Source organism: Tamandua tetradactyla, chromosome X, assembly GCF_023851605.1.
Source record: "Tamandua tetradactyla isolate mTamTet1 chromosome X, mTamTet1.pri, whole genome shotgun sequence".
NCBI lineage: Eukaryota > Metazoa > Chordata > Mammalia > Pilosa > Myrmecophagidae > Tamandua > Tamandua tetradactyla.
The window spans coordinates 134,024,223-134,312,580 of record NC_135353.1 but is presented as its reverse complement, the minus strand read 5'-3'; the positions used below and the strand labels follow the sequence as shown (position 1 = coordinate 134,312,580).

Sequence of the window (288,358 nt, the reverse complement as noted above, 5' to 3'; positions counted from 1 at the left end):
ATCTGCATTTCCCTTATAGCCAATAATAATGAACATCTCTTCATGTGCTTTTGAGCCATCTGTATTTGCTCTTCAGAAAAATGGCTATTCATATATTTAGCCTATTTTATAATTGGGTTGTTTGTTCTCTCATTTTGAGTTGCATGATTTCTTTGTATATACAGGAAATCAAACCTTTGTCTCATATGTGATTTCCAAATATTTTCTCCCATTAGGTTGGCCACTTCTTCATCTTTTTGACAAAGACTTTTGAAGTGCAGAAGCATTTGATTTTGAAGAGTTCCCATTTATCTATTTTTTCTTTTGATGCTTGTGCTTTGGGGGTAAAGTTTAGGAAGCTACCTCCTATTGCTAGGTCTTGAAGATGTTTCCCTACACTTTCATCTCGGAGCCTTATGGTACAAGTACTTATATTTAGGTGTTTGATCCACTTTTAATTAACTTTTGTGTAGGGTGTAAGATAGGGGTCCTCTTTCATTCTTTTGGCTACTGATATCCAGTTCTTCCATGCTCAATTATTGAAAAGACTATTTTGTCTCCATTTAGAGGATTTGGGGGCCTTGTCAAAAATCAGTTGACCACAGATTTGGTGCTCTATTGCTGCACTCTCGATTCGATTCCGTTGGTCAATGCTTCTATCTTTGTGCCAGTACCATGCTGTTTTGACCATTGTGGCTTTATAATAGGTTTTAAAGTCCAGGAGTGTTAATCCTCTCACTTCATTCTTCTTTTTTAGGATGCTTTTTAGCTATTCAGGGTCTCTTTCCCTTCCAGATAAATTTGGTAGTTAGCTTTTCCAAATCTACGAAGTAAGTTGTTGGAATTTTGATTGCTACTGCGTTGAATCTGTAGATCAATTTGGGGAGAATTGACATCTTAACTATATTTAGCCTTCCCATCCATGAGCAGGGAATGTCTTTCCAGCTATTTAGATCTCCTTTGATTTTTTTTAGCAATGTTAGGTAGTTTTCTGTGTACAAGTCCTTACGCCCCTAGTTAAGTTCATTTCTAAGTACGTGATTCTTTTAGCGGCTATTTTGAATGGCATGTTTTCCTTAACTGACTCCTCAGCTAGGTCATTGCTTGGGTATAGAAATGTTAATGATTTTTGCACATTAATTTTCTATCCCGCCACCTTGCTGAATTTGTTTATTAGCTCAAATAACTTTGCTATAGATTTCTCAGGATGTTCCAAGTATAGTATCATGACATCTGCAAATAATGAGAGTTTTACTTATTCCTTTCCAATTTTGATGCCTTTTATTTCTTTGTCCTGCATGATTGCTCTAGCTAGAACTTCTAGTACAATGTCGAATAATAGTGGTGACAGTGGGCATCTCTGTCTTGTTCCTGATCTTAGGGGGAAAGCTTTCAGTCTCTCTTCATTGAGTACAACACTGGCTGTTGGTTTTTCATATATTTCCTTTATCATATTGAGATAGTTACCTTTGAGTCCTATCTTTTGGAGTGGTTTTATCATAAAAGGATGCTGAATTTTGTCAAATGTTTTTTCAGCATCAATAGAGATGATCATGTGATTTTTCCCTTTCGATTTGTTAACGTGCTGTCTTACATTAATTTATTTTCTTGTGTTGAACCATCCTTGCATTACTGGTATAAACTGCCCTTGGTCATGGTGTATAATTCTTTTAATGGGTTGTTCAATTCGATTTGCTAATATTTTATTGAGAATTTTTACATGTATTTTCATTAAGGAGATTGGCCTGTAATTTTCCTTTCTTATAGCATCTTTACCCAGTTTTGGTATTAAAATGTTATTAGCTTATAAAATGAGTTAAGTAGAGTTCCTTTTTCCTCAAAGTTTTGGAAAAGTTTGAGCAGGGTTGGTGTTAGTTCTTTCTGGGATGTTTGATAAAATTCCCCTGTGAAGCCATCTGGCCCTGGGCTTTTCTTTGTAGGAAGATTTTTGATGACTAATTGAATCTCTTTACTTGCGATTGGTTCACTGAGATCTTCTATTTCTTCCTGAGTCAGTGTAGCCTCTTCGTGTGTCTCCAGGAATTTGTTCATTTCATCTAAGTTGTTTAGTTTGCTGGCGTATAGTTGTTCATAGTATCCTCTTATGATTTATTTTATTTCTTCAGGGTCTGTGGTAATGCACCCCTTCTCATTTCTGATTTTGTTTCTTTACATCCTCTCTCTTTTTTTCTTTGTCAGTCTTGCTAGTGGCCCATTAATTTTATTTATTTTCTCAAAGAACCAACTTTTAGTTTTATTGATTCTTTCTATTGTTCTTTTGTTCTGCCATTCATTTATCTTTGCTTTAATCTTTGTTATTTCTCTTCTCCTATTTGCTTTGTGGTTAGTTTGCTGTTCTTTCTCAAGTTCCTCCAGGTGTGCTGTTAAGTTCTTGATTTTTGCTCTTTCTTGTTTTTTAATATAGGCATTTAGGGCAATAAATTTCCCTCTCAGCACAGCCTTTGCCACATCCTTTAAGTTCTGATAAGTTGTATTCTCATTTTCATTCATCCCCAGATAGCTACTGATTTCTCTAGCAATTTCTTCTTTAACCCACTGGTTGTTTAAGAGTGTGTTATTTAATCTTCAAATATTTGTGAATGTTCTCGTTCTTTGGTAGTTATTGAGATCCAGCTTCATCCCATGTTGATAAGAGAAAGTGTTTTGAATAATTTTAGTGTCTTTGAATTTATAAAGACCTATTTTGTGCCCGACAATATGGTCCATCCTGGAGAATGTTCCATGAGCACTAGAGAAGAATGCATATCCTTGTGCTTTGGGGTGCAATGACATATATATGTCTGTTAGGTCTAATTCATTTATCAAGTTATTTAATTTCTTTATTTCCTTGTTGATCTCCTGTCTGGTTGTTCTATCTATAGAGGAAAGTGGTGTATTGAAGTCTCCTACTATTATTGTTGAAACATTTACTGCTCCCTTCAGTTTTGCCAGTGTCTGTCTCATGTACTTTGGAGCTCCTTGATTGGGAGTATAAACATTTATGATTATTATATCTTCTTGATGAATTTATCCTTTAATTAGCATATAGTGTCCTTCTTTGTCTTGTATGATGTCTTTACATTTAAAGTCTATTTTGCCTGATATTAGTATAGCTACTCCTGCTTTCTTTTGGTTACAACTTGTGAGGAAACTCTTTTTCCATCCTTTCACTTTTAATCTATTTGTATCCTATGTCTAAGATGAATCTCTTGTAAGCAGCATATAGCTGGATTATGTTTCTTAATCCATTCTGCCAATCTGTATCTTTTAATTGGTAAGTTTATTCCATTAACATTCAAAGTTATTACTGAAAAGGAATTTCTTGATTCCACCATCTTATCTTTTAAATTTTATTTGTCAGATCTATACATTCTTTTCCCTCTTTCCCTTTGTATTGTTTAAATTACCTTTAGTGGTACTTTTCAATTCTGTGCCCTCCTCCAGACTTCCCTCTCTTTCAGCCAGTAGAACTGTTTTTAGTATTTCTTGTGGGGCCCGTCTCTTGTTGACAAATTCTTTCACGACTTCTTTGTTTGTGAAAACTATAATCTCCCTCAGTTTTGAAGGACAATTTGGCCGGGTACAAAATTCTTGGCTGGAAGTCTTTCTCTTTCAGGATCTTGAATATATCATACCACTGCCTTCTCTCCCCTATGGTGCTAGTTGAGTAGTATGAACTCAGTCTTATTAGTTTTCCTTTGTATGTAGTAGATTGTTTTTCTCTTGCCACTTTTAAGATTTTCTGCTTCTCTTCAACATTTGACAAACTGATAGGTATATGCCTCTGGGGAAGTCCTATTTGGATTTATTCTGTTTGGAGTTCATTGGGCTTCTTTGACTTGTATATTTATGTCCTTTATGAAGGTTGAGAAGTTTTCCCCCATTATATCCTCAACTGCTCTTCCTAGCCCTTTACTCCTCTCTTCTCCTTCTGGAACATCAATGATTCTTACATTTGTGTGCTTTGTTTTGTCTATCATTTCCCTGAGATCCAATTCAGTTTTTTCCATCTTTTTTTACTTTTGCTGTTTTGAGCCTTTGAAGTCAGTTATCCTGTCCTCTATATCACTTTTTCTTTCTTTTGTTTCTTCAAATCTGGTGTTGTTTGCCCTTGGTATGTTCTTTGTTTGGTCAACAGAGTCTTTAATCTCTGTGATATCTGCTATTTTTCTATTTATTCTTTCAAATTCCTCTTTATGCTCTTCTACTGTCTTCTTGATCTCCTTTATGTCATTTGCTATCCTACTTATTTTATTAAGAAGAATTGTATGAACATCTTTCATTAGTTGTTCCAACATCTGTGTCTCCTCTGGTGTTTTAATTTGGTCATTAGGCAGGGCTATATCTGTCTACACTGTGATATGCTTAGTGATCTTCTGCTATCTTTGTGGTATGTAAATATCTTGTTTGATTTACTTTGGGAGTTGGTTTCTTTCAGTAGTCTAAGGCCTTGTGTTTGCAGGATGGTTGTACAGCAAGGAGCAGAGTATGGGGTGGGGCACTCAGCATGGTGATTTGTTTCATGGCAGGTATAGGCACAGGTTGGGAATGTTATGCTGATGCTTGTGAACATGGGCACCCAGCGGCCAGGGAGGATGCAGCTGTGCAGATGCACCTGTCTGGAGGGGGGTTGTAAGGCTGGTGTGTGCTGGTCTAAGGCATAGGGCCCTTTTGCACATACGTAGAGCCATGGCAGCAGGTCAACATTGTGCCTTCATGGATTGGGGCAGATATGACCCAGATGCACAGATGCAGCAGTTTCTCAGAGCTGGGAAGTGTGGCTAAGGGTCTTGCACATGCACGGTTCTAGGACTGCTGTAAAGTGCAGTTTCCAGAGCTGCATGATGTGATTGGGGGCCTGTGTGCATGTGTGGGCCTAGGAGTACCATCAACTGATGTGTAGAGCTCAGGAGGGGAGGGCTGGGTGAGGCTGTGTGACACTATGGGCAGGGGGGCAGGGTACCCAAAATATGGAGGTTAATGCCCACAGCCTTTAAGTGCTGGCAACAGCCTGCAGGGAACAGGGAGAGGGATGTAGTGCTTGGGAAGGGTGCAGCAGAGATGGGTTGGGCTGCACTTAGGGTGGGGGTGGGGGGCAGGTACGTGCATTGGGGGGCTGATGAGGTGGGGGCGCCAGGAGTATGGGGAATGGGAGCAGGTGTCAGGGTTTGGGTGCATGGGGTATGGGGTGAGTTGCCGGTCATGGGGCTGCACTGGTGAGGGTAGCACACCCAAGGATCATGGCCTGGCTTACTTCCTAGTCCCCGGCTTCCATCCATGCACTCCCCGGGCTTCATGCCTCTGTGCTAGGCTCCAGCCTTCTGCTTCTCAGTTCCTTGGCTTCTGCAAATAGGACAGCCCCATGTGGTGCAGAAGGCTCTCCCAGGTCAGCCACACTCCCGAATCTCTGCCTCAGTTGCCCTCCTGTCCCTTCTCTAACTTTTCCATGAAGCAGGGCTAGTCTGAAGCTACTCTATTTGGCCATATTCCTGAAAGTCCACTATGATTCATTTCTGATGAGCTAGCTGCCTCTGTTTCCTTCTAGAATTCCACAACTCCTATGGCTCATGCTCTGAGATTTTAATTCTGTACCCCCAGATACTTATAACCACCTTCCATGAAATAGTTACTTGGATCACTGGAAAGGTGAATAGATATGGGCATATTTGAAACACTCTGTATAAAAACATATAGGTAGTGAATGTCACTATAGGGAAAAGTGGTGCAGTATAATATCTGACTATAGCAGCTTCAGATTTAGTTGGGGAGATAAAATTAAAACAGAGTAACATTTGCTATCATTGAAATAGGTTGAGTTGTATGACCACCCTCATAATCTCAAAGTGAATCACAGGGGTCCTTGTTAAAATACAGTTCCTATCACAGACTTGCTGAATAAGAATCTCTGGATTGGTGTTGGAATCTACATGTTTAACAAGCTCTCCAGGCAACTCTCATGCACAGGAAGTGTTAAGAACTATTACCCTAGAGTCTGAGTATTTCAGTCTAGGTATGGTGCCAGTAATGCCAACACTAGTTAGTGGTTCTCTACGTTTTGGAAAAAAATGGCAGCATTGAGGGAATATTACTACTGAAATATGATTAATCAATGTAATAATGTTGCTGGTGTTCCCCCTCCAAATCCCCTTTACCAGTCTCATGCACTCATCCCCCAGCTGCTTACTTCATCTTACCCCCAAACCTGCACTGGCTCTCTTTTATAGCTAGCAGCTGTGAATCTTAGCTGGCAGAAGCTCACAGCTGCATGCATCTCTGGAGAATTGCTCTCAGTTGGTGAGAGCCACCTCGCCCAGGGATGCCTGAGAGGTTATGTATCCCATCACCACCAGGGGCAGCCCAACAACACAGTCAATGACTGACTGATGTGAAGGTGCAAAAGGCCAGCTCCTTTGCCCCAAGGGAGACAACTCCGCGGTGACATGTTTCCTCCAGAGCTCCCTGTGGGATAAGAATAATGCTAGATTTCTGCTGAAACCACGTCTTGGCTTGGTTTCTTTCCCTGCCTTTCCTGCTTCCATCGCTTGCTTCTTTACTGGTTTCTCCTGCGAGCACTCGTCAATAAGTATTCCTGTTTCAGGTTCTCCTTCTAGGTTATTTGACCTAAGATGATACTGTTATTCAGCAATTGAGGAGGCTTTTCCTAGATGGAAAAAGTTGTAAAAGAGAAAAACAACAGAACTGTAAAAATAACAAAGAATCTGTGATTAAATCCAGAGGTATATTTGTAGCACACTAAAAGATATAAAAGAAGTAGTTTATTGTTACAAGTAAATGGAGTAACTCCACCCTGTCTCTCTCATTGAATGCAACTAAAAAGCATGGACAGAATACATGGGATAGCTATTTGAGGATTCTGAAAAATAAACAATAGCAGGAAGATTTGGAAAGATGGGCAAAATCCAAAGTACCATCAAAGTAGTAATGAATTTACTATTTATGTTTCCTGTACTATCCCTGGTATAGATTCAAGGCAGCCCAAACCCCAGAAGTGGGTGCAGGTACATGGACAGAGAGAGCTCCAGAAGAAGTCCTCTAATTTTGTCCCAAACAGCAGTAAAGAGACCTCCTGATGCTCAAAATGGGGGAAATCCCACTTTTTTTTCTTTTGCTAGTATTTGCACTCCGAGCAACCCTGCAGTAATGGTGGCAGCCCCAGAGATGGCAGCAATAATGGGGACTGCAGGTGTCTAAAATTCTAAGAAAGGGGAAATTTTGTTTCTGATCAGAATTCCTGTGGTCCCAAGAGAATGAATCTCCATTGCACTTTGTTTCTCTTTGCCTTCTTGAAGCTTGGTCCCAGATTTGAGTGCAGTAATGGAAAGTATATATGAATCCTGTCTTTCTGGGGCCAGAGGACTGAAAGGGGAGCCCCAGTGAAGAAAATGGAATGGGGAGGTTTTGGAGAGGCAGAAATTAGTAAAACGACCCCATAAAGTTGTTTATAAATTCCTAGGTTCATTTCCTATCTATGCATATATAGGTCTGACCCTAAACAGTATGCCAAAGATTTAGAAAACTGAATTTTGGGATAGAACTCCACCCAGGTCCCACACTGGCCACTGGATGGCACCTACATAAGATAACTCTAAATGATGCTGCAAAGTCCTTGAAAAGTGAACTGACATTGAAACTACAACCCACAGAATGCTGGTTGGAACATGCAGTCTGAACCCAACCAAGTGGATGGCCTATTAAAACAAAAATAACTGCATTTCCCATAGGATTTGAACAAGACCCAGAATCTCATAACCCAGTCTCTCAAAGTGTCCAAAATAAAATCCCAAATTACTTACCATACTCAGAACCAGGAAAAATTTCAACTTACTTGTAAAAAGACAACCCACAGGTACCAATGCTAAGATGACACAGTTGTTGGAATTATGTAAGACTTTAAAGCAGGGTGCAAGGTAGTTCAGTGGTAGAATTCTCACCTGCCATGCGGGAGACCCAGGTTCAATTCCTGGCCCATGCACTTCCCAAACAAACAAACATGCAAACAAACAAATGAAACAAACAAACAAACAAAAATTCAGCAAAATGGTGCTGCAAAAAGGGGACACTCACATGGAAAAAGGATGAAATGTGACCCCCGCTATACAGCATGCAAAAAAAAAAAAAAAGACTTTAAAGCAACTATAATTAAAATGCTGCAAAAAGTAAGGGCAAACACTCTTGAAATGAATGGAAAGAAAGAAAGTCTCAGCAAAGAAATAGAAGATATAAAAAGGAATCAAATATACATTTTAGAACTTAAAAATGCAATAACTAAAATTAAAAACTCATAAGATGGAGGAAATAGCAGAATGAAGATAGCAGAGGGAAGAGTCAGTGAACTTGATGGTAGATCAATAGAAATTATCTAATCCAAATGACAGAGAAAAATATTGAAAAAAAAATAGACAGAGATTTAGGGACCAGTAGGAAAATACCAAAGGTATAACATTTTTGTCACTGAATTCCAGAAGGAGATGAGAAAGTATATTTCAGAAAAAAATATTTGCGGAAATAATGGCTGAAAATGTCCTAATTTTAGCAAAAGACATAAACCTACAGATCCAAGAATCTCAACAAATTCCAAACAGAATAAACTCAAAGAAATCAGTGCCCAGATATATCTTAATCAAGCTGCTGAACACTAAACCAAAAGAAAAAAATCCTGAAAGCAGTCAAAGAAAATGACAAATTTCTCACAGGGGAATAACAATTCAAATTCCAGGAAATTTCCCATGGACACCAAAAGGAAGCTGAATAACATTTTTTAAAGTGTTGAAAGAAAATAACTGTCAACCCAGAATTCTATATCTAACAAAAATATCCCTCAGGAATTATGGTAAAATAAATATATTCTCAAATGAAAGAAAACTGAGAGAATTTATTGCCATCAGAACTACTCTGAAAGAATTTCTGGAGGAAGTTCTTCAGCCAGAAGGAAAATGTTACCTGAAAGAAACTTGGGGCATCAGGAATAAAGGAAGGACAACAGAAATGGTAAGTATCTAGGTAAATACAATAGAATATTCTCTTCCTCTTTAATTCTTTAAAATATGTTTGATGGTTGAAAGCAAATTTTAAACATTTTCAGATGGGCTTTTCAATGTAAGTATATATAAAACATAAAGCAACTACAATATAAAGGGGGGAAGGCTGAAGAGACCTAAATGTATGGTGGTCATAAAATATTGATGCTAAGTAGATTATGAAAAATTCTGTATGTATACTGTAAACCCTGGTAACAACCACTGAAAATAATGTACAAAGAGGCAGTAAAAAACACAATAGATAAACTAAAATGGAATATAAAACACTCAAATAATCTGAAAGAAGACAGGAGGGGGAAACAGCGAAATAAAAAATAAAAAGAATGATCATGAAACAAATAACAAAATAGTAACCTTAAATCCAAACTTATCCATAATTACTTTAAATGTAAATTAAAAAGTCAGGGATTGTCAGAATGGATTTTTTTATATATATAAAAAAGATGTAACTATATGCTATCTACAAAAAAATTCACTTCATACTACAGAATGGTCAACAGAATTAGTTGTACAGATTCAAAAATGGATAGCACAGTACTGTGAGATGGTAGCACAATATTATAAGTAAGATGAACAAAGCTGAATGAGAGCATGCTTGAAAGAGGAAGGCTAGGGGCATATATGACACCAGAAGTAAAGATAGGGGATAAAAAACTGGGACTGTATAACTTAGTGAAACATAGAGTGGACAATGATGGTGATTAAATGTACAAATATAAGAAAGTTTTTACATGAGGGAGAACAAATGAATGTCACCATTGCAAGGTGTTGAAAATGAGATGGTGTTCTAGTTTTCTAGCTGCCAGAATGTGATATACCAGAAATGGAACAGCTTTTTAAAAAGGGAATTTAATAAGTTGCTAGTTTACAGTTCTAAGGCCATAAAAATGTTGCAATTAAAGCAAGTCTATAAAAATGTCCAATCTAAAGTACCAGGGAAATATACCTTTGTTCAAGAAGGCTGATGAAGTTCAGGATTTTTCTCTCAACTGGAAAGGTACATGGCGAACATGGCAATGTCTGCTAGCTTTCTCTCCAAGCTTCTCATTTCCTGAGGCTCTCCCAGGGCATTGTGCCAGTTTGAAAAGATTTATGTACCCTAGAAAAGCCGTGTTTTAAACCTAATCAATCTTGTGGGAGCAACAGTTTCTTCTAATGCTTATTCAGTACTATAAGTTAGAAACTTGATTATGTTATCTCCAAGGAGATGTGACACAATCAATTGTGGGTATTAAACTTGATTAGATGGAGACGTATCTCCACCCATTCTATGTAGATCTTGATTAGTTTACTGGAATCCTATAAAGGAGGAGACATTTTGGAAAGAGCTCCTTTCAAGAATGAGGAGAGAGCCACAGAACCATGACAGAATGACAAAAGAACCACAGAGTCCACCAACCAGCGATCTCTGGACATGAAGAAGGAGAATGCTGCCAGGAGGCTTAAGTCCTGCAGAGGAAACAGTAGAAGTTGCCATGCTCACCACATGTCCTTCCAAGTGAGAGAGAAACCCTGAGCTTCATTGGCCTTCTTGAACCAAGGTGTCTTTCCTTGGATGCCTTAATTTGGACATTTTTATAGATTTGCTTTAATTAGGGCATTTTCTCGGCCTTAGAACAGTAAAGAAGCAACTCATTAAAGTCTCCCTTTTTAAAAGCCATTCCATTTCTGGTATATTGCATTCTGGCAGCTAGCAAACTAGAATAGACATATTCCTTCTTCATCTCCAAAGGTCTCTTGTTGCATAGGTTCTGGCTCTCATCATTCTTGTGACTATGCTCTGTTGCTCTCCTGTCATTCTCAAGCTTTCTCCAAAATGCCTCCTCTTTTAAAAGATTCCAGTAAACTAGTCAAGACCCACCTAGAATGGGTGGAGTCACATCTCCCTGTAATGAAAGGTGAATACCCACAAGTGGGTGAGTCACATCTCTGTGGAGATAACCTAACCAAGTTCCCAACCTACATTATTGAATAGGCATTAAAAGAAACCATTGCTCCCACAAGATTGATTAAGATTAAAACATGGCTTTTCTAAAGTACATAAATCCTTTTAAACCAGCACATTCCTCCCTCTGAACCCCCCCAACACATTTTTTTTCCATGTACAAAATATACTCATTCCATCACAATATCAAAAAGCTTAAAACCATTTCAGTAACAAAACAAATTCAATACAATGTTAAAACCAGAACAAAGTCTCATCAAAGTCAGCTACAGGCATGGACAGTCCTAAGGCGAAATTATCCTTTGGCTCTGGACCTGTAAAACTCAAAACAAGTTATTTGCTGCAACATACAAAATGGAGGAACAGTCATAGGATATATATACCTATTTCCATAGGGAGGAAGGAACACAGGGGTCACCAGACCCAAGCAGTTTTGTAAACCTGCAGGGCAAACTCCATTAGATTTCAAAGTCTGAGAGACATTTATCTTCTGGGCTTTAGAAAGCAGCAGCCCCACCCTTTTCATGGGCCTACATGGAGGCCTGCCTCTCTCCAAATGCAACCTTGGGGGACATTGGGGAGATGACCTTTTTTCTCAGCTCCACCTTCTCCAAGCATTGGGGACATACCTGGGCTCTCTGCCATCTCTGGGGCACATGCTCAACCCCTCCATGTGGTGGCAGCCAGGTTGTCCTCAATCCCCAAGGAATGTGCTGCACCCTCTCCAAGGCCTGAGGCAGCATGACTCTTCCACTGCAATAAGGTGGAAGGTCCATCCTCTGCCTTTGGGGCAATCTCATCCTCTTCAAGTACTTGCGTGGGTCTGCTCTTCTGGCCTGAGGCTTCTTGACTTTAGGCTTTAGTTTCCATAGTTCTGCCTCTAAAGTTATTTTTCCTTCACTTTTTCCCTTTTCTGAGCCCCCAGTCGAGATTGGCAGTGGTTGCTTTTATACAGGCCCCACAGCACATTTGTTGGCTTTCTATGTAGCAAGCAAGGATCATGCCCATCAGACAGCAGGGGTTTCCACAAATCCTTCCTGGATAACTCCATTTCCAATCCTGGCTTTTTCTGAAATGGCTGGCTGGTTCTACATTTAGTTAAAACTCATATGGGATGCTATTTTCTGTGGTCTCCCTTCCTGGAAGCCCAGAATTTTCCAGAACATCAATTTCTGGTTTCTTTGTACCCAAGAGTTCAGTTCTCAGCTTATCTCTTTCCTGTCGCATTTTGCTATAAGCTGCAAGGAGAAACCAGGCTTCACTTTCCACATTTCACTTGGAAATCTCTTGTGCTAAATATTCAAGTTCATGGTTTTTAAAATCTGCCTTCTAGCCAAAGCCGCTAGTCAATTTTGCCAGATGATTTGCCATTTTAAAACAAGGATTGCCTTCCTTCCAGTTTGTAATAATACACACCTTATTTCTGTCTAGTGCCTTGTCAGCGGTATATCTAGAGTCCACATTTCTACCAACAGTCTCTTCAAAGCCTTTTAGGCCTTCTCTATCACACTCCTTACCACTCTTCCAGAATCTTCCCGTTATCCATTTAAAAAGTTGTTCCAGCGTGTTTGGTATTTGCAAACCACAGCAGCACTCCACTTCTCTGGTACCAAAATCTGTCCTAGTTTTCTAGCTGCTGGAATGTGATATACACAGATATGGAACAGCTTTTAAAAAGAGGAATTTAATAAGTTGCTGGTTTACAGTTCTAAGGCCATGAAAATGTCCCAATTAAAGCAAGTCTATAAAAATGTCCAATTTAAGGCATCAGGGAAAGATACCTTGGTTCAAGAAGGCCGAAGATGTTCAGGGTTTCTCTCTCAACTGGAAAGGTACATGGCAGACATGGTGATGTCTGCTAGTTTTCTCTCCAGGCTTCTTGTTTACTGAAGCTCTCCCATGGGCGTATTCCTTCTTCATCTCCAAAGGCCTCTGGTTGCATGGGATCTGGCTCTCGTCATTCTTGTGACTCTGCTCTGTTGCTCTTCTGTCATTCTCAAGCTTTCTCCAAAATGCCTCATCTTTTAAAGGATTCCAGTAAACTAATCAAGACCCACCTGGAATGGATGGAGTCACATCTCTGTCTAATGAAAGTGAATACCCATGAGTGGGTGAGTCACATCTCTGTAGGGATAACTTAATCAAGTTTCCAACCAATGTTATTGAATAGGGATTAAAAGAAACCATTGCTCCCACAAGACTGATTAGAAATAAAACATGGCTTTTCTAGGGTACATAAATCCTTTGAAACCAGCACAGATGGTGTATGGAAAAAACACAGTTAATACAAGCAAAGGTCTATGGTTAATATTAACACTGCAGTGACTTCTTTCACTAATTGTAGCAAAGGCAATTTACCAAAGCTAAATGTCAAGAAGAGAGGGATATAAGGTAGGGGCATAAGGTTCTTGATGTTACTCCTTTTTTTTCTTTTCCTCTTTCTTTGTGGAAGGGATGGAAATATTCTCATGTAGATTGTGGTGGTGAATGCATAACTATATACTGGGAGCCATTGATTGTACACTTAGGATGGATCATATGGTGTGTGAATAAAACAGTTTAAAAAATAAACAGAAAGATGCAAGTTCTGGAGAAGATGTGGAGAGAGATATACCTATTAACTGTAGGTAGGAAAGTAGAATGGTGCAGCCACTCTGGAGGGCAATGTGGTAGTTCCATAGAAGGTTGAGTATAGGATTGCCAAATGATTCTGCAACCCTGTCATAATGTCTATACCTGGAAGAACTGAAATCAAGGACACAAACAAATATTTGTACACTGGTGTTTATAGAAACATTGTTCATGATTTGCAATGGATACAGGTGGCTTAAGGGTACATCGAGTGATGAATGGAAAGATGGACTGTAGCATATACATATGAAGGAATGTTGAGCAGCTGTAGGAAAGAATGAAGTTGTGTGGCATGTAACTAGGTGAATGATCCTTGAGGACATTATGTTGAATAAAATAAGCCAGAAACAAAAGGACAAATATTTTATGGTCTCACTGATATAAAACTAACTCTAATGAACAAACTCTGCGAATTGAATTTGAGAGCATAGGTTATCAGATGATAGAAAGTGGGTAGATATTGGGCAATTGATGATTAAGGAGTACAGAATGTTCAATAAGGCTCATTGTAAAGGTTCCTAGATTGTAAGCTCTTACAGCAGTCACATCTATTTCTGAGTTTTAACTGTTAGTTCTCAAATATGATATGCTGTGCTCTCTGTGAATAACCTAGTAGTTAGCTGGAACTTTGGGTATCTGTGTGACCCCTGAGGCTCAGAGTTAGAGCTTTGCTGCTCTGAAAGTCAGCATTACTCCATACAGCAACTGTTAAAGAAGCTGAAAAGAGATCAGACTTTAATTAGAGATATGAATGAAATGGATCTAGTTAGGACTGAGGTAAATCAGAATAAAGAGTAAAAGATGATATTGTCTGTGTTTTAAAACTTCAACTTCTGTGTGAGACCAAAAAAAGAGATGTTTATTTTGTCCAAAATTTAAATTTTCTAAAGCACACTATCTAATTTAACCTGTCTGGTCAATTTTTCTAAACAACCTAACTATATGGAAGTTAGAATAGGGCATGAAACCTTGTTATTTTGTATAGGGTAAGGTAATACTCTGATCAATTCCAGAGTATTGGGGGCAGAAAATTAAAAACTATTTGAAAAGTTCCTCTATTAGTTGAGGTTCTCTAGAGGAACAGAACCAAGAGGAGTTATTTGTAAATATGAGATTTTATAAAAGTGCCTCACTCAGCTGTGTGGATGCACAAGTCCAAATTCCGTAGAACAGGCTATTAGCTGGCAACTCTGATGAAGGTCATCAATGAACTCTCCAGGAGAGGCTTGCTGGCCTAAGAAGAAATGAAAGTTCTCTGTTCTCACTGAAAAGCCTCCAACTGCATAGATTAGACCAAACTGATTAGATTATCTCATTGCAGAAGACATTCCCTTAGTTGATCATAGATGTAATCAGCCGTAGATGCAATCAACTGATTGATGAGTTAATAAACCAGCCTTCTGGCTTATTAATCAGCCATGAAATGTCCTTGTAGTAATGGTTAGGTCAGTTCTTGCTTGACCAGACAACTTGGCACCATCATCTCACCAAGCTGACAGATGAACCTAATGATCAGGGACTTGGGAAAAAATGTAGAACTATTAATCTTCCCCACCTGAGGAATTCCTGATATTCTCTCAAACATAAGGGACTCCCCATTTAATAAGCCAAGCCCTCAATCTCCAGGCTTGCCCTTATGGAATTTATTTCTGCAATGGTGAAGCTAAGTCTACTTATAACTATGCCTAAGAGTCACCCCCAGAGAATCACTTTTGTTGCTCAAATGTGGCCTCTCACTCTAAGGCAACTCTGCAAATAAAATCATTACCCTCCCCCTTACATGGGACATGACTTATAGGTGTGTAAATCTCCCTGGCAATGTGGGATGTGACTTCCAAAACACCCTATACTCCTTATCCCCCTTTATTATTATTATTATTGTTGTCTTTTATTACTCATCTAATCATACACTGGATAAAGAGTGTGTCAGTCACAAGATTTTTACAATCACACAGCCACATGAAAAGAGCTATATAGTTATACAATCATTATCAAAGATCAGGGCTACTGGATTACAGCTCAGCAATTTCTGATATTTCCTTCTAACTATTCTAATACAGTAGAAACTAAAAAGAAATATCTATATAACAAGTCAGTAGTCATAATCATTTCTTAAATCTGAATTTCTCTGTTACGCCTTTTGCCAATTTGAATCTGTGGTGCATCCCAGAAAAGCCATGTCCTTTAATCCTCATTCAATATTGCTAGGTGGGTATATTTTGATTGTTTCCATGGAAATGTGGCCTACCCAATTGTGGGTGGTAACTTTTGATTAGATGATTTTGATTGAGATGTGTCTCCACCCATCCAAGGTGGGGTGGCTTACTGGAGTCCTTTAAGAGGGAAACATTTTGGAAAAAGCTTCAGAGCCCACACAGCCAGAGACCTTTAGAGATGAAGAAGGAAAATGCCCCTGGGGTAACTTTATGAAACAAGAAGCCTGGAGAGAAAGCTAGCAGATGCTGCCATGTTTGCCATATGCCTTTCCAGTTGAGAGAAAAAGCCTGAACATCATCGGCCTTCTTGAACCAAGGTATCTTTTCCTGGATGCCTTAGATTGGTCATTTCTATAGGTTTGCTTTAATTGGGACATTTTCACAGCCTTAGAACTATAAACTCGAAACTTAGTAAATTTCCCTTTTTAAAGGCTATTCCATTTCTGGTATATTGCATTATGGCAGCTTGCAAACTAGAACATACCCCCCCCCCCATTTAATCATTCTCACAATCTTCAGGGATATCTGGGCAATGACCATTTTAACTTCTTCATACTGGAATGGAGTGTTGACCCTATGGGGTGGAGGTGAAACTGGTTGATATTCTTGAAGAAACTGGTACCTCTGAGTTTCAGGCCTTATCTGGCATAGGGACAATCTGGGAGGCCTTAAGTTTCTGAAAAATAAACATACTAGGTAAAACATAAATAGAGTCTTAGATAGAGCCCAGGGTATTCTTTTGGGTTTTCAAGAATACTATTGGTTGAGGTTTGGCATACTGTGGCAATTTGCAATATCTGGCTGAAGCTTGCATAAGAGTAACCTCCAGAATGATATTTCAATTCTGTTTGAAATCTCTTAGCCATTGAAACTTTATTTTGTCCATTTCTTCCCCCCTTTTGGTCAAAAAAGCATTCTCAATCCCATGATGCCAGGGCCAGGCTCATCCCCGGGAGTCATGTGCCATGTAGTGGGGGGGTAGTGATTTTATTTGCAGAATTGGCTTGGAGAGAAAGTCAGTTGCCCATGTTTGTGTGGATCTACTTCCAGATGTTTTATTCTGTTCCAGTGATCTATATATGTATCTCTGACAATACTACACTGTCTTACTTAACTTACCTTTATTGTGTGTCTTTAAATTGGGTAGAATGCAATACCAGGGATCAATAATGGGGGAGATAAGGGGTATGGGCTGTTAGGTGTTTTCTTTGTCTTTTTATTTCTTTTTCTGGAGCAATGCAGCTGTTCTAAGATTGATCATGGTGATGAATACACAACCGTGTGATGATACTGTGAACCATTGACTGTATACTATGAATGGATTGTATGGTGCATGAATATATCTCAGTAACATTACATTTGAAAAAATCTCACTTCAAATACAATGATATGGATATGTTAAAAGTAAAAGGATGAGCTATGATTGTGGGAAAATGGCAGAATAGGAAGCTCGAGGAATCATTCTCCCTACCAGAACAACAACTAAACAAGCAAGAACTGTCTGAATCAACCATTTGGAAACTAGAGTCTAGTAGAATACTCCAGGGAAGAGCAGGAGGAAGAGCATGGTAAATTGAGATAAATACCAGTGAACTGCACTCTCTGAGTAGTGGCTATCGTTGCCCATCCCCCAGCATCACAGAAGGCAGCAATGATGTAATCAACACCAGACCCTGCAGCTTGCTTGTGGCATGGTAGGATGCAAAGATCTACTTCCCCAAGATCTGGGGGTGTGCAGTCTAATAGCTGATCACTGCTTTTCATTAGCTACTTCAGATTGCTGGGGGCCGGGCACTAAATGCAGCCATTGTTCCAACCTACCCCAGGCAAAAGCAGCAGAGGAGACTTGAAGACCCTTCCTCAAAACTATGGAAAACAGTTAAAGGGCTGCATTTACTGAGCAAGTGCCAAAGTAAGGAAACACAGCTTCAAAGAGTCGTAGGATAAGCTCTTGGCACCCTTGCTGGCCCCTTCCTCATCCCTCACCCCCCCTCCAGGGCGATATGGAGTCAGCCTTGGCTCCCTTTGTGGGTCTCTGGCCTCCTTTGAGCTGGAAGAGACTGACCTGGGAAACTCCTTTAAGGTTTGACACCCACTTCCCAGAATTTTTCCTCCAGGCAAAAGCAGCTTGAGATAGCAAAAGCAATGTAAGAAATAATTTGGACAGAAAGCTAGGGCAAAGGTTTACCTGCTTTAAGTCCCAGGAGAGGATCTGGGAGAGGGAGAAGGAGTACCCAGGAGCAGGAGAAGGTCTGTCTCCAGGGAGTAGAGGGGGCATTCAAATTTCTGTAAAGAGGAGAACTCCTAAAGCTTCCAGCAATCATGAGCCTAGGACAAGACACAGGCCCAGAAAAGACAGGTAAGATCCCACACTTTGCATTCACCTTGGGATGAGTTTCTTGATAGGAGGGCTGAAAGCTGAAGGAGCACAACAGCCAATGCAAAACCAATTCACAAAGAGTGTGAAAGGTACTTTTTTTTTGCGTTGGTATCTTTGGTTTTGTCACCTCCTGGAACTCAAGAAAATCTCTGTTATGTCACTAGCTGGATGCTTACTCAAGAAACAGCTTAGGAAGTAAATCCCAGAGTTAACATTTTAAAATCTTACAATCTACAGTGTACAACAAATATTACAAGACAAAGAAATAGGAAATAACAGCACCTTCAAAGGAAGAGGCTAGAAATATAGGAAAATATCAATGCAGAAGACCAGACTGTGGACGTACCAGACAAAAACTTTACAAAAACGATCTTCAATATTCTCAAGGAGATGAACAAAAATGCAGAGAAAGAACTAAAGGGTATCAGGAACACAATGAATGAATAACATAAGAATCTCAATAAAGAAAGAAAATTTAAATAGGAACCAAAGAGGACTACTGGAGTTGAAGACCATAACTGAAATAAAAAAATCCAGGAGGGTTTCCACCACAAATTGAAGCTAGCAGAGGAAAGAATCAGTGATGTTGAAGACAAGACAATTGAAATGAGTCAGGCTTAGCACCAGAAAGAAAAATAATTAGAAAAAATGAAAGTAGTTTAAGAGACCTGTGAGACACATCAAGCATATCAATGTATGTGTTATGGGATTCCAGAGGGAAAAGAAGAGAAAAGGCCAGAAGGAATATTCAAAGAAATAATAACAAAACTTCCCAAAGTTGGCAAAAGATGTGAGTATGCACATGCAAGAAGCCCATGGAACACCAAACAGGATAAACTTGAAGAGAAATATTCACAGATATGTGGTGGTCAAACTATTGAATGCAAAGGACAAGAAGAGCATTTCAAAAGTTGCAAGAGAATAGCAATGTTTTAAGTATAGATTTCTCATCAGAAACCATGAAGGCAAGGAGGAATTGGATCAAAATACTTAAAGTATTGAAAGAAAACAATTGCTAACCAAGAATTTTATATTTGGCAAGACTTTCTTTAAAAAAATAAGGGAGAGATTAAGACATTCCTGGATAAACAAAAGCTGAGGGAGATCATTACTACTAGACCTGCCATACAAGCAAGGCTAAAGGAGTTCTTCAGACTGAATGGACACTAGACAGTGGATCAAAGTAGCATAATGAAATAAGGACCTCCAGTAAAGATAACCACTTGGGTAATTATAAATCCCAGCACTAGTGTATTGTATTTTTGGTATGAAACACTGCTCCTTAGTTCTTACAGGGACTAAAATGCAAATGAATAAAAAGTAAAGATAAATCTATGGTTTGGGATATACAATGTACAAGGATATAATTTGTAATACATACATGTGCTGTTTTGAAACTGTTGTGCAACCCAGAAAAACAACATTATTTTAATGTTAATCCAATTTTATGGGGGCAGACCTATTATTTGCGTGGGACCTTTTGATTAGACTATTTCCATGAAAATGTGGCCCTTTCCATTCAAGGTGGATCTTAATTAGTTTATTGGAGTGCTTAAAAGAGCCAATACAAAGAGCAGATGCCAGACACAGATGCTGAGAGAGCCCATTGAAACCAGAAACCAAGAGAGAAGGACAGCAGATGTCACCATGTGCCTTCCCATGTGACAGAGAAATCCCAGACTTGATTGGTCTCTCTTAAGCGAAGGTATCCTCTTGTTGGTGCCTTAATTTGGACATTTTCATGGCCTTAGAATTGTAACTTGTGACTTAATAAATCCCCTTTATAAAAGCCAATCCATTTCTAGTATATTGCATTCCAACAGCTTTAGCAAACCAAAACAGTACCAAAAATAGGTGGGGATATGGAGGGGTATAGGAACAGCATATGTGTGCACTATTGAAGTTAAGTTGGTACCAATCAAAAATGTTACTATATATTTAAGATGTTTAAATTTAACCCCAGGGTAACCACAAGAAAATACAGGGAAAAAGTATCCAGAAATGAGAAGGGAATAAATATGGTACAATACAAAAAGGCAAATAAATACAAAGTATGTATGAATGGAAGAATTGAGTGTCAAAAATGGTAAAAGACTTGCAAAAACGAAATAGCAAAATGACAAAAGAAAGTCCTGCATTATCAGTAGTTACTTTAAATGTAAGTGGATTAAACTCTCCAGTCAGAAAGCAGAAATTGGAAGAAGGGATTAAAAAAAAAACACAAGCCAACCATAGGCTGTTTAAAGGAACTCACCTTAAATTCAAAGATATAAAGAAGTTGAAAGTGAAAGGATGGAAAAAATATATACCATGTAAGTAGTAGCCCAAAGAGAGCATGGGTAGCTTTACTAATATCAAATAAAATAGACTTTAAGTAAAAAAAAAAAAAAAAAGTTACAAGAGACTAAGAAGGTCACTAAATACTGATAAAGGGGTCAATCCAATAAGAAGACATAACAGGAGGAGGGCCCAAGATGGCGGCTTAGTGAGGTGTGGAATTTAGTTTGTCCTCCAGAGCAGCTAGTAAATAGCCAGGAACAGTACAGAACAACAGCTGGGGCCACATCAGTGATCAGACACACAGCTTACACCAGTCTGGATAAGCTGGACCATGTGATCCCACCCAGAACCGTGAGCCCCCAAGCTGCAGAGGCCAGTGCCCCTCCCCCACAGTCTACTTCTTGGAGGGGAAAGGAGAGAGACTTTACTAACAGCAAGGGGCTGAGCTCTACCAACCTCCAATTGTGCAATTAATTAACAAATTCTGCTCCTAAAAATAGAGCCCCAGCTCAGCTAAATCTTGAGTAAAAGCTGGGGTTGCTGTTCTTTGCCCCAGCACAGAGGGGGTAGGGCTGAAGGAAAAAGAATATCAAACAGCACCAAATACTTGAAATGGTCTTGGCCTTAAAGGAATGGAGGAGGCACGTAGGACCTGGAAATATATAGAGCAACATACCAACTTGAGTTTTTGATTAGCAAACCCAAGGAATAGGGGGGTCCTGCTCTGAATGGGATTTCTTTTCTTTCCTTTTTGCTGTGTTTCTACAGCTTAACTGCCCTTTGGATACAACTGCAAGGCTTCTTAGGCTCCAACTGCCACAGACAAGGGTGTAATTAAACTTGTCTGAAAGAAAAAGAGGCTGGTCAAGTGAAAAGAGGTAATTCCATGGAGGCTGAGCCTTCCCCAGGAGAAGGGTGGGGCCCAGCTCAGGTAGAATCCCTCCCTCAAGGAATTCAGACCCCAGGGACTGGAAAACTGAAGTGATTAAAGCCAACCTACAACTTTTCCTCTGTCTCAACCATGCCCCCAGAAGGGAGAGTCTTCTGAAGTTAAAGGCACCACATCACTTTATGCTGGTGGGACCCACAGGCAAACAAGTGCCACATACTGAGGAGAATAGGAAAAACAGAGTCTAGAGGCTTCATAAGAAAGTCTTTCAACCTGTTGGGTCTCACCCTCAGGGAAAACTGATGCAGGTGACACTTTCCTCCTCATAGGAGGCCAGTTTGGTCTGGGAAAATCTGACTGAGATCTATAATACCTAAGGAGACCTTCCTAGGGGGGAAAAAAAGCACCATACAGGCAGGGCAAGAAACAAGAAAATGAGAACTGAAGAATTCTGATCTGCTAAACAAAACCTAAGCAAGAGATCTGGAATAAGCTGGACTGAATGTAAAAGAATAGATAGACAACAAAGTCATCCAGCAAGAAAATCCTAGGTCAAAGAATAGAAACAATCTCCAGAATAAACTAATTAAGGAAATTAAATGTCTAGATGCCAGCAAAAAATAATAAATCATTCTAGGAAAATTGAAGATATGTCCCAGTCAAAGGAACAAACCAACAATTCAAATGAGACACAGGAGTTGAAACAATTAATTCCGGATGTTCAAACAGACATGGAAAGCCTCATCAAAAATTAAATCAATGAATTGAGGGAGGATATAAAGAAAGCAGGGACAAACAGAAAGAAGAAATCAAAAGTCTGAAAAAACAAATCACAGAACTTATGGGAATGAAAGGCACAGTAGAATAGATGAAAAAACACAATGGAAACCTACAATATTAGATTTCAAGAGGCTAAAGATAGGATTAGTGAACTGGAGGATGGGATATCTGAAATTCAACAAACAAAAGAAAATATAGGGAAAAGAATGGAAAAATATGAGCAGGGACTCAGGGAATTGAATGACAACATGAAATGCATGAATATACGTGTCCTAGAAGGAGAAGAGAAGGAAAAAGGAGGAGAAAAACTGAAGGAGGAAATTTACACTGAAAATTTCCCTACTCTTAAGAAAGACTTAAAATTACAGATCCAAGAAGTGCAACATACTCCAAACAGAATAGATCTAAATAGATGTACTCCAAGACACTTACTAATCAGAATGTCAGATGTCAAACAGAAAGAGAAATTTTGAAAGCAGCAAAGAAAAGCAATCCATCACATAAAAGGGAAGCCCAATAAGACTATGCATATATTTCTCAGCAGAAGCTATGGAGGCTAGAAGACAGTGGTATGATATATTTAAATTACTAAAAGAGAAAAACTGCCAACCAAGAATTCTATATCCAGCAAAATTGTCCTTCAAAAATGAGGGGGAAATTAAAACATCATCAGACACAAAATCACAGAGAGAGTTTGTGACCAAGAGACCAGCTCTGCAAGAAGTACTAAAGGGAGCACTAAAGACAGATAGGAAAAGACAGAAGAGAGAGGTGTGGAGAAGAGTTTAGAAATGAAGACTATCAATAAAGGAAAAAGAAGAAAAGTTAGATACGACATGTAAAATCCAAAAGGCAAAATGGTAGAAGAAAGTACTGCCCTTACAGTAATAGCACTAAATGTTAATGGATTAAACTCCCCAATCAAAAGACATAGACAGGCAGAATGGATTGAAAAACAGGACCCATCTATATGCTGTCTATAGGAGTTGCATTTTAGACCTAAGGTAAACATAGGTTGAAAGTGAAAGATTGGTTGGGAAAAGATATTTCATGCAAACAACAAACAAAAAAGAGGAGAAGCAGCTGTACTAATATCCAGCAAATTAGACTTCAAATGTAAAACAATTAAAAGAAGCAAAGAAGGACACTATGTATTAATAAAAGGAACAATTCAACACGAAGACATAACAATCATAAATATTTATGCACCACCCAGACTGCTCCAAAATACATGAGGCAAACACTGAAAAGAGAAATAGACACATCTACCATAATAGATGGAGACTTAAATTCCCCACTCTCATCAATGGACAGAACATCTAGATCTCTAGACAGAGGATCAATAAAGAAACAGAGAATTTGGATAATACAATAAACAAACTAAACTTAAAAGACATTTATAGAACATTACACCCCACAACAGCAGGATACACCTTTTTCTCAAGTGCTCATGGATCATTCTCAAGGATAGGCCATTTGCTGGATCACAAAGCAAGTCTCAATACATTTTAAAAGATTGAAATAATACGATCACTTTCTTGGATCATAAAGGAATGAAGTTGGAAATCAATAATAGGCAGAGGGCCAGAAAATTCAAAAATATATGGAAGCTCAACAACACACTCTTAAACAATCAGTGGGTCAAGGAAGAAATTACAAGAGAAATCAGTAAACTTCTCGAGGCAAATGCAAATGAAAACACAACATATCAAAATTTATGGGATGCAGCAAAGGCAGTGCTAAGGGGGAAATTTATTGCCCTAAATGCCTATATCAGAAAAAGAAGAAAGAGCAAAAATTGAGGAATTAATTATTCACTTGGAAGAACTAGAGAAAGAACAGCAAACTAACCCCAAAGCAAGCAAAAGGAAAGAAGTAATGAAGATTAGAGCAGAAATAAATGAAATTGAGAACACAAAAACAATCAAGAAAATCAACAAAACCAGAAGTTGGTTCTATGAGAAAATCAATAAGATTAATGGACCCTTAGCAAGGTTGACAAAAAGAAGAGAGAGGACGCAAATAAATAAAATCAGAAATGGAAGAGGAGACATAATGACTGATGCTGCAGAAATAAAGGAGGTAATAAGAGGATACTATAAACAACTTTATGCTAATAAACTAGACAATGTAGATGAAATGGACAACTTCTTAGAAAGGCATGAATAACCAACATTGACTGGAGAAGAAATAGACAACCTCAACAAACCAATCACAAGAAACTGAATTAGGCATTAAGAAGCTCCCAAAAAAGAAAAGTCCAGGACCAGATGGCTTCATAAGTGAATTCTACCAAACATTCAAGAAAGAACTAGTACCAATCCTTCTCAAACCCTTCAAAGAAACTGAAGAGGAGGGAAAGCTTCTTAACTCATCTTATGAAGCCAACATCACCCTCATACCAAAGCCAGATGAAAATACTACAAGAAAAGAAAATTACAGACTAATCTCTCTAATGAATATAGATGCAAAAATCCTCAACAAAGTTCTTGCAAATCAAATCCAGAAGCACATTAAAAGAATTATACACCATGAACAAGTAGGATTCATCCCAGTTAAGCCAGGATGGTTCAACATAAGAAAATCAGTTAGTGTAATGCACCATATCAACAAATCAAAGCAGAAAAACCACAAGATCATCTCGATTGATGCAGAAAAGGCATTTGACAAAATTCAGCATGCTTTGTTGTTGAAAACACTTCAAAGGATAGGAATAGAAGGGAACTTCCTCAACATGATAAAGGGAATATATGAAAAAACCACAGCAAACATCATCCTCAATGGGGAAAAACTGAAAACTTTCCCTCTAAGATCAGGAACAAGACAGGGATGCCAACTATCACCACTGTTATTCAACATTGTGTTGGAAGTTCTAACCAGAGCAATTAGACAAGAAAGAAATACAAGGCATCAAGATTGGAAAGGATGAAGTAAAACCCTCACTGTTTGCAGATGATATGATACGATAAGTTAAAAATCCCAAAAAATCCACAGCAAACCTACTAGAGCTAATAAATGAATACAACAACGTGGCCAGGTATAAGATCAACAGTCAAAAGTCTGTACTGTTTCTATACACTAGTAACGAACAATCTGAGGGGGGAATTAGGGAAAAAATCCCATTTACAATTGCAACAAAATGAAAAAAATATTTAGGAATAAATTTAAGTAAAGATACAAAAGATCTATACAAAGAAAACTACAAGAAATTGTTAAAAGAGCTCACCAAACACCTAAATAAGTGGAAGGGCATATCTTGTTCATGGATTGGAAGACTAAATATAGTTAAGATGTCAGTTCTACCTAAATTGATTTATAGATTCAATGCAATACCAATTAAAATCCCCCAAAACTTACTTTTCAGAAACAGAAAAACCAATAACCAAATTTATCTGGAAGGGCAGGGTGTCCTGAATAGCTAAAAATATCCTGAGAAAGAAAAATGAAGTCGAATGTCTCACACTACCTAACTTTAAGGCATATTACGAAGCTACAGTGGTCAAAATAGCATGGTACTGGCATAAAAATAGATATACTGACCAACGGAATCAAATAGAGTGTTTGGATATAGACCTGCTCATCTATGGACAATTGATCTTGATAAGGCAGTCAAGTCAACTCACCTGGGACAAAACGGTCTCTTCAATAAATGGTGCTTGGAGAACTGGATATCCACATGCAAAAGAATGAAGGAGGATCCATATCTCACACCCTATACAAAAATTAACTCAACATGGATCAAAGACCTAAACATTACAGATAAGACCATAAAACTTTTAGAAGAAAATGTAGGGAAATATCAAATAAAACTTATAATAGGAGGTGGTTTCCTAGATCTTACACCTAAAGCATGAGCATTGAAGAAAGAAATAGATAGGTGGGAACTCCTCAAAATTAAACACGTTTGTGCATCAGAGAGCTCTGTCAAGAAAGAAAAAGCCTTCACAATGGGAGACAGCATTTGGAAATGATATCAGATAAGGGTCTAGTATCCAGAATATATAAAGAGTTTGTTCAGCTCAATAACAAAAAGACAAACAAATCAATTACAAAATGGGCAAAAGACGTGAACAGACACTTCTCAGAAGAGGAAATACAAATGGCTAAAAGGCACATGAAAAGATGCTCAACTTCCCTGGCTATTAGGAAAATGCAAATCAAAACCACAATGAGATATCATCTCACACCCACCAGAATGGCCATTATCAATAAAACAGAAAACAACAAGTGCTGGAGAGGATGTGGAGAAAGAGGCAAACTTATCCACTGTTGGTGGGAATGTAAAATGGTGCAATCGCTGTGGAAGGCAGTTTGGTGCTTCCTCAGGAAGCTAAGTATAGAATTGCCATATGACCTGGCAATACCATTGCTAGGTATCTATTCAGAGGACATGAGGGCAAGTACATAAGCAGACATTTGCACACCAATGTTTATAGCAGCATTATTTATAATTGCCAAGAGATGGAAACAGCCAAAATGTCCATCAACAGATGGGTGGCTAAACAAGCTGTGGCATATACATACGATGGAATATTACACAGCTATAAGACAGAATAAAGTCATGAAGCATGTAACAACATGCATGGAACTTGAGGACATTGTGCTGAGTGAGATTAGCCAGAAACAAAAGGACAAATACTGTATGGTCTCACTGTTATGAACTAATATTAATGAATGAACTTGGAGAAATTCAGCTAAGGACAGAGGCCATCAAGAGATAGAAATAGATATTGGGTAATTGGAGCTGAAGGGATACATATTGTGCAACAGGACTGTTTGTAAAAATTCAGAAATGGATAGCATAATACTACCTAACTGTAATACAATAATGTTTGTTCGCTGAATGAAACTGAATGTGAGAGTGAAAGAGGGAGGAGGGCTGGAGGCACAAATCAAACCAGAAAGAAAGATAGATGATAAAGACTGAGATGGTATAATCTAGGAATACCTAGAGTGTACAATGATAGTGACTAAATGTACAAATTAAAAAATATTTTTTGCACGAGGAAGAACAAAGGAATGTCAATATTGCAGGGTGTTGAAAATAGATGTTAATTCATATTTTAAAACTTATGTGTGAGACTGAAGCAAAAAAAAATGTTTATTTGGTGCAAAATTTATATTTTGACTAGTGCTTTTCCTAATATAACTTATATAGACAGTTTAAGTGAACACCATAAGTACATAGAACCTTGAATAGGGCATGAGATTTTGTAAGTTTGTCCAGAGTAATGCTCCGATAATTCCCAGAATGATTTGAACAGTGAATAAAAAAGAATTTGCAAAGAAAAAAAATAGTTCTTGCCTGCCATGCCAGAGACCCGGCTTTGATTCCTGTGCCTGCCCATGCAAAAAAAGAAAAAAAAAAAGATATTTGCAAAGTCCCCCTGAGGGCATGGTGAGAAAGGGGGAAAATCCAACTTCCCCATTTGGAGAAGTCCTGATATTCTCGCAAGCAGTGACGACAACCAAGTCAATAGGCCATGCCCTCAATCTTGGGGTTTATTCATATGAAACATAACCCCTCAAAGGATAGGCTAAGCCTACTTAAAACTAGGCCTAAGAGTCACCCCCAGAGAATCTCTTTTGTTGCTCAGATGTGGCCTATCTCTCAGCCAACAGGGCAAGCAAACTCACTGCCCTCTCCCTCTCTACATGGGACTTGACTCCCAGGGGAGTAAACCTCCCTAGCAATGTGGGACAGAAATCCTAGAATGAGCTGGGACTGAGCATCAAGGGATTGAGAAAACCATCTCAACCAAAAGGGAGAAGAGAGAAATGAGACAAAATAAAGTGTCAGTGGCTGAGAGATTTCAAACAGAGTCGAGAGGTTATTCTTACTCATTATATAGATATTCCCTTTTTAGTTTAAGGTGTATTAGAGAGACTAGAGGGAAGTGCCTGAAATTGTAGAGCTGTGTTCCAGTAGCCATGTTTCTTTAAGATGATTGTATAATGATATAGCTTTTGTACTGTGACTATGTGATTATGAAAACCTTGTGTCTAATGCTCCTTTTATTTACAGTATGGACAGATGAGTAAAATATATGGATTAAAAATAAATTAATAATAAGGGGAACAAATGTTAAAATAAATTGAGTAGAGGGAAATGCTAGTAGTCAATGAGAGAGGGGGTAATGGGTATGGTATGTATGAGTTTTTTCTTTTTTCTTTTTATTTCTTTTTCTGGAGTGATGCAACGTTCTAAGAAATGATCATGGTGATGAATATACAACTATGTGATGATTTGTGAACCTTTGATTGCACACCAAGTATGGAATGATCATAAGTTAAGAATGTTCATATTTGTGGAGAAGTAGATTGGTGAATGATGGTGTATACTTAAGAACGAAGGCTGTGCTGCTACAAAAAGGAACAATGTCATGAGGCATACAACAATGTGAATGAACATGTTGGACATTTGGTGAGACAAAATAAGCCAGAAAGAAAAAAACAACAATGTTATGGTCACCTTTAGAAAATGCTTATAAGAAAACAAGGGCCTAGATTGTAAGCTTTCAGACACATTAAGTCCGGAGTGGTGATTATTATTTCTGGATTTTGAGAGGTTGCTATATATATATATATATATAACCTGATATTTAGAGATAAGAACGAAGCCAAACAGGTTGGGGTTAAAGTAATTCATAACATAGGGATAAGTAAGACAGTGTCTATATTTTAGAACCACATATACTCTTTGAGACCAATAGAAGAAAGGTTTATTTGGTCTGGAACAGAAATTTTCTGTAGTGCATAATCTAATTTGACCTATCTGTATGGCTCATTTGAACAATTGAATCACAGGGAGCACAGAATAAGAAAGATGTCCTTTATTCCTGTATAGATTATTGTAATACCTGGATACATCCTATAGTATATTAAGCAGATGATCAAAAAGTATTGGCAAAGTTCCCTGAGGGATGGGAGAAAGAATATGGAACTATTAAACTTTACCATTAGGGAATCCCCTGATACTGTGTCAAACTTTAGGGACACCCAAATCAATAGTCCATGCCCTCAATCATGAGGCTTACTCTTGTGATGCTTATATAGGTAGCTCAGAAGCTTAGACTACCTGTGGGGATGCCTAAGAGTTACTTCTGTAGGACCTCTGTTGTTCCTCAGATGTGGCCTCATTCTCTCTAAGCCAAACTCTGCAAATGAAATCATTGCCTTCCCCCCTACGTGGGACATGACATCCAGGGGTGAAAGTCTCCCTGGCTATGTGAGAGATGACTCCTAGCAATGAACCAGGCCTGGCACTGTGGGATCAACAATTCCATCCTGAACAAAAGGGGGAAAGAAGTGTAATTAATAAGGTATCAGTGACAGAGGGAGTCCAAATAGAGTCAAGAGGCAACTCTGGAGGTTGTTTTTATGAAAGTTTCAGGTAGACCTTGCTACCTATCATAACCTGCAAACCCCCAACCAGAACCATTCCAGCAAATCCTAAAGAACACCTAGGACAATATATAAGATTCCACAAAGGTTCCATGCACTGGAGTAACTTTCCAGAAACTTACAACCTCCAGATGAGCCCTTGGTCCAGATAAGTCCTGAAACCTAGCCCAGCCTCTCCAGAATATCTGATAGTTCCATCTCCATACCACATATTAGTGACAGACCCTTCCAATATCAAAAATTTAGAATTGCCATAGGCCAAACAACCCCAAAGAGGGGTATGGAAAGATCAAAAGTGATGGTGGAATTATACATAGGTGATAAGACTTAACAAATGAATATGAATGGTGAATCATTAAATTAATATCTCTTTTAGTCTCCAGTATTTTAGAGCAGCTAGAAGTAAAAACCTAAAATTGTGAAATTGTAACCCATGTCAAAGTCTGAAATATGTTCTACAACTGGTTGTGGCATTGTGCTTTGAACTTTATAGATCTTTTGTATATATGTATTGTTCACAAAAACAGAAGGAAAAAAAGTCGATTGTGATGATGAAAAAGTATTTAAGCCCTCTAGCCTCCTATATTCTGGAGCAGCTAAAAGGAAAAATATGAGAGGATCGTATGGTAGTTCACAGTAAACTCTGAGATCTGTCCTCTAACCACTTGTTGAAGAGTGCTTTGAAAATTATTGTTTTTTTGATTTCTTTGCTGTGTATATATGTTATACTATACAATAAAAAAATGTTAAAAAAAACCCCAAGGAAAATAGTTTTAAAAAAAGGATGTTCATGTTTGTATGTTGTTTGGTTTTATCAATAAATTGTTTTTTAAAATTAAGGCAACAAGGAAAAAATCTACATATTCAGATAGCAAAGTTCTTAAGTTCTAAGTATTAAATAGTAACTTAGATACCATTTGATCAGCTGTCAAAACTGTGAATGTTCTCAAAATATCAAGTAGAAAATTCTTGCAAATATCTGCATTTCTATGGTAATGACCTGTGTTACTAAATATTTTCTTATTTCAGGAAAATATGAGGATACAAATATTTTTACAACTAACATGTGGAAATCTTAACCACTTAAAATGGATAGTTTAGTGTGCAGGTTTGAAAAGGTTTATATACCCTAGAAAAGCCATGTTTTAATCCTAATCCTTGTGGGAGTAACTGTTTCTTCTAATCCCTATTCTTTTGGAAACTTTAATTAGCTTATCTCCATGGAGATGTGATTCAATCAAGTGTAGGTATTAAACTTGATTAGGTGGAGACATGGCTGAACCCATTCCAGGTGGGTCTTGATTGGTTTTACTGGAATCCTTTAGAAGAAGACACACTTTGAAAAAAAAGATAGAGAACAACAAAAGAGAAAGGTACAAGATTCTGTGAGAGCAGAGAATGCTGCAGAACCACGAAGCAGAGAGTCCACCAGCCAGTGACTTTTGGAGATGAAGAAGAAAAATGCCTCCCAGGCAGCTTCATGAAATAAGAAGCTGGAAGAGAAAGCTAACAGACTTTGCCATGTGCCCTTCCAGCTGATAGAGAAACCCTGAACGTCATTGGCCTTGAACGAGAGTATCTTTCCCTGAATGCCTTAGATTGGACATTTCTACAGAGTTATTTTAATGGGACATTTTCTTGGCCTTAGAACTGTAAACTAGCAATTTATTAAATTCCCCTTTTTAAAAGCCCCCCCCCAAAAAAAGACACAACAATTGTCATTATATGTGCATCTATCAACCTCAACATATATAACCAAATATTGACAGATCTGAAGGGAGAAATAGATGGCTCTACAATAATAGTAGGGGACTTTAATACACCACTTTCAATAATAGGTAGAATATCTAGACAGAGCATCAATAACAAAATAGAAGACTTGGAGGATCCTTTAAACCAAATAGAACTAACAGACATATATAGAACACTTCACCCAACAGCTGCAGAGCACACATTTTTCATTCTCCAGGATAGACCATATATTAGGCCACAAAACAGTCTCAATAAATTTAAAAATATCTAAACCATGAATTTTATCTTCTCTGATCATAATGGAATGAAATTAGAAATCAGTAACAGGAAGAAATGGAAAATTCACAAATATGTGGGAAATAAAGAACATTCTCTCAAATAACTGATCAGTCAAAGAAGGAGTCACAAAGGAAATTATAAAGTAACTTGATACTAAAGAAAAGGAAAATGCAATGTACCAAAACTTATGGGATGATGCAGCAAAGGCAGTGCCAAGAGGGAAATTTGTAACTCTAAATGCTTAAATTAAAAAGGAATAGAGATCTCAAATCAGACATCTAACCTCAAAACTGGAGTATCTAGAAAAAGAAGAGCAAACTAAACCATAAGTGGACAGAAGGAAGGAAATAGCAAAGATTAGAGCACAGATAAATGAAATGCAGAATTTAAAAATCAATAGACTATGTGAGACCAAAGGGAGAGATGTTTATTTGGTGTGAAATTTGTATCTTGGGTAGCACATTATCTAATTTAACATGTGTGGTCAGTTTAGTTGAATACCATAAGTACATGGAATTTTGAAAAGGGTGTGAGATCTTGTTGGTTTGTATAGGTTAGTGTTATGCCCCAATATAGCCCAGAGTAATTTGTGCAATGAATAAAAAAGTATTTGCAAATTCCCTTTGGGGGACTGGGGAGAAAGAGGGAAATATTCAACTTCCTCATCTGGGGAATTCCTGATATTCTCATAAGCAGTGGGGACAACCAATTCAATAAGCTCAGCCCTCAATCTTGGGGTTTGTCCCTATGAAACTTACTCCTACAAAGGATAGGCCAAGCCTACTTAAAATTAGGTGTTAGAGTCACCGCCAGAGAACCTCTTTTGTTGCTCAGATGTGGCCTCTCTATCTAAGCCAACTCGGCAGGTGATCTCACTGCCCTCCCCCCTACATGGGACATAACTCCCATGGGGTGTAAATCTCCCTGGCAATGTGGGACAGGAGTCCCAGGATTAGCTGGGACCTGGTGTCATGGGATTGAGAAAGCCTTCTTGACCAAATGGGGGAAGAGAGAAATGAGACAAAATAAAGTTTCAGTGTCTGAGAGATTTCAAACAGAGTTGACAGGTTATCCTAGAGGTTATTCTTATGCATTATATAGATATCCCTTTTTAGTTTATGGTGTATTGGAGTGGCTGGAGGGAAGTACTTGAAACTGTTGAACTGTGTTCCAGTAGCCTTGAGTCTTGAAGACAATTGTATATCTGTATAGATTTTACAATGTGACCATGTGATTGTGAAAACCTTGTGTCTGAAGCTCCTTTTATCCAGAGTATGGGCAGAAGAGTAAAAAATGTAAGGATAAAAATATAAATAAATAGGGGGGATACAGGGTTAAAAAGTGGGTAGATTGAAACTAGTGGTCAATGAGAGGGAGGGGTATGGGGTATGGGATGTATGAATTCTTTTTGTTTTATTTCTTTTTCTAGAGTAATGCAAATGTTCTAAAAATTATCAAAAATGGGTTCTTTGAAAAGATCAGTAAAATTGATAAACCTTAACCCTGACTGACTGTGTTAGTTTGGAAGCTGCTGGAATGTGATATACCAGAAAAGAAAAGGATTTTAAAAAGGGAGTTTAATAAATCACAAGTTTACAGTTATAAGCCTATGGAAATGTCCAAACTAAGGCATCCAGGGAAAGATACCTTGATTCAAGAAAGGCTTATGCATCTGGAACACCTCTATCAGCTGGGAAGGCATGATGGTCTCTTGCTCCTGGGCTCCATTGCTTTCCACCTCTCTTCCTGTGGAGGTTTGTCACTTTGTTTCTCCGGGCTGGCTTTCATCTCTTGGTTTTCGTTGGCTCTCTCCAGGTTCTGGCTTGCTTGACATCTCATGGAAACATCTGCTGGGCTCCAAGCATTTCCAAACATCTGTATTTTTGTTCTCCAAGTGTTGACACCTGTGTCAGTTCTGCTCTGAAGTTCCTCTTGGCTCTGTCATTTCTGTCAGCTCTGAATGCTTTCCAAAATGTTTCCTTCTATAAAGGATTCCAGTAAACTAATCAATGGATGGAGTCACATTTCCATTTAATCAAAAGGTCACACTCACAATTGGACTGTGGAGATAATCTATTCAAAAGTTTCCATGTAACAATGTTGAATCAGGATTAAAAGAAATGGCTGCCTCCACAAGATTGAATTAGGAATAAAACATGGCTTTTCTGGGGTACATGTTATTTTCAAAGCAGCACATTCCACCCTCTGGACCCTCAAAAAGACATGTTTTTTTCCATATACATATTCCATATTCACCCCATTACAATATCACAAAAGCCTGAAAACATTTCAGTAATAATACAAATAACTCTCTCAGTTACGTGCCAGGAAGTTTTCCAGGCATACTTTTGTTTCTTTTAACAAAAATAGATCAAGGTTTGGGTTTTTTTTTTTTTTTGCCTCCATTTTCATCCCCCACTGCATGACTAAAACCCCTCATGCTTCAAACCTACAAGAAAACATAATGGTTATATAACTAACATCACTTGCCTTGATTCTCAGTTGTCTATTTAAGAAGTTATGTGTGGCCACAAGTAGGGAGACAGTACTCCGAAACCTTTCTTTATAGGAATAGATTTTTAGAAAGATGCTTCCCTACCTTTTCTATATTATAGCACACGTAAAAATGTCAGACATTCTGAGTAAATTTCTGGGTAAAAGGAGAAGTGCTCATGGCCAGAGGAAATCTGCCATGGAGCTTTCATTCCTCTAGGACACATTGAGCTGCCCTAAGGGCTGAAAAGACCCAAGAAATTGACATACCCCTAACCCATTTGTGGAAATCTGCAACTAGAAGGATGGGACCTGTTTTAGCATCAAATGCAAGTTCTTGCTACCTAGTACCTGCAGAGATTGAGTTTCTATAATCTTCAACTTAATTGTTCTTGATGCTTGCACTTTTTAAATGCTTTGAAAAAAATTTTGAAGTAAAAACAAACAATATTAAATACTACTGCACTGCGGCTGCACAGTCTAGACATAATCATGCTTTATCATCAACATCATAAATAAGACCTTAGACGAATTTGTCTGAATTTCCCCAGTACAAATATCAGGGTTGAATAATGGGGAGAAGCACTATAGGGGTTCCTGTCTGAAGCAACCCTAGGTACAAAGAGACGGAGGAGCAAACAAGTCAAAGTCCAGTGAGAAAAACCAAAACCTCAGGGGAAGAACAAATAGCAGCATTAAATCCAGAGGGCCTGCAGCATGATTGCATCTGGGAATGTAGGGCTCAAAATAGAAGCTGGTCAGAAGCAGCCAGGAGAGTCCAAGGAAGTTATGGTAGCCAGTCCACCAACAATATCCAAGGAACATGTTTCTTCTTCATGGGTGCCAGTTGTGACTTTTTAGATTGGTTTAAGAGGTTAAAGGCAGGGTGAGCATAGCGGATGTAGCAATGGATTTCTGATGCTCTGGGGAAATTTTAAATAAATATTAGAGAAGAATGTTAGCTATTAAAGTAAAGAAGTTATGAAGCAATTAGAATACAGAAGTTATGGTGCATGCTACCAGAGGAGGTAGTAAAATCACTATTTAAAGACTCATTAGACACCCATTCATTTTTAAGACAGGATTTAAGAAAAATAATGAGTTCTGTCTTGTGATAGTGCTGGGATATGAGCTAAATGACCCACGAGAGGTCTCTTCAAACCCAAACGATTCTGTTTAAATGTTAGAATCCATCTTTCATAATGGAAATGAATTCCGATAAGCATTCTCCTTGGAAAAGCATTGTTTTATATGAGCAATGCTCTATTTGCTCTTCTCTTTCTTTCTTTTCACCCATTCCAAATTTTAAAAACTGGATCAAACCTATCTTAAAAGTAATTTTCTTTATATTAACCCCTAAGAACAGGATTTACAGCCTAATATGCCAAGAAGAGCAAATAGACTTCATCTTGATAGACGTTTCCTGATCTTTGTGTTGAGGAATATTCTGAAGCTGCATTCAGAGGCTGTGGCTAATTAGCAATGCCTGCTTGCCAGGTGTTTACTTCTTCCTCTATATAATAACTCAAGGACTATTAATAAAAGCAATAAAAAGGTGATCTTAATATTTTAACATTGTGGGGCAAATTTGATCTCAGAAGTACCATTGAGATTTGGTGCCTGGTATAATGTCTTTGCAAAAATATGGAAATAAGAGGCTTGTCATTGTTCAAAAGAAAGAGATCCAATAGAAGAAGAAAAGATATAGCACTGGCATGCTACAAATATATAAATCATATTTGCAAATCTACTAGCCTAAGGTTGGAAGCCTTGAGAAAACATTTTAGGTATGATTTAAAGAAGAGAAGAAACAGAACTGATATTGATAAATCCATATAGCAAACACACTGCTTGGCCTAATAGAGGACATGAATAATATTTTCCTAATATTTATTACAAAACTGACCTAATGGAAAGATATGGGAGAATCTGGAAATATAGGATCTCAGTGATAAAGATTTTCTATATGTTTTGCTTAAATCTGTGTAAGTGCCCCACAAATGGAGTTGCCACTACAAAAGATATTAGTAACAAGCATAAAGAAATTTATAAAGAAATGTAATTGAGGGATCCAAACAGTGAAAATATAATTCACCCGGCTCATTTATGCACTTCCCCAAAACAAACAAACAAAAGGAACCAACAAAAACAAACAAACAAACAATTCAACAAATGGTGCTGCAATAACAGGATACTCACATGGAAAAAGAATGAAACATGGCCCCACCATACAACATACAAAAAAATTATATATATATATATAATTCATACTAACATCAACCCACAGACCTACTTAAAGGAAAGGAGTAAAGATGGGGTAAAAGCAGAACTGCCAGGCAAACATGAAAATAAAATAGCTTTGACAGATATTTAGGTTAAAGTGCCTTGTTCTGCTGTAAAGAGCACAATTTGTGAGCATTAAGTAGAGCTTTTTTATGCATGTTATTAGTTATTAATAGGAATAGCTTGGGAAGGGAGATGATTACTCTTGTCATGTCATTGATTCCAAACACAGAAAAAACAACAATGACTGTAGTTATAGGTAGGGTATCCTGCACGATATTAGTTTGTTAAGCTGCTGGAATGCAATATACCAGAAATGGAACGGCTTCTAACAAGGGAACTTAATAAGTCACAGGTTTACAGTTCTAAGGTCATAAATATGTCTTAACTAAGGCATCCAGAGAAAAATAACTTGGCTCAAGGAAGGGTGGTCTGGGAAGGCAAGTGGCTGGCATCTACTGGTCCTTGATCCCAGTTCCATTGCTTCCAGCTTCTGATGCCATTGGTTTCCTCTCTAAGCATCTGTGGGCATTCAATTAGCTACTCTGGACAAAACTCTGGGTTTAATCTCTTAGTTTACCATCTATTGGGGCTGGGGATTTCTTCTCTTCAGGTTCTGGCTATTTCTGTGGGTCCTTACTTAGCATCCAGGCTATTTCTGCCCCAATCTCCAAACGTCTACATCAGCTCTGTCAGCTCTGAAGCAACTGTTCTCCAAGCATCTGCATCTGCTCTTTCAAATGTCTGTATCTGTGTCTGTGTCTGCATCTAAGGTTTCTTCAAAATGTTTCCCCTTTTAAAGGACTCTGGTAAACTAATTAAAAACCATCTTGAATGGGTGGAGTCACATCTCCATCTAATTCAAAGGTCACACCACAATTGGGCACTGTCACATCTCTGTGGAGATAATCTAATCACAAGTCTGTGCACTACAATGTTTTATCAGGATTAAAAGAAATAGCTGCCCCCCAAAGATTGGATCAGGATATTGTTATAGGGTACATAATAGATTCAAACCGACCCATAAGCATTGTTTGAAATATGAAATAACTTATTTAACCGTCCCAGTGCAGACAATGATGCCAATTGTATGACAATAATCTTTTGGTTCAAGGAGACCAGAGTAGCTTATTAATGAGTAGGATAGTAAGGAAGGGAAGCATCACATGTTTTGGAGGACCAAAGAATGCTGGATGACTATACGGAATTGAACAGAAACATCCTAAGGGGTAGGTGTGCCAGATAAAATATAGGATGCCCAATTAAATTTGAATTTCAGATAAATGAATAATTTTTTAGCATAAATATGTCCTAAATAATGCAATTGTAACTGGGTGTCCCAAATTAAACTCTCCTGCGTTCTTATTTTCTAAATCTGGCAACCCTACTAAGTAATTGCAGAGTTAAGAAGGACAAGAGATTTTGGGCTCTCATCCAAAGGTATAAGAGCCCTCCGCGGAAATAGCTAAGAATCTTTGAGGATCTTACCAAGCAACAGTGGGTTCAGGTGGCTAGGGGAGAAAAAAGAGTTCAGGAAACAGAAGCATGACAATTTTAAAAGAACCCTAATGTTTTAGTTTCCTGTTACTAATGTAACAAATTATCACAAATTTAGTAGCTTAACAAAAACTCATTCTCTTACAGTGCTGGAGGTCAGAAGTCTAAAATCCAGGTGTTGAAAGGATGTATTTCTTCTGGAGTCTTTGGAAAAAGAATTCTTTTTCTTGCTTTCTTCAACTTCTAGAGGCTGTGTGTATTCCTTGGCTCATGGTGCTTTCCTTGCATCACGTCAAACTCTCGCTTGTGCCATCACATCTCCTAATACTGACTCTTCCTGTCTCCTTATTATACATACCTTTATGGTTATATCTGCCACACCTGGATAAACCAGGATGATCTGCCCATCTCAAGATCTTTAACTTAACCACATCTGCAAAGTCTCTTTTACCATGTAGGGTAACATATTCACAGGTTCTGGGGATTAGGATGTGTACATCTTCAGAGCCCAATATTCTGTCTAACATGCCCCCAATTAGAAAGAAATAGAAAGAATGGGGTTTGGTTTCTGGGTCTGAAGCTGATTCAAATCCTCAGAGAAATAAATGGTCCACTTGAGATGGCAGCACATCATGAATTGCCTCTTTCTCTTGAGTTCTGGAAAAACAAAGGGCCATAATGGACTCCCCATTTAGGCTGGGACTAGGAAAAGTCATGGAAAGTTGTAGTGAGCTTCACCTTCAAGAATAATAAAGTGAACAGAAGACCAGTGGGCTTCCAGTGATCATCTCATTAAGAGAATCAGAAGTTATACATCTGAATCCATGACTAGAACTCTGTAAGGACCCTAAGCTTTGTATCTCATCCACGTTTTTTTCTTTTTTTGTGATTTTTTTTGCGTATGATTTTCTATTTGTTTTCCTCTAGTGACTAGCAGGAAAAAAATTATTAAACAAAAGATGTCCTACATGCAAGGAAGGGAGTATCTGAAGAGAATGAGCTCAGCTGTGGAATTGGAGGAAGAGGGCCTGATAAAAGGGTGTGTGTTAGCAGCTCAAATGAGACAAAGGCAGCCCATTGAGTAACTAGTGCCCCCCCCAAAACAAAGGAAAAATAATTATTAGACTTTAACAAGAGAAAGACTCTTGGATATCCTTAATATGGATTCAACTGATAACTATTAATATAAGCCCCCAAACAATTAAACCAACCTTAACTTCAACCAGTTTATAGAGGTCCTTTAATAATGATGTAAAACATTCCACTGTTCAGTCTCTGGTGTCCATCTTTGGACCCATTCTGGCCTTCAGATCAATCTTTTCCCAAATCTTCCTCTTTCAGTTTGCTCTGCCAAAGAGAATCATACTGAGGTGTTAGAACCATGTTGGGTTTAGAGGGGAAGGGGAAACAGAAGATGTTATCATACCTATCCATAAGCAGTATGTTTGAATAGCTCATATAAACTAATATTTATAAAACAGGAGCTAGGTACCACAATGCTAAATACCTCACATGCTTTGTCTCATTAAATTCTATTAATAGATGCTCTCTTAACCAACTTTTGTTTAGTCAATTTGCTGAGTAACTATGCCCTTCAGTCCCTCTGTAAAACAAAATGACTGCCACCTGTGCCAGTTAGAAACTGTTGTGTACCCCAGAAAAACCAAGTTCTTTAATCTTGATTCAACATTGTTGGGTGGGATCTTTTCTATTAAGCTGTTTCCATGGAGGTGTGACCCACCCAGTTGTGGGTGGGATCTATTCATTAGGTGATTCCCATGGAAATGTGTCCATTAAAGGTGGGGTTGCTTACTGGAGTCATTTAAGGAAGAACCATTTGGGAAAAAGCTTCAGAGCCAACATGAGACCCAGACATTTGGAAATGAAGAAAGAAAACACCCTGTGTTGGTTTGAAATGATGTATATACCCTAGAAAAGCCATGTTTTAATCCTAATCCCATTTTGTGAAGGCAGCTGTTCCTTCTAATCCCTATTCAGTATTGTATATTTGAAACTGTAATTAGATCATCTCCCTGGAGATGTGATTTAATCAAGAGTGATTGTTAAGCTGGATTAGGTAGAGGTGGGTCTCCACCCATTTAGGTGGGTCTTCATTAGTTTCTGAAGTCCTATAAAAGAGGAAACATTTTGGAGAATGAAAGCCATTCAGAGAGAGCAGAACAGAATGACATAACCATGAGAAGTAGAGTCTACCTTTGGAGATGAAGAAGGAAAATGCCTCCCAGAGAGCTTCATGAAACAAGAAGCCAGGAGAAGAAGCTAGCAGATGATGCTGTGCTCACCATGTGCCCTTCCAGATGAGAGAGGAACCCTGACTGTGTTCACCATGTGCCTTTCCAGATGAGAGAGAAACTCTGACTGTGTTTGCCATGTGCCCTTCCACTTGAGAGAGAAACCCTGAACTTCATCGGCCTTCTTGAATCAAGTTATTTTTCTCTGGATGCTTTAGATTGGACATTTCTATAGACTTGCTTTAGCTGGGACATTTTCTCAGCCTTAGAATTGTAAGCTAGCAACCTATTAAATTCCCCTTTTTAAAAGGCATTCCATTTCTGGTATATTGCATTCCAGCAGCTAGCAAACTAGAACACACCTCTTGGGAAGCTGTTTGAAACGAGAAGCCAAAGACCCCAGCAGATGCCACTCACATGCCTTCCCAGTTGATAGAGGTGTTCCAGACCCATTGGCCTTTCTTGAGCCAAGGTATCTTTCCCTAGATGCCTTAGTTTGGACATTTTTATAGCCTTAGAACTGTAACCTTGCAACTTAATAAATTTCCTTTTTAAAAGCCACTCCATTTCTGATATATTGCATTCCAGAAGCTTTAACAAACCAAAACACCACCCTAGTACATCTGCTCACTTCTGCATACAAAGTATGAATGATATATTTCCTAAAAATGAGTTAGATATGGTACTAAACCTCTTTATGCCATTGTTATTGCCATTGCATAATTAATGATGAATACAACTGCAGAAAGAAAATGCTTCTGGTAAGGGAGTTGAGTGCTTTGGAAAGACTTGATAAATATGAATCACTAAAAATCATGGCAATAGAATTGTTGCAACACATGGGTAAGAATGTACTCAAAGGACTGTAAAATGTAGGAACATGAGAAAGGGCTGATATCAGATTGATTCTCAAGGGTCTTTAAGTTCTCATTACACTTAACTGAAGAAACCCAGTCAATTATGGAAGATTCATTTTGGCTATGGCTTATGATTTGGAATACTAATGTCTCCTCAGAGAAGAGTCCTTGAATCTACCAAACATTGATAAAAATGGAGTGTGTGTGCATATTTTAAGTGAAAATAAAATTTTTGTATAAACTGTTATAAATCTTTGTATAAAAAACTATTTGTATTTTTTATGATTCTGTTTTAACAACTTTTTCTTTCAATTAAACAACTGTCTAGGAGTCTGTTTGCATCAAATAGAGGGCTTCTACTGCACTATTATTATCCTTTTTTTAGAGATGAGAAAACTGAGATTTACAAGATTGAGTCATTTGACCAAGAACACAGAGCTGAACTTTACAAATGCCATCCATTTCCAGAGCTATCCCCTTAACCACAAAGTCTTAGCTGGAATATAGATTCCATGCAATACATAATCCCATATTCTTGGGGGATAATATTTCAGTACACACAATCCTCCAGCCTCCTATCTATATTACCTGAGAAAAGTCAAAGGGCTATGTGCATATGTAGTTTAGGGATGAGGTAGGAGAGATGGTGGATGTTGGTTAACATGTTGTTGGAACCCAAAGATGTATCAAATGAATAAATAGTTGAATAAATGATTGGCATTACTGAGACCACCTTAAATAGTGGGAGGGAAAGTGTCTGTTAAACTCAGAACAGTGGATATAGCAAGCCAGAAAAACAGAAGCAGACTACCATAGATAAAAGTAGTGCTTTCTTACCCTACTATTACCAGCCATACTTTTTCTAGAACTGGAAAGCTGGATAGCTTTGCACAGGAGATGCATGTCTGTGGGAGAACCCCCAAGACATTCTGCTAACATTCCTGTTAGCAGAAGCTGTTTATGTAGGAATGATGAAATTTAGTAGCACTTAATCTCTCCAGCATGTACTATATGAAATGAGGGTCATGCACAAGATCATTAAAGTGTACAATTTTTTCTGTGTCTGTAAGTTTGGAAAAATAAACTTCATTTTTTTCTTTAACAATATACTGGTGTGTTGGGAGATAAACAAAAACTAAAATTCAAGAGCTTTTATCAGCTTTATTGAAAGAAGCAACTGTGCTTAGTTTTAAGGACCAGAGAAGAACCTGACATAATTTCTAAAACAGACACTGATTTTATTTTTAATGTAAACTGTTCTGAATTTTTCATTTTGGATTTAAGGCTGTGCTTCTGTGATGGTCAGGTTTATATGTCAACTTGGCCAGGTGATCATCCCAGTTGTGTAGTTAAGCGAGTACTAGCCTATCTGTTGCTGTGAGGACATTTCATGGACTTAAATCATGAGCACGCTGGTTGCATCCACGGCTGATTACATCTACAGTTGGGTAAGGGAAGTGTCTTCTACAATGAGTGACATTTAATCTAATCACCTAAAGCCTTTTAAGGAGAATTCAGAAAAGAGAATCCCTCTTTCTGCTTTAGCCAGCTAGCTTCTCCTGAGCAGTTCGTTGAAGACCTTCATTGGAGCTGCCAGCTTGCAGCCTGCCCTACAGATTTTGGGCTCTTATGTCCCCATGGTCGCGTGAAATACTTTTCTAAATCTCATATTTACAGGTATCTCCTGTTGGTTCTGTTTCTCTAGTGAGCTCTGACTAATACAGCTGCCATTCTCACTTTTAAAAAGAAAGAGTTTGGTGGTGTTTGGTCATCTAAGTAATTTAAGGTGTAAGGCTGAATGAAGTTGGCCAAGCTTAGGCTTCATTTTAAAAATGTCTGTGCAGAAAATATAGTCTTGTGAATGAGTGGTGTCTAGAATATGGTTCCAGAACGAATTTTGCCCTGGTGAATACCAATCTCGCACTACAATTACTTGGGGCAGTGTTTCTGCCTTTTATGTTTCATTTCAGTTATTTACAAGCATAATTTTGTTAAATATGGAAAATTAAATATATAACATAATTTCCATTGAGGTTTTGATATCATTCTAACTGAAATATATAACTATCTACTTGGCAAAGTTATACGGAAGAAAAAGAAATTCTTAAGTTCACCTTTATCCATTATCACAGGTTGTTATCAATTGAGAAGTGGTATTTAATATCACCAGCAGTGTTCCACCATGTGGCATATTTTGAATCTAATATTTGAATCTCTTCTATATAGTTCGTTAAATCACTTAATTCAAACCATAATTGTAAGATAGGCAGAAATAGTTAATAAATTCTATGTTCTTGGGCCCAGAATTCAGTTGAGTTTTCTCTGGAATTTAGAAAATTAGAAATTTATAACATATGTTTTTTCCTTTTTAATTAGAGAAAATATGAAATTATGGAATTTGAGGTTGAGGATGAATTTTCATAGAATTCAGAATTCATTGGTATTTTGCAGTCATGCAGGGCAGGCATATGTGCTTGGAAATTAAATCCATTTAAGGGCAATCCTCAACTAATGATGGATAGGAATTGGTGAATATGTACTACAACACCCGAACCTCTCAGGTGGGATAACTCAGGCATATGCTCTACATTAGGGATCAGGAAACAGATAATATAGATTATATTATATTATATAGATAATATAAAGGGCCAGATAGTAAATACTTTAGGCTTTGTGAGCCATATGTTCTGTGTTGCAACCACTGAAGTCTACTGTTGTGGAGCAAAAGCGGCCATAAACAGTATGTAAACAAATGAGTATGGCCGTATTCCGATAAAATTTATTTATGGATACTGAAATTTGAATTTCATATAATTTCATGTGTCACAAATATTATTCTTCTTTTGGTTTATTTTCTCAACCATTAAAAATTGTAAAAACCATTCTTAGCTCATGGACTGTACAAAAAGAAGCAGCAAATTGTTGAACTACAATCCAGTAGCCTTGATTCTTGAAGATGATTGTATAACAATATAGCTTTTACAGTGTGACCGTGTGAGTGTGAAAACCTCATAGCTAGCACTCCCTTTATCCAGTGTATGAACAGATGAGTTAAAAAACAAGGAAAAATAAATAAGTAATGAGGGGTGTGGATAAAGGGTAAGGGAAAAAAAAAAAACAGGCTGCAGGCTGTTTGGCCCATAGGTGGTTGTTTGTCAATCCTCGTTCTATATTCTCTCTCAAAATTTCCTTTGGGATACCACAGTGGTATCTTGCTTGAAAGATCCATCCCTTACTTCTTTCCTTCTCTTCCCTGTCTCACTTCCCCACTCACCTAACAGTGTTCCTTGGAATCACCTCCCTTATACTTGGACACTTATCTTGGGATCTGCTTCTGGGGGAAACAAAACTAAGATAACCCAGCTAGGCAGATTAATCACTGAATTGAATATTAATTGCTTTGAAATCACGAAGACCCCTTGAAAGACTTCAGGAATCCAATGAATATATTCAATAAAAGGTTCCATTGGGCTATTCCCAGACTAACAGTGCAATTTTTTAAATGGATAACTTTTACCATTCCAGCTTTCAGATATGTACCTGAGGTAAAACCAAGAGCATTAACACCTGCAATGAGTTCAAGGCAGCCATTCATCTTCTTAGATCCATCACTCTCAAACTCTCATGCTGGGCTTATTAGCAGTGAGGGCATTAGGGTGCCTCAGAGAGCATGTGTCCATGACTCAGAATCAATGGAGTCATGTAACAGTCCACAGGCGTCCAGGGACATTGGGTGTGATGATAACCAAGGCAGCACCCTCTGCAATGATGGGGACTTATGGAATGTATTTCCTTCCAAAAACTCCCTACAAATAACCAGAGCTGAACTATTTCTAGATCAAGAACAGCAAGTAGGTAGTTAGGAGTATTCCTTTTTGGTCTCATCTCACTTGTTCTATGTGGTAATTTCTCTCTCTGCAAATTGAAAAAGATTTCCTCACCCTTTACTCTGCTGTTCCAGATGGCTGTACTCTCAACCCAGCAGGTGCCTGCCTTTGGCAGTGAGGCTGTGAACTTACTAAGTACAGAATTTTCAGATTTCAGACACAAATGAGGCAACAGATTCCTCTATTAATGGCAGTCTTCTCTGATGAAGACTAGGCCAATGACATGTGCACCACAAGAAAGTATGAAGCCACCTCAACCTTTGAAGAACTAAGGGCTTGTGCATTTTCTGAGAATTTATTAATATGGAGATTGATTTCCTCTAGTCCAACTTGGTATGCAGCATACAACAAAAATACAATTGTAAACTTTGAAAAAAAAAAAAGAACTGACATTCCAGAACCAGCTCTTGGGGTGTTTACAAGTTCTGACAGAATCCTTCACAAATGTGTTTTAATTGGGTTTCCATTGGCAAGTCTAATCCACTGGGATTCCCTAATTACTAAGGTAAGTCTTAAATCCCTTTCATCATCATTCTCTCTTGCTTAGCTCAAAGCAGAAAGAAAGAAATTCTCTTTACTGAGATGAGAATTTTAAGTTGAGCTTGAGTCCAGCAAAGTGAACTAACACAGGTTCTTTCTTAGCCTAACCTTCTGGGGGCTTCATTTTGAAATTCAAATACAGGGAGATTATTTAGCGGTGTGGTTTTGGCAGTAACACAATTGCCTCTTGAAGAAAACAAGTTGGCAGGCTTGCAAAAGAGGAAGCGATTCTTATTTATTTATTTTGTATGGGAATTAGGTTCTGCAAACAAATCCTTCAGACTACTGGAGCTTAAATAATGTTATGTGGTGTTCAAATGAAAAAGCAACATGAAGCCAGCGAATGCCCTGGGTCACAGGGTGTGGGAAGGGTAGCTATCGTAATAAAAAACAAGGTACCAGAGAGTAGCAATCCTCAGATTTATAAACTGGTTAAAATTTGTAGCCTAGACTCCACATTCCTGCTTGAAAAACACCTTCCTCCTGATCAGACACATGAAGTCTGGGTTTCTGCAGTATCGTAGGATGCAACTGGGGTAGAGTAGAGAGAAAACTGGCTCAGGTGTGGGACATTCAGTTCAGCTTCCTGACTGTGACAGTTTCTGAGTCCACACACAAAGGCAGAGGAGAGAGAGGAGCTATTTCCTACCATTAGTCAGCTGCCCAACTCTGGCATTATCTCTCGCCAAATTGCATAACTAGGGACAGCAGGTGTATTTCTGAAGCACATGGACCACCGCCCCCACCCCCAACACACACGCCCTCTATGCCCACCCCACCAAATACGTTCCCATCTGTTTTTATAATGCTGGAAAGTTTGCAACCAGGGATTTAGTCCCTGGATTTAAAACCTTGATTCTTGGGAAAATGCATATAATTCTGGGATCTGTAACACCTTAACCTCTTAGTTTTGGAATTCAAACAAACCCACAATGTTCATTGTAATTAGCTCCTTCAAATCAATCTCAAAATTAAAAGAATAAGCTCCAGTAATCATTGAGAATTTACTGAATTCAGGTAAGGGAAAGATTAGGCAGAGAAGGATGCAGAAAGGGGAGACTGTGATCTACATAATGATCACATTAACAGAAATGATCACTGTATTCTATTCAACCCAACTTCTCATTGCCATAAAGACAATTGTACGCAGGTATTGAATTGTTTTACCTTCTAAAGTATGTTATTTTCTGTAGATGAAATATATCAAACATAGATTTAAAAATAAGATTCAGATTAAATAACCTGTTTGGAAACCTGAAAATGAAAGTTATCAGAAACCTCTTCAGGATTTGACCCATTTGGTCAACAGATATATGATGATAGGGTATTTTGCCAAGTCCCCAAGCTTATTTATATCACTTTGCTGTCCTCATAATATCTGTGCTTGTAGGACAGTAGCAATATACTTACCTGAATACTTTTCTGTTTAGCTGGGAAAAGATGCATAAAGATATCAAAACTTAAGAATCACCATATTGTAATAGTGCAAGGAAACTGAGACACTAATAAACTATTGGTTGGAGCATAAATTGGAGGAAAAATTTGGCCATCTTCATTGAAATTTATCATTTGATATATATTAATGTCGCAGTACCTTTTCTGGGAAGTTATTGTGTAGAAGCATCCTCACAAACCAGTGGTCCAAGTTATAAGACAAATACAAGATGCAAGAATGTTCATTATAACATTGCAAATATAGCAAATGCTGGGAACATTCTAAATGTTTATTAATAGTTTATATAATGGTGCATTCCTACAATGTAAAATTTCACAGCCACAAAAATGAACTAAATAAATTTAAGTGCAATGATATAGAAAGGTATCCAAGGTATTCATATTGAGTAAACTGTATGTATATTTGCATACATTTACTTTTACAAGGAGAGATGATGAGAAGGATGTATAGGTACGTTCTTCTATGGTTATCTCTGGGGAGAAGGATGTTAGCAGGTTCTTAGTTTACCAGGGCTGCTATGATAAATACCACATAATGAATTAGCTTGAGTAACATAATTTTTTGGCTGATGGTTTTGAGGCTAGAAGAAGTCCATATCTAGTCATCAGCAAGGTACTTTCTCCCCAAAGGCTGCGGCATTCTGGTGTTGGCTGCCAGCAGACCTTGAGGTCCTTGGCTTTCTTTTCACATGCTGATGTCCTCTCTCTCTTCCTGGTTCCTGCTGACTTCCAGCTTCTCGTTCCTTCCTGTAGCTTTCTCTTTATAAGGCTTCCAGTAACCGGGATTAAGGCTCACCCTCATTCAGTTGAGCCACACTTTCATTTAAAACAACATCATCAAGTGGTCTTATGAACAATGGGTCCACACCCACATTAATGCAGATTAAGAACATGACTAAATTAGGGCACATAATTCAAAGTACCACAGCAGAGGAAAAATTTTACTTTTCATTTCATTGTCTTATGGAACTGTTTGAGTTTTCTTTTTGAGAGTGATCTTTCATTATGTGTAAAAAATAATAATAACAAAATAAAGAAAAACAAAAAAGGGGAAAAAAGGGAAATTGACTTGTCCTTCTGAAAGCATATCCAAATGCCATCTTGGTCTAGGTTATCCCTTTGACAGTAGCCATACTGGGATAGAAGAGATTTGAATTGCCTTCCCAGATGTGCCCTGAACATAATGTCCCTGAATAACAGTACAGATTTGTCACCATGAAATAATGCTTATCTTATTTGAATCCATTTAAATAGCTCATAGTATTTTTGGGGGGAACAAGTTTCATAAGCTTATCCCCCCTACTTCACACACCCTATGTGAAGCAGGGAGCAGAGGGGAAAGGGTTCTAAATTTGGTCCTTTCATTCTGCAATAGCTGCTCTCCAGGTGCAGGATTTTACGGTTTGATGAATAAGTCAGAGCTCATCCCTCCCTGTCTTTCAAATTTTTATAGTCTTTGACTCTATCTCCTACTCAATCTTGTCTTTCTAGAGAGAAGAATCACACATCTTTTCATCTGCCTTCAAACAGAGAAATCCTCTGTTTTTCCAGTTATTTTAGCTGCCTTTCTCTGGGCACTTTTCAGCTCCAGTGACTTTTTCAAGAGGTTCCAGAATCAGAATTGCAAATGGTTTTCTCAGCATGATTGTGCAGGGATTTTATGAAGTGTTGATTTTTGTTTCCATCACCTTCTTGATGAAGGCCCACTGCATGGCCACGTTTTGGAACAAGTTATCTGACTCCAGACATTCTTTTCTCTCTGCAAGACACCAAAACCTCCAGATGAAAAAGGAACACACTCAGATGTTTCTAAATCATCAGAACCCTAGAATAGAACTCAAAGGTATATTGGAGATAATCTTGTCCAAACCCCCATTTTATAATGGGGAAAACCGAGGCCCAGAGAGGTTGAGCAAGGACTCCAACTCAAATCTCCCAACTTCCATGTTAGCCCCCTCTCCACTGCTTCTGCGTGTAGAAGAGATATTCAAAATATTTAATAGCTGTAGTATATAGTGGAGGCACTAGACTGGAGACTACCTCCTCCCTACCACCAAGGGGTAGTGTACTGGCTTGAAAGGATTATGTACCATAGAAAAGCCATATTTAATTCTGATCCAATCTTGTGGGAGCAACCTTTTATTTTAATCCTTATTCAATAATGTAGGCTGGATCTTTTGATTAGATTATCTCCATGGAGATGTGACCCACCAATTGTGGGTATTAACCTTTGATTAGAGGGAGATGTGACTACCCATTCTAGGTGGGTCTTGTTTAGTTTACTGGAATCCTTTAAAAGAGGAAGCATTTGGAGAGAACAACAGAGCCATGACAGAGCCATGAGAACCATGAGAGCCCATGCAGCCAGAGACCTTTGGAGATGAAGCAGGAATATTCCCTTAGGGGAGCTTCATGAAACAAGAAGCCTGGAGAGAAAGCTAGCAGATGTCGCCATGTTCACCATGTGCATTCCAGTTGAGAGAGAAACCCCGAATGTCACTGGCCTTCTTGAACCAAGGTATCTTTCCCTGGATGCCTTTGATTGGACATTTCTATACCCTTGCTTTAATTCGGATATTTTCACAGCTTTAGAATTGTAAAGTTGCAACCTAATATATTCCCCCTTTTTAAAAGCCATTCCATTTCTGGTATATAGCATCCTAGCAGCTTGCAAACTAGAACAGGTAGATCCTGATGGTGCTTTGGTGGACAATAACTTTTCATTTGCTGGGTCAAGTAGTGGTCTCTGGTGTTCTGGAGACAGGATAGGGGTGACTGGGGTGATGGGTGTCAGATATGCTGAGTTCAGAGCAGCATCTCTTGACTGACAAGAATGGAAGTATTTCAATATATTAACAAATGAGGCAGTCTTCTCAGTGTTTTCCAGTTGTGTAAGAGTTGTCTATATGGTTCTTTGGTCTAATTTAGGTAAAACAAGTATATTTTTCTTCATTTGTATGCTTTGATGTGTGAAGACTCAGAGAGTGCCTCTGGCAAAATGATATCCTTTCAATCTTTCAAAAATTTGGCATACTGAAAATAACTTCTAAGTACTCTGAACATTATACATAATTAACCAAAGTCTAGGGGTCTCACACATCCAGTGGTATTAGAGTACGGCAGGATTTTAATATCAGTCATAAAGCTGAAATATTTAAATTGCAAAAGAGATGCATCGACACAGAAATGTGAGCTCTCTAAAAATGCATAAGCTGGTGCTTATCTGTCTTCAAGGAAAAATGAGTCACAATAATATTTCCCTCTGTGCAACAGCTCTTAAATTGTAATTTATGCAATTTAAAAGCAGCTTGAGTAGCCCTTGTCAGTAAGACTATCATGAGATGGTTTGATGCCGACCACTTTGTACAAATTACCTAACCAACTCAATCCCCCTTCCTCACAGTAGAAGGATACAGAATACACAGCCCCAGTAATGGGGTTGGTGGGGGTGGTGAAGAGGCTTTTTGTTCTCTCACTCTGTTTTCCTCTCTCTGGGGCCAGGGAGTACTACATGAGACATAGCACATATGAAAGCTAAGCAAGAGAATGTACAGAAATGTCCCCATCCCCCCAAAAACTAAAATATCTTTCCCACATCCCTAAATACCAACATTCCTTTCTGTCTTTAAAAGTTCCCAGATAAAACAAAATAATCTCTACAAAGCTTTAAATACTTACAGCTCTGGTAACCTTTTCCCCCAAGAAACAGTGCAGTTTAGGTTCTCAAAAAAATTTACTTTCTCATCTATTTATTTAACATCTGTGCCAGTTTGACAGTATTATGTAGCCCAGAAAAGCCATGTATTAATCCTGAGTCAATCGTGTGGAGGCAGCCATTTCTTTTAATCCTGATCCAACATTGTAAGTGGGAACTTTTTATTAGTTTATCTCCAAGGAGACATGACACACCCACTTGTGGGTGTGACCTTTGATTAGATGGACTCCATCCATTTCAGGTTGGTCTTGATTAGTTAACTGGAGTCCTTTAGAAGGGGAAACATTTTTAAGAGAGTCAGAAACAACAGAAATGACAGAAGCCTCAGAGCCGACAGAGCCCAGAGCAGACACAGATACTGACACTTGGAGAACAGAGACACAGATGTTTGGAGATGCTTGGAGCCCAGCAGAGATCACCATGAGATGTTAAGTAAGCCAGAACTTGGAGAGAACCAAGGGAAGCCAAGGCATGAAAGCCAGCCCTGGAGATGCAAAGTGAGGAAGCCTTACAGGAACAGAGGCTGAAAGCAACGAAGCCCAGGAGTAAGGGACCAGCAGATGCCAGCCATGTAACTTTCCAGCTGTCAGAGCTGATCCAGATAGTATCAACCTTTTTGAGTAAAGATAACCTCTTGTTGGTGCCTTAATTTGGACACTTTCACTTCCTTAGAACTGTACACTTGTAACTTATTAAATTCCCCTTTTTAAAAGCCGTTCCAGTTCAGGTATATCACATTCCAGCAGCTTGCAAATTAACACAACGTCTTTCAAGAATATCAACAGTTTAATCACATTTAGTTATATTTTTAAAGAAACCAATTTTTACTGACAATAATAAGACTACATGCATAGAGGTAAAGAAGAGACTCAGCAAAATTTGTTGAATATCAGATGAATGAAAAATCAATTGACAGTATGTCAATTATACGTCAACAAAATTGCTTAAAAAAGAATTCATAGAATACTTGAATATGTGAACCAGAAACTTCTGTTATGATACCAAATTCTGTATCAAATAAGGCTCAATCAGCAAAGCAAAATCAGCAGTATGCACACACATGCACACGTACACACATATGCACAAAATGTGATTTGTTACAAAGATGAAACCTTACAGAACTGTGGAAGCTAGTTCAGTGGTCGTATAAAGGGTCACTTTTGCTTCTGATGCTTGAGCTCAAAGTCTACAGGACTGGCAGTGAAAGTTACATGGCAGAAAGAAGAATGTGGATTAGGGGAGAATGAAACTAAGCTGAAACTCACAAGTGTGAGCTGAAGACCCCAAGGACAAGTTGAAACCACATCGGTTCTTGTTGCCTCTGACCTTACTAGCATGGATGTCCTGCAGAAGCTGGGACCCTTCATCACATAGCTAAACTCACACAGCTAGCCCACAGGTACAAGAAGACGATGGAAGAGCCAGGGGAAGACAGAACACTTGAAGGCCCAACTGCTGCCTCCCACCGATGAGGTGAGTTGGCAGATCAGTGACAATGTGTTTGGGTAACAAAACGGCTTCTGTTCTCTTCTGCCCTTCAAATCTCACATAAGAGTCTTCCATGTTGCTGACCCTAAGCAGAAGCACAGGAAAAAGGAATTCTGGGAAAAGTAGGCCAGCCTAGTCAAGCTGATGCATTAAAAGCCACCACAGGAGCCTGCCCATGCCAAAAAAACCAAAAAGCCACCACAATGGTCACCTATATATAGTGACCATATACTCTAAGGAAAGGAAAGAAGTGTTAAGAGATTTTTGAGAGCCAGGCCTTAAAAAATATGACTGAAGGCCTTTGTCAGCAAGGCACAGAAAAGGGTAAGGGTGGTACAAGGAGAGGTAAAGAGGCATGTATTTGGGTAGCTGCCCTCCCTCTTTTCCTTTATTGAAAATGTCTATTGAGCATTACTCTGAGGCAGGCCCTATGCTAAATTGTATTTTCCAAAGATGGCCATACTGATATATCCCTTCCAACATGTCCATCTTACCCTATGATACGCCTACATCATGATGTGGTCTATGCTTACTATTCTTTAACGTGGGCAGAACTGTGACTATGACAGAAGTGATGCTGCATGACTTCCAAGGCTAGCTCATAAAGGGTGATAGAGATTCTATTGGGCTCTCTATCTTTCAGGGCACTCTTGACCTTGACAATTCCCCATTTCACAAGAAAGTCAAACCCACATGGAGCGGTCGCATATATATGTTCCATTGACATTTCTGGCTAAGAGTTCAGCATCAATTTCTTAATTTAACTTATATGGACAGTTTAATTGAACACCATAAGTACATGGCACCTTGAATAGGGCATGGGATTTTGTTGGTTTGTCCAGGTTAGTGTGATGACCCGATAAATCCCACAGTGATTTGAACAGTAAATAAAGATGTATTTGCAAAGCCCCCTTGGAGGAATGAGGAGAAAGGAGGAGAAATTCTACTTCCCCATTTGGAGAATTCCTGATATTCTCACAAGCAGTGTGGACAACCAAATCAATAGGTTGAGCCCTCAATCTTGGGGTTTGCCCCTATGAAATTGATCCCTGCAAAGGATAGGCTAAACCTACTTAAAATTAGGCCTAAGAGTCACCCCCAAGAAGTGTCAGTGGCTGAGAGAGTTCAAACAGAGTCAAGAGGTTATCCTGGTGGTTATTCTTATGCAATATACACATATCTCCTTTTTAGTTTATGGTGTGTTAGAGTAGCTAGAGGGAAGTAAATGAAACCGTGGAGCTGTGTTCCAGTAGCTGTGTTTCTTGTGTATTATGATACAGCTTTTGCAATGTGACTGTGTGATTGTGAAAACCTTGTGTCTGATGCTCCTTTTATCTACAGTATGGACAGATGAGTAAAAAATATGGATTAAAAATAAACAAATAATAGAGGGAATAAAGGTTAAAATAAATTGAATAGATTGAAACACTAGTGGTCAATAAGAGGGAGGGTGTGCTGGTTTAAAAGGAAGTACACCCCCTAGAAAATCCATGTTTTAATCAAAATCCCGTTTCATAAAGGTAGAATAAACTCCATTCAATATTGTGTTGGAAACTGTAATCAGATCATCTCCCTGGACGATGTGATTTAGTCAAGAGTGGTTGTTAAGCTGGATTAGGTGACATGTCTCCACCCATTTGGGTGGGTCTTGATTGGTTTACTGGAGTCCTACAAAAGAGGAAACATTTTGGAGAATGGGAGATTCAGAGAGAGCAGAAACTGCTGCAGCACCACGAAGCAAAGAGTCCACCAGCCAGCGACCTTTGCAGATGAAGAAGGAAAACGCCTCCCGGGGAGCTTCATGAAACAGGAAGCCAGGAGAGAAAGCTAGCAGATGATGCTGTATTTGCCATGTGCCCTTCCAGCTGAGAGAGGAGCCCTGACCGTGTTCACCATGTGCCTTTCCAGATGAGAGAGAAACCCTGAACTTCATCGGCCTTCTTGAACCAAGGTATCTTTCCCTGGATGCCTTTGATTGGACATTACTATGGACTTGTTGTAATGGGGACATTTTCTCGGCCTTAGAACTATAAACTAGCAACTCATTAAATTCCCCTTGTTAAAAGCCATTCCGTTTCTGGTATATTGCATTCCAGCAGCTAGCAAACTAGAACAGATTTTGGTACCGGAGAGTGGGGTGCTACTGCTGCAGTTTGCAAATACCAAACATGTTGGAACGGCTTTTTAAATGGATATGGGGAAGATTCTGGAAGAGTTGTGAAAAGCTTGATAGAGAAGGCCTAGAATGTTTTGAAGAGACTGTTGGTAGAAATGTGGACTCTAAAGATACTTCTGATGAGGCCTTAGACAGAAATGAGGTCCGTGTTATTGTAAACTGGAAGGAAGGCGATCCTTGTTTTAAAATGGCAGATAATCTGGCAAAATTGACTAGTGGCTTTGGCTGGAAGGTAGATTTTAAAAGCCATGAACTTGGATATTTAGCAGAAGAGATGTCCAAATTAAATGTCGAAGGTGCAGTCTGGTTTCTCCTCACAGCTTATAGTGAAATGCGAAAGGAAAGAGATAAGCTGAGAACTGAACTCTTGAGTAAAAAGAAACTAGAAATTGAGGTCCTGGAAAATTCTGGGCCTACAGAAAGGGAGACTCCAGAGTATAGTGCCCTGAGTGTGGATTTAACCAAATGTGGAACCAGCCAGCCATTTCAGAGAAAGTCAGGATCGGACATGGAGTTATCCAGGAAAGATTTGTGGAAATTCCTTATGTCTGATGGGCATGATCCAAGGCTACTGCATAGAAAGCCAACGAGAGTGCTGTGGGACCTGTATAAACTGAGCCGCTGCCAGTCTGGACTGAGGGGTTCAGAGAAGGGACACATTGGAGGAAAAATAACTTCAGAGGCAAAACCGTGGAGGCTGAGGTCTGAAGTCAAGAAGCCTCAGGCCAGGAGAGTGGACCCACCCAAGCCCGTGGAGAGGGTGAGTTTGCCCCAAAGGCAGAGAATGGGCCTTCCACCTCATTGCAGTGGAAGAGTCATGCTGCCTCAGGCCTTGGAGAGGGTAAAGCACGTTTCTTGGGGTTGGGGGAGAGCCTGGCTGCCACCACATGGAGGGGTTGAACGTGTGCCCTGGAGATGGCAGAGAGCCCGGGTGCGGCCCTAATGCTTGGAGAGGGTGGAGCTGAGAGAAAGGTGGTCTCCCCAATATCCCCCAAGGTTGCATTCAGAGAGAGGCAGGCGTAGGCATTTGAAAAGGGTGGGACTGCCACTTTCTAAAGCCCTGAGGATAAATGAGTCTCAGACTTTGAAATCTAATGGACTTTGCCCTGCGGGTTTTTGAAACTGTGTGGGTCCAGTGACCCCTGTGTTCCTTCCTCCCTATGGAAATGTGTATATGTATCCTATGAATGTTCCTCCTTTGTATGTTGGCAGCAAATAACTTGTCATGAGTTTTCAAAGGTCCAGAGCAAATGGAGAGAATTTTGCCTTAGGACAGACCATGCCTGTAACTGACTTGATGAGATTTTATACTGTCTCTAATTTTGTACTTCATTGTATTGCTACTGAAAGGTTTAAGGTTTCTGATATCGTTATGAAGTTAATGTATTTGTATATGGGAAAAACATGTCTTTTTTAGGGGCCAGAGGGTGGAATGTGCTGGTTTGAAAGGAAGTATGCCCCCTAAGAAAAGTCATGTTTTAATATAAATCCCATTTCTTAAAGGTAGAATAGTCTCTATTCAATGCTGTGTATTTGGGACTGTGATGGGATCATCTCCCTGGTTGATGAGATTTAGTTAAGAACGGTTGTTAAACTGGATTAGGGGATGACATGTCTCCACCCATCTGAGTGGGTCTTGATTAGTTTCTGAAGTCCTATAAAAGAGGAAACATTTTGGAGAGAGAGACTCTAGAGCAGGCTGCAGCGTGTCCACTAGGCCAGACCCGGGAGGCGGCTCTCCACAGTATCTTTCCCTGGATGCCTTTGATTGGACATTTCTATAGACTTGTTGTAATTGGGACATTTTCTTGGCCTTAGAACTGTAAACTAGCAACTTACTAAATCCCCCCTTTTCAAAAGCCATTCTATTTCTGGTATATTACATTCCAGCAGCTAGCAAACTAGAACAGAGGGGTAAAGGGTATGGCATGTATGAGTTTTTTATTATTATTATTTCTTTTGCTGGAGAGATGCAAATGTTCAAAAAAATGATCATGCTAATGAATACACAACTATGTGATGATATTGTGAGACATTGATTGTAACCATGTCAAGAATGTTTGTATGTTTGTTTGTTCTTTACAATAAAAATACTAAAAAAAAAAAAACCTCAGCATCAACCAGCCAGCATCAAGCACGAAATATGTGAGTGATTTTTCAGATGATTCCTGTCCCAAGCCTTCAAGTATTCATTCCCCCACAAAGTGATGCCAGATGAAACAGAAAAAGATGAGCTGTCCCCACTGAGTTTTCCCCAAATTGCAGATTTATGAACAAAATAAATGTCATTATTTCAGGCCACCAAGCTTTGGGGTAATTTGTTACATAGCCATAGTAACTGAAAGGCTACTTGTTAGGCCAATGAGGGATATAATGACTAATACATATTATTATACTGAATCATACAGGATTATCTAAATTCTTTTGCTGGAATATTGGGTCCTTTGGCTTGCAGATAATTTTGTAGTCAATCATTTTCCATAAATAATGCTATTTTTTTAACTTTTTATTTTGATATAATCATAGACTTGTGTAGTTTTAAGAAATGATATGGAGAGATCCCATATGCTCTTCACCTAGTTTCCCCCAAAGGTAACTTCTTGTACAATATAACAACTAGTAATTGACATTGATAGACTCCTCCAATATTATTCAGATTTTACCAGCTTTACGTGCAGCCATGTGTGGGTGCATACGTGTGTGTACGTGTGGGTGTGTATTTAGGTCTATGCAATTGTATTACATGCATAGCTACATGTGATCACTTTCACAGTCGATACTGGAATAGTTCCTTCACAAGGATCTCTTTTGATACCCTTTTATAGCCACAGACACCTTCCTTCCACCACCACCTGGCAATCATTAATCTGTCCTCCATCCAGGTAATGTTGCTATTTCAAGAATGCTATATAAATAAAATTATACACTATGTAACTTTTTGAGATTTTCTTTTTTCATCCAGCATAACTCCCTGGAGATCCATCCAAATCATTCTGTGTATAAGTAGCTCATTCCTTTTTATTGCTAAGTAGTATGGCATGGTATGTATATACTGTAGATTATTTAACCATTTACTCCGTTAACGGAGATATGGATTCTTTCCAGTTTTTTCCTATTATTAATAAAGCTGCTATAAACATTTGCGTACAGGTTCTGGTGAGAACATACCTTCATTTCTCTAGGATAATTGCCCAGGAGTACAATTACTAGGTCTAGGATAGTTGCATGTTTAATTTTTTTGTGAAACTGCCAAACCAGTTTCTAGAGTGGCTATAACATTGTACATTCTCATTGGTGATGTATGAATGATTCAGTTTCTTCACCCTGTCACCAACATTTGGTATTGTCATTAGTTTTTATTTTCGTGCTTTACAAATTATCAATTTATCTTTTTATGGATTGTACCTTTGGTGTCAAATCTAAGAACTCATTGCTTAGCCCTACATCCCCAAGAATTTCTGCTCTGTCTTTTTCTAAAAGTTTTATTGCCATATATTTTCCATTTAAATGTGTGATGAATTTTGAGTTAATTTATGTATCACCTGTGATAATTAGGTTGAGGTTCATTTTCTTTTATTGAGGTAAAGTTCATATAAAATTAACCATTTTAAATTATGAAATTCATTGGCATTTAGTACATTCAAAATATTATGCACCCATCACCTCTGTCTAGTTCCAAAATGTTTTCATTGCACCAAAGTCAAATCCCAAACTCATTAAACTGTCACTCCTATCAGCCCCTGGCAATCACTAATCTGCCTTATATTTCTATAAAGTTGTTTATTCTGTATATTTCATATGTATGGAATTATATGACATGTTCTTTTATGTCTAACTCCTTTCATTCTGTATGTTTTTGAGGTTCATTCACATTTTAGCATGTATCATTATTTCATTCTTTTTTATGCTTGACAATATTTCATTTCACATTTTGCTTATCCATTCACCAGGTGATGGAAATTTGAGTTGCTTTACCTTTTGGCTATAGTGAATAATATTGCAATGAACATTTGTGAACAAATTTCTGTTTATATAACTGTTTTCAGTTCTCTGGGGTATATACTTAGGAGTGAAATAGCTGGGTTATGTGGTAATTCCATATTTTACTTTTGTTGTGGAACTTCCCAAAATCTTTTCACAGTAGCTACAGCAATTTACCTTCCCATTAGCAATGTATGAGAGTTCTGATTTCTCCACATTCTTGCCAATATTTGTTATTGTTATTTTCCGCTTTTAAAAAAATTATAGTCATCTGAATAGGTGTGTAGTGTCCTTCATTGTGACTTTGATTTGAATTTCCCAATGATGTTGAACATCTTTTCATGTGTTTTTTGTCCAATTGCTTATCTTCTTGGTAGAAATGTCTATTTGAATCCTTTGCCAATTTTAAAATTGGGATGTTTGTCATTTTGTTATTGAGTTATAAGTGTTTGTCATATATTCTGAATACTTGACTCATCAGATAAATGACTTGAAAATATTTTCTCCATTTCTTTGGGTTTTCTTTTTACTTTCTTGATAAAAGTAAAAAGTGTCTGTGCTGGTTTGACTCTATTGAGTACCCCAGAAAAGCCATGTCCTTTAATCCTCATTCAGTATTGCTGGGTGGGAGCTTTTTGATTATCCATGGAAATGTGGCCCACCCATTTGTGGGTGGTAACTTTTGATTAGATGGTTTCCATGGAGATGTGTCTCCACCCATTCAAGGTGAGGTTGCTTACTGGAGTCGTTTTAGAGGGAAACATTTTAGAAAAAGCTGTAGAGTCACCAAAACAGACAGAGCCAAGAAAACAAACAGAGCCCTGGGGAAGCCATTGAAGACTCCTGGAGAAAAAGCTAGAAGATGTCACCCTGTTCACCATGTGCCTTTCCAGCTGAGAGAGAAACCCTGCATAGCATCAGCCTTCTTGAGCCAAGGCATTTTTCCCTGGATGCCTTAGATTGGACATTTTCATAGACTTGCCTTAATTTGGATATTTTCACAGCCTTAGAATTATAAACTTGCAACTTAATAAATTCCCCTTTTTAAAAGCTATCCCATTTCTGGTGTATGGCATCCCAGCAGTTTACAAACTAGAACAGTGTCTTAGAAGCATAGGTTTTAAATTTTGATGAAGTCCAATTTATCTCATTTTTCTTTTGTTGCTCATGTACCACAGTGTGCTTAACTAACCATTCATTTATTGAAGGACATCTGGATTGTTTTCAGTTTGGAAATATTATGAATAAAGCCGGTGGTACAGACATTCACATACAGGCTTTTGGGTGGCATATGTTTTCATTTTTCTGGGATAAATCCTGAAGATTCCAATTGCTGGGTTGTACATAAAACACAAATTCAGGTTAGTTAAGAAACTGCTATTTTTTTATTTTAGCCACCCTGATAAGTGTGTAATGATATAATGATGGTATTTTTTTTTGTAATATGATTTGAATTAGATGTGCATGAACACTGTCCCCTCTTGTCTCCACCAGAGGTCTTATTTTCTTCAGGGACTTTAGGTCAGGGCCTGCTGGGAATCTTATATATGTTGAGTGGTGATGGGAATCTCTCTTTTATCCCTTGTCTCTTCCCCCTTGACCATCCTCTCTGAGTCTTAAAGAAGAATGAGTTACTTGGGAATTGTAACTAATAACTGATTATACTTTCTTAGAAATCATTTCTAAAAGATTTGCAGAGGCAGAATTCCCTGTGTTATTCTCTCCAAAAAAAGATTTAAATATACTTTCTACAATAAGATATTTTAAGTAAATGAGAAATTCAAGATAAAGGAAAGATAAGGATAAGAAAAGATTAAATCTGGAATAAGTCTAAATATATAAAAGGCATAAGGTCTCTTGCAGTTGAGCCACAGATTTGCATGTGCTTTTTGTAGAATTAAGAGGGAGATATGGTACATTGTCTAATTTACAATGCTCATAAGGAAATAACAAAACAGTTGTTCAAAGAAGACCAGCCTGGTCCTGAGAGCAGAGTGGAAATTCTCCCATGCCTACTGAGGCCATAGGGGTAATGTAAATGAATGAAGTAGATTGGGTACAAGACAACAGGGAATTGGTGGTGGGGCTATGATAAACTAGAAAGCACAGGCCTGGTCTTAGAGGGAAAACACTATTCAGCTTCACCCTATTATTGCAAAGAGGGAATATACGAACAGTATTGCCAGATTTTTTAATTTTTAAAGAGAGGCTGCAAAGTCAGATTTCATGTGTAATCTCCTGATCTTTTATATATTAGTAACAATACCAGTGAATATACTGACTGAACAAAACCCTTTTGTGGTCCAGACTTGACCTATCACTGCCAGTTTTAAACTTCTGGCCTTGAAGAGTAGACAAGAACATTTCATTCAAGATAATCCTCATAAACATGAGATCTTTCAGTTTAGCTTTGGGTAAGTATTGAATTTCATTAAATTGGTGGATATGTTCTCTGACATGCAGATCATCTGTGATTGGTCAAATGTGGCACCATATGCTTTCATAGTCAGTCAGAATGCTTTTTAAAGAAATGAATAAAAGACTTGAAATAGACTCTCACCAAGACTTGAACTTCGTTCACGAAAAGATAGTTAAATAGCCAATAAGCATATGGGAAGATGCTCAACATAATGAGTCGTTAGGGAAATACAAATCAAAACCACAATGAGATAAAACTACAAACCCACCAGAATGGAAAATATCCAAAACACCGTGTGTGGGCAAAGATGTAGAACAACTGGAACTCTCACACATTGCTGATAGGAATGTGAAATTGTACATTCTTATTGTTTCTAATCAAATTTAATGTATTCATACATCATGACTCAGCAATTCCACTTCTGTGTGTACATTAACTAAAAGAAATGAATGCCTATATCTACAAAAAGACTTGTACGAGAATGTTCAGAGTAGCTTTATTAACCATTAACTGAAGGCATCCCAAATGTCTGTCAATAGGAAAATGGATAAACAAAAAATTTTGTGGTATATTCACATAATGGAAACTACTAAGCAATAAAAAGAACTAATTAAGATACATCTAATAACATGGATTAACCTTAAAAACATTAGACTAAGTGAAAGGAGACACACAAAAGAATATGTACTATATGATTCCACTTCCAGGAAGTTCAAGAACAAGCAAAATTTATGAGGTTAAAAAATGGCTCTATCTCTGGATGGAAGAATTGACCTGAAAGGGGAATAAGGGATGGTCCTGGGAGATAAAAATGTACTAAATCTTGGGCTGGATGATGTTTACATGGTCTATACATTTGTTAAAATTCTCCGAACTGTACACAAGTTCCATGCATTTTACCGTATGTAAATTATACCTCAGTAAAGTACTAAAATAATAGCTGTGTCTTGGCAGAGAACAGCTGGACAAGGGACCTGCTGGCCTAACTCAATCAACTCATTCACCTTGATACAGAGAAGAAATATGAGCTTCCATGTGGCACATTGCACTTGGGTGCATGTGCTGGGCCAGCTCCACACAGAGATGGCAAATTACATATATTGGGTGGCTAAAAGAGAATATCTTTCTTTCTCAAGAATATTCCCATCAGAGACAGATACTGTGCAAGCTAGTGGTTAATAAAATGATTTGGAGTCAAATAAACATAGATTCAAATTCTTCTTTTCCCATACACTATGTGGATGAAATTGAGCAAATTATTGTAATGTTCTACATCTCTTATATGTCATCTATAAATTGGGTATACTAATACCTTCTTCAAAGTACTGTCATGAGGATTGTTTATAAAGTGCTTACTTAGCCTATTACTTAGACATATGGGAATTATACCATTTAGGAAACATTTTATAGTCATACTAAAGCGAGATTAAAACAGGACAACTGCAAGTCCCTGGTTTCCTACTCAGCTCTGAAAGAGCTAACAGACCACTGCAAGTCCCTTGTTTCTTATCTAGCTCCAAAGGAACTAATGCAAACTGCAGACGGGACCTTCAAGACTTATCCACTGCCTTCTACCTGAAGATCTCCTTTTACTACTCTATGACTCCTAGGAGGAGTAACACCTTAGTGGCAATTACTTTTACCAAGAAATGACTTCCTTAGAGGCAAGAAAGGGGGTCAGTCAGGTTATAAGGCAATTAGTTGGGGCAAATGTAGCTGAGGCTTTCCTAAAGGAGGATGTGTCATGGTACACAGGTGGTTCAGTGGTAGAATGCTTCCCTTGCATGTAGGAGACCCAGGTTCGATTCCCAGGGCATGTACCCCACCCCCCCAGAAAAAAAGAAGGATGTGTCAGTGAGGGTTCTTTGTAAATAACTGAAACAAGCACTGCTTAACTGAAGGCAAAAGGTTGAAATATCAGGCTTGGGAGTGAGTATCCAGAAACCAAGGTCATTCTATACGCCTATGCCACAAAATTTACAGCTATCAACTCAAAGGAGGAAGTGACTAATTAGTGCATGCTTAACAACTGTTTCTTTGCATCAACTGCTCCAGATTTAAAGTCTTAGGAGAGAGCATCAGATGAGCCAAATTTAGGTCAACTTCTCCATCCTAGCTCTAGAAATATGCAGAGAGAGGAAGGACTGAATGCTTTTGGCTTCCAACCAGTAAGGCAGGAACCTGGAATTACGTTGCACCAAGATCACCCTACTGAGGGAGCAATACTCCCCAAATGGAAATTGGAGTATTTTTGGGAAGTGGAAGGTGTAGACTGGGCAGCTGAAAAACAACAAATGTCCACCAGAAGGAACACAGAGCAGAGGCCCCCAAAAAAGGCTCTCTTCTCCTTCTGGGCAGGTTCTTGAGTGTCTTTGTATTTGGAGGCCAATGACCTTTTCAGCAATCTCATTATTAAGTTCATTTCAACAATAGCACTGAGTAGCAGAAAGAGGTTTTCGATTTATCTCCTCATTAGTGACCTGTTCTGTCTCCCACTATATTTCTTATAGCCCAAGTGCTTTCTGTCCAGGCCAGCAAGAAGCTTATAGCAAACATTTAAGAGCTTCATTTTTGCATTACATTTTTACACATATAAAGGTTAAAAGATTAGGGTGATCGCTTGAACAAATTATAGGAAAGTAACTGTGCTAGCAAGAAATACACAGTAGTCATTAGAAGATGGAAATACAGAGAAATCTAACTTTCAATTCATTTGCATGTTGCCAGAATCAGTATTGTACTTTCATAGAAATAGTGGCATTGTCCTATGGCCTTCTAGGGAAGAAGGATGTCAAAATATAAATTTGGAACTTGTAACATACCTAAAGTTTTTTTTTTTAATTAAAAAAATTTCCCATCTTTCCCTAATGCATTTTTCCTCAGCTTGCAAGAACGCATGTACTGGCATTCTGATATTCAATATCAACTTTGTTCAATAAAACCCAAAATTGTCATTTGGTCAACCTGCCTGTGTATATACAAAAAGTCTTTGTAAATTTGAACAACTACCTTTTCTATTTTAATTGGTATAACATCACAGCTTGTTTGGAAACAGTGTTGAATTATGTGTGCATGGCAACCATTTCCAATACACTACTGTTCCATAGGCATCTTCTTTTAGTAAAAACTTTGCTTTAACTATGACACTCTACTTCCCCAAAATGTATATTATAACACAAAAACAAATAATCAAACTTTCAATGGTTAACTTTTGACTGAATTGTCAATAGAATTAATTTGCCATATTTTTCTCTTTGATAGAATGACCTTCTAAAAACTTTACTTTGATTCCACAAATGGGGTGAAAATAAAATTGAACCGTCATTGGAATTGTAAAAATAAATAAATAAAACAAAATAGAGTTACTTTGGCTAAGAGATTAAAAAATGAAGTCAGGACGTTATTCTGGAGGTTACTTTTATACCAAGCCAGATATCACAAATTGCCAAAGTATGCAAAGCCTCAAGCAACAATGTACCTTAAAACTCTAAGGACATAGGACACCATAAACGTACCACAAGGTAAAGTACACAGTAAACTAATGATCTGAAGGGCATTTGGAAGACCCCAAAAATCTACCAATTCAAACAACATATTTAATCCGCTTTTTCTTTAAAAATTCTTGCCTGAAAGTGCCAAGAGGGGACACAATTTGGGTTGCCACCTGAATCTATGCTTCCTGAATTACAATTCTAAGACCCCAAACAAATGCCTTTCTTTGTTGCTTGCAGCTTAGTTTGTTATTTTTCAGTTGACAGAATTAACAGATTTTCCACTTGAAGCATCCAATGTCACTGATTTAAAACGGGCCTCCCAATTCTTTGTGGACTTCTTCTGTTAATGGAACTAAGACAGTAATATCTATTATTTCACTTTTCATATGTGCACATGAAAACTTAAAATTAAAAAATGAATGACATTAATTTAGAAGAATGGCTATCTGAACTAAATGATAAATTGTGCTTCACAGAGTCATATGTAAAGCTTTACCAGCTGCACATGTTAAACTATTGTCTTCAGGCCCAGCCTTCTTAATTAAATTAACTACTCAGCTTTGAAATAGATGTTTTTGGATCTTCACAGATTTATGTCTTCTGATTTTCCTATAGTCAGTGATATCATTTTGACTCCCGGGTAGATGATAAATGTTTCCAAAACTTTTGTGCAAATTATACATCCATAATCAACTTTCTTTAGAAACAGAAACTCAGTAGTTGACTTGTCATAAATCACGCAATTCATTATTCCTTAGCTCATTGCAGTCGAATGGGTTTATTGCAAAATAAAAATCATTAGCCAACAATAAAATAGCTGTTGATTATCATACAGCAGATGAGAAAAACAGTGTAGCAAGAGCATTCAAGCTAATCTTTATATCAGGGGTCCACATATTATTGCCTGCAGGATAAATCCAGGCCGCCATCTGTTTTCTTCATTGTTTTTATTAATAGAATCTTTTTTCTTTTTCAGAAAAAAACAAAGCAAAACAACCAACAAGAAAAAATTTCCAATGACATTCAGGAGGGCATGGGGGGAGGGGGTGGGGGGGTGTTAGTTCATCCAGCCCCGGCCCCCACCCCAAGTGGTTTTAGCAGCAATAAGGATGTGGGGTAATGGCCCAATGAATGAAAATGTTGTACGCGTTCAAATTGAAATGTAACCTTAAAACTGTAAGCAAGGGCGGGCCACGGTGGCTCAGCAGGCAGAGTTCTGGCAGATTCCCTATGTCTGCCTATGCAAAAAGGAAAAAAGTGAAAAACTGTAAGCAAACGTGCATTTGAGTTTTAATCTCACAGAGGAGCAATATGTAAATATGCACCCAGACATGAATAGGCGCCAGTTAAGCTATACATTAATCACCATTGTCTGTGTTCTCTTATCTATTGCCCCAGAAATGGAGGCACACGCTCCAGGTAACTTAGAGGATGTAAATCCTAGTGTAGTAAATAATAGAGCTAAGTAACTAATGATGTACTCCAGGCCCTTGTCACATGTTACCCAAGATGATTAACTTTCTTTATCTCTAACGTGTATAAAAGCCATGCCAATAATCACTATGGGGAGGCAAATTTGGGACGTTCACCCTGCCCTCCAACCGGCACAAACAAACCTTTCTCCTTCACAGCCAGGTCAGTCTGCTGAGTGACAAACCCAGATTTGGGGAGTGGGGTGGGGTAGAGTTCATCTTCAGGTGTGGGCCCTATCAGTGCTTTTGGTATAAAATTCTACTGTAATTTCTCTGTCTTGCCACAGAGAGTTCCGGATAACAGAACATTTCTGGCCCCAAGTGTCAGCCCTTACATGAAAAAACTTGACCAGCCTTTGCCAACCAGGAGACCAACCTCAAGTGGTGTGATGTTCTCGAAGGTTTCTGTGGATGGTGGCTCAGACAGAGGGTGGAACCTTATAGCCAACAGAGAGCAGATCCTTATAGCCCATGAGGACCACATCCTGACAGCACCTTCCGGTCAGGAGGAAAGCTTTTCACCTGCCAAGGTGCGCCACTAGGGCTGCTCTCCATGCTGCTGCTGGGATCACAGGCTGGGCTGTAGCCACCACGGTGTGGTGGGCAAGGAGAGGCAGACAGCTTGGGCATGCACTGTGCTCTAGACCTGGGCTCTGTTAGCTGTCTACCATCTGTTTTTGTGAATAAAGTTTTATTGGAACACAGCTGGTCCCGTGCATTTATGAGTATTGTCTGTGTTTGCAACAGAGACCACATGACCAACAAAGCCTCGTAAACTGTTTAGTATTTGGCCCTTTAATAAAATTTTGTGGACACCTGCTTTATATGCAACACGAGAGGGCTGCCTCTATTTCCTGTCCATATTGTATACACTGTCTATGGTGGCTTGGAGCGATGTACCCCAGAAAAATATATCCTTAAACTTAATCCACTCCTGTGTGTGTGAACCCTTGTAAATAGTACCTTTTGAAGTGGTAACTTCATTCAAGGTGTGGTTCAACTAAATGAGGATGGGTTTTAATCTTTTCACTGGAGTTCTTTATAAGGAGAAAGAAATTCACAGAGAAAGAAAGCCCACAGGGAGCAGCCAGAAGCTGGAAGTCAGTGGAACCCAGATGCCAGGAGAGGCTTCTATGTACCTTGCCATGTGACAGAAAAGCTAAGGATTAAGGATCACTGGCAGTCAGTCCCAGAATGGCATAATCTTCTGGGAGAAAGCATTGCCTTGATACTGCCTTGATTTTGGACTTCCCCTTGCCTCAAAGCACTGAACCAGTAAATTCCCATTGTTTAAGCCAATCCATCGCACAGCATTTTCTTTGGCAGCCAGGAAACTAAAATAACGCCTAATCCAGGGTTTCTCTATTTTGGCACTATTGATATTTTGTGGCAGATAAATCATTGTTGTGGCGACTGTCCTGTGCATTGTAGGATGTTTAGCAGCATCTGTGGTCTCTACTCCCTAGGTGGGAATAGCACCCTTCCACTTGCAACAATGAAAAATGTCTCTAGACACTGCTAAATGTCCTCTGGGGGCCCAAATTACCACTGGTTGAGACTCACTGACCAAAGCTTTAATTTTCCACTCATCCCAACAATTGGGGCCCTGGCAGTTTCATGCATCTTGCAGAAATAACCCACAGTACAACTGGCTGATACACCAAGTGGCCAGCAGGGACAAAGCAGTGCCAAATACTTTTCCCAGCACCTTCCAAGGCCAGTAGGCATTAACTGTCTGTAGTCAGTGGTGAACTTAATGAACAAAATCATTAAGTGCCCTGCATTCTGTCTTTGAAAAAGATGTGTTAGTTATTTTGTGTCTGGAATGGGTCAAAAAACAAATACTGTGTTATTGCTAATCATTTTTTTAGATTTAAGCATGTGTTAAAGTGAGAAATCAGTTTACTGTGTATATATTTCACACAAGAATGTGGAAGTACAAAGTGAAGGTCTACAAAATCATTCCAGCTGAATAGGTAGCATGTATTATTATGATAAAATTTCTATGTAGATTTCATTCTTTCTAAGTCTTTGGACTCCTTCATGACTATCATACCCAGAAACTTTTAGCTTCCTCTTACTTTAGTCCCCTTATTGAATCCAACTGAACAAACCTTTGGAACTACCTCAAGCACTTCCCATTGAAATAAGAATCTTCTGGTTAAGTACTTTCTTAACAATTAATTTAGCCTTAACAATTAATTCAGTATTTTGTTCTGCTTTTCCTGGTATAGCACCCACAGAATCTATTCTAGCAAATTTGCAATTTGCCACCTGAAGCATTCCATGATCTGATTCTAGTTTAGATGTGGCAGTAATCAGAAGTAGTGGGGTGAGAAGCCAGGAGAATTTTCTCCCTTTTTCAAGTAATACTCTCAACAATGTGGTTACAGAGTCTTAAAAGAATGAAAGAAGAGCCTCATTAACTAGGAAAGGGAGGAAGACTCTGTAGGGTTCAGGGAAATGAGTTATCTGAATCCTACCACACTTTGCGATACAAATCTTGGGATGCACTCTCTCCCAATTCAAATGTAATTTTTATGTAAAATAAATGGTAAACCAATGCTTTTATACAGCAACCTAAGGATCAGAATTTGAATTTTGTTTATAGCTATCTAAGCCCTGTGGTTGCAAGTGATGAGATTCTTTTAATAAAAATCATAGAAATTCCATAATTATGTTTTTGCCTTGAGATAATTCATTAAGACTTTGAAGTTCCTCTTTCTTTATCCTGCCAAGTTCTGCTAGAAGCAACTAACTTATACTGCATTTTTTTTATTCCTTAAGCCTTTTTATATGATTTTATGATAACTTCCATTAGATCCCTCAAAGCCTTGCCCAAAATGAGCACGTTATTCTTAGTGAGCACAGATAAAAACTCAATTAGCTGTTTGCCTGATCTTTGTCTTGGACTGCCTCAGTACCAGTTGGGTTTTCAGAAACATCAACAACAATGAAAAGAGATAAACAATCTGAGATTTCCCCGTATTTTCCAAAATCAGTTGCCTGCAACCAATTCTGGTATCAATTTCCTGATCTGGTGGATGATTAACCACAAAAGTCACTCATTAGTAGTTCTCATAGTTGCTGGGAGGGTTGGATAATTGGACTTGAAGCTAAACTTCCAGCAACAGAACCCCAAACCATATCTCAAAATGGACTTGATAAGCTGCTGTCACTGAGCACTAGAGGAACACCCCCCTTCCCTAATGCTACTATCCTCATGCCATATCTATGGCAAGAACTCAACTTTGCAACCACCAGGAAACTGCTGTCATTGCCACTGCCAGAAGCCAGATACCTCTCCAGCAGAAATAGAAGCACCACAGATTGCTCACTTCTAAACCAGAATCTCACATGGGTGCCATCTGTTTGATCGCGTCTAGGTCACATCCCTATATATGAGCTGCAAGTGAATTCAGCTGTGAATTTCAGTTTTTACTCTTAGATTGGAGAAGGTGAATTCAGATTTGGAAATTTTGCTGTTCTAGTTACCTATTGATGTGTTACATACCATCCCAAAATCTAGTGGCATAAAACAACAATAATATTATTTTGCTTGCAAATCTGAAATTTGAGGAAGGGTCAGAGGGGCCAACTAGTGTATGTTCCTCCCAGAGTAAGCTGGTGGCTAAAATCATCTCATGGCTTAATCTCAGCTGGGGCCATCAGCCAGAACACCTACATGTGGCCTCTTGATTGAGAACTCAAACTGTTTAACCCCATACAGCTTACTTTCTATCTTAATATGACTTTACCATTCCAGCATCTTCTTTAGTATAACTTTACTATTCCAGAAGACTCTTGTCCAAGAAGATAACAGTTGCAAATAAAATTGTTATTCTTTATAAGAACTTCTGAAAGACCTTTCAAGACTTCAAAGTTTTAGAACCTAAGATTCTTTCAGTCTCTAACCTCAAAAACTTCATCATGTGTGTCCACTAATCCTAAAATCATTAGCCAATCCTAATCAAGCCCTTATATCGAAATACTCACCTTAAACCAAATGACCAATTCTTATCATATCATCAGACCTTGCCCTCACCCTCTGAGACTCTCTTAGATTCCATGAGATAGTGCTTTAAGCAATAAACTCAGCTTTGTCTTATCAGTGGGTTGTTTTGGTGATATTTGGGAAACCAGAATTGATATGATGTGGCCTGGGCTTCCTTGTAATATGGTGACTGGGTTTCAAGGGTGATCATACCAAAGGAGGGAGCTATGTAGAAGTAACTTTTTACAACTTAGCCTTAGAAGTAACACAGCATCATTTCTACCACATTCTATTCATTAAGGAAACTACATATGCTCACCAAGCTTCAAGGGAAAGGAGATTAAATTCCACCTTTTGATGGAAGGAATAAAAAATTTCTAGGTTTTAAAATGATCACATTCCCCAACTGTAGAATGGCTAGCCAAAAGTTAATGGACAGCCATGTATACAATGACAATTATGGATACCCCTACAAAAGGCATATACCAAAATATTAACAGTGTTCAATTTAGGGAGTAGAATTATGGAAGGACTTTTTTTGCATATATATTCTGGATTTTCTTAAGTGAACATTTAATTCCTTAGTAAATTTAAAAAATATGTACACAAATCCTATACTGTAAGACTGATAATCAAGTAAGAAAACAGTCAATATAAAATGTGGAAAGGAGCATCTGTTACTAATTTTTTTACATCTCTAACATTTATATTGAGGTATAATTTACATACCATAAAATTCAATTGTTTTAAGTACACAATTGGATGTTTTTGTTAAATTTATAGCTTGCAAACATCATTACAATCCAATTTTAGGAAATTTCTATCATCCCAATCAGGTCCCTCATTGCCCATTTTCAATCTATCTTCATTCTCACCTCCAGCGCTAGGCAACTGCTATCTACTTTCTGTTTCTATAGATTTGCCATTTCTAGACATTTCATATAAATGGAATCATACAATATGTAGTCCTCTGTGTCTGAATCCATTCACTCGGCAAAATGTTTTTGAAGTTCATCGATGCTGCAGTTTGCATCAGTACTTTATTCTTTTTTGTTGCTGAATAATATACCATTGTATAGTTTTACCACAATTTGTTCATCCATTCTCCATTTTCTGCTTTTCAACTCTTAAAAATAATGAGACTATCTCTCATTAAGCTAACTCAGCAAGTAAACTCACTGCCTTCCCCACTACATGGGTCATGACTCCCAGGGGTGTAAATCTCCCTGACAACGTGGGACCTGACTCCTAGGGATGAGCATGGCCCTGGCATCATGGGATTGAGAAAGCCTTCTTGACCAAAAGGGGTGTGCTGGTTTGAAAGGAAGTATGCCCCCTAAGAAAAGCCATGTTTTAATATAAATCCCATTTCATAAAGGTAGAATAATCTCTCTTCAATACTGTATGTTTGAAACTAATGAGATCATCTCCCTGGTTGATGTGATTTAGTTAAGAATGGTTGTTAAACTGGATTAGGGGATGACATGTCTCCACCCATTTGAGTGGGTTTTGATTAGTTTCTGAAGTCCTATAAAAGAGGAAACATTTTTGAGAATGAGAGATTCAGAGAGATTCAGAGAGAGCAACACTACAAATCAGAGTCCACCAGTCAGCGACCTTTGGAGATGAAGAAGGAAGATGCCTCCCGGGGAGCTTCATGAAATAGGAAGCCAGGAGAGAAAGCTAGCAGATGATGCCATGTTCGCCATGTGCCCTTCCAGCTGGGAGAGAAGCCCTGACTGTGTTCACCACGTGCCTTCTCACTTGAGAGAGAAACCCTGAACTTCATCGGCCTTCTTGAACCAAGGTATCTTTCCCTGGATGTCTTTGACTGGACATTTCTATAGACTTGTTATAATTGGGACATTTTCTCGGCCTTAGAACTGTAAACTAGCAACTCATTAAATTACCCCTTTTAAAAGCCATTCCGTTTCTGGTATATTGCATTCTGGCAGCTAGCAAACTAGAACAAGGGGGGAGAGAAAAATGAGACAAAATCAATTTTTTGAGGTTGAGAGATTTCAAAGAGAGTTGAAAGGTCATTCTGGAGGTTATTTTTATACATACTGATATCCCTTTTCAGTTTTGGGGGTATTGGAGTAGTTAGAGGGAAATGCCTGAAACTGTTGTTTCAGTTGATTCCTGAATATGATTTAATAACTATAGAGCTAGAAAAATTAAGAGCTAGAAGGAAACTGGAATTAACTAGGTACTAACCCTGCAATCAGAATGGCCATCTAGAACTATAGGAGTGCTGACTGAAGTAAGAAGCTGCTGAGAGTTTTGTAACTGAAAGCATGAACCAGCAAACAACCCCATTGCTCAGCCCTGGGGCAGTGGCTATGAAGATGGCTGCAGCAGAGGCGACACAGCCTGGATTCTGTGAGTGGCCTGCCAGGGCCAGGGCCTGCAGAGGAAACCTCCTCCTGCAAAAATTGGAGCTGAGGGTTGAAGTCAGTCTGGAGGATCCATAAGAGACCAGCAGGGAAGCTGGGCTTAGTTTCAGCATTGCTTCCAGCATCCACCTGGATGTAAGAGCTAGTTTTTGTTTTGTTTTGTTTGTTTTTCTTTCCTGTGTATGTGTGTTTGCTGGTCTGGCAGCTTCCTGAGTGTCCAGCACAGACACTGGCCTGGGTTTCAGTCTTCTCAACAGCAGGGGTTTCTGGCCTCATATCAGCATGTACAGAGATATAAAAAGCCAGTGTACCTATTTTTCTTTTTTTTTTTCCTTTCTTTCTTTGTTTTATATTTTTGGGTCTGGTGGACCCCTGAAGGAATGTCAGCCTAGGTTTTGACATCAAAAGCAGCTTCTGGATTCCCACTGGCACAGGAGCTAAGTACATGCAGTGGGGAAAGGATAATCTCTTCAACAACTGGTGTTAACAAAACTGGATATCCATATGTAGAAAAATGAAGTTAGACCCCTACCTCACACCATATACAAAAATCAACCCAAAATGGATCAAGGACTTAAATATAAGAGCTAAAACTATAAAACCCTCAGAAGATAACACAGAGACCACTCTTCATGACCTGGGATTCAGCAATGAAGTCTTATATATGACACCAAAAGCATGAGTATCAAAAGAGACTATTGTAAATCTGATTTTATCAAAATTAAAAACTTTTGTGCATCAAAGGACATTATCAAGAAAGTGAAAAAGACTACCTTCAGAATGGGAGAAAATAGTTTCAATCCATATTTCAGATAACAGTTTCATAACCAGAATATATAAAGCACTCCCACAACTCAACAACAAAAAGATAAACAACACAACTAAAAAATGGATGAAAGACTTTAATAGACATTTCTCCAAAGAAGATATAAAAATTGCCGATGGAAAAATGCTCAACATCACTAGCCATTGGGGGAAGTAAGTTAAAACAACTATGAGATACCACTTCATACACATGAGTATGGCTATTATTAAAAGAAAGGAAAATAAATGTTGTAGAGGATGGGGAGTAATTGAAACTCTAGTGCATTGTTGGTGGGAATGTAAAATGGTGCAGCTACTGTGGAAAGCAATATGACAGTTCCTTGCAAAGTATAGAATTGCCAGCTGACCCAGCAATCCTATTTCTAGGTGTAACACAAAGAAAGTGAAAACAGGGTCACAGACAGTTGTACACCAATGTTTATAGCAGCATTATTCACAATAACCAATCCAAATGTTCACCAACAAATGAATGTATAAGCAAAATGTCGCACATACACACAATGGATATTATTTGGCCACAAGTAACAATAAAGTTATAAGACATAGTGCAACGTGGAAGGAACTTGAAAAGATTATGCTCAAACAAGCAAGAGACACAAGAACAAAAATTGTTAACACTTAGAGGACTAGAAATAGCAATTCGTAGAGATAGAAAACAGATGAAAGGTCACCAGGGTGGGATGGGGGAAGGGAAGTGTTTGTAAGTTTTTTTTTTTTTTTAAAGAAGTGGTGGAATGAATGATGGGGGGCGGGGGGGAATAGAAAGCATGCGTCACTGTTTCTGTTTTGGAGGGCCAGACCCTGCTTTTGACTGTCAAATGAGAACTTGGTCATGGTCCAAAAGGAAAGCATGTGGTTCTTTCTTTTAAGATCTATTGGTGGTAGTCTTTAATGACTAGACTAATTCTCTAGATTTCTCCAGTGACCTGAGACTGTCAGAGATGCCAACACTAAAGCCAAATGGGATGATATGGAGGACATAAAGAGAGATGTGGTTTTAACTCCATTCCAGCATAAGCAATAAGTGACTACCCTGCCCATTCTTTGTACTATCTATTTGTCTTCTCATATCCACTAATGGGGAAACAGACTAACTTTGCCTCTGAGGACTTTACTTTTGATGAATGAAAAAGAGAGTCATTTCATGCATGAGAAAAAAAAAAGAATTATAGTGCTGTTATGAACATTTGCATACAGTTTTTTTCTATGAACATTGGGTGGATTTTTTTCTTGTATAAATAACCAGGAGTGGAATTTCTGGGTTGTATGGTAAATTTTATGTTTAAAGTTTGAAGAAACTGCCAAATTTTCTCCAAAGTTTCTGTATGGTCTTAACATACCCACCAGCATTATCCACACTTGTTATTTATAATTTATCTTCTTGACCATTCATGTGGTGTGAAGTGGTTTCTAATTGTGGTTTTAATTTGCATTTCTCTAATGACTAATTATGTTGAGCATCTTTTCATGTGCTTATTGACCATTTCTATATCTTCTTTAGTGAAATATCCGAAACTTGTATTCACTTCTTCTTTTTTTTTTTGGGCATGGGCAGGCTCCAGAATCAAACCCGGGTCTCCAGCATGGCAGGCGAGAATTCTGTCACTGAGCCATGGTTGCCTGCCCTATTCTTTTTTTTTTTTTTTTGTATGCTGTATGGTGGAGTCACATTTCATTATTTTTCGAAGTGAATATCCCATTATTGCAGCACCATTTGTTGACTTTTTGTTTGGTTGGTTTTTGTTTGTTTTGCTTGTTTGTTTGTTTTTAGGGGAAATGCATGGGCCGGGAATCGAACCTGGGTCTCTTGCATGGCAGGCAAGAATTCTATCACTAAACTACCCTCATACCCCTCTCTATTCATTTTAAATTGAGATATTTGTCTTGTTATTGTTGGATTGTAAGAGTTCTTGATATATTCTTGGTATAAGACTTTTATGAGATATATAATTTGCAAATATTTTCTGCTGGTATGTAGACTTTCTCTCTGTCGGTAACCTAAATCTTATGCTTTCAATAGGGTATGTATCACCAATTATTTCATTTTCATGGAACTCACCAAATTTGAAGCAAAGTTGATGTGCTTTGGTAGAGCTCTATTTCTAAGGTTTGAATTTGAAGGGACAATTCCAGTTGCCAAATACCTGGGAATTATTTAATAACTTCATAAGTTTATAAAATTACACCTTCACCATCAACTTGCTTCGGAAAAAAGAAACAATATACGAGATCACTAAATATGATACTGATAAACAAAATCAATGCATTTAATACAAGTCTCTACCACTGGTTTAAATTGCAGCAGGGTTGAAAATTGTTTTACCTTGATTTTATAGGGAATGGAAATCAAAATGTAAGAGCATATCTTCCAAACTGATAATTGGAATTTAAGAAAAGAATTTCTTCTTTCAAAAAGAGGGAAGTAGTCCTAGATTTTATAATTTTACAACTGAAATGTAAATCATTTTAACATTTTATCTGCATTTGGCCAATTTTATCAGTGTAAAACAAAGCAGGTGGCTCAATTCAGCAAACATTTATTGAACATCTGTTGGATGAAGCCCTGTGGTAGACGTGACAGGGAATACATAGATGAGAGTAATTGTTCAATTGTGGCTTGCTAAACGAGGTAACCAATAACCTAAGTGGGGAGATGAACAGGACAATTTTATAAGAGTTGCTGCTGATAAGCTAAATTCTGTATTCTGCTAGTGAAGAGCAAAAATTGTATAAGGACATGAAAATGAAATTCTTTCTGTCTCAGTTTTGACTGAGTCACCAAAGGTAGAGAAAAAACAATAAATTCCAAATACATTCACATGCTGGGGTGAAGCACTGGACTGCCCATGTGGGTCTTGCAAAGGGGACAGCGTGAAAACGATTTTTCAACCCTTAACTCATCATCTATCTTTTTTTTTTTTTTGTATACTGTATGACGGGGTCACACTTCATTCTTTTTCTATATGAGTATCCCATTATTGCAGCATCATTTGTTGAATTTTTGTTGTTTGTTTCTTTGTTTGTTTTGCTTGTTTGTTTGTTTTTTGGGGGGAAGTGCGTGGGCCAAGAACCGAACCCGGCTCCTCTATATGGCAGGTGAGAATTCTACCACTGAGCTACCCTTGCATCCCACTGCTCCTTATCTGTCTTAAAGATATATAATTGGCTTCAAGAGGGCCACTCAGTTTCACATGTGCCTCTGAATTTTGGGAGACTGGTGTCTGACACTCTGAGAAGTCCAAAAAACAGTGAATATAGATGAAGCTGTCCCTAACTGACAGCAAAAGAAGAGAGGACTGCATTGGGAGTGAGATGCACTTTGCCCTTCATGGGTCAGTGTCTCAAGAGTACTTGAGTTTTCCCTCCAAACGCCAATGGAAGCATGGCATTGGAATGCTGTCTAAGAGGATTCAATCCTATCCAGCTCTTCTACTCTAGAGACTTCCTTCATTTCCCTCCAGAGGCTGAGCAAGGGACCTACATTGTTTCAAGTTTTCTACTTCATGTGGTCAAGAGATGGACACTTGCTTTCTGTAGTGCCTGTGGACCTAATAATCCATGACTGTTTTGATCCCTTCAGCCATTCACAGGGATGACAGGACAAATAAGTCACAAACAGAGGAGAATCAAAATTAGAGCAACATGTGGCACAGGCATTTGGATGGTGATCATTTTGATCAGATTCATTCTCTACTTGAATCATCCCTGGTGAGGAAGTAGGTCTTGCTCAATCTGATGGACATGCTTTCCATTTCTCCTGGCATCACTACCCTCTGAACATTGATAATGGTGATGAATGACTTATTCTGTCAAGTGTTTCCCTCATATGCACATAGTTTACATAGATAATGCAGGGTCTGGAAGTATGTAGGAGACTTGGAAACTCTTTAGAGGTATCAGAATGAGTATTTCTTTATTTTCCAACATTCACAACTATTGAATCTTTGTCCATTTCTATTGCTTCTACTGGGGCTTCCCCCTTGTTATCATCAGCATGTCTTCACTTAGCAGTTCCCACAGAGCCTATCACCTTCATTCCTGACATAGCTTCAATGTTCATGAAATCAATTTTTTTAAGGTACCATGATCAAGTGAATTTATATCCTGCTACCGAAGAAGGCATTACTTGGTGATTCAAATTTGGTATTGTCACACGTTAGAAAATATCTACATGATCTCATTTACTTACTGACTTTCATGTGAACTGTTTTAACTCTTGACAGACAAAAGAACTTGGCAGCAGGCTTTGGGAAACTTTTTTTTCAATTATTAGTAAATTTCCTTATACAAGGGGAGGATTGTGTATTCACATTTTATTTATTATTTTAACTCCACTTTTGAGAGGTCAGGTATTTTGTTTGTTTATCTGCTAGTGTCTGAAAATAAATATTCATATTTTCTCCTTTTTACACACAACTAGCATATATTATACTGCACCTTACCATTTTTACTTAATATATATTTTAGAGTTTGGAGCATATTGGCATACAAAGAGCATCCTCAATCTTTTCATAGTTTAAATAGCATTTGATTGTGTGGATATATCCTAATTTATTAAACCAATTCTCAATTGATGGACATTGAGTTGCTTCCAAACTTTTATGGGTACAAAAAAAAGCTACAAATCTATCTTGTATATACATTTTCTTCCGTGTGTGTGCGTGTACACATGTATGCGTCCAAAAGTAGAAATGCTGGGTTCAAATTGCATTTGTAATTTTGAAGAATATTACCAAATTGCCCTTCATAGCAGATGTACTATTTTCCATATGAAATATAAATGGGTGTTTGTTTCATCACAGAGAGGGCCATAGTTTTCAACTAACTCAGTTATTTTAACTAAATAAAAAGGATTTTATTGTCCCTCAGACAGAATCAGACTTTTATTTTTCTCCTATAAGGCAGGTTCATTCTGCCAATTAGCAGACAGGTTAACCCAGGTACAATTAGGTTCTTTTTAAAATGTAGGCCACACATTCAATACATTTTTAAAAATCTTACGCTTTACGCTAAAATTTATGTTTATATCATATATTTCCTTTGCTATTTCTCTAAAATTTGAAATACTTGACCCATCAGAAGAAAGCAGTGGTAGCTCCAGATGGAGAGATAGGCTTGTATTAATATATACTATAACATCTTTCTACTTCTACTGTCCTAAATTTAAGTGCTTTCATTCAAAGAAGAAAGGTCCCTTCAGGCTGAAGTTTATCACATTCACCTTTCTGTTAAAAATATTACCAGTTTGTAACATACAAAGAACGAAAAACCCTCAGACATTTATAATTTATCTTTGTACATTTTACCACATAACTAAAAGTTGCTTAAAAACATAAAATCACTCATTTAACAATTTTTTTTCAGATAATATGTCTATAAGGAAAACAATCTGCATTTTCAAAGAAAAAGAGGAAAGCAAGCTTGGCTTGCCAAGCCAAAATATTTTTGGCTTTTGAATAATGACATGAGGACAATAAAATTTATAACATTTTGATATATCACTCCCTATGAACAAACAGAATCTGGGGTCCTATTTAGGGATAGTATTATAGCAATAATCACAATAATTCACATTTCTGTAATGCTTTATTTTTATTTTTATAAAGCACAACACGATAATGATTCCAACTATTACTGTTTGCATATATCAGGTATTTTAATCAGCTGTACATTAGAAATTGTTGGCCTCTTTTCACAAATGAGGGAAATGAAAAGATAGTATTTTTTAAGACCAAAAAGTTAGTGAATGACTTTACACCAAAAGCAAGAACAACAAAAAGAAAATAGAAAAATTAGATTTTATCAAAATTTAGACCTTTCATGAATCGAAGGGCTTCATCAAGGAAACAAAAAGATAACCCACAGAATTGGAGAAAATATTTGGAAAACATATATCTGACAAGATTTTAATATCTAGGAAGTATAAAGAACTTCTACAACTCAACAACAAAAAGGCAAACATCCCGATAAAAAAGTGGGCAAAGGACTTGAAATGGCATGTCTCCAAAGAAGATATATAAATGACCAATAAGCATATGAAAAGATGCTCAACATCATTAGCAATTAAGGAAATGCAAATCAAAACCACATTGGAATACCACCTCACACTAGAATGTTTATTATTAAAAACATGGAAAATAAAAACAAGTGCCAGTGAGGATGTGGAGAAGTAGGGACAACTCATACATTGTTGGTGGGAATGTAAACTGGTGCAGCCATTATGGAAAACAGTTTGGTGGTTCCTTGAAAAGTTAAACATGGAACTACCATACATTTTGGCAATTCTACTTCTAGGTATATACCCCGAAGAATTCAAAGTAGGGATGCAAACAAATATTTTCACACTGATTTCCATAGAGACACTATTCACAATTGTCAAAAGGTGGATGCAAATCAAATTCTGATCAATGGATAAATTGATAAGCAATATGTTGTATATGCATAAAATGGAATATTATTCAGCCTTACAAAGGAGTGAAATTCTGATATAGGCTACAACATAGATGAAACTTGAAGACATCATGTTGAATTAAATAAGCCAGATACAAATGGAAAAATATTATATGACCTCATCTATATAATAATAATTATAGGTAATATATAATTAAATTATATATTAATAAATTATAAAATAATTAGAATATGCAAATTCATAGAAATAGGAATACAGGAAACAAGGTTGGGGTGTGTGTAGGGAATGGGGAGTTAATACTTAATTAGTACAGCATTTCTGTTGGGGTGATGGAAAAGTTTTGGTAATGGAAAAGATAGTGTTGATGATAGCACAACATTGTGAATATAATTATCACCACTGAATTGTACTTGAAGTTGATTAAAGTGGGAAAATTTGTCTTGTATATATGTTACCACAATATAAAAATTTTAAAATCCATAGAACTGTACAACAAAAAGGTGAACCCTAACGTAAACCATGGAGTATACTTAATAATATAATTATTATAATATTGGCTCATCAATTGTAACAAGCTGCCACACTAGTGAAAACTGCATGTGGGGGTGGGGGTGGTATTTGGTAACTCTATTTTCTGCATGATTTCCCCATAAACCTACAGCTGCTCTAATGAAAAAAAAATTGTTTTTCAGCCAGTGAATTGTACTGTCAATCAAAAATGTTTCTTTTTATGATGATGATATGATCCACTTATTGGAAACCATAAGCTCATTGATGTGGATAATTCTAACAAAAGGAAGTTTAGGGCTAGGGTTATGTACATCCACTGAACTCAGAGGTTAACTCATTGACAATGAGCTCAATGTTCTGCCTTGCCTTAGACTTGATGCCAGTCTTTATCTTAAATGGAGTTACTCGTGTATTCAAATAAGACGGTATTGGGGATTGAATCATGTCCTCCACAAAAGACAAGTTCAAGTCATAGACCACATGCCCATGGGTGTGAACCCATTTATAAACAGGACTTTTGAAGATGTTATTATTAGTTAAATTATTAATCAATAGTTAACAATTGATCTTAATTGATAGTTAAAATCAATTGTTAATAGGATCTTCCAGGATTGTATTTAGTGTGGCCAAATTGAATCAAAGTGGGCCTTAGTCCACAGGACTGGAGGCCTTATGAAGACAGGAAATTTGCCTGCGGTCAGAAGCTAGAAGTCAGTGGAAACGAGAGGAACAAACACAAGGAGAGAGAGAGATGGCCATATGATGGAGGATTCCCAGAACACTACAAACTCAAGGAGAAAGCAAGCATCACCAATACGTTGATGTTGCACTGCTAGCCTCCAAAGCTGTGAGACAATATATTCCTGTTGTTTAAGCCAACTTGGTGGTAGTATTTCTTATAGAAGTCCTGGCAAACTAACATAGATGATTACATAATATCTGCACATTTTAATGCCCAAAGTAAATTTCATTGTAACTAGACAGAAAGAATTTCAATATATTAATTTTTATGTTTTGGGTTATTAGCCAAAGTGTGGCCAAGAATAATTCTCTGATAAACGAACCTAAGTGAAATATATTAGTTACCATTATGTAGACAACATTTCTACTGAAGACAATGGCATTAATTAACCTTTGGATTTTGAAATACATTTAATAAACATGATATAAACTATTAATAATGGTTAAAACTGCATGCAGAACCTGGATAACGCACAGTTACCATTTTGGGGGCTGGATTCTTTTGAGTCAAGTTTCTGTCAATTGTATCTTTTTGTCACAGGAATGTAGTATTTATCACAGGTGCTGTAGTCAGTGTAAGAGCATGACATCATTTTAATAAAAGATTTTCAGTAATCAAAGATTCATATACCTGCTGAGTGGATTAGCTAGAGCTGGACATACGTAGGGGATTCATGTTAAGAAGATGCTTCAGCAGCTGCTCTGTCATGAGGTGGCTTGAAGCATTTAAAAAGAGGGCAGAAAGAAAACAGTGTGTTAAGCTCCACATCAGATGCTACTCTCTGATTATGCATTACAGGACAACAATGATGGCTACAACTTAGTTTGGAATACTGTTAGCAGAGGTAAGATAAACTTCTGTTGTCCCTTTTTTATGAAAAATGATATCATTTCTAATATGTTGTTTAAAGGGTAGTTACAGAGATTATCATGGCCATTCCAAATGAAATATTCATCTAGATGCCCTGAACATTAGCAATTTAAGTAGATTTTTTTCTAATTGTAAAAGAACTATATGTTTTTACAAAACATTTTGTAATTGCAAAAAAATAAAGACTAATATAAAAATCACAGAATTATGAGACATCTGATCATGAAGTAATTATTATTAATAATTATATATCTGTATCTATCTATATACATATAAAATCTATATCTATATAACCAAATTGGCATCATAGTGTATGCACTATTTTGTAATTTCATTTTTTCCACTAAAAATATACTGTTGGAATTTCCCTGTGTCAAAAATATTCTACTTCCACATCAATTTGATGGCTGCATAAAATTCTACCCTATGGACATAACGTTTGTACTGTTAGTGTTTAGTTAGAAAAACAGAAAACGCTTTACATATTTAAAACAGAGAAGGACTTTATGCCAGTTTGAAACTGTTGTGTACCCTAGAAAAGCCATGCTCTTTAATCCTCATTCAATATTGCTGGGTGGGATCTTTTTTACTGTTTCCAAGGAGATGCGACTCACCCAATTGCAGATGGTAATTTTTGATTAGATGGTTTCCATGGAGATGTATCTCCACCTATTCAAGGTGGAGTTGCTTACTGGAGCCCTTTAAGAGGGAACCATTTTGGAGACTCCTGACAGAGCCCACACAGCCAGAGACATTTGAAGATGAAGAAGGAAAACATCCCCAGGGAAGCCTTATGAAATGAGGAGAGAAAGCTAGCAGATGTCACCACGTACTGGGAGAGAAACCATGAACTTCATTGGCCCCTTCTTTGGAGTTAAGGTATCTTTCTGTGGATGCCTTAATTTGGCCATTTTCATGGCTTTAGAACTATAAACTTGCAACTTAATAAAAGTTTTAAAAGAAGTTGCATTTCCAGTATACTGAATTCTGGCAGCTTACAAACTAAAACTTAATACGAGTAATCTGGTATAAAATTGTAGAAAGTGCTGAAAAAGCAGAATGGGGAAATGTGTATCAGCTAGCTATTTCCATGTAATAAACCACTCTAAACTTGTAAAACTGGTATTTAGTTAAGAAAAAGCTCTATGGTCAGAAATGTAGGCTGGGATCCTTTGGGCAGTTCTCTGGTCTCATGTGAGCTTACTCTTGCATCTGTGTTTGGATATGGGCTGGATTCTCTCATTTTAGCTGGGCTCCTTACATACTTAGGGCCTCAGCTAGAAGAGAGCGACGTAGACTCTGCTCCATATGGTTTCTTATTCTCTTACTAGCTAGCCTGGGCTATTCCCATGGCACTCACAGGGTTCCCAGAATTAGCAGAAGCACACAAGTACTTGTGAGGCCTAGGATTGGAACTGGCACAATGTCATTTTCACTGCATTCTATTGTTCAAATTAAGGAACAAGGCCATCTCAGATTCAAAAAGTATAGAAACAGATTCTAGGTTTTATGGGAAAAGCTACAAAGTTACATTGCGAAAGGACATGGAAATGTTGCAAGAAGGAATTCTGTCCAGTTTCACAAACAATTGACCACAGTATGCGTTACCAGAGACCAGAAAGCTACTGTAACTCAGGGGCTGAAGCCCACAAGCCCCTGCACTGGATGCTGATCTGTGAGAGGTGATGCTGTTGCCTCTGTCGGAAGTGCTGCTACCCACTGAGTAGGAAACGAGGAGTCCAAAGCCTTACTAATGCTGTGAAGTTGCTAGAGATATTTTGGGAACACATAGCTGCCTGCAGTTACCATTGCTGCTGCTACTGCTGATGAAGGGAAGAACAGAAACAGTTGGAAAAAGAGGGGAGCGTCTCTTTTTCCTATTTATAGTTTCATAATAGTGCTTCCCATTGGCAAACTTAAAAAGAAGTCATCTGGGGTACATGGGTGGTTCAGTAGTAGAACGCTCACCTTCCATGTGGGAGACCTGGGTTTGATTCCTGGACCATGCATCTAAAAAAAAAAAAGTCATCTGAGAAGGGAATCTGAAAAATATAGTTTGCAGGCTCCTAGCCCCCTGTGAAATACAGAATATTAAAAGTACAGCTGAGAGCCAATTGACAAATAACTGCAGAATAACATCATTTATGCAACCAATCCCCTACTGCTGGATATTTAGACTGTTTCTTTTGAGACAAACCATAAATGTGGAAAGCAAAACCATCAGTGAGATAATTTTCAAACCCAATGTACAATGATATTTAATTTAACTTAAGAAGGAGTGTGCCCTCTTTGTTCTCAGCATAAAAAGATAATAAAGGAAACGAAGCAGCTTTAAGTAGTTATGATGCATTCCTGCAGGAATAGATTTGAGTCCTTCAAGAAGAGAAGAACACTGGAGTTCTGTCCTTTCTGAGCTAAATCAATTTTTTCTTTTTATTTCTTTTTCTGGAGTGATGCAAATGTTCTAAAAAAATGATCCTCGTGATGAATATACTACTATGTGATGATATTGTGAGTCATTGATTTACACTGTGGTAGTTAGATTCAGTTGTCAACTTGGCCAGGTGAAGGCACCTGGTTCTGTTGCTGCGGATATGAGCCAATGGTATGTGAACCTCATCTGTTGCTAATTACATCTGCAGTCAGCTAGGAGGCGTGTCTGCTGAAATGAATGACGTTTGACTTAACTGGCTGGTGCTTAAATGAGAGAGCACAAGGTAGCACAGCCCAAGCAGCTCAGCATTCCTCATGTCAGCACTCGCAGCTCAGTACTAGCAGCTCAGCCCAGGCCTTTGGAGATGCAGAAAGAAGTCACCCCGGGGAAAGTTGTTGGAACCCAGGGGCCTGGAGAGAAGACCAGCAGAGACCATCGTGTGCCTTCCACGTAAGAAAGAACCTCAGTGGAAAGTTAGCTGCCTTTCCTCTGAAGAACTAACAAAATAAATCCCCTTTTATTAAAAGCCAATCCGTCTCTGGTGTGTTGCATTTCGGCAGCTAGCAAACTAGAACGTACACCATGTATGGAATGTTTGTATGTTAAGAATGCTCATGTTTGAATGTTTTGATTTGGCAATAAAAATTTTTACAATTCTTGTGTTCCTGTTGTATTCCCATTTTGTTGATATCTGAAGGGATTTTTCTTAAGTCATAATGACAATTTTTATATTCATAAATTCATAAAATTTTAATTGCATTTCCCTATGTCCCAATAGCCAGGAGATAAATATAAAGTCACAATAACAATTGTTTAAAAAGTATTCCTAAGTGGTGCAAGGGTAGTTCCGTGGTAGAATTCTTGCTTGCCATGCAGGACACCAGAGTTTGATTCCCAGCCCATGCACTTCTCAAAACACACAAGCAGACAAAGTAAGAAAGAACAAACAAACAAAAATTCAACAAATGGTGCTGTAATAATGGGATACTTACCTGGGAAAAGAATGAAATGTGACCCCTGCCATACAGCACACACACACATACAAAGTATGCCTACAGTTTAGTGACTATACAAAACATTTGTTTTACTTTTCATTTTGAAATCATTTAAAACTCACAGTAAAGCAGCAAAAATAATTTAAAAACAGCTATTGTGGGAAGATGGTGGAGTAGGGAGCTCCAGGACTCAATCTTTCCACCAGAACAAGTATTAAACAGGCAGGAACTGAGTGAAACAACTATTTAGAAACTCTGGAGGCAAGAAGTACACCGTACAGCATCCAAGGAAGAGTGGGAAGAAGAAGGTGATGAACTAAAGTAAAGACTAGTAAATTGCTCTTTCCATGAAGTGGCTAATGGAACCTGTCCCCCAAACTGTAGGGTCAAGGCCCTGTAGGCTGCTGTAGGGTCAAGCCCCTGGCTAGCTATCTGGTTACACAAGGAATATTAAAATCCTCTTCCCCAAGGCTAGGGGAGGGCACTGCTAATCACTGATCATGGCTGTTGATTAGCAACCACAGATCACTGGGTGTCCCACACTGTAGGTGGCCATTGTTTCAACCTACTCTGGAAAAAGGTGGTGCTGGCCATTGTTTCAAATTACCCTGGACAAAGGCTGCAAGGGAGGAGACTTAAAGACACTCTGCTTCCTCAGGGCTGCAGAAAGGAAGTAGTAAAACTTTCCCTATTTTCAGATGACATGATCCTATATACAGAAATTCTTGAAAAATCTCCGACAAAGCTCTAGAGCTAATAAATGAATTCAGCAAAGTGGTGGGGTACAATATCAATATTCACAAATAAGTAGTGTTTCTATATACAAGCAATAAACAACCAGAAGAAGAAACAAAGAAAAAAATTCCATTTACAGGAGCAACTAAAAGAATCAAATATCTAGGAATAAATCTAACCAAGGATGTAAAGGACTTGTACACAGATTACAAAACATTGCTAAGAGAAATCAAAGTAGACCTCAACAAATGGAAGGAAAATCGTGTTCATGGATTGGAAGATTAAATATTGGCAATATGTCAATCCTACCCAAAGCAGTGCATAGATTTAATGCAATCCCAGTCAAAATTACAACAACCTTCTTTACAGAAATGGAAAAGCCAATATCAAATTCATATGGAAGGTTAAGGGGCCCTTAATAGCTAAAGCCATCTTGAAAAGGAAGAATGAAGTTGAACGACTCACACGTCTAAATCTTACAACTTATTGCAAAGTCACAGCATCAAAACAACATGTACTGGCACAAGGATGGACATAGACTAATGGAGTCAAAAGGAAAGCTCAGAAATGACCTCCAATTGATTTTTAATGTAATTTTATTGAGATATATTCACACACCATAGAAACCATCCAAAGCATACAATCGCTGGCTTACAGTATCATTACATAGTTGTGCATATATCCCCATGATAAAATTTAAAACATTTTCATTACTCCAAAAAAGAAATAAAAAATGTCAATTGATTTTTGTTTTGTTTTTAAATATTTTTACTGAGAAATCTTCACACACATGCAGTCTAACCATAGTATACAATCAATGGCTCACAATGTCATTACATAGCTAGTTGTGTATTCATCACCATGATCATTTTTAGAATATTTGCACCATTCCAGAAGAAGAAACAAAAAGAAAAAAGCTCATACATCCCATACCCCTTCCCCTCCCTCTTATTGACCACTAGTATTTCAATCTACCCAATTTTTTTTACCCCTTATACTCTCTATTATTTATTTGCTTGTTTTACTGTATTTATTTATTTTTCCTTATTTTTTTTACTCATCTGTCCATACCCTGGATAAAAGGAGCATCAGACACAAGGTTTTCAAAATCACATGGTCACACTGTAAAAGCTATATAATTATGGAATTGTCTTCAAGAATCAAGGCTACTGGAACACTGTTCAACAGTTTCAGGTACTTCTAGTCACTCCAATGCACCATATCCTAAAAAATGGATGTCTATGTAATGCATAAGAATAACCTCCAGGATAACCTCTCAAATCTGTTTGAAATCTTTCAGCCACTGAAACTTTATTTGGGCTCATTTTTCTCTTCCCCTTTTTGTCAAGAAGCCTTTCTCAATCTCATGATGCTGGGTCCTGGTTCATCCCAGGAGTCCTGTCCCAGGCTGCCAGGGAGATTTATACCCCTGGGAGTAATGTCCTATGTAGGGAGGAGGGCCGTGAATTCACCTGCCAAGTTAGCTTAGAAATAGAGGCCACATCTGAGCAATAAAAGAGGTTCTCTGGGGATGACTCTTCGGCATAATTATAAGTAGGCTTGGCTTATCCTTTGCAGGAATAAGTTTCTTAGGAGAGAATGCCAAGATCAAGGTTCATCCTATTGATTTGGTTGTCCCCACTGCTTGTGAGAGTATCAGGAATTCCCCATATAGGGAAGTTTAATATTTCCTCCTTTCTCCCCAGTCCCCCAAAGGGACTTTACAAATACTTCTTTATTCACTGCCCCAATTACTCTGGGATATATCGGGACATCACACTAACCTGAATAAACCAAAAAAATCTCACACTCTATTCAAGATTCCAAATACTTATGGTTTTCAACTAAACTGACCATACAAGTTAAATTAGGAAATGCACTACCCAAATTTAAATTTTACACCCAATAGACATCTTTCCCTTTGGTCTCACACAGAAGTTGAAGTTTTAAAATATGGACCATATCATCCTTTATCCTATATTCTGATCTACCTTAGTCCTATCCAGATCAACTTAATTCATATATCTAGTTGAATTCTGATCACTTTTCAACTTTTTTAACGGTTGCTGTATAGTGTAATGCTGATTTTCATAACTTCAAAGCTCTAACTCTGAGTCTCAGGTGTCACATAAATACCTGAAGATTCTGGGAATGATCAGGTTATACACAAATAGCTCAGTATGTAGAATTCAGAAATAATGGTTACAACTCCAGGATATATGCGACTGCTATAAGAGCTTACAATCTAAGACCTTTTATAATAGGCCTCAACCTGATAACCCACCTGTGGAGGCAGAGAAAGATGGTGGTATAGTGGGGTGTGGAATTTAGTTTATCCTCCAGAACAGCTAGTAAGCAGCAGGAACTGTACAGAACAACTGCTAGGGGGGGCACCAGTGATAGGAAACACATCATATACCAGTATGGAATGGGTGAAATGGCTGAGATCCCACACAGAGCTATAAGCCTTGTACCCTCTAGGAGCTTTGCTGCAGATTTTTCAGGATTTTTGACATATAGTAACATATCATCTTCAAACAGTGAGAGTTTTATTTCTTCCTTTCCAATTTTGGATGCCTTTTATTTCTTTTTCTTCTCTAATTGCTCTGGCTAGAACTTCCAGCACAATGTTGAGCAACAATGATAACGATGGGCATCCTTGTCTTGTTCCTGATCTTAGGGGGAATGCTTTCAGTCTTTCCCCTTTGAGGATGATGTTAGCTGTGGATTTTTCATTCATGTCCTTTATCATGTTGAGGAAGTTTCCTTCTATTCCTATCCTTTCAAGTGTTTCATCAGGAAAGGATCTTGAATTCTGTCAAATGCCTTTTCTGCATCAATCAAGATGATTATGTGGTTTTATCATTTTGACTTATTGATATGGTGTATTACATTACTTTATTTTCTTGGATTGAACCAGCTTTGAATACCTGGAATAGATCCCACTTGGTCGTTGTGTGTAATTCTTTTAATGTGCTGCTGGATTCAATTTGAAGGTATTTTGTTGAGGATTTTTTCATCTATATTCATTAAAGAGATTGGTCTGTAGTTTTCTTTTCTTGTAGTATTTGTCTAGCTTTGGTAATATGGTGATGTTGGCTTCCTAAAATGAGTTAGGTAGCTTTCCCTTATCTTCAATTTTTTGAAGAGTTTGCGCAGGACTGGTACTAATTCTTTCTTGAATACTTGGTAGAATTCACATGAAAAGCCATCTGGTTTTGGAATTTTTCTTTTTTGGAAGCTTCTTGACGACTGATTCAATTTCTTTACTTGTAATTGGTTTGTTGAGGTCGTCCATTTCTTCTCAAGTCAATGTCGGTTGTTCATGCCTTTCTAGGAAGTTATCCATTTCATCTATGTTGTCGAGTTCATTAGCATATAGTTGCTCATTGCATCCTCTCATTGCAATGGTTTCTTACACTTCATACCCAAAGCACAAACAAAAGAAGAAAATAAACAAATGGGACATCATCAAATTTAAAACTTTTGGTTCTCAAAGGACTTTATCATGAAAATAAAATGACAGTCTACACAATGGGAGAAGATATTTGGAAAACACATATTAGATAAATGTTTAATATCAGAATATATAAAGAAATTCTTCAAATTAACAATAAAAAGACAAGTAACCCAATTTTAAAATGGGCAAAAGACTTGAATAGATATCTGTCCAAAGAAGATATACAAATGACCAGAAAGCACATGAAAAGATAAGCTATCAGGGAAATGCAAATCAAAACCACAATGAGATACCATTTGACACCCATCAAAATGTCTCTATTTTAAAAATGGAAAATAAGTGTTGGAGGCGCTGCAGAGAAATAGGACCACTTATTTATTGCTTATGGCAATGTAAAATGGTGTAGCCACTGTAGAAGACTGTTTAGTGGCTCCTCAGAAAGCTAAGGATAAACTACCATATGACCTGACAATCCCACTACAAGGTATATACCACAAAGAACTGAAAGCAGAGACTTGAACAGATACTTGCACATTGATGTTCACAGTGAGATTATTTGAAATTGCCAAAAGGTGGGATCAACCCACATGTCCATCAACCAAAGAACAGATAAATGAAATGTGGTATACACAAACAATGGTATATTATTCAGCCATAAATAGTAGCCAAGTCCTGATACATTTGACAACATGGATGAACTTTGAAGATATCATATTAAGTGAACTAAACCAGACCGAAAAGGACAAAAATTGTATGATCTCACTAATCTGAAATAATTAGAATAAGCAAACTTATAGAGTTATAATCTAGAATCTAGTTTACCAGGGGATGGGGTGGAGATAGGGAATGGGAAGTTTAAGGTTTATAATGTACAGTGTTCCTATTTGGAATTATGGAAATGTTTTGGTAGTGGATGGTGGTGATGGTAGCACAACATTTTGAATGTAATTAACAACACTAATTTGTATATGTGAATATAATTAACAGGGGAAATGATAGATTATATACATGGTAACAGAATAAACATCTTTAAAAAATCCATCAGGGCGGTACGGTGGTGGCTCAGGGTGGTGCAATGGTGGCTCAGCAGGTAGAGTTCTTGCCTGCCATGCCGGAGACCCGGGTTCAATTCCCAGTGCCTGCCCATGCAAAAAAAAAAAAAAATCCATGAAACTACACTACACAGTGAATCCTAAATTAACCAGGGACTACAGTTCATAATACAATTATAAAAATATACTATAATCAATTTTAACTAATGTACCACACCATTGCAAGTTGTTTCTAATAGGGAGGTGTTCTAGTTTGCTAGTTGACAGAATACAATATACCAGAAATGGAATGGCTTTTAAAAAGGGGAATTTAATGAGTTGCTAGTTTACAGTTCTAAGGCTGAGAAAATGTCCCAATTACAAGTCTATAGAAATGTCCAATCTAAGGTAGCCAAGGAAAGATACCTTGGTTCAAGAAGGCCGATGAAGTTCAGGGTTTCTCTCTCAACTGGAAGGGCACATGGTGAACACAGTCAGAGTTTCTCTCTTGGCTGAAAGGGCACATGGAGAGCAAGGCATCATCTGCTAGCTTTTTCTCCTGGCTTCCTGTTTCATAAAGTTCCCCGGGAGGCATTTTCCTTCTTCATCTCCAAAGGTCGCTGGCTGGCGGACTCTGCTTCTCGTGGGTGTCATTCTGCTCTGCTCTCTCTGCATCTCTTTTATTCTCCAAAATGTTTCCTCTTTTATAAGATTCCAGAAACTTATCAAGACCCACCCAAATGGGTGGAGACACGTCATCACCTAAATCCAGTTTACCAACCACTCTTGATTAAATCACATCCAGGGAGATGATCTGATTACAGTTTCAAACATGCACTATTGAATAGGAATTATTCTGCCTTTATGAAATAGGATTTTGATTAAAACATGGCTTTTCTAGGGGACATACATTCTTTCAAACCAGCACAGGAGGTATATGAGAATCCTGTGTTTTATGTGTGATTGTTTTGTAAACTCACAACGTCTCTAATAAAGAAAAAATAGAACAATACAAAAACAACACAGAGAAGTTCAATATACCCTGTCTTAGTTTCCAAGCTGCAAAAATAAATACCATACAATGGGTTTGCTTAAATGGGAATTTATTGGATCATGGTTTTCAAGCCAGGTGAATTCCAAAACTGAGGTCTCAGCAAGGTAATGCTTTCTTCCCGAGGTCTGTAACATTCTGGTGTTGGCTACAGGTGATCATTGGGCCTATGGCTTTTCTGTCACACTGTAATGCACAGGGATATGTCCTCTCCTTTTCTTCCTGGTTCCACTGACTTTCAATTTTTCCTCCTTCTTGTGGATCACTCTTCATAAAGCCTCTGTTAATAGGATTAAGGCCTACCCTCATTCATTTGAGCTACACATTAGCTAAAAATAACATCTTCAAAAGGTCCTATTTAAAATGGATTCATAGCCATAGGAATGGATTAAGACTGATCATGATTTTTTTTGCTGGAGTATAAAATTCAACCTACTACTTACTCTCTACTCAGTTTTACCAACTTTTAACATTTTGCCACATTTTTCACAGCATTTCTAATAATTTAAATTTTTATGATAAAAGTAATTCTCTTGTAAAAAAAAATCAAATAATCGTTCTCAGAGGTAGAATCCCTCCCTAATTCCATTCACAGATTTGCATGTATATTCATTCAGTTTTTCCCTATGAACACTCTAATACATCTTATTAATACTATATTCACAGAAGTGGGAAATTATAATCCTCTCTGTTACTTGTTTTATAAATAAAAACTATATATTCTGCCTTGGACCTTTTGTTTTAATACATTTGAATTTATCTAATTTTTAAATCTGTACCATAGAATTTTATAGTATGCACATGCTAAAATTGAGCCCATTTGTCTTTCCAACAGTTGTTTGTCTTGGGGTGACAGCTCTCTGAGGAACCTTATTTGTTTTGCTCACAGCTGTATTCCCTGTACTAAGAAAAGTGCTGGCAAATAACAGTTGCTCAATAATTTTGAAGATTTAATGATTAATTTAATGGATATTTGAGTTGTTTCCATTCTTCACCATTCTAACAATGAATTCTGCAATGAGTATTCTTGTAGATATATTTTGTACATTTACTTTTTTTTCTTGGGCAAACGTAAACTTGAAGAACTCCAATGCTTCTCAAATTCCTCAAACATGTCAGAAAATCCCCCGTTTGAAGGAAAGTGTGCTTTCCTATCACTTTAGTGTGGCTATTATAAGCCTCAGGAGTGCAGTCTTGTTACTAAGTGGCATTGGCATTTTCTTTCTTTCTAGCTCCTGCTGTTTTAGGAAAGTTCTTTGAGTCTCTTATGTCTCTACCCTATGTCCTGAGTCAACTGTCATTCTGTTGAAATGAGAACAGTACTTTTTATTCCTGCTATTTTTTGTTAAGCAAACTATAAAGACTACAATGATTTGTGCTCTCAATATCTTTACGAAGTATTTCTAATCTAGCTTTTTTCTTTAACATTTCTATTGTTAAATATAACATATGCAAAAAACTGATTAATTTCAGAGTACATTTTAACAAGCAGTTTTAGAACAAATTTCAAGTACTCCCATTTTAGGTATTTCCTTCAAGCTGCTCTAAGACACTGGATACTAAAAAGAAATATCAATATAATGATTCAGTAGTCATACTCCTTTGTTAAAGCCTATCTTCTCTGATACAACTCCTTCTTCTCCTTTGATCTTTCTCCCACTCTATGGGCTATGCCCATTCTAACTTCTTGTTGAAAAGAGGTGTTGACATTATGGGAAAGAGGGACGAAATTGATTGATGCTCTTGGAGAGACTGGTAACTCTGGGTTTCAGGGCTTATATGGCCTAAGAACCATCTGGAGGTTACAGGTTTCTGAAAAATATACTTAGTGAGCAAATCTTTTATAAAGCCTCAGATAGAGCTCTGGGTATTTTAGGGTTTTCAGGAATACTACTGGCTGGGCTTGGTATACCATGGCAATTAGCAATATCTAGCTGAAGCTTGCATAAGAGTAGCTTCCAGAATATCCTCTAGACTCTATTTGGAATTTCTTAGCTACTGATATGATTTCTTTTTTTTAACACCAACTCCTAACCCCAGAAACTCAGGGTTAAGTCCCTACAGTGAAAAGGTGAAGAACTGCACTAACCATTCCACTTTTATATCTAACTGTCCCAAGAACAAGTCTATCCCTTTGATGCTTACCAAGGTTCTTTGAACCAAGTCTGTGAACCTCAGTTCTCTCCCTTCTTTGGTTGAGTGCTTTCTTGAGAGGCTTTTGTATACGTATACTTGGCAGGTCCAGTCTCAGGCCTGTAGACTTTTTCACATCTCAAGGTAACAGTCATCCTGGGTACTCAGTAGGTATCCTGGAAACAGATATATGAATAAATATATAAATATAAATATATATGAATGGATATGCTCTCAAATTCCATTTGAACACATTTTCAAAGTAGCTCAGGTTTTTCCCCCTTAAGTCGAAGCCTTCCTTTATAAAATGTTCTTTCCTTCAATTACATATGAAATATTGATGGTTCTGGAAATTTTGGGAAATAGTACAACTATAAAAAAACAGGAAACAATCACTTATGACCCCACTACCCAGAGAATGACTGTTAAAATTTTATACATATTTTTCTTCCAACCTCTTTCTTATATGTTCTTACATAGTTGTGATCATATTGCATATATGCTTTTCTATTTTTGACTTTTTCTTAATAGTATAAAAAAATTTCCCTTTGTGATTAAAATTGTTCTTCATATTCTATACATGCTTTCTAATAACTATATGATGTCCCATTACTTGTACGTACCATATATTGGGATTGTGCATTTTAAAAGCTGTCTTCCAACTTTATGCTATCTTCCAACTTTATTCAGATTAGAAGTCATTCATATTCAATTCCTCCTTTTTTTCATTGTTCAAATCCATTCAGTCCACAGAGCTGTTTATCTTACTTCTAAAGGGTTTTTATGATCTGTCCCAGGACCTTTCATCCTAGCTGGAACATCTGGGGAGCGCTTAAAAAACACTGATTGCTGGAGTCCCACCATAGACCAATCCAATCAGAATTTCTGGAGGTTGGAGCTCAAGAATCCATCATTCTAAAAGCTCTTCAGTGGGGTCTAATGCCGCCAGGATTAAGACGCATTTTTCTATATGGCCACTTGCTTAGGTCAGACCCTCATTAACTCTTTAATTGCAGTGAGGATCAGAGCACCTCTTTATGACATGATCTGAACGTAACTTGGGGAGAAATATGAAGGATTAGACGTTACCAAAAAAAATGGACTAGAAACAGAAAAAAAGAGTTAGGAGGTGATTGCAACAGCCCAATTGAAGAGTCTAACTTGGCCTAAGCAAGGTCTTCCTTGACTGCAGTCCAACCTACATTTCTGCATCCTTTCTTTCTTTATGCCCTCTAGAACAGCTCACTGTTCTCTGGGTAAGCCTTCTGGTTTTCAGAAAGACTTTGCCTTTGTGGATGCTGACCGCTAGCCTGTAATGATCTCTTTCTCCCCTCCTCAGACTGCCATTATTTTATTCAAACTTCAAGGCCCTTTCAAATATCTCCACCTTTTGTTAGCTAGTCAACAATTTTCTACTGAGTGATTACTATGTAACATTCATTTACTCAATTTTTTTGTGTGTGTGAGTACCTACTGTATCTAGGTGCTGGGGATGTAGCAGTGAACAAATAACATGTCCATGTAGAACTTACATTCTAGAGGTAAGACAGACAAAAAATAATCAAAAGCATAGGTAGAAAAATGTTAGCTAAGCACTATGCAGAGAGTTAGAACAGATAGTGACAGGGTGGCTATTTTTGACTAAGTGGTTACTTTAATCAGAAATGGCCTCTCTGAGGAGGTGACCTCTATACTGAGCTCTGAATGAAAGGAAGGAAGGGACCAACTATTCAGAGTTTAGCGGGCAAAGTATTCTAAACGTTACCAACTAGTATGAAGGCCCAAGGTGAAATGGAGTCTGACTGTAGAACAGAAAGAAGTTCAGTGCAGCAAAGCACAGGGGGAAGGAGAAAGTAGGGGGCGAGAAATTTGGAGAAAGCTCAGGTGTGCTTTCTAAGCCAGGGAAAAGAGTTGAAATTTGATTCTAAGCGCAGTGATGGGAAGCCACTGGAAGGCTTTAAGCAAGGGAGTGGCATGATATGAGTTGTGTTTGAACAAGGCTGTGTATGAACAGCAGCTTGAAGGGATGATGGTAGAAGCAGGGACCAGGTAAGTGCTTTGGTGGCAGCCCAGTTCTTGAAATACTTGCTGAATTTAAGGTAGACATAAAGCAAAAGCTTCTCATCACTTTAGGCAAAAAACTAAAATTCTTAATAAGACGTGAAAGGACCTGGATGGACTGACCCCTGTCCACTTACTTCATCTCTTGTTATGACCTTCATTCAGTTCCCCAAATGTTTTATTCCCTCAGCCCACAGAGCTGTTGGACTTGCTATGGTTATATTTTGATGAACTCTAGATGAGTGCATCTCAGACATTACTGCGCCCAAGAAATCCCTGGGGATCTTGTTAAAATGCAAATGTTGATTCTCAGTAGGCTTGAGGTGAGGCCCAAGAGTCGACATTTTCACAGATTCTTCCAGTGGATGCCAGCTTGTCTTGGTTTGCCTTGAACTTTCCCAGTTTTAGCAATGAATATCCCAAGTCTTGGGAAACCCTCAGTCCCAGGCAAACTGGTATGTTTCATCACCATATGTCACAGATCACAATTTGAGTAACAAAGATCTAGCTATAAATGTTAATTTACCCATTAATTTCATTACCCAATGTGCATATTTATCCTTATATTTAAACAGATTAACTTTTGTTTTTGGGTGTATGGGCTGGGAATTGAACCCGGGTCTCCCGCATGTAAGGCAAGTATTCTACCAGTGAACCACCCGTGTACCCTAAACAGATTAATTTCACTAGCACAGTTCAAATTTTCAAGAATCTGGATCTAATATCCCAAAGACATCTATTCCCAAAGAAGCTGCAGACAAACTGAAGTGGTTAGTTTAAGCTGATGGGCGTCATCTGTAAGTATCATATGTTGACTTCACACTGTTCCTACTGGGTTGGAAATTTAGATTTCTGACTCCCTTACAAAGTATACATGGGCAATACCTTTTGAGGATAAGGGGAACCACTGGGGTTGAATTCTTCAGTATCCTTTTCCTGCAGCTACAGAATAGGATTCAGTCTGGGGACTGTAAAGTCAAGGAGAAGCTCCTTTCTGGAGTTGGATGTAAGTTCATTGCACTTATGGTAATGACTTGCAACTCTTGGATCACATTAGTACCACCTGAAGAGTTATAAAAAAATGCTGAGTCCTCACCCCACACCAATTGAATCAGAATATCTGGGGCTGGGCTCAGGCATTCACAGCCTTTTTAAAGCTCTACAGGTGATTCAAATGGACAACCAGAGTTGAGAATCACTGTTCAGTATCTCCCTTTATAACAGATACCTTGGGGTCTTCCTTATAACAGACAGGATCTCTTTTTCGAACAGACTCCTTGCACAATCTGTTCCTAACTTTCTTTGGCCTACACTCATATTCCTTTTGACTCCCTTCTGTACCCATATACTCTTCAGTTGTGATTAACCATTTCCTAAACTAGGTTCCCCTTTTCCTCATATTTAAGCACTTCCTGTTTATACAATGACCTCACTGGCCTGGAACCATGAAGGTAATAACTACTCCTGCAACAACTAAACACAACAGGCTTTTCCCAAGCCTTAGTGACACTATTTTTTTGCTCTTTCACAAAAGGTATCCTTAACAGCACCCATGACTGAGTTAGTCTGTGGATGTAATTTGGCTGCAATTTCTTGCAGGAATCAAGCTAAATCTCCCACAGAATCTATACTATGTGTTTCTCTACAAACCAGCAACAGGGAATATGGGTAGAGTGAACACGATTTTCATTTTTTAATTTAAATATAATTCACATGCTGATAAAATTCACCCTTTTAAAGTGTACAATTTGATGGTGTTTAGAATAGTCTTAGAATTTTGTAACCAGAATAACTATTTCCAGAACATTTTCATCACTCTGAAAAGAAAACCCCTATCCATGTACTCCCTGGCAACTCTAACCTACTTTCTATCTCTATGGCTTTGTGTAATCTGGACATTTCATCTAAATGTAATCATACAATATGTGATCTTTTGTGACTGGTTTCGTCCACAAAGCAGAACGTTTCATCCACACTGTAGCATGTATCAGAACTCCATTCCTTTAAATTGCTGAATAATATTCCATTGTGTGGTTATTTTGTTTGGGTTGTTTCCACTTTTTGGCTATTGTGAATAAAACTGCTATGAATAGTCATGTACAATTTCTTTTGTGTGTACATATTTTCAATTGTCTTGGGCTCACCTAGGAATGGAATTGTTGGGTCATATGGCAACTCTATGTTCACCCGTGTGAAGACCTTCCTAATTGTTTTTGAAGATTATTTTTTGACTTTTTTGATGCAGCTCCCTTTCACCTATGTCCAGTGATCCGCACTTACTAGGGTGGGGGCAAACAATACTGAGGCACTTTTAAGGGTTTTTTTTTTTTTTCTGTTATTTGTAAAATATTTTATGTGCAGGAAGGATGGTGACTTCTACAGAACCTACCTGCCATTTTTAGCTTCATGATTTCAAGACGTGAAGAAGTCTTAAAAATTGAGCTCCTGAGTGCCTGGAGATTTATGTGGTGGCAAAGATTCGGGGGTCTCTGACCGAGCCCCTGGGTTCTTGACCATTTCTCCAGCTGTATCACCGGCCACCTGTGACATCTGTTCCTGATACAAACAAGGCCTGCTTGTTGCCAAAGACGAGACTACTAGGCCTCCTACAATCTGAGAAGGCCCGGGAGGGAACCCAGATAAAGAAATGTGATTGTTTTTCAGAGGCATCAATAAATCTCATGTAGCTAGGTGCAGACTGTCCTGCAAATATAAGGCTCTAACGTGTACACAGCAGAAGCCTAAGTACCACGAGGGCTTGGGAGAGTTCAGCCGGACCTCTGCCCCGACCTATAGATTTTCCCTCCGGTGGGGCCCCTCTCCTAGGCTGGGGCGTGTGTGTGGGGGGGCTTCTGAGCCTGCGCGGGATTGCCAGGACAGGGCCTTCTGAGCATGCGCATTCGCTGCCTGGCCCGGCTTCTTCGGTGGGAGCCCCGCAGGGTGCGCGCTCACGCACGCGCACGGCCTCGTCTGCGCGCGCACTCGGCGGCACGCGCTCCCGCCCCGCCCCGGCCCGCCCCTTCCCCCCTCCCGCGCGCCCGCCCGCCGCCCGCCGCTGCTGCCAGAGCTCTGTAGTATGGCATCGAGGAGAATGGAGACCAAACCTGTGATAACCTGTCTCAAAACCCTCCTCATCATCTACTCCTTCGTCTTCTGGGTGAGTGCCTACCCCGGGCCAGTGGAGGGACCGCCGTCCGTCTGTCTGTATGGTGATGCTCTAAAAAAGGAAGCGGGGGTGTGGGTAACTTAAACTAAATAGCAAATCAGCCCCCTCCTCAAGGAGGCAGCGCGGGGTGCTGGGCCTGGGCTGCGGGACGACGGGGCGTGGGTTTGGGACTGCTCGGACCCTAGACCTCTTCCGGCGCAGGCTGCGGGGGGCTGCGTGGTGGCGGTGGCTGCTGGTTATCGACCGTTCCAAAAATTTTTTCATGCATCGATTTCCTCTTTAAGCTCACAGGATGGGGTCAGCCCCTGGGGAAAGTTGCGGGTTTATTCGTCTGTTTTCCTCTCTTGACACCGCTTCGCACCCTCGCGTAGCACCTCTCAGGGCTAACCTGTGGCGGATTGAGAGTGGGCACCGGAGCGCGGGGTTTGATCCCAGATTCCCAGTTACTCCTAACCTCGCGGGGCTGCGGAAAGGAGGCGCCCGCAGCCCAGTGCTTGCCTGGCTAGGCAAGGGCGACCCGACCAGAACCCTCCAAACACACTATTGGGGGGCGGGCGCCGCGGCCGCTTGGAGGCGCTCGGAGCCGAGAGGGTCTTACATAAACCCGAGGAAATCTTTGAGCTTTTTGGCTACCCGGGAAATGGGTCTTACGAACCTTATCCCACTGCCCCTCCATTCTTACATTCCCCTTCTGGTCATTCTCTGCGTGAACCCAATCGATAGCGCCCTGAGAGAGGACCCCCTTCACTTGGTAACAGTGATAGAGCTCCAATGCTACTCCCCATTCGGTGCTGCCGCGGGTCCTAGAAGCTCAATGCAGAAGGGTGACGTCAGCCCCTCAGCTAGGACCGCAGGGGGCTGCGTGGTGCACCTCGCGAAGGGATGCGCTCCTCTGTGCGCAGGAGGAGGAGGAGGAAGGGGAGGAGGGGGCTCCAAGCTTGTGCCTTACCTCATCCTGCTTGGCAGTTCGTGAAATCAGTGCAGGGCTGACACTGCAGTGATTCACTTGGAGAGGTGGGTGGTACCTGAAGACCGTTCCCCGCTGTTTTTCTCTATAGACGACCTTCTCCTCCTTAAGTTCCCTATTTCCATACCAAGCCACCCCGCACATGAATGAATGTCTGTTTTGCCTGCCCCCAACCCCCTTAATCTAGGTCATTTCAGCTTCCGAGGCAGTCATTTTGAAAACCTGAGGCTCTCTAGAAAGAGCTAGACCAGGCTTTGGTCGTTTTCCTTCGCTCCCCCCCCCCCCCAATCTAGCCCTAATTTTGCTTTGAAACTGGGACACAATACTGTATGAGGTACCCAGAATTGGCTTGTTGGCGAACTCGGCTGTTGTTAACGGCCAAGTCTGGAGCTGTGATTTATTAAAAATAATAATAATTTAAAAATCCTGAAATTCTCTCTTGGGCATTTCCTTGTCCCTGGCATTGGTGATTGTTCAGGTCGGGGCCAGTATCGCCTCTTTGGGGACTGGGCATACCAGGATTTCTGCAGTGAGATAGGATAGATGAACTGGTGTTACACAGGAGGCAAACACAGAAACCGAGTTTATTTGAACTGAAAACGACACGGGTTGAGAAATTTCAACAGTGGAACCCTGGGCTATGCACAGATCATATTATCTGATGCCCTGCCTGGAAAAGGCAGTAAGACATGCTGGTTGCTGAAACTTCCCAGTAGCCATTCCTGGGAACTGGTTTAGCTTTTTATATGTTTCCTTAATTCTTTTAATTTGGCCCTTTATTATTTACTTGACTTCCTATTTTTTTCTGGAGTAAATTATATGAGTGGTTATTTTTAGCTTCCAGAAAAATGAGGTTTACAGAGTAAATGAAAGAGTGTTGTTCTTTCAGCATCAGTACCGACTGATAAAGAAGGGGGTCTTCTAGACTTAGGCTTTTCTTATGTGCTCTGTAACTCTTTTTGCATATTTCCCCCAACCCCACCTTGTGAAGCTAATTACTCATTACTCCCTAATACATCTTAAACAATCACTGAATTTTATGTTTTTCCAAGTTCCTGATGCTCACAGTTTTATTTTTTCTACTTTTGAAATTATCATGGTCTTCAATGACAATATTTACCTGGAGCATTTTCAATTGTTTAAATAGTATTCAGTAATCATTTTCTACTTCACAACCAAAAGAATGAGATCTCCCTAGACATGAGGAGCTTCTGAAAAAGACATTTTCCTTAATAAACCATGGTCCAAATGCAGTGTTTTCCATGCTGTTTGTAAGACGGAATTATCGTTCCAGTAAATGCAGTTGATTTACTGCATTTGTCTTTCTCCAGCACCTGGAACTATGTCTGGCACAGAGTAGGTACTCAAAAATTTGTCAGAACTTGTGACTTACTAGGTAATTAACAAAAAAGATGACCTTGGTGTTCTTTTAAGTGAAAGATGGAGGAAATAGGCAGAATTATTTCCTCTGCGAGTCATTTTAATAGGACTTCTTTTCTTCCCTTACCTCAGTTTAGATTTAAGATGAGAATACATTTGACCTTAAAATGACAGTAGGCCAGTAGCATCAAGAAGGTTGATTTACCTGGTCATGTACTAAACCAGAAGTCTAAAGTTGTGTTCAGAACTAGATATCTTTGTTTTATCTGCCCTCTTTTTCTCTGTACAATCATTCTGTGTCTTTGAGGAGCCCCTCTAAAGCACTGGCTCTCAATAGGAGGTAATTTTGTTGCATCCGTCCCCCTCCCCCCTCCCCCTCCCCCATCCTCCCCCGGGACAATTGGCAATGTCTGGAGACATTTTGGACAGTGATACTAATGGCATCAAGTGAGTAGAGGCCAGAAATACTGCTAAACATCCTATAGTGCATAAGAGAGCCCCCCAAAGCAAATGATTATGCAACCCAAAATGTCAATAGTTCTAGTAACCTCTCCACTATTGGATTTACGTAGCAGTATGCCCTAGGAAAAAATCATAGAGCCTTATGTAAAACTCACTATATTTACTAATGTTTGGAAACTACCATACCAGAGCATGCCCAACGTTCTCTATGGTATACTGTAATTCCTTGTTTGATGTCAAAAAAGCAGGTAGCACTTTATATAGTTTTGTTCGTATATGTAAGATGACGTCTTTGCAGGTAAATAGAATCACCTGACTTCTAGATAAACAGAACCCTTATTCTTTTTCATGTGTACGTTTTGTCAGGTTTATAGAAAAGGAAGAAAAAGCATACCTAGGAGTAAGTTATTCTGTGTTGTAAAGACTAGCAAATAATGCCTGGTCATAGTAGTTTAATTCAGTAAATATTTACTTAAGGAATGAATGAATGAATGAATAAATGACATTTTATTAACTGCTCTTGGGCTCAATTATATCCTCACCTACGTGGTGGCTTTTCAAACAGACTTGCTTCTAATCTACCTGTGGTTATTTAAATGTGTTCCTGTCATTAAAGTGTGGGAAGATGGAATAGAGGACTTTGCAAGGACTTGTTTATCCTAATGATAGTTGAATTATTAGTTTTTAATGATCAGCTAATTTTCTAGACATTTTAGATTACCTAAAATTTAAATTTAATTTGTTAAGTTTGAATAAAAAAAAGGTTATCTACCTTGCTCTAATGTAAAATAAGACATCTCTCCTTTATGATGAATACCACTTTTTTTTTAGGACAAATGGGAAAACTTCATAATTATGTTGTTTACCAGGTAAATTTTGTTTTGACTTATCAGTTTATGTATCTTAAACACTCATCTAGATTCTAAGTTAAGATTTAAATAAACCACATTTAAATCTGATAAATGAAATAGAACTTTGTGAAGAAAAATATCACTTGCTTCATTAGATATATTGGATTTTATTTAATCTCCCAAGGAGATAGTTAGCTTATCAATAGAGCTATTAAATTCTCTCATGGGGAAATGTCAATGATATTTTCTCATTTGGGAAGCATCAATAATATTTTGTTGGAAGCCTTTTAAAGAAATTAATAGTCAAAATGTTTTTTCTTCTGTTTTTTTTTCTTTCTTTCTTTTGTTTTCCTCTTTTTTTTTTCTTTTTAAAATTTCTCCTGTTCTTTTGTAATCCAGAAAATCTAAGTACTTGGGTGAAATAGATGGGGAAAAGATCTTAAAGAATATCACCTAACATTTTAAAGAATGCATGAATTTGGGCACATACTAACGTTTAAATACTTTATTTTGCATGTCAGTTTAATTCAATACATTGATTGAATGTCTAATGTATACTAGGTAGTGGGTATTCAGTAGAATGTTTATCACCTTTTTATAGCTCCTGCTTTTGGCATTTTGCCTTTATTTCTAAATAACATAATTTCACTGCTACTTTCTGGCTTTTCACTTTTAGGTGGCATATAAAGCAGTTGTAGATTTATGGAAAGATCATACAGAAAGTACAGAGTTCCCATATACTGTCCCCCCCCCCCCACGCCTTAAACATACGGTTTTCCCTACTATTAACATTTTGCATTCGTATGGTAACTTTGTGACAATTGATGAAACAATATTATTACAATTATGCTATTAACTTTAGCCCACAGTTTACTTTAGGGTTCACTCTTTGTGCTGTACAGTTCTATGGGTGTGTGTGTATGTTGTGTGTGTGTGTGCATCTGTGTGGTAACTTATACACAGCCTAAAATTTCCCTTTTTATCTCTTTTCAAATGGTGTTAATTACATACTCAAAGTTGTGCCTCTATCACCATTATCCAAGATTTGGCTCTCCTGACCCTGTCCATTGTTCTCATGCTCTCTTCCTCTCTTCACCTTTTCTCAGTATAGTTGCAGCATTCTGGTTAGAGCTTGAGTCAGTGAATGCTTTTATGTAACTAGGCAAACCCTATTCACAGCTGAGCCGTCTACTATGTATATTATGATCACTTGCACAGCTTTTTGTTTTTCCTGGAGTTAAGAATAACCTGGGTTTTTTCCCTTTGCTTAGTTTTCTGTTTGTCACTAATGTATCCATCCGCAGACTCTCCCAAGAACTGTGTATCTTTACTCAGTAGGTTTAAACACTATCAGTTTCTGCTCCATGAAGCATTTCTCCCAGAGCATTCTGACCTTCAATCTGGATTAATACTCTCTGGATCTTTGAAACAGCAGACATTCTAGACTCTCCCTTCACCATTGTTCAGGTGAATCCCTTCTCTTTTATTGGATCCTCTGTTGCCTAGATGTCCTGTCTTTCCCCTTATTAGTTCGTTCTTTCATTTTGTGGGAGCAAATCTTCTAGTAACTTTCTGGAAAAGGGTGTATAGGAGGTTAATTTTTAGGCCCTGTAGTTGTGAAATCTTATTTTACTTTTACACTTAATTTAATAATTAGGCTGAGTATATAACTCCAATTTGGACATTATTTTCCTTCAGAATTTTGCTGGTAATTTCCCCTAGAATTCTTGCTCTTGGTATTACTTTTTTTTTTTTAGATGGACATAAAGTCTAACTTCTCTCTTTTTTCACTTCTGTTTTTACGTTATTAAATAGCTACTTTCAACATAACTTCACAAAATGTCGTACACTTTCAAGTACATATACCATCAATCATTAAGAACTTATTTTCCATCTTGCCTATATATGTTTTTAAAAGACATATTTTTTTAAAGTGAGGAGGCGTTGTCTAAAACAGTAGGGAAGGGGATGGTCAACATACATATTAATAAGTATTAAATAAAAGAGAACAGAGAAAATGAAGGGAAAGAAACCAGAGAAACAATTCAAAAAAATTTTTCCAAACCAAAGGACCCAAGGTTTCAGACTGAATCTTTGTTATCTAGGCAGATTATTCAGATGGTTAAAAACCTTTTATAGCTTCTCACTAAAAGCAAACAATCCAAGAAAACGTTGTCATTTTAACAGTGAAAACCAAATTCTTGTTTTGGATGAAGATACATCTAATAAGAAAACTATTAAAAATCTTATAAAACTATAAATTCTTAGCCAACCTTAACCACAACCAATAAAATTCATTTCTAACAAGACTTCTACAACTTGGCATTACTCGAGAAATCAGATGCAATTCTGATTCTTCTTGAATCCTGATTTTCTTCTCTGGAAGCTTTTGGGATATTTTTCTGGTTCTTAGGATTCTGAATTTTCACAATAATTTGCTTTGGTGATAGGTCTATTTTTCTTTCTTTCCTATCTTTCCTTTCAGTCTGAAACCTTGGGTCCTTCAGTTTGGGGAAACTTTCTTGAGTTGTTTCTCTGGCTTCTTTCCCTTCATTTTCTCTGTTCTCTTTTATTTGAGTGTTGGACCCCCTAAGATTTTCCCCCTTTTATTTTCTAAATCTTTGTTTACTTTCTGGAAGATTTCTTGTACTTAATCTTACCAGTGCTTGCATTTTTCATTTGTTTCATATGTTGATTTCTGGGAGCTCCTTTGTGATTTCTAAATGTTTCTTTTTCTAGCATCCTTCTCTTGTTTCATGAGTGTGATATCCTTTTTAAAGTCCCTTTGAGGATAGTAATGATTTTTTTTAAAAAAGGTTTGCTTCTTCCTACATGGTTTCCTCCAAACTTCTCTTTTCTGGCATATTACAGGCATACCTAAAATTTTTGATCACTTTCTATTCGCTGTTCTATACGTGTTTAAGAATGGGGTACTAAAAAACTGATTGGAAGCTCTTGGCATGAAGTGGGGATTTCTTAATTTTAAATTGAGTGATTTGGCTGATCAGTTGACTTCGGGAACCAAGACCAATATCTTTAGGTCTTTTCTCTTGGTCTGTTCTGATTTCCTAACAGAAGAATCATCTAGTCTGCTCTTTGAATAAAGAAGGTTGGGGATATGGACATCTCTACATGCAGTATGTATATTTCTGTTTCTGGTGTAGAATCCATGTTCTCTACTATGCTTGGGTTTCCTAGTTCAGAGATCCCTCTTTCACCCTCCCTAGAGAATAAATCTCTGGAACTGGAAAGGACAGAGACATGAAGTTGGAGGGAATCTAGGAATCTAGTTGTTTTTTAAAAAAGCTTTTACCAAATTCTCCTTGTTTTTGCACACATTCATCCCTAGTTCCAGTTGCACTGCTATGAAGTCCTGAATTTTTTCGTGATTCTTAAATTTTCTCACAACTGCTATAATATTTGGCTTTCTCAATTTCCCAAATGTCATTGTGGGTGTCTTGTCTTCCATTCTTTGTTATTGTGGGTTAGAAAATCTTTTAAGTGTCATTTCAGTGGAGTTTTGGAAAATAGCCAAGGTAAATGGATGCATTTAATAAATCATTGTTAACTGGAAGTCCTTTATATGTTTCTCTACATTGCGCAATATTAATTAAATACATAGTTGATTATGAGTGATTGACTAGAGCATCTAAAATGGCAATTGTTGAATTGTTCTAATAAATATTTTTAATTTTTAAAAGGCTTTTAGAAGTCAATGGAAATCTTCTAAGTTGGAACAGGTTTAGTAAGGCGTATCCTCTATAAGGTCATCTGGTCATCAGAGACTGGAGTCAGACAAATGGAAATGAAGCTCTGAAGGTTGCTGTTGCTTTTTCTGCCCTTCTTATTCTTCCTATTATATGAAGGCCCGTGTGTATTATGACCTAATTCATATCTGGCTGGAATAATGCAGTATAGAAGTGGAAGAGTTCATGATACCATATTTGTTTGTTTTTGGGGGAGTGGTGGTGATGGTGGTCCTGTTAAGGGGTAGAAAGGGAAGGGGCTTGAAATTAACTTTTATGGCCTTGGAGAGCATCAAGTCTTTGCCCTTTAGCAGTTTGCTAGAAACTAGCTGATATTTTTTACCCAAATAGAATGAAATACTTTCCTCCATTTTAATTACAGCTAGAGTTCTTGAGTTGACCCCACGGTGAGCTACATTAATTATGATTCATTAACTGTTCAGTGTTATATACTGTTTTAAGTAACTACCTCAGAACATGCCGGGTGTTGAAAGTCATCTGTGACTGTTTCTTTGCTTAAACATGCCAAACCTTTGACATCTATGGCTAATGTACTGCTAAGCCAATTTGAAACATACTTTTAAAATATTTTCTTATGTCCTTTTCTCCTTTGGTCCCATTACAGCAGCTTCTGCTTTGGGTTATCTTTTCATGACAAGCAGGCCATTGGATTGCGCTCTTCAGTTTCTTCTTTTGACTAATATTCCCCTTGCTGTGACAGAATGTTTTTCATTCTTGGCTAAAAATTTTTTCCTTTTTTATATAGGGCCCCAGTATTCATCAAGAAAAGGATTAATAGGAGAAAGATAGGAGAAGGTTTTTCTTTGTTGTGTTTTCCCCTTTGATTTTTTGGTCAGTTAAGCACATAAGTATTTTAATTAGTTTGGTCATAGAATTAGGGATTACAGTTCTATTGTGCGAGATTTTCTTTAGTGCTTTCTTCAAGGCATGGTGGGCTTTATCATTGTCACCTGTTTTAGGAGAAATTGCAGATGCCTTATACTATAGGATGGGGTAGGTCAGGCACAGGTCCTAAGTTGAGCAGTCTAGATCAGTGAGTCAACATCGTTTGCCCATCAGAATTGCCTTAAAAATGATGCTTACCCCCACCCTAAGAGATTGTGACTGACTTGGTCTGGGGTGGGATGCCAACATTAGCATTTAAAAAAAAAAGCTCCCAGGTGATTCAGCTGTGCAACTGGTATTGAGAAAACACAGTCAATAATAGCAGGTCTGATTCATCTTGTGTCCCTTGGATCTGGAGCCAGCTAGGAAGCATTAGTCTGTTGATTAGATCTGCTCTGCCCAAGAGTGTCAGGGACCATGTGTCAGTGTTTTTCAGTAAACCAAAATGGCCTTGTCACTCTTAGGAGACCTTGGTAGTGGTTACTAACTAAAGGAATGCTCATCAGAATCATCAGGGGACTTCTTTTTTATAAACGTTTTTTTAAATTGTGAAATATATATACAAAAAAGCAATAAATTTCCAAGTACATTTTAACATCTATAACATTTAGTTATAAAACAGATTTTAAAGTTTGGTATGGATTAAAGATTCCATGATTTTTCATTTTTTCTTCTAGCTGCTGCGAGACACTGGAGACCAACAGAAATATCAATATAATGATTCAGCAGTCATACTCATTTGTTAAATCCTATCTTCTCGTTGTAGTCCTCCTTCTCTTTAAATAACATATATACATGAAAGCAATACATTACAAAGTACATCACAACAATTAATTGTAGAACAGATTTCAGAGTTTGGTATGGGTTACTATTCCACAATTTTATTTTATTTCTAGCTCCTCTAATGTACTGGAGACTAAAAGAAATATCAACATAATGATCCAACAATCATACTCATCCCCCAAACTCTATACTCTCTGTATAACTCCACCGTCACGTTTGATCTTTCTCCCACTCTTTAGGGGAATTTGGGCTATGCCCATTCTAACTTTTTCATGTTGGAAGGGGCTGTCGATAATATGGGATAGGGAGATAGAACTAGCTGATGTTCTGGAGAGGCTGGCTCCTCTGGGTTTCAGGACTTTTTTCGTCCGGGGATCCATCTGGAGGCTATAAGTTTCTGGAGAGTTACCCTAGTCATTGGAACTGTTGTAGAATCTTATATACTTCCCTAGATATTCTTTGGGATTGACAGGAATGGTTTTAGTTAGGCTTGGCAAATGTAGGTAGCAATGTTTAACTGAAACTCGCATAAGAGTGACCTCCAGAGTAGCCTCTCTACTTTATTTGAACTCTCTCAGCCACTGATACCTTATTTGTTACTCTGCTTTTCCCCCTTTTGGTCAGGATGGCATTGTTGATCCCACGGTGCCAGGGCCAGGCTCATCCCTGGGAGTCATCTCCCACAACCCAGGGACTTCTTAAAGCATGTATAATCGGTCCTATCTCCTGGAGTTTCAATTTTCATTGATCTGGATTCGGGCCTGGACATCTATAGTTTTTTTTAAAGCATTCCTAAGGAGGTTCTGATTCCTGGCCTGTGGCTCTGTGGTTCCTGACACAGATTGCTATAAATGAATTTTTACCTTATGAATTCTTTTTTGTAATGTGTTCAGTGGTATTACGAAGCTGGCTTGAGGAGGGTGTACCATAAAGCAAAATGTAGCCAATCTAGTATCTTTCTGACCCACTGAAACTGGTTTCTGAAAAGGTCTCCAATTGAGCTCTTGGAGTTTGGAATAATCTCTTAAGGGGAAATATAGTTTTCTCTTGATAGTTGTTCTCAGAGATTAGGAACAGTCTTGGTTTGTCCTCTGTCAAAAGAGGACACCATCATCAAAAATATAAAATGGAAAGCTGGATTTATTACTTACCAAAGTAAGGGAGAGCTGTGCTACTCATGTATAGTCTGTGAGTGAAGCAGATTGGTAATCTTTTTGGGAATTGTGGTGGTGTTTGAGAGTTTCTTTGGTTACAGTGGCATGAGTGGGTGACTTAGGCCTTATGAGCGTGGCCGTTTAGGTAAAATAGTTGTTGATTGGCTATGAGAAATATATTCACCACTGTGTGTCTACTGCTGACTGCTGACTTCCAATGATGTGTTGTCATTATAATAGGCTTTCAATGATCTGTTCCATGAAACAAGTTATGTTGTCATCAATCAGTTAGACTGAGGTGAATTGCTGTTGATCAAATAGTTTTAAAAGGGGGTGCTGCTGGTTACTAGTTAGAATAGCTGTTAAGTAACCAGCCTAATCTCCCCCACCTTAGGATGTAGAAGCTTTTATTCTTGTCTCAGACTGTCAATTCTTGCTTCTCAGTGAAATGAGGTTGCTTCTGAACCTCAATTCCCATTCTCTAGACATTATCATGGTGATGTGTAGAACACCTGGGTCATTTCATTGTTCTAATCATTCCACAAACACTAATTCAGAGCTTATGACTTACAGGGATTGTAGTAGGACTCTCCAAAGATAGATCTCTTTTGGTTGAAAAGTAAAGCAAACCTTGGTAATGAGACTGGGTGGTAAAGGTTCCTAAATATCCCTTCTTCGTCACCGTCTCTACTTGGGTTCAAGTTCTATTACTGATGAAGCTTTTAAGGACTTCTTGCTTCTCCCAATTTCTGTTTCATTTTTTAAATGGTTTCATTCAGTTGGTATCCTTTTGACTATTGCCTTCTATTGCAGTAGATTTGGAATTAGTCTTATGTGAATTCTTGACTTGGAAATTTGCCCTGTGACCTTGGATAAGTCACATAGTTTCTCTGAGCCTCAATTTCTGCTTCAGAATTTAGAAAATCTGTTCTTACACATCTCAGTCAAGTGTTGTGGGTCAAGTAACATTCAAATGCTTTGTAAACTAAGAGGGATACAAATATAATGTTTTGGTAACAGTATTCCTTAGGGTATAAAGGAATAAATTCCCATTTCTGGCAAATGGGAAGTAGTGCATCAATATTTGCTAAATGAATAAATTGATCAAACTGTTTCCCAAACGTGATATATTAAGGGTTTTTTCAATTTTACTGAGATATATTCACACACCACACACATCAAGGATGTTTTAATTTTGAGATTTCATAGGTTGCTACCAAAGAGAACTGGGATCCCAAAGTGATTTAAATGGGAAACAACAATATAATGAGTTTGAGTCACTGAGTTCAACCCTGTCATTGGGATGTAAATATAAACCTGTCACTTAAAATCAAGTGAGGAATTGATAATATCCATTATTCTCTTTATTTTTATTGATATATATTCATATACCATGTGATCATCCAAAGTGTACAGTCAGTGGTTCACAATATCATCATATAGCTGTGCATTTTCATCACAATTGACTTTTTTCTTTTTTTGTGAAAAATAACATATATACAAAAAAGCAATAAATTTCAAAGCACAGCAAAATAATTAGTTGTAGAACAGATTTCAGAGTTTGTTATGGGTTGCAAGTCCACAATTATAGGTTTTTACTTCTAGCTACTCTAAGATACTGGAGACTAAAAGAAATATCAAAACAATGATTCAACAATCATGCTTATTTTTTTAAACCCTACTTTCTCTGTAGAACTCCACCATTGCCTTTGATCTTTCTCCCACTCTTTAGGGGTATTTGGGCTATGCCCAGTCTAACTTTTTCATGTTGGAAAGGGCTGTCGAAAATATGGGATAGGGGGATAGAACTAGCTGATGTTTTGGAGAGGCTGGCCCCTCTGCATTTCAGGACCAGATTCCAGGGATTCATCTGGTGGTTGTAGGTTTCTGGAAAGTTACCCTAGTGCATGGGACCTTTATAGAATCTTATATACTGCCCTAGGTGTTCTTTAGGATTGGCAGGAATCGTTTTGGTTGAGGATTGGCAAGTTATGATAGGTAGCGATGTCTAACTGAAGCTTGCATAAGAGTGACCTCCAGAGTAGCCTCTTGACTCTGTTTGAATTCTCTCAGCCACTGATACCTTGTTTGTTACCCTTCTCTTTTCCCTTTTGGTTAGGATGGCATTGTTGATCGCATGGTGCCAGGGCTAGGCTCATCCCTGGGAGTTATCTCCTATGTTGCCAGGGAGACTTTCACTCCTGGATGCCATGTCCCATATAGGCAGGAGGGCAACGATTTAACTTGCAGAGTTGGGCTTAGAGAGAGAGTGGTCACATCTAAGCAACAAAAGAGGTCCTCCAGAAGTAACTCTTTGTCATAACTATAGGTAGGCTAAGCTTTTCTGCTACATACACAAGCTTCACAAGAGCAAGCCTCAAGACCAAGGGCTTGGCTTACTGGTTTAGATATCCCTAATGCTTGATACAGTATTAGGGGTTTCCCTGGTGGTAAAATTTAATAGTTCCATATTTTTTCTCCCATCCCTCGAGGGACTTTGCCAATACTTTTTGATTATCTGCTTAATATACTCTGGGATGTATCCAGGCATTACATTAAGCTGTACAGGATTAACGGCCTCATTCTTATTCTTGGCTCCCTGTGTTTGGATTATTTAAATGATCTTTCCAGATAGGTTGAGTTAGATTATGTGCTACAGAAAATTTAGGTTCTAGACAAAATAAACCTTCCTTCTTTTGGTCTCAAAGAGTAGATGAGATTCTGAAATACAAACAATGTCTTCCTTAACCCTGTGTTCTGAATTACCTTAATCCCAGCCTGATCGGCTTTGTGCTTATCTCTAAATACCAGGTTATACAGATATAAAACAGCCTGTCAAAGTCCAGAAATAACAATTACCACTCTGGAGTAATTGTGACTGCTATAAGAGTTTACAATCTAGGTCCCTGTTTTCTTATAAGTATTTTCTAAATGAGACCATACAATAATTGCTGTTTTGTTCCTGGCTTATTTTGCCTCACCAGATGTCCCACAGTTTCATTCACAGTGTTGCATGCCTCACAACTTAGTACTTTTTGTAGTAGCACAATATTCAATCATAGGTGTAAACCATTGTTCACCAATCTACTTCTCAGTCAGTGCATCCTTCAGCCACCCCATTCATTGGTTTCCCCTATTATTAACATTTTACATTAGGATGATATGTTTATTACAGTTAATGAACTGATATTGAAACATTATTAACTTAAAGTACATACTTCTTTCAGATTTCCTAATTCTTTACCTATTGTCCTTTTTTGTTCCAGAATCACATCAGAGATACCACATTACATTTAATAGTCATGCTTCCTCAGGTTCCTTTGGCTGTAACAATTTCCCACACTTAACTTTATTTTTGATCACCTTCACGGTTTTGAGGAGTACCAGTCAGATATTTTGTAGAATGCCTCTTGGTTTGATGGTTTTATTGTGATTAGATTATGGTTATAGGTTTTAGGGGAGGAAGACCACAGAGGTAAAGTGTCATTTTCATCATATCATATCAAGAGTACATACTATCCTTTTCATGAAGATGGTGATGAAAGTGAAGCAGGAAACCCCTACTCCTCCCAAAACCGAAGCCAAAGCAGAAGCATTGAAAGCCAAGAAGGCAGTACTAAAAGATGTCCACAGCCACAAAAGAAAGAAGATCTACACTTCACCCACATTCCGCCGGTCCAAGACACTGTATCTCAGAAGACAACCCAAATATCCTCAGCAGAGCCTCTGCTTCTAGGAGAAACAAGCTTGACTACCTTGCCATCATCAAGTTCTCCCTGACTACTGAATCAGCCATGAAGAAGATTGAAGAAAACAACACACTTATTTTTGTTGTGGATGTCAAGGACAACAAGCATCAGATCAAACAGGCTGTGAAGAAGCTTTATGACATTGACATCACCAAGGTCAACACCCTGATCAGGCCTGATGGAGAGAAGATGGCATATGTTCTACTGGCTCCTGGCATTGACATTTTGGATGTTGCCAACAAAATCGGGATCATTTAAACTGAGTCCAGCTGGCAAATTCTAAATATAAATTTTTTGACCATAAAAATGAGGGTACATAGTATCAACATATCTTATCACTGTTGAAATTGACTTTGATCAACTGACTGAGGTAGTGTTTGTTAGGTTTATTGACTGAGAAGTTAATCCTTTCCTCAACTTTCCATACTATACTTTTTAGAAGAAAGTCATTAAGCAGAGCTCACACAAAGGAGTGGAGAGGTATGCTCTATCTCCTTGAGAGTAGAGTATCTACTGTTACTCTTTTACTAGCAGAGATTATTTCTATTCAATAAATTTTAAAACAAATAGTGAATGTATTTTTCAAACAAATTATAAAATGCTAAAAAACCTTTGAGTCAATCAAGAACTAGACAGGGATTCCTGCTTAGTGTTATTATTATATATGATTTTGCTTTATCTGGAAAATGTAACAAGACAAAAAATAACTTTATAATGGAAAAAGAAGAGATAAAAGTTTCTTTTTTTTACAGCTGCAATTACTACATACTTAGAAAACCCAACAGATTCTAGTTTAAAACTACTAAGAAAATCTGGTGAGGTGGCTGGATACAAGACAAGTATACAAAAACAAATCCATAGAAAAGAGAAGATAGCATTACATGGAAGTCACAGTAACAACAGAAATGATAACTATTCCAGAATAAACTTGACAAGAAAGGCTTGAAGGCTATACAATAAGATCTGAACAGATTAAAGGACACTGTATTGACAGTTGGGGAAACTTGATGTCATACAAATGACAGTTTTCTTAAAATGTTTAATTGAATTCAATTGTTTAACTGAATCCCAACAGAATTTGGGGGTGTGGAAGTAGTACTTGATAAAATTATATTGTTTATTAGAAGAATAAATGCCTGAAAAATCAAGAGAACTTTTTTTTGGAATAAAGGAGTACATGCCTTACCAGTTATCAGAATATACTACTGAGGCAGACAGCCTATAAGATGGCTTATGTTATATCCACCTCCTGGTATTAATGCCCTTGGGTGTGGGAAAGGTCTGTGACTTGGTTCTAACTAATAGAATACAGCAGAAGTGTCAGAATGCATGTGGTATGTGTGCATGATTAGAAACTGAGGCCCTCAGTTTGGTAGCCTGCATGCAATTGAATGCTGTTGCCAGTCATGTGATCTTGGAAGTGGATCCTTTCTGTTCTAGTTTGCTAGCTGCCAGAAAGCAATATACCAGAAATGGAATGGCTTTTAAAAGGGGAATTTAATAAGTTACAAGTTTACAGTTCTAAGGCTGAGAAAATGTCCCAATTAAAACAAGTCTGTAGCAATGTCCAATTTAAGGCATCCAGGGAAAGATACCTTAGTTCAAGAAGGCCAATGAAATTCAGGATTTCTCTCTCAGCTGGAAGGGCACATGGCAAACATGGTGGCACCTGCTGGCTTTCTCGTGGCTCTACAAAAGGGACCCTCTCCAAAATGTTTCCTCTTTTAAAGGATTCCAGTAAGCAACTCCACCTTTAATGGGTGGAGATATACCTCCATGGAAATCATCTAATCAAAAGTTATCACCCACAATTGGGTGGGTCACATTTCCATGGAAACAATCAAAATGCTCCCACCCAGCAATATTGAATGAGGATTAAAGGATATGGCTTTTCTGGGGTCCACCACAGATTCAAACTGGCACACTTCCCCAGTTGAGCCTTGGATGAGATTGCAGTCCCAGCTGACACCTTGGTTGAAACTTTACAAGACTCTGAAGCAGAGGACCCAGCTAAGCTATGCCTGGACTCCTGACCTGCAGAAACTGTGAGACAATAAATGTATATTGTTTTAAGCTTCTAAGTTTATAGTAATATTGTTATGTAGCAATAGATATACAGTATAGCTGTAAAGTCACTAATCAACAATGTGATATTGGTTTATAAATGGACATATAGATAAGTGGAACAATAGAAAATACAGAAATAAATTCTAGTTTATATTATTTAACATATGAAAAGGGACATCCATTTCAATGAACAAAAGCTAGGTTTAAATGATGCTATTACTACTGGATACATATATGGAAGAAAATAAAATTGGAACCCTTACTTAAATTTGGTTGGTATAAATGCTCAAATATAAAAATACAGCAAAATCCTGTAAGAATATAGGAGACAACATGTGCAATCTAGAAGTCAGAGGAACAGACTCCTGGAGAGGCAGAAGCAATTGAATGAAAGATCAGTGTATTTGTTTATAGAATGTTAAAATATTATATGGCAAAAGTTACAGTAAAGTTTGTGCAACAGTTGTAGTGAGATCATGAGCTTGTGTCAGACTGTTGATTAATGTTCTGCTTCCTTCTTAAAGAAATTTTTGTTACAAAAAGTCTGTTTGCTTTGTGATTGAAGTTCCTTCTTGTGACCTGATAACAGTTTGCTGACCAGTGCTGTTCCACTTACCATGCTTTGGGAAGCTCTGCTTTAAGTCAGGGGTCAGAAAACTTTTACTGTAAAGGGCCAGATAGTAAATATTTTAGACTTTATAGGTCATATAGTCTCTGTTGCAACTACTGAACTCTGCTTTTGTAGTGTGAAAACAGCATAAACAATATGTGAACGAAAGCAAGGCCATGTTCCCATAAACCTATATTTACAAAAACAAGCAGCCAGCCAGATTTGACCCATGAGCTGCAGTTTGTCAACACCTGTTATAATAGTTACAGATATAAGGAAGGTACAAGTTTTATCCTCAGGGATTAACATTTAAGGTTTAATATGGTATATAGGAGTGGTAATGAAGCAAGCCTCACATATTTTAGCTTAAAAGGGCTAGTTATACACTGTCCAAGGTAATCCCTTGAACACTTCAAATGTGGCTAGTCCAAATTGTCATGTGCTATAAGTGTACCACACCAGATTTTGAAGGTTTAGTATGAAAGAGAATGTAAAATATCTCAATTTTTGTATTGATTACGTGTCAAAATGGTAATATTTTGCATATATTAGGTATATAGACTATATTAAAATTAACTTCACCTATTTCTTTTTACTATGATTGTAGCTCTAGAAAATTTGGTTCTCCAACATATTTCTATTGTACGGTGCCAGTTTAGAAGTACTAGAAAGTTTAAATTAAGTGCTATGGGACAAAGGGAGAGAGCTCATCTAGCTGGGGAATTGGGAAAGGTCATGCAGACAGAATGGGCTTTAGAGAATGATGGGATTTTGACAAGTGGTACCCTGGAAAGATAATGAAAGCTGGGTGGGTGGAGGCAGTGGTATAGGTAAAGGCTTGGAGAAAGCACAGTGTTTTTGTGTTTGGAACAGGAATGAGTTTAGCTATAATAAGCAGCAAGGAAGGCAATGAATCAAGTTAAGTAGTCATAGGCCTTATTGTGAGTGACTGCTGGCAGTAGGGCTTTGAGTCTATTTTGGCAGGCAACAGGGATGGGCCAGTCCATGTTTTTGATCAGAGAGTGGTAATGGTTGGGAGTTATGCTTTATAGGACTAACCTTGAAGCAATAAGTTGGTTGGGTTGCATAAGAAAGGTGAAAAGTGGTGAAACCACCGTACTGGGCAGGAAGAATGAAGGCCTAATTTAGGGTGACAATGGGAATGAAGAGTGGATGACGGATTTCACTTTATGATATGGCAAGCACATTTGAGAATGAGTGAGGACCCCAGTATTCTATATTTGAGAAATCTGGATGATGGTGATGATGCCCTCCTTGAAATGGGGACTTAAGAAGGAGGAGCTTATCTGAGACTAATATGATGAGTCCATTTTGCATGTGTTTAGTTTGAGAACCCAGTAGATTTATAAGAGGTCATTTCTCTCAGAAGTTTGCTCACCTGCAGTTTTTGCCAACAGAAATAAGTGGTCCTGGGCAATTCTTTACTTTTGATCATCTTTCCACTCCCTGACCCTCACCACTATCCATCTTGGTCACATTTGATTGACCGGAGGAGAGGATCTGACCCTTGAATATTTATCAGCTGGTCAGTAGACTTTGAGATAATCAGGCTTGTAAGATCTGGATGAAACAGGCTTGTAAGATCTGGATGAAACAGATCATTTTAGGCATTTGAACTCGAGATACAAAAGACTCTTATTTGGTGTAGGGGCAGAAGGAGAAATAAACACAGTGAAGTGGCAGAGACAGGGAGAAGCTAAGTCATGTGCAGGATGGAATGCTGGCGTGGACATGAGTGAACTGTGTAGGATACAGAACTGTAGTTTCCTGGCTTGCTTTGCAGCAACCCATGCTCTTTCCTTCTGGTCTGGAATAATGGCTTTGTATGGTTCTCATGAGGCTTGGCCATGCTGATGAGATTCCTATCCTCCTTATTCCCTCCCCTATCCAAATAGTAAAGCCCCTTGGCTAACCAAGAAGGGTGATTAGTTGGATATTTGAAGTGGTTAGAAGGGCAAATTTGGAATTTTAAAGAAAGGTTGAAGTAGAGTTGCAAAGTTGTTAAAAGCCCATATATTCCTTTACTACATGTGATGTAGTAAACGATATTCTTTTCAACTGTACGGAGGCCCAGAGTTCTAAATGCAATTGATGTTAAATTGCTTGCTTTGTAGATATAATAGATGTAGCCAAGCATTTGGCCAGCAGCATTCATGGAAGCCTGTATATCCAGTAAGTCTGGTTTAAGGGATGAAGGTCCTCCTACTGGGTATCTTGGGACCTCCAGCAAATTACTTATTAATTTATATCTTCTTGACATTAGCTGATCTATTTGAGAAGTAAGGCTGGCAATTGTTTTAGTTTATATCCTACTGAGATGTTTTGTGGATAAGCAAGTAACTGCTTTGTGTATCGTATTCGTTATAAGATAGCTCTGGTATACGGAGATGTTAGTTAGCCTGATAGTTTTTATAAACAACTTATTACAGGTGACCCTCTGAGTTCAATGTATGTTTTGAGGGGCTGTGATTTAGTCTAGATGACAAATGGATCATTTGACAATGATCTCCAAATCATTGGGAACCTGGATAAAGTCTTTTAAAGTAGGATGTTGGGAGTGAACTCTGTATATAGCATGACAATTATTCTGATAGGAAAAGTACAGGAAAAGAGAGGTGCATCCATGAATATTCTGCCTAAAACACTGCTCAAATAAATTGTCTATGAAACAGTATGTACCTATGAAATACTGTTTTTGTAAAGAAAAAAATGCACGTGTAAAAATCCCAGAGGGGGCCCCACATCCAAAATGTTAACAGTTATATTCAATTGGTAAGATAATCTGGGGGTAACTCTTTGTGCTTTTATTTCCCGAGATTTCCCTCCACCTTACATAATTCATAAATTCATTCATAAATTCAGACTTTATCATTTGAGTCTATTTTTATGCATTTGCTAATGTTTACATAGCCATAATTATTAAAAAGTGCCGTTTTCTTATTTTTAAATTTTTTGTAAATGAATCATCCTATGCACATTGTTTTGCAACTTGCATTTTTTGGTCAACATTGTTTGATATTTCTTCCATGTTGATAAAATGTGGCTCTAGTTTAGGGGTCAGAAAATCATGGTCTACATGCCAAATCTAGCCTGTCCCTTCTTTTTGTGATTTTTGTAAATAAAGTTCAAGAATTGTCTATGGCTGCTTTCATACCAAACAACAGAGTTGAATAGCTTTGGTGAACATTGGTATGTGTGTGTGTTTGTGTGTCCTCAGCATGTGATTGTATCATATTGATCATTAACTATTGAAGTTAAGCTCTTATATATATATCTTAGTCCTATTTTCCATATTTAACAACAACAAAAAATCAAGGCAGATACGGCCCTTTTTAGTTTCTAGGCATTTTATCATGTAGTTTTGGAGAGAGAAGATGATTTTATTCTTGGTTTAGATGGTTTTCTTCAATGTGGATTATTACTGCTCGAAGAGGGGAAGGGACTGAGTGATCCATATGGATCAAAATGAGAGATATGCATGTTCCTTCTGTCACCAGCAATGTAGTACTCACCCTATGCAGAGAACTGTATCAAATTCTGGTGATACTGTTGTTGTTATTGCTATTAATAGCCCCTACTAGGATATTGAGCATTTACTAAAGGTCAGGGATAGTACTAAGCATTCCACTCGCATTATCTTGTTTAATCCTTATAACAACCTCGTCTTTTTGAGAGGAGGCAGCTGAGGTCCAGAATTTGGCCCAAGGCCATATCTAAAGTGAAATTTCATTTTAGATCTTGTTCTCCTCCACTGGGCCCAATACTGGACTCCTGGGGCCACAGTTCTTTGTGGTAATGAGACTGTTTGAGATGAGTTAAAGACAGTATTCGAGAATCCCCACAGTCCCAAGGCATGAGTCCTCATTGATTCCTGCCTTGGTTCCTATAAGTTGGCCAGTTCATGCATAAGAGAGAAACCTTTTTTTCTCGAAAGGTCTAAGTTGGCAACCATAGTGGGAGCAGTTGTTTCACATGGTTCCTTCGTAGAAAATTGAGGCCAGTTCTATCTTTTCATGTTTTTTTCTGTCCTCCTGCCCCAAACTTCAGTTCTTTCCAAGTGTTAGTATAATGCTTTACACAGAGTGGAGGCTGAAGCATGGACTGTCCAGAGAACCCTAATGTCAGGCCCAGTGCTCTTGTTGAACAACTGGGCAACTGCCCATTTATTTCAAAGGTTTTAATCTGTAAACATCTTTTCCTCTCTTGAGTTTGTGGTTGGTGTGGGCAAGACATAAGGAATCCTGAAAAATTTAATGGGGATAGATATTCTTTCCACTCTGTCATTTAAAAACAAAATTACCTTATGCCTAAAAGACTCCAAACTACTGGCCAAAACTATCATTTTGGTATCATTTCTCCTGCTGCTTGTGAAATATGGTAAAGATGTGAACTCGTCTCTTATGATCATAAGCCAGCACCCCCCCCCCCACACACAAAAACCACTGTGAGCAAGATGGAAGCCAGACATTAGAAGCTGCTGGAGATGCAGTTTTTCCTTTGCTTTAAATAAACACAGCTGAAAGCAGTGGGAATCACCAGGCATTTTCCTATGGCGCTGACCTTAGTTGGATACAGCTATCTAATCCACACATGGACACACAGATAAAGCTCATTGGCACTATTGCCAAGTAAAAGTTTGTCAGCTGGGGTGATAATATTTCCTCTCCCTGACTCTGCGTTCAGGAAATAATCTGTAGAGTTGTTTATACCACCTATGAATGGCAAGAGGAATTCTTGCCTGTATCAGGATAATTAGCTATATTATCTCTGATGAAAGCAGTTTAAGGCATTGAAGAGCATTGGAATAGGTCTAGTTTTAAAAAGGAAATCCCTCCTCAAGCCCCTAAAATCATATCCCATAGATGGGCCTCTTTTTGTGCCTGTGTGTAAGACCAAATATAAACCAGTGGCAATGATAATAATTTTATCATACTTTATAGATACAAAGCACAGTAACATACATTATTTCTTAAATTTTACTAATTAATGCAGGTGCATTTTACTTTAACCATCACACCAAACTGGGATATTGCTCTCCTATCCCAAATCTATCAGGTGGCAGAAGGAAGTGTTTCGTCCCTGGGGGCCTGTCAGATTTAGGGCCCAGCTTAAGCAGACCTCGTTTAAACCTAGTGTTCCTGTGTATACGTGGCAACGTTTTTCTAACCGTGCTTTGTTTGGGGCCTCTGACTTCTCTCTGTATCAGGTCTCTATCATTGTAAAGGTTGAACTGATAAGGATTTTGGAGGATTTTGCTGCTATTGTTAATCTGTGTGTAGATGGGGGCACAGGCCAGAGAAACAAAAAGAGCTGCTTTCAGGTTAATCCTAAATTGAGCAGAATGTGCACTGTTGTGCTGCCTTTTGTATGGAAGGTAATCTCTCTGTTTCAAGCAATTAGTGAATGGAGTTAGTCTTTTTTCTCTTATTTCTACCTATCCCAAATCTGACCCTCCTTGTATCTATTGTATCGAATTGGCTAAGCTATAAAACATGCATTTTTGCTTGGCCTCACCCTCACTCATATCCCATGAATCCCTAAGCCCTTTTGATTGTAATTCTTAAATAGCTCTTGAATCTCTTTCTCACTACCATTGCCTTCTCTCACTTGGACCATTAGAGCTGCTTCTTAACTGTTTTCCCTACTGCCAGTCTTCTCCTTTTAGCCCATCTTTCATTCTGTTGAAATAGTTACCTTAAAACAAACAAAAAGAACAGTCTCATAAAATCAGTTTCCTATTGCCTACAAGACTAAGTTCAAATTTCTTTTTGTGCTGACCCTTTATAATCCTCCCTTTTTAGCTTCCTGTATGGTTACTGGCTCCAGTTCCTCTGCTCAGTGATTCTCACTTGTCTTTAAGATTTAATGCAAATGTCATGTTCTCTGGAAGCCTTGCCTTTCTTGACAGCTTCTAGCTGCCACTATAGAGTTAGTCATCTTCCTCCCTGCCCTCTTGGTACTTTGCCTATCCATTATAGTACTCATGTTTATAGTAATCATTTATTTGCTTACCTGTCAGCCTTCTCAATTTATTTGTAGCATTTATTCAAAGAATAGTCTTGAAAGACTGAGTGCCAGGTGCTGGGATTTAACTGTGAACAAGATGGACAAGATGATCTGATAAGAGGAGAGGAATGTATATAATAAGCAAGAAAACAAATATGATCATTTCAGGCAGTGATAAGAGTGCCAAAGGAAAGAGTTCATGGGGGCGGTGGTGTAGGGAACTACTTGATAAGGAAATCACAGAAGACCTCTCTGAGGAGGTGACATTTGAGCTGAGTCATGAAGAATAAGGAGGATCCAGAATCCAGGATGTAGATGCTGTAGAACTCAGTGTGCTTTTTTGCTAATTGCTGACCATTGTTAATCTGACCACTACAGTTATCTGTGGCGAAGCAGTCAATTTAGAAGTCAGTTTATGCTTTTGGATTGTTGTCACCCCCATTGGTAGCAGTAGTGGATTTACCTTTTTAATTATTCATTCTTTTAGCATGAAAAAAACCACAAACCTGATTTTTGTTTTTCAAGGGGGATATATAAACAGTGGAATTGAAATGAAAGAGGACTGTCTGACATCTTCTACACATGGGCAGTTGAGAAAGGAACGTGATTTAAAGCACTTTGTTAGTGAATATAATTGTGATTGGAGTGAGTTAATGAAATTAAGGTGGTCCAGTCTGCCATTTCCAAAAACTTGCACGATCCATTCCTTTTCTCTCAATCCTCTCATACCTACCTTTGAAAATTTTTCTACTCATTTCTCTATAAAAATGCAATTTATTACAAAAACGTTTGTATTGTCTCCTTTTTATAAACTTTTTTATTGTGAAATATAACATATATACAAAAAAGCAATAAATTTCCAAGTACATTTTAACAAGTAGTTATAGAACAGATATTAAAGTTCGGTATGGGCTACAGTTCCACGATTTTTCATTTTTATTTCTAGCTGCTCCAAAGACACTGGAGGCCAAAAGATATATCAATATAATGATTCAGCAGTCATACTAATTTGTTAAATCCTATCTTCTCCACTATACATTACCTTCTCTTTTTTTCTTTTTTGTGAAAAATAACATATATACAAAAAAGCAATAAATTTCAAAGCATAGTGCAACAATTAGTTGTAGAACAGATTTCAGAGTTTGGTATGGGTCACAATTCCACAATTTTAGGTTTTTATTTCTAGCTGCTCCAAGGTACTGGAGACTAAAAAGAAATATCAATATAATGATTCAGCACTCATACTCATTTGTTACACCCTACCTTCTCTGTATAACTCCACCATCATCTTTGATCTGTCTCACACTCTTTAGGGGTATTTGGGCCATGCCTATTTTAACTTTTCATGTTGGAAGGGGCTGTCTATAATATGGGATAGTGGGATGGAACTATCTGATGGAACTAGCCTCTGGAGAGGCTAGCCCTTCTGCATTTCAGGACTTATCAGGTCCAGGGACCCATCTGGAGGTTGTAGGTTTCTAAAAAGTTACTCTAGTGCATGGAACCTTTGTGGAATCTTATATAATGCCCTAGGTGTTCTTTAGGATTGGCAGGAATGATTTTCATTGGGGTTTGGCAAATTATGTATTGCCTCTTTTTTTTTTTCTTTTTTTTTTTTTTTTTAGTGCCTTCTCTGAGGCCCGAATGCATCGCCTCCTTTTTTTTTTTTTTTTTTATTTTTTTTTTTTAAGAGAGAGGGAAGAAGGGAAGGAAAGACAGAGAGAAGGAAGGAAGGATGGAAGGAAGGAAGGGAGGAAGAAAGGGAAACATCTTTAAACATTTTCTTGTTTTATTGTATTTTGTTTGTTTGTTTGTTTTTTACATGGGCTGGGGCCGGGAATCGAACCGAGGTCCTCCGGCATGGCAGGCAAGCACTTTGCCCGCTGAGCCACCGCGGCCCGCCCGCATCGCCTCCTTTTGAATGGCAATAAAACCTTTTTTTTTTTTTGCCATGAAATAGAATTGTCAAACACAAATTTTCCATGGCTGATCGATATCAGTTGTAGAATCAGCTCATGTCTGGATTTGGGTACACAATCTTAAGTCTCTCAAATCCACCTTGTATGTTTGCCTTCTGAAAGAGCCTATTAAATATCAGTTCAAAGACTGTGGTTATTCTAAACCCATTGTCAATTAGACTTAGTTTTGTATATTGATTTTTTTGACACCACTGGCTCTGGGTTTAATCTCTTCAGTGGCATCAATCAAATCATTTTGAAATTATGAACCTAAGCATTCCTACAGGGAAAGTGCCTAATAAGCATATGTTTATTATATCACTTCCATCAGCCTGTGGTCTTTATCATTGAACCTTCATTTTTATGCAATTGTAATCATCTTGAACACATTGAATTCTGATTTTTGCATTTAATGTTATTTCAGGTATAGACTTGTGTGTGTAGACTTGGTCATGTGTCTAGTCTTCTGTTTGAAAAAATAAGCCTTTGTATTGTGGGAGAAACATAAAGGTCTGTGAAAAATACTTAGGTACAGTTTAAAGAATAATTAAAAGGCAAATACTCATGTAGTTAAGCTCCCAGGTTAAGAAATAAAGCATTATCAGTGTACCAGAGTGTTCCTCCCTATTACATCCTCCTCTCTCCCCGCTATTGTGAACCTATGCAGACTTATTTATATGTCCTTGCTTTCTTTATAGTTGTACCACCTATGAAGGCACACTTAAATGGCCTAGTTCTTTTTCTTTGGCCTAATTTTTTTCGGGGGGGAGGTGTGCATGGTCCAGGAATCGAACCCTGGTCTCCCGCATGGAAGGTGAGCATTCTAACACTGAACTAACTACCTGTGTACCTTTCTTTGGCCTATTTTTGAACATTATGTAATTTAAATAATACTCTGTACTTTGTGACTTCTTCTACTTAAAATTAAGATCCATTCATGGTTTTGCTTGTGGCTACGTTCTTTGTTTTATATAGCTGCATTGTATTTAATTGCATGATTTTCCTTGAAAGTATCACATTCTGTTATTGGATATTTGTGTGGTCCTCAGTTTGTTCTTATGAATAATGCTGCTAGAAACATGCTTTTGTTTCTTTTTGTACCTGTGTAAAGTTGTATGGGTATGTTTACTTAGTAGATACTACTAAACTGCTTTTTAAAGTGGTTGTATATTGGGGGTACAAGGGTAATTCAGGGTAGAATTCATGCCTGCCATGCAGGAGACCCAGGTTCGATTCCTGGTCCGAACAAACAAAGAAACAAATGAAAAAACCCAAGCTCACAAAAATTCAGCAAACAGTGCTGCAATAAGGGGATTCTCACCTGGAAAAATAATGAAATGTGATCCTTGCCATACAGCATAAAAAAAGAAAAAGGTTGTATATTGGTGAGACTTCCACTTGTTCCACATCTTCCCCAGCATTTGGTCTTGTCAAACTTCTCAATATTTTTCCACTCTGGTAGATGTATAATAGTAGCACTGTGCTTTTAATTTGCATTTCCCTGGTTAATAATGATAAAGTATATAATTTTATATGTTTGTTGCCCATTCTTATATCAATTTTTGGTCCATATTTCACATTCTACGTTAAAGACATATTATTTTTCACCCCAACTCCTATGATTTGGAAGATTTTTGATTAATAAGTTGTATCTTTAAGAAATAATGTTCTTATAACTATTATGCTGACTTTATGGTATTTACCTCTTTGTTTTTCCTCTATATTTTTACCACCTAATATATTCCTAAGCAATACATTTTAATTTTGCTTTTTTGGACTTTATATAAATGGAGTCAGACTATTTATTCTGTCATGTATGACCTTATCTATATAGCTTTTTTTTCTTTTTTGCATGGGCAGGTACTGGTAATCAAACCCGGGTCTCTACCATAGCAGATGAGAACTCTACCTGTTGAGCCACCATGGCTCGCCCTATAGCATTTTGTTTTTAATATTAATGTTGTATGTATCTGTAGTTCATTCCCATATAATATTCCATAATTTGTTTATTTATTATATTATTAATAGAATTTGGGTTGTTTCTAGTTTTGGCTATTATAAATGATTCTAACATGTGGAACGTTAGCTACGTATCTTCTTGTATGCATATATATGCATTCTTTAGTGTCTTATACACCAAGTTTCTGATATGCAGAAGTTTGTTTCTGAACTTCTTATTCTGTTCCATTAGATTTTTTGTCTATCCTTGTACCAATGTAACATTGTTTTAATTATGATAGTTTTATAATGCTCCAATAAACAATAGGGAAACTCCTCTTCCACTTTGTTCTTTTTCAAGAATATCTTGGCTACTTTTAGTTCTTTGTCTTTCCATATGAATTTTAGAAACAAATTGTCACACAAACTAACCCACTAGGATTGTATCACTGTATTGAACCTCTAGATCAATTGTATCTTTATAATATTGAGATTTCTAATTTGTGAACGTGGTAAATGTCTTCATTTAATAGGTTTTTAAAATTACTCTCATTAAAGTTTTATAGTTTTCTCCATAAAGAAAAAAAATAACAATCTTATAGATACAATATGTAATTGTTCATCAAGTCTTTCATCCACCTGACCACACTTGTTTCACTGAATCTTTCAGCTTGGTACCACTGCTTGGAGCCTGGCCCTATGCAGTCTTGGCTTAGACACTTTAAAGAAAAGTCCTGAGGAGGTGCAAAGGTAGTTCAGTGGTAGAATTCTCACCTGCCATGTGTGAGATCTGTGTTCAATTCCCAGCCCGTGCACCCTGCCAAAATAAAATTCAACAAATGGTGCTATAATAAGTGGATATTCACAAGAAAAATGAATGAGATGTGACCCCTACCATACAGCGTACATAAAAAAAAAAAAAACAGCCCTGAAAATACCCGGGGACCCTTTACTACCTTGAAGTTCCCTCAGTGATCTGGAGACCAGGTATTGGTCTAGATGGATTACTCAGGTTTCTTTCAACCATCATTTATGCGTCTAATAATGTATTATGTCTGTTGCTTTGCCTAAGTTTGCAGAATTGGGATTTGTGCATATTTGATATCAGGAATGCTTTCAATCTCTTGGCCTAATTTCCTTCTTTTTTTTTTTCTACTTTCTTTTTTATGTTATTTCCTTGAAGTATATGTCCAAATGTGAAATTATTAGACATTTTATTTTAACCTGGCATCTCATGCAATAGGAGAGTAACAGACTGATCTAGGTATTTACCTATCGTCTGTTCCACTAGGCCTTATTTAATCTACATTTTTGTTGGTTTAATTGCTATTCAGAAATTGCATAGATTTTTCTCTTAATTTGACTAAATGTCAGACTTAGGAACTTGAAATTTAAAAAGTCAATTCCTTGAAGAGTCATTTATTAAAAGCCTAATACATATTTTCAGTCTGTGTTCAGAGTATCTGATCAACTCTTTAATTCCTTTATGTTCTCCTGGAACAAGTGGCCGATTTATGAGGTTATTGAGAAAGTTGGTCAGGGATGATGATTTACGGCTATGAAACCTAACATATAAGTTTAATAATGGCTCTTAGAAAAATCTACTTGAGATATTTCCAGATTTTCATATGTTCATTAGCTGTGGAGGAAGGCATTGATCTTATTGATTACCTATATTTGAAAGTGTCCTAATTAACCCTTTAAGCTATCGACATTCTTCATTTGCTTTCCCTTTCTCTGGAATTGTTACTTTTCACTTTTGACTCTAGCTGAATTTACATTATAGGTCTTGTTTTAAGGGTCTAATGCAGAGGCTCTCAACCGGGGGTAGTTTTACCCCCCAGGGAGCATTTGACAATGTCTGGAGACACTTGGTTGTCATAACAGAGGAGAGGCCAAGGATGCTCTTAAACATCCTACAGTGCCCAAGACGATCCCCCTCTCAAAAAAGAGTTATTCAGCCCAAAATATCAGTAGAGCTGAGGTTGAAAACTGCTCTAGTATAAACAGGTTTCTTTTTTTCCCTTTGTTTCCTCCCCATTCCCTGTTATTTCCTTATTTTTTGAGAGAATTATTAGTTCACAGTGATGGCCCTTGAAGCTCTGATTAATATATGTTTTAATCAGCTTTGTAAGGAATATTTTATATATGTGTGCACACATATATATACATACACATTAAAATTTGACCATTTGATTTTTGACAGATGTATGAAGTTATGTCTAATATTTGCAGATTTCAATTCTGTGGCTTTATATATGCATTCATAAATGATGCTATTTTCTAGGACACAAGGAAACTTGAAGACATCTAGGTACTGATGGGTAGTTACTAACTGATAAAATGTGCATGTGAATTAGTGAAGGATAACCCCTTTGAGCTAAGTTCTGCGTTTTTCTGTTTTAATTAATCTGGTGAGCATCTTATTTTACTTGGAGGGGCACATTTAGATGTCTGAATAGTTAGCTTAGAGGATAGTTTCTATATTGTAAACTAAGAAACACATATTAGCCTCCATCATAAAATACTGAGTTTTTTTGTTGTTGTTGTTTTTTTTTTTTACATGGGCAGGCACCGGGAAACGAACCCGGGTCCTCTGGCATCGCAGGCAAGCATTCCTGCCTGCTGAGCCACCGTGACCTGCCTAAAATACTGAGTTTTAAGTCCACAAATTTCTGGATTCCTTTTATACTTTCTAGGTCTTTTTTAGTTCATGCAGGTTTAAAAAACTCAGTATTTGAAAGCAAAAGCAGAATATATACTTATCTCCTAAAGGGATAATTTCCAGAATGTTGGCTGCTTTGGCAGTTGACCTTAACCTCGGTAAGTAGTAGCAGTTGTCTGTGGTTAAATAAATGGAAAACCTTTGCTTATATTGCTGAGCCACCTTAGAGTGGGAGGTTTGCCTTGACCACTAATTGCTGTAATTGGAGCGTGGGAGAGAGTTTGAGATGAGACTTGGAGTGATAAGGGAGTCTTGAGTGCTTGGCAGGTGTTTTTCTTTTTTTCTCTTTAGTTCCCTTTCCAGTCAAGGTGGTATTCATAGTTGAGGTTTCCTAGGGACTTTGTTCACATCTCTTAAGGAGAAACACAAATTAGACAGGAAGGCTGGTCAGCAGTTACCCTTGATTTATGTGCTGGTGTTGAGAGTATACTAGTCCTTAAAATTGAGGTAAGCACTGGAGCATTGAAACATTTAGAGGTATGTTACTGCAGCTTAGTGCTATAGGCTATGGCCCAGAATAAACACAAGAATCTTGCTGGGTTTGTTTGTGGGTTTATTTTAGGCAAACTGTCAACAATGCTGAAATGATACCCTGTGAAAACGAAAAAAAAAAAAGCACCTACAAACTTAAAATGCTATGTTTGCTGGTTTTCCTCTCTTGGGTTTATCTACTAATCAAGAATTGTGGAAGAAAGAAGTCAATTCTGCCAATTCCATTATGTAATCATGGGATCATTTGTGTCTCTCCACATGGTAACCTTAGTATTTTCTAGCATCCATGATGAAAACAGCTTCCCAACATGAGAAAATCAGGACTCTTTTGGAACAACATTTGAAATGCTGAGGATTTTTCTATTAGGATGTTTGTCCCCAGTCCCTTCTTAGCCTCTTATTTGAGGGTGCTGTTTACCCCCTGGCAATCAAATTCCAAGAGTAAGTGCCTTGTTCAGAAGGGATATTTTGAATTGTTCTTATCTTCTTTGAAAAGAAAGCATTCATAGGATGCTTCCAAGTTAATCTTGATAATGGACTAGAATAGGGACAAAATTCCCAGGCATTTAAATTTCCCATTTGCTCCTGCTTTTCTTCACTGAGTACTTACCCTTCTCTGCCACCTACTTTCACTGTCCCTCTTTTGACATGTAGGGTGTTTTGCTAGTGGATTTGTGATTATTTCACCCCCGAGATCAGACCCAGGTTAGCCTTAGACGAATGGATTAGATTTTCTGAGTTCAGATTTTCTCTTTCAGTGGTGCTGAAGCCTTTAGTTGTTTAGTCTCATGACTGGCAGCGAGCCACTAAAAGGTCACAATTTAGATGTGGACTCCACAATTTGGTGAAAATATTTAAAGAGCAGTCTAAAGCTTCCAAACATTGGGAGAAAGATTTGGGATAACACTGTATTAAACAGATTTGTGTCCTGATATTTTTCATTAAATCACAATTTTCACATGCCTTTGAAAATTCTTTAAAAAATGCCATTAAATGGCCATATATTTTTCCATCCTGAGGGCCATATATTTAGTTATTTCCTACTGTTTGATATTTAGGTTGTTTCTAGTTTTTCACTAATACTGTGTAAGATTGTGCATGTATTTAAATCTTTGGTTTCACATTTAATTATTTGCTTAGGGTAACTTTTTTTTGGTAAAATTAAGTATGGGCATTTTAAAAATATTTAAATATTTTAAAAAGTGCTTTCAGAAAGGATGTTTACCAGTGTCCCCCCGCTAGTTGCATAAGAAAATCTCAATTCCAGCACAATCTTTTCATTGACAAAAACAATTTTTTGACATTTTATAGATTTAAATATGCTAAATTATGTTATACTTGTTTAATTTGAAGGTATCTGTTTCTGTCTGCCAAAGCTGCCAGAATGCAATACACCAGAGATGGATTGACTTTTAATAAAAGGGGATTTATTTAGTTAAAAACGTATAGTTCTTCAGAGGAAAGGCAGCTAACTTTCATCTGAGGTTCTCTCTTACGTGGGAAGGCACTGGGCGATCTCTGCTGGCCTTCTCTCCAGGCCTCTGGGTTCCAACAGCTTTCCCTGTGGTGATTCCTTTCTGCATCTCTAAAGGCCAGAGCTGAGCTGCAAGTGCTGAGATGAGGTATGCTGAGCTGTTCGGGCTGTGCTGCATCAAGCATCCAGCCAGTCAAATCAAACATCATTCACTGCAGCAGGTACTCCCCCTAGCCAACTGCAGATGTAATCAGTGACAGATGAGCTTCACATGCCATTGGCTCATGGCCACAGCAACAGAACTAGGCAACTTCACCTGATTAAGTTGACACATGAACCAAACTACCACAGTATCTTAAATCTTTCCATTTTCTGAATTGTTCATTTGCTCTGGAAATATTTTTGTTAGTGATGCTTTATTGTTTCATAAAGGTGTTTATAAATTAAAGCTTTCAACCCCTTGTTTTTGTTGAGATTACCCAATAAGGTAAGGGCATATCAATTCTGAGTTTGAAAAAATAAAAAGTAAATTCATATATAGCTATACTGCTATAGAGTAGGGGGGCATTAATGTCCATTTACTTTTCTATAATGTAACTGGAAATAATCCTAAGACATTGTGGTCAGGAATTGCTGGTCTGGTCTGGATTCTACTTTTTGTCACCTCTTTTATGACCCATTTTTGGGTTTCTGATTACTTCACATCTCATGAGCAGGGTGAAAATGTCACTTTATCATATTAAGATTGTGACTACTAATTCCAGAAAGTTGTTAGTCTTTGCTACCTGTTCTCAAAGTTATCTAATAAACACTGTCTTTTAATTTTAATTTTCTCTTTAGTTCTGCAGGGCCATGGACATGTTAATTGGAATGGTTTTTGTTTGTTAGCCTAGTCATGAAACTGTGAGTACCCAGGCACTGTGCTAGGTCCTGATACACTATGTGAATAAGGAAGACAGTCCTTGCCCTCTGGGAGTTTATGTTCCAGTGGACATGCAATAAAAGTGGAAATAAAGGATCAAATTTCACCACAGACCTTTGTTTACTTGCTTGTTTTTTTTAACAGCTTTAATGAGGTATAACTGACATACAACAAAATAATGCACAACTTAAAATGTACAATTTAAGTTTTGGCATATGTACAGGCTTCCAAGATATTCTGTGTTCATTTCCAAACCACTATGATAAAGCAAATATCATAATAAAGCAAGTCACACATTTTTTTGGCTTCCTGGTCCATATAAAAGTTATGTTTACACTATAATGTAGCCTATTAAGTAGTACTAGCATATTGTCTTAAAAATGTATGTACTTTAAGTAAAAATACTTTCTTGCTAAAAAATGCTAGCCATCGCCTGAGCCTTCAGTGAGTGGTAATCTTTTTGCTGTTGGAGGGTCTAGCCTCAAGGTTGAAGGCTGCTGACTGATCAGGGAGGGTGGGTGATGGTTGCTGCAGGTTGGGGTGGTTGTGGCAATTTCTTAAGATAAGACAACAAAGAAGTATGCCTCATTGATTGGCTCTTCCTTTCATTGAAAGATTTCTTTATAGCCTGTGATGCTGTTTGATAGGATTTTACCCACAGAATAACTTCTTACACAATATTGGAGACAATCCTTTCAAACCCTGGCACCTCTTTATCAAACACATTTATGTAATATTCTAACTCCTTTGTTGTCATTTCAAAAGTGTTCACGGCATCTTTAATAGGAGTAGATTCCATTTTAAGAAACTGCTTTCTTTCCTCATGCATAAGAAGCAGTTCTTCATCTGTTCAGGTTTTATTGTAAAATTGGCAGCAATTCATTCACATCTTCAGGTTCCACTTCTAATTCTAGTTCTCTTGTTATTTCCACCATATCTGCAATTACTTCTTCAACTGAAACCATGAAGGTTAGAATCAACTTTTTCCAAACTCCTGTTAATGTTGATATTTTGTCCTCTTCCCATGAATCACAAACATTCTTAGTAACATCTGAAATGGTGAATTCTCTCCAGAAGGTTTTCCATTTGCTTTGTCTAGATCCATCAAAGGAACCACTATCTATGGCAGCTATAGCCTTTAAAAAATGTATTTCTTAAATAATGAGACTTGAAACTTGAAATTACTCCTTGATCCATGGGCTGCAGAATGGATGTTCTATTAGCAGGCATGAAAACAACATTCGTCTCATTGTACATCTCCATCAGAGCTCTTGGGTGACCAGATACATTGTCAATAAGCAGTCATATTTTGAAAGGAATCTTTTTTCTGAGCAGTAGGTCTCAACAGTAGGCTCCAAGTATTCAGTAAAACATGTTATAAACAGATGCTCTCATCCAGGCTTTGTTGTCCCATTTATTGAGTACAGGAAGAGTTGATATAGTGTAATTGTTATGGGCCCTATGATTTTCAGAATGGTAAATGAACAATAAGGCTGTTTTTGCTTTCTTATCATTCTTGTATTTACTAGAATAGCACTTTGAATTTCCTTCAAGAACTTTGCAGTCACAGCTTGACTGAATATTTGTTGCAAGAGGCTTAACTTTCAGCCTACTTCAGCTTTTGACATGCTTTCCTTACTAAGCCTAATCATTTTTAACTCTTGTTTTAAAGTAAGAGACATATACTTTATTATTTTGTTTTCACTTTAATACTTATAGTCATTGTAGGATTATTAATTGGCCTAATTTCAATATTGTGGTATGTCGAGGAATAGGGAGGCCTGAGGAGAGGGAGAGAGACAGTCTGTGGTGCAGTCAGAACACACACAACGTTTATCGATTAAATTTGCCATGTTGTATTGGCTTGGTTCGTAGCACCCCCAGAGCAATTACAATAGTAACATAAAAGGTCACTGATCACAGATCATAATAATAATAATGAAGAAGTTTGAAGTATTGCGAGAATTACCAAAATGTGACAGAGACTATGAAGGGAGCACATGCTGTTGGAACAATGGTTCCAATAGACTTGCTTGACATAGTGTTGCCACAAACCTTCAATTTGTAAAAAACAAAATATCTGTGATGTGCAATAATGTGAAGTACAGTAAAATGAGACATGCTTGTATGCACCTGTGAAATTATCCCCACAATCAAGAAAGTGAGCATATCCATCATCCCAAAAGGTTCCTCATGCCCTTTGTGATCTACCATCATGCTACCACTCCTCATCTCAAGGATACTACAGATCTTCTCTGTTTCTGTCAATTAGTTTGCATTTTCCAGAACTTTCTTTAAATGGAAAATTTATAGTATGTATATATTTTATCTGGTTTCTTTCACTGAGCATAGTTATTTTGTGATGTATCCATGTTGTAATGTGTCAATAATTTATTTATTTTTATTCCTGAGTAGCTTTTCATTGTGTGGATGTATCATAGCTTGTTTTACCCATTCACCTCTTGATGGGCAAAGATTAGGGATTTTTCCAGTTTTTGACTATTACAAATAAAGCTGTTATGTGTATTTGTGTACAAGTCTTTATATATGGACAAATGTTTTTGTTTCTTTTGGGTAAATACCTAGGAATGCCTGGATAATATGGTAGGTATCTGTTAAACTTTTTTAGAAACTGCCAAACTGTTCTTCAACTGTTTTATATTCACACCTGTTGTTTCAGTTGCTCCACATCCTCACTAACACTTGGCATGATCAGTTTTAAAAAGTTTATTTTTTTTAAGATGCATAATGGTATGTCATTGCAGTTTTAATTTGAATGTCCCTGGTGCTTAATGGAGTCAAGCAAAGTGTCTGTTCAAATCTTTGCTTTCTTATAGTTGAATTTTGTGAGTTCTTTAGATGCTCTGTATAAAAGTCTTTTATGAGATATATGATTTGCAAATATTTCTCCCAATCCATGGCTTGTTCTTTATTCTCTTAACAGCATCTTTAGAAGTCCTAAAGTTATTGATCATGATGAAGTTCATTTTATTATTCTTTTCCTCTAAGGATCATGCTATTGTTTGCATATCAAAGAAATCTTTCCCTAACTCAAGGTCATAAATATTTTCACCTATGTTTTCTTCTAGAAGTTATATACCTTTTTGTTCTACATTGAGGTCTTTGATCCATTTTCAGTAAATTTTTGTGTTAATGGTACAAATGGTGGATCAAAGTTCTTTTGTTTGTTTGCTTTTTGTGTATGGATGTCCAATTGTTTAAGCACCATTTGTTGAGAAGACTATTCTTTTCCCACTAAATTGCCTTTGCCCCCTTTTCAAAAACCGATGTTATATGTGTGGGTCTATGTCTACACTGTCTATTCTTCTCCATTGACCTATTTGTCTATATTTGCTTCAGTACCACATTGGTGTAAGTTTTTAAATTTAGATCCCAAATCTATTGGAGTTTATCCTTGTTTATGGTATGAGATACAGGTCTAATTTTCTCCTTTTTCCAAATGTCAGCCCAGTATCCCTGCAGCGTTTATTTAAAAATCTATGTTTCCCCCAGTGATTTGAGATGGCATCTTGGCACTTTTATCACATACTTAATTTCTATAAGTTCTTGGGTTTGTTTCTGGACTTTCTGGTCTATCTGTTTAGTCATGAGCCAGTACCACTTTTTTACTTGTAGAGGCTTTATGGTATATTTAATATCTCTTAGGAGTAGTCCCTCCTTGTAGTTTTTTTTTCTCAATATTTTCCTGACTATTCTTGGCATATTTGTTTTCCCATATGAACTTTGGTATCAACTTGTCTAATTCCATAAAGCTTGTTGACCTATTCATTGGGGTTACACCAAAATTATCATTTGTAAAGGAATTTACAGAGAGCTGCTATCTTCGTAATGCTGTCATATTGTTAGATATTCTTTTAAAAGCACTTTAGGGCCTATGTATACCTTCTCCACATTAGCTGGATCCCTCATCACTTAGAACTCTTCCTACATCCATTTCATCACTTCCATGGCACATTTTCCCCATTAAATCCTCTGAAATCAGGACGCATCTTACCATTATTTTACCACCATTGTTGGCCTGGTGGCAGGTGTGATGCAGTTTATCATTGCCTACGTGTGTGCGACCTCATCATAGCTCTTCAATATGGTATCATTTCAGTTATGTGCTTTAGTACTACGGATGTTTAGTTTGTTTGTTTGTTTGTTTGAAACATTCCTGAGTGTACAGAAAGGCATGGAAACAGAGGAAGGGTGTGTGGCCACACTGCACATGAAGACTTGAACTGCATGTCAGAAATCAATATTATGTCAAATAACTTTTTTTGTCCCTCTGTTTGCTTCAAGAAGAATTTTTTATTTGTATCAGAAAATAGCACTTTTCTTTGTATTTTCTTCCTGCCACGGTTTTTAGTAGACTGATAATAAAATGTATACCGGAATATAGGGAAGATATTTTTCAAATGTGTCCTATGTTTGAAGTACACACCTCCTGATATCTAACCTTCATCCCTTGAACATTATATTCCTACAGTTATTTCCTCCCACCTCTTTTTTTAAATTAGCTGTTTTCCTAGAACTCTCCTACATTTGTTCTTAGATGCTCTCATTTCCTAGCTTGAGCTGAGATTTGCTCATTGAAGTATAAGTATCTGCATTTTATCTTTGTTTTGCCAAATTAAAAATACAACAAAAGTATTACGTTAATGAGATGAAATCAGATGAAGACAGTTATTTTTTATTCTTAACTGCAACCAATACCATGCGTACTGAAAGGAGCTTGACTTAAAGCAGAAAAGTCAGCTGCGGAAAGTTCTCAAGTGGCATGGAAAATCAGACTCTGCTTGCGTAAGTGTTGGAAAACCTTATGCATGGTCTCAGATGGAACTTTGAATTTTTAATTATTAAAAGCAGTGGTGTGAAAACATCAGTCTTGAGTATCCCAAAGGCTTTTTGCCTTCCCTGAATGTTTGCCCCTGGAAGCACCAGTGAATAACACACACTTCTTTTTATCTGCTTTGTGGTTATTTTTGTAGCTCTGCAAATCTTTGTGGGAGACTAATGTTTTTCTGAATTGTATCTTGGATATCAAGTTCCCACTGGGGTGTTTGCGGCAAAATGCCCTTCTCACAGGCTCCTTGGTGCCAGATTTCCTTCTAAAATGACAGGTCGCCTAATCTGCACTTCTGTAGCCCTTTATTTCACAAAGTTGTCTTTGATTTCTAGTGTGTATTTGGGGGTAAGAGCTTAGAGGCAATGAGAATCAAAAGCCTTTATCTGTAGAGAGCAGTTATCCTAATGCTCTCCACCCTTATTTGCATGTTTAAGTGGACAAGTGGTGCTTTACCACTTCTGTGTCAGCTGCCTGCAAACAGGCTTTCTGTACTTTCAGATGATTATTCCTTAACTTCTTTTATGCTGGGAATGATCAGTTGGGAGAGAAAAAAATAAATGCTCCCAAGTCTGAGGTCCTATCTGGAAAACAATATTTTGAGATCCTAATGTAACCGAGAAATTAGGACTTGAGGATGATTTTGATTACTGAATCATATCCCTTTTTGATTTCTGGTATATTGGAGTAGTCAGAAGGGAATACCTGAAACCCCTAGTTTAGCTTCCCTGATAGCTGAAATGATTGTAAAAGCCCTTATCTTGTGCCTTTGTGACTGTAAGAGCCTGATATTCCCTTCATCCCGTCATTTTCTTGTAGGGCAAAGGCCCTAAGACTAATGAAGAATTTGTAGTCAGCTATTAACTACTTTCAGCCCCAGACATTTGTAAGTTGTATCAGATAGACTCTGCTATTGAAAGATAACTTGTCTCCCTTCCTTTGGACTTACACCTTTAGTACTGAAGAGCTAGCTCTGCCTCCCCTCCTTTCAGTTTATGTTCTCTTATTAAAATAATGATAACACTGTCTCCTTTTCTGCTTTGAACTTGCTATTCGAAATGACCTCATCTTCCCTTGTTAAAATCCTTAAAACCCTTGAACCCTCTAAACTCGGGGAAATGGATTTGGGACCACTAGGCTATCTGCTCTCCTACTAGACACCTAGTAATAAACTCTTTCTCTCTTTGAAACCTGGGTGTCTCAGGAATTGGTTATTGAGTGCGTAGGACAAAAGAATCCACAGCCTTTGTCCAGTAACACTAAAAGACTTTTGTTTGGATTCCCTTAGTGTTTTCCTTCGAGAACACTACTAGACTTAGGTGGGAAAAATAATAGTGTTATTTATTCTAGGCTATTTTACTTGTAGAACTGTTCGTAATTCTGAAAGCTGGTTTATTTTTTAGTATCTAATACATAACCTTAAGCCAAAATGCTTTTTTCTTTTCTTAGTAATTATAGGCTTTTAGATGTAGGGGCTGATGAGGAAGTGTGAGATTACACCTCCTTACCCAAAGTATGTGCAACATTAACAACACTGGGAGCTTGTTAGAAATGCAGGTATCAGATCTTGCCCCAGACCTCCTGAGTCAGAATTTGCATTTTCCACAAATTCCCCAAGGGATTTATGAGCACAGTAAAGTTTTCAAAGCACCATCATAGAAGATGGATACTTTGTTTAGGAATCAGGGCATCTGGGATTTAGTTTTGAGCCTTGCTTTTTAATTTTTTTTCCTAGCCAGAAACATGTTTCTTAATTCTCTAAAACGTTGATTTTCTCACATTTAAAAACAGATTTATAACTTCATTTTTCCAAGCTCACAGTAGATGAGCAAAGGAGTAATTTTGATATGCAGTCTGAAGAGACCTTTTGTACTCATTAGAGGAAAGTATGTAACTAAAGATTTGACATGGTTACTGACTTGTTCTGCCCACCACTGAAGTACCTTTTGATTCCTCAGAGCTGGGAATGATCTCTTGGAGATATGCTTAAAAAAACAATTATACTAGGTTTCCAACTGGGCATCATTTTCTCTTTTGTGGTTGGTGGTTACACTAGTTTGTTGCAAGGAATTTTTAGTTGTACCCTGTGAGCACATTTTTTTTTTTTAATCAAAGACCAGAGGTAACAGTGACTCAAATAGATGGACATTTGTTATACTTCACGGTAAAGGTCTGGTGTGTTGGTTCCACGGTATTTTTTAGGGACCAAAGAACCCTTCTATCTTTCTGCTCCATTATTTTAATATGTAGATTCACTCTTGGAGTCATCTCATAGCCAAATATGGCTCCTGGAACATCAGATATCACCTTGGCATTCCATGCATGAAGCAGGAGAAAGGGTGGAAGGTTTTAAAAAAAAGTGCCTCTACCTGCTGCTGTCTGCCTTCTTTTTAAGTTCCATTCGACAAGTTCTTTTTACACGTGGTTGGACAGATCTGTGGCTATACCTAAATGCATGAGAGGCTTGGAAATGTAATCTTTTATCTAGGTGGTTTAAGCTCAGTTTTAAATAAAGATACATGGTAATTTACAAAAATATAGTTCATCAGTATATGGAGGCTTTCTTGGGATTGAGGCAATAAAACAAGAAGGCTTTTCTCTCAATACAGGTGAAGTTGCATTCTTTTAGGGACTTTATGTGAAACAATTGTACTGAAGTTACTTTTAGACTGTCAGTTTGTGTGTAAAGCTCATTTTCTGTTGGGTCTATGATTTCTTTTTCAGTCAACTTTGCTGGGTAAGTATTACAGAAATCCATGTCCTTCCCTCCTGCATCTGTGATCCGTGTGGCTGCCTCAGTCCAGGCCATGTTATTTATTGCCTGGATCCTAGACTAGCATTTCAACTGCTCTTATCTATAGCCTTCTCTCTGGTGTATCCCACTTTCTAGTATAGTAAATCTCCTGTCACTCATCTGTATGGACTCTCTCAGTGGCTCCCATTTAGCTTTGGGATCAAGTTCAAGATCCTCTGAGCTCTGACACCTGATTAACTTCCTTGGAGATTGCTGACCACTTTATGCTCTTCCACCGCTGTGCCTTTGTCTGGTACACCCTTTCTTCTTCATCTACCAAACAATCACCTCTGGTTTAAGACTGCAAATAACCTTGTATTGTGATTGTAGATTTTCTTATCTTTATCTCTCCATTAGGCAGTGAGAGTGGAGGAAAAGGAATGATTTTGTTCAGCTCTGTGCCACTGATGCCTTGTAGAGGCCATGATGTCATTGGAAGTGTTGTATAAATGAGAATTTAGGGGTGAGTCAATCTGACTAGTGTCATAATAGACTTGCTTTCTGTCAACAGCCCAGAGAGCAGTTCTGATGTCACCAATCTTCAAGAAAACCCAGTGTAGAATACATAATGAACGTGATTCAATCTTGGCAAATGTTATTGGACAAAGGCCCTGGATTCTTTTGTCCAACGTGCTCGATAATCAATTCCTGGGAATTGATTATCTTTCAAAGAGAGAAAGAATTTATTACTAGGTGCATAGTAGGAGAGCAGATGGCCTAGCGGCCCAAAATCTGTCTTCCCAGACTGCAGTAATGTGGATAGTTTTATTAGAGAAAAGATTGGCAGGGTTTAGAATAATGAATAGAGTGGCTGCAGAGGATGTGATTATAGGTGATCTAATTATTGAGCATGCACAGATTGATTACATGCTTAGCCACAGAATATGTATAGGAAAATGGCAGGATGAATGTGATTTTTAGTATTAAATTGAGGATAGGTGACTTGTAGGTTAAAGTCTAAGCTGTGTGTGTCAGGTGGGCCCGTTTTGGTTAGATCCAATCTTGGTTATCAAAATAACTTTGAATTTGGGGTGGGTTAGTTCCGGGCTGACCCAAGACCCTTCATTAATAAACATTAAGGGCTGTCTTTAGTTATTTAAAGATTCTAAAGTTGAAAAACTGAATAATTGGGTACAAACGAAGGTTAATCACAAAGTTTTTATAATAGGGGTAGAAGGTAAGGGTTATAAGATCATTATCAGAGATCAAGGCACCTGGATTACAATTTAGAGATTTCAGGATTTTCCCTCTTTCTACTCCAATATACCAGAAAGCAAAAAGGGAATATCTATATAATGATTCAGCAATCAAAATCATCCATTAAATCCTAATTTCTTGGTTATAGCAAATACAAAAAAATTGAGGGTGAAGATATTAGTATGGAGTACAATTAGAACAGTAGCAACTTGTTTTATATGATCAATTGCTTTTAAAAAATGGTGCTTAGTGTGATATTTATTTGTTCTTTTTAGAAGTAAAGGATATAGAATTAATTTAAGAAAGCATTATTACACTAGATTTTAATTCTCACTTTCCCTTAATCACACAATGAATAATATACAGCTGTCAAAATGAATGAACTATTGCTATACACAACATTATAGATGAATCTTAGTGATACTGATCAAAAGTGGTGGGTCCTTTGCCCTATGCGTTCAAATGACCAATTCCTGATACACTGGGGTTTCAAAAAGAGAAAGAATTTATTGCTACATGTGAATCAGGAGGATCAGATGGCCTATCAGCCTAAAAATCTCTCTCCCTGAAGTTCAGTAACTAAATGGTTTTATAATGTCAAAAGATGAGCAAGTTTTAGAATAATGAGCACAGGCTCAAGATGCTGAGGTTAGAGATGATCTAATTATTAAGTGTGCCCAGATAGTTTACATACCTAGTCACAGAATGTATGTAAGAAAATGGCGGCACTTATAGGTTAAATTTTAAGCTACTGCGCATGTCAGGCAGGCTAGTTTTGGTTAGATCCAGCTTCGTCTAGCAAGTTGGTTTTGGACTTGGGTGGGTTATTTCTGGGCTGACTCAAGGCCTTTCATTAATAAGGATTAAAAGCTGTCTTTAGTGATCATAAGACTCTAAAGTTAAAAAATAGGCTAAGAAGGTACAAGTGAGGGTTGGTCACAAGGTTTTTACAATCACAAGACAAAGGTGATAAATTTGTATATAGTTTACAGTCATTATCAGAGATGAAGGCCATGAGATCACAGTTCAGAAATTCCAGGTATTTCCCTCTGTCTATTCTAATATACCAGAAAGTAAAAAGGAATATCTATAGAATGATTCAGTAATAATAATTATTCCCTGAAATCCTAATTTCTCAGTTACATTAGTAATTTAAGAAGTTGAGGTCAGTCCCTCAAGATTACGTGATAGAAATATATAAGATTCCAGAGAGTGGTTATCTTGGGAGAGGGAGGCATGGGGAGGAAATGGGGATGACCACATAGGGAGATATGTTCTAGTCTCTGTGTTAAGTGGTCGGTTCATGTGTCTAAGTACATGTTAACAGAATAAACATAAATAAGTAAGAAGGCTCTGATGAGTGCTCATGAACCAAGGATTTTGATTTCTATAGTTTATCCAATTGTTTTTACCTGAAGCCCACACCAAAAAAATAAAATAAAAATCCCTATTTGGAGATATTAGAGGAATCTCCACCCCTTTACTCTCTCTTGAAGATGAATTAAACACCTATGTAAGAATTGTAAGTATTTTTAATGGGGAAGAAAGGGAAGAGAATGACCTAATATAAAATGTACTATTAATAGCAAATTCAAAAGTTAATAGGCATTATAAAAATGAGAAAATAATGGAAACAATGTACAACTAGCCAGCTTGTTTGCATCAATCGAGAACTGGAGCCGTGAAGATGAATTGCAATCAGCATTAATGGAGTTCCCCATTTTGTGGTGCTTGTATTAGCTTGTCCTACATTTTCTTGCCAGCAGGAAGGAAGCAAAGGGCATTATTCAAAGAAAAGGATCTGTAGGAGGCTTGTGAGAAAAATATGCGTCCTGTCTTTTCAAACATTGCATACCATGGAAAGAGGACTTTTCAATTTTATGAGAAATACCCTTCATTTGAAAGTGATTTTGTTCTTTCCCCCAACAGCACTGTCTCTCGTGCTCAAATTCTTTTCAATCAATCTTGCATTCCTTTCTCTGCTTGAATCCTTGAAATCTCTTTCTAGTAGTGGTTGGTGCAAGACAATGTGCATTTATTTTGATGGCAGCCCTTTCTAGTTTTCATGCCAGATTGTCTGCCTTCACAATGAACTAGTTTTAAGACACTTCAGATTTCAGCTGATTCCCAGTGTCAGATGTGGACAGACAAAATTCTATTTAGGAATAAAATGTGTCTTTGGGCAGGAACTTAAGTTACCCTCTAGGCAGAGCTCAGAGAGCAAAATCAAGCATTGCTTGGCTTCCTGAGTTATTTAGAAAACTATGTCATGAGTGTCCTCCTGTCTCTCTGGTAATATGTGACTATTTTCTCCTAGAAGAGCTATTCCATGTATTTTCAGCAACAGCAGGAGAGAATAGATATTTGGGTGAGCTTTGTATCCAATTGGAAAGCCTAAGCATACAAAGAATCTTAAGTTTCACTTGATCTTCTTCTCACCACCCAACCCCCTACTTTGTTTTTTTGTAAAGCACAGAAATGGAAGGCCCACTTATGAAAAGCATCTTACTTAGGGCTTACTGGCTGCCATTCTCTTCTTTGGTCCTTTGTTCTGTTTCTTCTGTTGTACAGGGAAACTCTTAAGCTCTGCCAGCTGTTTGTCACTTCCAGAGATATTATGCTGTTTCTATCATGTCTGTCCAGCTCAGCTCAGAGTGGAATCTTACTATTTGATGACCTATCAATAGGAGGTCTGAGAGAGTATAATTTAGCAATGTTTTCGTATTTTCCAAGTCTCATTTCTCTTGCCTATGTAGCTAGTAGTTGTCATAGATTTATTGTCAGATTGGATTTGGGTCATTTCTAAGTAAAGGTAACGTCTTTTCTTTTAATTAGCAGGAAAGCTGCTTTATGTTCTTTCTCAGAACATTCTTTTCAAGATCACATATCCAGGGCTTAGAATGAACTGTGGCTTTAGAACAAAGATTCTTGAGATGGTGGCAGTGGTATTTTTGCTTCTGTCATCTTCCTGGTATAGGTTGATTTGTCTGTTTGTGGCCAAACTGTGACTTCATTAACATCATCACTAAAGGAGTCAGCCACCATTAAACAAATATTAGACTAAGCTATATGAATTTCCCTTCATATTAGACAAGGGAGAAGTCTCCTGAGTGGATCTTTGGCTGCCCTTCCCAAGACCCCTTTGCAGAAGGGACCCCACATAAATACCCCAGGACAAGGGTCAAGAATACAAGTTAAAGAATGGAAGACATTAGTTTTCAGGAAGTTAGAGAGGTGACAGTATCAGTTGTAAATTAATAAACAAGGATGCATCCCTTATTAGTAGCAGGCAGTGCAGTGTCTTTACTTTTGGGTTTTATTACTACACATAAAAGTGCTTAAATAAGAGTCAACGGAATCATCTTGAGAACACAATGGTAGAGACTTGTGGCCCCTGTTGTGGGGTGAGTATAGTTGTGGGGGGAATCCTATATTAGAAATTCTATAAATATATTTTAAAATTTGTTTTGCTGACAATATTGTAGTTTATAAACTAATAAAATAAAAAGGAGCTTATAAATGGAATGTGATAATATAAAAATTGGCATAAAGACTGTCTAAAACTTAACCTACCTCTCCACTCATTGTTATGCATCCTGCATATTTTCCCTCTAACCCAGCATAAGAATTTTTTATGATGTCATGTCTGTGTTGAAAGGTATAATGGCTGCATCCCACTTCACTGAGTTGTATTATAACAGATACATCTACTGGAAAGGGAATGGTTATCTGTTGCTATGTAAAGAAAAAAAATCCACAATATTTAGTAGCTCAAAAGAACCATTATTTATTTGCTCACAATTTTGTGGATAGCTAGCGTGGGCTAGGCTCAATTCGGATGGCCCATCTCTGTTCCACATGGTGTTACCTGGCCTCACTCCTGCATTTGAGCCTTAGTGGACCTACTTCTCCATGTGTGCTCTCATCCTTTGGGAAGCTTCTATCTACATAAAGTGTTTGCTTTTACCCCACCGACCAAAGCAACTCACTTCACCAAGCCCAGAGTCATTGTGTGAAGGGAGACTACAGAAGGGATTGCATACAGAGAAGCTTGATTTGTTGGGAATGTTAATGTAATAGTCTCCTACAGTGGAACGTAACAGCAATTTAAGTTGCCAGATGCTTTCAGTAAATTGGAAGCAACTCTGTTGGTTCCTGGGATGAGGAATGAGAGCAGTGGATGGAGGAAGGCAAAATTTCTGCAGTGGTGTATTGAATGTGATTTCTGAATAAGAAATCATGGGACAGTCTGGCAAAGGGATTTTTTTTAATTGTATACTATAACATATATACAAAACTAAGCAAGAAGAAAGCATTGGTTTTCAAAACACTCTTCAATAGGTAGTTACAAGACAGATCCCAGAGTTTGTCATGGGCTACCATACCATCATGTCAGATTTTTCCTCTTAACTGCTTTAGAACATTGGAGGTGAGAAGGAATAAATATTTTTTTAATTATCACAATTGACTTTTTCTTTTTTTGTGAAAAATAACATATATACAAAAAAGCAATACATTTCAAAGCACAACACAACAGTTAGTTATAGAACAGCTTTCAAAGTTTGGTATGGGTTTACAATTCTACTATTTTAGGTTTTTACTTCTAACTGCTCTAAGATACTGGAGACTAAAAGAAATATCAACTTAATGATTCAGCAGTCATATTCATTTGTTAAACCCTACCTTCTCTGTATAACTGTACCATCATCTTTGATCTTTCTATCCCACTGGCCATTCTAACTTGTTGGAAGGGGCTGTCAGTAATATGGGGTAGGGAGATGGAACTAGCTGATGTTCTGGAGAGCTGGCTACTCTGCATTTCAGGACTTATCTGGGCCAGGGGCCCATCTGGAGGTCGTAGGTTTCTGGAAAGTTACTCTGGTGCATGGAACCTTTGTAGAATCTTATATATTGCCCTAGGTGTTCTTTAGGATTGGCTGGAATGGTTTTGCCAAACTTGGGGTTTGGCAAGTTATGATAGGTAGTAATGTCTAATTGACACTTGCATAAGAGTGACCTCCAGAGTAGCCTCTTGACTCTATTTGAACTCTCTCAGCCACTGTTACCTTATTTGATACACTTCTTTTTCCCCTTTTGGTCAGAATGGCATTGTTGATCCCATGGTGCCAGGGCTGGACTCATCCCTGGGAGTCATCTCCCCTCCCGCCAGGGAGACTTTCACCCCTGGATGTCATGTCCTACATAGGGGACAGGGCATGGTGAAGAGATTTTTATGAAGTGTCTTAACTATAAAACCTAGTCACTTTTACATATTCTTGGGGAGAGAAGGCACCAAAGGCAGTGAACAGATGTAAAGATTGATACACTAGTCTACATAAAAATGAACTTTTATATGTCAAACCCCATGACTAAACAAGGAAAACAGACAAAGGGGTAATATTTCTAAGAAGTAATAAGAAAGACAAATACATCAGTAGAAAAATCAGCAAAGATCAGGAATAGACTGTTTACAAAAGAAAGTATAAATATGCACATGGCTGGCAATAAACATTGGAGAAAATCTTCAATTTAACCAGTAATCAAAGAAAGGCAAACAAATATCAGTTTCTGACGAATATCCATCCTTGTTATATTTTTATAGGCCCTATATGCTATAAAGGCAGGGTAGGGGAAAAGAGACAGATAGGTAAGGAGAGTTGCAGTTTAAAGAGGGTTGGCCAGAAAGGCCTCTCAGAAGCAATGACATTGAAACAGAAGCCTGAATGAAGTGAGATCACAGGCCATGTGTTCTAGAGGCATTCCAGGCTGAGGGATGAGCAATGGTAAGGTCCTGAGGTGGAATAAGCCAGGCTGTCTGTAGCTGCAACCCTTGACACTGGGGAGTGGCAGAGAATGAGGTGATGTATTTGTATTTAATGATGCAGAGAGACACTTTCAGTGTGGTAAATACAAAAGTAGGTGTCGCAACCCACAGAATGGGAGAAAACTTTTGCAAATCATTTCTCTGAAAAGGGACCTATATCCAGAATATATAAGAACTCTTATGAGTTAATAATAACAAAGCAAATAATCCAAATTAAAAGTGGCAAAAGATCTGAATAGACATTTCTCCAAAGACGTGCAAATGGTCAATAAGTACCTGGAAAGGTGCTGGGCATCAGTAGTCATCAGGGAAATGCAAATCAAAACCACAGCAAGATTCCACTATTGTTGTGGGTTCAATTGTGTCCTCCGAATCCTGTGAATGGGACCTTATTTGGATATAGAGTTTTTGAAGATATTCTTAGTTAAGATGAGTCCAGACTGAATCAGGATGGGCTCTAATCCAATATAACTGATATTCTTATAAGTAGAGGACATTTGGGCACAGAGTCAGATAGAAACAGGGGAGAATGCCATGTGATGAATGAGGCAGAGACTGAAGCCCAAGGATTGCCTACAAACCAGTAGAAGCTAGGAAGAGGCAAGGAGGAATTCCTCCTACTGATTTCAGAATTCTAGCCTCCAGCACTGTGAAACAATAAATTTCTGTTGTATTAAGCCATCCAGTCTGTGGTACTTTGCTAGGGGCAGCCCTAGGAAATTAACACAATTATAGACTTACTAGGATGCCTATAGAAAAAAAAAGACAGGTGATAAGTGTTGACAAGGATGTAGAGAAATTGGAACCCTCATATATTGTTGGTGAGTTTGTAAAATGGTGCAGTTGCTTTGGAAAACAGTCTGGCAATTCCTCAAATGGTTAAACATAGCGTTACCATGTGATCCAGACTTTTCACTCCTAGGTATATACCCAAGAGAAATGAAAAATATATCCATACAAAAAGTTGTTCATAGCAGTACTATTCATAATAACCAAAAGGTGGAAACAACCCAGAAGCCCATCAGCTAATGAATGGATTAAGAAGACTGTGGTACATCCATGCAATGGGATATTATTAAACCACAGAAAGGAATGAAGTTCTAGTACATCCTGCAACATGGGCAAACCTTGAAAACATGCAAAGTGAAAGAAGTTAGGCATAAAAGGTCACATATGGTATGATTTCATTTATATAAAATGTCTAAACCTATAGAGACAGACAGGAGATTGGAGGTTGTCTAGGGCCAGGGGGGCATGGAAAGTTTGGGGGTGATGGCTAAGAAGTGCAGGGCTTCTTCTTGGAGTATTGAAAATGTTCTAAAAAAGATTGTAGTGATGGTTGGTCAACTCTGTATCTGTACCAAAACCCATTGAATTGCACACTTTCAATGGGTGAATTGTAAGGTATGTGAATTATATTTAAACAAAACTGTTTTTAAAAGTAGGTGGCTCTGGTCTGATCATATTTGCGAGTAAAAATAAATGTCTATAGAATTTAGAAAGTCATCTTCAACCCTAATATTTTATAATTCTGTGATTTCATATTCTGACACCTGAGACGTAATTGGACTCAGAAAGGAGCCCCCATCATTGAACTTCAACAACCTTGAGGTCTCACCTTCTTCCTGACTTTGCAGAAACCAGAATGTGGCCATGCTTAGTGTCTGTAGAAGGGACTGGCTTCTGGTCTAATTTAAGCCTTGGGAGAAAAGGTGGGAAAGAAGAGAAGGCAATTCTGAATTGAAATTAAGATTACAAAGTGGGTTTTGAATGACCTCAAAGTTCTATCTTTTTGCTTTCTGGGCACCTCTTGAACCTTGGCAGCCTTTGGTTCTTTCCTGACATTGCCTGGTTCCTGGTGGGAAGGATCTCAGTCTTTAGGAATCATGGGGGGATTGGAGAAATAAAGCAAAGGGGACAGTGATAGGGAGGGAGGAGTGTTATGAGAAATAACTTGAAGTAAATTGGGAACGGTAGGCTTTTAGTTCTTCTAAACATGTATTTCCTAGGTAATTCACAGATCTAGGAGAGTACTTGAGATGCCATTAAAACAGAACATAATGAGGGTAACTGAACTGTTAGCATATACCACAGTTAGGGTCCCGAGAACCTAAAGATCAAAAAAAATCTGCCTGCTGAGCACTCCTATGGCAGAATCCAGAATGTGTAGCCCTAACTTCAGAAGACAGCGTTTGGTTGTGAAATGTTTAGTGCTTGTACTGCCTTTGTTTTTTGGCCATTTCTTATCTACTAAGAGCCATCTAGTAACTTTCCTTTCCTAGGTGTCATTCCTGATGCTTGTCATATACAGGTCTTGAGAAATGTAGGAAAAGTTAAAAAGCAGTCTGCCCTCCTCCTGTCTTTATTTTGTATACTTTGTTATTCATCATATCTTTATTATATTTTATTCATTTTTATTGTACCAGGTGTACATATTCATTGTAGAATAATTAGAAATTACCCCAAAAAAGGAAAAAACCCCATAATCCTTTTACTGAGAGATAACTTGCTTTAACATTTTGGTGTAGATCTTTCCATTTACTTTGCTATGATTAGTATCCATATTTTCTCCAAAAATGGAGTTCTACTGTCCAGAATGTAACATGTTTTTGGCTAAAATTATTGCAGATATTTTCCCATTTCACTCAAAACATTTTTTCTATGCCATAGGACGCTATTGGATTAATATACCATCCTCTAGGTAACCAGTGCACTGTGATACTTTTATTCCCCGTTTTGCCATTAAGCAATGTCAAGATGACCTTCCTTGCACATGCATTTTTACATGTGTTGGATGTCTAATTACTTCCTAAGGATAAATCCCCAGAAGCTGAATCCTGGCTCAGAGAGTACGCATGCTTTAAATGCTTTTCATACCCAATTACCTTGTAGAAATGTTGGGCCTACTTAAATACTCAGCAGTGTCTGATTTGGTAGTCTGCATGCTTCAGAATGAGTTTTATTACCTTTAAGAAACTGCTTCATGATATTAGGGAATTTAAGTGTTGGTTGTTGAATGAAAGCATTTGCATGCTGAATATATTTGAAGTATTGCTGGTGAATATTATTTGGAGTTGTCTCTCTTCACACAACTTTTCTGAAGCATTTTTGCACTGCCTTGATGATGAACCAGCTATTATTAGCAGAAGATGGTGTGTGAGACTGTGAAATTGTTTACCGTCAGGCTTCCTCTGTGTTTAGAAGCGCCATGTATGAAAATATCTTTCCTCAAACACTATTTTATGTTTATTTTTGTAGTTGAAAAGCCAGTGCAGCCAAGTATCTGTTAACACATACATTCTAATACTACATTCAGTTTTGATTGCCTGTCCTGAATAATCTTTTAGGATTAATGAATTTCTGTGCATGATGCTCAGCATGTAGATTTAAAAATAATAATAATAAAGTAAGAAAAGTTCAGAGACCTCTTTCCTACAAGGGTACAGATAACTCTTTGAAAAAATATTCCTTTATCTTCTGAGTCAGGCAGTGACATACTCCTTTGAAAATAAAAACTTGGAATTCTAACGCCATTTGTGCCAATTCCTGCAAATACAGCACTCAGATTTCACACCAGGTTTATTAACAAAGACATGTATGTCTGAAATGATGAAGAGAAAAGTGGACGCAGCAAGAAAAAATGTTGGTAGGTCATGTTAAATTTCCCTCTTGGACCTCAAAAATGCCCCCTTTTGCCAGAGCTGGATAAAGTTCCTTTATAAAGATAAAAGGTAGTGCAGGAAATCTGAGAAATTTTTGTCCCCAAAATGTGCAGTTGGCATCTTGAAGAGTTTTATCTGATTCTGAATTATTTTAGTTAGTGTAATTGCCAAATTTATTGTTTTTCTTTGGGGGTTGACAGAAACTGGCTTGATATTTTATTCAACAAACATTTCTAAGGCACTTTCTGTGTCATAACAGTTGTTGTAAGCATTCTATAAATATCAGCGGTTTTAATTACCATCATCTTGTGAAGTAGAGGCACTATTATTAGCCCATTTCACAGTTGAGGATATTGAAGCATAGGGCAGCTTAGTAAATTGCACAAGATCACTCAGTAAGTGACAAAGCCAGGAGTCAAACCCAGGCATCCTGACTGTGATGATTAATTTCATGTGTCGGCTTGTCTAGGTTATGGTGCCCAGTTGTTTGGTCAAGCAAGCTCTGGCCTGATTAGTACTATGAGGTCATGTCACTGATGGAGTTGCCTGCATAGTCATTTGCATCTACAGTCAATGCAGGAAATTGCCCTCAGCAATGAAGAGAGTCTCCTCAGCTAATCAATTGGAGGTCTTAAAGACAGAACTGAGGATTTCAGCAGCCAGAAAGAAGAATTTCTATTTCTATTTCAGCCAGCCCACTTCTCCTGGGGAATACACCTTCACCAAAGTTTCCAACTTGCAACTGCCCTACAGAATTTGGACCTGCCAATCCCCATAGTCACATGAGCCAGTTCCTGTAATAAATCTCATAATATTTATACACACACATGCACACATCCTGTTGGTTCTGTTTCTCTGGGAACCCTGACTAATGCACTGACTCGAGACTGCTGTTAATCTCTTCACAGTGCTGCCTGGCACCTAATAGTTATACACATTTGGTTACAGCAGTGATGGGCTTTAGGAAGTGTTAGCTTATGTTTTTGTAAGGAAGAAACTGGTCATCATTACTCTGTAATGAAACCATAGTTCTCGTCCTCAGCTGCAGATTAGAATCACCTGGGTATCTTTTAAAACTCACATAGCCCAGACCACACCCCTGATATGGTAAATCTATTTCTGGGAGTGGGGCCCAGGCACCGTGTTTTTTAAAGCTCCCCAGGTGATTACAATGCATAGCCAAGGTTGAGAAGCACTGATCTAGGAAAAGATATATTACGACCATTACTTTATCGTCAGCATCCGTTGAAAAAGAGGGCTATGGCCATCTTTTGATTCACTCTACCATGTCTTCTAAGAGGTGAGTCTATTCACAAAGGGGCAATCTCGTTTCAAGTAAAGGCAGCTTCAATTTGGGAAAAATGATTTCTTCTGAAGATTATTCTTCTGACCATATTTTAGAAAAGTGGGAGGTGTGACTCCATTTGCATTAATGTAATTCAGCCAGCTTTTTCATTTTATTGCTTGGGTGAGTGAGATATGATGCTGTTACTCAAATCAGTACACGGTTAGATTTGATCCTCCATATCTGAATCTTAAGGTGAAACCCAGAAGAGGTAACAGAAAATGTTAGTGGTAGGGAAGTAAGGCCTTATCTCAGCCACAAGGTTAATAAACAGTGAGATACATGGGCAGCATCTTCAGTCTTCCATAAGAAGGACTGTTTATTTTCTTCTGTGACTGGATGCAGAAGGGAAATATTCAGCATGCGAGAAATTGGAAAGAGTTTTTCTGTTGGAACAGCTTTGCATAATTGGATAGCAAAATGCCTTTCAGGAAATGTGAATTTTACTGTAAAATGCTATCTAAAACATAGCATTTAAGGAAATCTATCATATATGGGTCAATAGTTAATGGTAATGAAGGCGGGGGACTTGAACAGATATTTGCACACCAATGTTCATAGTGGCATTATTCACAGTTGCCAAAAGGTGAAAGCAAGCCAAGTGCCCATCAACTGATGAATTGGTAAATAAAATGTGGTGTATATATATATATATATATATATATACACACACACACACACACACACACAATGGGATATTATTCAGATTAAAAAGAATGGAGTCCTGATATGTAGCAACATGGATGAACCTTGAAGACCTCATGTTGAATGAAATAAGCCAGACACAAAAGGACAAATATTGTATGATTTCGTTGATATGAGAAATTAGAATAAGTAAACTCACAGTCAGAATGTAGAATATAGGTTACCAGGGACTGCGTTGAGGGGATAGGGATGGGGAGTTAACAGAGTCTCTGGGATGATGGAAAAATTTAGGTATTGGATGATGGTGATGGTAGCACAACACTGTGAATATAATTAACGGCATTGAATTATATTATTTGAACTGTTTAAAAGGGGAAATTTTGGGTTGTATATATGTTATAACCTAATTATAAGACAAAATCCATGGAACTGCACCGCATGAACCGCGAGTTAGTTACTATGGTCTATAGTTAATAATAAAAAATGCTTTCATCAATTGTAACAAATGTTCCACACCAAAAAAAGGTGTTAATAATAGGGTGGTGTATAGGAATCGTGTATTTTATGCGTAATTTTTCTATAAACCCACTACTTCTCTAATTTAAAAAAATTAGGTAATGGTAAATATTTCAGCTGTTTCATCTGAATCATGCTGAGAAAATAAACCTGTTGTTGTGGGTATTTGTTTTGAAATTGTCAGTTTGTTCAAACAAGACTAAAACACGTTGGGAAAATGGTGGGAGCCATCTCTTCTGATTGGAAACCTCGGTTTCTCTTAGAAGCCTGTTGGTTTGTGGAAATTCCACTGGTAGGCGTACACTTTGACATTTCTCATATTGCTGTCCAGGAAAGCTAATTACAGAGGGTCTTATTTCTGTTTGTTCCTGTCATAAAGTGTCTTCTAGATTCTCCTTTCTGTGACTGCTATCTTGGGGCACAAAGAAGGATTGTGATTTTTGGAACAGGCTCTGTCTACTGCTGTTTGGGGGAGAGCAGAGACAAATAGTACAGATTCTGTGTAATTTGTAATATAATCTGTGACCCAAATCATTGCTGGCCACTCAGGAATGACTTTTTAAAACTGAAAAATGGATTTCACACACTGAAGAAAGTTTCGTAGATACAGATGTAGTAGAAGGATAAAACAAACAAGCACCCCAGTTTAAAGAAATGAGGGAATAGCAGTTTTTTTTCAAGGCCCTTCCCCTTTGTCCTTTCCTCATTGCATTCTACTCTTGTCTCCTGGTCCTGACTTATGTTACTCATTTTCTTGCTTTCCATTTGAAGATCTTCACCTATGTATGCGTCCCTAAACAATATATTGTTCGCTTTTGAAAACTGAGCAACAAGCACAGATCTAGCTGTGTAAGGAAAGGAAGCCATTATTCAAGTCCATGAAGGTCCCAAGAGGAGATAAGCTTCACTGTGATTCTGGGAGAAGCTTGGCTTCCCCGTCCATGAGCTTCTTTTGGGGAAGTCTGTGGGCAAGCCTGTGAATGAGTCCTGGGAAAAATGGATTTTCCCCAAATCAGGACATTTGATGGTGCTGTAGCATAGGGCTGGGTACTAGATGCCTGGCAGAAATATGGTCAGGGGTGTGGTCTGCCCTGCATTGCCTGCTTTTCAGCTCACTGAGGCTACCTCCGGCTCTCAGGAATAGGTTAGTGGCGTGAAATGAGAATCTTCTTCTGATCCAGGCAGTGGAGCACAGCAGGAAAAGCAGGAACATTATCAGCTCGTGGTTAGGAAAAACAAACCAGGAAAAATCTGGGCCAGGCTCATCTGATCACTCTGTCCTTAGGTCTAACAGCAGCAGTTATCTTATGGCACTCCTGTGCTTGTCTCTTGAATTGCTCTTCAATCTAGACTGGTTGCCCTCTTCTTTTGGTTCACAGCTGTCAGCCTGGGATCTTTCTTCCCTCTCATCCCGGGGTTCCCTTGGCTTCTCTCCTGTGTTAGGTCTTTTTCTTGTATATTATGTCTTCCTCTTTGTTTGCTTGTTTTGGGAGGGCACATCTTCTAGTAACTTTCTGAGAAGGGGTGCCTGGGAAGTAAATTTTTTGAGGCTCTGTATACCTGAAAATGTCCCATCATACTTGATTGGTAGTTTGGGAGTAGAATTCTGAGTTAGAAATCAGAGTTCCAAAGGAAAATCAAAGCATTGCTCCATTGCCCTTTATTTCCACTATTGCTGTGAAAAAGTCTGAGACCATTCTGATTCCTGATAAGCTGCTTGTGGCCTGATTTTATTACTCTTTGGAAGCTTGTAAAGTCTTTTCCATCCCAGGGATCAGAAGTGTCGACACTCATGGGCCCATAGTGTGGGTTTGTTCTTATTGACTCTGCTAGATGTGCTATTTCATTCTGATACCTGACTTCCCTCCATTTTGAGAACTTTTTTTGAATAATTCCTTTTTTTTTTTTTGGTATGTTGTATGGGGGGTCACTTTCATTATTTTTCCATGTGAGTATCCCATTATTGCAGTACCACTTGTTGAATCTTTTGTTTATTTGCTTTGCTTGCTTGTTTGTTTTTTTTGGGAAGTGCATGGACCAGGAATTGAATCCCAGTCTCCTGCATGGCAGATGGAAATTCTACCACTGAACTACCTTTGCATCCCCTTGAATTATTCCTTTTATTCTTCTCGTTCCACAACAAGCATTCAGACTTCAAACTCTCTGTAGCAGTTCTCAGATTTTCTATTTTCTCCTCCTTTTAAGCTCTTTGTTTCTAATTTCTATAAGATATCCTCTAACACTTCTATTGTTTTTCATTTCAGATAATTTTTTTCAATTCCAAGAATGTTTGTTTCAGCGTTTTCATTTGTTTTTTTAATTCTTCGTTCATGGATGCTGAATCTTTTTTCTCAAGGATGTCATTGATATACATTTACTTAAGCTTTCTCTTAGCTGTGTAATGTCTGTTCCCCCAAGTTCCTTTGTTCTGTTTGTTTGTGTTTCCTCCAAGCTGCTCCTTTCGGGTTGCTTGTTTGTGTCTCTGTCTTCCTTGGTAGAGGCTTTTCTCAGATGAGTGGTAATCTTTGGTTGCTTTGGGGCCTAGAAAGCTGTTGGGAAGTGCTGAGCAGGTGAGAGGAGTTTGAATTTCACTATAAGGTAATCTGGATCAGGCATTTATTGAGAAAGCCCAATGCCAATATCTTTAAGTCTTTCCCCTTGGGTTGCTTAGATGAAACCTTCCAATGTAGAGTAACCTTTTAGTTTCCTGTTGGATGGAGGGGTAAGGCTTGGTATTCAGTCTAGCAGCTTTTTGGTAAAAAGGATGGGGGGGGGTTCTTCGCATTTAGGGTTCAGCGTGGATCTGGTCAGTTAATGCCCCTCTTTTCAGTAGAGTGGTCTGTGCTTTACCTTGTTTCGAGAATAGTTCTTCGAATGTTTGTATGGGTGAGGAAGGGGCAGTTGCTCAGCTGTATGGAGCAGGGAGCTGGAGATGTAACAGCTTTTTTAGACAGTTTTCTTTCTAGACTTTTGTCACCCCTTCACCCCCAGTTCCAGAGGTGCCTGGTGCTCTTTCTCAGCTTCCCTCCCTACTAGTTTTAGAACAATTTTTTCCCTCAGCACTGCTGAGTTGGTTACCACTCATCTGTATGCTTTGCAGCTACTGACACTGTTCCTATTGTCCCCTCTCTGATTCTCCTGGATTTGTCTTTAAAAAAAATTCCTTTATTTGGTCTTAGTGGAGTTTCAAGGGAGTGAAATTAGATGCATGTATTTAGTCCTCCAAATTACCCTGGAATCTGGGACTTTTTTTCTTTTTAAATTATTGAATCCAGTGCATTGTTGACAGTTTGCAGGCAAAGGCCAAGTTCATTAACAGGATTTCTGACTATTCAACGAACACCTTTGTGCCAGGCACTATTGAGCCCTTTGTGTGTATAGAGATGCAAGTAGGAATGGGTATTATCCTTAGTTTACAAAAGACAAAATGGAAACTCAGATTAAGCAGTGTACCCAAGGTCACTGCTAGAAAGTGGCAGTGTTGGGATCTGAATCCAGTCCAAGATCTGGACTTTGGAGTCCTGTGAAAGTTTTTAAGAAGTCGGGTGCTTTCCTTACCCCAGGAGCTGATTTGAAATAATGCTTGTGAATTCTGTCAAGATCTGTGAGTTAATTGGACTTTGAAGGATAAAACTGTTTGACGTGTTTGGTTGAGTAACCTTGCTTGGGCTTTTAGAAGGCGAATGAAGCACCCACAAAGCATGAGAAGCACCTGCTTTCCCCAGCTGCAGTGGCTCTCTGTTCTCTGCTAGCTTGGTGTCTGGCTGAAGGTCATTCATATGCACCGTTGTGCTGTCTGTCTGTAGAACAAAGCATGTATGGTTTTCTGGCCCACCCAGTAGAGTGTGTCTGACTGGCAAATCTGTGCTGTAATGGAGGGTTTATTTTCTGTATGCCACAAGGCTAGGTAACTCATTGCCTATGGGCCCCAGCATCTCCCTTCCCTATTTTTTTTTTTTTTTTGGCAACAGTATGAAGCTCTCGATATGCAAATTGAATACAGTCATAAATGAGAGCTTTAGAGTCTTCGTGGATTTATTTATTATCACTTTCTTGCAATCCTGTGGGTTTTTTTTGTTTTTTGTTTTTTTTTTGGTATGCTGTATGACAGAATCACATTTCATTATTTTTCCATGTGAGTATCCTGTTATTGCAGCACCATTTGCTGAATTTTGTTTGTTTGTTTGGGAAGTGCTTGGACTGGGAATCGAACCCAGGTCTCCTGCATGACAGGCGATAATTCTATCACTGAACTACCCTTGCACCTCTCAAATCTTTGGGGTTTTCAAACCAATTTTTTCAGACCAAATTATGTATTGTGCAAAAAGTTATTTCAGAGTTAGTCACCTGTAGCTTAAGTAAGAACTGGATGGATTAGAATATAAGTAATGTTGGTAAATAAGGAAACTTTTTCTTGATGTTGAGAGTATTGTGATTCTTTTAGCAGGTTTCAGCTTCAGTGAACTTTGTAAGCATGGCTGCTTGGTTGTTAAGGAAAAGATTCTATTTATATTCTTTCTCATAACTAAAGCTAGACCTTTGCTGGAAAGAGTATAACAACAACAAAAAATACTTACAAATAGTCAAAAGTAAGGTTTTGTAGAAATGCAAAGTAATATCAATCTGCTGCTGCCTATGAACCCTTGAAATTAAGTTGGATCCCATTTTCATACGGTATTTCAAGCCAACTTATTTTTAGTCTCTATGGAGAGAACCCTTTTCATTTAAAGGGATTAAAAGAGTGCTGGACCAATTTCAGCTGCTTCAAAATGCACATTTGGGGCTTTTTAATGTTCCCTCAAGTTCTAAAGAAAAGAACATTTTAAGGACACTGTAAACTGCTTTACAGAATTGGCCTTCAAATTTAACTAGACCTTCATTTGTAAGGGGAGAAAATGATGGGTAGCATATGCTCTGAATGTTTTATTTGAGAAAATTAAGTATCTACCTCCAGGTTCACCTTCTTTATTTTACCTTATATTTTAATTTATTTTTAACACTCTTATTATGAGGATGGCATCTCTTCCATTTATTACCTAAAGGAAAATATTTAGGTGTCTCATATCAGAAAACTATGCTATACCAAAGTCAGATGTTGGATTAGGAGAGAAATTTAGAAGTCCTTGCCAAAGAAGGCCTAGTAATTTTTTTTTTTAACATGGGCAGGCACCGGGAATCGAACCTGGGTCCTTGGGCATGGCAGGCAAGCATTCTTACCTGCTGAGCCACCGTGGCCCGCCCAGGCCTAGTAATTTTGAGGTAAACATCAGTATAGACTTTGCTCAAAGATGAATGTACTGGAGAAAACATGGACTTTTGGGATGGCTCTAGGCTCAATTCTGCCTCTACCTTGCATTCTTAGAAAAGTCCTTTGACCTCTCTGGGCCTGTTTCTGCATCTGTAAAATAGAGATAATTTACAGCTTGATGGTTATTGTAAGTCTTATGGCTGTATTCATTTTGCACATCAATTAGAGAGAATGCATATGAAGAGATTACAGCAATGGGTATATAATTGGAGGCTCTAATCATAATCATAGCACTAATCACAAGGGCTTACTAACTGTTAGCCTCTAGTTTAAGTGTTTCATGTGTATTAACTCACTGAAACCTCACAACAACCCTCTAAAGTAGGTCCCATATTAATATCCCCATTTTGAGATGAGAAAACAGAGGCACAGAGAGTTTAGCATCTTCTGGGTTATATGGCTAATAAGCAATGGGGCCAGGGTTTGAACATAGACTGTCTGGATCCAGAGCTTCTCTCTTACCAGCGATGCACTACAGTGGTGGCTGATGATGTACCTGATTGTGGTCATTGGAAGGGTTGGCGGGGATCTCGCTTCATTCATTCCTAGCACCCATTGCATGCCCTAGGTAGTAGGTGCTCAGTAAGTACTTATTTTTTTTTTTAGTAAGTACTTATTGAAAGAATATATGAAGAAACTTTTATAACTTGTTGCTACACAAAATGTATTTTTCTTCAGAGCTACCCTACTCAATTTCTCGGAGCCCCTGTGTACCTCCTGCCACCTTAGATTGCTGGCCAAATGCTGTGTTGGTATTTCTACTGAGCTTTCCACAGCATGGCTGATCCCCATATCCAGTCTGGCCATAATTATCTTGCAGTGATTCTGAAAGATTCATTTGATAAATGCAGATCTTTGATAGCTGTTTCCTTAGAGCAGGAGTCGGCAAGCTTTTTCTGTGGAGGACCAGATAGGAAATATTTTAGGCTTCCTGGTCCAAAGGGTTGCCTTCACAACTACTTAGCTCTGCCCTTGTAGCTCAAAAGTACCATGGGCAAAACATAAATGAATGGGCGTGGCTATGTTCCAAGAAAACTTTACTTACAAACAAAAGGCTGACAGGCCTCATTAGCCACAGGGCTATTGTTTACCAGTGCTCCCTTAGAGTGCTGGTTTTCCCATTTTGTAGTGCTGAAGAATCACCTAAGGAGTATATTTAAAAAACAGAGATTACTAGGTGCTACCCCCTCTATTCTGGTTTGAAAGTATTATGTACCTGAGAAAAGCCATGCTCTTTTAATCCAGTCTTGTGGGTTCAGACTTATTGTGGATGGGATCTTTTGATTAGGTTGTTTCCATGGAAATGTGATCCACCCAGTTGTGGGTGGGAACTTTTGATTAGATTATTTCCATGGAGATGTGAGCCATCCATTCAAGGTGGGTCTTAGTTGACTGGATTCCTTGAAAGAGCTCACAGACAGTGAGAGAGATTGAACTCAGAGCCCCTACAAAAAGCAGATGCCTAGGCACAGATCTTTGGAGATGCTTAAGGAAAGCCCCCTGGCAGAAGCTGGAAGGACCCAGAAGAGCTGACAGAGCCATTTTGAAACCAACCCAGGACCAGCAGACACTGCCATGTACCTCACCATGTAACAAAGGAACCCGGATGCTGCCTTTCCTCTGAGGAGGTATCGTTTTGTTGGTGCTTAATTTGGACATGTTTTACAGTATTAGACATGTAACTTGTACCTTAATAAATCCCCTATATAAAAGTCAACCCAATTCTGGTATATTGTATTCTATCAGCTTTAGCAAACCAAAATACCCTTTATTAAAATTATCTTTATTAAAAGATAACTTTCAGAAAAAGGTAAAATCACGACTTTCAAACAGATATAAAAGTTGAATATGTGTTAAAGATTTTATTTTATTCAAGAGGAACCCTGGAAGATGTTATAACTGGTTCAAATGAAGCATTTAAAAATGCACAAATGTACATGAAGTAAAGGAATTGAATTGAAAGTGGAGGCAAAACTGTTTTTTCCACAGAGGGGAGGGAAGTCAAGCAAAACCAGACAATGAGAGAGTTTACACGTCTGCCAGTCACCTACAGCTTACAAAATGTGCCAGAACAGCTCAAGGCAATGAGAGCCTGGAACCTGATGGTTTGCAAGGATGTGCTATATAGAGACAATGCAGAATTTTCCTTTGAAACACACTTTTATACACCCCAGAGACACTGATTTTGTAGGTGTGATGTTATGCTCTGGAATTTGCATTTTGAACTGGTAGCCGAAACTTCGGTTAAGCAGGAAGGTCTCCTACCATACTTGGAGGAAATTGTACACAGCTCTTTTTCCTGAAATACTCTTTTCTCCTCTGACCTCTTCTCCCCTGATTTAGGGAAATCAACCCTCCTCTTGTGGAGCTCACCCATCTGTTTGACCAGATGGGAGACAGATACTTTTCTTGTAGGGAGGAGTGTGTGTTCAGGGGAAGATTGGATGTAGGAAAAAAAAACATCCTCATCTTCTATCTTTGCTGTTTTTTTTTTTTTTTTCTTCTGTTCACATCAGGGAAAAGGACCAAAGGGATGGAAAGAGACTAACTGATATTGATCCTAAAAATACTTGAGATAGAATAAGGAAAGGGTGTTTGCAAAGGAGGATGGTGAATCTTGGAAGCTCTTGGTGCAATTGTAGAAAGGTAGAGTGGGGAGGATGCGGGAGAATCAAGCCAGCACTGGGAGGAACTGTAGGGTGGGCACAGACTAAAAAAGGTAAGAGCATGCATTTTAAACAATCAAGAATACAGGGGCCTCAATAACTACGTTAGGGAAGTCAGAACTCATTAAATTGGCAACCATTATACATTTACTTTATTGCAGAGCTTAAACTGCCAGCAGCTGTTCTGCTCTATCCTAGAACAGAACAGCAAACCTGGCTTTTGCGTTTCCGGAGGATGGGGAAGTTCAGAGAAACCCCAGACTGTCAGCAAGCTGGCTTCCTTTTTACCAGGTTTTTTCTCTGTGTGAAAGAGCTAAGGGGCGGATGGGTGGGTGTCCTTGTTACAAGTTATTTGGAAATTACTGTCAAGTCAGAGTGGTTGAGGCATAATTTTCCCTCTGATTTGCTTTCCAGTGGGAGCAGTCCTTTGTGTCTGAGAGTGAGAGTGGGAGAGCAAGGAGGGTTCAGTCCCCCACAAGTCTTTCACTCAAACAGTTCTGGCTTCTCAAGCTGTAAACTCAGTCACAGAGCTATCTTGAAAATGGTACCATTTCACACTGGCAGAAGAGCCTTCATGTTAATTCCTTTGCTCAGAGAGTTCAGCAGTTTATAGGGCAAACCTTTTTCTATCATCTAATTCTTAGAAAGATTCTATGGTAGGCCCTGGGGCTTTTACATAAAACAGACACAGTTCCTGGCTATGTGGAATTCGGAGTTGGGGTTCAGTAGTCTCTCTATGGGTGCTGGTAGGTGGCAAGGTATGCCAGGTGGCACAGACTGTAGGACAAAGTACTTGTACTGTACTGAAAACTGGATGGCTTTTATTCCTGGGGTTGAGACTCTGGTTTTGAGCATATTGTGCTGCTCAGGCATCTAGGTACTAATACGATTTCCACTCCCATGTTGTCTTTGCCTTGAGATTACATCTCAGAACTTGCTGATACTGCTGTACATGTAAAGTTGCCACTCATTCTAAATGATGCTGTTGTACATGTAAAGTTGCCACTCATTCTAAATGATACTGCTGTACATGTAAAGTTGCCACTCATTCTAAATGCAGTTTTCTGCCAAGTGTCAAGAGTCTAAATGATAAGAACATAAGAATGCCAAGATGGTGGCCACTTCCGCCTCTGGGATATCCCAGGCCTCTTGCTTGACTAGGAGGCAGAGGAGGCAGCAGCCACAGCAGCTGTTTCCATCGCCCCTCCCACCGGGAATGTAGCACTGGATTCTGCCCTGCTGGAATTTGGGGTGCCTGGGCATGATAGCTTATGGACTGCTGCCCACCACCTGCTGTGTCCTCGGAGTACTTGGCACCTCCTGAAAGTATACACCAAGTGTGCTGTTCTGTTTTTGCAAGCTTTACTGTTAATGCGCTCACCTTGTTTACACTCCAAAGGGCACCCGAGATGGGGAAGGTTGTTACTGTTAATTAGCTAAGGCTGGTCCTCAGCCTTTGTCCCTCCTGGAGAGCTACAGGAAAAGACCTTTGTGTTGTTTTTGAAATGATTATTTGCTGCTTAATTTGAGATGTAAACAGAGAAGAATTAAGGGGGCTGATAGCTGTATGAAAGGGAGGAGACTGTTTTCAGATAGGACATATCATTTTAGATTTATAACCCTTGTTTCCTAATTTAGACTGAAAATCTGAAGAGCTCTGTGACTTCCACAGTGTTGCCTTCTATTTTGTATTCATGAGTTGCCAACGCAGAGCTTACTGAGACTAAATTGCAAAATTTTATACAATTTAAGAGTGGATTTTTAGGATTATTTTGGACTTTCCTGCATTGTATAAATCATCTTTAATTTGGGGGTTATAAATAGTAATACATATGAACATTTAAAAAACCCACCTTGGAAGATTAAATTAAAAAGAATCACTGAAGCTGTAAGCTACCCAAACCAGAAATGGAGCTGTTACAATTGTCTAATTCAAAGATAATATATTTTCCCATTCTTTCGTTTAAGACAATGCTGTCCTCTCTGCTACTGAAATGAGTGTGGTGTATTTATTGTTAAGCAGACCCATTTAGAAGTTCTTGGAGGGTATAGAAAAGGGGATTGGTCTTGGCTGCCTGTATAGCAGTGTGGAAGCCATGTTGTAGGGAAGAAATGATGAGATATGGAGGAAAAGTGATAAGGGAGACTTGAGTAGGGTAGACTAACTTTTGTAACAACACTATTCTTTTTTTTTTCAAGGTATGCCTGTACTTTATTTATTTATTTTTCATCACAATTGACTTTTTTTTCCTTTTCTGTAAAAAATAACATAAATACAAAAAAGCAATACATTTCAAAGCACGTCACAACAATTGGTTGTAGAACAGACTTCAGAGTTTGGAATGGGTTATAGTTCTACAATTTTAGGTTTTTGCTTCTAGTTGCTCTAAGATACTGGAGACTAAAGGTAATATCAATGTAACGATTTAGCAGTCATACTCATTTGTGAAACCCTACCTTCTCTGTATGACTCCATAATCACCTTTGATCTTTCTCCCACTCATTAGGGGTATTTGGTCTATGCCCATTCTTTTTCATATTGGAAGGGGCTGTTGATAATATGGGATGGGGGAAGGAGCTACTTGATGTTCTGGAGAGGCTGGCCCCACTAGGTTTCAGGAACTTGTCTGGTCCAGGAAACCATCCGGAGGTTGTAGGTTTCTGGAAAGTTACCCTAGCATATGGAACCTTTGTAGAATCTTATATAACAACCTAGGTATTCTTTAGGATTGGCAGGAATGGTTTTGTTTGGGGCTTGGCAAGCTATGATGGGTAGCAATATCTAACTGAAGCTTGCATAACAGTGACTTTCCAGAGTAGCCTCTTGACTATTTGAACTCTCTTAGCCATTGATACCTTATTGGTTATACTACCTTTTCCCTCTTTTGGTCAGGATGGCATTGTTGATCCCATGGTGCCAGGGCCAGGCTCATCCCTGGGAGTCATCTCCCATACTACCAGGGAGACTTTCACCCCTGGATGTCATGTCCCACTTAGGGGGGAGGGCAATGATTTCACTTGCCAAGTTGGGCTTAGAGAGAGAGAGAGGCCACATCTGAGCAACAAAAGAGGTCCTCCAAAGAAACTTTTAGGTATACCTATAAATAGGCTTCTCCGCTACATACATAAGCTTTACAAGAATAAGCCTCAAGATCAAGAGCTTGGCCTATTGATTTGGGTGCCCCTAATGTTTGACGTGGTGTCAGGGGGTTCCTCAATGGTAAAGTTTAATAGTTCCATAATTTTTCTCCCATCCCTCAGGGGACTTTGTCAGTACTTTTCGATTATCTGCCTAATATACTCTGGGATGTATCTAGGCATTACATTAAGCTATACAGGATTAAGGGCCCTCATTCTTATTCTGGGCTCCCTGTGTTTGGATTGTTTAAATGACCGATCCATACAGGTCGAATTAGATTATGTGCTACAGAAAATTTAGGTTCTGGACAAAATAAACCTTTCTTCCTTTGGTCTCAAAGAGTAGATGAGGTTCTGAAATACAGACAGTGTCTTCCTTACCCCTATATTCTGAATTACCTTAATCCTAACCTGATTGGTTTCATTCTTATCTCTAAATACCAGGTTATACATATATAAAACAGCCTATCAAAATCCAGAAATAACAATCACCACTCTGGACTAAATGTGACTGCTATAAGAGCTTACAATCTAGGCCCCTGTTTTCTTATAAGTATTTTCTAAAGGAGACCATACAATATTTGCTCTTCTGAAAAACTCTATTCTGAATGCTCCTTACTTTTCGGTTTAACTCTAACCCATCAATGATAAGAGGCCATCAGGAAAATCCTCTACATGTGCCTCCCATACCCTGACCACCACCAAGTAAAGAATTTTCCTTTGCATGGAAATACGTGGGATGGCCAGATCCCAACTCTTATCCCTTGCTGTCAAGCAAGGTCCTTCCTTTGTCTTTGAGTCCCTTCCTGGGAGATAGGCTCTGAATCTACAATATGAAAGAACATGTGATGTTTGAAAAATCCCTTTCTTTGATCCTTGGTTTAGAAATTGCTTGCCTTTCCTATTTGAGATTGAGAACCAGTTTTTTGCTAATTCTATGTCCCAAGTGAAGCACTTGAGTTGCCCACATGGACCCATAGTTTCTGTCTAGAGAAAAGCTATGAAAGGGGTCTGAATCCCCCCTCCCCACCTCCAGCAGTGGCCTGGCCTGATCCTTACAGTTTTGGTTATAAGGTATGGACAGTTCTTCTGTTGCCCACTTCCAGCCTTCAAGAGAGCAACCCCAGCCCTGGAACCTACAACCTCTCCAACCATTGAAGGAACCCAGCATCAGGCAGAGGGCTAGAAGTAGGGCAGGTGGTGTCTGAATTTATCTGGACACTTTGTTTGGTAAGGAATAAAGAATGTATGTAAACTTGTGATTTGTCTCTGCCTGTTGGCGTCCTAAAATTGCTGACTCATGAAGGGCAGGGCATGTATTTTTCATTGCTGTATTCCAGACATTTAGCACAGTGCCTGGCACATAGTGAAAGCCCAGTGAATATGACTTGGAATTTGCCAGAATTAGAAATGCTTCCCCTTCAAGATAGAATGGGACAGCCAATGGATCCTAAAACCATGATATTGGCAACCAAGAATGCTGAACTCTGGCTGTTAATTACCAAAACATAACTGCCTGTACTTTAAGAAACAGACAAGTATGGTTTAATAAGGCTTAAGATATGAGGACTGGATATCAGTAAGGATAGCCTAGGTTTGGACAGATGTTTAGACATTTTAATTTACCCTTAAAATACTACTTCATTGATTTTAAAGCAAGAATAGTCCATCATACAGAATTTTATTTCTTTTTATTTTTAAAGACAATCTCTCTCTCTTTCTTTCTTCTTACCTTCATTTGACACAGTGATGTAAGTGGTCTTGAGTCAGGTGTACCTGGTTGTCATCAACAGTCTTTTTAACTTCCAGGAAATCATCCTAGCAAACCAAAACTGAGCCTCTGAATAAGATGTTGTCAGCTGTTGTAGCTATGTTAGACAAGTTGGTAGACCTCGGCTTTTCATGGTGCTTTGAATGAAATATCATAACCAGCAACACTACAAATATCCAGTTGGGGACAGAAAGTAGAGGAGTAAGATCTAAGAATTTAAGGGAAAGAGTGGAAGAATATAGAAATTCTCATCAAAATATTTCAGATAGTCCCATAAAGACAAACTTGTAATTGTGGTTGGCTCCAGGAAGGGAACCTGAGAGGTTGGAGTTCTGTCTGGGTGGAAGACAGATTCTCTTCACCATATTTCCCTTTGTAACTTTTTGAATTTTTTAGTACATGCATGTATGATCTTTCAGAAATAAATAATTAAAAACAAAAAAAGCAGTGGCTTCCTGATGAGGAGGAGGAAATAATTGCTATATCACTTGTTTTTAGAAACAGCATCCACACTCTAATGATAGTTGTGGTGACCTGTCCTACTTGGTTTTGCTGATATAATTACTTTCTCCAGTGAGCATTACTTTAGAAACAGATGCAGATGCAGAATTTTAATCCAGGGCATGTTACATAGATAAGTAACTTCTGTATTCTGCATTTGTATTCTACCATTTGGTTTTTTATAGCCATAGACATCTAAATTAATTCATTAAGCTGAAAGGAAATGATTTAATATAGTACCCTGCTTCTGGATACCTGAAACAAATCCAAAAATTTTCAGATTGCCATGCCTTGGCCAGAGCACAGTGTATTGATTATTAGTCTTGAAATTAGTTCTTTACAAGAACTTGAAATTTGTCCTGCTTAGTTCCAGTATCTAAGCTTTCTTTGATATGTCCAGGACTAGAAGGCTCCAAGTAACTGAATTTCCTTGGCTCTAAATAAAAAGCTGCAATTTTGGTTAAGATTCTTAACTGGTTCATGATACTTTGCATTAGAGGAGGACTGGATCCTACTTGGAAAAATGGAGAGATTCCTGACCATGTTGGCAATTCACTTTCAGTAGAGTGTAAAGTGAGATTGTGGTGAGGCAAAGAAAAGCAATCCTTCCTGACTTTCCTCCATTTCTCATGTCTGTGTTTAATTTTGGTTTCCATAGCTCACTTTGGCTTGGCTTTTTTCTCTTTATCCCTGATGTTGAGTGTGTGATACTGTCGGGATCCAAAGACCAGTATGCAAATATTAGTTGTGCAGTTATTTTTCTGTGTTTGAGATAAACCTGACACTGATGGGAATAAGCTGTTTTTCTCCTCATTTATATTACAAGCAATGTGGTGTGGAAGACAGAACCAAAGATTTTAGGTCAGAAGACCCAAATTCTTCTCCAGCCTTTCTACAGCCTAGATGGTTGTCCTTGAACAAGTCTCGATTGAGTTGTAATTTTTTTATCTGCACTGTTGGGACTAACCTCTCCTCACTTCACAGAAAGGTTGTCAAGAGCCAGTTTGAGGTGGAGACCTTGTAAACACTGAAGTCTGATGGAAGTGAAAGGTGTGATTATTGTTGGTATTATTTATTCCCATTCTTAACCCTCACTGGCAGACCCTGTGATTTCTAAAAAACTTGGCTTTCATTGGAATGATGAGACAGACAAGCTATTGAAGCTAATGCCATATGGTAAGCAGTAGCAAAGACCTTCCTGGAACTCAGCTTCCGTTCCCCCAAATAAGCAAGAAGATGGAACTTCAATCACTGAGCATTTTAAATCTCATTGTACATTCTAGGAGTTTATCTTGCCTTGGCTTCCAAAGCACCTCATTCTCTTAACTTTCCTCCTACCTCACTGGATGCTTCTTCTCAGTCTTCTTTACTAGTTCCTCCTCTTCAGCCCAATCTCTTAATGCAGATAGCCATGGAACTCAGTTTGTGGCCCTTTTTTCTTCTCTACACTCTCCTTTGGTGATTTCACACCATCTCATGATTTTGAAAACCATCTAAGTCCTAAAAACACCCAGATTTGCCTTTAGCCTAGACCTTTCTCCTGAACTCCATCTGGCCTTCTTTACTTCTATATCTCTAACTTAATTGTTCCCAAACTGAATTGCTCTCACTCCCCTTCCAAAAAAGACAATTCTACCTACAACTGCACTCTTCCTTAAATTCCCATTTCTTTCTCTCCCAAATTCCGTTCTAGATGCTTCTCCATGCTTTTCATGTGCTCCTATAGGGGCACATGGAGGATAAATATGTTTCAGTGTTAGAACTATCATCTGCTTCTCCTTATTTTAACGATGAGGAAACAGGGCTAAGATCACCTAACCAGGCTGCATAGATTCTTATTTGCTTGGCAAGCAATCATGTGAGCTTTTAGGTAGATTTTTTAGGTAGATTCTTCAGAGCCATTGATAAAGATAGGATAGCCCAGGCTAGGCAAGAGGTACAACCAAGTAGTATAATAACCACAGTTTTCCTTTTGGCTTCTCTGCTTTCTTCCCAGTAAGCGGTGATCCCCAATCATTTAATAATGCTGTTATTTAAAACCTTGAGTCTCAAAGCTGGATCAAGCCCACCAGCTTGAGGATATGTTGTTGCCAGATTGATTCCAACCGTGCACCTCTTTTGAGACCCTTCAAACCAGGTTCATGATGAAAGGTGCTATGGAAGAGAAAATTATTGTATTTACTTTTCGGTTGTCAAATTATTTATGTTAAACTGGAGAATTTTTTCTGCTCTTTGACTTAAATGCTGACTTGTCTTAGTGGGGCAGAAGTTCACTGGTCACTTAGAAATAGGTTTCAGTTATTAATATTCTTTAAACTAAGAAATATTATCTAGAAATAGTTCTTAGAGCCTAAAGGATTAAGGCAAGAAGAAACAAATGATCAAGGTTGAATTATCCTGACTATAAGTATATTTGATCTGTGTCTTGCTCTCCTGAATTAAAAGCAAAAATACAATACTAAGTGTCCATTCTTCTAAGGTGGTTGCTGTCAACCTTGGCTGCACATTGGCATCATCTGGGATGCTTTAAGGAATACTGATGCCTGGGTTCTACCCCCAGAGAGTCTCATTTAATTGGTTTGGGATGTGGTCCAGGTGTCAGGGTTTTAAAAGCTCCCCAGATGATTCTAATGTGCAATCAAGGATTGAGAAATCCTGTAATAGGGACTCAGAAGTACTTTACAGATGTCTGTCCTAATTCTTTGCTTTCTGGAGGAGACAAGAACCTCCTTGGAATTTTCTGTATCTTTTATTCATTTGTGGAAGATATGAAAATGAAAAAAAACAAGACAGTTCTCTCTCATTTTTTGTCATTACACCTTTCTATCCTCTGTGGCACCAACTTCTTTATATAGTAGTTACTACTATAATATAGCATTATAACTCAGTAGAGAGGGTAAGGCTGAAGATGGCAGTGGAGAGGAGAAAGTAATGGGGTAAAATTCTGAGGGCATGGGATCCACAGCACAATTGGAGGAATTAGTCTTGAAAAGGTGAAAGGACACATCTCTAATTTTGAAAATTAAGAAGAAGGAAGAAGCAAGGGTGGATACATGCAAACTTATTGGTATGGCAAGAAGTTGAGGCAATTTTTTCTGATGACTTCAATTTTCTTTGTGATATAGAAGAGACAAAGTCATCTATGGTAACTTCATGGGGTAGGCATACTGAAGAGTAGGTGTTTTGAAAAAGCCCCTGTGGAGAGTGGGAAAGAGATGACTAGGGCAATAATCGCATTGAGTCCATTGAGGATGTAAATCATTTGAATTTGTCACTGCAAAGACCATCTTTCTTGTTCACTGATCATTCTTCAGTGTGTAGCGTTGTGCCTGGCACATGGTAGGTTTTGAAATAAATGGTTGGCTGGTTAAAGAATAAATATAGTGATAGTAAGGAAATGAAAGCTGGAAAGATGGGAGTGTGTGGGCAGAGAGTGGGATATTTTAATTTACTAATCTGGAGGTAGAATGTTTCCAGGTGCTGGGCAAATTCTGTGTTGTGGCTATGGGAGGAGATGACACAGATGATTCTCAGATATAAGATGGCATGGAAGAGCATGGACTCAATCAGCACACCTCCCCTAGAGGGCAGTGACCTACACCCAGCCTCTGCTGAGTCCTAGCCACAGTAGGGCTCTGCAGCTCTTTCTTTCAGGTAACCTGCTCAGGATCCTCTGAACTTGACTCTGAGAAACAAGCCTGCTTAACTCCCGGGATGTCTTGCGCTGAGCCTCTGACTTCCCTTGGCTGAAAGTAAACTTCCCTACTCTATAGGGGAGCCTTCCCAGTTGCAAGGGTCTAGACATTCTGACCTCTTCCTGGGCAGTGTCCAGAAACAAGGATCTGAGCACTTGGCATTAATCCCAAGTACTCTTCTCCCTCCTCAACCCCCTACCCCTACTCCCGACATCCCCAAGGGCCCTGGGGGCTATATTGGTAAATGAACTCTTAGGAATGTCCCTCAGATTCCAAGCCATATATGTATGTGGGCTCCTGAAACAATCCTGGTCACATCTCTGAGAACCTCTTTGTGACTATGAATAGTCCTTCCAAAGTACTGCGTCAAACATGGGCTTTTCATTTTGGGAGAACTTACCTTGGCAATTCTGTTATTAAAAAATCTCTAGTCCACTTTTACTGAATAGGGAAAGCGTCTTTACCTATGTGTGGTATGGCCAGATGCATAGTGCCCATTTGTGAAGGCTTCCAGATGAATGCCATGCATTTTGACGCAAGTAGAACAATAAAGATCCCCATTTGCAAGGTTTTACTGTCTGCCTTATCCCTCTGATATTTCATCTCAGGTCATTAATAGAGCTGAATGTCAAAACTGCTTATTCTGTTGTCAACTAACTGTTCTGATTGCTTTTAACACCTCTGTCCTCTTGACCCTTCCTTGTTGATTTGGAAAGCTGGGTTATTTCAAGCATTTACATTTGTCAATTTATTGACTTGATTCTCATTTCACAGTTACCAACTATTTGTATGTATGTATGTGTTTTGATATATTGATGGCGTCATCACTAAAATGAATTCCATTCACTAAACTATATTTAGGATAGTTTTGTAAAACTGAGAATGTCTAAATGCTGAGATATGTAATGAGAATTTACTAGCCATTTATTACTAATTTAGCTTAGTATAGGCCCAGAGTTGACAAATGTGGCTCTCTACTGTAAGGTTTTAAATTTTGACTGGATTTCAACGTATTCACTCATTTATTTGAACATGAACATATTACAGAAATTTGGCAAACAGTTTCAGAAGCTCAAAAAATTATAACCAGCCTATTCTCTGCTTATGTGTTTAAGAAAATGCACCTACCACTGAACATTGATGCCTGGAGCAGGGTTTATCAGAGTCACAGTGGGGACAATCATTCCAGTGTCTTGAGGAATTGGGGACAATGGTCAGAGCTCTCTTGAGATACCGAACTGTTCTCCATGGCCTTTCCTTTTGGAGCTTTTATAATTTTAAATGGGAAGTTAGTTCTCAGCCTCTTTGTCCTTCAGCCACCATCTTCTGCGGATATTAATAACCGTGACATAGCTTGACTTGGGGCCTGGGTTTTTCCCCTTATCCTATGTTATGTATCTCTTTGGTGTCCCTGCCACTTTTTCAAGACCACCTTCCTAGTTGTTTAATTGAGGATGCAGGGCTAGTAGCAGGGAGGAAGAGGAGTCATACTGAGAGAGATATCAGTAGAACCTCTTGCATGTTGCCAAGTTAAAGATGGGAACGTATGACCTAAGGAATATAGTGCAGTACAGGATGCTTTGCATTCTTAGAGCTCTTTTTTTTTTTTTTTTGCATGGGCAGTAAGCTGGTTTGAATCTCTGGTGGATCCCAGAAAAGCCATGTCCTTTAATCCTCATCAGTATTGCTGGGTGGGAGCATTTTGATTGTTCCCATGGAGACTGACCTACCCAATTGTGGGTGGTAACTTTTGAGTAGATGATTTCCATGAAGGTGTGTCTCCTCCACCCATTGAAGGTGGAGTTGCTTACTGAAATCCTGTAAAAGAGGAAACATTTTGGAGAGAGTCCCTTTTGGTAGAGCCACGAGAAAGCCAATAGACGCTGCCATATTCACCATGTGCCCTTCTACCTGAGAGAGAAATGTTGAATATTATTGGCCTTCTTGAACCAAGCAGCTAGCGAACTAGAACAGGCAGGCACCAGGAATCGAACCCAGGTCTCTGGCATGGCAGGTGGGAATTTTGCCACTGAGCCACCGTCACACTGCCCTTAGAGCTCTTTTTCATGGCCAGTAAGTTTTGGGCCTTAGTCTTTGGGCTTGGGCTAAGTATCACTGTTGTATTCAAGTACCATGCCATCTATTTCAAATGTCAGTTTTTCCTGTTTGATAGTTATGTTTTCTTTTGAAAAGAAATTCTACAGCAGTTTTACTCATTAGAAATAAAATGTGAGCTTCAAGTGTACTTTTAAATTTTCTAGTCACTGCATTAAAAAGTAAAAAGAAATAGGTGAAATACATGAAACACAGAAAATATTGTGCATTCTTTTTTTCCATACTAAGTCTTTGAATTCTGATGTGCATATTACATTATCTCAATTTACACTTGCCACATTTCCAGTGCTCAGTAGCCACCTGTACCTAGTGGCTACCATATTGGTCAGCACAGGCCTACTGCATTAAGAAGGTGATTTGGGAGTATATGGTGAGCCTTTCACCATAGGTCTCTCTCTTTTTTTATGTAGCAGCAGCATTTTTTTCTAGCTTTCTGAATTTTTTTTTTTAAGTTTCTTTTACACAGCATACAGTCCATCTGAAGTATACAATCAATGACTCCTGGTATAATCTCATAGTTATGCATTCATCCCCACAAATAATATAATATTCTCATTACTCAAAAAAAATTCCATACCCCTTATACCCCCCCTATTATTGACATTTAGCTTTGGTATAGTGTCTTTGTTATAATTGATGAAGGAATAATACAATGTCACTATTAACTATAGTCCTTGGTTTGCATTAATTGTATTTTCCCCATATATTATTTTTTTGCCTTTTTTAAAACATTTTTTATTGTGTAATATAACATGTGTACAAAAAGCAATATGTTTCAAAGTACATTGTAACAAGTAGTTACAGAGCAGTTTCAGAATTTGGTATGGATTAGAGTTCCACAATTTCAGGTTTTTCCCTCTAGCTGTTCCAAGACCCTGGAGACTAAAATAAATATCAGTATAATGATTTAGCAGCCATATTCATTTGCTAAATCCTATCTTTTCTGTTATAACTCCTTTGATCCTTCTCCCAATCTTTAGGGGTATTTGGGCTATGCCCATTGTAACTTTTTCATGTTGGAAAGGGCTGTCAGTGATATGGGATAGGGGGTTGGAACTAGTTGGTGTTCTTGGACAGGCTGGCCCTTCTGGGTTTTAGGGTTTATCTGGACTAGGAACCCATCTGGGGGTTGTAGGTTTCTGGAAAGTAATCATAACTTATTGTGTGAAATTTTTGTAAAATCTGATAGAGCCCTAGGTGTTCTTTAGGGTTGGCTGGAACGGTTTTGGTTGGGGTTTGCAAACCGTGGTAATTAGCAAGCTCTAGCTGAAGTTTGCATAAAAGTAGCCTCTAGAGTAACCTTTCGATTCTATTTGAACTCTGTTAGCCACTGATACCTTATTTTGTAACATTTCTTTCACCCCTTTGGTCAGGAAGGCATTGTTGATCCCAGGATGTCAGGGCCAGTCTTATCTCTGAGAGTCATGCTGTCAGGAAGACTCTCACCCCTGGATATCATGTCCTACATAGGGGAGAGGATAATGATTTTACTTGCAGAGTTGGGCTTAGGGAGAGAGAGGCTACATCTGAACAACAAAAGAGGTTTTCTGGAAGTAATTATTAGGTAGACCCAGAGGTAGGCTTAGCTTCTCTGCTACAGAAATAAGCTTCAAAAGAGCAAGCCTCAAGATCAAGAACTTGGCCTATTGATTTGGGAGTCCCTTAAGTTTGAGGCAGTATCAAGGGTCACCCCGGCGTTAAAGTTTAATAGTTCCATATCTTTTCTCTGGTCTCTCAAGGGACTTTGCCAATACTTTTTTTTTTTTTTGCATGGGCAGGAGCCGGAAATTGAACCTGGATCTCCAGTACGGCAGGCGAGAAGTCTGCCTGCTGAGCCATCATGGCTTGCCCCTTTGCCAATACTTTTTTTAATTATCTGCTCAACATACTCTGGGATTTATCTAGGTACCACATTGAACTATACAGACTTACAGCCCTTGTTCCCATTGTGGGCTCCAGTGTTTGGGTTTTTTAAATGAGCTATCCAGACATGTTGAGTTAGATTATGTGTTACAGAAAATTTAGATTTTGTACAAAACAAATCTCTCTTCTTTTGATGTCATACAGTAGATGAAGTTCTAAAATACAGAAAAAGTCATCCTTACCCCTGTATTGCAATTTACCTTAGTCCTGACTCAGTTGGCTTTGTTCTTATCTCTAACTGAGGCCTGATCTCTTTTTTGGTTCCTTTAACAGTTGTTGTATGTAGCAATGCTGACTTTCAGAGCTGCAGAGCTCCAATTCTCAGTCTTAGGTGTCACACAGGTAGCAAAAGTTCCAGGGAGATACAGGTTATGCATTTATAGCATTACATCTCAAAATCTAGAAAAAAAATTATTACTGTGGACTAAATGTGACTGCTATAAGAGCTTACCATCTATGCTGTAATTTTCTTATAATTATTTTCAAAAAGAGACCTTACAATATTTGTTCTTTTGTTTCTGGCTTATTTTACATCACATAATGTCCCCAGGGTTCATTCACCTTATTGCATGCCTCATGACTTTGTTCCTTTCTACAGCCACATGATATTCCAGCATCTGTATAAACCACAGTTCCCCATTCTACTTCTCAGTGTATCCTTTAACCACCTCCATCCTTTGGGCGTTATGGAAATGTCCAAAATAAACAACCCATATCTCACATTATCCTCACTTAGTTGTACAATCATCAGCACTCTCAATTTTAGGCAATTTTCATTGCTCCAAAGAGAAAAATAACTGAAAAACATACCCTCACCAAATAGAAAAAGAGCATCATATTTCTTAATCTATTCTGCCAATCTGTATCTATTTTTTTGGTGAGCTTAGTCTTTTAACTTTCAAAATTGTTACTGTAAAGGCATTTCTTGAATCTACCATCTTATATGATTTTTATTTGTCAGATCTATATATTATTTTCCCTCTTTTTCTTTACATCCTTTAAGTTACCCTTACTGGTACTCTTCATTTCTTTACCCTCCTCCCTACCTCCCTCTCCTGTCTTCTTTTATCAGCCAACAGAACTCCCTTTAGTATTCCTTGTAGGGCAAGGTCTCTCATTGACAAATTCTCTCAGCCTTTGTCTGAAAATTTTAATCTCTCTCTCACTTTTTAAAAATGTTTTTTACTGTTAAATATAACATACAAAGAAAAGGAAAAAAAGCAGTGATTTTCGAAGTACACTTTCTCTCTCTCACTTTTGAAGGCCAACTTAGCTAGATAAGGAATTCATGGCTGGAAGTCCTTCTTGTTTAGGATCTTAAATATATCATACCATAGCCTTTTTGCTTCCATGATACCTGTGGAGTAGTCTGAACTTGGTCTTATGTGGTTTCCCTTGTATGTGGTGAGTTTCTTTTCTCTTGCCACTTTCAGGACATTCTGCTTCTCTTCAACATTTGACAGACTGATTAGTATGTGTCTTGGAGTAGGTCTATTTGGATTTATTGTATTTGGGGTTCCTTGAGCTTCTTTGATTTGTATATTTATGCTTTTTATAAGAGTTGGGAAATTTCCCCCCAATATCTCCTCAACAAATCTTCCTAGCATTTTACTCTTATCTTCTCTTTCTGGGACACTAATGATTCTTATATTTGCATGCTTCATGCAGTCCATCATTACCCTGAGATTAATTCAAACTTTTCTCTTTTTTTGCCATTTGTTCTTTTGTGCACTTGAATTAAATTGTCCTGTCTGCTACTTACTTATTCTTTCTTCTACCTCTTCAAATCTGCTGTTGTGTGTCTCTAGTATACTTTTAATTTGGTCTACACTATCTTTCATTTCTGTGATAGCTGCTATTTTTCTATTTTTTCAGATTTTTTTTTGTGCTCTTCTTGATATCCTTCATGTCATTAGCCAACCCATTGAATTTATTTAGGAGATTTATATGAACATCTTTGATTAGTTCCAAATTTTATGTCTCCTCCAGTGTTTTAATTTGGTCATTTGGCTGTGTTCTATCACCTGCATCTTTAAATGCCTTATGATTTTCTGTTGGCTTTGAGGCATTTAATTATCTTGATATGGTTATTTTGAAAGTTGATTTCCCTCAGTCTAAGGTTTTATATTTGCATTGAAGATCTCTTTTGGCATTTGATTTGTTCGTAGTTCCTCACCAAACCAAGGCCTGGACTTCATGCAGGAGATGCAACCCTACCTGAGAATCTGAAGCTACACAAATAAGCAGTTTGCCAGCCAGCACTTTCCATTTCTACCAGCAGATGGCACTCCTGGGCCTCTCCTTCCCCTCAGGCCTGCCTCTCTCTGACTGCAGCAGCCAGCTGAACTGGATGGAAATCCAGTGCAATTCCAGCCAGGTCTGCTGGTCCCAGTGTGCACTAGAAACCACCAACCCCAGGACTGGGAATAGGCAGTGTGTACCTCAGTGGAGGTTCTGCTTGTGGGCCTGGATGCCCCCAGGCTCCTGCTTGAAATGACTATGGACTGTGGAACTTTCCCATATATTATTAACACCTTTTAATAGTGATGTGCATTTGTTCAAGTTCATGTTAAGAACATTCTTATATTTGTACAGTTAACCAGTCATTGTCCACTATAGGTTTTGCTATATTATACTATCCCATGTTTTATCCCCTAGCTTTACTTCTAGTGATATGCATGTTCCTAGCCTTCCATTTTCAACCATACTCATACTCAGTATTGTTTGTTTGTTACGCTTACAGTATTGTACTACCATCACGTAATACTGTACTATCCATTTCTGAACATTTATAATCAATCTTATTAAACATTTTTTACATATTAAACATCATCTGCCCATTTTTGTATTAGTGAAACCATACAATATTTGTTCTTTTTTGTCTGGCTTATTTCATTCAGGATAATGTCCTCAAGTTTTACCCATGGTGTTGCATGCATTGGGACTTCATTCCTTCTTACAGCTGCATAATATTCCATCATATGCATATACCACAGTTTGTTTATCCACTCATTTGTTGATGTACACTTGGGCCATTTCCATCTATTGGCAATTGTGAATAATGCTGCTATACACATCAATGTTTATGTACAAATGTTTATGTACAAATGTACAAATGTTTATTTGCATAGCAGCATCATTTTGATTGGGGCAGTATACTTGTAAGGCTTAGATTTCACCCATCTTGTTGTTCTTTGAGTAGCATTGGAGGAGAGTTTGAGAACCACTGTTGTTTCTGTGAGCATAGGGATTCAGCCTGACTACTGTGAAGGGGAACGCTCACGTGGATGTATATATAGACATTTAAAAGACTCTCTTGTTCAGAGTCACTTAACTTAAGGGAAAGGACAAGGGTTGCCACACTTGGGGTCACGATATTTAAAAGCATCAGAGCTCATTCCAGCTTAATGCTCTCTGACCTTAGGGGCTTTAATGCCCTGAAGTCTGGCTAGCATTTCCTGTAGTGCAGGACTTTCAGAAATTTGACCTTCATATGGCATTTTTTTACCCCGGCTTGCTTCATTTTTAGGTCACTGTTCAATTTAACATTTGTTCTTCTATGATGAGAAGAGTCCTTTTAGAGCCTTTTCTGTAAACTCTGTAAACCAGACCATCCTCAACTAGATGGCATTGACATTTTTTAGTTTGGGCTCTGAAATTGACCTGATTATATAGCTTGACTCCCAGCTGAAGCATTGTACTTTGGCAGACTTAGGATTCTTGTGGTTGTGGTAGATGTGTGCTTGAGAAGGACAAGGAGGCATTTTCAAACTTTAAAATGTTGTAAAGGAGAAAATAATGAAAAATAATTTTAATTTACCCATCTTAATTTAATTATTTTCTCCCAAGTAACAACCCAAAATGCCTATATCAATTTAGAAAATGGTTGCCTTTCATGTAGTCTGAAGAGTGTTGCCGTGCACTGTTATGTTTATGAACTTTTAATTTATTGCCAAAATTATAGTTGTTTCTAGAAGAAATTAGGTAATGGATATGCCTCTTTGTTCTGGAGCTTTCTTTATGTTACAGAATCTTGAAAATCAGCAAACCCATGGTTTTAAAAGGTGGTAAATGCATAGGCCTTCTTAACAAATATTAATGTAAAGTTTGTATGTACATGTGAGTTTATTTTCCTATCTCCCATGGTAGGATAGGATTTACCTCCATCTCTACTCAAAGTTTTGCCTAACATCGAGGGTTCTATCACATTGGTATCCCAGGGTAAGGAATGTTTATTGTTATAGGAATGTCCTTGTTATAATATTTAAAATCTAAACATGTCCACAAATAGAGACCAAATATATGTATGCAATTTTTTTGTGTACATTTCTACTATTCTGATGCAAGACTTATGTTTATTCTGATAAAATACTTATGTTTAGGTCATTTGGGAGGCCAGTGTGCTTTTTAAAAAAAAAAAATCCCTTTTTTCCTTCAATCTTTGCAGCTTTGTTTTTGAAGTGACCTAGGATAGATTCAGTTGATCTTTTTTTGTTGGTGGTGAGAAGATCTCTTCGGTATAGCACTACATTGGTGCAGAAATGCCCCATCTGTGATGACAAGTGACCGCTGTTCATACCCACATCTGCATAATGTGAGAGCAGAAATAGAGTACTAAGAACTAAGAAAAATCCCAAATATTAGCCTTTCCACTTCTGGTGCCCATTTATACATCTATTTGGTGATGGGGAGAGGGGGTGACTGTGTGGGTAGCTTTTCCCTTTATGTTGAATAGTAAATGATCAGTTGGCTAGAATTTTTCATTATCCATAGGTGTAATAAATTGTTTTGAATATGAACTACTTTTATTTTCTTCATATTTTAAATCAGTAGAAGTTGTTCCCACCAAACTCATAAATGGATCTTTTCTATCTGAATCTTTAAACATTGTGTATTAATGTTTTGTTCTGGTATTCTGATGGTGGTGGCTCAGTGCATCTTATGGCAGGAAGTTTGGGAATAACCTAAAGGAGAATTGGTGAGGATAGGCATCAGTGCATTTTGGAGTCACCACAGTCCTTTGGCGAATTTTAGTTCACCATCTGTTTGTGTGGAGGATGTTTGAATAAGCACTGCCTCACTCTTTGTTTTTGACATTTTCCCAGAATCCCAGGTTTAAAATGGAATTATGGCTACAGTTTCTAGGCATCTCATCTATTACTCCCTTGATTTGGGGGATGTGGGTTGAAGAAATAGCTGTTGCCCCTTGGTTCTAAGGTCCGCTATACCATAATTAAATTAAAAGTGCTTACCCAAACTCTCAACTTTCATGTTGTGATATTACCCCTTATAGGACAATGCTTTCAACAGGTGTAAAACTTCTAAAGACTTTTTCAGATCTGGTCAATCTTTGATTTATCTTATGCAATTATTTTTGGAGGTCTTATGAAGGTATTAAGCTAGGAATAAGATACATCATTTAGAGAACATTCCCTGGGTTGATTTTAAAATTAGAACTATCTTCTTAATTGGTATAAACTTCTCGCCGTCTACTTGTACTAATGATCTAATGCTGTTAAGCTTCCAGCAGTGCTGCATTCTGATATCAACAGTACTGCCTTTTTTATCTGTAAAAGCCATGATGCTAATTGGTACAATTTCACTGGAAAAAGTTGTAGGATTCTGACTTAGTATATTATTCAGTTTGCATGAACTTGTTCACCCAACTGCTCCAAAAGCAGTGCTGTTAGCCCTTTTTAGAAAATTTTCTTTTCTAAGCAGTAGAAAAGTAGAAAACCTGAAATATCAAGTTTGCACTGTGGACAAGATTAGGGTTAACAAGCGGAGCCAGAGTTAGTTTCAGCCATCAGTTCTGTTGAGCTACTGTACCTTCAAGAGTTCAGTTCCATTTGCTAGCTTGCAGCCAGAAAGGGAAGATTCAAATGGTTGACCTTATGTTATTAATCTTGGAAAGTTGATAATTAAAAAAAAATTTTTTTAAGTTAAATTTCATGACTTAATTCCATAATATTCTTTGACTATTATTTGCCAGCATTACAGTGTCAGGAAGGTTTCTCTTCTAACTGTTACTCATGCGAATAGCTATAGAATCGCTGTTAGGCAGGGAACACTAAGGCCTGAATATTGAGTGGCAGATTTGTTGTTGTCATCACTATTAGTGAGAAGATCTCTCTTTTTTTTTTGCTCCTGTACCCAAGAGTATAAACCAGACCATGGCTTGATGAAGAGGAAGAAAGATAATCTCTAGTAGAGTATGCGCCATACAGTGATAGAAGACTAGAAGCCATCTGGTGCAATTCATCCCCTGCAGAAATATCTTCTGCCATTTCCTAGATCCAGAAGCATCCACCTCAAAGATGGAGAGCATAGAATCCCACCAAGTAGTGTGGTGAAGTGAAGCCAAGGTTTACTTACTAGCAAGTTTTCTTAAATATGCCCCTTGAAGCATCTATTCTTTTCATCTTAGTTTTGCTTTGGAAAGCAAAGTAGAATAAGTCTACCTTCACTTTCATGTTGTAAAGCTTAAGATATTTAAAGATGTCTACAATTCTTTCTGAATACTGAAGTCAGCTCAATTTAAACTATTTGCCAGGGAAAAGTTTCATTTTAGTTTTTCTACTGGGAAATTTGCCCTCCCAATCAATTCAACCAACCACCAGATAATTATTGAGTACATACTGTGGGTTAGGCCTTATAAAGTTAGGCAATTCCTGAATTCAGCCTCAAGGGAACTAGCCCAATAATAGAAGATATGTACACAGATGATGGTTAAAAAAAATGTTAACCCTAATCTCAACCTTGTCTAACTTGTACCAATTAGCATCAGTGTTCTTACACAGATGGTATTAAATTTATTTTAAAGTTACCTCTAGTTCTTTTAGCAAAAGAATTATTACATCAGAAAACTCTGTGTTAACTGGTTAGTACATTTACAGTGTTGACTGAGGTTATGATATACCCATCTTCTCCAGGTAAATCTGACTGGTTAACTTAATCATGAACATTTTCTTCAACATGCACATTCACAAACCAAGCAATTCCTTTGACCCTCTAACCATTTGTTATGAATTTGAGAGTTTAATATTTTATTCATGTCAACATAAACCAATTAATGACTAGCATTTATAGTGAATTGAACATTTTTTTATTTCAAGGTTAGGGACATTTCGAATTCTTTATTTTCTTTTTACATTTCCAACTGCTATCTCAATTTGAATAAAATAGAACATAGAAGGACTGTTTAATACCTGTAGATGATATTACTGTTTATTTAAAAAATGCTTATTTTAATGACCCCTAATACTGGATTCTTAGATGATATCCACCAATTTGCTGATTTGATTTTCTTTAAAATTTTCTTAACTAACTTTCTGCACTCAAATTTTTTTAATTTTTAATTTTTTATTGATATATACTCACATACCATGCAGTCATCCAAAGTGTACAATCAATGGTTCACAGTATCTTCATATAAAGCTGTGTATTTATCATCACAATAGACTTTTTGTGAAAAATAACATATATACAAAAAGAAATACATTTCAAAGTGCATCACAAAAATTGGTAGTAAAACAGATTTCAAAGTTTGGTATGGGTTACAATTCCACAATTTTAGGTTTTTACTTCTAGCTGCTCTAAGATACTGGAGGCTAAAAGAAATATCAATATAATGATTCAGCAATCATACTTATTTGTTGAATCCTGCCTTTTCTGCATAACTCCACCATCACCTTTGATCTTTCTCCCACTCTTTACAGATATTTGGCCTATGCTCATTCTAACTTTTTCATGTTGGAAGGGGCTGTTGATAATATGGGATAGGGGAATGGAACTAGTTGATGTTCTGGAGAGACTGGCCTCTCTGCATTTCAGGACTTATGTGGTCCAGGGGCCCATATGGAAGTTGTAGGTTTCTAGAAAGTTACTCTAGTACATGAAACCTTTCTAGAATCTTATGTATTGCCCTAGGTGCTCTTTAGGATTGGCTGGGATGATTTTGGTTGAGGTTTGGCAAATTATGGTAGGTAGCCAAGTCTAACTGAAGCTTGCATAAGAGTGACCTCCAGAGTAGCCTCTTGACTGTATTTGAACTCTCTCAGCCACTGATACATTATTTGTTATATTTCTTTTCCCCCTTTTGGTTAGGATGGCATTGTTGATCCCACAGTGCCAGGGTCAGGCTCATCGCTGGGAGTCATTTCCCATGCCACTAGGGAGACTTTTATCCCTGGATGTCATGTCCCACGTAGGGGGGAGGGCAATGATTTCAGCTGCAGCGTTGGACTTAGAGAGAGAGAGGCCACATCTGAGCAACAAAAGAGGTCTTCTGGAGGTAACTCTTAAGTCTGCCTATGGATAGGCTAAGCTTCTCTGCTATATACGTAAGTTTCACAAGAGCAAGCCTCAAGATCAAGGGCTTGTCCTGTTGATTTTGGTATCCCTGATTGACACAGTATCAGGGTTTTTCTCAATGGTAGCGTTTAATAGTTCCATATTTTCTCTCCTATCCCTCAAGGGACTTTGCCAATACATTTTGATTATCTGCTTAATATACTCTGCTTTCTCCACACAAATTTGATTACATTTGAGATGATTGCCAGATGTCCATGTCATAACTAGTTTATCCATATTAGTAAAAGATAGTGTTGCTATCCTAATTCATGGTGGGTAGTACTTGAAAAGTATACAAATCAAAATTTTTAGAACAGTTGATCTCACTTTTAATTTGAATTTGTTTGCTAAGAAGTAACCCAAAGAAAAGTCATTGAAGTCAGATAGTTGACAGCAAAGACTACTGGCTTCCATCTATGTAAAGACTCTATTCTCAGCATCCTAACTTTCTTTTCCTTCTTGCCCCTTTCCTTCCTAAGTTATCCTCACATTTATTGACACACATCTTTGCAGCATGTAGAGAGTCCTCATAAAGCTTTTTTCCAGCCTTTCAGTGCCTTATGGCACAGACCAGGGAGATGAGAAAATAGAGACTCAGAGATACAAGAACTAGCACTTGAACTTCAGCCTTCTGATTCTTCTAAAGTGTACTGCTGCTTTTGTGCATACTGATAACAAGCCAAGGTTAGGAGGGATCTGGGAAATGAGTCCTTCCTCTGAGCACCAATATGGGAACACTTATCTAGGGCAAAGGCCACAAGAGAAGCAGGATGTGGCCCATCAGGCTAGGGTCATAGCCCTGGTTTTGACTCCATGGCGAACTTGTGTGCACTGAACCCTGCCTTGTCCTGCAACTTCAGTGTATCCTGGAACCATTAAGACATGCTAGACCATTCAGACTCTATTACTGCCACTTTAGATTATGCTTCCTCTCCTTGTTTGATGGTAGCCTTAGTCAGATGTGTACCTAGTGGTACTTTTATGGCTTCCTTCCATGCAAATAAATTGCATTTTTACCTGGAAACCTGAAAGTTAAAAGAGGAAAGAACTACTACTCCAGTCAGTAAAACCAGTTTTAAATTAATTTCAAAGAAAAAACCCCTCAAATACTAGTTTGAAGGATTCTACTTCAATTTTGGTGCAGGGGTTTTCTAGTAGAGGTTGAGATGCAGGAAGAAAAACATTTTGGGATGTCTCTTCTGTTAAGTTTATGGCAAGACTTTTGAGGGAAGGAGCAGTGTTTAAAAGGATCTTGCTTCTGTATGATTTCCATTTCTTGATGAGAATTACACAGGTGTCTACTTACATTTTTATGAAATAGGCACCATTTCCCATCTCTGTGGATGAAGATTAATAATATCTCATTGTTAGAAATGTCCTTCAACAGAAGAAGAAGAAAAATAAAGTAGGCTTTGGAATAACCTGAAGTAGTGGTGATAATACTTAACATTTATTGAACATTTGCTATATAGCAGGCACTGTGCGTGTCATATAGTCCTTACTATAGCCTTGTGAAAAAGGCAGTAGTATTATCTTAATTTAACAGATAAGGAAACTGAGGCAGAGAATAATAACTTGCCTAAAGTCCTGCAGCAGCAAATTGCAGTGGGACTCTAACATAGCTCTGTCTGACCCCAAGGTGTTTTCTAAAGCACTGTTACACTTGGTATGCAGGCTTTTAGGGGTGAGATGGGGTGTGGGTCTGCATGGCAACTACATTGCAAACTCCAAGAGGTGCCTATATGAAAGGTACCTCCTGAAGTTCACTTCAGGCTTCCCATCTCTAGCAAAGGAGTCCATGGTTGGTTTGTTTTTTTTTTTCTTTTTTCATTTTCAGTCTTAGTATTAGATTCTGAAATTCCTTACTGGCAGTCTCACTAATTTATATGTGCTTGCTAATTGGAGAATTTTTATTTTTATTTTTTGTAAAACTTAAATGGATTGAACCTAGAGGTAGACAGGCCACATAATGAAAAAAAAAATAACCCTTGCTGTTGATGATCAGAATAGCCAAGTATACCTGCCTTCTCCATTCTTTAATAAGTCAACCTACTTAACGTTAGGTCAGAAGCTGTTTCTTTTATCATTTTTCTTTCCCATGCTCATGAATTGCTGTATAACCTTTATTCTGACTTGGAATGAATAACTGTCATCCATTCTTTCCTTGTAGAGACATGTTTACTATTGCAAATTACCCTCTGAAAACAGTTGTCCCTGTCCTCCATGAAATTTCTTGCTCTTAGGATCAGTGAGGTCACTAAGCAAATTCCCAAGGTTGTGTTAGATGAGAATTAATTAAAAGAATAGAGTATCATGGAGAACATAGGAACTCCCAAGGAACGTGTCCTCCACAGTGGAGGACAATGCTGGGGAACCTGGTAGGAAGGGACTGGAGAACCCCTGGGCCTTGCCGCTATGGCTAGCAGAGTCTGTGTGAGAGGTGTAAAGGAAGTTTTTTCTTTCCCTGTAGCTTCTCTAATAAAATCATAGTCCTATTGAAGAAACAGCACAGGGCAAATAGCTAAAATATAACAAAGCATGTGGCTGTAATAAAAAACCCCTTCATAATCCAGGCTTATTGTTACCTCCTGACTTTTTGGGAGAATTTTCCTTGGCTAGCTACACTGGAAGTTCCTGTATCCTGATGGAATTTCAGCTGATGGCTGCTTTTGATATCTTGCAGTTTGGCTTTCGGGTATCCTAATGGGAATATTTCCTTCCTGCAAAATTCCAAAACACCTGTTTTTAATTCTTATGACCTATACCTTAGTATGAATAGTTATTCTGATACTGCTTCAACCTTGTACACCACTGCAAATATTTGCTTCTTCTAAAAGTCCTTCCCTAGTTGGCTTCCATTTTACATGCTCAAGGCTGGTGTCTTCTAAGAGGTATTTGGTATCATGTTCTTGGTCCTAGACTTAAGTGTCATGATAGTCATTGCTTCAGTTCACTACTGGATCCCTTGGGTGATGCAGTACAGCAAAGCTTGTTTTCTTTCCTGTGCTCCTTATTATTGGGGATGCTGATCTCAATTTTTCCTTCTTAGTGCTTCTTGAAACTCAGCCATCTTTCCTCACAGAAAAGCAGGCCCTTGTTGATAGGAACTCTTTCTTTGTGCACATGCACACAGCAATTTAGCTGTGTGGATGGCTGCCAGCAGCTTTCTCCTAGTTCCCAGGAGTGTGTTGTCCCTGGACAGCAGCACCTGTGCTGCACAAGCATCTTGTGACACAGTAGGCTCCCCATTGATAGCAGTGTCCTTGTAGAGAAGTGTCTCTGGTATGCTTGGGGTTCCCACATTCATTATGATAAGAAAAAATGTTTATACATTTCAGTGGGTTTGGGGTCATTCTAAAACAGAAGGATGTACCAAAAAGCCACTACCCATGACTGACCTTTTGGATGAAAGTGTTAGATATTGCCCACTATGTCCCCCCAAGCTGATGGGACATGATATGGGTTCTTGACTAACTCAGCAATGGGAGAGAAAGGGAGCTCCCTACAAACTGCACTTCAGGAAGCTGTACCTCCCTCCCCATTAAATCCCCCATTCTGATAAAATACAAAAGCCTTTAAACTTCTGTCCATTATTTTTATCGACATTTAATGGACTTGCCTCCTTCACTTGATAGCTTTCTCTCTGCAAAAACACAAGGCAGGCACCCTATGGTATAATCTGAATACTACCTACAAAAAGGTTTTCCAGACTGTGGGTTACTAAGATCAACTCAGTGGATTATGACTAGCATTAAAAAAAATGAAATAGAATAGAGTAGAAAATATCAGAATGTGTTCTCATAGTGTTTTAGTTTGCAAGCTGCCAGAATGCAATGTACCAGAACTGGAATGGCTTTTATAAAGGGAATTTAATAAGTTGCAAGTTTATATTTCTAAGCCTATAAAAATGTCCAAACTAAAGGCATCCAGAGAAAGGTACCTTGATTCAGGAAAGGCCAATGGGTCTAGAATACCTCGGTCAGCTAGGAAGTCATGTAGCTGACATCTGCTGGTCCTTTGCTCCTGAACTCCATTGCTTTCAGCCTCTGTTCCTGTGGGGGTTCTTTGCTTTGCTTCTCTGTGGCTGGCTTTCATCTCTTGCCTTTCCTTGGGTCTCTCCAGGTTCTGGCTTGCTTAAAATCTCATGGCAACGTCTGCTGGGCTCCAAGAATCTCCAGACATCTGTGTCTGTCTTCTCCAAGTGTTGGCATCTGTGTCAACTCTGTTCAGAAACAACTCTGTCATTTCTGAGGTTTCTCTAAACATGTTTCCTCTTTTAAAGGATTCCAGTAAACTAATCAAGACCCACCTGGGGATAGGAAGGAAGCCAGGAGTAGTTGAAATGGGTTTACAATATGCTGGCATCAAAGTTGAATTTTCAGGCTTTTAAAAGTCTGAAGGTGATTGAAACAGTTTACTGGATTCAATGTCTAGGGTCTGCCATTTCTTGAGCCCCTGTTGTGTGTTAGGCTCTACATTAGTCATGTTTCTACTTCTCCTAGCTTCCTTCCCACCTGCTTTCAAAACTCATGAACTTGGTATATAGTGTAACGGCAAAATATAGGAACAAATGGGCCATCCTCCAAATTGCATCTTATCATTGTTTTTACAGAAACGGAAACGGAGGCTCAGCAAGCTTATGCTCAAGGTTATACAGTATATATATGGCATAGCCTGAAGTGAAATCCAGGCCCAGCTTACCCAGAATTCTTTTTCTACATCATTTGTTGTCCAAGGAGAAGTCCTAGAATTTTCTGTGTGGAATAATGGAGATACTCTTTTGATTGGTGTCTCCTGAGCACCACTACCCACTCCATTCTTCTCTTTTGCCCAGGCTGACTTAATTAAATCACATACACTTTGAGATGGATTACTATTTTATTGCCTGTTCAGAGTATTTTTTTTCTCTTAAAATGCTGACATTTAACTACAAAATATGCCTTTAAATGGGGAGATTTCAGGGAACTCTGGCATCTGGATGGGAAACCAAGATTGGAGGAAGATCCTACCTCATGCTTCTCAAATCATGACTTGAGTTGAGTCTGTTTCTGCTTTTAAGGCTAAAACCAGTTGTTAGCAATGTTAAATACCATTTATTAAGCTCTTTCTATGTTTCAGGCACTGTACTAAGTGTGTTCACTGTATTTTGTTTAATCCTCACTATACCTCAGTATGATGGGTATGTTATTCCCATTTGACACCTGAGTAAGGGAGGGTTTGCCCCAGATACACATGAGGAGGTAATGGGAGCTGGATTATATGTCTGGTCAGTTGAAGGCCACAGCCAATGCTCAGTCGTTCTGCTAGAGAATTTTTGTGTAAATTCATGGCTTTGGAGATTACTGCACAACCTCCCAGGAGAAGAGCTCAAAATGTGTTTGCTGTACTACTGATACTCCTAGACAGTGGAGCCCCCTTTTAAGTACCTTTACTGTCTGCCGTTCTGAAGAGAGGTTTAGAACTCTCTCACGTGAAGATTTTTTCCTTCTATGTTTGTTAGTAGTTGAAGAACAAAGAAAATCATATGAAACTAGCAATGCAAGTACCCTTACAAAGGAGTATGTGTTCTTCACTTGCTGAACCCAAGTTCTCGCTTATTTTTACCTTCAGGGTGACTTTTACAGAATTAAGTAGGAGGAAAGGAGTCCCCAAACTCTCTGTGAAGCAGCATGAATTTGAAAAGCTCTACTGAGCAGCAGGCCTCTCTTTCTGTGATGCCCTTTACTGGTGTACCGTAAAACTGGAAATCCCCGGAAAGGAACCAACATTCTTCCTTCCTACCCTTCCTTACACCTTCCTCCTTCTTTCTTGCCTTCCTTTGTTCCTTCCACTTTCCCCTCCTACTTCAACTTCTGAGACTTCCTTTGAATTTCTTTCATGTGCTCCCTCAAACTACTGCAGAAAGTTAAGACCTGAATTGTGTCTGGTAGTTCATAATTTTCAGAGTGCTTTTGCATTTTGTCCCCGTAGAACAGGTGGTATCTTCATTTTATGATAGGAGTTGAGGCTCAGTGGTTACAGGTCTTAGCCAATATCACAGCAAATTAGCAATAAAAAATGGGATGAGAAAAGAGAGGGCCAATAAGAACCAGTAAAGAAAAGAAGAAATGCTTCTCCCGTGGATCTCCTCCTTCTGGCCTTTTAGAGCCCCTTTACCATTTTATCATGGCATTTGTGAAGTTTGTCTCCACTGGCTGCCTACTTCTATTGCTACTGCCTCCTAATTTCCATTGCAAAGCAAAAATAGTGATTGCCGTTAGATATGAAGCCTCTTCCTCCTCTTGCAGTAGGTATTTGTCACATCTCTCCTAAAACACATCAACAGTTCTTTTTGTTCTGTTTCTGGCACGTTCTGCTATGTGCATTTGTTTTGCAAGAGTAAAATTGCATCTTCTCTTCAACACTATCTGCAGTGATTCGTGGGATTGAGGGAACACACCTCAAGGTTATAGGTAATTTTAAATTGGGCTGCTGTGGCTAGGATATAATGAATCTAAAATTAGAATCCAAGGGGATCATGACTAATTGCAGAAGTCAGCAGAGTGATGTTGAATAAGGGCAAGTTGGACAGTACCCTCAGGGTGGGGGGAAGGGATGCCGCCAGTCTCTCAATGGATATTTATAAGGCATTTACATTTCACTAATCACTATGGTGACTACTGTGGTGGACGAAGAAAGGGGAGCCAAGTTGTCACACCTCCCAGGAGTTCCAAATCTAGTTGGAAAGCTAAGACCTAGAGACGGGAAACAAAGAAAGAAAGGATAAGTTACTATAACTGCCAAAGGAGTAGTCTTTGTAATCTGGAGTGCTCAGAGACATTGACTTAAATGCAGCACTGAGATAAAAAGGTTTAATAAGATACAACTTCTGACCTAAGGAAGCCTCTAGGTACTGAGGCAGTACAACTATAACTCGTTAAAATATAGTGTAATTGTGTAATGGAAACAGCCATAAAAGTAGAGGACAGTGGTTAAAACCTCAAACTGGAACTATACTACTTGGGTTCAAATCCTGGTTCTTTCATTTACTGGTCATGTGACCTTGGGCAGCTTGCTTAACCACTTTGTCCCTCACTTTCCTCATCTGTGAAATGGGATATAATACTACTCCTTACTTCATGAGAGGCAGAATTGTTATATGGAATAAATAAGGTGATATATACATACACACGCACAGACATACATTCTTACACACACTTATAAGAGTTTCTGCACATGGCAGTGCTTTTTGAGTTGTGGTGGTGAAGAGTAGTACAGACTGGGAAGAGAACCTCTTCTGGAAAAGAATGGGATAGAGACCAGGGAAAGAGATACCCTGGGTCCTTAGCAGGACCCTTAAAATGTCCAGGCAGATGATGAGTAAAGGCACAAAATGGCCTGATGGGTTGCTACAGCTGGTTGGGTATTGTTGGCAAATCTGATTTGCATGTAGGAGATTTAAATCCTGGGTGAAAGCATAACCCAAGTTGTGTTGTAAAGTGCAGGTAGTGTATTGATAGTTGCGAGAAAGTACTTTTCAGATTAAGGAGAAAATATGACCAAAGATATAGAGGTACGGTTATTTGTTCAAACAAATATAAAGAAATGTGTATAAATTAAGCAAAAGGGGTCATGAGGGGGGCATGTTTCAGCAATGTGGTTGGTTGCTAAGACTTAGGAGAAACTGTTTAATGCTAAATCATGGAATTAAAATTTAACATTCAATAAACTAGAATTCCCCTAAGTTTTTTCACTAAGGAAAGCAAAATAGGTGGATGGCAGCCAGGTGTAGGAAGAATAGAATCAGTCACAAGGGGATTAAGCATAGGTTAAGGAATTAGAATTGGGAATTTAAGCTTGTTTTGGTTCTGCTTTGTTTGTAACGAATGAGAGCTGGATGAGAAGGAAAGGCAGGGAGATGAAAAGGTAAGTCCGCTGGAGTTCATGGTATCCCACAAGTGCTCTGTGCTTCTCTCACCCTGACAGTGTGAATTTTGTTTTCAGTGTAGGATGGATGGCTCCAGTGAATGTGATAAAATTAGTGGAGCCCAAACTCCCGCTTCCCAAACTGCGCTGACCTCAGCAAACTATGCACGAGAGGGAAGTTTTTATTCAATAGGGTGATATATAGGCTAAAATTATTCTGAGTCACCTGTTTTGGGACTGTTTTGCTGAGAAGTGCTGATGCTTCTGACCTTGAGTCTAAGAAACAGCGGCGCTGTTGTTCTGGTTCCTTGATGCAAAATCTGTATTTCAGCATTGTGTGACCAGACAGTGATTGGGAAGAAGGCCCACTAGCATCAAAATGAATCTTCACACAGTGTACTGTACTTGGTTTTTCAGTAATTTAACATATCCCTGTTGATTTATCTCCTTTGTGGCTTCTTAATGATTTTTGAGTTTCAGAATAAATTAAATATCGTGTCTATAAACCGTCTGGATAAATCTACCCATGTTCCCCATCTCCCCAGTGAATCTTTTACACACCCACTGTGACAGAATTGTTTAGAGGCCTTTCAAGGGCAGCTTTGAGTCTGTATGGATGAATGAATGTCTTGGATTCTAAGCCCTGGCTCTGCCTCTAACCAGCTATGTGATCTTGGGCAAATATTTTGCTTCTCTGGACTTCAGTCCTCTCATTTGTAAAATTGTAGAGGGCAGTCTAGGTGATGATGTTGATGAAGAGAATAGTTGCTTGCTTCTGATGCACCAGGTACTAGTCCAAGCACTTTACATATTAATTCCTTTAATCTCCCAACAACCCTGTCCAGTAGGTACTATCATCACCCCATCTGCATTTTACAGAAAAGAAAACATACAGAGGTAACCTAACTTGTCAAAGGTCCCCCAACTGGTAAATTGCCTAGCCAGGATTATTATACTCCAGGCAGACAGCTCTTGAGCCCATCCTCACAGCCACTGCTGCCTCCTGCCCCTTGACCTCTCCCTACTGGCAGTGTGTGGCTTCTAATATGGTATCTAGAGGGGGGTTGGAAAATGTTGTAACTCAGTACTGAAGCTACCCTACTCATAAGCACTCAAACTCTGGCTGGTAAGCTCATTGCTCCTGTGATATACAGAGGGGGTGGGGAGGCAGGGGCTTCCTTAGAGCCCCTGCTGTTTCCTGGGAGCTTCTAGTTTTGCTGTTCTGCCAGCCCACTGTTGCCTGACTGGGCCTTGACACCCTTAACTAGGGGTCCCCACAGTAATCCTAAGGCACACCTGGAGATGAACAAACTGACAAATTCTATGCCCTTTCCAAGGGCTCAATTTAAAAGAACTGTTAGTGCTGATTGGAAAATGAATGAAAGCAGGCCTTCTCTTGAGAAGCCAAGCATGAATGGCTATGCAGAAAGTGAAGAGATCACTGTTCTCTAGCTGAAAAATAACATGGTTTATTTTCCCTAAAAGCCAGAGCAGACCTCTGAATTCATAACTTTATCTAAATGCTTAACAGAATAAATGACTCTCCCAAGAGGCAATTCAGAACATAATAGGCAATACAGATTCTTGGAACATCGATGGCTGAGGAAGTATTTGGAAGGGCTCAGTAATAACACTATGAATAATAACAAAATAACAATGAGAAAACCACAGCTCTGCTCTTGTTTACCATTTCCTCCTTACCAGCCCCTATGCCGAGTACATTAGACGTGTCATATCTTTGAACCACTCATCTATCCTGTGAAAGCATAAAATAGTTATTTTACATGTGAAGAACCTGGAAGCACAGGAATTTTTTTTTTTTTTTTTGGGTGCTTGCCAAAAAAAACACTTAGGTTTAAGTTTAGTGTTCTGCTTGTCAGTCATCTGGCAGCGTGTCATTCATTGACCTGGCACATTCCAGACTTTTGTTGGTCAAAAAAACTTATCTTTTTACTAATAACAGTGTACTTTGGAAAAAGTCATCTGACGAAAAATATATAGGTACAATACAGCAGATGTTCACCATAACGTATTTTGTAGTACAAGTTCACTAAAGAAAGGAAGGGCCGTGGGATTTTTTGGTGGAGTTGGGGTTGGTAGGGCTGTGGCTCTGATTAGTGATTTTTGCTTGGAAATTTGGCTCATGCCCATATTAGCATGTATAGCTGTGGGATTCTGTGAAGATGGCATGTGTTTCTACTCTTTCCCTGAGTGGGAGAGAGAGATACATGTGAAATAGGTTCTCAACAAGGGTTGTCAGAAACCAGAGGAGGGGAATGGAGAAAGCATGTTCATATGACCATTGCTTGGAAGAGTTTTTGAAGTTCCAAATAATCTTAAAGGAGAACATTAGCTTTTAAAAATGCTTAACCAAAAGTGGTAGGTAAGAAGCTCTAATAGCTTCATAGTTTGAATGCACAATGACATATGATATATATGATAAATAAAATTCATGTGCATTCATATGGAGTGAAATGTCTCTAATTTTTAAAAATTGTGCTAAGGTGATAGAATTTGTGGTATCTCATTTTTAAAATTCTGCTTTAAGAGAGCAAGTACATATGTAATCAAGCAACTATACTGTTCTCACCTTTTGCTTCTGAAATATTTGTTTTCTTCACATTGCCAGGGGTTTGTAGGCATGGGAGAGCAGGTTATCACATTTCATGGCCCTTCACTGAAGTCAGCACTTAAATCCCCCTGTGCTCCACTTTGAAAGAACAGTCCAGATGTGTATGTTCAAGATAACCTGAAAACCACCTAACCTGCAGTGAAAACCAAGGGGTACTCTTGGGGAGAAGATAAGCATCAAAGTTTGGAGAGAGCTGGGCTAGCTATAGATTTTCTTTTAATTACACTCAGCAAGAAAACATACATTTAAAAATTGATACTTCCTACTCTTCTAACATAGAAGCTTCTACAGGTTGGTTTTATTAGCTAGATCCTTTAGTGAAGCTCTGTAAATTATTCCCTCACTTGATTTAAAGGGAGAGAACACATACAGTTAATACCTAAACTACCATAGTAAGTTTTTCCTGAGTTATGCTGAAATATATTTTTATCTGCAATGCAGCATTTTGTATGGCAGAATTCAATTTGCCACTCTAATTTCTGTAAGAAGCATGAGGTAGATATGCAAGAAAAGCACAGATCAAAGGTCTTGCTGTGTGAGAGGGAAAGGTCAACTCCCTTGGCTCCAGTCCCTGGAATGGGCAGCTGCTTGTGTGACCCCAAAAGTTGCCATGGCCCCCGGGAAATCCCTCTCCCCTTTAACTCAAGGCGGCGGCTTGTGTGGCTTCTCTTCCTTAGAGGCACATGGTCTGTGGTTAAGATACTTTCTGATTGAACAATCCAAGGCAGAATGAGTTGGGAGAATGGTTCTGCAAAACTAATATTGTTTGTTGATCTCAAAGGTCAGGAAATATCCATGGCGCCTGCCGGTCCACCCTGCCAGCAACTCTGCAGTCCCGTGGTCACAGTCCCTCACTGTGAGTGCCGGAGCTTTGGAAAGTTCTTGGCTTTGAGTGTGAACAGATGACGAGATCTGGTGGCTTCCCCCATGCAGCATGTCCTTGGTCATTAACTTGTATGGAGCCTAAGTAAGACTCATTGTTCTGGCTCCTTACATGCTCCTTCAAAGGGTGATCATTTTCAGCTAACACTGTCAGAGGGGGAGGATTTCTGCTTTTGCTGAGAAGCCTCGCTTTCCTGATGGTGACTTTTGGAGACGCTTATATTGTTGGCTTCTGAGTTGGGGAGCCTGATTATCAAGTTGAATGTTTCTAGACTTCTAATTTGCCTAAATCTACAGCAGTCATACTTGTTTCTAAGCGCAACATGGAAGTAATGCAACAGTCTTTAATGCTGGTGCCACGTTTGACTATTAGTGTTTCTCCAGCTCTTTGTACCTGTCGGTCCCCCTGACCCGCCTCTCCTATCCCATGCTCCCTTAGCAATCTTATAGACCAAAGTGGGGTATCGTACTGATGTGTACTGGATGTGAACTGTTTGCTATCAAGGTGCTCTTTTTGATCATTTTTGGTTATCAAAAGTGAGCACTAGATAACCATGGGATATACATAATTAATAACATGATCTCTTGAAGAACTCATCTGTTTTGGGGGTGGGGGTGACTGGGGATGCAAATAAAGTATTCACAAAGGCTTAGAATGAAAAGTAAAATGTTGTTCATAAGAGGGATGTGGAAAATCCTAAGCATGTTCAGAGGCATAAGAAATGATTACTGTGTTTTAGTGTGTCAGGAAAGGCATCTTGGTAGAAAGCATAGTTTAGTTGTGTTTTGAAGGGCAGGTAGGATGGAGCTGGGCAACAGCGGGGCAGGAGGGTGAGCAAGTGGCACCAGCATGCACCCTGCAGGACCAAGCTTGGCAGCTGGCAATGGGGGGGTTACTTTGATCAGCCTGTGGGTGTTCCCCCAGGGGTAAAAGGCAGAGCTGTATTTGTCCCCATAGCTATCTAAGTAGCTCTTCATTGCTTTATAGGAAATAGATTTCTGGTGTAATACACTGGTATTGATAGCACCCTATTAGATACTTTTTCTTTTTAGTTCCAATGCATGTCAGACATTTTTAAATAAAATTTTATTTAAATATAGTCACATACCCTACAATCATCCAAAGTGTACAATCAGTGGCTTACAGTATAATCATATAATTGTGTATTCATCCCCACAATTGCATGGTCAAACTGTAAAAGCTATATAGTTATATAATCATCCCTAAGCATCATTGCTACTGGATTGCAGTTCAATTGTTTCAGGTATTTCCTTCTAGCTATCTTAATACATTAAAAACTAAAAAGGAATAGCTACATAAAAAGCTTAAGAATAACCTCCAGAATGGCCTCTCAACTCTATTTGAAATCTCTCAGCCACTGAAACTTTATTTTGTTTCATTTCTCTTCTTCCTTTTGTGGGGGAAGAACAGTGAGTTTACCTGCAGAGTTGGCTTAGAGAGAAAGGCCACATCTGAGCAACAAAAGAGGTTTTCTGGGTGACTCTTAGGCATAATCATAAGTAAGCTTAGCTTCTCCTTTGCAGGAATAAGTTTCAGAAGGGCAGGCTCCAAGATCAAGGGCTCGCCCTATTAAATTGGTAGTCTCCAATACCAGTTAAAACATCCAGAAATCCCCAAGTGTGGAAGTTTAATATTTTCACCCAGTCCCTCAAGGGGGCTTTGTACAATACATTTTTATTACCTGCCCAAATTACTCAGGGGTGTATTGGGGCTTCACACTAACCTGTACAACCCCACAAGATCTCACTCCCTACTAAAGGGTCCATAAAATTATGGCATTTGAATAAACTGGCCATAGAAGTTAAATTAGATAGTGTGCTATAGAAAATATAAATTTTGTATCAAATAAACATATCTTCCTTTGGTCTCACCCAGGAGTTGAAGTTTTAGAAACAGTATTGTCCTTCACCCTTTGGTCTGATTTACCTTAGTCCTACCCAGATCAGCTTCATTCATATCTCTAATTGAAGTTTGACCACTTTTTCAGTGTTTTTAACAGTTGCTGTATGGGGTAATGCTGACTTTCTTAGCTGCAGAACTCTAGCTCTTGGTCTCAGATGTCATACTGATACCCAGAGTTCCAGGGAACAACCAAATTATTCACTCAAGGTCCAGTCATCTAGTTGCATGCCTCATGACTTCATTCCTTCTTGTAACTGCTCAATATTCCATTGTACGAATGCATCATAGTTTGCCCTTCTGTTCATCAGTCAATGTACGCTTAGGCCACCTCCATCCACCTCCATCTTGACACTGCTGCCACAAACACCAGTGTGCAAATGTCCATTCATGTCCCTGCTTTCAGTTCTTCCAGGTATATACCTAATAACGAGGTTGCTGGATCATATGGCAACCCTATACTTAGGCTCCTGTGGAAACAACACCCTTCCCTCCAGAGGGACTGCACCATTCTGCTTCCCTACCAACAGTGAATAGGTATATAATCCACATTTTCTCCAGAACTTGTATTTTTCTGCTTACCTTTTTTTTTTTTTTGCATGGGCAGGCACTGGGAATTGAATCCGGGTCTCTGACATGGCAGGCAAGAACTCTGCCTGGTGAGCCAGTGTGGCCCACCCTCTGCTTACTTTTTAAACAGTTTTATTCATATACCATACAGTCCATCCTCAGTAAATAATCAGTGCTTCCTGGTACAATCACATAGATATGTTTTCATCACCCCAATGTATATTAGAACATTTCCATTTATTCCACAAAGAAAGAGAAAGAGAAACAAAAGAATATAAAAATAAAATAAAATAAAAAGGATAAACAACAGCAACAACACCAAGAATCACGTATTTCTTCCTTATCTCCACCTCTTAATGATATTTAGCTTTGGTATATTGCCTTTGTTACATTTACAGGGAGCTTATTACAATGTTACTGTTGACTATAGGCTCTAGTTTGCATTGACTGCATTTTTTCTATCTAAAATCCATTTTCAACACCTTTCAATGTTGATATTCATTTGTTCTCCCTCATACAAAAACATTCTTATATTTGTACCATTAATCACCATCACTGTCACTCTAGGTCTTGCTAAGTTATACCATCTCAGTCTTTATCCTCTATTTTTCCTTCTGGTGTCATACACACCCCCAGCCCTCCTCCCTCAATCATACACTCAGCTTTGTTCCATGTACATACAATGTTGTACTACCATCAGATAATATTGTGTTATCTATTTCTGGATCTTAAAATCAGTCCTATGCACCTTCTGGACTCCTTCAGCATCTGATGCCCAATCTCTACCCTCTTTCTATATCCTGATAACCTGGGTTCTCAACTTTAACGCTCAAAGTACATTCATTAAGTTGGTTCATATTAGTGAGAACATACAATATTTGTCCTTTTGTTTCTGGCTCATTTCACTGAGTACAGTGTCCTCAGGGTTCATCCACAGTGTTACATGCACCATGACTTTATTCTGTCTTACAGCGGCCTAAATCCCATCATATGTATATGCCACAGTTTGTTTACCCACTCATCCATTGATGGACATTTGGGCTGTTTCCGTCTCTTGGCACTCGTGAATAATGCCACTATAAACATCTGTGTGCAGATGTCTGTTTGTGTCCTTACCTTCAATTTCTCCAAATATATACCTAGCAATGGGATTGCTGGATCATATGGCAATTCTATATTTGGCTTCCTGAGGAAGCACGAAACTCTCTTCTGCAGTGCTTGTACCATTTTACATTCCCACCAACAGTGGATAAGTGTGCCTCTGTGCTGGTTTGAAAGGATGTATGGACCCTAGAAAAGCCATGTTTTAATCAAGATCCCATTTCATAAAGGTAGAATAATCCCTATTCAGTACTGTATGTTTGAAACTGTAATTAGATTATCTCCCAGGAGATGTGATTTAAACAAGAATGGTTGTTAAACTGGATTAGATGACATGCTCCCACCCATTTGGGTGGGTCTTGACAAGTTTCTGGAGTCCTATAAGAGGAAACGTTTTGGAGAATGGGAGATTCAGAGAGAGCAGAGCAGAATGACATAACCACGAGAAGCAGAGACCACCAGCCAGCGACCTTTGGAGATGAAGAAGGAAAATGCCTCTCAGGGAGCTTCATGAAACAGGAAGCCAGGAGAAGAAGCTAGCAGATGATGCCGTGTTTGCCATGTGCCCTTCCAGATGAGAGAGGAAGCCTGTCCCTGTTTACCACGTGCCTTTCCAGATAAGAGAGAAACTGTGTTCGCCATGGGCCTTCTCACTTGAGAGAGAAACCCTGAACTTCATCAGCCTTCTTGAATCAAGGTATCTTTCCCTGGATGCCTGTGATTGGACATTTCTATAGACTTGTTTAATTGGGACATTTTCTCAGCCTTAGAACTGTAAACTAGCAAACTTATTAAATGCCCCTTTTTAAGAGCCATTCCGTTTCTGGTATATTGCATTCCGGCAGCTAGCAAACTAGAACAACCTCTTTCTTCACATCCTCTCCAGCATTTGTCGTTTTCTGTTGTTTTGATAATGGCCATTCTAGTAGGTGTGAGATATCTCATCATTTTTTAAATTTGCATTTCCCTAATAGCCAGTGGGGTTAAGCATCTTTTCACATTTTTGAGCCATTTGTATTTCCTGTTCTGAAAAATGTCTGTCCGTGTCTTTTGCCCATGTTTTAATTGGGTTGTTTGTCTTTTTGTTATTGAGTTGTAGAATCTATTTATATATTCTGGATATAAAACCCTTATCTGATATGTGGCTTCCAAATATTGTCTCCCATTGCATAGGCTGCCTTTTTACTTTCCTGACAGAGTCCTTATATGTGTAAAAGTGTTTAATTTTGAGGAGATCTCATTTATCTACTTTTTTTTTCCCATTTCTCATGCTTTTGGTATAAGGCTAGGAAACCACCTCCTATCACTAGATCTAAAAAAAATATTTCCCTACATTTCCTTCTAAAAGTTTTGTTATCTTAGCTCTAATGTTTATGTCTTGATCCATTTTGAGTTAATTTTTTATAAGGTGTGAGATAAGGGCTCTCTTCTTTTGGATATCCAGTTCTCCAAACACCATTTATTGAAGAGGCTTCTCTGTCCCAGTTGAGTTGGTTTGATTGCCTTATAAAAGATCAGTTGTCCGTAGGTGAGAGAGTCTTTTTCTGAACACTCAATTCAATTCTTTTGGTCAGCATATCTGTCTTTATGCCAGTACCATGCTATTTTGACCACTGTAGTTTTGTAATATGCTTTAAAGTTAGGTAGTGTGAGATCTTACACTTCATTTTCTTTCTCAAGATATTTTTAGCTATTCAGAGTACCTTGTCCTTCCAAATAAATTTGTTATTTTTCTATTTCTGCAAAGTAAGTGGTTTATATTTTAATTAGTATTGCATTGAATCTATAAATCAGTTTGGGTACAATTGATGTCTTAACCATCTTTAGTCTTCCAATCCATAAACACAGTATGTCCTTCTACTTATTTAGGTCTTCTTTGATTTCTCTTAGCAATTTCTTGTAGTTTTATGTGTATAGGTCTTTTGTGGCTTTGGTTAGATTTATTCCTGAATACTTAATTCTTTCAAATGCTATTGTAATTGGAATTTTTTTTCTTGGTTTCCCCTCAGGTTGCTCATTATTAGTGTATAGAAATACTGCTGACTTTTGAGTGTTGATCTTGTCCCCTGCCATTTTGCTGTACTGTACCATTTTGTTTATTAGTTCTAGGAGCTTTACTGTAGATTTTGGGATTTTCTATGTATGGGTTCATGTCATCTACAAACAGTGAAAGTTTCACTTCTTCCTTTCCGATTTGAATCCCTTTTATTTGTGTTTCTTGCCTAATTGCTCTAGCTAGAACTTCCTGCACAATGTTGAATAACAGTGGTGACAGTGGGCATCTTTTGTTTTGTTCCTGATCTTAGAGGGGAAGCTTTTAGTCTTTCCCCATTGGGTATGATATTAGCTTTGGTTGTTGTTTGCATGAAATATCTTTCTGCAATCATTTACTTTCAATCTGTTTTTGTTCTTGGGTCTTTAGTGAGTCTCTTGTAGATAGCATATAGATGGATTCTGTTTTTCTTTTTAATCCATTCTGCCAATCTATGTCCTTTGATTGCGGTGTTTAATCCATTAACATTTAGTGTTATTACTCTAAACGCAATATGGCAGTACTTTCTTCAACCATTTTGTCTTTTGGGTTCTGTCGTATTTAATTTTTTTCCCTTTACCCTATTAGTTACCCTTAATGCTAATTTTCATTTCTCTACTCTTTTCTAGACCTCTTTCTCCTTTCTTTTCCTATGTGCCTATAGCACTTCCTTTAGTATTTCTTGTAGAGCAGATCTTTTGTTCACAAACTCTCTCACTGTCTATCCGTAAATATTTTAAATTCTCCCTCATTTTTTTTTTTGTTTTAGTTTTAGTTTTTAAATTCTCCCTCATTTTTGAAGGACAGTTTTGCCAGACATAAGAATTCTTGGTTAGCAGCTTTTCTTTTTCAGTATCTTAAATATGTCATATCACTGCCTTCTTGCCTCCATGCTTTCTGCTGAGAGATCCACGCTTAGTCTTATCGAGCTTCCCTTCTGTGTGATGGATCACTTTTCTCTTGCTACTTTCAAAATTCTCTTAGTCTTTGACATTTGTCAATCTGAGTAGTAAGTGTCTTGGAGTAGGTCTATGCAGAGGTATTCTGCTTGGGGTATGCTGTGCTGCTTGGATCTGTAATTTTATGTCTTTCATGAGACTTGGGAAATTTTCAGTGAGTTATTCTTCCATTATTCTGTCTGCCTCATTTTCCTTCTTTTCTCCTTCTGTGACCCCCATTACATGTATATTCATGTGCTTCATGTTGTCATTCAATTCCCTGAGACCCAGCTCTAATTTTTCCGTTCTTTTCCCTATATTTCTTTTGTGTGTAGGATTTCAGATGTCCTGTCCTCTAGTTCACTAATCCTTTCTTCTGCCTCCTCAAATCTGCTTGTTGTATGCCTCCATTATCTTTTTCATATCTTCTGTTGTGCTTTTCATTCCCATAAGTTCTGCCATTTCAGGGTTTCAAGTTCTTCTGTATAGACACATTGTGTCTTTTTATCCATCATCTCTTTTTCCACATTTTCCTTTAACTCATTGAATTTGTTTAGAAGAGTTGTTTGAACATCATTAATTAGTTGTCTCAACTCCTGTATCTCAGTTGAGGTCTTAATTTGTTCTCTTGGTTGGATCATATCTTCAGGCTTTCTTGTGTGAGTAAGTGATTTTCTGCAGTGTCTAGGCATCTGTTTTTCTTGCTTAGTTTATTCTGTAGGTCGTCTTCTCTCTTTTGCCTAGAGATTTTTGTTGTTGTTTGGCTTTGTTCTCTATTTGTTTGTCTCTCTCGCCAGCCAGTTGTCAAATTTTCCTTGCGCCCTGTCTCTTGCCAAAACCAGACACTTACAGTTGCCTGCCTTAGGCACTGGGCCCCATAGCAAGGTCTCTGTTTGTGGGTAAAACATGTCTGTTGGGTCCCAATGCTGCTCTGTTTTTTCTGCTGGCCCACAAGACCTGTGTTTTGTTTTGTTTTTTCAATATTTTTATTGAGTAATCTTCACACACATACATTCCATACATGGTGTCCAATCTAGTTTTGTATTAGGAGACTGCTTTAGCAGTTGGGTTGTTTGTATTTCTCGGCCAAAACAGGGGTAGGTTCCTGTGTGGGGAGTCTAGACCTCTCCAGTTGGCCTGAAATCTTTTCTGGATATTCTCTGATAAAAGTTCTTCAATTCCCTTGCACTTTCTGTTCTGTCCAGCAGATGGCACTATTTGATAACGTAATCGTCCTCAGAGCTGTTTGCCTTTAGAGCACAGGCTGCACCTCGCTGGGTGGTGAATAGTCTGTCGGATTCCTGTTTCCTCTCTTAATTTGCCAAAATCTGGGTCAGTATGGATCTGGTCCGCTACTTTATTTGTGTTGGAGGACTCCTCCAGTTGTCCCAATCTCTACCCTTCCCCCAAGCAGTGATCAGGCCTCATACTGCCTTTTCCACAGAAGTAGAGAAAGCTGGGAACAGAGCTCTATCCACGTTTTCTCAGCCTCTCTGTCACTGACCTGGGCCTTGAAATGTTCTCCCCTGTTCCCCAGGTCTCCACAAAAGGTGAGGTTCTGTCCGGCTGCTGTGAGAGAATTTGTATTGTCCCCTTTGAGAGGGGTCCCTGCTGCTCTTTTTCTGCCTGTCCTGCACTGTGTGTGAGACCCAGTAAGGGGAGGGGGAGAGGACCAGCTAGTCCATGGAGGAAAATTCCTACCTGATACTCTTTTATTTCTTCAGTTAGGCATTTGTATGGTCTCTCTCCAGTCCATATATTCCTCTGAATTTCTGAACAGTTCAGAATTGTCTTTTTTTTTTTTAGCTGAATTTCTGTGGAGAGAGTTTCAGTAGCTGTTTTATTGCCATGTTGATGACATTACTCCACATCGGACTTTTGACATAATCCTTGTCTAATAACGGTTGCCTCAGTAGCTTTTATAAATTTATCTTTAAATAACCTCAATAACTCTTAAAATCAGTCAGGATTTCTGACTCTAGCTGAGAAATGATAGAGAGTATATTTACCCAGGGAAAATAGAGTTATTATCATAATAGGGTGACTGCTCCTTCAAGTGCCATATCCCTTTTCAAAGAACACAGCTTGTTTTAGTTGCAACCTAATTATGTTGAACATGTATTTTTATTACTCTTTGTATGACAAAATTATGTGGTCTATGGGTTCCTTTTGGAGATCAAAGGAAATCTCTGGGAAAATGGTTTTCCTTGTTCCTATGTTGCTAAAGCCCCTGTTCATTCATATAAGAAAGTCCAGGGAGATAATTGGCTAGGTGAAACGCAAGGCTTCCAGGACAATAGTCAGGATCATAACGGTTTTTCAGAATTGGTGCAACTTAGCCTTTCCTGTTGGTCTAACATCCATAGGACTTCTGTCCCACGGATGCCTCTGGAGACCCTGTGGGGATGCCCAGAAAGCTATTTACCTTCTGTTGTAACACCTCCCAAGGCAACTTACACCATTTTGGGCAATGGCTATTATTAGAAAGTTTTTCCTTATATTGAGCTAAGAATCTGTTTTCCTGTATCTTTCCCCAGTATTGGCTTAACAATAGATTTTTGATGACTGGCCGAGAAATACAACCGCCATGTTTAACACTGTTTCCAAAAGAAAATGTACCTGCGTTCCAAACAAGGTGCATAAATAATCTTTCAAAACCTAGCTCGGTTTATAAATTGTAGGATGCCCAGAAGGAGATATGGAAGGAATGTGACATGAAAGGAAGAGGGGAAGATCAGTGCTCCCAGGGCCAGTCTTCCCATCCCTGGCTTTTTCCATGTTTTCTGGGTATTGGCAGTTGGAAGCTGCCTAAGAAAACTCGTTGTAAAAATCAGTTCATAATGCTGGCTTGTTCATAATGCTGGCTTCCTCATAACTCACTCCTAGGAAACAGGTAGTATAAAGAAAGGCAGGTTGATTGTCACATCACTCACCCATCTAGAGGAGAGGGTTAGTGGGTCAGTGACTGGGTAATATTGGACAAAGAGGAACTCAGTCCTAGGTCCTGCCCAGCCTGCTTTACACGGCCCAAGAAGCAGAGTATCATAGAGGTGTATGTCAAGTTTTACTGATTCTTCAGATTGTTCCTTGTGTAGATTTGTTTCTGGTGTTTGTGACAGTTACAACAACACGTTGGTTAACCTCAACATGTACATCAGGATATTTATTTTCCATTTTGATTTTTAAAGTAGAACATTATAGTTTAGAGGCTGAAATATTTCCATTCCTATTGATTTGCCTGATTGAATGGGGTGGTGCGCCAGTTTGAATCTGTTATGTACCCCAGAAAAGCCATGTTTTAATCCTGATATGGGAACAGCTGTTTCTTTTAACCCTGATTCAATACTGTAGGGTGGAAACATTTTATTAGATAATCTCCAAAGAGATGTGATACCCTCAATTGTGTGAGTGACCTTTTAATTAGATTAGATGTGACTCTACCCATTCAAGGTGGGTCTTGATTAGTTTACTGGAATCCTTTAAAAGAGAAAACATTTTAGAAAAGGTTCAGAACCAACAGAGAGAGCAGATAAGACAGTTAGAGAATAGTTGCTTCAGAGAATAGAGACACAGATGTTTGGAGTTGCTTGGAGCCCAGCAGACATCACCATGAGATATTAAGCAAGCCAGAACTTGGAAAGATCCAAGGGAAGCCAAGAGATTCAAGCCAGCCCTGGAGAAGCATAGTGAGGAACCCCTACAGGAACAGAGGCTGATGGAGCCTAGGAATGAGGGACCATCAGACACCAGCCAGGTGACTACCCAGCTGACAGAGGTGTTCCTGACCAATCAGCCTTTCTTGAATTAAGGTATCTTTCCCCAGATGCCTTAGTTTGCACATTTTTCATATGCTTAGAACTGTAAAATTGAAACTTATTGAATTCCCTTTGTAAAAGCCATTCCGTTTCTGGCATATTGCCTTCTGGCAGCTTAACAAACTAAAACAGGTGGGATGGGCGGAATAATAGATAGCATTTAAAAATAAATGAATTAGTGATCCTGCCTGCAGATTTACTTTTAACTATTGCAGCCAAGTTTTCAAGGTTGTTTCAGAGATACACCAGTGCAAAGATGGATAACTCTGGCTTCTCAGCTTTTCCTACAGAAGAGTTAGAAGTAGAGAGTTGGGGAGAAAGAACCTTCTCTGGGGCAGGCAACTTAAGAGGATGTTAAGGGAAGGCAGTGGTTGAGAGTCTGAGCTTTGAGTACCTGTGCTGGCACTTAGTGGTGATGGCTTTGGGCAAGTTCCACAGGGTTAATAGGAGGGTTGAGCCAGATAAAACATTAAAGCACTTAGCATTGTGCTCAGCACATGATAAGTACCCAGTTGTGCATTTTTAAGAAGAGAGAGAGAGAGAGGAATCTTGCTGGCATAATCACTGTTCATTCTCTCGGCTCCTACCTGTCAATTACAAACCAGACCTTTTAGTGTTACAGGGTGTTAGAGCTTTGAATTACATTTCCATTAGCAGTGATGGATTAGATTGAACCATTCCCATGGTTTCTCATTTAGTCCACCTTGTAGCCAAAGGCAGGCATTTATGAAACCATGTGCTGAATTAGAAGCAAATTGGCCAAAGAACAAGTTTTTATCTGAATGTAACTGCCTGGGCCCTATAGTAGTCAAGTAGATCTCATGGCCTCCAAGCTTACATCTGTTCACTTGCCTATTATCTTGTATTCAATCATTTAACAAATAATTTATTGAGTACCTACTATGAGCAGGCTGTTGGCTTGTCCCTGGCGATATATCAGTGAATTAAGCCAATAAATTTATCTCATGGAGTTTGCATTCATTTGGAGAGACAGACAGCAAGCAAGTAAATTACATAGGTTCAAAGGTGACAAGTGAAATGGAGAAAAATAAACTGATGAAGTGGATAAGGATTGCTGGAAGGCCAGGTTCTAGTTTTAAGTAGTGTCATCATGGAAGGATTCATTGAGGAGCAGAGACCAGAAGACATGAGAAATCTCTGAGGTCCGCTTGGAGGGAAGAGCAAGTGCAAAGTCCCCGAGGCAGGAGCATGCAGGAAGTCTTTGAGGAGTCTCAAAGAGGCCTTTGAGGCTAGAGCAGAGTAAGCAAGAGGAGAGCCACTGAAGGTCAGATCAGAGGACCAGTGAGAGGTATAGGTCAAGGCAGGGTTTGCAGGCCAATGTAAGTATGTTGGTTTTCTCTCTAAGAGATAGAATATTGTGAAAGAGTTTTGAGCAAAGTAGTGATAGTATTGAACTTAGGTTTGAACAGGATCACCTTGGCTGCTATGTTGAGAGTAGAGTGTAGGGGGCAAGAGTAGAGGCAGTGAGAGATGGTGGCTTGGAGTAGTAGTGATAGAGATAAAGTGTCCTCTTTGTGCTTTTCTGAAGTGACAAATTTTTTTTTCCAAAAGCACATTACCTTAAAGTTAAACAAAAAAAAATCCATGAGTTCCTGTCAATATTACACATCTAAATTTTCCCTGTACGTCTTAATTTGGTGGCAGAGCCCACATATATGTGCAGTGTGGATATGAAAGTGTTGAGAGGAGAGTTAGTTATTAAATCACTATTAGGAGGGTTTTATTTCCCCTTAAATCACCTCAGGGATACATTAGAACTATTGAAAGGAGAACAACTCACTGTATGAGAATCTTACTGAATGCTGAATACATGTTTCCTTCCACATGTTTTCCCTCATTTCATAGTAGATCCTTGTCTTAGTTTCCTAGGGCTGCTGTAACAAAGTACCACAAGTTGGGTGGCTTAAAACAAGAGACATTTATTGTCTCACTGTTCTAGAGACTGGAAGTCCAAAATCAGGGTTTTGGATTAAGCATGGTTAAGAACCATGTTTCATTATAAACCTGTAGTAGAGAGACCTTCTTCACCTCTTCTAGCTTCTGGTGGCTTCCTGGCCATCTATTACATTCTCAGTCGTCACATGGCATACCCCCCTTTGTCTGACTCTGTGCCCCAATCTTCTTTTCTTATAGGGACTTCAGTCATATTATATTAGGGCCCACCCTCATGCACTTGGGCCTCATCCTAATAACATCTTCAAAGACCCTATTTCCAAATAAGGTGTCATTCACAGGCCCAGGGGTTATGACGTGAGCATGTCTTTTGCGGGGGGGGGGGGGGGGGACACAATTCAACCTGTAACAATCCTATTCTGGCATTATGTTGCATTAGATCCAATTAGAACTACAGGAAAGCCAAATCTCTTCAACAACAAATTCATGAGAGAGAAGGATCCTGCTCAGTCACAAATTGACATTTAGGTTCATATTTGTGGCATCATCCTCAGAACTATTTTATCCAGGCTCATTCTCGTGCAATCACTCCCAGTGACACAACCACTACTGAAGGAGCTACTAAGATTCATTATATATTTATAGAGCTCCTACCGTGTGTTCAAGAGGTACATTGTGCTCCAGGAACAGTAACCAGCTTCCAAAATAGAAATTGAGAATCACAGTCAGAGAAGCAATGATTCTGCTTAAGTGGATATTAGGACAGAGTGACTGAGCAGCATATCACATTGGAAAATCAGGCCTAGGCTGAAGCTTTAGTAGGCACAAGGGAGATACAGGACTTTATGCCCTCCCACAAGGCTCTTTTAAATCTTTATATGCACACAATTAACGATACAGGACAGGATAAATTTGTGGTCAGCAGAAACATTTGTCAGCATGCATTAATATTAGCTATAGCTCTTGTTGATAAGCATGATGTTTTTGTTAAAATATCTTTTCTTATTTATGTGAAGTTTGATAAATCTTCTCACAGCACTGGACTAGGCCCGGGTCACCTGAGGAATGGAAACAAGGGAAGTGGTTTTTCCCCACAGTTCTTCCATCAGTGTTGGTGGGCTGCCTGCTAAGGGTTTTGGTGCGCTCGGTGCTCACCTGACCTTGGTGTGTGCTAATTGTATCAACAGATTTTAAATACAAATGAGCCCAATTTGGGGATTTCATGAGGGGCATGGGGCATAGAGAGAATCCCCCAAATATAAATCTTCTGTTGCTTTAACCACTCCAGCTGGTCCTGATTTGTAAGTACATAAATCTCCTCATAAGTGGCTTTGCTGGTCCCAGTCCCTAAGAGGCATTCACTTAGGTGACATCTATTTATATATCTGGGTCATCAGTGAAACCAGAGATGTGGGCTATACCAGACAATCTTGACTTTTCTCACTTCTTCCCTTCACACACTCTTGGAGACTTGGAATTGGAATACAGCTCTAGTAATGTAAATGAAAAACCTGAGTTCTGTTGTAAACATTTTCAAGGCAAACTCAATAATACTTAATCATTAAAAAGTAATGCCAAGACGGGCGGGCCGTGGTGGCTCAGCAGGCAGAGTTCTCGCCTGCCATGCCAGAGACCCGGGTTTGATTCCTGGTGCCTGCCCATGCAAAAAAAAAAAAAGAGTTTCTTAAAAAGTAATGCCAAGAGGCTCAGAATATGCTGCCCTTAAAATTCAGCGCCGATGTAATGTAATATAACTTTTCTCAATGTGCTAAGAAACATGGAGAGAAATTATTTTTTGCTTCTGGGGCCTCTCTGTGGGGATTCAATTTTAAGGGGGCAGGAAGCCTGAAGTCCAGACTTGATTTAGCATAGTAGTACAGAGAAAATGAAAAACTAATTCTGGCCTGCCCATTCTTTCTGATTTCCCAGTGGGATATACAGAGTCCCTACATGCCCAGAACTTTCCTGTGACTCTGTTCATAGAATAATGGAATCAAGAATAAGGTTGAGCTATTTGGGCCTTATTTGAGGGGTTTAGTTATTCAAGTAGTAAGTTATGAGTTTAGTAGCTGTGTAGTTCTGATTTTCTGTGATCAGCCTATTTCAAATATCTCTATCATGTTCACACCCTATTTTTTTTTTTTTTTGGGTGGGAGAGTTGCATTGTCTGGGGATTGAACCCGGGTCTCCCACATGGAAGGCAAGCATTCTACCACTGAACCACCGGACCCTAGATTTTTGATTCATAAATTGTTGTCATTATATTGATCAATTTCTACCACTTCATGGGCCTCCGGGATATTGTTCACATCTCTAGCCAGCCACCTGGTTAAGCTACCTCCGGGCTGGACTTGCCCAGGCCTGAGTACTGAGCCCAGCCAGTGCAGGCCCTTGGCGAATATTGTTGATCAGTGGAGTTTGCATCCTAGTTAATAGTCGAACCAGCTGTAGATGTCAACAGGGCCACTCCTGTCATTCTATAGATGACCAACTAAGGCACAGATATGTGATATGAATGGTGCAAGCTGGTGGTTGTATCTAGAAGCTAAATGGGAGAAGAAAGCATTGTTTGTGGGACTTACAGCATGCCTGGGGTCATTTCCTACAAAATGATTAGTTGCTTCACTGTGCAGGTGAAGAAGAGCCTGGGGTAGGCACACACACTGCCAGAGCTGCAATTCCTGACTTTCCATAGTGCTGCCCATGGCTCTTTTTTGTATTTTCAAAAAAAATCTGTGAGCTGTTAACGACAGTCTGCACTCCAGACCCTGGCTATATATGGTCCTTGATAAAATCTAAGGAGAGGCTGGAGTTTGTGACAGATCTCTTCGCTCATGACCCAGCTCCTGAAACTTGCATTTTATGAATTGGCAATAAGTTGAAGCAATATTTTAATTACAAAAATAATCTTAACGTGCTTTACTGGGTTTATAAATATTTAAAGAAGACCATGGCTGCTCATTGGCATACCTGGGGTCTGTAAACTGCTGGTGTTTTGTTTCCCATAAGTCTTTAGAGGAGAAAAAAGTTTCTGTCCTTCATGTCTCCTCCACCCCCTTTTGGCAGCTATCTTTATAGACTTGCCCACTCTGTTCTGCTTCTCCTCACCATTCCCCATCTCTCCTTCCAGCGTTGTCCTCCCACATTCTAGCGACAGTCTTCCTCAAGCCCAAGTGCTTATCCTCGCCGCTCTCTTCTGCTTCTTTATCCTGAAACACATTGTTTCCCTCAGTTGTCACCTTGGCCTCAGCTGTCACTTGCATCTGTGACTGACTCCAACTCCATACCCACAACTGCCTCCTGGACATGTTACCTGTGTATAACCTTTAGCCACCTCAAACCCAACAGAACAGATTTCCTGTTCTCAAGCTCAGGTTTTAAATGAGTCAGAATTTAAAATAATCTCACTTCTCTCCTCCTCCTTTTCAACCCTCCTATCCCTTTATAATGATGTCACTAACCTCTCAGCCATGTAGTGTGTGTGCTCCTCCACACACAGGTATACACACATGGGCACACAGACACAGGAGTGACAGGGCAAAATGGTTGAATTGGCAAAAATACTTACATAGAAAGAAACAGCTCAGAGCATCTGTCTTATTGCTATTTGAATAATCGTGTCACCTTCATGTACAAAGAAAAGCTTGTTATGCCAAGGAGCTTGGGAATTATTGGATGTCTGTGTAAAACCATAAATGTGTGACCAACCGTTGGTCATTCTTCCTTCACTCTCTTTCGCTGGAACCTCTTGCCACCTTGGAGAGCTGGCAGAACAGTGGACTACAAACTCCAGAAATGAGCTGACTTTCCTTCCCCCACTGCTGATGGTTTGTCAGTCACAGCTATAACCTCATGCACTTTCTTTTGCTTATTTGCCCAAAGGTGCTTCTATAAATATACTTCAGAGTGAATAAGCATGTCAAGTTTGAGAGTCAGATTTGTTATATTAAAATGTAGAGATGAAGAAGCATTGGAAGTCAGATTTTTCAGCCTCTTGGTTTTCCTAAAGAGTGAACTGAGGCCCAGAAAGGTTAGGTGGTTTGCCCAAACTCATACAGCTTATTAGTGACAAAACTGCAACTGAGGCCTTGGTTTCCTATCCCAGACTGACAGCCCAGAGCCTAATCCCCAGCCCTGAGCGCATCCATTCCTTTGCCTTTAAAATATTCTGCATCCCCATCCATCTTTAGTTTGCCTATGCATCCCAGAAACCCCAAGGAATTCTGGTTTTTAATCTGTTTTAATACACTAAGGATACATACATGTAATTCCTAATAAAATCTTAAATTATAAATATGACAGATTCACACTTACTTCTTCAACTTTAAAGAGAAGACCACAAGATTGTGGAAGCTGCTGGTTTCTTGGCCTTTCTAGTTTCTTTACCCATCTTCAAAATCAGGTCTGAACACTACACTGGCCTACCCCCTCCTGAGGTCCCCTCTGCTCACATAAGAATCAACCAAAAGAACAGTTTGTTCTTTTCTTCTTAAAATCTAACTTCTGAGAAACTTTTTTTTTAAGTATTGATGGTGTGTATGGAGTTTCTGTCTCATGTATTTTTTTCTGAGTTATAGCATGATCTGGAATGAGAGAAGAACATTTCACAGTGCCAGTGCTTGTAGTTGCTGAGTGTGAATTAACCTGTAAATCTCTGGAATAACTGAATTGTGGCTTTCACCTCAAATTCTATGTAGCTGAGATTTTTGCCTGTGCTTTCTCCTGTGTGTTTCTTTTGGTTGGTTTTTAGTGTCTATGATTTTTTTATCCCATATGACTTCTTAGGCTGGAGTCTCTTCTGGATAGCTTATGCCTCTATAATTCAGTTTTCTTTTATCTTTTTTATTTAATTGCATAGCTAAATATGAACCCATATCACCATTAGAATAACCTGTGTACATTCATGTGGAAGGTTGGGCACATGAACCACCTATTGTGGATTTAGTAAGGAGAAATGTAGACTTCACCTTCTCAGACACAACATGGTAGCCTTTCATGAGACACGAGAGTAGCTGCTGCACTTTAATCAGAGGTTCTGTGGTCTGCATGCAGAAAAGGGAGTGGGCGCAAGTCTCTGGGCAGGTTTGAAAGATGGAAATCCTATATCCCTGGTTCCTTTCTCCAGGACCAGGACCCTGCAAGGATGTTAGGGAAACTTCCAGCCTTTGTTGGGTTGACCTGGCAGCAGCAAGGGGAATGATTTAACTCTGCTACCTGTTTCCATAGTATCCACTTCAGGATTAGAATGAATCTCCATTTCATAGAGATACTGAGTAAATTATAGGTTACCAGGGGCAGAGTGGAAGGGAAGAGGGAGTTATTTCTTAATGGTTGCAGAGTTTCTGTTTGAGGTGATGAAAAAGTTGTGGTAATAGATTTGAGTGATGGTAGCACCAATATCATGAATGTAATTAATACCACTCAATTATACACTTGAAAGTGCTTAAAACGAGACATTTTTAGTTGTGTATATATTACTATGATAAGATTTAAAAAAAAAGAACCTCTGTCAGTCTCAACCAGAACATTTTGGACACCCCTTGGCATATTGCCAAACCCATCTGTCGTTCTCTTTCTGTGCAATTTTAAAGTAATATGTACTGTTGCACAAAAGCTTTTCTTGTTCTGATCTAACTTTTCTACAGCTACAATTATAGTTTTATTCAGCCTCATCACCAAGCATAAATCAATTGTAGCCAGAGCTAATCTCCTACCCATAAATTTGGGGCTGTGGTGTAAGCATGCAGAAAACTGTCGAGTTGTAATGAGATGTTGGGATAAGCAAGAGGCGAGTGCTTCAGTCTGGCTGTTCCTGACATTGCGCTCGGCCTGCCCTCCTGGCTTGTGGTTGATTTGGGAGTATGGAAGGCGGTGGTGGTGCCTTCACTGGGCCACTCATATGGTTTATCTACGGTCTCAGGTTTGTCTCCCCTCAAGCAACACCGTTTGCCGCTTGCTGATAGATTCTTCTGGGAAAAGCAAAACTCTCATGATAAACCTAGAGTATGCCAATTGATTTAGGAATTTGAGGTCTCTGAGGGGGCTCAGGCCCAAAATTGCTTGGTGAGCTCTGAGCTTACTCATTGCACCCCAATGCAGACATGTCAAAAGAACCTGGCCTTTGCTTTTCATTGGGGTTTGCCAGATGATTGAGAAATGGTTCCCCTGTGGGAGCTTGCAAATGAATGTGTATATATGAGTAGGTGTGTGTGTGTTGACAGAAACCAAGAAAAACATCATATAGATAACAATGGCTTTTGTTTTTGGTTTGTCTTTGTATGTTTCTTTTCCTGGATAAAAAACATTTTTATAGTGAGAAGAGTGGAAGAAAGTGCTAGTTCATTGTGTTTTATTTATCTTTAGTCCTTTGCTTGAATTTTTTTCCTTCAACTGCCTGCCTAGCAATTTCTTCCAACACCCATCCCAATTCACCACCATTGCTACACCAAATATTGGCTCACATAGGGCCACACTGTGGCTCAACCATTTTCTCCCCAGTCCATTTAATCTTTCCTTGTTTATCCTCAGTTTGCTGTTTCCCCAGCTTACTGACTCATTCAGATTGGCATTCTTTCCATTTCTGGTGGTTCCTCAGAGGGCTTCAGAGAGTATGGCAGATGGATAGCCAGTGTGAAACATCTTTCCCTTTCTTAACTCTATGGTTAGCTGCTTGTACATGCATTCAGTTCAGCAGGTACTTTGCACATTGTGTTCAAGGGCACACAGCCCCCAACCTCAAGAGTATCACTGTTCCAAATGCACACAGGAGGGGGTTAGGGCACAGTGTGTTGGTGACATGATAGGGAGTAAGTCCTGTTTGAGTGGTTGGTAAGAGTGGGTACATTATGCCATAAGAGTTTAGGATGTAAACAGGTAGTGATGGTAGAGAAGCTTAGACTACCTATAGGCATGCCTAAGAGTTACTTCTGGAGGACCTCTTTGTTACTCAGATGTGGCCTCACTCTCTCTAAGCCCAACTCTGTAAGTAAAATTATTGCCCTACCCCTACATGGGACATGACATCCAGGGGTGAAAATCTCCCTGGCAACATGGGAGATGACTCCCAGGGATAAATCCAACCTGGCATCCTGGGATCAACAATTCCATCCTGACCAAAAGAGGGAAAAGAAGGGTAACTAATAAAATAGCAGTGGCAGAGAGGGTTCAAATAGAGTCAAGAGGCTACTTTGGAGATTGCTCTTATGCAAGCTTCAGGTAGACCTTGCTACCTATCATAACCTGCCAACCCCCAACCAGGAGCATTCTAGCCAATCCTAAAGAACACCTAGGACAATATATAAGATTCCACAAGGTTCCACGCACTAAAGTAACTTTCCAGAAACCTACAACCTCCAGATGGGTTCCTGGTTCAGATGAGTCCTGAAACCTAGCCCTGCCTCTCCAGAACATCAGATAGTTTCATCTCCCTACCCCATATTAGTGACAGACCCTTCCAATATCAAAAATTTAGAATTGCCATAGCCCAAACACCCTAAAGAGAGGCATGGAAAGATCAAAGGTGATGGTGGAGTTATACAGAGAAGATAGGATTTAACAAATGAATATGAATGCTGAATCATTAAATTGATATCTCTTTTAGTCTCCAGTATTTTAGAGCAGCTGGAAGTAAAAACCTAAAATTGTGGAATTGTAACCCATGTCAAACTCTGAAATATGTTCCACAACTAATTGTGGTGCTGTGCTTTGAAATTTATAGCTTTTTTTGTATATATGCTATTGTTCACACAAAGAGAAGAAAAATAGTCGATTGTGATGATAAAAAAATATTCAAGCCCTCTAGCCTCCTATATTCTGGAGCAGCTAGAAGGAAAAATATAAGAGGATCATATGGTAACCCATGACAAACTCTAGGATCTCTCTTGTAACTACTTGTTGAAGAGTGCTTTGAAAACTATTGCTTTTTTATTTCTTTGCTTTGTATATATGTTATACTGTACAATAAAAAAAGTTAAAAATAAAAAGAAAAAAACAGGTAGTGATAGGAATGACCGAGATTTTAGGTAAAAGGATCATCATGAGCAAAGGTCAAATAGTGGTAGAGTGTGAGAACCACATACAGAAAGATAAGTTTTCCTGGCCCTATATAGAATGTGTGAAAGGTAGCAAGGGATATAAGGCTAAAGAGCAGGGCTGTGGTGTGTGCAGAAAGCCTTGCACATATGGAATCCGGGCTTCCAAACGCAGTTGATCCAAAAGGAATGAGTGAATGTGAGAATAGCAGCATTGGAGAAAGCCTTTCCGCTGTGGGTTATTTTTAGATTCCTAGCACACAGGTACTGTAAGGGGCCCATCTAACCTAGTGCCCGTGTCATTAGGGCATTAAGATGACAATGAGTTCCTTCCTGGTTGACTGATTTGGTCAAGGTCAGGATGTTGGGTGGCCATGGTTTTTCTCCCATGTCACATGGTGCACCCAGCATGGTATTTGCACCCATTGGCAAACTTTAAAAGAGGCATCATTGAATTCTACAAAAATAGGCCTTCTTAAAAAATAGAGTATTTGTATAATTGATAGTATATGACCATTAACAAATTATTATATGTTTTGTACTCTGTATGAGGAGAGGTTCCATATGAGAGCAATGGTTGCAATAGGATAAATCCTTTGTTCAAAGGAGGAAAAGCATTAAAATGTGAAAACTGAAAACCAAGACTTGTGTTAATTTTAGCATCCTGCATATACTGTTTTTTATGGCAGTAACTGATCCTCATGAAATCCCAGGTTATGGAGATGTAAGATAACATCAGAGTCTTATACTTGATTGGTACTGGATGTTTTCATTAAAGCAACTGCATGCCAGCCATGACTGGGAGTACTCGTGTATAGAATGCTGCTGCTCAGTGCATCTCTAAAGTATTACTGAATCTTTACAGTAAAAAAAAAATGACTAGTTTAACTGATTTTTTTGTTTTTCTTCAATACATTTACATTGCAATATTTAAAACTTTAGATGGGTAATGCTAGAGTGATAAGTATGAGGGAAAGTTTCTTTTTTATTGCATTTTACATCACTTCACAGTATTGAGTTGCTGTAGAAATTTTGGAAGTATTTGGCATTTTGTACACTCTGTTTTACAAAATTGAGGTAACTGAGTACCAGAGAAATGAAATGCATTTTTAATTAATATGAATATTGAACATTTGCTCAGTGCCTGGCACTGTGCTAGGCATTGAATAATAAAAGATGGATCAGGAACTGTTGGTTTCGACCTAGTGTTTCCTGCATTATTCCCTCATATGCCTTCAGAGTTGATTCTTAAATCTAGGTCCCAGTGGATAAAAAGCATTTTATGGTTCCATTTGGAAGAATATGACAGAAGACAATGTTCAAGGAAGATACTTTTTCTAACAACCACCAGATGTCAGCAGAGGACTTGGAACTCTCATGGCAACGTTTGTGTTCTTGGTTTTCTTAATTCACTAAGGCCGTCCCCACTGGATCGTTTCAATAGACTTCCACTGGGCCACCTTCTCTCAAATATTAATGTCAAACACTCCTTCCTCTGGATCATATCACAGTTACTCCCCTTGCCTTATAAAAGTAGCCCAGAATTAAAGCTTTCAATTCTGTCTTTTATGGTGATATTTCTACAGAGAAGAGGGGCTACAGAGGTAGGGGGTAGGGGAGTATCATCCAAGCTCTTGTTGTTTTCACTGGACACCCCCCACCCCACCCACACACACGCAAATAGGTGGAACCCACCCTCACTTAATGTGGAAAAAAAGTTGCAGGGGCCAATCCTTTTCCTGCAGAGAGAAACAGTCTGATAGTGGAGCTCAGTAGCTCCAAGTTGCAGAAATGAGTTTTCAGAGAATAAAGGAGAGGAACCTAGGTTTCTCCACTGACCCAGCCCTTTGGTTTGTTGCATAGCATGTACTCAGTGGTGTTCACTTACAGATGCTAAGGAACAGTGCGTTGATAGACATGGGACCGCTTAGCAAAGTGGGTATTGATTTGTATCATGCTGGTTTTCTCTAGTTTCTCATCTTGCTTCCATACTTGAGTAAGCAAGCTGCTTAGGAATCGGAGGTGTCTGGTTTGGGAAATTGCGCAATAGGTTTGGGCAAAACTGGAGAAGTATTCCCTGGGACACCCAGTCTTCTTTCAAGTCTCCTAGGTTGTGAAAAGTGGTAGCACTTAGGAGACTGTTGGTTTGAACAAGTTGCTAAGCTATTGGTAAACTGCAGGTGACTAGAGGGGAGATCATTAGAGACTCAAAGCCAACCACCAGCACTAGCAACTAAAGTTGCTGGGGTGTACTGCTTGCAGGAGGTAGACTGTAAGGCAGCCCTGAGACTATCCTCTGAAGTGGGGAGCCTGTTTGATGTTAAGGTTTTAGATTTTCGGCATGCTGTGGAGATTCCCTATGGACTGATTAATGGAATTTGACAAATCCATAACATCAAATTTCAGCTACTATTCAGTTTCTTCTTCTGTTGTTTTATATTGAATAAAATATTGTTAAATAAGGCAGCATGTCAGTATGGATTGAAAAATATTTTGAATCTGTTGTTTTTGTAGAGTGGTTTTTTTTTTTTTTTTGTGATAGCAGTCAAAGAGAATCACCTTGTTCCTTAAAACATCGCACAGGGTGTCTTCAAAGCACACTTCATATACACAAGCCACTGAAATGGGTGACTGGAATGCTAACTGGGAATGCACCCAAGTCAGTGTTGTGGTAGCAGTTGAGGAAGGTTTTCAGACTTGTCTGAAGATATACATTTTAAGCAGCTTAAAGAAAAAGACGTTTTTTTGTTGTTGACTTCCAGTTAACACAGTAACTGCATACAGGCTTGTATAAGGGGAAGATCAAGTCATACAAAATCAAAAGTGTTTTTACTCCATGATCATTTTTTTTTCATTTAAGATGTACTTTATTGTAAATATTTATCAAGATACCCAGAAAATATTTCTCATGACCCATTTCTTTTTTTTATTAATTAAAAAAAAATTAACACAACATTTAGAAATCATTCCATTCTACATATGCAATCAGTAATTCTTAATATCATCACATAGATGTATGATCATCATTTCTTAGTACATTTGCATCGATTTAGAAAAAGAAATAGCAAGACAACAGAAAAAGAAATAAAATGATAATATAGAGAAAAAAATAAAAATAAAAAATACAAAAAATATATATAAAAAACAGAACAAACAAACAAAAAAAACTATAGCTCAGATGCAGCTTCATTCAGTGTTTTAACATAATTATATTGCAATTAGGTAGTATTGTGCTGTCCATTTTTGAGTTTTTGTATCTAGTCCTGTTGCACAGTCTGTATCCCTTCAGCTCCAATTACCCATTATCTTACCCTGTTTCTAACTCCTGATGGTCTCTGTTCCCAATGACATATTCCAAGTTTATTCTCTAATGTTGGTTCACATCAGTGGGACCATATAGTATTTGTCCTTTAGTTTTTGGCTAGTCTCACTCAGCATAATGTTCTCTAGGTCCATCCATGTTATTACATGCTTCATAAGTTTATTCTGTCTTAAAGCTGCATAATATTCCATCGTATGTATATACCACAGTTTGTTTAGCCACTCGTCTGTTGATGGACATTTTGGCTGTTTCCATCTCTTTGCAATTGTAAATAATGCTGCTGTAAACATTGGTGTGCAAATGTCCGTCTGTGTCTTTGCCCTTAAGTCCTTTGAGTAGATACCTAGCAATGGTATTGCTGGGTCGTATGGCAATTCTATATTCAGTTTTTTGAGGAACCGCCAAACTGCCTTCCACAGTGGTTGCACCATTTGACATTCCCACCAACAGTGGATAAGTGTGCCTCTTTCTCCGCATCCTCTGCAGCACTTGTCATTTTTTGTTTCCTTGATAATGGCCATTCTGGTGGGTCCGTGATCATTTTGATTAGAGATCTCTGACATATTCCACTCTTCAGGAAATCCTACAGCTAGTGCCGTCTTTCTATGGAAACTTGAGCCTCTAGATTCAGGCCACATTGCTTTGTGTTGATTCTCACTTCTCTTACATTCACACTGCCCTTCTCCCTTTTCAGATCACTGGGGTGATCCTGCTGGCTGTTGGAGTCTGGGGCAAACTCACTCTGGGCACCTATATCTCCCTCATTGCTGAGAACTCCACCAATGCTCCCTATGTGCTCATTGGAACTGGCACCACTATCGTTGTTTTTGGCCTGTTTGGATGCTTTGCTACATGCCGCGGCAGCCCATGGATGCTGAAACTGGTATGTTATAACACCATGCTGCTTTTTCATTCCTTTTTAAAAATATAAATGACAGGAAAGTAAACTAGCTCTTCTTGAGATCACAGGCAAGACCTTAATATTCATTGACTAATTTTAGTCCAGACTCTTACCCAATCCATCCTTTTATCCCCTAGAGGGAAACACAACCCCACAGCCAGCCTGGCACAGTAAATCCAGACCTGGTCCCTCAAGATAGATGATGACATAGCAATGGCCAGTGATTCTGGTAGGCCATTTATATCCTTATGGCAGGATGCCCTGCTCCAGTTTTGAACTCTGTCTTAGAAATCTCCTCAGGCATGTGATGTGCAGCTTTAGTGAACAAGGTAGCATCCTGAACATAAGCAGCTTTTCAGCTCCACGTTCCCATTGGACCGATACTTTCTGCTTCCTTAAGCCTGGCCATGCTCGGATGCATGTGCCTGCTCTTCTCTAAACCTGTACACCCTGATTCAGTGCTATGGGTATCAAGCTAAGCCAGAGCATCCCTGCTCAGAGAGTTGTTGCAGTGCCAAGTATTTTCTACCAGGCCAGTGCTGGGGGCCTTTACTCTCATGGAACAAAGTGTTGACGTTTCCCAAAGAATAAGGACAGTCTTTGTTGAAATGCTGTCACTGGGATTATTAGCCTTTTGATAGACCAGTTGCCTAATTTTCTACTCACAGTCTATGTTCTTCATTGGTGAGAATTAATGTTGAGGAATTTTACAGATAAAAGATTGGCAAAGGCCTCTCCTCAAAAGTAACTTCTATTTAAAAAGATTTATTGTACGGCCAGTGTTGAGAATCTCGTTTAATGGGATGAGTAGCAAGTAGAGAATTAACTTCAGAGGCACAGAAAAGAAAGACTTTAAAAATAATCTGTCCCAAACAAGAAGGGAAGAGATCTGGTCTTAAGACCTAATTCTGACATCAGCTGGCTTGGGTCTTAAGTGGTAAGGGCATAACATCTTTGGGCCTTTGTCCCTAAAGCATAATGTCATATATCCACTAGTATAGTTTCATACAGAAAAGTTTTGCTGCCCTAAAAATGCCCCATGCTCCCACCTGTTCACACCCCCATACCCCCAAACTCCTGGCAACCACTGATCTTTTTAATGTCTCTGTAGTTTTGTGTAGGTCATATTTTCATGTTATGTGATGGAGACTTAGAGATTAAATAACTTGCCCAAGTTCACACAGCTGATGAGTGGAGAAAAGGGACTAAAATCCATATTTGTCTTTTTCCAAAGCCAGGAATATTTGTACTACAGTATTTTCATTTGGGAAAAAACTATAACCCCTGCCACCTGTATGTAGTACAAGCTCTTCTCAATTGACTTTTGGCTAAGTCCTTCTGAAGGTGAAGCACCCACCTTCTAGAACCTCCTGGAGGCAGGGAACTTCCTCGTGTAATCTCATCAATCACAAAACAACAGAAAATAACCATTTCTGTTTCACAGAGGCCCAGAGAGGCTGCCTCTTCCCTAGGAATCAGTTTGTGACAAGGCAAGGACCCAAACTTAGGAGGAATTCTGCCCATTGATTCAAATGTCCTTTCTCCCACCTGCCTCTTGACAGTAACTTTTCAGCACAATTTTCTGGTGAAGTCTAGGCCACACCAGAAGTGTGAGGCACTCTAGAGTAAAGTGTGCTTCTGATTGTATTTTGCATGACACTGAAAGAGAAAAGTAGTGTACATGGGATATTCTACTCATAATTAGGTGCTCGGTATTTTAGAGGGTGTACTTTAGGTGTTCATAGAAATGTTGTTGATATTTAGAACGAAATTAGCATTTTAAGCCAATATTTCCTTCTTTTAGTATATGTGTCACTAGTTGAGAAAAATTATGGTCCTATGCACATATGTATGCTTTACAAGACATATGTGCACATTTTGCAGGTAAGTAATAATGCCATGTACAGTCTATCCAAATTCCATAACGTCATTGAGGGCCATCCTAAACATTCAGAGCCATTGTATTTCATTTTTGAGATAAAAAGAAGCAGATTGTAAGGTATATGCCTTGTCAGTAAGGAATAGATTCTCTTTTCTTTAATCTGCTTTTCAATGTCACAAAAATGGAAACCCTTAATGTCTCATAAGTATCATAGAGCACACATATATGTACAAACTCAACTTGGCAAATGCAGGATGCATGAGGTGAGCAAGAAGCATTAAAGGGTTTTAGGTGCTTTCAAACACTGTTAATCATAGTGTGGCATATTTGCTTTTTTAAAGACTGGAAGCTCCATGCAGTGTCTAGAACAGGAGAGATAAGTAGCCACGTGGATCCTGCTGTGGAGCATTGTATTCAGGAATGACCACTATACTGAAGAGGAGCGTCCTCCAGTGTACCCTTCTGGTCTTTCAGCCAGGGTGGGAGGGATAAAATTCCAAATGAAGGAGTGTTTAAGCCATTTCATATGAGATGTGGTTGAGGAAACTGAAGGGATTTACTTATACAAAGAGAAGCAACAGCATTTCATGACTGTGTTCACCTATATGAAGGGCCATTGTATAGAAGAGGTGATAGGCTGGTTCCTGTCTCCTGAAAGTAGAACCAACACCACAGAGTAAAAGTCTCAAGTAGGAGACTTGTGGCCAAGAGGATGGAAGTCTTTCCAACAATTGGAATAGTCTAGAAACTGAATGGGCTGCAGGGAATTGTGGGGAGGCTGGAAGGGAGGGGCTCACAGTTGCTAAATGAAGGTTGCACACAGATGCTAGATAGATAACCATAGGGAGGAAGGTGGGAAGAGGGATGCCCTGACAGGGTGGAACTGTGTCCTGTCACCTCTAGAATACTTTCTAGCTCAGAGATTGTAATAGTAAAAATAATGGATATCTTAGTTGTTGTAAAAGGCCCTTCCAGATTTCTCTGGGTTGAGCCTAGCTGTCATGTACAGTGCTAGCCTCTTGATGAGCTTTCTTCAGCATGTGCACCCCAAAATGCTTATACCTATTAGACAGACACATTCCTGTATTTAGGCTCATGTGGAAAGATCTAGAGAAAAATATTTTCAAACTTTTTCTAAACTTTCTCTGGAGAATGTGAAGATTTGTCTAATTCCCCCAATAAGGCATACCCTATCCCAAAACAACATTCTCCTTAATCCTGACATTTCTGACTTTGTCCTTGTCTCCTTGATTTTCAGTATGCCATGTTTTTGTCCCTGGTGTTCCTGGCTGAACTCGTAGCTGGGATTTCAGGGTTTGTGTTTCGTCATGAGGTAAGTATAAGTAAAATAAGAGAATGCAGTTAATGGTCTTTGGGAGAAAGATTTTTGGAACCTTTTGAAATGTGTAAAGGGTGCATATAAGTTCTCCAGTGGTACTGCTACTTTCCAAATGTAATGCAATATCAAGTGAAATTCCAATAAAGTTCTAAATGCTGGATTTTCACCAAACTCAAATTTTAGTTGTTGACCAACACTCTATTTCTCTGTATAACTATTGTATAAAAGGATTCTCCACCCTGTTTTAAAGCAGTGACCTTCAATATAGGTTAAATATCCCTTTTAAAATACCTTTCAAAAGGTATAAATGCATATCTATCTAATAGAGATTTCTGAAACTGCAAAACCAAGCCAAACTAATTGTTTGTGGCCTTATAAATCCATTACTGTACTCCCTAAATAGCAGTAAAGCCAAAAGTGGATACATACGTGTTAGAAAGAAGAAATAGCAAAATATAGGTGGAAAACACTGAGGTCAAATGTTACTCTGGCTGGCCCTGGAAAGTCTGGCATCATCTGCTCCTAGGCTGTGCTTTTTTGCTTGGCCAAGTTAAGTTCCCAGTGAGCTTGTCTTAACATGCTTTCTGTTCCTTCCCTATGGCCCTGGTGTTTCCCTTACTGAAGGCAGTATCTCAGGTGCCAAAGCTGACTTCCAGAACCCATTTCATGTGGTGCTTGATTTAGAATGAGATCTTTCCCCCACTCTTCTTATTCTCAAGCGAGATGAAGACTGATGAAGTCTCAGCCTTGACAGCCTTGTGGGTGACCCAGATGCACATGTGAGACTCCAGGAGCTGCCTGGCTCACTATCCCCCGGGCCCTTGCCCACTTTCCTCCCTTGCCCTTGCTGGGACTGGGTTCCATGGACGGGCTTTTCTCTTAATGGTTCCTGTCACCTAGGGTCTAGAAATTCTCATCTACTTAACCTCTTTTCATTTGAAACACTTAGGAGAGAAGTGGGTAGAGGTTGTAATGCCACTATTTGGCCACTAGTACTGGTGTTAAGTTTGGCTAAACAGTCAAATTCACATATTGATAATAGCATACACATAGCATGGATTTACTCAGATGTAGCAAAGGAAACACAGCTCACCTGCAGGGCAGCAGCAGTCTTGTGTCTGCATTGGGAGTCTTCACAGTGGTCCAGAGCCTATTCTTTGTATACCTCCCTGCTCCAAGAGACAACTCAGGTGCAAGGAAATGGGATGATACAGGTAGTCACGGTAGTCAACATGACTTAGAAACTCCAAGTAATTAGTATCTTTTTTAACTGTCCCATGGGCATAGCTTCCAGTATCCCAGGAAGAAACATGCATAGTTATGAGAGTCACTATCTTAGTTTCTCAGCTACCAAGACAAATGCCATACCATGGGTTGGCTTAGCAACAGGAATTTATTCATTCACTGTTTCAGAGGCTAGAAGGCTTGCTTCCTCCCAGAGTCGATATTTTCTGGCTGGCTGGCCGGCCATCCTTGGGGTTAACTCGGCTTTTCTGGGTTCCTTTGTCTTCTACTCCACCAGGTTTTCTCTTCATAAAACCTCCAGTGAAAGGATTAAGACTCACCTTCATTCAGTTGGGTCATACCTTAGCTAAAAATAACATCTTCCAAAGGTCCTACTTACAGTGAGTTCACTCCCACAGGAATGGGTTAAGATTAAGAATGTGTTTTCTTCTAGGATACATAATTCAATTTAGCACAGTCACCATACTTACCCGTAAGCTTTCTACCAGGTAATTATTGTCATTTGCAGTCTTCCCCATCCAGATGCATTTGACCAATCAGGAGTCAGTTTTACCATAAATTTTGATGCCTGGCAACATACCCAAATCTCCGTCTTTATAAGGCTTCAAGGGGAACAGAACTTGCAAGTTAACCCAAGATGAAATATGTTCATAGAGAGGAACAAAGGGTTTTGTCAACATTTTATTAACAGGAAAATTTATTGTCCTTTAACCTCTTTTTTGTGGGGTCCTCAATAAAGACAGGTAAGTGAAAATCGATTTTGCCCTACCCCTGAATGGTAGAGCAGGGCTCAGTTTCTGGTTAAAACATCAGCTCTTCCCCCTGCACCCCACCCCATAATGGCTTGCCCTTTATTATTATTCTAAATAAGGGCAGAGAATGTTATAAAAAGAAAGATGGGTATTAATCAATTAAAAAAATTACTAGAAGACTTAGGCTTGAGCCATTTCAGAAGCCAACTAGCTGCTTCAACAGGTCATTTAACAAGCTAGGCTTCTCCTAGTATGGGAGCAAGGGGGAATTTTTTTTAATTCCTGAGCTATTAATCCTTCAGAAATTTTCTGAGCTCTTTTGTCTCAGAAAACAGGGCATTCCCTTCCTGACCCACAGTTTATTCACAGACTTTCAGAGGAGGCTATTTGGGAGTAGACGTTGATATGAATCTGAGTCAGCGTGGGCTTCCGTGGACTGGAACCACATTCCTCCTTGTCTTCCGTAGATCAAGGACACCTTCCTGAGGACTTACACGGATGCCATGCAGAATTACAATGGGAATGATGAGAGGAGCCGGGCAGTGGATCATGTGCAGCGCAGCGTAAGTTCCGAGGAAGAAGGTTGGTGGGAACAACCTGACAGGTCTGGATTTGGACTAGTGGTCTGCTGGTCATGTTGGGCTAGAGTCAGTCTGCTGTTGACTTCTGTTCTTCAACTCTTCATCCAGTTCCATTTCCAAGGGTTGACATCCAATATTTGTCCAGGCTCCAGGTGTCCAGGTAATTAGTGTCAAGAAGGACAGCTCCCTCTCCTGTGCTTTACATCAGTAAAGACTGTGCACATCCTAAGGAAAGCTAGTTGGCCTTTAACATCTGAACTCTGGGAAAGGAGTTAGGCAGTGAGTATTATGACAGCCTTGCTTAGAGCTACCTCCCAAAAGGTGGCTTTCTGGAAGGTGGTATCTTTGGGCTGGATGGAGAGCTCTGGTGACCTGTGTTCACTAACTTGAGCAGTATCGTGGTAGGGTAGAGAGTGGACCTAGCAGAAACTGAGAATCTATCAGAAATATATAAGTGGCCTAAGCTGTCTAGTGCTTGCAGAGGATGTGAAGGAAACAGAAGAGAAGTTTCCTGTCTGGAGGAGTTCATGGTGAAAGGTGCTGGTGCCCAAGCCTCACCAGCACCTGTCCATCAGGATCACCTGGTCAGAAGTAGTACTTTTATTTATTTGTTGGTAATTAATTTTGATACAATTTCAAAGTTATGCAGAAAAGTTGCAAGTATATTATAAGGAACTCCTGTGTACCCTTTACCCAGAGTCACCAATTAATTATATTTTTTCCCTGTTTATTTTTAACGTTCTCCATATCAAGGGTCAGCAGACCTTTTTCTGTAAAGGCCCAAATAGTAAATATCTTAAGCTTTGAGGGCCACTCAGGCCCAGTTACAACTACTCAGCTTTACCTTTGTAGCACAAAAATAGCCGTAGGCTATACATAAATGAATGGGTATGCCTGTATCCTAATAAAAATTTATTTACAGAAACGGGATGGAGGTGGGCCACGGTTCGCCAACACCTGATCTCTCTCTCTCTCTCTCTCTCCCTTTGCCTCTCTCTCCTTCTCTCATTATTCCTCTCTCTCCACCCTCTTTCTCCCTCCTTCCCTTTCTCTCTCACCTACCCCCCTCACCCTCTTCCCTCCCTCTGTGCTTCTTTTTTTTTTCTGAAATATTTACTTTTCAGTATAGAACCTGTGGGGAGCTTTTTAAACCACACTTGCCTCAACTCCCCTATCAACCATCCTGATTTAGTTCACGTGTACATCTATATCTTTTAATAGTCCCCACCTCACACAGGTGATTTTGATGCTCAGCCATGACTGAGAATCACGGCTGTGTGGAGGTAGTAAAAAAGCCATCATGATATGTAATCTAGGACTCTCTAACTCAATGGGCTTCTCAGTGAGTGTAATTGTTAGTGGAGCTTCACCAAAGCCATGCATGCTGTGTTTCTCTTTTTAAAGCTGCCAGGGAGCAAGTGAGGAAACCATGTCTTCCATCCACCACACTTTGATCCTTTTTCTTTCCCTCTTAATAGCTGAGCTGCTGTGGTGTGCAGAACTACACCAACTGGAGCACCAGCCCCTACTTCCTGGAGCACGGCATCCCCCCCAGTTGCTGCATGAACGAAACCGATTGTAATCCCCAGGAGCTGCACAACCTGACCGTGGCCGCCACCAAAGTTAACCAGAAGGTACCTCCTTCAGCCAAAACCTGATGACGAGATCAATGGCGAATGTTTGGGGAGAGCTTTTTTGTTTCTGTGAAATTATGACAAGTAGATTAGAAGTGGTAGTATGGGAAGGAGTCAAGAGCCTTCCTCTGTGTTCCTTAATTGCCCAAGAGAGCCACTCGAGGCTGCCCACTTCTGAGGGAGAAACCTGCAACTCAGCTCAGCCCTGCATTCCTCTCCCTCTGCTAGAATCTACTAGGCACAGTTAGAGGTTTAGCAAGTTGTTCTTAACTCTGATGCTATGTCAGACAGGGAAGATTGTCTTTCTTCTTTCTGGGTGTCCTCCTCCTGTTTAATATGCATTCTATACGTGAGATTACTTGCAACCAGGTGCCAGCCTTTAGCAGGAAGAGAGGAATAGAGTTGACAGATGGCATTTGATTCTGCTAAGAGGGTGGCCTTTATTTTAGGGAGTTCATTGCTATAGGAGAAGAAATCAGCAACTCGCTTCAACCGTCAACATCTCGACTCCCCCAAAAATTAGAGAGACGAAAAGAAATTTAGAAGCTATTACACTGATAGAAATGAAATTTCAGTTGTCAGAGAAAAGGAAAATCTATTCTGTATTTCACTTTACAGAGAACGTGATGAAGACATGATAAAACCAAGTGTGGGGCTAACTACATTCTTTAACATTTAGAGAAATGCCATATATAAAATGTGTCTGTAAAAACAAAAGGTGATGAAATACTATAGTTTACCTGTGGTTATGCAGCCATTGGGTAAAGTTTCTTTTCTCACTTAAATAAAATTCTACTGATATTTTCAATATTCTTTATGATCTGGACTAGCTACTGAATGATTCATTGAATATAGTTAGTCTCTCAAGATTAGAATGTTAAGAGATGGCTTCTGTGTTTTACTCATTTAATGTTAGTTTTTGTAGCGTAATTACTGCAAGGCATTGCTACCATTCTGGAAGCTTTTTTTGTCATTCTGAGTTTATTAGTTTGTTATTTGTGTGTTTCAGTAACATGCTCACTGCTGACAGCTTCTTGCCTTAGCTAAGAGAACAGCTGTCCGTACTGGACTTTTCTTATGAACCTGAACTTTGAGGCCTCCTTTGTCCCTCAGTAGTTAATTAGGTGACATCTGGCTTCTTCATGGATAGCCCCATCAAATTGATAGTGATCAAAAGTGGTGGGTTCTCTGTCCCATGTACTTAAATGACCGATTCCTGAGACACCAGGCTCAAAGAGAGAAAGAGTTTATTGCTAGGTGCAAAGCAGGAGATCGGACAGCCTATCAGCCTAAAAATTTGTCTCCCCAAACTGCGATAATTGTGATGGTTTTATAGGATCAAAAGATACGCAGGTTTTGGGATAATGAGGGTAGCGGCTTGAGATGAGGAGGTTAGAGACTGTCTAGTTATTGAGCAGGCACAGATTGATTACATGCTTAGGAATGTTGGAATTGGGGTAGGTTAGTTCTGGGCTGACTCAAGGCTTTTCATTTATAAACATCAGGGGCTGTCTTTAGTGATAATAAGACTCTAAAGTTGAAAAATAGGATAAGGGGTGTATAAGCAAGGGTCAGTCACAGATTTTTTACAATCACACGATAAAGGCTATATAGTTATACAATCAGTATCAAAGATCAAAGCAGCTGGATTACAGTTCAGGAATTTCAGGAATTTCTCTCTGGTTATTCTAATATACTAGAAAATAAAAAGAAATGTCTTTATGATTCAGTAATCTAAATCATTTCTTAAATCCTAACTTCTTGGTTACAATATGAAGTGGAAACAAATGCTCTATGGCTGTGAGATATTTGTCATACCAGAGCCTCCAGAGGTGATACCTAAGGTCAGCAACCATCAGCCTTTGACAAAAGTCTTTTTCTTTTACCCAAACTTCTTCTTTTGCTTAAGTTGTGGATTTAGAAGTCAGGAATACAGGCGCTGGAGTCCAACTCCAGTTTAAATTCTGGTTCAAACACTTCCTGGTTGTGCAATCTTTGTCAAGTTATTTAACCCTTCCCATTCTCACATTTCTCACCTGTGAAATAGGGATAATAATAGTCCCTGCCCCTATGGGCTGATTTGAGGATGAAATGAGATGAAGTATCTAAAGTGCAGTGCCTGTCACAGAGTAAAGAATGATATATGTTAGCTGTTATAATGATGATGATGGTGAAGTTTGTCTTACACCACACTCTTTTGGTTGAAATGATGCAGAAGGCCCTCCGTTGGTTCCTGAAGGCAAGTTTGGAGGCACATCTTATAGTTTAGCTATAATCCTTATGATTATTTCCAGAAAGAAAGATAGGGTGGCATTTTTACCATTGATAACCTACAAACGGACCTCACTCCCTGCCTCCTCCCACCACCCGAAATCCTATTTTACATTTCCCTGGCCACCCCAAATACCCACAAAAAGTGCTTAAAATCTCTCCCACTTCCCTGGTGCTGTCCAGCCTGGCTGCCTCAGAGGAGAGCAAGTGATTGAAAACTTGATAAAACTGACATTTGTCTACTGAGTTTCATAAAACATTCTCATTTCATGCCCACATGAACTTTTGAGATAAGTAACTTCTGTCTGAGTTTCAGACACTTCGTCTATAAAGAGGGGTAGGTGGGGTTGGAGTGGCTGCTCATAAAGGTTAGTCCCCCTACCTATCCACTCCCTCCCTCAGGAGCCTTAATTCCTTTAGAATAAATGGATCATCCCTGTGGATCTTTTGTTGTCTTGAACCCTATACTCTTATAGCACAGGAAGATGGCTCTTACCTGGCAGCCTGAAAAACCTACCTTGGACAAATAACTGGGAGTGAGCAGGAGGAAGGTGGGAACACAAACAAGATATTTACTGTTGTGTTTGGAGGGCATGTTTTCTTTTGGTTTTGCAGGCAGGATGATTAAATGTCTGCAGGTTCAGTTGGCTAATAGTATCAATTGTGCCCCTACTCCTTAGGGATTCCTTGAAATTTTGTAAGAGCACTAGGAAGAGATACAGTTATTGTGGTTGGCAGCTACTGAGATACCTCTTCTCAGAACCTATCTGGGGTTGGCGGTCTACTCTGAGTATTGAGAGTCCACCACTTATTGGCAAAAATGGTCTCTATTGATTTAGACATGTTTAGAGGGAAGTAAATTAACTGTTCTTTTTCCGGACGTTTCCTAGGACACGCAGCAGATCTCCATAAGTTTATCTCACATGGTGCCTGACAGCCAGGCTTTCATTTTAGGAAATTAAAGGAGATGTTGGGGCCAGATAAGATCTAAGTTTAGTGGAGAATTTAAGATGAAATGCAAACAGCCTGTGATTGTAATATCAAAGCAGTTCTTGCAGTCTGCAGATCTACACTAAGACCCAGAAAATGGGCTTTTGTGTCCACATGGTGAATAATACAGAAAAATTGGGAGATGGAAAGCATTTATGTCAACATTGATCTTGTATTACAAGTTTAAACAACAACAGAGCGAAATCGCTTACATCTTCTCATGATAAAGAATCCTGTTATGATATGGTTCATTGATTTGCTCTCTTTGGAGTATAAAAGAATGAAGAAACTTCTCAAACTTTAGTGGGCACGTGAATCATCTGGAGAGCTTGTTAAAATGCAGATTCTGATTCCGTAGGTTTGGGGTTGGGCCTAAGATTCTGTGTCTCCAACAAGCTCCCTGGTGGTCCTGGCTCTTTGCATCCAACAGCCACACTTTGAGACACAGGGTTTAGAGAGAACCATTTTTTTTTTTTTTTTTTTTTTTTGCCAAAAATGTATCAATGCCAGGCAACTACTTCATTTTTCTGGTTGCTCTTCCTGGTTGGAGTGGGCTTATCAAAAATAATGTCACTGACTCTAAAATCGCCTTAAATGGAGTAGAAATCATATTATAGAAAACTATACACAGCAGAAGTGTAGAATTGAAGTTTGTAAAAAAAAAAAAAACTATGCCAAATTATTTTGCAGAGTGAGGAAATGGCCCACCTCACTTCTCTCTGGTTTGTATTATGAGATTTGTGTTTCCATATTTTGAGCTGACCTAATAACTCAGGTGCTGGTCTGAACCTCATTCCTCTGACTTACCAAAGCTACAGGGAGAAGATAGAGTAATGGTAGCCAGCTGGGCAAAGTGCTTTTATAGCTACCACCATTTGGGAGTGTTAGAATATCCACTTCCCTTCCCACTTTGATTTCTTCCTGATCAACCTCCTCTCCCTTCTACTCCGTTTTGTAAAGGTGTGATTCATAGTTTCACTAGTAAAAGTGAAATCAGCAAGCTTCTACTATAAAGCAAGAATCAAATATCAAAACTCCCCCATGAGCTATAATGCATTTCCTTTCCTACCACCCTCCCCCTTAACATTTGCATTAGATAACTAGGGAGTATAGTTTGTCCATTGCATTGAAAACATGCATCAAAGCACTACTGCTAAGCCAATGCATCTTTTTCTTTCCAGACTATAAATGTATAAAATAGCACTCATTAGAAGATGCATATTTGTCAGAATTTTCACAAGCTATGGGAAATGTTAATCTGTTAAATTTTGAATTAAAAAATGGGAAATTTTTTGTTGTTCTCCAGATGTTATTAAAGCTTAGTGTGCTTCTCTTGACAAACAAGAGCTGTTATATATTTAAGCTGAAGATCTGTTTTAAAAATTTTTGAAAAGCCAAGTCTTCCAGGGCCAATAAACTGGTTCATGACTCTAGATTGATTTAGCCTGGTTCCAAATAAATATTAATATAAACACACACACACACACACACAAGATCTTGCTGTTTAAGCTCAATGTCAGGTGTTTAACAGGAGATTCAGCCTTGCATTATGGGCGATGCACAAAATTTGCTGTTTCCTACCAGTACTAGGTTGATGAAATGTAGTCCAGAGTAACAACAACAAAAAAACTTGCTTAGCCACATTGTTGAACTCTAATCAGATCATTCATTTTTTAAACAGTTTTTATTGTGAAATATAACATATATACAAAAAAATAATATATTCCAAAGTATATTTTAACAAGTAGTTAAAGAATAGATTTCAGAGTTTGGTGTGGGTTACAGTTCCACAATTTCAAGTTTTTCCTTCTAGCTGCTCCAAGACACTAGAGACTAAAAAAAGTATCAATATAATGATTCAGTAGTTATACTTGTTTGTTAAATCCAGCTTCTCTGTTGTAACTCCTCTTCCTTTCAGATCATTCCTTTTTAAGAAAGTCAATTAACTTTATTTTCAGTTTTAAATTAACAATGAAATTGGTGATAATTGTTGGTTTTAATAATGACATTTAGAGATTTAATAGTATGTTAAAGGGAAATTCTCCTCATTTCATGAATCAAGTTATTGACATCCAGAAAGGGAAGTGACTTGTCCAAGGTCACGTAACAGGTTTGTGGAAAAGGTGACTTTTTTTAATAGGTTTTCCTTATTATATAAACAATCTTAATTGCCCTCTTAGGAAGAATCCTAAAACTCCATAAAATTGGCAGGTGTTCAAACACCTCCATATAACCAGATGATGTTGCTTTATTTATCCAAGGTTTTCTCATTTGTTGTCAAAACACTATGATGTTTATGATGCTGAGCCTTCCTCTTCAAGGATGTGGAATGGCTTTTCATCTACTCAAGTCTACTTTTGTGTCTCAACAGTGTTTTCTTCATAGATCTTCCAGATTTCTTACTAAATTTAATCCTACTACCGAAACATTCATGGATTGAAATGGTCTGTCTGGGATTTGCTTTAAAATAAAATCCAGCCAATGTACGGGAGTCAGAGGGGTTTGGCTGAGAGACAATTAGCCATATGTTAATTGTGATATTAGGGGAAGAGTCAGGTGCGGGTTCATTGTCTTACTCTCCCTACATTTTTGTATGTTCGAAATTTTTCTTTTTTAAGTTTTCAAAGAATGCCAGTAAGTTCTAGGGTGAGTTGCTATTGTATTTCCTGAATTGAAGTTGCAATATATGTGGAAGATTTACAGGTTAACATAGTCCAGTCTGAATTGGGTAAAACACGTTTCAGAGACTGTGTCTCTCTTTCCAGGGTTGTTATGATCTGGTGACCAGTTTCATGGAGACTAACATGGGAATCATCGCTGGCGTGGCATTTGGAATTGCATTCTCCCAGGTATCCTACCAACTTGCATATAGCCTAGCCTTTCCTTTTCCCTGTCTTCTGCTCCAGTTTCTCTCCTGGTTTTCAGATTCTTGGCCTGCTTCCCTGTGCCTTGGGAAAGGCTGATTGATAGATGGGGTCAGAGCTCCTTGCTCATTAGTCCTCAGGTCATCTGTTTATTGATTTTCCTTTTTTAACTTAAATGAAGTTTTGTCATCAAGGGAATATCGGTTACAGTTCAACTAATGACTAGCTCCAGAAAAACAACTTGCTTCTTCTGTAGGTCAGCTGGAGGTTAACTGAACAAAGTGCTGGCCTAATTGGAGCATAAACAACTCAAAACATAAAATGGCTGAACGGGATTTGGGGAGAGGTTTTTTCCTCACTACCTAACTCTTTTTTGTTCTCATTTCATTTCTGTGGGTTTTGCATGAGATCTCTTCCTTTAAAGAAAGCCTAAATTTAGTGGACTTAATTTTGTGGTCATTATTTTTTTTATTATTAGAGAAGTTTTGGTTTTACAGAAAAATCATGCATAAAATATGTCCTACATACCACCCTATTATTAACACCTTACATTAGTGTCGTATGTTTGTTACAATTCATGAAAGCACATTTTTATAATTATACCATTAACTGTAGTCCATTGTTTACATTAGGGGTCACTGTGTTGTACAGTCCTGTTTTGTTGTTGTTTAATTTTTATTCTAATAACATATACAACTTAATATTTCACCTTTTAGTCACATTCACAGAAGTAGTTCACTGTTATTAATTACTTTCACAATGTCTTGCCAACATCTATTACCACAACTTTATCATTGACTCAAATAGAAACTCTGTACTATTTAAGCATTACCTTGCCATTCCCTACCCAGACCCTGACCCCTAGTAACCTATATTCTAGGTTCTGACTCTATGAGTTTGCTAAATCTCATTATTTCATATCAGTGAGGTCATATAGTATTTGTTCTTTTCTCTCTAGCTTATTTCACTCAACATATTGCCTTCAAGGTTCATCCTTGTTGCCATATGTATCAGAAGGTCATTCCTTTCTATGGTTGAATAATATTCCATTATACATATATACCACATTTCATTTATCCATTCATTGATCGATGGACACTTGGGTGCTTCCACCTTTGGCAATTGTGAATAATGCCACCATGAATATTGGTGTGCAAATATCTGTTTGAGTCCATGCTTTCAAATCTTTTGTATACATATCTAGTAGTGGGATTGCTGGGTTTGTGGGAATTTGTTACCTAACTTTCTAAGGAACTGCCAAACTGTTTTTCATAGCAGCTGCATCATTTTATATTTCCACCAACGAGTAAGTGTTCCATTTCTCCATATCTTCTCCAACACTTATTATTTTCTGTTTTTTTTTTTAAGTAGCCACTCTAGTGGGTGTGAAATGGTAGCTCATTGTACTTTTGATTTGCATTTCCCTAATAGCTAGTGATACTGAGCATTTTTTAATGCACTTTTTGGGCATTTATATATTCTCTTTGGAGATATGTCTATTCAAGTATTTTACTCATTTAAAAAATTTTTTTTAACTTTTTGCTGTTGAGTTGTAGGATTTCTTTATATATTCTGCATATTACACTCTTATCGGATATGTGGTATCCAATTATTTTCTCTTATTGAGTAAGTTGTCTTCTACTTTTAAAATAAAATTCTTTGCACAGAAATTTTTAATTTTGATGAGGTCCCATTTATCTCTTTTCTTTTGTTGCTTGTGCTTTGGGTGTAAAGTCTAAGAATCCATTGCCTAATACAAGATCCTGGAGATAGTTCCCTCATTTTTTCATCTCATTGAGTGTTATAGTCCTTGTTCTTATACTTAGGTCTTTGATACATCTTGAGTTAACTTTGTGTAAGGATATCTAAATTCTCCCAGAACTATTTGTTGAAGAGTTTATTCTTTCGCAATTGATTGGACTTGGCAGTCTTGTCAAAAATCAATTGGTCATAGTCATGAGGGTCTATTTCTGAACACTCAGTTCAGTTCTGTTGGTCTGTATATCTTTCTTTGTGCCAGTACCATGCTGTTTTGACTACTGTAGTAAGTTTCAAAGTCAGGAAGTGTGACTACACCAACTATGTTCTTCTTTTTCAAGAAGGTTTTGGCTATTCAGCGCCCCTCACCCTGCAAATAAATTTTCTAATTGGATTTTCCATTTCTGCAGTGAAAGCTGTTGAATTTTGCTTGGAGTTGCTTTGAACTGTAAATCAATTTAGGTAGAATTGACATCTTAAAGAGTATTTAGTCTTCTAATCCATAAGTGTAGAATGTTCTACCATTTATTTAGGGCTTCGTTGATTTCTTTTTGCAAAATTTTGTAGTTTTCTGTATACAAGTCCTTTACATTCCTTCATTCCTTTAGTTGCTATTATAAATAGAATTTTTCTTGATTTTCTCCTCAGATTGCTCATTACTAGCATATAGAACACTACTGATTTTTGTGTGTTGATCTTGTACCCTACCACTTTGCTGAATTCATTTATTAGCTCTAGTATCTTTTTTGTGGGTTTTTTGGAATTTTCTATATAGGGGATCATGTGGCCAGCAAATAGTAAACATTTTACTTGTTCCTTTCCAATTTGGGCGCCTTTTTTTTAATTTAACTTTTTTTATTGTATAATATAACATGTATACAAAACAAAGAAAGAAAAAAGCAATAGTTTTCAAAGCACACTTCAACAAATAGTTACAGGACAGATCCCAGAGTTTGTCATGAGCTACCAAATCATCATCTCAGATTTTCTTTCTAGCTGCTTCAGAACATTGGAGGCTAGAAGAAATAAATATTTTTTTATCATAATTGACTTTTTTTTCCTTTTTGTGAAAAGATATATACGATAAAAGCTATAAATTTCAAAGCACAGCAAAACAATTACTTGTTGAACAGATTTCAGAGTTTTGTATGGGCTACCATTCCACAATTTTAGGTTTTTACTTCTAGCTGCTCTAATATATTGTAGACTAAAAGAAATATCAATAATCAATAAAATGATTCAACAATCATACTCGTTTGTTAAACCCTACTTTCTCTATATAATTCTACCGTCACCTTTGATCTTTTTCCCAGTCTTTAGGGGTGTTTGGGTGATGCCCATTCTGACTTTTCAATGTTGGAAGTGGCTGCCAATAATAAGGAGTAGGGAGATGGAACTAACTGATGTTCTGGAGAGGTCGGGCCCTATAGGTTTCAGGACTTATCTGGTCCAATGACCCATCTGGAGGTTGTGGGTTTCTGGAAAGTTACCCTAGTGCATGGAACCTTTGTAGAATCTTATATGATGCCCTAGGCATTCTTTAGGATTGACAGGAATAGTTTTGGTTGGGGTTCGGCAAGTTATGATAGGTAGCAATGTCTAACTGAAGCTTGTGTAAGAGGGACCTCCAGAGTAGCCTCTCAACTCTATTTGAACTCTGTCAGCTACTGATACCTCTCTTTGTTCAATTTGGATGCCTTTTATTTCTTTGTCTTGCCTGATTGCTTGGTCTAGGACTTCTAGTACAATGTTGAATAACAGTGATGGCAGTGTTCATCCTTGGCTTGTACCACACCTTAGAGAGGGAAAGCTTTCAGTCTTTCACCATTGAGTATGATGCAAGTAGTGGGGTTTTCATATATGGCCTTTATTATGTTGCAGAAGTTTCCTTCTATTCCTATTTTTCTTAGTGTTTTTATCAAGAGAAGATGCTGGATTTTGTCAGATGTCTTTTCTGCATTAATAGACATAAACATGTGTGTCTATTTCCCTTTGTTCTGTTAATGTGTGTTGTAGTCATTATTTTAATCTCAAGATTTGCCTATTCTTTTCCTTAAGAAGAAACAGAATTTTTTTGTATTTAATTGTATCTCCCTTTATCTCTACCAATCCTGTAAACAACAGTGGGAGAGGAAATTATGCAAATTAAGTAAGCCACACATACTCAAGGATGGACATGATTAAGCTAAATCTATAATTTAGCACATCTCTATCCACAGTATACTGTCCCACAGGCCTCTGATCTCCCATCCAAGTGATGCCTCCTTGCTATAATATTGCTATGGGTGGAAGGACCAAGTACATGTATTTAGCAACCAAATAAAAATTTTATGTTTAACTCACCTTTTTTAGGCTCACAGATTGTTTTTCAAACAAAGTCCTATTCATGTTATCTCAAATGTCTCCACAGCTGTAATTTCACCTGCCTGAAATCTACATTGGCTATCTCAGATTATAATTATTTTTGTCCACTTCTCTGTTGCTCTGTTCCTCCTGCCTAGCAATACCAATGCACTTTCGTTTTACTCAAGTTTGGTTTTTAAACATTTTTATTGAAATACGACATATGCAAAAAATTGCATAAATTCTAAGTTTACAGTTTAATGAGCTGTCACAAAATTTTCATAACTATGTAACCCTCACTTAGATCAAGGAATAGAACACTAACCTGGTAGTTTGTTTTGGCAGGCATACGGTTTAGCCTTAGATAAAGTAGAAAATCTTTTCTTTCCAAGGAGTTACAAAAACCCGTATGACATTTCATCACAAGAGCATGTGAACTCAGCCAACATGAGTATGTACTTCTTATTGCAGTTTCAAAATTCTCTTTTACCACGCTTCGTTTTTAGCAGCTCATGAAAAGTGAATTAAACCCTTACCATGACAATAGACAGTCAAGGCAGAGTGGTGTCACAAACAATGCCAATTAATTAAGTCTTCAGAGACATCTCAAAAGCAGTTGTGGCCATCTACTACTTTCTTCTAGTTGCTATAATATTTCAGTAATAACACTTCGGTAACATCTCTGTAATGGTCAGGGGACATTTTAGAGGATTGGAAACCTTATGCCTGATGCAAATGTGCAGGATACACTTGATAGCCTTGAAAATACAGTTTGCTGAATACGTGTGTATATAGCATCATGTTTTCAACCTCAAAAGGGCAGATTTGTATTTGGCATTTAAGGACAACTACTCCCTTGGGGGAAGGAATATCACTGAAGTCTACCCTAATAGCTGCTCTAGAAATATAAGGTGACATGATCTACTGTACTGTACATGGGGAGAAGAGAGCCTCAAAGAGCCTGGAATCCCATGAGTGAAAAATCTTATCCAGGAATATTCCCATATGGCCATTAGTTAGTTTGTCTGTATGTTGTGGGGGCAGGGCAGGGTTCATTGTGGATTTTGGGGAGAAGATCCTGTTTTCACTGGTGAGATGAACCAAGTCAAATGGCCCATTCTCCAGGTTATAAAGAAACTGATTGATACCTTTCCTTCACTTTTCTCTCCCACATCCCTGTGAAGTAGTTTATATTCAGGGTAGTTTGTTCCCCAAATTATTATCTGGCCTGATAAGCATTAATCTCTGTGTGCTACCTTGAAGAAATCCCTGACTTGGGAATTGTTGAGTTTGGTATGTGACCCTCTGGGGCAGTGAGAGAGGGGTTCTGGGAAACCCCCAAAACAGAAACTCTGCAGCAAATTTAGCTCTCATCAAGGTGGCACATAGATGTTAAGGTAAGGAAACAACACAGAGCCCAGAAGCATCACAGAGCCAGTACCTTTCATCCACATGGCTACTCTTGTCAGCTTGGGGCGGGAAGTGGAAGAGCCATGACTGACTTTTACCAGCCATTTGCTGGGAACTGCTGCTGTTTACCATGCTAGCCACCTCACGCTTCTGGAAGCTGAAGTTGGTTTCCAGATGCAGATAAATCCAGGGCCTCCCTGGGTCAGTGGGAGCCACTTACCAGATACCTTTTCAGAAAGAACCAGCCTTACTGACCCTGGTCGGTGACCAGGAACCAAAGCTTTATCTAAGAGCATTAGCCACATGTGTTCAAATATGTGAGCTCCAGTTTCGCAATAGAACTTGGCAAAGTTTAGGTGATAATGATGAATCAAGCATGTTGGCTATGTGGAGGAAAAGCCTGGGCCTTCAAATAATCAACCAGGCCCTTCTGAGTGGAAGCCACAGAGAGGCCAAAGTGATTAGAAGGAGAGAAGAGAGCCCTCTTTCTCCCTTCCCTTTTCCCTTGCCTTCTCTTCACCTTCACCTTCTCCTTACCCTTTTCCTTACCTGCTCATGCGTCATCCATACTATAATTTTTTTTGGAAGAAACTGGCCATGCACGCTTACTGTATCAGAGGTTAAAAGTGATATAAAGTACAAGGAAAGCAGATCTGAGTCTAGCCTTTTAATAGACTGTGCAAGAACTCTGTCCCCTATTAGCTAACTTGAGTTCTGCTTTGGGTCAGCAAGGCTTTGCCAAGAATTTACTACTTCTCTCCACAAATCCCTATTGCCTTTACCCTCTCAAGGAAAAGTCTATTTGTCTAGATTTAATGTATAGGCCCTGATACCCCTGCAAATTTATAGGAGGGAGTTGAGGTGTCTTTGATAGCGTACCTCTTCCTTGCCCCTATGGCAGCTAATCTTTCATTCAGAAGACTTGAGGAGGGGAGAAAACACAAACATGTCACTGCTCAACCCCCTAGAGACACTCATCATGGCCTGGAAGCCAAGTGCCGAGAGTGTGTTGGCCTGGACTCTTGTACTGCTCTATTTGTTACACTTCTTCCCACTTTGGTTTGGCCTTCTTCTGTGTTTGTGGTGGGATTAGGGGTGTAGGGTGAGCAGTGTGCCAATGGGTGTCCTCTGGTCCTCTGTACTTAGTACTTCTGTATCCAAAGGACACAGGCCCAGGAAGTTCCTAGTCTTAGAGCCAGTGAGGCTGGACTAATGTCCCACACCATGTTATAGTCCTAAGTGGGGACTGGAGAGCTATTTTCCAGAAGGAGAGGGATGAAAGGCCCTCTTTGGGCTGGGGCTGGGCAGCCACTGTAGAGTCAGTATTCTAATTCTGACCTCCTTACCTTTTGTACTGTATTAAACATTTAGGCCTTGAGTCCAAAGATCACGATTGTTTCTGCCTCAGGTGGCACCTAACGGAAACTTATTTTGTGCTTTTATAATAAAAGGCTTTGATTCTGTGGAATTGGGAAGAAAAGGGTACTCATTAGAAAAATATATCTCCTACCCCTACCTGTCCATCCTCAGCTACTCTCCCCTGTATGGCCTCACCCAGGGCCCACAGGCTGCTGGGATGATTCATTATGGGTCAGTAATTCCTTTCTGGACCCTTGAGGTGACTTGTTTACCTTTTCTGTGTAGAGGGCAAGACAAAGCTGTTGATAGCTTTGATGACAGATGGCCAAGTAAGGCTAACAGAACTGTCTCCTTATTCTATTGTTGGGGCCTCAGAAGATCACCAACAGCATATATGCAGTTTTATTTCAAACCAGGATTCCTTGGCACTTTCCCAAGACCTGGAAATTTTATTTAGTTTCCCAGTTAAGTCATTAACATAAAATCTACACGTTATAAGGATCTAGAGTTTTTCACTGGTTGCTTGTCACTTTCTTATTGAGGAAGTCACATTTCCAGTTCTGTTTGCTGTCTTCTCTCTGTCCGTCAGGGGTCAGGCCATGTTTGCCTCCTGTGGTGATGGCAGAAGAAGGCGCCCTTGCCCTCTCACCTTTCACATCTTTGTCTTTGCTGGCATCCACCCTCCTCACTTTTGCCCTTCTCTCCCACCTCTTGGGAGTCGGGCCTGTTACTGCTTATTTGCACTGCTGCAGTGATGCAATTCACGTTAACAGAGCTTTATGTTGTGCAAACCCTTCAACTTTCTATGTGAAGTGTCTCAAGAAAGCCTGAAGTCAGCCTTTCATATGAAGAGTGCCTACCTCCCCTGCCTCCTTTGCTGGCTTCTCAGTTTGTACAGCAGCACAATTTCCCAGAGGTTAAGTGGAAAATAGTATTGACAAGGCAGAAAGTGGTAAATATAAACTGTTACCCTCCAAAAATAAGATGAAAGCTAATTACAAAGTTTTAGTCAACCAAATATAAATAATTTGATGTAAAACTCCCAAGGATGTGTAGGATTAGGCATTTCATTAGCCACAGGAAGGACAAATGGTAATTCTGGGGTATCTGTCCTGAGGCGTTTTCTACATACATTTCCTCTTCCTGTCTTCCTCCTGTGTTTAAACAAAACTTTATTAAAATGCCTGCAGATTGCAGCCTGAAAACACCTCAGCAGTGTGTTTCTGACAGGTCATCAGCAATCCCACAGAGCACGGCCTCTCCTCTTTCAGATGGGTTTAGCATATATTTAATCTAATGAAGGTTTAATGTAAATAAACATGAATTTTCCTAACTACAAATTAATTGGGTCTAGAGGTGGGCAAATAGTGTGTCCTGATACAGACTGAGGGAGAGGCCTTATCTTTAAGCTGAACAAACTTTCCGTTTATGTAGCTGCAAATAATCTGGTAATAACTGGATTAAATATGGGATGCTCCCCCCCTCCCCCTTTCCCCTAACTGGGTGCTTATGGAAGTGAGGGATCATAGTTTTTTCTCAAATATGAAGCAAATTTGAGATTAGAAACCCTGTGAATAACTCTATCATATCCCAAGTCCTAGCTTTTCTTGCACTACAGTTAACCACAGCAAAAGCTGATTTATGTAAAATACTCTTTTCACGTATGTTACATGTGCTTCAGTTCACAACACTTAATAGGAAAATAAAATTTTTGCTAGATCTTAAAATTTAAAGAAAATGAAACAAAATGTCTTCTTCTGGGAGTGAACAAAAGAAGGTATGGTCATGCCTTGGGAATACAAAATAGAAGTTTAAAACCAAATACCATTTTTCCCTATATTTTTAAAGTTATTGTTTCTGTGAAAAAATAAACATGTCCAATGCTCAAGAACATTACAGGTCCTCATTTGCAACTCACCCCATGGACTGTCAGTGCCTTCTTGATCATTGGAAATAGAGTCATTAGTGTTTTTGAGCCTAATTGGAGTAGAGAACCAATTGCAAGAACCCCAGAACCAATTCAGAAAGCCCATTTTTAAGATTCTGTTTCTCAAGAACCACTCCCAGTATCAAAACTGTATTTCGAGTGTAATAGTTTGAAGCTGTATATACCCCAGAAAAGATCATGTTCATAACGCTAATCCATTACTGTAGGTATGGACCCATTATAAGTAGGATCTTTGAATGAGTAGGATTTTAGCTTCAGTTGAGATGGGACCCATCTCATTCAGGGTCTTGCACAGGGATATGATAATGATTAAATACCTCAATATATCTGAATGTGTTATATATCTCTAATAATGCTTATTTGTTCTGGCTGCCTGCTTTGTGAAAGTATCAAGTGTGTTCTGATGTCATTACGGTCTTTTAAAAAGGGGCAGTTCTAATAAAAAGGGGACAAGCTATAAGATTCAAAGTCCATGCACTCATGGGGGAGATTTTTGTTTCTCATTTGGCACAATATTCTGGAGGTTACAGCTATGGTTCCTTTGGCCATTTGGAAACGATTGTGGGCTACTCTGCATTTTGCATCACCAAAATGATACTGACCAGGGCAGTGCAACTGTGGCTCAGTGGCAGAATTCTTGCCTGCCATGCTGGAGACCTGGGTTCAATCCCTGGTTGTCTGCCCAAGCAAAAAAACAAAACAAAAAAAAATGATATTGGCCATAGCTTTGATAGGAGATAGGGTGAGTCCAGTAAGGTGATGATTTTCCCTTACCTGACCTGATTTACAGTTTGCATATTTTATAGCACAATTTTAATTTTAAGAAGGGAGATAACAATCATGGATTTTACCATGATACTTAGCCAATTGGACTCGAACCAGCGTCAGCTGAGAGCCAGGCAATCAGAGTTCAGATCTTGCCTTGAATAAGATAAAAGTAACTAAGTGGCCTAGATGCAGGGTTCTCTCCCCAGAAGAGTTTGTTAAAACACCAGTTACTGAACTCCCCCACACCCAAGTTTCTGATCCAGAAGGTCTGGAATGGGGCCTGAGAATTTACATTTCTAATAAGTTCCCAAGTGATGCTGCTGCTACTGGTTCTGAGACCATACTTGGAGTGACAGTGTACCAGGTAATCTCTAAAGGTCATTCCCATCTCTTTTATCCAACAAAATATGTCCAGTTGATTAAGAAGAAGAGATGACATTGGTTGAGAGGAGCTGTAGTCTTCCAGGCTCAAGTATACAGTTGGACTTCAGCCCAGAAGCTGACCCTCCAGATTCTGGGATGAGAGCTTTGGCTTCCATTTAGCAGAACAAGATTTGCTTAAGGCTGTCTTGATGGTATCACAACTGCTTTATCAGAGTCACCTATATAAATGGTTAAGTCAGGACACAAAGACAGGTAAAGGACTGGAGTCTTCTGAGGGGGTAGAGAGACTTGTTACTGGTTAATCTGGGACCCCTAAAGAACTAGATGGTTTGTTTCCCAGTGCCTGCCCATGCAAAAAATTAAAAAAAAAAATCCAGATGGGCCCTGGATGTAGAAGGGCCCAATTAGGCCTAAATGGCTTAGAGACAAAGATGAGTTCACCAAAGTCCCACTTTCCCCTTTCCCTTCCTACTTCTCACAAGCCATGACTTTCTTACATAACTGGTAAATTTACCTTGTCAAGAACAGCATCTTGTCTCAAGGCAAGAATTGTTTTGCTGTCAGCTTGGTATGGTTGGAGTACCATATGATGCTGAGGAATCTTCAGAATGCATATGCTTACGGCTTTGAATTATATTTTGCCCTTTTAGGTAATAGCTCACTAATTCTTTGTTATTTAATTTTTTTAATTACCCTCGTAATATAATAATATGAGCAGATTTTAAAACTACTTAAGTGTCAAAAAGTTGTTCTTAAATGGCCAGAGTTGAACTGGAGCTGGAGCTCCATGGGCTATTTCAGAACCTCCAGGTTTCCCTGCACCAGCAGTTATACTCCCTAATTCTTAGATCTTTTTCCCTAGGTTTGATCTTTTTCCCTACTGCACTATCCCCATTTCTAGTCAGAAACCCTTGCTTGTCAAAAGTTCCATCTAGGTGATCAAAGAAGAGTGTGGTTCAGTGACTTAAGATTCTCATTTTTATTTTTCTTTCTGGCAACAGTTGATTGGCATGCTGCTGGCCTGCTGTCTGTCCCGGTTCATCACGGCCAACCAGTATGAGATGGTGTAAAGAGAAGGTAAGTGGCAGTGAGGAGAGTTTAATTGCTTAGTATTCTCATTGGGGTATGTACCACATTTCAAACGGGCAGGACTGCTGCCTGGCCATTTAAGTACTGGTCTTGGTGGTACTTGCCCACATGCCAAAATCTCATTTCTTTGGTGCTGGGGAAGAGGTATGATCAATGTTATTGTGCAAGATATTCAGATACCTTCTTTTACTTCATTATTGGTGAATCACTGACATGTTTTAATTTCTTTCTTAGTCTTTCAAGAACGACGGAATAAGAGACCTGTTCTATAAAGGAACTTCAGCAATCTTTGAAAGACTTCCAAAGAATGTTAGAGCACAGTACATAATACACTTGCACCTGCACCCCTTTTACCCCACTCCACCCTACCCAGCGTGTAGCCCACACTCCCACATAGTCTCTGCTCCACCTTTCAGCCCACATCATGTGTAGCGTTCCATTTTGTGAAGCCCCATTGTGCCAGAGTGTAGCCAGGTCCCCCTGAAGCTAGTCCTAGTGGATCCCACTCCCGAGGCCCTGTGTGTGCCAGCTCCTCCATCTGTACTTGTCCAACTGCAGCTCATCCTAGGTGACTGGTCATTATACCATCACTGGCCCCATTGGGCCCTGCATGTAGTGTGGGAGGCTCCTGTTAGCCCTTTACCATGATCAATAAATGCCGCACACCTTTATGTAGTAGATAAGCAGACTATAGATATCTATTCTTTTGGCTTAGTCTCCTTTGCTTTGGTTTTCCGTTTACTAAGATAAGACTCTTTACTACCTTCTTCACACTGCCCAGGACATATAAAGAAATACATCAGTAATTGACCCTGAGGAGACAAAAGCATGAAGGCAGTTGTTGTTGAGCTTATGTGGCCTCCTTGCTTGTTACTGTTACATGCCTGGGTATGTACAGATGGTTTAGTCCACCTTTGCCTTGCAATTGAAACCTTTATAATCCTATTATCAAGCTGTTGTTGCTTCCTGTGAAGGTAATAATATTGCTTTTGTTTTTCCCCAATTAATTGCTATTGTGTTATTTCAGTTCTTCTTTCCTTGTATTTTCTTGCATTGACACTACATACATTGAGGACCTCATCAGGTCAATATAAAAATGAATGTGAGGGGAGAATAAAAGTCAAAATACCTTAAAAAAGAACTTTAAAAATAATGCCTCTGTCTAGCATGCCAACAGGAATGCATTGATATTGTGAACATTTGTGATATATGTATTAATAAATAGAGCCATTACAAATTTCTGTGTTCTGATTTTGTTCTTCGGATATTGTGTAATTTTTACAAAACAAATTTCTCTTGCATTTAGTTCCACAAGGGATTGTTGTCAAACTGCCATACATGCTGACATACCTCTTCACACATGCTCCCATCCCAGCCCCACCAAAATGGCAGGGTGAATGCCAAAGGATTGGATTTTTTTTATGTTGGCCACTTCAGAAACTTGAATCATTTATCATGAGCAGGATGTATTTTTGGATACAGAAATAGAGCCTTCATATTATCTTAGGCCTTTGGCCTAAAATCCTTGGAGTAGGTACAAAGATTTCAGCAGAAATTTCAAAAGATTGGATCTCATAAAAAAAGGAAATGGGCACCTATTCTTTTCTTCCTCAGTTCTAATAAGCATATATTCTTCCTTTCCCTATTTCTTTCCTGGATTGACTAAACTCAATCTACAGAAGAGGCAACATCATACAACTCAGTCATCCCAATGTCCCATTGTGCTTAAAGTATGGAACACTTACATTTTATCTAAAGAGCATTTAACATTATATTATCTGTAATCTAATGTTTTTCCTTCGTATTCAATCATCAAAAAAATAGAATAATAAAAGCAAAAATTGATCTTTGGTTCCCAAACAAGTTAACCTAAAAAGCTGCCTCTTCTCTGTAGACCACCCTGTAATTAGAATGGAAATGACTTTCTAACTATCCATATTTATTAGTCTGAACTGCATGGAGTAAAACATAAGAGACTTCCAAAGTGTACTGCCTCAAACCTTTGGATGGTCCCTCTTCCAAAGGTCAGCATTTTTAGAGAATTGAGGCAAGCTCTTTTATGGAAACATGTAGCTCAAAACTTTTCAGTTTCATTTTTAAAATTCTGGGTGTTTGGATTTTTTTTTTTTGCTGTATTGAAATGAAGCTTTTTTTTTATCTCATGATTAGAACCCCATCCATGGTTTACCTTTTTTGGCAAGTATGCGTTTATTGGTACATTTTGGTAAGGAATCTATACACTTTCTAAATTAAATTCAGACCTCACCATTGCATAATTTTAATGTGAAACATTTGGACCAAGGTTGATTTTACCATGAAACTATAAGGTATTCATGTCTCAACTTTGAATGACGTGTATAATATACATTCTTTTCTTAAAATATTTTTATGGAGAAATCTTCACACACATACAGTCCAACCCTATTATACAATCAGTAGCTCACAATATCATCACATAATTGTGTATTCATCACCATGATCATCTTTAGAATATTTGCACCACTCCAGAAAAAGAAACAAAAAGGAAAAACTTCATACATCCTCTACCCCTTATGCCCCCTCCAACATTGACCACAAGTATTTCAGTCTACCCAGTTTTTAGTCTTATCCCCCCTATTATTTATTTAATTTTTACTCATCTCTCCATACCCTGGATAAAAGGAGCATCAGACACAAGGTTTTCACAATCACATGGTCACATTGCAAACACTATATAGTTAATACAGTCTTCTTCAGGAATCAAGGCTACTGCAACATATTTCAACAGTTTCACGTACTTCCCTCTAGCCACTCCAATACACCATAACTAAAGAGGGATATCTATATAATGCATAAGAATAACCTCCAGGATAATCTCTCAACTCTGTTTTAAATTTCTCAGCCACTGAAACTTTATTTTGTCTCATTTCTTTCTTCCCCCTTTTGATCAAGCAGGCATTCTCCCATCTCATGATGCCAGGTCCCAGCTCATCCCCGAGATTTACGTCCCGTCTTGCCAGGGAGATATATACTCCTGGGAGTTATGTCCCATGTAGGGGGGAGGGCAGTGGGTTTACCTGCCAAGTTGGTTTAGAGAAAGGCCACATCTCAGCAACAAAAGAGGTTCTCTGGGGGTGATGCTTAGGCATAATTATAAGTAAATTTAGCTTCTCCTTTGCAGGAATAACCTTCACAGGGGTGAACCTCAACACTTGGGGGCTCAGCTTATTGAATTGGTTGTCCGCACTGCTTGTGAGAATATCAGGAATTCCCCAAATGGGGAAGTTTAATATTTCCTCCTTTCTCCCCAGTCCCTCAAGGGGACTTTGCAAATACTTTTTTATTCTCTGCCCAAATTACTCTGGGATATATTGGGACATCACACTAATCTGTAAAAACTATCAAGTTCTCATGCCCTATTCAAGATTGCATGTATTATACATTCTTTTTAAAATGAAGCTAAAAAGCCACAAATTGAAATGTCTTTTTTCTTTTGTTTTGAGTTGTAACATATGGCAAAGTGCATAAAATGTTAAGTATATAGCTTGAATTTTTACATGTGTATAAACAAGTATAACTACCACCCAGATAAAGATACAGAATATTTTCAGCACCCCTGTAGATTCCCTTATGCCCCTCTCAGTCAATAAACCTTCCGCTAAGAACATCTACAACTCTGAATTCTATCACTGCAGATTAGGTTTACCTGATCTTGGTCTTTATATAGATGGAATCATGCAGTACGGACTGTTTGATGTACCTTCATTCACTCAACATTCTGTCTGTGAGTGTCAGTCATGTAATACATGTAATCATAGCCTGTCTTCATTGCTGTATAGTATTAACACTGTATGACTCTAACACAATTTATTCATTCTGATAGACATTTTGGGTTGTTTACAGGTTTTGACTAGCATAGTTAAATCTGCTATGAACATTTGGCATATGCTTTTTGGTTGACATAAACAGAAGTGGAATTGCTGGGAAATAAGGAGTGTTTAGCTATAGAAGGTACTGCCTAACATTTTCAGAGTGGTTATACTAATTTACCCACCCACCAGCAATGTGAAAATGTCCTCACCAGCATTTGCTATTCTGTCTTTTTGTTTTACTATTATGTGGGTGTATAGTGATATCTCATTGTTTTAATTTGTCTTTCTCCTTATGGCTATTTCTATTGAGCACCTTTTCATATTCTCAGTGGCCATTGTTATATCTTCTTTTATATTTTGTATTTATTCAAATTCATTATCTTTATTGGTTTGTAGGAATTCTTTATATATTTTCAAAACAAGCCCTTATCTGAATATATATATATAATATTTTCCCCCAGTCTGTGACTTGCTCTTTCAAGTACAGTCAGTTCTTGATTAGCTACACTTCTGAGGAGAGGGGAAGGCAATGACAGATAATCAAAAATATCAAAATTCCTTTCTTCCTAGAAAGAGTAGTGTTTGATTCCTTAGTGCTTCCATTATTTGCCCATTGATTTTAGAAGTAGTTGTGCCTTTTAATTGTGTTGTATTTATTCTAATACAATTAGTTTTCATTTCCTAAATGTACAAAGATTTGGGGCTGGGAGGAGGAAATAATTGAAAAAAGCCACTGAAAAGTGTTGGGACAGTATAAGGAGCTTATTAGGATTAAAGTAATAGAAAACACACAAAAGATTTTACTCTTATTATTTGCACATATTTAATTGTCAGGGTTAAAAAAACCTCTGGACAGAACTTACCTTGAGTAGATATCTAATGTTATATAATCATAACCCCAGCCCAGAGACTGATTTGTTGAGGTTTGGCCTGGCCATTAAGATTGTTTGTTGAAAGCTCCCAAGGTGATTCTAATGATTAACGGGGGTGGGGTTGGATGGGCAGATCTTTCTCACTGTAAGGTTATCTTACTCTCCTTAATATGTTTGTTCCCACCCCATACTTTTCTTCTCATCTGCTCTGTTTGGCATGCCTTCTCCTAAGGAGTCTTCTTCGGTTTGCCAAAGCTGCCAGAATGCAATATACCAGAAATGGATTGGCTTTTACAAAGGGAATTTATTAAGTTACAATTCTAAGGCCATGGAAATGTCCAAATTAAGGCATCAACAAGAGGATACCATCACTGAAGAAAGGCCAATGGTATCCGGGGTTTCTCTGTTACATGGCAAGGCACATGGTGATTTCTGCTGGTCCTTTTCTCCTGGCTTCTGTTTCAGTGGCTGTCTCCAGAATGTCTCTGGGCATTTCTTTCTCTCAGTTTATACCAGGGTGTTTGCTTTCTGAGCTCTCTCTCTCTCTCCATGAGCTCTCTTAAAGGACTCCAGTAAGTGGATTAAGACCCACCTTGAATTGGGTGGGACATGTCTCCATGGAAGCAACCTAATCAAATGGTCCTACCCAAACAATAAGTTTGCCCCCGCAAGAATGGATTAGAAGAACATGGCTTTTCTGGGTTACATAGCAGTTTCAAACCACCAGTGTCCCATTTTCAAAAACTATCTTTTGGGCAGTGTGACCCTGGCTCAGTGACAGAATTCTCACCTGCCATGCAGAAGACCTGGGTTCAATCAATTCCTGGTGCCTGCCCATGCAAAAACAAACAAACAAACAAAAAACTATCACTTCTGTGAAGTTCTTCCTGATAACTCCAGTCCTAACAGATCATAACTCTTGTTCTCTGTGCCCCCACATTTTAAATAAATTATTTTCCAGAAAAAGTGTCCATTTCTTCTGCTTTTAAATTTATGAAGTTGCTCATAGTAACATCTTATTTTTGCTGTCTTAATGGCATCTGGTTTTGTTACCATTTTCATTTCTAATATTACTTGTTATTTCTCACTTTCTTTTTTTTTCATTGATGCCAAACTCTTGTCTATTTTATGTTTGTGCTGGTTTGAAAGGATTTATGTACCCTAGAAAAGCCATACTTTAATCCTAATCAAACTTGTGAGAACAATGGTTTCCTCTAATCCCTATCCAGTACCATAAATTGGAAGCTTGACTAGGTTATCTCCACAGAGATGCAACTCAATCAATTGTGGATATTACACTTGATTAGATGGAGATGTGTCTCCACCTATTCTACATGGGTCTCGATTAGTTTACTGAAATCCTACAAAAGAGGAGACATTTTGGAGAGAGTCCCTTTTTGAGAATGAGGAGAGAGCTACAGAACAATGACAAGAGAACCACAGAGTCCACCAGCCAGCTACTATTGGGGATGAAGAAGAACATCACTGGGGAGCTTCATGAAACAAGAAGCTGAACGAGAAAGCACATGCCTTTTCACTTGAGAGAGAAACCTTAAATGCCATTGGCCTTCTTGAACCAACGTATCTGTGTTAGTTAGATTCAGTTGTCAACTTGGCCAGGTGAGCATACCTAGTTCTGTTGCTGCAGCCACAAGCCAATGGTACGTGAACCTCATCTGTTGCTAATTACATCTGCAGTCGGCTAGGAGGCGTGTCTGCTGCAATGAGTGATGTTTGACTTAATTGGCTGGTGCTTAAATGAGAGAACGCAGTGTAGCACAGCCAAACAGCTCAGCATTCCTCATCTCAGCACTAGCAGCTCAGCCCAGGCCTTTGGAGATGCAGAAAGAAGTCACCCCGGGGAAAGTTGTTGGAACCCAGGGGCCTGGAGAGAAGACCAGCAGAGACCATCCTGTGCCTTCCACGTAAGAAAGAACCTCAGTGGAAAGTTAGCTGCCTTTCCTCTGAAGAACCAACAAAATAAATCCCCTTTTATTAAAAGCCAATCCGTCTCTGGTGTGTTGCATTCTGGCAGCTAGCAAACTAGAACAGTATCTTTCCCTGGATGCCTTAGATTGGACATTTCTATAGACTTTCTTTAACTGACCTTAGAACTGTAAACTTGCAGCTTATTAAATTCCCCTTTTTAAAAGCCATTCTGTTTCTGCTATACAATATATATTCTGGCAGCTAGCAAACTAGAACAATGTCTTTTCAAAGAATTAACATTTTAGTTTCTCTTCATTGTTTGTTTTCTATTTCATTAATTTCTGCTCTTCCTTCTACTTCTCTTGGGTTTGACCTAACTTTTTGTTGTGGATTCTTAAGCTCATTAATATTTTAAATTACAGTTTCTAATATGTTCATTAAAGGCTATAAATTCTCTTCTGATTGCTGCTTTAGCTGCATTTCAGTTTTGATTTGCAGTTTTTTATTGTCTTTCAGTTCTAGACATTTTGTAATTTCTATTAGGATTTATACTGTGAGCCATAAATTAGATATTGTTTTTAAAGATTCCAAAAGTATGGAGTTTGAGGCTGTCTTTCTGCTAAAAAAAAAAAAATACCTTGGTCTGTATGAAGGTTCTTTGTTGAGGCTTGCTTTGTGCCCTAGTATTTGGGCAGTTTTTGAAACTGTTCTGTATATGCTTTAAAAAGTGTGTCTTTCCTAATTGTTTGGTATAGGGTTAGAACAAGCATGAAAATATGTGTATATAGTAAAATATGTACATATTGTTCAAATAGTATATGTTGTAATGAATATTCTGTCTCCTTAATCTATCAGTTTCTGAAAATGATGCATTAAAATCTTCCAGATCGCTTTGTTTTTATATCTAATTGAAGTCTGATCTCTTTTTTGGTTACTTTAGCTGTTATTATATGTCGCAATGCTGACTTTCAGAGCTGCAGAACTCCAGCTTTGCATCTTAGATATCACAGAGGTACTCAAAGTTCCAGGGAAATACCAATTTATACACATATAACTCAGTGTCTCAGAGTCTGGAATTACACTTACAACTTCAGACTAAGTATGGCTGCTATAAGAGCTTACAATATAGGCTCTAATTTTCTTATACGTATTTTCTGAAAGAGACTATAGCATATATGTCCCCAAGGTTCATTCAGTTTGTTGTTTCTCTCACGTCATGCCTTTTTGTAGCCACACAGCATTGCATTATATATATATCAGTTCAACTTTTGGCTTCTTAATGATTGACCCTTCGGCCCCTCCATCCATTGGGCATCATGGATAATGTTCAAAATAAACAAACCATGTATTGCAGTCTCCTCACTTCATTGTACAATCATCAGCACTCTCAATTTTAGACAATTTTCATTAGTCCAAAGAGACAAAGAACCAATAAACACAACCTGACCAAATATCAAGTGAAAACCTCCTCTAATGTCTTGTCCCTCACCCCCAATTACTTATCCCTGGTATTGCTGTGGTATTGTTGCTGTCTTCTTGTTAACTATGGGCCATAGAATGCAATATTTTTCCCCTATACCCCTCTATTGTTGACTCTTTGTATAAAATTACCCCTTTGAAGGAGTTCATGCGAGAACTTACTTATAATTGTAGTTAATCAATGGGATACATGGCAGTCTACATCCCCTTTCAATCATATTCACCTTCAATATGGCAATGTTACTTATAGCCCCACTAATTAGCTACCATCACTTCTATCCATTTCCTTACATTTAAGTTGAACCTCGTTGGGTAATCTTTCCCCCATCTCTAGTTTTTATGTACCTCTAGCTCCCCTATATTCAACAGTGTAAACCTTTGATATTACTTTCACCCAAGTCATAATAGTGAAATCATACAGCATTTATCCTTTTGTGTCTGACTTATTTTACTCAGCATTATGTCCTCAAGGTTCAACCATGTTGTCATATACTTCAGGACCTCATTTTGTCTTACTGCTACATAATATTTCATCCTATGTATATACCACATTTTGTTTATCTGCTGATAGACCCTTGGATTGTTTCCATGTTTTGGCAATTGTGACTAGTGCCACTATGAACATTGGTGTGCAAATGTCTGTTCGTATCAATGCTTTCAGCTCTTTTGGGTATATACTAAGTATTGGTATTGCTGGGTCATAGGGCAACCAATGTTTAGTTTTCTGAGGACCCGCCAAACTGTCTTCCGCAGCGGCTGTACCATTATACATTCCCACCAGCAGTGAATAAGTGTTCCAATTTCTCCACATCCTTTCCAACATTTGTAGTTTTCTGTTTGTTTAATAGCAGCCATTCTTATAGGTATGAGATGATATCTTATTGTAGTCTTGATTTGCAGTTCCTTTATAGCTAATGAAGATGAGCATCTCTTCATGTGCCTTTGAGCCATTTGTATTTGCTCTTCAGAAAAATGTCTATTCATATCTTTAGCCCATTTTATAATTAGGTTGTTTGTTCTTTTGTTGTTGAGCTGTATAATTTCTTCGTGTACACAGGATATCAAACCTTTATCCAATATGTGGTTTCCAAATATTTTCTCCCCTTGAGTTGGCTACCTTTTCACCTTTCTGACAAAGTCCTTTGAGGCACAGAAGGTTTTGATTTTAAGGAGTTCCCATTTATCAATTTTTTGTTCATTGCTGGTGTTTCAGGTGTAAAGTTTAAAAAGCTATCTCCTATTACTAGGTCTTGATGATGTTTCTTCTAGGAGTATTAAGGTACTGGCTGTTATAGTGAGGTCTTTAATCCATTTTGAATTAATTTTGTATAGGGTGTAAGGTAGGGGTCCTCTTTCATTCATTTGACTATTGATACCCAGTTTTCCCCAGCCCACTTATGGAAAAGATTGTTCTGTCTCAGTTTGGTGGATTTAGGGACCTTTTCAAAAATCAATTGACCATAGCTTTGGTGGTCTCTCTCTTTACTCTCAATTAGATTGCGTTGGTCAATACTTCTTTGTGCCAGTTCCATGCTGTTTTGACCACTGTGGTTTTATAGTAAGCTTCAAAGTCAGGAAGTCTTAGTCCTTCCACTTCACTCTTCTTTTCTAGGACATCTTTAGGTATTTGAGGTCTCTTTCACTTCCAAACAAATTTGATAATTAGCTTTTCCAAGTCTTAAGAGTATGTAGGTTGTTGCAATTTTTACTGGTATTGCATTGAATCTGTACACAAATTTGGGTAAAGTTGACAGCTTAATGATATTCAAGCCTCCTATCCATGAGTGTGGGATGTCTTTCCATCTATTTAGGTCTTCTTTGATTTCTTTTAGCAATGTTTTATAGTTTTCTGTGTACAAGTCCATGACATCCCTGGTTAAGCTCATTCCTAGATAATTGATTCTTTTGGTTGCTATTTTGAATGGAATTTTTTCTTTCATTGTCTCTTCATTTAGGTCATTATTTGTGTATAGAAACATTACTGGTTTCTATACGTTAATCTTGTATCCCACCTCTTTGCTGAATTTGTCTATTAGCTCAGGTAGCGTTGTTGTAGATTTCTCAGGGTTTTCCAAGTATAGGCTCATGTCATCTGCAAATAATGAAAGTTTTACTTCTTCCTTTCCTACTTGGATGCCTTTTATTTCTTTCTCCTGTCTGACTGCTCTTAACCAAGATTTCTAGTACAATATTGAATAACAGTGATGACAATGGGCATCTTTGTCTAGTTCCCAATCTTAGGGGAAATGCTTTCAATCACTCACCAATAAGTATGATGCTGGCTATGGGTTTTTCACATGTGCCCTTTATGATAATGAGGAAATTATCTTCTATTCCTACCTTTCAAAGTGGTTTTATCAGAAAAGGATGCTGAATTTTGTTAAATGCTTTTTCAGCAACAATTGGTATAATCATATGATTTTTTCCTTTTGATTTGTTAATGAGCTGTATTACATTGATTGATTTTCTTATGTTGAACCATCCTTGCACTTCTGGTATAAATCCTACCTGGTCACGATGTATAATTCTTTTAATGTGTCATTGGATTTGCTTTGCTAGTATTTTGTTGAGAATTTTTACATCTATGTTGTGCTGGTTTGAAAGGATGTATGTCCCCTAGAAAAGCCATGTTTTAATCAAAATCCCATGCCTTAATCAGATCTTCTCCTTGGATGATGTGATTTAGTCAAGAGTGGTTGTTAAGCTGGATTAGGTGAAGACATGTCTCCACCCATTTGGGTGGGTCTTGATAAGTTTCTGGAGTCCTATAAAAGAGGAAAACATTTTGGAGAATGGAGGAGATTTGGAGAGAGCAGAGAATGCTGCAGCACCACGAAGCAGAGAGTCCACGAGCCAGTGATCTTTGGCAATGAAGAAGGAAAATGCCTCCCAGGGGGCTTCACGAAACCAGAAGCCAGGAGAGAAAGCTAGCAGATGATGCCATGTTCGCCATGTGCCCTTCCAGCTGAGAGAGAAGCCCTGACTGTGTTCACCATGTGCCTTCTCACTTGAGAGAGAAACCCTGAACTTCATCAGCATTCTTGAACCAAGGTATCTTTCCCTGGATGGATGCCTTTGATTGGACATTTCTATAGGCTTGTTTTAATTAGGACATTTTCTTGGCTTTAGAACTGTAAACTAGCAACTTATTACATTCCCTTTTCTAAAAGCCATTCCATTTCTGGTATATTGCATTCCGGCAGCTAGCAAACTCATCTCTCTCATTAGAGAGATTGGTATGTAGTTTTCCTTTCTTGTAGCATCTTTATCCAGTTTTGGTATTCGAGTGATGCTCACTTCATAAAATGAGTTAGGTAGCATTACTTCTTCCTCAGTTTTTTGGAAGAGTTTGAGCAGGACTGCTGTTACTTCTTTTTGGAATGTTTGATAAAATTCCCCTGTGAAGCTATGCAGCGCTGGGATTTTCTTTCTTTCTTTCTTTCTTTCTTAACTTTTTTTATTGTGAAAAATAACATATATACAAAAAAGCAATAAATTTCCAAGTACATTTTAACAAGTAGTTATACAACAGATTTTAAATTTTGGTATGGGTTACAATTCCATGATTTTTCACTTTTTTCTTCTGGCTGCTCTAATACACTGGAGATGAAAAGAAATAATATATTGATTCAGCACTCATATTCACTTGTTAAATCTTATCTTCTCCCTTATATGCTTCCTTTTCTTTTTTTTTCTTTTTTGTGAAAAATAACATATATATAAAAAGGCAATAAATTTCAAAGTACATTGCAACAATTAGTTGTGGAACAGATTTCAGAGTTTGGTATGGATTACAATTCCATAATTTTAGGTTTTTATTTCTGCCTGCTCTAAGTTACTGGAGACTAAAACAAATATCAATATACTGATTCAGCACTCATACTCATTTGTTAAACCCGATCTTCTCTGTATAACTCCACAGTCATCTTTGATCTTTCTCTTACTCTTTAGGGGTATTTGGGCTATGCCATTCTAACTTTTTCATTGGAAGGGGCAGTTGATAATATGGGGTAGAATGGATGGAACTAGTTGATGTTCTGGAAAGGCTGGCTGCTCTGCATTTCAGGACTCATTTGATCCAGGGACCCATCTGAAGGTTGTAGGTTTCTGGAAAGTTACCCTAGTGCCAGGAAGCTTTGTAGAATCTTATATAATGCCCTAGGTGTTCTTTAGGATTGGCAGGAATGGTTTTGGTTGGGGGTTGGCAAGTTATGATAGTAGCAATGTCTAACTGAAGCTTGCGTAAGAGTGACCTGGACTTTTCTTTGTAGGAAAATTTTTGATAACTCATTGAATCTCTTTACCTGTGATTGGTTTGTTGAGATCTATTTCTTCCCAAGTAGGCGCTGGTAGGAATTTGCCCATTTCATCTAAGTTGTCTAGTTTGTTGGCATACAGTTGTTCATAGTATTCTCTTATGATTTTTAAAATTTTTTCAAGATCCATGGTAATGACTCGCCTCTCATTTATGGTTTTGTGTAGTTGTGTCCTCTCTTTTTTTTCTTTGTCAGCCTAGCTAGAGTCCATTGATTTTATTGATTTTCTCAAAGGACCAACTTTTGGATTTGTTGCTTCTTTCTTGTGTTTTCTGTCTCTTTTCCAGTTCATTTATGTCTGCTTTAATGTTTGTTATTTCTCTTCATCTATTTGCTTTTACAGTTAGTTTGCTGTTCTTTCTCTAATTTCTCCAGGTGAGCAGTTAAGTCCTTGATTTTTTGTTCTTTCTTGTTTTCAATAAATTTCCCTGTCAGCACTGCCTTTGTCACATCCCATAAATTCTGATATGTTGTATTCTCATTTTCATTCCTCTCTGGATATTTACTAATTTTTCTACCAATTTCTTCTTTGACTCACTGATGATTTAAGAGTCTATTGTTTAATCTCCATATATTTGTCAAAGTTCTGGTTCTTTGGTGATTAGTAATTTCTAGCTTCATTCTGTTGTGGTCAGAGAAAGTGCTTTGGATAATTTCTATCTTATTAAATTTATAAAGACCTGTTTTGTGTCCCAGCATATGATCTATACTGGAAAATGTTCCATGAAAATGAAAGAAGTATGTATATCCTGGTGTTTTGGGGTGTAATGACCTATATATGTCTGTTAGTTCTAATTCATTTATCACATTGTTTAAGTTCTCATTTCTTTGTTGATCTTCTGTCTGGTTGTTCTTTCTATAGTGGAGAGTGGTGTATTGAAGTTTCCCACTATTTTTGTAAAAACATCTATAGCGCCCTTCATTTTTGCCAATGTTTACTTTATGTATTTTGGAGCTCCTTGATTGGAAGCATAAACATTTATGATTATTATTTCTCCTTGGTGAATTGTTCCTTTTATTAATGTGTAGTGCCCTTCTTTGTCTCTTTTGATGACTTTACATTTAAAGTATTTTATCTGATATTACTATAGTCACTCCTGCTTTTCTTTAGGTTACAACGTCCATAGAAGATCTTTTCCCATCCTTTCACTTTCAATCTATTTGTGTCCTTGGGTCTAAGATGCATCTCTTGCAGACGGCATATAGGTAGATCATATTTTTCGATCTATTTTGCCAATCTGTATCTTTTAATTGGTGAGTTTAATCTGTTAATGTTCAAAATTATTACTGTAAAAGCAGTTCTTGAATCTAGCATCTTACCCTTTAGTTTTTATTTGTCAGATCTATATTTTATTTTCTCTCTCTCTCTTTTTATCCTTTAAATTAAACTTACTGGTACTCTTCCATTCTGTGCCCTCCTCTAGACCTCCCACTCCTGTCTTTTTTCTTCAGCTGAGAAGACTCCCTTTAGTATTTCTTGTAGAGCAGGTCTTTTGTTGACTGGTTATCTCAGTTTTTGTTTTAATTTCAAGATTTTAATCTCTCCCTCACTTTTGAAAGACAAATTGTACCGAATTCTTGGCTTGAAGCCTTTCTCATTCAGGATCTTATATATCATACCACTGCCTTCTTGCCTCCAGCTGCCTGTTGAGTAGTCTGAATTGTCTTATGTGGTTTCCCTTGTATGTAATAGATCACTTTTCTCATGCTGTTTTCAGGACTTTCTGCTTCTCTTTAACATTTTACAGTCTGATTAGTATGTCTCTTAGAGTAGGTCTATTTGGATTTATTCTGTTTGGTGTTCTTTGGGCCTCTTTGATCTTCATATTATAAGATTTGGCAAGTTTTCTCTGATTATATGTTCAACTAATCTTCCCAGCCCTTTACTCTTCTCCTTCTGGGACACCAGTCATTCTTATATTTGTATGTCTTTTGTTGTCTATCATTTTCCTGTGACCCAGCTCCATTTTTTCCATCTTTCCTGCAGTTTTTTTTTTGTGTGTGTGCTCTAGTTCAATTGTTCTTCCAGTTCTTCAAATCTGCTATTGTGTGTCTGTAGGATATTTCTAATTTGTTCTACAGTATTTTTCATCTTTTTGAGATCTGCTATTGTTCTATTTAATCTTTTGAATTCTTCTTTATGGTCTTCTTGATATCCTTTATTTCTTTATAAATATCCTTGAGTAATTGTTCCATATTCTTTGTCCCTCTGGTGTTTTGATTTGGTTATTTAGCTGGGCCATTTCTGCCTGGATATCCTTGTGCTTTATGCTTTTCTATTGTGTTTGGGACATTTGATTATCTTAATAAATTTATTTTGCAAGTTATTTCCTTCACTTGTCTTAAGTTTTGTATTTAATTGGGTTTGCACTGAAGGTCCCCTTTTGCACTTGGTTTGTCAGTAATTCCCTGGCAAAACAAGGCCTAAATTGCATGTAGGGGATGCAGTTCTACTTGAGGCTCTTTTAAAAGCTAGGCAGGGGTACACAGGTGGTTCAGTGGCAGAATGCCTGCCCACCATGTGGGAGACCCAGGCTCAACTCCCACCCCATGCACCCCCCCCAAAAAAGAACAAAAATCACCTCAGCAATAGTAGGCCTTGAAGCCAGAAGGAGATACCCCAAAATATATTGAGAATGAATGGTGACTGGTGTCCACAGAAGAGAAAGAAAAAAATAGAAGTAAAAACTTTTTGAAAATGTAAAAATGAAAAGTAAAAAATAATTTAATTTGAAATTAAAACAAAAAAATCAAACATCAGCAGATAAGGAGTTTGCCAGACTGCACTTACCACTTCTTCCCATAAGATAGTGTGCTTGAGCACCTCCCCCCAGGCCTATTTCTCCCTGAAAGGAGCAGCTGGCTGCCAGCTAGGCAAGATGTCATATGTGGCAGGGAGACCAGTGTGCAGGGCAGGGTAGCTGATCACAATGCATGGCAGGGCAGTTGACCACAGCACGTGGTGCTTGGTGATCTGCCAGCCACAGCTCTTGATTGGATGGCCACTTGCAATGCCTGGCAGAATGACCAATCCCAGCACCTGGTGGGTATGATCCCCTTTGGCAGGTGGCTAGGTGCATCTCTGGATTCCCCATGGGTGCTCCGAAAGTCACATGGGGAGGTCTCCCCAGCTAGCTTCTTGGGCAAGCTGGAGCAGAGAGACAGTCCTCTCCCTTGGGTCTGCACTTCCCTGAATGACACCACCCACCCCCAGTGAGGCCGCTACCAGACATACTTACGCTGCTCTCTCTGTCCCAATACCCCTGAATCTCTCTACCAGGATCCCCCTATGGAATGCTGAAGACCATCCTCGATCACTCACCATCCTCCCCCTCCCCCGAACTGCAGTTCCAGTCATCTTTTCCATTCCCTCTCTTGTTGCTCCAAAGAGCAGTAGCGAACCCAGCTGTGCTGGTTTCAAAGGATTTGTGTACTCTAGAAAAGCCATGTTTTAATCCTGATCCAATCTTGTGGAGGAAGCTTCTTTCACTCCCTATTCGGTACTATAGGTTGGAAACTCGATTAGATAACTCCACGGAGATGTGACTCACACAGTTGTGGGTATTAACATTTGATTGGATGTAGTTGTGACTCCACCCATTCCAGGTGGGTCTTGATTAGTTTACTGGAATCCTTTCAGAGAGAAGCATTTTGTAGAAAACTTCAGAACGATGAGATAGCCATGAGAACTACCAGAGCCCATGCAGCCAGAGACCTTGGAGATGAAGAAGGAAAATGCCCCCCTGGGGGAGGTTCATAAAGAAGCCTGGAGAGAAAGCTAGCAGATGTTGCCATGTTCACCATGTGTCTTTCCAATTGAGAGAGATACCCTAAATGTCATTGGCCTTTCCTGAGTGAAGGTAACTGCTTGTTGGTGCCTTAAATTGGACATGTGCATAGACTTGCTTTAATTTGGACATATTCACAGTCTTAGAACTATAAACTAGCAACTTAATAAGTTCTCCTTTTTAAAAGCCATTCTGTTTCTGATATATCTCATTCCAGCAGCTAGCAAACTAGAACCCCAGCCTACCTTACTCTACCATCTTCCCAGAAGTCCCCTCCTGGGCAGTTTTACCTAACCTCATTTCTTTTGTTACATGTATATGCCACTGACTTCCATCTTCAAATATTCAGCTCACACTCTTTTTTTTTTCCAGCAGATGGTTTATCAGCTGGTTTAGAGAGCAGCAACATCTCATTTATATGCAGCAATTTTATCTCTTCACCAGGGATTAGCTCAATAGAAACATTCAGACTATCCTGCCTGCTTCTCATCCTATTGTTTCAATTTATTTTATGTAATTGTATGTAATAATTTATTTGTGAAGTCCATCTAGAGGAAGAAGCCACATGGGTAGCTCAAACTATTAAGGCAGTATATAGAGTGGTCTCATTCATTTATTAAGTTGTAAGATAGACAGCAGAGGATTGTTGGGGATGGTGGTGGATGTGATAGAATGTTCGGATGAGGACACCATTGGGGAAGGGCATCCTTTATCCTCATCTCTTTCCCTCACAATTGTAGTTCAATAGATTCAATCCACATTAAGCATTTCCAATTTTTTTTTATTAATTAAAAAATTAACTAACACAACATTTAGAAATCATTCCATTCTACATATACAATCAGTAATTCCCAATATCATCACATAGATGCATATTCATCATTTCTTAGTACACTTGCATCGATTTAGAAAAAGAAATAAAAAGACAGCAGAAAAAGAAATAAAACAATAATAGAGAGAAAGAAATAAAAATAAAACAAACAAACAAACAAAAACTGTACCTCACATGGAGCTTCATTCAGTGTTTTAACATAATTACATTACAATTAGGTAGTATTGTGCTGTCCATTTCTGAGTTTTTGTATCCAGTCCTGTTGCACAGTCTGGATCCCTTCAGCTCCAATTACCCATTATCTTACACTATTTCTATCTCCTGATGGTCTCTGTTACCAATGACATATTCCAAGTTTATTCTCTAATGTCAGTTCACATCAGTGGGACCATACAGTACTTGTCCTTTAGTTTTTGGCTAGACTCACTCAGCATAATGTTCTCTAGGTTCATCCATGTTATTACATGCTTCATAAGTTTATTCTGTCTTAAAGCTGCATAATATTCCATCGTATGTATATACCACAGTTTGTTTAGCCACTCGTCTGTTGATGGACATTTTAGCTATTTCCATCTCTTTGCAATTGTAAATAATGCTGCTATAAACATTGGTGTGCAAATGTCCGTCTGTGTCTTTGCCCTTAAGTCCTCTGAGTAGATACCTAGCAATGGTATTGCTGGGTCGTATGGCAATTCTATATTCAGCTTTTTGAGGAACCGCCAAACTGCCTTCCACAGTGGTTGCACCATTTGACATTCCCACCAACAGTCGATAAGTGTGCCTCTTTCTCCACATCCTCTCCAGCACTTGTCATTTTTTGTTTTGTTGATAATGGCCATTCTGGTGGGTGTGAGATGATATCTCATTGTGGTTTTGATTTGCATTTCTCTGATGGCCAGGGACATTGAGCATCTCTTCATGTGCCTTTTGGCCATTTGTATTTCCTCTTCTGAGAGGTGTCTGTTCAAGTCTTTTTCCCATTTTGTAATTGGGTTGGCTGTCTTTTTGTTGTTGAGTTGAACAATCTCTTTATAAATTCTGGATACTAGACCTTTATCTGATATGTTGTTTCCAAATATTGTCTCCCATTGTGTAGGCTGTCTTTCTACTTTCTTGATGAAGTTCTTTGATGCACAAAAGTGTATAATTTTGAGGAGCTCCCATTTATTTATTTCTTTCTTCAGTGCTCTTGCTTTAGGTTTAAGGTCCATAAAACCACCTCCAATTGTAAGATTCATAAGATATCTCCCTACATTTTCCTCTAACTGCTTTATGGTCTTAGACCTAATGTTTAGATCTTTGATCCATTTTGAGTTAACTTTTGTATAGGGTGTGAGATACGGGTCCTCTTTCATTCTTTTGCATATGGATATCCAGTTCTCTAGGCACCATTTATTGAAGAGACTGTTCTGTCCCAGGTGAGTTGGCTTGACTGCCTTATCAAAGATCAAATGTCCATAGATGAGAGGGTCTATATCTGAGCACTCTATTCGATTCCATTGGTCGATATATCTATCTTTATGCCAGTACCATGCTGTTTTGACCACTGTGGCTTCATAATATGCCTTAAAGTCAGGCAGCGTGAGACCTCCAGCTTCGTTTTTTTTTCCTCAAGATACTTTTAGCAATTCGGGGCACCCTGCCCTTGCAGATAAATTTACTTATTGGTTTTTCTATTTCTGAAAAATAAGTTGTTGGGATTTTGATTGGTATTGCATTGAATCTGTAAATCAATTTAGGCAGGATTGACATCTTAACTATATTTAGTCTTCCAATCCATGAACACAGTATGCCCTTCCATCTATTTAGGTCTTCTGTGATTTCTTTTAACAGTTTTTTGTAGTTTTCTTTGTATAGGTCTTTTGTCTCTTTAGTTAAATTTATTCCTAAGTATTTTATTCTTTTAGTTGCAATTGTAAATGGAATTCGTTTCTTGATTTCCCCCTCAGCTTGTTCATTGCGAGTGTATAGAAACACTACAGATTTTTTAATGTTGATCTTGTAACCTGCTACTTTGCTGTACTCATTTATTAGCTCTAGTAGTTTTGCTGTGGATTTTTCAGGGTTTTCGACATATAGTATCATATCATCTGCAAACAGTGATAGTTTTACTTCTTCCTTTCCTATTTTGATGCCTTGTATTTCTTTTTCTTGTCTAATTGCTCTGGCTAGAACTTCCAACACGATGTTGAATAACAGTGGTGATAATGGACATCCTTGTCTTGTTCCTGATCTTAGGGGGAAAGTTTTCAATTTTTCCCTGTTGAGGATGATATTAGCTGTGGGTTTTTCATATATTCCCTCTATCATTTTAAGGAGGTTCCCTTGTATTCCTATCCTTTGAAGTGTTTTCAACAGGAAAGGATGTTGAATCTTGTCAAATGCCTTCTCTGCATCAATTGAGATGATCATGTGATTTTTCTGCTTTGATTTGTTGATATGGTGTATTACATTAATTGATTTTCTTATGTTGAACCATCCTTGCATACCTGGGATGAATCCTACTTGGTCATGATGTATAATTCTTTTAATGTGTTGCTGGATTCGATTTGCTAGAATTTTGTTGAGGATTTTTGCATCTATATTCATTAGAGAGATTGGTCTGTAGTTTTCTTTTTTTGTAATATCTTTGCCTGGTTTTGGTATCAGGGTGATGTTGGCTTCATAGAATGAATTAGGTAGCTTTCCCTCCACTTCAATTTTTTTGAAAAGTTTGAGCAGGGTTGGTACTAATTCTTTCTGGAATGTTTGGTAGAATTCATATGTGAAGCTGTCTGGTCCTGGACTTTTCTTTTTGGGAAGCTTTTGAATGACTGATTCAATTTCCTTACTTGTGATTGGTTTGTTGAGGTCATCTATTTCTTCTTGAGTCAAAGTTGGTTGTTCATGCCTTTCTAGGAACCTGTCCATTTCATCTACATTGTTGTATTTACTAGCATAAAGTTGTTCATAGTGTCCTGTTATTACCTCCTTTATTTCTGTGAGGTCAGTGGTTATGTCTCCTCTTCCATTTCTGATCTTATTTATTTGCATCCTCTCTCTTCTTCTTTTTGTCAATCTTGCTAAGGGCCCATCAATCTTGTTGATTGTCTCATAGAACCAACTTCTGGCCTTATTGATTTTCTCTATTGTTTTCATGTTCTCAATTTCATTTATTTCTGCTCTAATCTTTGTTATTTCTTTCCTTTTGCTTGCTTTGGGGTTAGTTTGCTGTTCTTTCTCCAGTTCTTCCAAGTGTACAGTTAATTCCAGAATTTTTGCCCTTTCTTCTTTTTTGATATAGGCATTTAGGGCAATAAATTTCCCTGTTAGCACTGCCTTTGCTTCGTCCCTTAGGTTTTGATATGTTCTGTTTTCATTTTCATTCGCCTCGAGGTATTTACTAATTTCTCTTGCAATTTCTTCTTTGACCCACTCGTTGTTTAAGAGTGTGTTGTTGAGCCTCCACGTATTTGTGAATTTTCTGGCACTCCGCCTATTATTGATTTCCAATTTCATTCCTTTATGATCCAAGAAAGTGTTGTGTATTATTTCAATCTTTTTAAATTTGTTAAGACTTGCTTTGTGACCCAGCATATGGTCTATCTTTGAGAATGATCCATGAGCACTTGAGAAAAAGGTGTATCCTGCTGTTGGGATGTAATGTCCTATAAATGTCTGTTAAGTCTAGCTCATTTATAGTAATATTCAGATTCTCTATTTCTTTATTGATCCTCTGTCTAGATGTTCTGTCCATTGATGAGAGTGGGGAATTGAAGTCTCCAACTATTATGGTAGATGTGTCTATTTCCCTTTTCAGTATTTGCAGTGTATTCCTCACGTATTTTGGAGCATTCTGTTGGTGCATAAATAGTTATGATTGTTATGTCTTCTTGTTTAATTGTTCCTTTTATTAGTAGATAGTATCCTTCTTTGTCTCTTTTAACTGTTTTACATTTGAAGTCTAACTTGTTAGCTATTAGTATAGCTACTCCTGCTCTTTTCTGGTTGTTATTTGCATGAAATATCTTTTCCCAAACTTTCACTTTAAACCTATGTTTATCTTTGGGTCTAAGATGTGTTTCCTGTAGACAGCATATAGAAGGATCCTGTTTTTTAATCCATTCTGCCAGTCTATGTCTTTTGATTGGGGAGTTCAGTCCATTAACATTTAGTGTTATTACTGTTTGGGTAATACTTTCCTCTACCATTTTGCCTTTTGTATTATATATATCATATCTAATTTTCCTTCTTTCTACACTCTTCTCCACACCTCTGTCTTCTGTCTTTTCATATCTGACTCTAGGGCTCCCTTTAGTATTTCTTGCAGAGCTGGTCTCTTGGTCACAAATTCTCTCAGTGACTTTTTGTCTGAAAATGTTTTAATTTCTCCCTCATTTTTGAAGGACAATTTTGTTGGATATAGAATTCTTGGTTGGCAGTTTTTCTCTTTTAGTAAAATAAATATATCATCCCACTGTCTTCTTGCTTCCATGGTTTCTGCTGAGAAATCTACACATAGTCTTATTGGGTTTCCCTTGTATGTGATGGATTGTTTTTCTCTTGCTGCTTTCAAGATCCTCTCTTTCTCTTTGACCTCTGACATTCTAACTAGTAAGTGTCTTGGAGAATGCCTATTTGGATCTATTCTCTTTGGGGTGTGCTGCACTTCTTGAATCTGTAATTTTAGGTCTTTCATGAGAGTTGGGAAATTTTCAGTGATGATTTCTTCCATTAGTTTTTCTCCTCCTTTTCCCTTCTCTTCTCCTTCTGGGACACCCACAACACGTATATTTGTGCGCTTCATATTATCAGTCAGTTCCCTGAGCCCCTGCTCAAATTTTCCCATTGTTTTCCCTGTACTTTCTGTTTCTTTATAGATTTCAGATGTTCCATCCTCCAGTTCACTAATTCTAACCTCTGTCTCTTTAAATCTACCATTGTAGGTTTCCATTGTTTTTTTCATCTCTTCTACTGTATCTTTCATTCCCATAAGTTCTGTGATTTGTTTTTTCAGACTTTCCATTTCTTCTTTTTGTTCATCCCTTGCCTTCTTCATGTCCTCCCTCAATTTACTGATTTGGTTTTTGAAGAGGTTTTCCATTTCTGTTCGTATATTCAGAATTAGTTGTCTCAGCTCCTTTATCTCATTTGAACTATTGGTTTGTTCCTTTGACTGGGCCATATCTTCAATTTTCCTGGTGTGATTTGTTATTTTTTGCTGACATCTGGACATTTAATCATATTTCCCTGAGTGTGAGACCCAGCAGGTTGAAAGACTTTCCTGTGAAGTCTCTGGACTCTGTTTTTCTTATCCTGCCCAGTATGTGGTGCTTGTCTGTCTGCGGGTCCCACCAGCAAAATATGTTGTGGCTACTTTGACTTTGGAAGGCTCTCCCTGCTGGGTGCGTGGTGGAGACAGAGGAAAGGTTGTAGGCTGGTTTTAATGGCTTCAAATTGCGAAGTCCTGGGATCTGAATTCCTTGAGAGAGGGATTCCACCTGAGTTGCGTTTCACCCCTCCCGTGGGGAAGGTTCAGGTGGTAGAGAGCCCTGAAAGCAGCCTGTTGCTGCGTTTGGGGCAGTTGCAACCTGTGTAATCCCAGCCCTGAGTCCAGAGGCGACCAAGCCTCCGTAGAAACAGTCGCAGAAGGCTCTGTTTAGCCCCCTTTCCTCTTTTTCAGTTAGCCCAGTAGGCAACTTCTGCCTTGATCAGTTTTGCCTGAGCTAGGGGCCTATTTTTAATAGTCAGAATTTGTTTATTAATGCCACTATTGGTGTTTGGTTGGACTCAGTCCCTGCTACTGTTGGATACTCTTTCCTTTCCCTCCGGGAAGCCGCCTGTGGGGGAGGGGCGCCGGTCACTGGCCACCGCGGCTTGGGAAACTCGCTGATTCGAGACTTGGGGCCGATCCGGGAAGCCGCCCGCAAGGGAGGGGTGCCAGCCGCCAGCCACCGCGGCTTCGGGAACTCACCTCTCCGAGACTTTCAGTCGGTCCGGGAAGCCGCCCATGAGGGAGGGGCGCCGGCCGCCAGCCGCCATGGCTCGAGGAAGTGTGCGCCACTTGGGGAACTCACCACTGCGGAGTCTCGCAGCCGGTCCAGACTGGGGTATGCTGTGTGTCCGGTCTCTGTCGTGGCTCCGGGAGCTGTTCTGTACTGTTTCTGGTTATTTAGTCGTTGTTCTGGAGGAGGAACTAAGACGCGCGCACCTTACTAAGCCGCCATCTTGGCCCCTGTATTCGCATTTCCAATTTTTAAAGACGAAAACTGGATTGTGAAAATGGGTAAACACAGATGCTATCTTTAAATTCCAATATGTAAACTCCCCATGGGTCTCAAAGTTGTTTTAACTGAGACTCAAGTAGAGATAAGAGAAGGTGTGTATGAAGTTCTATCTTCTTGAGCAAAAGGCAGGCTGCACTGAACTTTTGGTTATGGGACATGCTGGCCTGCCCACAATAGCAAACAAGTAGTAATGCTGGTAATCTATGAGATGTAGATATTATTGTTTTCATTTAATGCAAGAAGAAACTGTCAATGAAAAATTCTGCACTGGACAATCTATAAAAGGCAAAGATGTCTTCATTCAAAGCTATATGCAGTAAAGAAGAAAGAGATCAGAAAGTTGTTGTGTGTGTGAAGAGAGAGAGCAGGACTAGAGGGCTATCACAACAGGAGAAAGAAAAAGGACTCAACTCCCCTGAAGCGGAGGACAGGAGAGTTTATAAGGACTAGAATGAGCTAATGGAAAAGTACTGGAGGGGACATTAAGCAATCAGGTGTGTCTATCACATGATGTTATCTCCTGACTTTACTGTGGAGGCCACATGGAACATGTTCTATTTGGATTCTTAAGGGCCAAGGTGAAAGTGGTCAGTTTAGTGAAAGTAAGGCAATGGTAAGGTTGTCTTCGTCAGTAACACAATAGGCAAGGGATTTCTTAACCTATGCAGTTTTCCAGGATGACAGGTAAAATTCAGCATTGCCAGTACTGAGGATTCCAGGAGTCATGATATTCCAACACAGTGTCCACAACAGTTGGAAATTCCAGAATGTGTTTATGTTGTACAACTTGAATTCCTACTGGAAATATTAATCCAATTTCCTACAAATTAACCATGGAAATACCCATTGCCTGTCACCCATGCACACAGTGGGTGATCAAAGGGTATGTGGAGTAGCTGACCTACTTAGAGATAAATCATTATAAGTGGTATCTATATCCATCCAGCATTTCATTTCAAGAGACTTTGGCCCTTCTCTGCAGAGGTGTATGCTGAGACTTCTTACAAGTAAGAGACAGGAAGTCTAAAGCCTGATTGTTTTCCCTAGTATAATCCTTACTCCATGAAATTGTTTTTAATTAAGAATTTAAATCTGCCTACCAATTTTCTTATTTAATTCACCCTAAACAAATCTGTAAGTCATAAGATCCTTATATAGGAAATGATCTGGTTTGAGGATTCTCCAATTCTTTTAATTTTTCTGAAGGAAGGCACATGCCCATAGGAACAAAAATCGCATAGGTGGAGGGTAGACAGTAACACGACTGCTTTTGTTTCAACTAAAATGAAGCTTCAGGTGATCGATAAATTAATTTCACATGCACACAAATTCCATGTTAACCATATAGATCTTAGGAGTAAATAATGCTTATTAATCTTCTGAATACTCAATTCTTAATTCTGAGTGTAAGAGCTGGGAAAACATTGGTGAGGGGGAGGTCTGGGTGGTAGAGGACCTGACCACAAAGGCTAGGCCATCTTTTGCCTTGTTCAGACTTTAACTTTAAAAAAATAAATTGCAGGAAACTTTCAAAACAGTCATTCCTTAATGTATCAATCCACTGAGATGGTTGATTGCAAATAAGAATACAAAGAAATATAAAACCAAAATATTAGGCATCACAAACCAATGGAAAATCTCCTCAAAATGAAGCCATCGTGGCTGTGAAATTGTAATATAAGCCCATAAGAATATAGGATCAAAAAAATTTTTCCTTTACATCTTCTTAGATCACATGTTTCAAACTACCAGTAGCTTTTCCTCATGAGTTCCTAAGTAACCTGGCAACCTCAAGGGTGTGTTTGTACCATTGGGCCATGTTGGGAGGAAAATTTCAGGTACTAGGTCACTTCTCTAGACTGATAATCAGCCTTATCCTGACTCCTTGGTTTCCAGATCACAACTGAAACACACTGACAGGTCTCAGCTGTCAACATAAAGGCCAGTAATGAGTTGTTTCCATCCCAACCTCAACACTACCTTATCCTGCATATCTCTGCAATCTATTAAAAGTGAGATTATAGCAAAAGTATAATAATTCCACCAACAAAGCTAAGAGTAACTTGCCACATCTCTTCCAAAGCCACCCACAGCTCTCCCTACATTTAAACTGGCAACATAAATAATATTAACCCCAAAAGTTTCATGAGAATGAGAAAGGGTCATTAATAGCCTCCCAGGCAGAGGCTGGGCAATGAGGATAAATGTGCCTTTTTCCAGAGAGTCCCCTGAGATTTGAAATGTGCCTTTTTCCAGAGAGTCCCCTGAGATTTGGAGGAGATAGTATTTAAAGTTCAAAAGAACTATATATTAAAATTGATCTATACAGGCAAGAAAGGTGAGATCCAGTCACATCTGTTGCCTTCCAGGCAAACAGCTTGCAGCCTTTTCACAAAAGGTAAAATTTTTGTAAAAGTTATTAGCCAGAGCAGGGATATTTATCCTATTTCAGTGCTATCTCCTTCCTAGCACCTGATAAATAAAGTTTAATTGAGATTTAACATACAAAAAGTATAGAAATCTAAGTTTGATGAATTTTTACTATTTATACATCTATGTAACCACCATCCAGATCAAGACAAAGAACCTTACAGAAAGCATTCCAGAGAGCTTCCTCATGTCCCTGTTCTCAAGGACATGTAATTTCCTAACTAAATACCTGTGGAATATTCTAAAGGCATTTTTTTCACCATAGACTGGTTTCCTGACTAATTTCTTTTGGTATCTATTGTTTTGGACATATGTATAAAGATATAATTTGTAACAAGTAGAACAAAAACATGGAGGGGTACAGGAATACAAGAACAGTGTATGCTATTAAAATTAAGTTGGTATCAAATCAAATGTGATTGTTATAGATTTAGGATGATAAATTTTAGCCCCATAGTTACAACAAAGAAAATATATGAAAAAATACATACAGAAAGAAATAAGGGACTCAAAATGGAACAATACAAAACATAATCAAATATGTATGAAAGTAGGCATTAATGGAAGAATTGAGGATCAAAAAAAGTATAAGACTTACAAAAACTATATATCAAAATGGCAGAAGAAAATCCTGCATTATCAGTTGTTAATTTTAAATGTAAATGGATTAAACTCTCCACTCAAAAGGCAGAGATTGGCCAAATGGATAAAAAAAAAAAAAGACCCAATTATATACTGCTTACAAGAGACTTGCCTTAAACCTAAAGACAAAACAAGCTGAAAGTGGAAAGATACCAGGCAAACAGTAACAAAAAGAAAGATGTGGTAGCTATACTAACATCAGATAAAATATTTTAAATAAAAAACCATTATGAGGGACAAAAGGGGTCAATTTTATAAGAAGACATAATAAGTATAAATATATATGCACCTAATGGCAGACCCCCAAAATATATGAAGAAAATATTGACAGATTTGTAAGGATAAATAGATGGTTCTACATTAATAGAAGACTTCAATACACCACTCTGAATAGTGAATAAAACATTTAAACAGAAGATTAATCAGGAAATGGAAGATGTGAATGATACTATACACCAACTAGACCTAACAGAGATATATATAGAACATTTCACCCATGAGCAGCAAAATATACATTCTTCTCTAGTGAACCTAGGTCATTCTCCAGGACAAACCATATGTTAGGTAATAAAACAAATCTCAATAAATTTTATAATTTTGAAATATATGTTTCTTCTCTAGCAATAGAATGAAGCTAGAAATCCATAACAGAAGAAGAAATGGAAAACTCACAAATATGTGGAAATTAAACAATGCACTTTCAATCAGTGGATCAAAGAAGAAAACTACAAGGAGAATTAGGAAATATCTTGAGGTAAATGAAAATGAAAACATGACATACCAAAACCTATGAGAAGAAGCAAAGGGATAAGAGAGAAATATATAGCTCTCAATGCTCACATTTAAAAGATCTCATATCAGAAACCTAACCTCACAACTGGAGAATCTAGAAAAGGAAGAGCAAACTAAACTCAAAGCAAGTTGAAAGAAGGAAATAAAGATTAGATCAGAGATAAATGAAATAGAGAAATTAAAAAAAATAGCAAGAATCAGAAAAACCAAAAGATGGTTCTTTGAAAAGATCAATAAGATTGACAAGCCTTTAGTTAGACAGACAAAGAAAAAATGAGAGAGCACACAAATAACTAAAATCACATGACGGGGAGGCATTACTACTGATGCCACAAAAATAAAAAGGATTGTAAGAGGACACTATGAACAAATGTACACCAACCAATAAGATAATCTGGATAAAATCACAAATTCCTAGAAAGACAAATTACCTATCCTAACTCCAGAAGAGATAAAAGATCTCAACAGGTCATTAAAGAGATTGAATCAATAATGGAAAACCTCCCCAGAAAGAAAAGTTTAGGACCAGATGGGCTTCACTGGTGAAACATTCCAAGAAGAAACAGCACCAATATTGCTCAAACCCTTCCAAAAAATTGAAAAGGAGAGACTTCCCAACTTATTCTATGAAGCCAAAATCTGTGTAATACCAAAACCAGGTACTGATATTAAAAGTAAAGAAAATTACAGACTAATTGTTTAAGGACATAGATGCAAAAATCCTCAACAAAATACTATGAAACCAAATTCACCAGCACTATCTCGTGGGATTTTTCCCAGGCATGCAAGGATGTTTCAACATAAGAAGTTAAATTTATGTAACACACCACATTAATAGAATGAAAGGAAGAAACCCCATAAGATCATCTCAATTGATGCAGAAAATACATTTATCAAAATCCAGCACCCCTTCTTGATGAAAACACTTAGAAGAACTAGGATTAGAAGGAATTTTCCTAAACATAATAAAAAGCATACAGGAAAGACCCACTACTAACCTCATAGTCAATGGTAAAAGACTGATAATCTTCCGTCTAAGATCGGGAAGAATACAAGGATGCCCACTGGCACCACTGTTATTCAACATTGTACTGGAAGTTCTAGCCAGAGCATTTAGTTTAGGCAAGAAAAAAAAAGGCATCCAAATTGGAAAGGAAGAAGTAAAAGTTTCTCCATTTTCAGATCTCATGATTCTTTATATAGAAAATCCTGATAAACTACAGCAAAGTTAGTACAGCTAATAAACAAATTCAGCAATGTGGCAAAATACAAGTATAACATGCAAAAATCGGTAGTGTTTCTATACCCTATCAATGAACAATGTGAAGAGGAAATTAAGAAAAATTTTCTTTGTAATAGCAACTAAAAGAATCAAATATCTAGGTATTAACCAAATATATAAAGCACTTCTACATTGGAAACTACAAAATATTCCTGAAAATAAGCAGAAGGATATACCATGTTCATCAATTAGAAGACTAAATGTGGTCAAGATGTCAGTTCTGCTCAAAGCAATTTACATATTCAATGCAATCTCTATCAAAATTCAAACAGCCTGTTTTGCAGAAATGGAGAAACCAATCAGAAAATTTATATGGAAGGGTAAGAGGCCATGAATAGCCAAAAATATCTTTTAAAAAAAGAACAACCTTAAATGACTCACACTTCCCAATTTTAAAACTTACTACAAATCTGTAGTGGTCAAAACATCATGACACTGGCACAAGGACAGACTTATAGTTCAACGGATTCTAATTGAGAGGTCAGAAATAGACCCCCACATCTATGGCCAACTGATTTTTGCAAGGGTATCATGTCTGCTCAATTAGGAAAGAGTAGTCTCTTCAACAAATGGTTCTGGGAAAATAGTTATGTCAACATGCAAAAAAAATGAAGGTGGACCCTACTTCACACTATATTCAAAAAGTTAACTTACAATGAATCAAAGACCTAAATGTAAGAATCAGAAGTATAAAACTCTTAGAAGTAAATGAAGGAAAACATCTTCACAACCCTGTGCTAAGCAGTGGTTTCCTGGACTTTACACCAAAAACACAAGCAGTAAAAGAAAAAATAGATCAAGGGGACTTCATCAAAATTAAAAACTTTTGTGCATCAAAGGACTTTGTTATGAATGTAAATAAACAACCTACAGAATGGGAGAAAATATTTGGAAACCACATATCCAATAAGGGTTTAAAATCCAGAATATATAAAGAAATGGTACAATTCAACTACAAAAATACAAACAACCCAATTATAAAATGTGCAAAAGATTTGAATAACAATTTCTCCAGAGTAGATAAATAAATGGCCATTAAGTTCATGAAAAGATGCTGAACATCATTACCCATTGGGGAAATGCAAATAAAAACCACAATGAGATACCATTTCACACTCACTAGAATAGCCACTATTAAAAACACAGAAAATAATAAATGTTGGAGAGGATGTGGAAAATAAGGAATGCTCATTAATTGTTGGTGGGAATGTAAAATGGTGCAGCCTCTGTAGAAATCAGTTTGGCAGTTCCTCAGAAAATTAAGTATAGAATTACCATATGACCCAGCAATCCCACTTCTAGGTATATACCCCAAAGAATTGAAAGCAAGGGCTTGAACAGATATGTGCACACCGATGTTCATAGCAGCATTATTTACAATTGCCAAAAGATGCAAGTAAACTAAGTGTATGTCAACTGATGAAAAGATAAATAAAATGTGGTATATACATACAAAGGAATATTATTCAGCTATAAAAAGGAACTAAATTCTGATACATGTGACAACATGGATGAACCTTGAAGACATCATGTTGAATGAAATAAGACACACTCAAATGGACAAATATTGCTTATAACTACAATAAGCAAATTCATAGAGTCAGAAACTATATTACAGGTTACCAGAGGCCAGGGTGGGGGTAGGATATGGGGGAATGCTTATTTGGTGCAGAGTCTCTGTTTGGCGTGATGGGAAAGTTTTGGTAATGGTTGGTGGTTATGATAGTACCACTTTGTGAATGTAACATGGCTGAATTTCATATTTGAATGTGGTTAAAAGAAGAAATTTTAGAAGGTGCATATGTCACAAGAATGAAAATTATGAAAAACAACCATAGGGCTGTATAACACAAACAACTATGGTCTATAGTAAATGGCACAATTATAATAATTTTCTCTCATAAATTAGAAGAAAGTTACCACACTAATGCAAATGTTAAAAGTGGAATCAGTTCCCAGGGGTATAAAGCTCCCTGGCAATGTGGGATAGAACTCCCAGGATGAACCAGGACCTGGCATCAAGGGATTGAGAAAGCCTTCTTGATCAAAAGAGGGAAGAGAGAAATGAGACAACAAAGTTTCAGGGGCTGGGAGATTTCAAACAGAGTCAAGAGGTTATACTGGAGGTTATTCTTACGCATTATATGGATAGCACTTTTTAGTTTATGGTGCATTGGAGTAGCTAGAGGGAAGTACCTGAAACTGTTCAGCTGTGTTCTAGTACCCTTGATTCTTGAAGATGATTGCATAAAGATATAACTTTTACAGTGTGACTGTGATTGTGAAAACCTTGTGTTTTATGCTTCTTTTATTCAGGTGTGGACAGATGAGTAAAAAAAATGGATAAAAATAGATAATAGGGGAGATAAGGGGTAAAATACACTGGGTTGATGAAAATAATAGTGGTCAGTGAGAGGGAGGGGTAAGGGGTATACTATGTATGAGATTTTTTTTCTTTTTGTAGAGTGATGCAAATGTCAAAAAAATGATCATGGTGATGAATACACAACTATGTGATGATATTAGAATGTATGCCATGTATGGAATGTATGTGTGTGAAGATTTGTAAATAAAAATACTTTTTAAAAAAAATGGAGCCGGGCATATGGGACTCTATATTTTCTGCATGATCTTTCTGTAAACATACACCTTCTTAATAAGAAAATAAAAAATCAATAACGCCAAAAATTCTTAAATTTTTAAAAATTATAAACCCACAGATCCAGTACACTCAACAATCCCCAACCAAAAAAAGCTGAACAAACAGGTAGAAATCTACATCATCACATCATAAGCAAACTGCTCAGAACCAGTGATAAAAACATGTTAAAAGCCACCAGAGGAAAAAAAATGTTAAGTACAGTGGAACGAAGGATGACCATATATTTCTCCTTGGGAAAAATGTGAGAAGACAGCAGAGCAACGTTTTTAAAAGTACTGAAGGAAGAAACTACTAACTTAGAATTTTACACACAGCAAAATTTTCTTTAAAAAAAGAAAGTGGAATGAAGCCTTTTTCATTAAAAAGCAGAGAGAATTCATCACCAGCAGATTCACAGTATAAGAAATATTAAGATAATATCTTCACACAGAAGGAAAATGTTACTACATGGAAATATGTATCTAGACAAAGTAATGGATAGCACCAGAAATAAGTATTAATTGGGTAAATATATAAGGTTTTTGTTACTTAAGTGTCTTAAGAGGTAATTGCCTGTTTAAACAAAAATAAAAGCAAAGTAGTGGGGTTTAAACTGTATGTCTAATAACATGTAAAACCACAATAACACAAAGATTGAGAGGAAAGAAATGAAAGTATATTATTGTGAGTTTCTTGCACTATACGTGAAGTGGTATAATATCACTTGAAGATAGACCATGATAAGTTGAAGAAGTAAACTATAAATCCTAAAGCAACTAGTAAAATAATGAAACAGAGGTATAGGTAGTCAACAGCTGGGATAAAATGGAATTAAAAAATACTTTATCTAGAGGAAACTTCCAGGAAGATGGTGGAATTTGATAGATAGAGTTCACCCGTTTCAAAGAACAGCTAAAGAAGGGACAGGGAAAGGAACGGGGTGGGGGGGCATTTCAGGGTGTAGGTGACCTGGGAGGGTCTTTTACACCACACAGGGAGGCCCTGGTTAAAAAAGCAGAAGAATTGAAAACAAACAAACAAACAAAAAAAGCAGAAGAATTGAGAAACAGAAAACTGGGAACCAACCAGCAAGTGCAAACCACCTAGTGCGTCCGTTTCCAGACGGAGGCCCAGAGGCCTCAGGAGTGCAGGGACGGGGAGATGGGACAAGGAAGTAAGTCAAGTCACGTTCCTTGGGTGCACCACCCACGACCCACGACTCCTACCATGCCCCACAGACTTCAACCCCATCACCCGTCCCTCCACTGTGTTCCAAACACCCACCCACCCACCCCCACCCACCCCCACACACATATATGCATGCTCCGTGCGTGTGCACAAGCCTGTCCCAGCCCAATCCATCTCTCCCACACAAGCGCACAGTATCACTCCGTCCCTCCCGAGACCCACGTACCTGTGGCCAGCGCCTCGACACCCCCCCCCCCGCCCCCTACAGGCAGTCACCTGTGCATCTGGGCTGCAGACGCTCACCTTCATACCTGGGCTACACCTGCACCTAGCCCATACAATCACTCAACCCCCACTCCCCAAAGCTGCACATACACACATCAGGATCCAGCCCCCCAGACACATGCGCGTGCATGCCTGACTCAGGCCATGCCCCCTCAGCTCTGGGCAAGCACTGACCTGTGCATCCAGGCCACATCCACCCCCAGCCTGCACAGCCACAATCCCATCCTGCTGCCCCTGAGCTCTGCATACGAGCACACTAGGACCACATCCCCCAGACCCACACATACCAGGGCCCTGCCCTCCAGACCCACACACACACCAGGCCCCTGCTCCTCAGATCCATGCACCTGCACAGCCACATCCTCCCTGCTGAGCACCGATGTATCCATGCACGGACCTCTTGACCCATACACACCACACTCCCTGCTCCACATACATGCACACCCTTGCTCCCCCCCCCCCCGCATGTGCCCTTTTCCTGCACCTAGCAGGTGCTCTCAGGCACAACTGTGCCACACAGACTCTGCCCTGCACAAGCGGGCACCCCTAACCCACCCTACCCCTACACCTGCGGATCCGTCCCAAGGCCCACCCACCTGTCATCACCCAGCCCTGACAGACATCCCACAATCTCTGTGACCTATACCTCACCCCTACACACTCACACATCTGCATCCCGGCCATCATGGACCCCTCCCCCTGCGCAAGGACACACCCATGCCCCAACCTTCCTGTGTCCTACCTTCTGTGCCCTGTACTGCACACCCTGACACCCATGACCCACATACTTCACATGCCCACCCACATCCTGCCCACATACCAGCCCAAGCACATCTGCTCAGCCCCCTCACCAGCCTCCTGCTGCACCCTACCTCTGTGACCCCCACGCTGCACCCTGATTCTGCACTCCAAGGCCTACCTGAGCTGCATCTCACCCCCATGGCCCTGGCACCACACGTCCACCACCATGTGACCTGCAACCCACACTTGCAGGCCCCTGCACAGTGTACAACCCATGCATACACATGCACCGCAACCCGTCATGGGACTGTTGTGCCCTTCCCCATGTCCCGCTCCATACCTGTCCAGCAAACACAAAGCTTTAGACTACTGAAGGAAATCAACATCTGAAGTAACCCTATCAAGATATTTATATGCTGTGAAGTCAACAAAAGATCACTAATCATATGAAGATGCAGACAGATACAGCCCAGTCTGATGACAGATTAAAACACTGGAGGAGACACAGACTTTGGAGCAACTAATCAAAGAGGTTCATATAACTTTACTAAAAATATCAGTGGGATAGCTAATGACAAAAAGGAGATCAAGAAGATAGTAGAAGAGCATAAAGAGGAATTTGAAATAATAAATAGAAAAATCAAAAATATACTAGAGACACACAACAGCAGATTTGAAGAGGGAGAAGAAAGAACAAGTGAACTAGAAGACAGGACAACTTATTTTGAACACACAAAAAAGCAAATCACAAAAAGGATGGAAATTTTTGAATTAGATCTTGGGAAATTATGGACAAAACAAAGCACACAAATATAAGAATCATCAGTGTCCCAGAAGGAGAAGAGAAGAGTAAAGGGCTAGGAAGATAAATGGAGGATATAATGAGGGGAAACTTCCCAACCCTTATAAAAGACATAACTATGCAAATCAAAGACGCCCACTGAACTCCAAATAGAATAAATCCAAATAGACCTACCCCAAGACACATACTAATCAGTCTGTCAAATGTAGAAGAGAAGCAGAAAATTCAAAAAGTGGCAAGAGAAAAACAATCTACTACATACAAGGGAAACCACATAGGACTGAGTTTGTACTACTCAAGTGGCATATAGAGGTGAGAAAGCAGAAGTATGATATATTTAAGATCATGAAAGAGACAGATTTCCAGCTAAGAATTCTGTACCCAACCAAATTATCCTTCAAAGCTGAGGGAAAGATTAAAATTTTCACAGAAAAAAAAAAAAAGACTGAGAGAATATGTCACAAGAGACCAGCTCTACAAGAAATACTAAAGGGAGTTCTGCCAGCTGAAAAAAAAAAAAGACAGGAGAGGAAAGTCTGGAGGAGGGCACAGAATTGAAGAGTACCAGTAAGGGTAATTTAGAGAATAAAAGAGAAAGAGGGAAAAGATTATCGAGATCTGTCAAAGAAATAAGGGAAATAATATAAAGAGCTGACAAATGAAATCCAAAGGATAAGATGGTGGATTCAAGAAATGCCTTTACAGTAATAACTTTGAGTGTTAGTGGACTAATCTCACAACTAAAAGATACAGATTGGAAGAATGTATTAAGAAATATAATCCAGCTATATACTGCTTTAAAAAGACTCATCTTAAACACAGGGATACAAATAGATTGAAAATGAAAGGATGGAAAAAGATGTTCCATGCAAGCTGTAACTAAAAGAAAGCAGGAGTAGCTATACTAATATCAGACAAAATAAACTTTAAATGTAAAGACATCATAAGAGACAAAGAAGGACATGACATATTAGTAAAAGGGACAATTAACCAAGAAGAAATAAAAATCATAAATGTCTATGTTCCCAGTCAAGGAGCTCCAAAGTACATGAAACAGACATTGGCAAAACTGAAGGAAGCAACAAATGTCTCAACAGCAATAGGAGACTTCATTACACCACTCTCCTCTAAAGGCAGAACAACCAGATAGAGGATCAAGGAAATAGAGAACTTAAACAACATGATAAATAAACTAGAACTAACAGGAATATATGGCTTATTACACCCCAAAACACCAGGATATACATTCTTCCCTAGTGCCCATGGAACATTCTCCAGGACAGATCATATGCTGGGGCACAAAACAGATCTCTATAAATTTAAAAACACTAAAATTATTCAAAGCAATATCTCTGATCACAATGGAGTGAATCTAGATATCAATAACCACCAAAGAACAAGAACTTTCACAAATATATGGACATTAAATAACACACTGTTAAATAATGAGTGGCTCAAAGAAGAAATTGCTAGAGAAATCAGTAGCTATCTGGAGATGAATGAAAATGAGAATACAACATGTCATGGTTAGGGACAGGTGTCAACTTGGCCAAGTTGTGGTACCTGTTCATCTGATTGGGCAAGCGCTGGCCTGTCTGTTGCAATGAGGACATTTCATAGGATTAGGTCATGATCACGTCAGCTACATCCACAGCTGATTCCATTTGTAATCAGCCAAAGGGGAGTGTCTTCTGCAATTAGTGATGCTAAATCCAATCATGGGAAGCCTTTTAAGGAGGACTCAGAGGAGACAGGTTGCATTCCTGCTTTGGCTGGTGAGCCTCTCCTGTGGAGTTCATCCAGGCCATCCATTGGAGTCATTGGCTTCGGAGCCTGCCCTGTGGATTTTGGACTCTGTGTTCCTACGGTCATGTGAGACACTTTCATAAATTTTATATTTGCAAGTGTTCCCTGTTGATTCTGTTTCTCTAGAGAACCCTAACTAATACACAACATATCAGAACTTATGGGGTTTGGCAAAGGCTGTGCTGAGAGGGAAATTTATTTCCCTAAATGTTTATATTAAAAACATATTATATTAAGAAAGAGCAAAAATTGAGGACTTAACTGCTCAATGGGAGGAACTTAAGAAAGAACAGCAAAGTATCCCCAAAGCAAATAGAAGAAGAGAAATAACAAAGATTAAAGCAGAGCTAAATGAATGGGAGAACAAAAAATAATAGAAAGAATCAATAAAACCAAAAGATGGTTCTTCAAGAAAATCAATAAAATAGATGGGCCACTAGCAATGCTGAGAATGAAAAAAAGAGAGAGGATGGATATAAACAAAATCAGAAATGAGAGGGAAGTCATTACCACAGACCCTGAAGAAATAAAAAAAAATCATAAGAGGATACTACAAACAACCATACACCAACAAACTAGACAACTTAGATGAAATGGACAAATTCCTGGAAACAAACAAACAAATTACACTGACTCAAAAAGAAATAGAGGATCTCAACAAACCAATCACAAGTAAAGAGATTCAAACAGTCATCAAAGATCTACCTACAGGGTGGGCCATGGTGGCTCAGCAGGCAGAGTTCTTGCCTGACATGCTGGAGACCCAGGTTCAATTCCCAGTGCCTGCCCATGCAAAAAAAAAAAAAAAAAAAAAAAAAAAAGTTCTACCTACAAAGAAAAGCCCAGGGCCAGATGGCTTCACAAGGGAATTTTATCAAACATTTCCGAAAGAACTACACCATTCCTGTTCAAACATTTCCAAAAAATGAGGGAAAAGGAACACTACCTAACTCATTTCATGAAGCTAACATCACTCTAATACCAAAACCAGGTAAAGAAGCTACAAGAAAGGAAAACTACAGACCAATCTCCCTAAAGAACACAGGTGCAAAAATTCTCAACAAAATATTAGGAAATCGAATCCAACAGCACATTAAAAGAATTATACACCATGACCAAGTGGGGTTCATAACAGGAATGCAAGGATGGTTCAACACAAGAAAATCAGTTAATGTAATATAGCACATTAACAAATCAAAAGGGAAAAATCATATGATCATTTTGATTGATGCTGAAAAAGCATTAGACAAAATTCAGCATCCTTTTCTGATAAAAACACTTCAAAAGGTAGGAATCAAAGGTGACTTCCTCAACATGACAAAAGGCAGATATGAAAAACCCATAGCCAGCATTGTAGTCAATGGTGAGAGGCTGAAAGTTTCCCCCCTAAGACCAGGAATGAGACAAGGATGCCCTCTGTCCCTCTGTCACCACTGTTATTCAATACTGTACTAGAACTTCTAGCAAGAGCAATCAGGCAAGACAAAGAAATAAACGGCTTCCAAATTGGAAAAGAAGAAGTAAAACTTTCATTATTTGCAGATGACATGATACTATACTTGGAAAATCCTGAGAAATCTACAACAAAGTTACTTGAGCTAATAAAGAAATTCAGCAAGGTGGCAGGTTATAAAATTAATGTGCAAAAATCAGTAATGTTTCAGTATACAAGTAATGACCTAACTGAGGAGTCAATTAAGGAAAAAATTCCATTCAAAATAGCAACTTGAAGAATTAGGTATCTAAGAATGAACTTAACTAGGGATGTAAAGGACTTGCCATAGAGTACTACATAACATTGTTAAAAGAAATCAAAGAAAATCTGAATAGGTGAAATGATATTCCATGCTCATGGATAGGAAGGTTAAATGTAGTTAAGATGTCAATTCTACCCAAATTGATCTACAGATTCAATGCAGTACCAATCACAATTCCAACAACCTACTCTGAAGACTTGGAAAAGCTAGTTACCAAATTCATCTAGAAGAGAAAGAGACCTCAAATAGCTAAAGCCATCCTAAAAAAAAAAGAAGAATGAATTGGGAGGATCAACACTCTTGATTTTAAAACTTATAAAGCCACAGTGGCCAAAACAGCATGGTACTGGCACAAAGATAGAAGTATTGACCAATGGAACTGAATCAAGAGTGCAGAAATAGACCATCATATCTATGGTTAACTGATCTTCAACAAGGTCCCTAAATCCACTGAACTGGGACAAAATAGTCTTTTCAATAACTGGATATCAATAGCCAGAAGAATGAAAGAGGACCCGTACCTTAAACCCTATGCGAAAATTAAATCAAACTGAATCAAACACCTGAATATATGAACCAGTTCCATGAAGTTCCTAGAAGAAAATATAGGAAAACATCTTCAAGACATAGTAATAGGAGGTAGCTTCCTAAACTTTACACCCAAAGCACAAGCAACAGAAGAAAAAATAGATAAGTGGGAACTCCCAAAAATCAAATGCTTTTGTGCCTCAAAAGACTTTGTAAAAAAGGTGAAGAGGCAGCCAATTCAATGGGAGAAAATATTTGGAAATCACATACCAGATAAAGGTTTGAAATCCTGTGTGCATAAAGAAATCATACAACTCAAAAACAAAAGAACAAGCAACCCAATTATAAAATGGGCTAATGATATGAATAGACATCTTTCTGAAGGGCAAATACAGATGGCTCAAAGCACATGAAGAAATGCTCATTTTCATTAGCTATAATGGAAATGCAGGTCAAGACTACAATGAGGTATCACTTCACACCTATAAGAATGGCTGCTATGAAACAAACAGGAAACTACAAATATTGGGTAGGATGTGGAGAAATTGGGACACTTATGCACTGCTGGTGGGAGTGCATAGTGGTGCAGCCACTATGGAAGACAGTCTGGTGGTTCTTCAGAAAACTAAATATCAAGTTGCCCCATGACCTGGCAATATACCCAGAAGAACTGAAAGCAGTGACACAAACAGAGATTTGAATACTGATGTTCATAGCAGCACTATTCACAATTGCCAAAAGATGGAAACAATCCAAGTGCCCAGCAATAGACGAGTGGGTTGACAAAATGTGGTGAATACATACGATGGAATATTATGCAGCAATAAGACAAAATGACATCCTGAAGCACATGACAAGATGGATGAGCCTTGAGGACATAATGCTGAGTGCAATAAGCCAGACACAAAAGGATAGATACTGCATGCTTCTACTTTTATAACCATGGTAAAAGTAAAATCAGAGCCTTATAATATAGAATATAAGGGACCTAGAGATACATGGAAGCTTGAGATGGGTGAACAGCTAGCTGATGAGGTTGACCTTAATTGTAAGGGAATAGATAGAAGTGGAGGTGGTTCACTAGTGGGTCTATAAGTAATATTATCATATTGAAGATGAGTATGATTAAAAGGGGTTGTATAGACTCATGTGTCCCACCAATTAACACTACAAATATAAATATGTTCTTGCATGAACTACTGCAAAGGTATGAATCTTGTATAAAGAATGTACAATTTCAGAGTATGTGGGAAAAATGATATTGCATGCTATGAAAAACATCAATAATACTGCAGCAATATACCAATGGTACATAATGAGGGGAGGGACAAGCGTTAGGGGAGGTTTGGATTTTCTATTTGGTTGATGGTGTGTTTATTGGCCATCTTTCTCTTGGGAACAATGAAATTATCTAAAAGTGAGAGTGCTAGTAGACTGTTGACTTTGGACATTACACATGTGGCCCAAGAGATGGAGATGGCTGAAAGATGAATTGACTGAGAGGTAGATTGGTGAACAATGGTGTAAACTTATGATCGAACATGGTGCTGCCTCAAAGTGGAATAAAGTTGTGAAGCATGCAACGATGTGAATGAACCTGTGGGATGTTTGTAAGGCAAAATAAGCCAGAAACAAAAGAGCAAATATTGTATGACCTCATTTAGAAAATACTTATAAGAATACTGGGGCCTAGATCATAAACTTTTATAGCAGTCACATTCAGTCCAGAGTAGTAAGTTATTTCTGGATTTTGAGGGGCTGTTTTATGTATGTATAACCTTGTATTTAGAGATAAAGATGATACCAATTGGGTTGGGATTAAGGTATTTTAGAATACAGAGGTAAGGAAGACATTGCCTGTATTTTAGAACTTCACCTGCTCTTTGAGACGAAAGGAAGAAAGTTTCATTATGTCCCAAACCTAAATTTTCTGTAGCACATAATCTAACTCAACCTGTCTGGATAGATCATTTAAATAATCCAAACACAGGGAGCCTAAAATAAGAATGAGAGCATTTAATCCTGTATAGCTTAATTTAATGCCTGGATATATCCCACAGTATATTAAGCAAATAAAAAGTATTGGAAAAGTCCCTTGAGGATGGGAGAAAAATTAAGGGACTATTAAACTTTACCAGTGGTGAAACCCGGATACTGTGCCAAATATTTGTGACACCCAAATCACAGGCCAAGCCCTTGATCTTGACACTTGCTCTTGTGAAGCTTATGTATGTAGTGGAGAAGCTTAGCCTACCTATAGGTATGCCTAGGAGTCATCTCTTCTGTTTCTCAAATGTGGCCTTTCTCTCTCTAAGACCAACTCTCCAAGTGAAACCATTGCCCTCCCCTCTACATGAAACATGGCATCCAGGGATGAAAGTCTCCCTGGCAGTGTGGGAGATGATCACCAAGGATGAGCCCAGCCCTGTGGGATCAACAATGCCATTCTTACAAAAAGGGGGAAAAGAAGTGTAGCAAATAAGTTATCAGTGGCTGAGAGAATTCAAATGGAGTCGAGAGGCTACTCTGGAGGTCACTCTTATGCATGCTTCAGTTAGACATTGCTACCTGTCATAACTTGCCAAACCCCAACCAAAACCATTCCTGCCAATCCTAAAGAATATCTAGGGCATTATATAAGATTCTACAAAGGTTCCATGCACTAGGGTAACTCTCCAAAACCTACAACCTCCAAAAGGGGCCCTGGACCACATAAGTCCTGAAATGCAGAGGGGCCAGTCTCTCCAGAACATCAACTAGTTCCATCCAGTCTATCCAATATTATCAACAGCCCCTTCCAACATGAAAAAGTTAGAATGGCCATAGCCCAAATACCACTAAAGAACGGGAGAAAGATCAAAGGTGACGGTGGAGTTATACAGAGAAGGTTGGGTTTAACAAATGAGTATGAGTGCAGAATCATTGTGCTCATATTTCTTTTAGCCTCCAGTACCTTAGAGCAGCTAGAAATAAAAACCTAAAATTGTGGAATTGTAACCCATACCAAACTCCGAAATCTGTTCTACAACTAATTGTTGTGGTGTACTTTAAAAATTATTGCTTTTACGTATATATGATATTTAAAGAGAAGGGTACCATAACAGAGTAGATAGGATTTAACAAATGAGTATGACTGCTGAATCATTATATTGATATTTCTGTTGGTTTCCAGTGTCTTGGAGCAGCTAAAAGAAAAAATGAAAAATCATGGAACTGTAACCAACTTTTAAAATCTGTTCTATAACTACTTGGAAATTTGTTGCTTTTTTCATATATGTTATATATCACAATTTAAAAATGTTAAAAAATTATCTAAAACACAAGGTAGAATTAAAAGGAAAAAGGGAAGAAAGTGCAAATAGAAAACAAAAGTGATTTGATAGATTTAAATCTAACTATATCAGTAATCAAAGATACAGTGGACTTGAACAATAAAAACAACGAATTTTACCTAATTGACATTTTTGGAGCCCTCCACCCAGCAACAGCAAAATACACATTCTTTTCAAGAACACATAGGACATTTGCCAAGATAGACCAAATATTCTGGGCCATAATACAAGTCTCACTAAATTTAAATGAATTCAATTTATGCAAAATGTATTATCTGACTACAATAGAATTAAAATAGCTAGGGATCAATAACTTAAAGATCTCTGGAAAATCCTCAAATATTTCAAAATTAAATAATATATTTGCAAATAACCTACCATTTAAAGAAGAAATAAAAATAAATTAGAAAATATTTTGAATTGAATGAAAATAAAAAGACATCAAAATGCATGGGATGCCATGAAAGCAGTAATTAGAAGGAAATTTATAGCACTAAATACCTATTTTAGAAAATAATCAAATATCAATCTTAAATCAATAACCTCAATTTCTGAAAAAAAACTAGAAAAAGAAGAGGAAATTGAACTCAAAATAAGCAGAAAAAGGAAAGAATAAAGATCAGAGTGGAAATGAGTGAAATTGAACCAGAAATATAGACAAAATCCACTGAACCAATAGCCAGTTCTTTGAGAAGATCAATAAAATTGATAAACCTCCGGCGGGAATTATTAGGAAAAAACAGACACAAATTACCAGTATGAGGAATAAGAGAAGTGACATCAATACAAATTCTTCAGATATTAAAAGGCTAACAAGAGGATATCATTAACTATTTTATGCCAATAAACCTGGCAACTTTAATGTAACTTCTTGAAAGACAGAAACTACTAAAATTCATTCAAGAAGAAATATTTAGCATGAATAGTCCTTACAAAGGCATACTTCAGGGATATTGTCAGTTCAGTTCCAGACCACTGCAATAAAGTGGATATTGCAATAAAGAGAAACACAAATTTTTTTGGTTTCCCAGTGCATATAAAAGTTATATTTACACTATACTGTAATCTATTAAGTGTGCAATAGCTTTGGATCTAATAAAAATGATATGCATACCTTAATTAAAATATGAGAGAGATGCAAAGTGAAGACATGCTGTTGGAAAAATGGCGCTGATAGAATTGTTCAATGCAGGGTTACCATAAACCTTCAAATTGTTAAAAAAAAAAACTAACAACAAACAAAACACAATATCTGCAAAGCACAACAAAGTAAAGCACAATAACATAAAGTATGCCTGTATCTATTAAATAAATCGACATTGTAGTTTAGAATCTTCCCAAATAGAAAACTGTAGGCACAGATGATTTCACCGGTAAATTGTCCCAAACATTTAAGGAAGAAATAACACCAGTTCTATACAAAGTCTTCTAGAAAGATCATATGTTTTATGATTCCATCTATATGAAATGTCCAGAATAGGCAAATCCACAGGGACAGAAAGGAGATTAGTAGTTGCCTAGGGCTGAGGCAGGAGAGAGGGGGAGGATTTGGGGGGTAAATGGACAACAACTGCTAAAAGTCATGGGGTTTCTTTTTGAGGTAATGAAAAAATTCTAAAATTGCTGCACAACTCTGTGAATCATATTCACATACTGAATTGTATATGTTAAATGAGTGAATTGTATGATATATGAGTTATATCTCAATAAAACTGTTATAAACATATGATCAATTTCTGTGTACTAATTATTTTTTGAAAGGTGTATTTCAGGTTGCTGAATTCTTCTTCTGAGTCTTCCCCTAAGGGTGATCGATACAAAAACAAAGAATAAAATCCACTGGGCAGGTTACAAGAATTCTGTTTCCACTGCATTGGATCACATTTTCTTAAGTAAATTTTATTTGGGTTGTAGCATTGCATGAAAGCTTTTTTACCTCCTCAGATTCTTAGCACGTCTGCTTGCCTCTGAATAGCCCTATTTGTATATGTTAATATTTTACAAAATTATTTCTATAGGCAAATGTGTGCTTTCCCTGGCAACGGGATTGCAAGCTCAAGTCACTACAGAAAGGGAATATTTTTGTTTTTAAATGTTTCATTGAAGTGTAGCAAACATACAGAAAATGCTTATACATTCTTTTTTGATGAATTTTCACAAACTAAACACAACCATATTACTTCCACTGAGATCAAGATATAGAACACTCCCAGCTCCCCAGAAACTCCCTCATGTTCAGAGGAGAATGTCTTTTAATACTGAAAATAGCTAATATTGGTTGATGACATGTCAGAGACTGTTCTAAGGGTTTTATATACAGTATCACATTTAATCTTCGCAACAAGGGTATGAATCAGGGAACTCTTCCATTATCCCCATTTTACAGGTTAATAAACCAAGGGATAGGGAGGTTAAGCAACATGCCCAAGGTCACACCAGTAGAGCTAGGAGTTTTACTAAATCAGCCTGGTAACATCTGTACATCTTAACCACCATTCTATACTGCTTCTTCTTTATTTTCTATAATGATGCTGTGAATAACTCTTATGAAGCATTACACATGGGTGTGCTCATAAAATATGGTCAGGTCACCCAAATACAATCCCATTTAAAAACATTTGGTGCCCCAAATTTCTTTTAATTTTGACTCATTTTTTACTGCCATATCATAAAGCATAGTTATTAAGCATCCAAACTTCTAAAGCTCTTTTTCTTGTTCTGGCCAACCATTTCAGACACACTCTGCATCAGAAAAAAGAAATCAAAATTAGCTTCATGTATTCAATTCTATAAAAATTTATTAGCAATTAATACAGACTTAAAGGGGGGAGGGGAGTAATTAGCCCTCTTGCCCTGAAAATTAATGGGTCCTTTTCATTGTACCCCTAAGGGATATTTTACCCAATAACATTCCATTTCAGATTAATGTAAAACTAAAACTATATTATTTCAGAATGCTGGCTACAAAATGATCACAAACCACAAATCTCACAAAGATTAACAGGGAAGGAAGATCAAGCAGAATAATGAACTGTTAATAATTCCAAACAGGATGAAGGTAATAAAATCAATGTGTCAATCATACTACCAGAGTCAAGAAGCCACAATATTTTTTGACGGCGTGGCCAGACTTATATAAATTTAAGAGTTAATATAGTTCTTTAACCTAGACTTTCAGGATAGGGTAGTTACTGAATTGTTAAAAAAGAAATGAAATATGCTCCATAAATTTCCATTTTAAAATGAAAGGACCTGTACACAAAGATACTCTCTTTTCTTCATTTCAAGGCAAAGATCGTCTTCCATTTCCTGCACAAAAGATCAAAAACTATTTAAAAGAAAAAAAAAAGGCAGAGGTTAAGAGTCTCAGCTCCTCCATATGAACCACTAGGGGGCAGGAACAGATGGCAGTTGATCAACAGGCTACCTGGCAAACCCATGCATACATAGAATAACTTGAGAGATACTGCTAATTGCCTCCTGTATGTCAAGTTGAGCTTGAATTGATCATATATCCTTACTAAGAACCAGGAACTGAGATTAAATGGCCCAATTTTCTCTTTTGTGCCTGTTCTGATGCTTAATTAACAATTTGGTAAGAAATACTGCCCCAGGAGCAGTGCTAGCCGCTACGAGACTGCAAGAGCGATACTGTTTTAATTTCTGTTCCTCTCCAACTACAATTGTATATTCCTCTTCATTCTGATAGCCTGTGGTTTCCCTCATCACTGACCTACTTGTGGTCTGATCCCTGAAGCAATATCCAAACAAATCTGATTTTATGAAGCAGCCCATTGCCACACACATTTAACCTATACCACTGTCATTTCATAACAGGCATAGAGTTCACTTCTCCCACTCTGTAACACTATGGAGCAGTTCAGCCAAGAGAAGTCTTGAAGGACCAAATAACTAAGTGTCAAATGTATGTAATGATATGGCATCCATGCCAATTTCTGAAAACCTGTATCCCACAGAAACTCACAAAGGCGTATACTTTGTTATAAGGCAGTAGAAGCAGGAGTATGAAATACCCCCCAAGCAATCTCATCTATTTACTCCTGCCATTGTAATCTATAAACCAAGAAGGAATAAAAACTGATTGTTTTTTCATTCAGCAAACATTTACTGGGCGCTTAATATGTCAGACCAATGATGCTTAAGACCAGAGCTCAATCCTCATGGAGCTCGCACTTGAGTGGAAAGCCAGAAGCAGAAAAGGAAAAAAAAAAACATACATAAATAAAATAAATCAAATATTACATGCTAAGTGAAACCACAGAGATTTGAGCAGCTTAGCTGAGTGAGGGGTGAGTAGAGAAATGGGAGGAGTCAGATATTAGAAAAATGCTTTGCTTTTTGGGGAATGGGACCCTGAGTTCCATCTGAAAAGATGAATAGAAGTTGGCCAGCTAAACAGAAGGGGGATGTGAGAATTGGAGCCAAACAGGCATTTGGAGCAAAGCAAGAATTATATGGGGGTTGGGGGAGTGGGTGGGTAGGTACCACAAGCAGTTCTGTATTGCTGCTATATTCAGTGGGAATGGGGAGAAACAGAAGGAGAAGGAGGCAAGGACCGAGAGTGATAGACCTTATGCATCAGGCAGTGGAGGGGGGACTTTGTTTTGTAGACAACGAACGGCTGGAAAACTGGACTAGAGGAAATGGATCATTCTGAAGGATTTGAGGGGCATAAGAGAGACTAGTTAGGTCAAAGAGACTACTTAGGAAGTAGCTACAATTATCCAGAGATGATGAGAGCCTGAACTAAGTCACTGGTAGATGGAATGGAAAGGGTTGGCATTTGGGGGTTCAAGTCAGTAGGGCTTCGTAATGAATTGGATATGGGGAGGGGGTGGCAATGAAGGAGGAAACAAGGATGACTCAGACTTCTATCTCAGATGACTAGAGAGTAGTGGGGCCACCATCAGATGGAGACTATAGGAACAGGAGCAAGGCTAGGGGATAGGATTGAGTGTGGTTTTAGATAGGTTGAGTTTGAGGTGCCTCAGGGGTAGTGAGATGCAGATGTCTAGTGGCCATGTGAATATCAGCTAGATGAGCTTGAACCTGGCTGCAGAGGTTGTTTCAGCTGTACTTTTGAGTCACCAGCAGCAGAAGATATGGGGGTGGATGTGATTTTTCCAAAGAATGGATGGAGGGTTAATAGAGCAGAAGGGCAAATAATGAACTCTCAGAGAACCCCAGCACTGAAGAGGTAGGTGGAAGATGCAGGTCACTGGGGCAGGCAGAGAAGGAATCATCAGAAGCAGACATCTTGTGGTAGAA

General features: G+C 38.5%; 1 protein-coding gene and 1 pseudogene across 1 annotated transcript; both read left to right on the top strand.

The window, feature by feature from the left end:
- Positions 1 to 98,283: 98,283 nt before the first annotated feature.
- TSPAN7 (tetraspanin 7) lies at positions 98,284 to 242,749 on the top strand. Its single transcript, XM_077146447.1, has 8 exons — positions 98,284 to 98,409; positions 216,687 to 216,875; positions 220,034 to 220,108; positions 222,579 to 222,674; positions 224,171 to 224,326; positions 230,353 to 230,436; positions 241,423 to 241,498; positions 241,745 to 242,749. Exons 1-7 carry the CDS (start codon positions 98,329 to 98,331, stop codon positions 241,489 to 241,491), a joined length of 750 nt encoding a protein of 249 aa, XP_077002562.1. The 5' UTR covers positions 98,284 to 98,328; the 3' UTR covers positions 241,492 to 241,498; positions 241,745 to 242,749.
- On the top strand, positions 111,807 to 116,681 carry LOC143671399 (large ribosomal subunit protein uL23 pseudogene; annotated as a pseudogene).
- Positions 242,750 to 288,358: the final 45,609 nt, after the last annotated feature.

What these genes read in the sequence shown, in the direction of transcription:
- TSPAN7 (XM_077146447.1), top strand. Translation starts at nt 98,329, where the DNA reads ATGGCATCGAGGAGAATGGAGACCAAACCTGTGATAACCTGTCTCAAA. An exon ending in TGGATCATGTGCAGCGCAGC is followed by an intron (nt 222,675 to 224,170) that starts GTAAGTTCCGAG and finishes CCCTCTTAATAG; the next exon opens with CTGAGCTGCTGTGGTGTGCA. An exon ending in CCACCAAAGTTAACCAGAAG is followed by an intron (nt 224,327 to 230,352) that starts GTACCTCCTTCA and finishes CTCTCTTTCCAG; the next exon opens with GGTTGTTATGATCTGGTGAC.